Source organism: Leptodactylus fuscus, chromosome 6 (genome assembly GCF_031893055.1).
Source record: "Leptodactylus fuscus isolate aLepFus1 chromosome 6, aLepFus1.hap2, whole genome shotgun sequence".
Classification (NCBI taxonomy): Eukaryota; Metazoa; Chordata; class Amphibia; order Anura; family Leptodactylidae; genus Leptodactylus; species Leptodactylus fuscus.
In genome coordinates this window covers 93,726,389-94,009,977 of record NC_134270.1, presented here as the reverse complement: position 1 = coordinate 94,009,977, position 283,589 = coordinate 93,726,389, and the positions used below count along the sequence as shown (strand labels likewise).

The window sequence follows — 283,589 nt, the reverse complement described above, 5'->3', positions numbered from 1 at the left end:
CCACCACACACAGGAAAGGCTGAGCGTATGCTGGAAACTTTTGATTTGTGACATATTTGGATGGACCGAATAATAATGTAAATACATACCTTTCATAGGCCACTGAGCCATTCATATGCCTGGAATTTTTGACTCCTCAGGTGTCACTTACATAACCAGGTGTCTCTGGAAGAGCAGGCATAGCAAAACAGGAATGACCAGTTGGGATATACAGTACAAGAACATTGTGTGTGCTGTACTTAGCACATACACATTCTGTACCTACTACTTATATGCGACTGATGCCTGGGCAGTGCCCTGTGAGAGGAGTATATAACCTCAGGTGGAGGAATTAAAGGGTCCTTACATCCTAAGGGCCTGTTCACACGGAGTAAACGCGCGTGTATTTTGGCAAAATACATGTGTAAAAAATACATGTATGAAAATAAAACTCCCATTGACTTCAATGACATTTTACACGTGTATTTTGATGTGAATTTTGACGTGCTCTTTTTACACGTGTAAAAAAATGTCATTGAAGTCAATGGGAGTCTGATTTTTACACGTGTATTTTGCCAAAATACATCTGCATTTATCGCCGTGCGATATTTCAGACGGACCAGCTAGTGTCCGTTGCTAAAATCTTGTTACCTCTGTTTTTTTTCTGCCCCTTGGCCCACGATGTCACGGTATCCACAGCAAGATCATGCAAGATGCTTCTTCTTTCAGCATCCAACCTCTGCTTCCCACATAATACAATTCATAATCAGGAAGGGATCTGCCACTGATTTTGGGGAAGAAACTGTTTTCTTGGGAACCAAGTCTAAGATCCAACCAAAAACAGTAAACTTGTTGTAAAAGCTGGCATAGGTTTCAATCCTGGCACATGGGAATTTCTACAGTGTGCCTGAATTATTAAGAGCTCTGAACCTCTTAATAATTCTGGAGCATCCCACATCAGTGCACTACGGGATTAATACACAAAGCACCAGTCTTCAAATTTATAAAAAAAATCACACATTGATAAATTTGATACATATTTACACCAATTTCTACACCATCACCTTTCTGGAGTCAGAGTACAAAACGTTTTGGTCCATTTTAAAAAAAATACACATTTAATTATTGTGATCTAAAGACCACTAGACAGCCAAACGGCACCCACACTCTCACTCATATTTCAAAAGTGGAATGACTGACATAAAAACGCAAAAGGTCTCAAAATTTGTCTTTGCAAATAAACTCAAAACGTTGCAAAACTCCATCTTTTTTCTCCAGAACTCTGAAGTTCAGGGTTTTATAAATTTCCCCCAATGTTTTTTTTTTTTCTGTGCTAACACTTATGCATAATATTCTGGAAAATCTGATAATCCAACTCTATTCTGATTCAGCAGCAGTAAATACATAAAAATACTGTCCTTCCTGCTTTCTCCTGGATTCTCCAGTATTTCTGATGCAGTTATGAAGACCAGAGCCAGAAGCACAAAATGTAGTGTAAATGAGTATTTCCAGAACTTTCATTACTATTTCCACTTCCGGCAGTCTGACCTGAATGTTCAGAAATGCTTCTAAATTAAGTAACAAGACAAACACTAAATCCAAATAGAGACCAGCAGCACAATTGTCTTTTGTCTTTACTACCTATTGTAAGACCATCACACTGATTATAGATTCAGCCCATCAAAGCCTTTCCCTACTGTGACTACACATCCAAAACCCTCAAACCCTCTATTTATCCCAATTAAACCAAACATTCAGGAACAATGCGGGAACAGGCCCTCACTGATTGGATTGGGTGAGGAAGGGTCCCTGGCACTGTGTGCATTGTATAGAGATACGGCCACATCACATAGACATTGTAAATCCTTTGTATAATTGTACTGGTCAATATTGTACTTAGGTTGGTGTCATTCTAGGAAATTACTAATGTTGACCATCCAACCTCACAATCTCAATCCGGAATTATGAGATTCATCTCTAACAGTGAATGCTGAATTTGGGAGAAAAAAAAGACTACTAAGACATAGCTAGTAGCTACGAATGAATTCATAGGAGGTAGATTTATTGCAGAAATGACTGTGACTCTTCCATTCTTATGAATGGGGTTTGCATAAATCTATCTGCTCTCGCTCGCTTCTCGCCTCTCTTCTCCATTCTTAGCTTTAGAATCTTATATCGGGCGACAGACCCCTCCCCCTCCCCCCTCGTGCTCTTTCGCTATTGTATGATGTCCTCCTTTCGGATGTCGCTGCGGAATTCCCTCCTTATGTTGCTGCCTGGAATGCCGATCTTCCTGTGGGTCTGTCATCTGCGGATTGGGACCGGTCCTTCCTGCTTTCCCACAAGATAGCCCTCCCGTGTAGTGCTCAGGAGAGAAATTATAAGATTTTGTCCCGGTGGTACAGGTGTCCAGTGCTTCTTCATAGGATTTTTCCTGCTGTTTCAGACTTATGTTGGCGCTGTGGCTCCGCTAGGGGCACTATGCCGCACATTTGGTGGGATTGTGACGTTCTGTGCCCCTTCTGGGACGCGGTGTTTTCTTTGTATTCCAGGGTCAGTGGGCGCTCGGTGGCTGTTTCTCCCCAGCTGGCACTTCTGTCGGTCATCCCTGGCAGGCTGTCGGAGATTAAGAAGGACCTCCTGGGGCACTTTCTTATGGCCGCTAGGGCTGTTATTCCAAGACATTGGCGCAGCCCCACCCCTCCCTCCCTACTTGAGTTCCTCCAGGAGTTCCTTCTTATCCAGCGGATGGAGACCTTGGTGGCGGAGGACTCTCCCGCTTATTCCAAGTTTGAACTTCGATGGCGTCCATGGGTCCTGTTCCAGGAATCGTCTGCCTTCTCTACTGCCTTTGCATGAGTATAACATGGCCGTCTGTTTTCTTCTCCTTTTTCCTTCTTGCTTCTTTCGTCTTGCTTGTGGTTTCTTTGTTTTTGTTTTGTGTTTGTTTGTCTGTTTCTTGTCTACTCCTTATTCCCTTTTTTTTTCTTTTTGTTGGGCTGTATTTGGTTTGTGCGGAGGGGGGTCTTTTTGGCCTCCCAGCCCGCTGTTTTCTATAGTGCTTCATTGTTGCTCGACTTATTTCTTTTTGCTCGTTTTGTATTTTATTGAAAAATCTTTAATAATACCCGTTTAAGCATAAATCTATCTGCTTGCTGCCAAAACAACCCCATTCGTATACAGTGCCTTGCGAAAGTATTTGGCCCCCTTGAACTTTTCAACTTTTTGCCACATTTCAGGCTTCAAATATAAAGATCTAAAATTTAAATTTTGGGGGGAAGAATCAACAACAGGTAGGACACAATTGTGAAGTGGAACGAAATTTATTGGATATTTTAAACTTTTTTAAAAAAATAAAACAACAACACTGGTGCGTGCAATATTATTCAGCCCCTTTACTTTCAGTGCAGCAAACTCACTGCATTCAGTTCAGTGAGGATCTCTGAATGATCCAATGTAGTCCTAAATGACTGATGATGAGAAATAGAATCCACCTGTGTGTACTCAAGAGGTGATGTGATTTATATGTATAAATAATAATAATAATAACAATACATTTTATTTATATTGGGCCTACTCATTCCACAGCACTTTACAAATGGTAAGGTTCAAGTATACCGTGTTTCTCCAAAAATAAGCCATAGCTAGATTTTCCCAATTTTTGGAGTAGGCTTAAAATATGTTCTATTCCAAAAATAAGCTGTTTAACCCCTTCCCGACATCTGCCGTGCAATTACAGCAGGTCCTTAAAGATGGCAACCACTCTGATACAGAGCAGCTACCTTAGCTACTGTATCAGGTCTCCACTGTAATGTACAGCGGAGACCTGGAGTGAGTACACTCTGATTGCGGACATTGCTGAGTCTGACCACCTTCCCCAAAGTGTTCCCACTGTCCCCTTACTGTCTTCTGTACCTTGTACCCTTTTTCATTGCAGGTCGGCTCCCAGGCAGTGAGATCACAGAACCTGTTCCTTTGACAGCTGGGAGCCTTATGAAGGTTCCCAGGTCTGTTTTTGGAATAGTACTATTGAGAATAGTAATGTAGTAAATCTTCCATAGACTGCAATAGAGTGAATGCCATAGTGGAGGAAAAAAAAATCAAATGTGTCAAACTGCTGTTTTTTTGCTGTGATGTTTCTGTAAAAATTGGAATAAAAAGTGATCAAATATGTGATTGTTGTTTATGGGAAAAATTAAGATCTACCCCGAAAATAAGCCCTAGCCTTTTTTTCGGAGAAAAAAAAATAATATAAGACCCTGTCCTATTTTCAGAGAAACCTGGTAGACATTGTAATTGTGGCCGCTTACGCGAGCACGCTCCTGTAGTTCAACGGAGTACAGATCGTACTGCGCATGCTTGCGTAAGTGGCCACAAAACCATGGCCCCCGGCATGTGCATTCGGCTCTGCCTGCAGCCCGATGACAGAGCCGACTGCACAGGCGTACAAGTGTAACCCCAGTGGCGGAAGAAGATGCATGAAGAGGACGTTCCAGAAGAAGATGGAGGCGGCGCTGGAAAGTTCTCTCGCAGCATTGGGGGACGCCCCCAGTGCTGTTTGAGCGCTGAGGCTCGCCCCCAGTGCTGCAAGAGAACTCATTTGCATACCGACGAAAAACGGAATTTTAACCGAACGACAGGGTGAAGAAGACATCTAAAGGTAGGAGAAGCATAGCCTTTCTTAAGGCTATTCCGACGTATCAACAAGAAAAAAAAAAGTTTTTAATGGTAGAATCCCTTTAATAGTACCACCATGGGGAAATTCAGTGTGTTATAGCAGCATAGATAATAATATACAGGTACAAAAGCTCCAAGGTAGAGGCATTGCAGAGACAGTAGGTGCAGATCAAAATGTGCGCAGGGCCCTCAGTCCCAAGAGCTTACAAGGTTGAGGGAGTGACACAGGAGGCAGCAGGGGCAAGATAGAAGTTAGCATTTCTTCTACATTAGTCCAGCCGTTTTTGTGATAAAGGTTATTTTCATTACACCAGTGGCGCCTTAACAGCAGAGGCAGCTGCCACAGGGCCCGGGACATTAGTCGTCACCAGCTAGTCAGTGTAGTCAGTTTATGGTTTATTCTGTACAAGAAACGTACAAAGGGCAATGGGGCATTCTTTACAGATGGAGAAAGGCAGTTTAAATATAGTTCATATAAGAAATGATTATTTACAGTTAAAGTGAGTTTGTCACCAGGGTAAAACATATTAAATCAACAACACGCTCATCAGAATGTAACACCTTTTTCTCCATGAAAATTCATGTCTCCATTGGCGAGATATTATTTTTTGTCACAGTATGTAAATCAGTAGTTTGGGGCATTGTTGCTCCAGATAAGTTCCACACTGCTCTGAAACACCCTCCTTCCGTTTTCTTTTATTTGAATGATAGGGCCAAAGAGCTATGCTGAAATCTGACCATTAGATATATGGAGATGGTCGATCCAAGGGTTTATTCTGATTGCCATATTTGTATTCAAGATGGAATTTTCTCCTAATATGGGGTAATTGACATCTGCCTCAGGCTTTTTGCCTTACTCTAAATGAATGCTGTGGGATTATAGATTGGATTTGAAGGACATGTGTCTTTTAACCTGTGTAGCAGCACAATAGTCAGTGCAGCTATGGAGGCTGAGTATCAGGATCAGTGTATAATTAAAGGGATCCTATCATTCAGATAGCATTTTTTGTGCCTAACACGTTGGAATAGCCTTAAGAAAGGCTATTCGTCTCCTACCTTTAAATGTCTTCTCCGCGCCGCCGTTCCATAGAAATACCGGTTTTCGCAGGTATGTACATGCGTTGTCTCGCAGCACTAAGGGTGGGCCCCAGCACTCAAACAGCACTGGGGGCGTCCCCAATGCTGCGAGAGAACTCTCCAGCGCCGCCTCCATCTTCTTCTGGAACGTCCTCTTCACACATCTTTTTCCGGTGCAGGCGGTGAAACTTGTATGCCTCGGGCAGAGCTGACTGCGCATGCCCACAGGCCACAAGAAAATGGCCGCTTACTTACTGTGTAAACAGCCATTTTTCTTGTGGCCGTAGGCATGTGCAGTAGGCTCTGCCCGGGGCCTACAAGTTTCACTGCCTCTGCCAGAAGAAGAGACAGGAAGACGACGTTCCTGAAGAAGATGGAGTTGGCGCTGGAGAGTTCTCTGGCAGTGTTGCGAGAGAACTCATTTGCATACCGGCGAAAACCGTATTTATATGGAACGGCGGCACGAAGAAGACATGTAAAGGTAGGAGACGAATAACCTTTCTTAAGGCTATTCCGACATGTTAGGCACGAAAAAATGCCATCTGAATGATAGGATCCCTTAAATGTAATATCTTTATAATGTAGAAGTATTTTATATGTAAATGAAAAATAGTGTTTAGTGGTAGAAAGGGCAGCTGATGACTATACACTGTACTATGGAACTGCCACTTAACCAATACCCTGAAGTGTTCCAAAAAGAGACTACAAACCCAATAATTCAATGTGGACAGATGACAGAAATAGATCTAATAGAAACTCTTGGAGGCTTGGGTCACAAAGGTGTTCACGTATTTGGATCTCTGTAGTGCTGGCACCTCTATTTGTCTTGAGCAGTTTCAGAAATGCCCCAATTTCACTTACAAAGCAGTGGAGTGAACTGTAAGGCTATAGTATGTAGCACCCGGCTGCCAGAAGCCTGATAGATATACCAGCTGCAGAGAGTCAACCTTTGCCCCCTCATTCTGTGGAAACTCAGCTGAGTCAGGAATTCACCTTCCCGGTGTATAGGAGGAGAGCTATGCTGAAATGTAGAAGATCCTGTTTTTCTGCATTGAAATGGCCATTCAAAATGTAAATGTAATGCAATATACATGTATGCGTCCAAGCCTTAGAGAGCATAGTGTCCTGCACCAAGGTCATGTCATCTGTTAGCACATTCTCATTGGCTACAAATATGGCTGTACTCCAGCACAAAAAATGGAAGTTGTGTATCACACATGTGCTGTTTACTGTAAATGGTGTAAGTGTTGGCTTGTAGAGACTCCATATTCACTAATGCTATTGCGCAATTTATGTTTCTACTAATTACAGCTAGAACATTTTACCTGTGATCTTGATAACTGGTCAGTCATGTGTTAATGCATGCTTACTGGCATAGAAAGTATAGCTCCAGGTTCTAGGAATATTATTATGTCTTTAGACCACCTCCAATCAAACAGCTTTTTGAGGATTAGCTTGTCACCTATGAGCAGATCCTGTTGTTTGTGACTTAAGACAAAAGCTTAGCAGACAAACATGCTTCTGAAATAAGTCATTTCAAAGTCACTCTTGGGCTTCATGCACACGAAAACGTGTGTTTTTGAAAAAACGTGAGCGTTTTCCCTATGGATTTAAAGGGGTTGTCCTATCTCAAGGATCCTATCTATACTGCTAGTTTATGTGGATTTAAGAATTTTCCTAAATACATCGCTTAAGCAAAACTGCTTTGTTTGGCTGCTGAGATTCTTCACTTCGATGTTTACACTATGTTTCCATAACCACTGACCTGGGGATGGTCTAATCTCTCCACCCAGGACAAGTGACGTAGCTCACTGCTCTCAGGAAGGGAGGGGGAGCTGTGTGCTTGGTGCTTGTATTTCTGAGCTGTTTACCTCCTGTTCTTCCAGTTATCAGTCGGCTAATTGAATTTTGCTGATAAGGGCTGAGACAGGGAGCCCATTAAACACAGAGCTAAAAGTGAGTATATTGCAAAGTGACTCGTGGTCCTGTAGCATGTAAGTTTGGGATTCTCATCAACTAACAAATCCAGCACTGCTACATCAGCTTCATATTGTGCATCTTCCACGGATACTGTGCTAATTTATTTACATCCATCCCTCATTACTGACTGCAAACATGTACTGCTATGAAGAGAGATAGCAGAGCTGGCTTTGTCTGTGAGATAGCAAGTGAAACCCCACCCACCAATTTACCGAGAAAACCAGGAAGTGAACACAACACACAGCCTGCATGGTGGTGAACAAGCGAGTTGGGAATACCCCTTTAATAGGGGAAGGGAAAAAACTGAGAAAAACGCTGCAAAAACTCAATGAAAACACTGTGGAATAAAAACAATGCTTTTTGACTGCATTTTTAATCTGTTTTTTTTTTGGGGGGGGGGGTTTAGCAGTGATTCGCAATGTTGGGCCTTAGCTTTAAAATGCCTCGAAAGCTTACAATAACGTGATATAGAGGCCTCTAGTAAGGGCGGATAAAAAACTTTGTGGCCAGAAGTAGATGAAGCAGTGCAGAGATAATCATGTTTTTTTTATACATGTGTAATCAGCTTAGATATGGATCAGGGGCGAGGTGATTTGGGTGATTTGCTTACAGATAGCTGTGATGCTAACAGAGACTGAAAATGCAATTCACCGCTACAGGGGGAAGATTGGGCTGTGATTCCAGAGGATTCCAAATCCAATCATTTGTCAGTGAATCTGTCAAGTCAGAACTGTCCCCAAGGCACTTACAGGGATTTTTTGGGCCAAATACATCGATGATCTATCCTTAGGATAAATCATCAATATCAGGTAAGACTTGGTCTCACATCCAGTATCCCCAATGGTCGTATGTGCTCAGCAGCTGACACATGGAGAATTAAACTGGAAGTAGATGGCTTTGTTTTCAGTGTAGTAGGAGCAGATCTGCAGTGACACATCTCATTCACTACACAAAGTGATCCTCTACTGATTTGATATGCTGACCTATCCTAAGGATAGGTCATTAATATGCAATCTTTGATAAACAAATAACCCACAATGAAGGAGTTTTTCAAATCTAATGGATCTTTATATGTGTGAATGAATGTACATGATTACAATATTACAGAAAAAGGATAAGTTTATTGAGGAAAACTCTATAATTGAAGGAGGCTGTAGTACCTTGTTCGGCTGCCTCTAACCTGGATACAAGATGAGATTATGTAAAGTATCCTGCAGCACATTTGCCCACAGGTGTTGCAGCTAAGCACTCACTCAGAGGTTGCCAAAGCTGATGCCCCATCTGGTCCCAAAAATGCTTGATTGGTGATAAATCTGGCGACTGGGCAGGCCAGGGAAGTGTTGGAATGTAGTGGATACCTTCCAGGGAAACACTTGTGTGAGTGAGCATTATGCTGCTAAAAAATACCTGCTCTAGTGTCTTTCACATCCCTACTAGATCATAACACCAACAGTTGGGACAGTGTGGCAGGACTCACCATGAGGCCTCCATACTCTGTCAGATCCCAAACAGAATCCAAGTTTCTAGTTCACAGCACCACTGAAAACAAAATTGACCATGTCTGACTATTGATGTCAGGACACGCAGGGCCGCCATCAGGAATTTTGGGGCCCCATACAGCCTAAGTGTCTGGGCAACCCCCCCCCCCCCCCCCGCAATTTTAAAACTACTTTATTTTGCGACATACCAATTATGTTGGCTCTCCACAGCACCTATGGAGAGCCAACACCATCTATAAGAGCCCTCCTAATAAATCCTCAGGGCTTTTTCACATTGCGTTTTTGGCCTCCCTTGCCGGGATACGTTGGTAACCAGTCAGAATCAGCTGTCAACTTATCCCTGCACGAAGGACTGGCCATTAAAAAAAAAAAAGGGGGGGGCCTGCAGTTCTCCGTGCAGGGATAAGTGGGTAGCTGATTGTGACTGGTTACCAACGTATCCCGGCAAGGGAGGCCGAAAACGCAATGTGAACACTCATTTAAAGTGAAAGTCCCACCCCCAAACAGTCTGCTATGCTAGTAGCATAGCAGCCTACATCATTATTAATACAAAGCACACATACCTTTGGAGGTATTGTGTGCTTTGTAGTTCTCCAGCTAAAAACTTATATATTATATATTATTGCCCTAGTTTCCTCTCCGCAGTGCCGCACACCCGATGCCCCAACAATCCCCCTTCCCCCCCGTCCACCTTCTAACATCTTTCCATTGCCCCCTGTACCCATACCTCCCAACTTTTGAAGAACCGAAAGAGGGACAAAATGTGCGGCGCGCTCTGCGTGCCGTGGCAAATTTAGCCCCACCCACTTTTATGTTGACTCCGCCCATTCTCATTCATTTTTCATGTGCCCGCACACAGTATAATCCTCCTACAGTCACCCATAAATTATATGTCCCCCTCTATCTCTCCCCCAGCTTCATATACACCCTTCATCTGCCCCCAGTTTCATGTCCCCCCTCCATCTCTGCCCCCAGTTTCATGTCCCCTCCATTTCTGTCTCCAGATTCATGTCCCCCCATCTCTGCCCCCAGATTCATGTCCCCTCCATCTCTGCCCCAGATTCATGTACCTCCATCTCTGCCCCCAGATTCATGTCCCTCCATCTCTGCCCCCAGATTCATGTCCTCTCCATCTCTGCTCCCAGATTCATGTCCCCCCCATCTCTGCCCCCAGATTCATCTCCCCTCCATCTCTGCCCCCAGATTCATGTCCCCCATCTCTGCCCCCAGATTCATCTCCCCTCCACCTCTGCCCCCAGATTCATGTCCTCTCCATCTCTGCCCCCAGATTCATGTCCCCCCATCTCTGCCCCCAGATTCATGTCCTCTCCATCTCTGCCCCCAGATTCATGTCCCCCCATCTCTGCCCCCAGATTTATCTCCCCTCCATCTCTGCTCCCAGATTCATGTCCCCCATCTCTGCCCCCAGATTCATGTCTCCACATCTCTGCCCCCAGATTCATGTCCCCCATCACTGCCCCCAGTGTCATGCCATCCTCTCCATCTCTGCCCCCAGTGTCATGCTGTCCTCTCCATCTCTGCCCCCAGTGTCATGCCGTCCTCTCCTTCATCTGCCCCCAGTTTCACATTCCACCTCAGTACACATTACACTTACCTTCTTCCACGTTCCCACGCTGCTCTCCGCGCGCCTCTCTCCCTCACTGGCGCACAGTTGTAGACGCGATGTGACGTCATCACATCGCGTCTACACAGCCAGTAGGCGGCGTTCAGCGGCGAAGAAAGGAGCTGACCTGTGTCAGCTCCTCGCTTCAGCCGCGTATGTGTTCAACTCGGATCTGCGTCCTCTGGACGCAGATCTGAGTTGAAATCGGACATACCCTATAATGACTGCTGCGGGCGCCAGGGGTCGGCACACGGTGGCGGTCCAAAACCGGGCCCCCCCATTTTTCAATTTGGCCGGGCCCCTGACGCCAGTAGCAGTAATACTGGCCTATCGGTGGCCCTGAGGACACGTAATGGGCACTATGACAAAAATTTCTTCTCCAGGAAACTGTAGTTGCTGCTCATGCTTTTTAGTGCATCAAACAATCCTCTCCAGTGGTGGTCTGTTTGGGCTGTCAAGAGCCTGTTTGCCATATGTATCTGTCCTCACGTATTCACTGCTCCAACATCTCCTAACAGGCTACACACGGGGTAATTCAGGGTAATGACTATCCTGCTTCTGTCTGTCCGATGTGCCCCCTTTGAAAGTATTTTGACTGAACAAAATGTGTTTGAGTAGAGGCATGTCTAGCAGATAATGATTTCTCAGCAAAGGTGAACTACCTAATACTAACCTCTGAGAGTATTAAAAGGGTATTCCCATAACTCTTCTTCTGCAGCCTGCAGGGCTCTGTGCTCTCTTCACTTCCTGGATTTCTCGGCACATTGGTGGGCGGGGTTTCACTTGCTCTGCTATCTGCTATGTTTGCAGTCAGTAATGAGGGATTGGTTGTAAATGCATTACCACAGTATAAAGCTGATATGGAAACTGATGTAGCAGAGCTGGATTTGAGTCAGCTTGCATTACATACAGAGGTAAAGGACTCCTTGTCTCAGCGCTTATCAGCCAAATTCAATTAAACCGGCTGATAAGTGGAAAAGCTGAAGATAGACAGCACAGTAATCCCGGAGCTCTCACCTCCCCCCTCCCCTATCTGAGGAGCTCCATTGCTTGTCAGCAAACCCCCCCCCCCTTCCTCCCCTGAGAGCAGGCAGCTACATAACTTGGGAAATGAGCAGATAAGCCCAGTGGCCATAGAAACGCAGTGTCAACAATGAAGTGAATAAATTAAGATAGCGGCCAAACAAAGCAGTTTTGATAAAGCAATGTATTTAGGGAAAGTCTTAAATCCACATAAACTAGCAGTATTGATAGGATGCTTTTTATGTGACAACCCCTTTAAGTGAGGGAAGCAATTTATCACCCTCTTGTAGCAAGACACAGTGTTTAATCATACCACACCTGTAATCAAGTCTCCATCCTGCTGCTACCCCCAGTTATAAAATATATGATATGTATCACGCCCACAAATACTGGGCCTTTTGTTCATTGGTGAGGCCTGTGTGCCTTGTGCCTTTTGCCACTCATGGTATGGTATGTAGTAAATAACTGAACATTACTTTTTCTGTGTTTGCTCTACTATTTCTGGAGGTTGATCTCCTTATTTGCAGTGCTGTTTACGGAATGAGATCAGTGAGGGCAGGTTCACACCTGCGCCCAGTCTATGCTTTGCAGGTTTCCGTCTTCTGCCCAAGAAACTGGACATGAGACGGAAACCGTCTGTTAATTTTTCAAACCCATTAATTTGAATGGGTTTGCAAAGTGTCCACCCATGAGCGCCCATGAGCGTCTTCTGGTCTCCGTGGCGAAACCATTTTTTTTCTAATCGGACACAAAGTCAGACATACAGGACTTTGTGTCCGGTTATAAAAAAAATGGTTTCACCGCGGAGACCAGAAGACGCTCACGGGCACTCACGGGTGGACACTGACTGCCAGGTTTCTGTCTCCTGTCCAATTTTTCAAGCAGAAGACGGAAACCCACAAAGCAGAGACCGGGCACAGATGTGAACCCGCCCTAAGGAGTAAGGTTACATGTTCATGACTGTATGTGTGCACGTGCCCAGCCTGTGGTAATATTGTATCATCCCAGAGCAATGCTGCTATATGTTCTGTGTTTGTTATATGTACCCCGGGGTTGTCTTGTGTGTCTTGTCTGTGTATGTGTCTATGGTGAAGCAATACTACCTCATGACCAATCACAGGCCACAGGACGGGGTTTAAGGAAAGGGTTTATATTCTCTAGCAGCTGTAGGAAAGTTAGTTCAGCCCATTCTCACCTATTTTTCTTTGTGCACCCACACAGTATAATGCTCCTACAGTCACCCTAACATTATTTTCCCCCACATTATAATGTTCCCCTCCAATTGCCCCACAATATGAAGTCGCTCTCCTCATGCCCCAATTTAAATTGGGGTCAACTAGAAGGGGACATTAAACTGGGAGCAACTAGAGGCAGACACGTCCTCCTCCAGCTACCCCCATGGTTTACTATTGTCCTCCAGTTGCCCCCAGTTTAATGTCACACTCGATCTGCCCCCCAGTTTAATGTCCCCGTCATCACATTGTGCCTACAACTCCCAAAGCTAGAGTACACAGGGCATAGTAGTGAGGCAGGGGCTTTCCTTTGCTCATTCATCACTATATTCAACTCATCTGCGAACTCTCCGGATGCAGATGATTTAAATCCGGGACATACCTCTTGCTGACCAGGACCGCGGGACATAACCCGGAATCCGCGACTCTCCCGCAGAATCTGGGATGGTTGAGAAGTATGCCTAAACTGTACCATTTGAGAGAAACCTGTGTGTTACTACCCCATTATTGTGGCTGTACGCAATGGCTTAAATACCGGGGTAGCAGCGGTAGCGGCTGCCACAGGGCCTGGGACGTTAATGCTTTTTTTGCATTGCACCTTGGGATATTGTACTATGTGGATGGGCTGCTATGGGACATTATACTGTCTGCAAGCCACTTTAGGATATTATAGTGTGTGTAAATGGGGTGTTATACTGTGTAGGAAAAGGAAGCATTATGCTGTGTGTGTGTGTGTGTGGGGGGGCAAGTCAAAAGTTTGCTGGGGGGCCCAGTCTTTGCTAGTTACGCCACTGGCTATAGGGTTTCATAATGACAGCTTAGAACATACATCCATAGAAGAAATACATTTACTGTCAATTAGACCCGCACTTGTTGACATTTTTTTCTGAGTCACTGTGATCAGAGTAAATTCCTTTCCTAACAAAGGTGACATTCTCTGAACTTGTCCTACCAGATTCCACTGTGTTGTAAGGTGGGAATGTTCTTGAACGCTTCTCTTGTAGAGTCTATGATGCCACCTAATGGCTAAAGACTTCACTGCAGCTACAGTGTTTACAGACTTTTTTTTTTATCTGGAAAGCAGTACTCCTTTCATCAATACTAATACACATAGAATTTACAAGGAGCACAAAATACATGGCAGTAAAACATTAGGTCTTATCCACATTTTTCATGAACGCCATACATATCCAGTCATTTCATTGCGTTTATTCAGATGTCTGCAAAAGTAGTAACATACCTCCCAACTTTCAAAGAACAGAAAGAGGGACAGAATGTGAGGTGTCAAATTTAGCCCCACCCACTTCTACTATGACTCCGCCCATCCCCATCCATTTCTCTTCTGCCTCCACACAGTATAATGCCCTTACAATCACCCCCACATTATAATATCATCCTTCTGGTGCTTCCACAGTTTACTATTCCCTTCCATCTGAACCAGTTTAATGTACCTCCTTCATCTTCCCTCAGTTTTATGTCCCTCTTCATCTGACCTTCCAGTTTAAAGTCCCCCTCATCTAACCCTCAGATTAATGTCCCCCTCATCTGAACCCCCAGTTTAATGCCCCCTCATCTGAACCCCCAGTTTAATGCCCCCCTTATCTGGTCCCACAGTCTAATATGCCATTCATCTGAACCCCCAGTTTAATGTCCCCCACATCTGACCCACCAGTTTAATGTCCTCTTCATGTGGCCCCACAGTTTACTGCCCCCCTCATCTGGTCCTACAGTTTAAGGTCTTCCTGCTGGTAAAAAAAAAAAAAGACACATAAAAAATACTGATACTCACCTCTCCTCACTCCCTCTGCTGCTCTGTCTGAGTTCTCTTCTCCCAGAATCTTCAGGGAGCTGCAAGCGCGTTATGAGTGACGTCATCTCATCGCACCCACAGTCAGGGGTCGGAGCACGCAAGGTGCAGATTCGCAAGGTAGGGGCTGTCAGCGGATGGCTCCTGCTTCACAGCTGTATTCAACTCATCTTTGTTCAGAGAGAATTTGAATGCAGGACATACCTCCTGCCGACCAGGACAGCGGGACAGGACCTGGAATCCGTGACTGTCTCACTGAATCCGGGATGGTTGAGAGGGTATGGTGGTAGTCTGTATTTTTTTTTTTTTTACTGATGTTGACACATCACAGATGCTTCATAGAAATGAAAGTCAGAGACATACAGAAAATAAAATAAAACAAGCAACAAAAAAAAAACTATTGATCTTCTTTTCAGAGATGTGAGAAGTGGATCAACCACAGACAGCACACCACCCACAAATAAACGTTATTGGGTGCTGTACAGGAATAATGCTTAGAGGTTTAGTGCAAATAATAACATCAGTTCTGTCCTTTTGCTGTGCATTTTAGATCAGGAAGGGTTAACAAAATCGCAGCCTCAGTTTGCCAGACAAGTTCTAACTTGCGATCTGAACATGTTCACCCAGTGGCCCAAATCAGCTTTGTCAGAGTTTTACATGGGCTAAGCTATTGCCCTACATGCAGAACTTTCCTCTGTTTTAAAAATAGACAAACAAGTTTATATTAAATGACATGCTTTGTATACATTGCAGTGAATGGTAACTTGCAGTAATGCTAATGTACTGGGCTTCATCTGCATCCGTCATTCTATTATTTTTTCAATCTGCTGTTCTGCTCCTATAATGGATCAGAACAATTGACAAAATAATGCTGGTGTGAACCTAGCCTCAGGAGCATAGTTATAATAGGTGCAGCGGCAGCAGTCGCTACTGAGCTCTGGATCCATCTGGCACATAAAATATACCACTATTCTAAATAACACAAGGTAGGTACATTACAGATATTGCACTGGGACCCAGGAGCTTCATAAATGCATGCTGGTACGTCATTTACATACACTCTTGTGTGCTTACAGAATACCTAATATACTACACCCTCATCAGGCCCAGACTGGCCCACAGGTCAATCCCTTGGTAGGCTCCAGTTCACCCTAGCATGATACAGATCACTCAATGGTCCAGATTTTCTATGCCCTGTATGCAGGGGCGCAACTACTGGGGTAGCAGCAGTAGAAGCTTCCATAGGGCCTGGGACATTAGGGGCCCCGGGACAGCCACTACCGTTGCGTTTTTTTTTTGTTTTTTTTTTAATAGGCCATTACCGGCTGGAGTAACTCTGACAGGGGCCAGGATCGGTAAGTGACACCACGGGCCCCACAAGGACTATTATACTCGGGGGGGCTTTTCGGACCATCACATGACTGGGACCGGCCTCCATAAGCGTCGCGATCCAGGACCCCCGGTCACATGACGTCCCGGACGTCATTGAAGATGGTATACAGCGGCGGAGAGTGCAGCGGAGCCAGGGATAGGTAAGTAACAGTGTTTTTTTATGTTTTTATCCCCCCTGGGTCTCCGATTATTATACTCTGGGGTCTGAAAAGACCCCAGAGTATAATAATTGTTCATGGGTGGTCTACAGTGGGGCATAATAGAGGCCACTAATGGTCATAATACTGCGTGCAGGAGTCACTATGGGGCATAATACTGTGTACAGGGGCCACAATACTGTGTGCAGGGAGGAGCCATATCATGGCAGCACCCATAGCTGTGTATACAGCATTCATTGAGCGCTATGTACACAGCAATCGGGAAGGCAGGGATGGTAATAAACCTTCCGTGCGTTCTCTATGTTCTCTGAGTTCCATTTGTATTTATAGCCGGCTCCCCATTTTAGCATCTGCACGATTTGGTGCAGCTGCTGAAAACTGCATAGACGTACCAGTACATTCTTGCAGAACAAGGAAGCCACTATCTGGATGTATATAGTCTATGGGTGATGTTTTGCAATTTTGTTGCCCTTTTCAACTAAATATGCCAAATAATACAAAATTAATTTACAAACTGACCCAAAAAATTAAAGAGGACCTTTCACCGATTTGCGCACAGGCAGTTCTATATACTGCTGGAAAGCCGACAGTGCGCTGAATTCAGCGCACTGTCGGTTTTCCCGATCTGTGCCCCGGGTAAATAGCTATCGGTGCTGGCACCGTAGCTCTTTACAGTCAGAAGGGCGTTTCTGACAGTCAGTCAGGGACGCCCTTCTTCACAGCAGTGCGTATCGCGCTGTGCTGTGTGAGCGGGGAGGAACGCCTCCTCCCCTCCTGATAATACTCGTCTATGAATGAGCACTGTGAGCAGAGAGAGGGGGCGTTCCTCCCCACTCACACTGTACAGCGCAATAGGCTCTGCTGTGAAGAAGGGCGTCCCTGACTGACTGTCAGAAACGCCCTTCTGACTGTAAGGAGCTACGGTACCAGCACAGATAGCTCTTTACCCGGGGCACAGATCGGGAAAGCCGACAGTGCGCTGAATTCAGTGCACTGTCGGTTTTCCAGCAGTATATAGAACTGCCTGTGCCCAAATCGGTGAAAGGTCCTCTTTAGTTGGTGTTAAAACCAAATTCTCTGCCACGTATTTTTATGTATAGTTAACATTCAGAGTCTTAATAGAGTGGCACTGTAATGACACAGGAGCTGTGCCTGTTGGATTACTTCCAGCACTCGGGCTGAAAGATACTCTGACTCCGGTCAACTAACCCCCTGGATGCTGTGATCAATAGCGCTCAAGGCATTAAAAAAAAAAACAACTATGATATACAGTAATTGTTTGTTATTTCACATGGACCCCCCAAAAAAAAACATAAATGAAAGCTAAGTAGAACATAACATGTACCCCAAAACGGTACAACTCTTCAGGCAAAGAATAGCTATGTCAACCAAAAAATTTAAAAAATTATGAATTTTGGAAGACAAGGAGGGAAAATATGAAAAAAGTCATTGAGCATTAACGGACAAACTACTATGCATCATTAAAGGGTTAAAGAATGCTCAGCGGCTACAGGTACATTCACACGGAGGAAAATGGTGAGGAATTTGGTGTGGAATTTCAGCGCTGAAAAAAAGCCTTCCATTGACTTCAATGGGTTCCTTTTCCTCCGGACTAGGGCCATTCATTGGGCCTAATCCGGAGCAGAGTGCGCGGCTGGATGCCGGTGCAGTGCACCAGCTTTCAGTCAGTTTTTGGATCAGAACCTGAGGCGGCCTCCCACACTCCAAAGACATACCGATACTGAAATCACCAGCAGGAATCGCTGCAGACAGTATGTTTCACCTCACCAAAAATTTTACTAAAAAGTGATTAAAATGTCAGACAAGCCCATAACCAATATAAACTACATCTTGCGCTGCCAAGGCCTTAGGCCGTGGCCCCACTTTGCAAAAATGCTGTGGCAAAATTTGCAGCGTTTTACAGTACATGCAAATTGGATGCGATTCTGGCTAATCCCATCCACACATTGCAAAAAAATATAGACTTTCGGCGATTTCAAAAACCATTGCATTTGTTTGTAAATTGCAGCATGTCAATTATACCTACAGAAATGTCAGTGGTTTCCATATAGATAAAATGCAAGTAGAAAGTCCGCAGAGGAAGGGAGTAAAAAACAAAATGCAATAACGAAAAATGTCTGTTGCAGAAAAGGGTCAAGCGTTATATAAAGCCAGATTGCTTATCTCTTATTCTGTTAATGGCCACACGATTTTGCAGGTCTACTAACAAAACGGTAAGCCAGTAACAAGTAATGACTAGTAAATGATTCACAATATTTACTAGAAAACGCTTTGCCGCACACAGATGCACAGCTGTGCCGCCATATGTAACTATTCCCTGCCATAAGCCTGTACTGCCTGTTTCTGAGAAGCAATAGCCTCCTCAGATAACAGTCTATGGGTGGGGAAGTGACAAGCACCTGAGTTCCATAAAAAGAACATTTTTTTCATTGTTCATCTAACAATTGCTTCCCTGTGCCTTCCAGTTATATGGGGTCGGTGCTTGTTGCTGGATGGATGGCCTGTAAGGTCAATATTTTAGGAGAAAGTTCCTGGGAAAGATCTCTATATGTAGTAGTTGCCTCTTGTGCCCAGTCATGACAGATTTCCCTGAGGTAACACAGCTCTGGAATTTCCTGCTCATCTCAGAAAAACATAGCAACCTAGTGAGTGTGTGAACAGGCTGTAGACTGTCCTGTCAGCCGGTGTCCTTCCCACGTGATCTCTAAAGAAACACAATGAACCTGACACAGCTTGGACAGATGTCTTCTCCTAATCACATGGACCAAAACATTCACTGTTCTTTCCTCAGTGATAAGCATTGGCCTTCATGTCCAGGGCACAATGTACACATTATATATGGAAACATGGATAACCGGATGACTAAGTGTTACATGAACTAAAAATAATCACTCATGTTATGTAACCTGAGTGTTTTAATTTCTAGTATATCTAGTTTATCATGTGAGAGAGAGTCAGACTAAAGCTTAGACCACACATTGCAGAAACCTTGTGTTTTTTGTTGCAGATTTTGCTGCAGTTTTTTTATGAAAAGCCAGGAGTGGATTGAAAAGGTAAAAAAAAGTCTAAGTTCTGCCATTATTTTTACCATTCCATTTGAAGCCACTCTTGGCTTTCCCTTAAAAAAGGCAGCAAAATCTAAACTAAAAACACAGGTTTTTCACAACCTTTTGGCCTCAGCCTAGCAGACTCTATCAACTACTGGACTCCTAAGAAAATGCAGGAAGTATTGCATCTTCCATTAGAATAGAAAGCCCAAAACAGCAATTTTGTAACACCCGTCACACGGTTGTTTTTAGGACACATTGGAGGTTATTTATCGTCTGCCCCATTTTTTAGCCATACTTTTCGCATGTGCACCTTTTTTTAAGACTAATTTCACTGTGGTGTTTATTGATGATGTCGGTGCACCCCATTGTTATATGTTGTGCACGTTAGTTAGTTTGGATGCGCCTTTTTTGGCCATGTGCACTTTGCCTCTTTTTGATTTTGCCCCTTTCTTTATTAGGCTACTTGTGCCTTTTTTGCCATAAATTGTGCTTTTCTGAAGTTTTTTTTCTGCGCTATGCTCCTTTTATTAAGCCTTTGCACCTTTTTTTTACGCTGTTTATACTGCTCTCACCACTTTTGCTTTTTTGCAAGAAAGGGGTGTATGGCCTAAATGGAGATTCTGTTTACCCTGTGTTTATGACCTGAACTTTTTTTTTTTTTTTTAAAAAAGGCACAAAATAGGCACCAATGCACTCCTGTCTATGGGCAGCATAAATGAGCCCCTCAGGTTAGAATGCATTACATTAGGCGAGAGCAGCATAACAGCGTGAAAAAGACACAAAGGCTTAATTAATGAAGTGTAGTGCTGAAAAAGACTTCAAAAAAGTGCAATTTACGCCAAAAAAGGTGCAAGTAGCTTAATAAATGTGCCCCATTAATTTTAATGGAGGGGAAGTAATCAAGAATGGCTGCTGGGATATATAAATCCTCAAGAGGGCAGGACACATTAAAGGGGTTGTCCCACGTCGCATACTCGCTAGTCTTCACTGCAGTAAATTCTTCTGTCTTCCGGCTTTGTTGTGTCATTGGTGGGCGGGGTTACATATGCAAAGCCAGCGGCGAGAAGTCGTCGCTTCTATGCCGCTGGCCCTGCATGTGCGCTGCCGATGCACTAGGTATCGGACGTACAGCCTTCACAATGTAATACAGACCCGGCATCCGCTGTAATAGAGAGGCGGATGCCGGGGAGTGTAGACGCCGACACAGGTGAAGCCAGCAGCGGCAGGACCGATGCTGCTATTCCGCTCCTCCCCTCCGGAATAGCAGCATCGCTCCTGCCGCTGCTGGCTTCACCTGTGCCGGCGTCTACACCCCCCGGCATCCGCCTCTCTATTACAGCGGATGCTGGGTCTGTATTGGTGGCCCCTTCCCTCCCCCCAAAGTGTAAACTATCCCCCCATCCAGGCTCGCTCACGTGCACTTAGCCCCTCCTCCCTCAGAGCAGCAGATACATCACTTGACTTATGACCAGATAAGTCAAGGGATGTGTAAAAAAAAAATAAAAAATGAATAAAGTAAGATAGTGGACAAACAAAGCAGTTTTGCTGAAGCAATGTATTTAGGAAAAGTCTTACATTCACATTAACAAGCAGTATAGATAGGATCCTTGTGATGGGACAACCCCTTTAAAACAATGGCTCAGACTAGGCATTGGGAACTTATGGTACATTTGTAGAGATGATATATTAGGCTAGGCTTACACTTGAACCAGGGTCTCTGTCGTTTGAGTCCGCTGAGGGACCACCACCACTAAAACAGCGGTCACGAGCAGACCCCATAAATAGAGATGAGTGAACACTGTTCGGAACAGCCGTTCCGAACAGCACGCTCACATAGAAATGAATGGAAGCAGCCGGCACGCGGGGGGTTAAGCGACCAGCCGCCGGCAAAGTCTGCGTGCCAGGTGCTTCCATTCATTTCTATGGGAGCGTGCTGTTCGGATCGGCTGATCCGAACAGTGTTCGCTCATCTCTACCCATAAACTATAATGTAGGACTTTTTTCTCTGCCTGTTCTCAGCAGAATCTGCAGTGGAGTCTCCTTTGATGTAGATGTGAACCTAGCCTTACATTATGCCCTGGGTAGATTTGAAACAAAAATATCCAGAAGTGGGTGTGTCTGAGTTTGCACTAAGGCAAGCCCAACATTATGTAGGTCATGTCAGGAGAATACTAGAAGATGAACCTATAGCACATGATCTTGAGAAATGCTTTTGGGGTTGATGGAAATCAACTTTCTCGATTAGTACTATGTACTAGTCTAGTAGTGAGGAAGATTTTCTAATAGTCCATGGTAAGACAGTTAGTTTGTTAAACATAACTATGTATGTAGCAATGCAGTTCAAACTGCTACATAGAGGTTATTTCTCGCTCAAGATTCTGACATAGAAGAGGATGATGATCAGTCGTAGATATAGCACATTGTTTGCGGAAATGTGGAATAATAAGATGATTTTGAAGTAAAAGACCACATCCAAAGAGAACTTAAAGGGAGTCTAGCAGCAAAGTATATATATATATATATATATATATATATATATATATATATATATATAGTATATACTTCTGGATACAGTGCTTCATCATCAGATATGCACAGTACAGGTAGTGAGCGGAGCTGAGCAACAGTTGGCAGCAGCAGATAGTGAAGAACATGAATGAAACACCCCAAAAGCCCTCATATACTTATTTGCATAGGTATAAAGTGACGATTTTTAAAAGAATAGTGGTCCTGAATAAGAGGAAACATCATTGTAAATCAATGATGGTTTACAATGTACTCCAAGGTACTGTCATTAATTGATATCTCAGTTTTATGCTAACAGACTCCCTCTAAGATACAGTTTTGTTTAACACCAGAATATGCTTGAGGCTAAGTTTGCATCTGTGCTGGAGTCTCCTCAGAAACCGACAGAAATTGATGGACAGAAAAGTTCTGCACAGAGGACTTTTTTCGCCCCCGTTTTAGTATTATATCGGTGGACACCCAGTGGACCCTATTATAGACCTAAACAACAGAGAATTGGGTGAAGATATAAATGCATCCCAAGTGGCGTAACTAGGAATGGCTGGTCCCCAAGGACAACATTTCACATGGGGCTCCCCCTGACCCTGACCGAATGCATATGAACAAACCGCATTCCTGCACACACTATTATGCCCCATAGTTGCCCCTATACACACTATTATGCGCCATAGTGGCCCCTGCACACAGTATCATGCCCCACAGTGACCCCTGAACACAATATTATGCCCCTTAGTGGCCCCTCTGCACAGTATTATGCCCCATAGTGGCCCCTATACACACTATTATGTGCCATAGTGGTCTCTGCACACAGTATTATGCTCCATAGTGACCCCTGAACACAATATTATGCCCCTTAGTGGCCCCTGTGCACAGTATTATGCCCCATAGTGGCCCCTATGCACACTATTATGTTCCATAGTGGCCCATACAAACAGTATTATGCTCCATAGTGGCCCCTGCGCACAGTATTATGCTCCATAGTGGCCCCTGCGCACAGTATTATGCACCATTTTGGACCACCCATGAACAATTATTATACTCTGGGGTCTTTTCAGACCCCAGATGATAATGATCGGAGACTCTCCTGAGCTCTGGCACACTTCCCGCAGATCTCTTCAATGTTGGACCAGATGTCCCCTGACCCAGGCGTCGCAAAGCATAATGATGCTGGGCTGGCCATCATTTTTGTGTTTTTTCGTGTTTTTTTTATGTTCCCTCACCTCCCCTGGCCCTCCAATCATTATACTTGGGGGTTTGAAAAGATACATGGATTTCCTCCACGGTACTATGCATTTCTCTGTTTTTAGGAAAGATAAATGAGATATTTAATGTGGATAGGCTACATGCAACTTGAATAAGGAGTTGCAAACTAAACAATTCTTTTCGATCTGGGAGATAAGGCTGGCATGACATGGGGTAGGATTAGGTGAAGGAAGGGTTAACTAAGAGAAGAGTTGGGGAGGGTGGAGACAGAGGTGATAAGTGAGGTGCAGGAGAGAGTCTGAGGTCAGTCTTGGGACAGTTGCAGTGTGAAGTGGAGCACCTAGCAGAGCAGCAGCAGCAGAACTTACCATGGCTGATTTGGTTGTTCTGATGTACCAGGTGCAGTCAGCGGCGGTTGTGCATAGAAGCCATGTATTGGTGGATGGGCTCCTTGCTCCTGTTCGTGAGCCCCTAGACCAGGGTCCTTTGTCCCTGGCTTCTTTCCCGTGCACTTGGCGGGGTAAACCACCGGAACGTTTTTCCCCATCCTGGTGGCTGAGAGCTGTTTCATGTGGCATTCCTGTTGGCATTTTTTGTGCCCTTTTGAGTTGGAGAATTGGTCGGTGGGCTGCAGTGGTCAGCTGTTGATTTGTTTGATGATAGAATGGAGTGTTAGGTGTGGCATTCCAAGATGGATCAGTTGGGTTGTGGGCGGTTGATTGTGCTGCATGCGGTGGCCGGCAGTTCGTGTTGCACGTTGGCCGAGGTCTTGTTGTTTTTGTGGGTCTGGGGGTCCTCTCCTGGCCCCTTTTTGTGTCATGAAAGGAGAAGGTCTCTTGTTACCAGTTCAGAGCTGTTTTCAAGAAGGCCTTGGTGGCAGTGGAGGAGGATCCTAGGAACTATTGGGGCAGCTACGGTGTCCTCTCATTGAGTCCTTGGGGATGATGTGGTGCGGAAGACTGGCAGGTGGGAATCTGATCACTTCCGTCTGATCACACCCTGATCTGTTGCCTTAATGTTTGTGCCCAGACTGGGGTGGTTGCTGTCCTGGGCTGGGGAGGGGGGGAAGTGAGTGTTCATGGTGGGTGGATAATCCTCTGCTTGTTCCTTGTTCCACAGATCCCTGCTTAATTTGGATTTTCGGGCATTCCTATGTTTTCTGGGGTGTCCTTCGGGCTAATTTTCGGCTGGACAGGTGACAGCTGGGACTGAGACAGGGTTGATCATTGCCCGCATATTCTTGTGCTGCACGTTGGGAGTAATTATTTGGGGATGAGCTCTTCACGGGAACTTATTAGGGACATTAAGTTTGATGTTTTGTGCTTATTGTCTGAGTTTCCAGGATTGGTGGTTGTGTGGTCCGACATAGGGGCGTAACTGGTGTGGTGTAACGCACAGTCGGTGGCGAGGTTGAACAAGATGCGGATTAAGGTGAACAAGGCTGTGGCATGGTTTGTAGTGCGTAATGGGGGTGTGGTGGTCTGGCATTGCGACCTGGAGGTGCTGTCCTTGGAGCATATGTGGCGGGATGGGGTTCACTTGAACGCGATTGGGACTGACATCTGGATGTTGGGTCTTCGTGATGGGGTTGAGCGTGCTCTGTGTCTGTGGCAAGTCTGTGGCCCAGGGGTTAGTGGGGGGGGGGGAGAGGCTTTGTTGTATTTGTAGGACTTCTTCCGTGGTATGGGGATCCAGGTGGTGAATTTCTAGGCCTGGGAAGTACCTTAGTTGGGCTAGGGTCTCTTTCTGGTACAAACCTGGGTTCAATTTGATTGGAGGAAGGTCTACCTGAGGTGGGGTCTTGTGCCTGGGTAGGTTGGTGGCCGGTGCCTCACACCCACATGCACTTTAAAATGGTTGTTGTTTTTTACATTGTTGTTAACAGTAATTTATGTATTATTAGACCGCCCGTTTTATGGCGGTGTTTGATATGTTATTTATGTAAATTATTTTGTGTGTTTAATTAAAAGGCCTGAACAGGCCAGTTTCAAATCCAGAAGTGGTTATGGTCTCTCTTGCAAGGGAAATGTAAGTGGGTAGAAGAAGAGACAGAAAAGGGTAACTGACATTGGAGTGGACTATATTCCTCCTCCCTGGGTCATAGACCTACACAACACCTTAAACTCCATCATGCGGTAACATATTTCGATTTTTGTTTTTGACTCCTCACCTTCCATTGCTTTTTCATTTTTCTATTCACAGAGCCTTATGAGGGCTTAAAGTGGTTTTCCCAACTCGCCGGCTCAGCAACTTACTTGCAGGCTTTATGCTCTGTTCACTTCCTGGTTTTCTCTACAAATTGGTGGGCGGGGTTTCACTTGCTTTCTCACAAGCAAATCCAGATTTGCTAGGTCTCTTCATAGCAGTACATGTTTGCAGTCAGTAATGAGTGATGGCTGTAAATAAATTAGCACAGTATCACTGGAAGATGCACAATATGAACTGATCTGGAGCAGAGCTGGATTTGATAGGTGATGAGAATCCCAAACTTACATGCTACAGGAACAAGAGTCAGCTTGCAATAAATTCAGTTTTAGCTCTGTGTTTACATACAGAGGTAACAAACTCCTTATACAAACTAACTGACAATAAATAGGGTATTTGTACCTAATAATATATAGTGAACAAAACTAAAGTGAGGTGCAATAAAATATGACTTTTATTAAATATTATTAAAAGCTACTCGAAAAACTCTTGGATACCCAAGTAATATGATAGGGTAAAGGATAACAAACGTGATTGTCAAGACAACCAGTATCGTGTGGTGCAGCCAGTATTGTGTGATAACTAGGTGCTAGAGAATATACAGTATATCCCCAATCCCCCAGGCTAGGAGACTAATATAACTGCAGTCCTAGTATTGGGTAACCCCTAAGGAGGGATATAGGCGATTCCTAGAAGCACCGTCTCAACACACAATCCAATAATAGGGCAAACATCCACACACTAGCTGGGATCAGTAAAGGTCCGATCGGGACCCTAACTGACCACTAACTTGAGGGCCCACATTACTCCCCCAGCACTAAGTCTAGCAATCACATACATAAAATCAGTCACATTGGTGACTCAGTCGTACACATAGAAAGTCCCAGTTGTAAGTCTGACGCATTTCTACTGGTTAATATTGCTAGCTCATCAGAGACTGAGAGGACCTAAAGAACGGGAGCGGTAATGGTCCGACTCCAACATAGATAAAGCAATGATGCGATACGAGTGCCGGCTGGCTATGATATGAAGCCGCATCGGCAACACAGGTGGCCCGAATAGACAAAACCGCCAAAGCTCCTCCCCCAGTTATGCGTCACTCGCCGGGCATCCAATCATGGACCACCCAATCACATGACGCAACTCCGCCCAAGTGGGCGTAACTAACGAACGTCAATAGAAACGCTGACAGCGTCCCTAACGGCCCCTGGTTACTAGTCGTGGTACGTATTCAAAATCAAGTGTATTAGAGAAGAAAGTGCAAATGGACAAACAAGACATTGCTGGGAGCCAGGTAAGCACATCTCTCTCTACAGGTTTCCTTGTCCTCGCACTTCCAAAACAGAAGAAGATTGTAACACTTCGGATTCCAATCATATGCAAAGATGTTATGTGCGGCACAAAATTACTGCACCACACTAACAGTGATCCTATGTAGAGATGAGCGAACACTAAAATGTTCGAGGTTCGAAATTCGATTCGAACAGCCGCTCACTGTTCGAGTGTTCGAACGGGTTTCGAACCCCATTATAGTCTATGGGGAACATATACTCGTTAAGTGGGAAACCCAAATCCGTGTCTGGAGGGTCACCAAGTCCACTATGACACCCCAGGAAATGATACCAACACCCTGGAATGACACTGGGACAGCAGGGGAAGCATGTCTGGGGGCATAAAAGTCACTTTATTTCATGGAAATCCCTGTCAGCTTGCGATTTTCGCAAGCTAACTTTTCCCCATAGAAATGCATTGGCCAGCGCTGATTGGCCAGAGTAAGGAATTCGACCAATCAGCGCTGGCTCTGCTGGAGGAGGCGGAGTCTAAGATCACTCCACACCAGTCTCCATTCAGGTCCGACCTTAGACTCCGCCTCCTCCGGCAGAGCCAGCGCTGATTGGCCGAAGGCTGGCCAATGCATTCCTATGCGAATGCAGAGACTTAGCAGTGCTGAGCCAGTTCTGCTCAACTACACATCTGATGCACACTCGGCTCTACTACATCTGATGCACACTCGGCTCTGCTACATCTGATGTAGCATCTGATGTAGCATCTGATGTAGCATCTGATGTAGCATCTGCATTCGCATAGGAATGCATTGGCCAGCCTTCGGCCAATCAGCGCTGGCTCTGCCGGAGGAGGCGGAGTCTAAGGTCGGACCTGAATGGAGACTGGTGTGGAGCGATCTTAGACTCCGCCTCCTCCAGCAGAGCCAGCGCTGATTGGTCGAGTTCCGTACTCTGGCCAATCAGCGCTGTCCAATGCATTCCTATTGGAAAAAGTTTATGTCACAAAAATCACAATTACACACCCGATAGAGCCCCAAAAAGTTATTTTTAATAACATTCCTACCTAAATAAAGGTTATCCCTAGCTATCCCTGCCTGTACAGCTATCCCTGTCTCTTAGTCACAAAGTTCACATTCTCATATGACCCGGATTTGAAATCCACTATTCGTCTAAAATGGAGGTCACCTGATTTCGGCAGCCAATGACTTTTTCCGATTTTTTTCGATGCCTCCGGTGTCGTAGTTCCTGTCCCACCTCCCCTGCGCTGTTATTGGTGCAAAAAAAGCGCCAGGGAAGGTGGGAGGGGAATCAAATTTTTTTGGAGTTTGCCACGTGATGTTCGATTCGAATCGAACACATCAAACAGCCTGATATCCGATCGAACATGTGTTCGATAGAACACTGTTCGCTCATCTCTAATCCTATGTGTTTGGAGATGTTTGCATGTTTGTGAGTTTGGATGTTTGTTCCTCAATCACGCTAAAACGCCTGGACGGATTTGCGTGCAATTTTCCACAAACGTTTTCCCTTAGGATTGAGTCATAGGCTACTTTTGGTGCCACTAAACAACATGGCTTCCTAGCAGGAGACTCACAAACGCAGGACTCCTAGCCCCAGCTATAGACTCTCACACACTGCCTGGCATTTCCTGTCTCAAGCTGCCTGCACACTCCTTACTGTCACCTCAGGAGTAGCCCTCACTCTACTCACTCACATTTACATATAGCTTTCCACTATATAACAGATCACATTGTCTGTATTACTACATACACAATATAACAGATCACATTGTCTGTATTACTACATATACACAATATAACACATCACATTGTCTGTATTACTACATGCACAATATAACAGATCACATTGTCTGTATTAATACATACCCAATATAACATCACATTGTCTGTATTACTACATACACAATATAACACATCACATTGTCTGTATTACTACATACACAATATAACAGATCACATTGTCTGTATTACTACATACACAATATAACAGATCACATTGTCTGTATTACTACATACACAATATAACAGATCACATTGTCTGTATTACTACATACACAATCTAACAGATCACATTGTCTGTATTACTACATACACAATGGGTAAAAAATATGCAAATCTATTCTCCTGGATGAAATTAGGAGAACAGAGTGGGTGGTGTACAGAGTGCACTCTGTTCTCCTAATTCCATCCAGGAGAATAGATTTGCATATTTTTTACCCATAATCCCTAGCGGAGCAGGAATGACTTGTAAGTCTCCGTACTGCCTATGTAGGCACACGCTCTCCCTAATGTGGACGAGTGTCCCCATACCCTACATACACAATATAACACATCACATTTGCTATCCCACCAAACTTTTTAAAGCACTTTTACAGTTTCACACATCTGTGTCCGCCCAATTCTCAAATCACCACAGACGAAGTCGCGGATAAAAGCTAGTAGTCTATAAACGACGTGATGACAGGGAAAATCACCATGACAATAATGTAGTAGATATGAATACATAACCCAGAGAATAAGAAACATATATTGGAATCATCATAACATACATGGGGGATTCACAAAAATGGGGCAAATGACAAAAATTCATTTAACCCCTTAGGTTTGTCAAAAAGGGCCAGTTTGTGACTAGTACCATCACTGGAAGACAGTTTAGGATCCATCAATTTATCAACTGCAAGACAATAGGGATTTTCTATGTCATCACCTGCTCCTGCGGGGTCCAATATATAGGGAAGACCATTCGTGAATTCCGCAGGAGGGTGAGGGAACACATGAACAACATAGCAAGGCGAGAACAAACATCAGTGTCACGTCATGTGTGGGAACATCATGGAGGGGATGCTGCTCAACTCCAATTCCAGGGTATCGAAATTGTGACCAAACCTGTGAGGGGGGGCGATTATAATGGCACGGTTCTTCAGCGGGAGTCCAGATGGACTTTCCTAATGGACACATTGCAACCTAAGGGGTTAACCCCTTAATGCTCTGGTCAATAATAGTACGCCCTCGCAAGTAGTACGTTCGCGCTCAACTCAGTACTATTACTGACCTGTAATGGCGTGGGAACAGAAGCTACACAGCCGAGAGCCAGGCCCCGCTGAATTGCCAGTCGGAGCTCCACTCCGATCGGCGGTATTAACTCTTTCGATGCCGTGGACACATGTCTGCGACATCGAGAGAGTTGCAATACGTCTGGATCCCCCCTGGGCACCCCCCGCGGCGAGATTGTGGGTGCCCTGATGAATTTTATATAGCCCGTCTGGTTAGTGACCCCGGTCTGCTAGGACCCCGCTTACCTGCTTGATCCTGCCGAGCTTCCAGAAGTGTGTCTGCGTCTGCATAGACACACTTCCTGTATAGTCTGCAATACACGTGTATAGCAGGCTATAGTACTGGACCAGCAATCAGAGTATTGCTGGTCCAAGTATACTTATAAAACAAATAAAAAGTGTAAAAAAAATTAATAGAGTGTGTGAAATAAATGAATGAATAAAGCCCCCAAATTCCTTTTTCCTATATCAAATGAGTTAAATAAAACTATTGTGGTATCCCAAGGGATTCAGGTGTTATAGTAGGACCTAATGGGGGTAGTAGTCCCTCTGATAGCTGAGCTTTTGTAATGGTCACAGTAGCTGTAGTGGTGGTCCTGACTGTGGGGCACCTCTCATAGGACACACAGCAAGTCAATTTTCAAAAGAAGGATAGTAAAAGACACAGTCCTTTGTTAACCAAAAGTTTCTTTACTGAGGACTCTGATAAAGTGCAGCAATACCTCCCAGTGATACAGTCTCATGTACAATACAGCGGGTGCATGTGAGGAGGACTACCATATAGTGCCGCCATACCTCCCAGTGATACAGTCTCATGTACAATACAGCGGGTGCATGTGATACAGGATTCCCTTGTAAGCTGACAGGTAATGGCTTATGCTGACACAATTTTCCTTAGATTTGGTAGTTTAGAGTATTGAGAAGACACAGTCCAGATTATAGCTACAGAAGAGGGATCTTCACCGGTTGGCTCCCGGTGGGTGACTAATTTGGGGTATATGTAGTTACTCACGGTTACTGGGCCACGGTGTCCGATAGCCGGACGCAGACCTAATACACATGGCCTGGAAACCACGGAGCACTGGACTTGACCACAGGCCTACTTTAGGTCCAGGAATGCAGAAGGGCTCCTTTATAGCTGCTCCTTTCTGTCAGGTTCTCTCCTTCTTGGAGGCAATAGAAGTATGCTTGTTATCCCCTCTGTATAGACTGGTGAATGGTCCTAGGAGACTCTGTATCTTACATGGCCTGTGAGATTCACCATGTAGCTTCTAGGGTTTGGCAGGAGTAATCTGAAAATCGTGCCTGGAGTTGGAGTAGCAGCAGGTGCTGTTACCTCACACACTACACTCTCCACAACATGGCTGCTCTGGTTTCCTTTCCCCTGCTAAGATGAAGGAGGAGCTAAAGTCTCCATCCACAGCTTGCTAGAAACTTCTCTGAAGCTTGTGCTGTGTATGGAGTGATTGGGTTCCTATATCACATGCACCTACATAGAGTGAAACATAGGTGGCAGCAGAGTAGTACATGGCAATAAACACAATGTATCCACACAGGAAATACAGATTATATAATAGATAGTGATACTCAGTATTGGTACATTGTGAAAAGCATTACATTACATAGCATACAACTATTATAATGGCAAGAAGAAGTGTACTGGGACACTACACTATGCATATTTGGTATCGCTGCGTGCGTAACAACCTGTACCATAAAACAAAATGAACAAAATGAGTGGAGCGTAGACAGAATACGCGGAGCGTAAACTCCGTGTGAAGGGGCCCTAAGGATGCAGCAGCCGTCCAAAATCGGTGAAAGAACTTACCTGTCTTCTCCAAGCCGAATAAAATAAAATACCACTAGCCGTCATACATGGACTTGTGGAAAACATGCCCCTCCCTCTCGTGGAGGCTCTAACTACTATTGAATATTAATAAATCTTGTTTTTCTATTCTACCACAGGTGTCCGCATACTTATTGGTAGACAGTGTATAGTGTGTTGTTTTTTGTTTTTTTGCAGGGCCAAGTGTACTTTTTAGTAATACCGTTTTGGAGAATGTCTATTGGTTTGATCACTTTTTATTAAATTTTTTTATCATAGGCGAAACAGTGAAAAAATGTCGATTCAGCACTTTTTTTTTTTTTTACTACAGCGTTCACCATACGGGAAAAATAAAAAATATAAAAATATAAGTTTGTAGACCAGGCATTTTCCGACATAGGGATATCTAATGTGTGTGCCTTTCATGGTGTTTTTTTTTTTTATTTAACCTTTATATGTTTTCTAGGGAAAGGGGGGAATTAGAATTTTTAGTTCTTTTTGTTTATTTATTTTTTCATATTGCATTTATTAGACCCGCTAGGGGCCTTGAACCCTAGGAGGTCTAATCATTAATGCATTGCAAGATATCTGCATTTGTATGAGAGACTTCATAAAGCAGCCTGTTATACAAAATAATGTCAGATAAGCCTGGTAGCCTTCAATAGGCTCCTGGCTGTCATGGCAAAAAATCTCTGTGTCAATGATCATTGCAAAAGTGGTGCCTCAGTCAGTGAGGTGCCAGGGGCCTTAATGCCTACTGTGAGCACTTATCGTGGGCATTAGCGTTGGTGGCTATGACAACCGGTCAGCTCCTAAGCGGCAGCCATATTTAGATACCTTGACAAACGCTGTACTAAATTTTTTAAACCTGAGCTTCTAGCACACTCCACTGTACGGTACTTTGGCCTCATTTCTATTTATACACATTCTAAAATGATGGTGCTCTGCGTAATGTCTCTTATAACAGACTGAAGCTAGTTTGATATTGAGACTCCCTTTAAACAGTTTTGCCTATGAACAAAGGTCTGGATTTCTTCTTGAAGTGGTGTTCTTTTTACCAATGTCTCATTATTGGGACAGCGCTCTCCCATGAGTTATTGGCAACATATGAAACAACTCTGCATGTGGAGACAGAGTACATCTGACATGGGTCTGGGATCTGAAGCTCTGATGACTTTCTCATAGACGGGAGAAGGTCAGTGTCAATTGATCTGAGCATTGAGAAAACCCCACATGGAGTGTGTGTTAAAATGACCTCTCAGTATGAGCCTCTATTCACATTTCTCAGAATGAATATTATGTTAAGAAGTAACCGCAGCTTGGAGGGAATACAGGAATGATGGCAGATGAAAAATACCATGTCATATCAACTCGCTTCAGCTCCCACAAATGAAGAAAAGTTCAAATTTACATGCACACCCAGATGAACATGAGAACCTGCTTGGGCTCCAGATTCCACAAATGTGGTCACTGTGTGTATTCTCTTTCACTTTTCACTTGTAAACTCAGCAGTTTGATCGCAAAACTTTGGACACCTTAAGTTACTAGAAAATAGATGTCCTCTAGTAACCAGTGTTGGCGTGTAAGACGCTGATCTGTCACTTAGCTACCCAAAGTCTCCCACTTGCAGTCATTTTTGATAATTTAATCAAATATTGTATGTAAGTCAGACAGCCAATATTGTGCATGTCTGTATCATATGTGAATCCCAGTACTACTTATACAAAGTAACTAGCAGGCTCAACATAAGCTGTCGAAGTGCTGTCCTATTCTACCAATTAGAGACTGTTCAACGGATGTCCTGCTAATCCCCAATGGAAAATGCACCCACATTCACCAAACATAAGTGTGCTGCCCACCAAATATGACATGTCCTTCACTTTCAAACATCACCCTGATACCTTCCCTAAATGGCAGCCTTGCGGGTTATTTACTGCAATGACTGAATGACCTGATGAAGCTGCTCACCATCCCCATTGAGTATTTGAGGTAAATTTGCTCATTTATGCCAATTGGAAGTGTCCAGGGGAACTACCATCACGCACATTGCAAGCCCCATTAACCTCTAAGTTAAAGCCTTAAAATTTTAGTATCAGAATTTTAACTTTTTAGGGGATAATTTAGTTCTGAAGTGATTTTGAGGAGCCCTTATAAAACAATATCCTGATAAATGACCCTATTTTAGAAACTATACCATTCAAGTTATGAATTTATAAACAATGGATGTTAATTTCATTTTTGGAGATTTTATAATTTAATTAACCACTTCAGTACCGGGCCAATTTGTGGTCCAGGACCAGACACATTTTAGGTTTATTTTGTATGTGCGGTTTTGAGGCCTGTAAAATTTTTCTCGTATGTCTCAGTCAACTAATTTTTGCGTCTTTTTTCGGGGACACATAGGGCTTTCTTTTTATGTTGTTTTAATTTTCAAATGTGTTTTAATTTTTTTTTTATATCCAGGAAAATATAAACAAAATAGGAGGGAAATTGTGTCTGGTTTTCAATTTATTATTATTTTTTTTATTTAATAACACAAAGTGTCACTGAAAAACTTTATAAAATAGTTTTTCCTCTCTGTTACGGTAATTTTTATTTTGTATGGTGTTGTCGGGGGTGGGGCTATAACCTTTAATAACGGCGTTTTATTAGCGTATTATTTATTTATTTTTTATTTTATTTACATTTTTTTTAAAAACTTTTTTATTATATATATATATATTTTTTTCTTCCAGATTGTGTCCCCATAATGTGATAAGAGACCTTTGGTGACATCTGATCACTTTTTTTTTTTTTTTTTTTGTACTGGAGGCTGATTTCTCCTATAACTGGAGCTGTTACATTTAGCCTCAGTTGCAGGAGGAATCCAGCTTCCTGCACACTGTATACACAGTATGCAGAGCTGATCTGAGTCCTGTAGGACCCAGCAGCTCTTGCAAGACTCTGCTCCCAGCGGATCACGTGTCCACCGCGTCAGAGGGCAGCTGAATTATGGCAGCGTCCATAGCTGTGTATACAGCGCTCATTGAGCACTGTATACACAGCGATCGAGAAGGCAGGGGAGGCAATAAATCTTCCCTGTCTTCTCTCTGGGAGCTCCGGCTCCCAGCTTCAGTAGCTGCACGATCTCCGTGCAGCTGCTGTGTTCTGAATGGACGTACTGGTACGTCCTGTCAGAACAAGGCAACCACTTCCCGGACGTATATAGTCTATGGGCGGTCCGGAAGTGGTTAAAAAAAAATTCTGTAAGACAACAAGAGTTAACAACAAAACATACCTTATCATATATTACTTTGATTGTGGAGTTTGTAGAAACATACTACATGTGGTCCTAGTGTGCCACATGACTCAAACAGTTCTCAAAAATTGTGGATTGGGCCTTGATTTTATTAGAATGTTTTTCAGATACTATATCATGTTTGCAGAGCAATTGGGGTGCCATACCCCTCAAAAGACCCAAATTTGAAACTACATCCTCAATTCATCTAGGGGTGTTGTGACTCCACAGGTCAAAGATCACAAGATAAAGAGTGCTCTTTGGCTGTTGAAGGGCATCTTTTGCTGGATTAGTTTTCAAGCACCATTTGACATCTGGAGATCCTCTAAAATACCAGTAGAATTGAAACTATTATACTATTATTAAAGGGGCTCTATCAGCAAAATTTTGCTGTATGAGCCCCACATATGTGTGAATAGCCTTTAAAAAGGCTATTCAGGCACCACTAATCTTATTTTAAATCTTGTTTTAATCTGGTTTTAAAACACCGCTAATCTAATTTAAAACCCCGTTCCCATTTTAAAATAAAACTATAAAAACATATATGTAAATCATACCTTTGCATGCACAGGGGGCAGTCGTGCACGGTCCGACGTCATCTTCGGACCCACCTTCCTCTTCTTTCTTCTTCCAGCGACGTCTTCCTGTCCTGGCTCTTCTCCGCCTTCATCTTCTGTTCTTCCAGCAGGTTGCATTCAGATCCCGTGCGTGTGCAGTAGCGCTCCCTGCAGAGCGCTACTGCGCATGCGCCGGCACCATTTTTGTTGTAGTTCTAAGTATTCCTTAGAACTGCGCGAGCATGCACAGTACGCTCGTGATCCTCTTCACTCCGGAAGAACAGAAGATGAAGGCGGAGAGGAGCCAGGACAGGAGGATGTCGCTGGAAGAAGAAAGAAGAGGAAGGCGGGACCAAAGATGACATCGGATCGTGCACGACCGCCCCCTGTGCATGCAAAGGTATGATTTACTTATATGTTTTTATAGTTTTATTTTAAAATGGGAACGGGGTTTTAAATTAGATTAGCGGTGCCTGAATAGCCTTTTTAAAGGCTACTCACGCATATGTGGGGCTCATACAGCAAAATTTTGCTGATAGAGTCCCTTTAATTTATTTTGCTTACTTATATAGCGCCATCATATTCTGCAGTGCTTTACAGACATTATCAGTCACTGTCCCATATAGGGCTCACAATCTGCATTCCGTAGCAGTATGTCTTTGGAGTGTGGGAGGAAAACGGAGTACCTGGAGGAAATCCATGCAAACACGGGGAGAACATACAAACTCCTTGCAGATGTTGTGCTTTGCAAAATTCGAAATAACCTCTAATTTTGCAAAATACACATCTCAAAGAATTCATCTAGGGTTGCTGTGACCATTTTGAAACCACAGATGTTTCATAGAAGGTAGAAAATTGGAAATTAGAAAAAAACCCACACCCAATTTGTTTGACAGTGTCTCCTGTGGACGACAGTACCCCATATGTGGTTATAAACTGTTGTATGTACACATGGAAGGCTGAAAAGGGGGTGCTATTTGGCTTTTGGAGGGCACATATTGCTGGAATAGCATTTAAGTAATATACTTACAGAGCTCCTAAATTATCACTACAATGAAACCCAAACAACCCCATGAAATGTATAGTGGATGGTGCAAAGTGAATAAAACAATTTCTTAACGGAAACACGATTTCCATAGCCAATATACTCTGCCTGGCTTGTTCCACTGTCAAAATTTAACTCTTTAATTAGTATGTTGTGTTTATGTCACCCTAATGTTTTTTGCCTGTAAATGTGACAGGGCAGCAAATGGTACGAAGGGAACATTGCAAATTTTTGACGTATGTAATATCAGTGCCCAGTACTTTGTATCTAGCTTCAGCTATGAGACACACAAACTATGCATAAACCAACTGTCCTGAGCACAGCTATGCCTTATATGTGGATGTAGGCTTCTATTTGGGTGCACAGCAGGGTGAAGAAGGAAAGAATATTATTTGGTATTTGGAACATAGATTTTGCAGAATTGTTTTTTGGACACCATTTCATATTTACAGAGTCCCTGATGCCCCAATATTGTGGAAACCTGAGAAAAAAGTGACCCCATTTTGGAAACTACACTCCTTAAGTTTTGTTTGCGGATTTTAGCCCATTTTTTTTTCCTGTTGGGTTTTAGTTATAACTAGTGTTTTTTTGTATTCCCTTTGCAGGTTTTGAATCCTACTTTTGCAACACATCGTGCATCTTTTTTTGGGCCTTCTCTTTTTGTGAAGAATCCAACAAAGTTTGGGTGCATTCACTGGGGAAATATTGCCCAGATACTATACAGGGTTAAGTAGCGCTGTGATCGCTACCACATGCACGATTATTATTTTTATTTTGCTTACTGTTAGGAACCTAATACAATATATAACAGGCAGTTAGTCCCGGGCAACCAGACTCCCCTGCACACCGAGGCAAAACAGCACTGAGCGTCCAGCGCCCTCCTAACCGTAATCAGGCTCCAGAGGTCTTCACCATAGCTCCTAATGGTGAAGATGGACTGGTAAATTCTGGGACCCAGAAACACAGCCACCCAGAGAGCGTCACATGTACAGCGCACCCCAAGTTACACTGGAACTAGAAAACCCGAAAACCATTCACCTAGGTGGGTGAAGAAACAGATAAAGCTAGTCAGCAAAGTTGAGTGCAGTAATGGGAGTTCGCCAGGAGATGGCGGAAGCACCAAAGTTTAGTTGTACATGCTGGGTCGGTATTCAGGAGGTCACGTGGTTTACAAGGATTAAAAAAGACATAGTTGAACAATCCGGGTCGCACTGGACGTCACATGGTATCAAAGAGTGCAGCAGAAGGGTAATCAGACAAGCTGGGTCTTACACTGGACGTCACGAAGTACAGAGTTGCAGGTCAAGGAGAGGTGGTCTTTAGACAAGCCGGGTCTTACACTGGACGTCACGAAGTACAGAGTTGCAGGTCAAGGAGAGGTGGTCTGGAAGGCAAGCAGGGGCATACACGGAAGGCCAATAACAGGAACACAGTAGGAGGCAGGAAATACAGGACAGGAGCGCAGGGTGAGCTGATCACAGATGAACTGAATAACCAGTGGTGATCCGGAGCCAGAATAAGGCCTAAATAGCCTCTGGCTCACCGCCGACCCCCTGACCCCAGAAGCCCTGGTTCTGGTCCCAGGAGGAGACCGGCAACCCCTGCAGACTATTGCAGAGGTTCTGGTCCTCCTCCTAAAGGGATGTGGCAATGACCATTTAAGTTAATCTGAGTTGAATCACCATTTATTCATTGAAAAACAAACAATTTGGAATGTTTTGGGTTGAATTTGGTTTGTGGCGAAGTGGTTCACTCATGTCTACATACCCCTTTCATCTCTGGGCCATACAGTCTGCGACTGCGATTATTGCGCCTCTGCTTATTTATATCTATTGTTTTTAATAATCTGGCACATAAAAAAGCCTTATTATGCTGGATTAAAAGTTTTTTTAATAGCAAAGAATTGTAATTACCAGTGTGAACAGTCTGTTAGTAGCCCTCGAAACAGAGTTTAGCTATGTCTCCACTCTGTAGTCTGCAAAGTTAATATGAAATCTGTACTGGCAATACAGTTCAATCCATCTGACACATACAGCAATAATACCTTAGTCCCAATAGATAGATTAACAGGTGAATGTCTGATATCTGGTACTGGACTTCATCAGTGAAGAAACAGCTGGCTTAGTGTAAAGCAACAAAGCTCAGGAGTCTAAAAAGGTCATAGGTACCTGAAATTACAATAATATGCTACCTTGGCATAGTAATGCTGTATTAAAGTGTCAAATGATTACTATTTTAGGCAATTAGATAATTCTTCCAAGCCTCCATTCATTAAATATTTGTAAACATGTTGTGGCCAGCAGAGGGTGCCAGCCTCCAATCTGGCAGGAGGAAATTTCTCATATTCAAAGTGAATAAAGTTGCAGGGAGACATGTATCACAAGGGGAGTATCTAATTTCTAATGTTAGCTTTGCTGAAGTCTGTGTTGTCATAATTTGTGCCTTGATTATGAAAAGTTGCATGATATCGTAGCCATTTTTAGTTGTGTTAAATTGTGCCTTACTTTACGATGAGCCTTGCACCACTTCATAAAATAGGCACGTCTTCCTAGTGGAGCAATGGATATTAAGACTGATATTGAAAATGCTTGATAAATCTGCTCCACTGTGTAAATACATGAAGTCTCTTATTCTCCCCTGATCCTAAGTTACATCTTGTCTTACACTCCAGAGTTGCACTTACCATTCTACTAGAAGAGTCACTGCATACATACATTATCTATCATGTATTGATTCTGAGTTACAACCTCACTATTATAAACCTTATATTATATTCTAGAGCTGTACTCACTATTCTGCTGCTAGAGTCATTGGGACAGAATTATTAAAATGGCCTAAAAGCAAGACTGTTTTAGTTATCCATCGCAACCAATTACAATGCAGCTTTCATATTTCAGGAACAGAATGCAAAATGAAAGCTGTGCTATGATTGGTTGCTATGGGCAACTAAACCGTTTTGTTTGTAAACTGTTTGGTAAATCTACCCCATTGTGTACATTACATTAGTTGTCCTGCACTGCTCCTAAGTTACATCCAAAGCTGCACTCACTGTTCTGTTGTATAAGTCACTGGAGTCTTTGATCTCGTAATAATTCAGACCCACCTTGGGAGTTTCCATATGCTAGAACTGATTGTTCCTGACTAGTGTAAATTTCTGGTATATGATGATCTGTGGCATCTCTGCAAACTGTCTTAGAAGATGGCAACCAAGACAAATAAACAAGCTAGGAGGTAACTTAAGGAGGGTGTTTAGCTAGGAGGTGACAATGGTATACCCTCTATGTAGACTATCTGGCTGCTGTGTTGCCTATGCTTCATGTAAGGCCTGACACTGAACATCTTCTTTTGTTATCTGAAAGAATGAAATGGTTTTCCAACAGATGGGGGAGCTCTTTTTTTTGTTTTTTTACAGCTCCTCTTGACTTCTATAGCAACTGTATAAATTACTGTACTGAGCTCCCCCTAGAGGTGACTGCAGGCAGGCAGAGATTTTTCAGTAAAGAATTTAAGCTAGTGTACATGGACACTAACCATCACTAAAAGACAACAGATAAAATCCCACTGAAATTGATAGGATCTTTGAGAGATTTATGACAGTTCTGATAGTGTCCACTGTTATAATCTTGTAACAGACACTAGCAGCAGATACTACTGACCGTAGTGTGAATGCCCGCTAACTAAACTTGGACAATTTTTTTGGCAGTATTTGAATCATTAATAAAGTTTGCAGTATAATTTATTAACCCCCTTCCTGTGAAATCCTGCATTTCTTATTCTTCTCCTTGTTTCACTTTTGGGAGCTGTATGCTGCCTATGCAGAACCAGTTCGTGTGTGTAATGAAGAGAAAATGAGGGTAGGCACAAGTCACTTCAAACAGTTATATCTCAGGCATTAGAACACTTAGAACACTTAAAGCCATCGGAAAAGACATATTTCCAATGGCTTTAGCAGCTGAGGAGCCGCACTACGTTTTGCAGCAGGGTAGATCCTAGTGGGCTGAAGGACCTGTGATGATGTCATGACCATTTGATCGGACTCTGTGGGCGGAGCTATTCAGTACAGTGCCGAGTTACACAGGAAGAGGAAGCTGCAGTGAATGGAGACTGGAAGGTAAGATGGAGAGAAGAGTCTGCATGTGTAAGCTGGCTGTGTGTGAGCATGATGGTGGGGTTCAGGCTGTGTGGGAGCATGATAGAGGGGTTCAGGCTGTGTGTGAGCATGATAGAGGGGTTCAGGCTGTGTGTGAGCATGATAGAGGGGTTCAGGCTGTGTGTGAGCATGATAGAGGGGTTCAGGCTGTGTGTGAGCATGATGGTGGGGTTCAGGCTGTGGCTGTGTGGGAGCATGATAGTGGGGTTCAGACTGTGTGGGAGCAAGAGGGTGGGGGGTTTCAGGCTGTGTGTGAGCATGATAGAGGGGTTCAGGCTGTGTGTGAGCATGATAGGGGGGTTCAGTGTAGCAGGATATAATATGATGGACCAGGCTGCAGGACGTGTGTGTGAGTGGTGGTAGATGTTTAGGAGTAGCAGGCATCATCAATGGCAGCGCAGTAAATGAAAGCTGATGATAAAGGGAGACAGTAACACCATCTGGAGGCATCAGCTGGTGTTGTTTGAAAATCGTCATGGGTCCATTCTTAATTTATTTTGCTAAAAGTAATTTTATCCATGCTACCTGTGGACAGTTTCGTCCTTTTAGGTGTTACAACGCTACAAACAGAAATAAACACCCTCTCGTCCATTACATTTTAAGGGCTAGTTCACACGTAGGCAAAGGGGCGGATTTTGACAGCGGATTTCGCTTCAAAATCCGCCCCTTTACAATGGTGGTCTATGCAGACCACCGGGCTTTTTTTTTCCGCTAGCGGAGAAAAGAAAGGACATGCCCTTTCTTCATGCCCCCCTGGCAGCTCCCTCCTATGTTGGCTCATTCATTTGAGCCGACAGTGGAGGGGAAAGCCGCGACCGCGATGGTCGCGGCAGGCGGGTTTTGACAAGAGAGAGTTGCGGCTCACCGCGTCTCTCTCGGTGTCAAAACCCGCGCGGGCAGTTCACGTGTGAACTGACCCAAAGGCTGCTTTCACACGGAGTAACATGGGTTCAGTGTTACGCGTGCTACCCATTGAACTCAATGGGAGGTTTTTTTGCCTATTGCTTTCAATGTGATACTCGCTTACCCATTGAAGTCAATGGGATTCTGTTTTACTGTGCTCAGTCTGACATGTGTTTACGTGTCAGAATGAGCGGAGCGTTAACTCCGTGTGAAAGCAGCCTAAGCCAGGGCAAGCTAAAACTCCGATGGCATACTGGGCCAGCTCCTTTCACTGCTTTAACCTATTGACCTAGGATTCCATGGAGTCAGAGTTATCTGCTAGACTTTAGGTGACTCTAAGTACATTTGTACCTGCTGGTGGGTTCTGGTTGGCGCTGAAAAATTTCTGGTTTATTATCTTGCAGACTTTAACGGACCTGGCTGCTGCTGCTTTTACTGCCAGTGCCCCAAGTGTCCTCCTGACACTTGCGGCACTGGCAGAGGAAGTGGAGCAAAGGACTAGGAGCAGGAAGAAGCCACCTGAGTACAAGTTCAAGTGGCAGTTTCTGTGGTCTCTCTAAATACTGTGACAAGCTGGGTATACAGCCTATCAATGGCGTAACTAGAAATGGCGGGGCCCCATGGCGAACTTTTGACATGGGCCCCCCCCCCCAACCGACACCGAAGACCTCGACCGACCCCCTCCTCCGCACTCTATTATGTCCCTTAGTAAGCCTAGAACACAGTATTATGTCCATTAGTGGCCCCTGCACACAGTATTATGTCCATTAGTGGCCCCTGCACGCAGTATTATACCCCATAGTAGCCCCTGCATACAGTATTATGTCCCTTAGTGGCCCTGCACTCAGTATTATGTCCCACTGTGGACAGCCATAAACAATTATTATATTCTGGGGTCTTTTCAGACCCATTAGTGGCCCCTGCACACAGTATTATGTCCATTAGTGGCCCCTGCACACAGTATTATGTCCCCATAGTGGCCCCTGCACACAGTATTATGTCCATTAGTGGCCCCTGCACACAGTATTATGTCCATTAGTGGCCCCTGCACACAGTATTATGTCCATTAGTGGCCCCTGCACACAGTATTATGTCCATTAGTGGCCCCTGCACACAGTATTATGTCCCCATAGTGGCCCCTGCACACAGTATTATGTCCATTAGTGGCCCCTGCACACAGTATTATGTCCATTAGTGGCCCCTGCACACAGTATTATACCCTATAGTGGCCCCTGCACACAGTATTATACCCCATAGTGGCCCCTGCACACAGTATTATGTCCCCATAGTGGCCCCTGCACACAGTATTATGTCCATTAGTGGCCCCTGCACACAGTATTATGTCCCTTAGTGGCCCCTGCACGCAGTATTATACCCCATAGTGACCCCTGCACACAGTATTAAGTCCCCATAGTGGCCCCTGCACACAATATTATGTCCCCATAGTGGCCCCTGCACACAGTATAATGTCCCCATAGTGGCCCCTGCACACAGTATTATGTCCATTAGTGGCCCCTGCACACAGTATTATGTCCATTAGTGGCCCCTGCACACAGTATTATGTCCGATAGTGGCCCCTGCACACAGTATTATGTCCATTAGTGGCCCCTGCACACAGTATTATGTCCATTAGTGGCCCCTGCACACAGTATTATGTCCCTTAGTGGCCCTGCACTCAGTATTATGTCCCACTGTGGACAGCCATAAACAATTATTATATTATGGGGTCTTTTCAGACCCATTAGTGGCCCCTGCACACAGTATTATGTCCATTAGTGGCCCCTGCACGCAGTATTATACCCCATAGTAGCCCCTGCATACAGTATTATGTCCCTTAGTGGCCCTGCACTCAGTATTATGTCCCACTGTGGACAGCCATAAACAATTATTATATTCTGGGGTCTTTTCAGACCCATTAGTGGCCCCTGCACAAAGTATTATGTCCATTAGTGGCCCCTGCACACAGTATTATGTCCCCATAGTGGCCCCTGCACACAGTATTATGTCCATTAGTGGCCCCTGCACACAGTATTATGTCCATTATTGGCCCCTGCACACAGTATTATGTCCATTAGTGGCCCCTGCACACAGTATTATGTCCATTAGTGGCCCCTGCACATAGTATTATGTCCATTAGTGGCCCCTGCACACAGTATTATGTCCCCATAGTGGCCCCTGCACACAGTATTATGTCCATTAGTGGCCCCTGCACACAGTATTATGTCCATTAGTGGCCCCTGATCACAGTATTATACCCTATAGTGGTCCCTGCACACAGTATTATACCCCATAGTGGCCCCTGCACACAGTATTATGTCCCCATAGTGGCCCCTGCACACAGTATTATGTCCATTAGTGGCCCCTGCACACAGTATTATGTCCCTTAGTGGCCCCTGCATGCAGTATTATACCCCATAGTGACCCCTGCACACAGTATTAAGTCCCCAATAGTGGCCCCTGCACACAATATTATGTCCCCATAGTGGCCCCTGCACACAGTATAATGTCCCCATAGTGGCCCCTGCACACAGTATTATGTCCATTAGTGGCCCCTGCACACAGTATTATGTCCATTAGTGGCCCCTGCACACAGTATTATGTCCCATAGTGGCCCCTGCACACAGTATTATGTCCATTAGTGGCCCCTGCACACGGTATTATGTCCATTAGTGGCCCCTGCACACAGTGTTATCCCCAATAGTGTCCCCTGCACACAGTATTATCCCCCATAGTGACCCCTGCACACAGTATTATCCCCCATAGTGGCCCCTGCACACACACAGTATTATCCCCGGGAGAATAAAAACATTAAAAAAAAAAACAGTTGCTTACCTGTCCCCCGGCTCCTATGCTGTCCCTGTGTCAGGTCCTCTGCTGCCTCTATGGTAGTTACGCCCCTGCAGCCTATCCTGATGATATTCAAATTTTTCTTCCCTTTGGGAAGCAGGGAAAAATCCACCCATTTTGTTGTTATAGTTAGGGTCTAAGAAAACTGCCATCCAGTACTCATCTCTCTCTGCTTGATGATAATAATAAGCTTGCCAGTATGTAAGCAGCGGAGCATAAAGCCTGCCATTCCTGACAGTGTATGACCAGAACCAGGGGCCTTCAATGGTTGGTGTTCTTGGCCAGTATGATCACTGTCATTATCATCATCTTGAAAAAGATAAGGGTCAGCCCTCTTGGCTGTGCCTGTGACATATCAAGGGCCCCCTTTGCATCCAAGAGAGAGTCTTCCTACTCTTCTAGACTAGGAACCCCAGGTCCGCTACCATAATGAACCTAACCTGGATCCTCATTTTCTCACATCAGCACAGGGTCTTTTTCCATCCCTTGTTGCATGAGTGTAAAGACTTCCTATAAGATATACAATAGAGATATCAAATGATACTGTAGTTGTCCCTACTTTCAAATTTGGTGGCTTCTTCAAAAGGCTTGAGAAGTTGGCACACTTTTGTCATGAGCCTTCAATGACACAGCACAGCACAGTATGTCTAAGTAACACGTTGTCCTTGTGGTCTTCTACATGCAATAATCGTTCACTGCCTTTTGCTGCTCACATAGACACTCCAGCATGTTTAAGGGAGAGTTCCACTGAGTTGGAATATCACACATAAGGTTGTGCATAGGTAGATCTTTTTTTTTTTTTTTTTTTTTTGCTGCAAATGGAGCAGGGTCTTTTTTACAATCTAAGAACAGCTGAAATGTGCAGAGATTTTTCTGGCCATGCAGAGCACATCTTTTAAGCCACTATACAGGTTATTAAAGCATCAAACCACCAGGTTAAGGACATGCGCCACACAGGGACAATGTGTTATTTGTCCTAATTGCAGCTCAGCAACAATATTGGTGCCATTGTCACTGGCAATGCTGCCCATTTGGAGTAGGTGAGGAACCATCCAGCGGGATACTTGCTGCAGGATGCAACACTGCATCTCATCTACTGTGTGGATTTTCTGGTCCAGGTACACTAATTGCAAAACTACATGGTAGCGATTTACTTTACACCCATGAAATGAGAGTGAGGAAGGAGGAAGAGGAGTCGAAGCAACGGCTTGCACTGGTGAGGACGGTGGCTAGAAATGGTCCAGAAAGTAGAATCAAGAGGGGCCCTGCATGGTGTTGGAACTGGCCCTGCACAATCAATGTGGAACTAGTACATGTCCTTGCAGCGTTTCTGGTTTGTGGCTCCTACCACTCAAAACTGTGACCCAGTTAAGTTGCACAATTGCCAGATGACTGGGTGTGTATTGTTTCCTGGCCACACATTCCCTTATGGATAACTGATGTTGGCGTGGAAGAAGATGAAACAGTTGGTGATGATAATGACAACCATGTGCTAGGTGTACATATGGCCTGCCTACAAGGAAGATCATGGAGAGGTACAGTCCTATGAAAAAGTTTGGGCACCCCTATTAATCTTAATCATTTTTAGTTCTAAATATTTTGGTGTTTGCAACAGCCATTTCAGTTTGATATATCTAATAACTGATGGACACAGTAATATTTCAGGATTGAAATGAGGTTTATTGTACTAACAGAAAATGCGCAATATGCATTAAACCAAAATTTGACCGGTGCAAAAGTATGGGCACCTCAACAGAAAAGTGACATTAATATTTAGTAGATCCTCCTTTTGCAAAGATAACAGCCTCTAGTCGCTTCCTGTAGCTTTTAATCAGTTCCTGGATCCTGGATAAAGGTATTTTGGACAAACAATTCAAGTTCAGTTAAGTTAGATGGTCGCCGAGCATGGACAGCCCGCTTCAAATCATCCCACAGATGTTCAATGATATTCAGGTCTGGGGACTGGGATGGCCATTCCAGAACATTGTAATTGTTCCTCTGCATGAATGCCTGAGGATTTGGAGCCGTGTTTTGGATCATTGTCTTGCTGAAATATCCATCCCCGGCGTAACTTCAACTTCGTCACTGATTCTTGAACATTATTCTCAAGAATCTGCTGATACTGAGTGGAATCCATGCGACTCTCAACTTTAACAAGATTCCCGATGCCGGCATTGGCCACACAGCCCCAAAGCATGATGGAACCTCCACCAAATTTTACAGTGGGTAGCAAGTGTTTTTCTTGGAATGCTGTTTCTTTTTGGACGCCATGCATAACGCCTTTTTTTTATAACCAAACAACTCAATTTTTGTTTCCAAAATGAAGCTGCCTTGTCCAAATGTGCTTTTTCATACCTCAGGCAACTCTATTTGTGGCGTACGTGCAGAAACGGCTTCTTTCTCATCACTCTCCCATACAGCTTCTATTTGTGCAAAGTGCGCTGTATAGTTGACCGATGCACAGTGACACCATCTGCAGCAAGATGATGCTGCAGCTCTTTGGAGGTGGTCTGTGGATTGTCCTTGACTGTTCTCACCATTCTTCTTCTCTGCCTTTCTGATATTTTTCTTGGCCTGCCACTTCTGGGCTTAACAAGAACTGTCCCTGTGGTCTTCCATTTCCTTACTATGTTCCTCACAGTGGAAACTGACAGGTTAAATCTCTGAGACAACTTTTTGTATCCTTCCCCTGAACAACTATGTTGAACAATCTTTGTTTTCAGATCATTTGAGAGTTGTTTTGAGTAGCCCATGATGCCACTCTTCAGAGGAGATTCAAATAGGAGATCAACTTGCAATTGGCCACCTTAAATACCTTTTCTTATGATTGGATACATCTGGCTATGAAGTTCAAAGCTCACTGAGGTTACAAAACCAATTTTGTGCTTCAGTAAGTCAGTAAAAAGTAGTTAGGGGAATTCAAATCAATAAAATGATAAGGGTGCGCATACTTTTGCACCGGTCAAATTTTGGTTTAATGCATATTGCACATTTTCTGTTAGTACAATAAACCTCATTTCAATCCTGAAATATTACTGTGTCCATCAGTTATTAGATATATCAAACTGAAATGGCTGTTGCAAACACCAAAATATTTAGAACAAAAAATGATTAAGATTAATAGGGGTGCCCAAACTTTTTCATAGGCTTTCTTACTTCCCCTACCACTGACAAGTTTATTTTTCCAAATAAGAGAGTGATTCCTTTTCATGTGGGTATAGAGATCTGTCATTCATACATTTGTTCCTGCATAGCTGCAGTTACGTTTCTGCTTACAGATCTTGTACATTGCCATTTGGCAATGCACAAAAAATTCTCACATTGGAGATGACTGCTTGTAGTTGCTACCAGTAGCACCATCATCAGCAGAAACATGTCTGCCACTACCACCACCAGTGCCAGCACCCCCACGTTGTGGGGTTTTTGGATGTTGGGCCTGTGGTGATGTCCCATTTTTTTTTTTTTAACCCCTTCCCGACATCTGCCATAATAGTACGGCGCTGCCGGGAAGGACTTCCTGCGAACCGCTGTAGTACTACGGCGGCTGCATGGTGCATGTTCTGTGTGCGCACCATGCCCTGCGGGTGTCATCCGTAACATACGGCTGACACTGCCCTGTAATACCCGTGGTCGGAACCAGGTCTGATCGCGGGTGTTAACCCCTGAGATGCCGGCGGTCAAACATGACCGCTGGCATCTCAGGGGTTTCAGTAAGTTTGCGCGGAGATCAAAATGCAGGGGGTTGCCGGTGTTGGTAATGGGCAGCCCGGGGTCTGATCAGTGACCCCAGGTCTGCCTTGCACATACCTGGTTGATCCTGCCAAAATGGAAGCTGTCAGCCCTGTGCGTCTGTATTGCAGCGTGCATCTAGTTAAGCAGTGATCAGCAGATCACTGCTTCAATCCCCCATGGGGACAGAAAAAAAAAAGTTATAAAAAAGTAAAAATAAAGTTTAAATAAGTTTAAAATAAATAAAGCCCCCAAAATCCCATTTTCCTATATAAAATGTTTTATTATGTAAAATAAAGAAAAATAGAAAAAAAATTACATATTTGGTATCACCGCGTCCGTAATAACCTGAAAAATAAAATTAAAACATTATTTAACCTGAACAGTGAACGGCATAAGAAAAAACATAGAAAACCGCACAAAATAATGATTATTCACCACCTTTGCCTTACAAAATGTTCAATAAAAAGTAATCAAGTGTTCAGATGAAAACGCTGCATGGGAAAAAAAATAAATGCTAAAAAGCAATGCCAGAATTGATGTTTCTTTTACATCCCACCCAGAAAGAGTTAATAAAATGTAGTCAATAAGTTACAGGCACCCCAAAATGGTGACATTGAAAAGTACATCTAATACCGCAAACACGAAGCCCTCATATGGCCACATTGCCAGAAAATAAAAATAAAAATCTAGCTTGTACAATGTGAAGACAAAACCCCCCCAAAAGTCACCAAATCATTAGGACATCAGTGGCTGCGACTAGAAGGAAATGTATAAGCTGTGCGAGCGTTTTCAGGGGACACCCCATATTTAGAGCTTATGAGAGATAATACACCAGCACTGATCCCCCAGAATGCTCCTCTTCCCCATCTGTGTCATAGGAGCTAGTGGGAAAATAGAATGGGATTTGGTGTACCCAATTTACTCCGCACAGCTTACATATTCACTTCGGGGTTACTAATGCTCACTACATCACTTGATAAATCCTTTGAAGGGTGCGGTTTTCAAAATGGGGTCACTTTTTAGAGATTTCCACTGTTTTGACACCTCAAGGGCTTTGAAAATGCGACATGGTTCCTGAAACCGATCACAGTCAGATCTGCCCTCTAAAAGCTCCTTGGCGCGCCTTCCCTTCTGCGTCTCGCTCTGCGTCCATACATTAGTTTACACCCACAAGTGGGGTACTATGGTAGTCGGGAGAACTTGCATAACAAATTGTGAGATGCGTTTTCTCCTTTAACCCCTTGTGAATGTGCAAATTCTAGGGCTAATATTATTAAAAGAAAATCAAATGTAAATTTCATGTAAATTTTGTCTTAATTCCTGTTAAGCACTTATAGGGTTGAAATACTTTGATATATGTTGTTTTGGCTTATTTAAGGGGTGCAGTTTTGAAAATGGGGTGATTTATGGGGGGGTTTAATACAAGGGTCTTTCAAAACCCCTTCATAACTGGATTAGTCCCTTTTATAATGGGTTTTGGAAATTTCTTGAAAATTTTGAATATTGTTGTTTCACTTGTAAACCTTATAATGTCCGTAAAAAATAAAAGGGTGACTAAAGTTTGATGCCGACATAAAGCAGAGATCTGGGACATGAGATTTATGATATAATTTTGGCGGTCTGACTATCTGTATGTAATGCATATCATTTCAAACTTTATAAAATGCATATTTTTCAAAATTTCCATCAAATTTCCTATTTTTTCATGATTAAACACAAAACATATCAACCAAAATTTACCACTAACATGAAGTACAATGTGTTACGAGAAAACAATCTCAAAATCACTTTAGTAAGTTAAAGCATTTCAAAGTTATTGCCACATAAAGTGACACATGTCAGTTTTGAAAAATCGAGCTTGGTCAGGAAGTCAAAAAGTGCCATTGGCGGGAAGGTGGTAAACATATTAATTTTGAAATAGGGATCCATGTTGATCCATTCTTTTTATTTGTATACTGAACTTTCTGATTTATAGTATTTTACGGTAAAATTGTTTTGTTCCTTCGGATGGTGTTTAGTTGATGCAATTTTACTTGCGCTATCAATCCACTGTGCTTAATAGCACTGTAAGGCATGATAAAAATGTTATGGAATTATAGGTGGTATAATAATAAATAATACCACTATGTTTAGACTATGGAATATTTTTCAAATATATATATATATAGAGATGAGTTAGATAATGGATAATATGTAGTTTAATTGATTGTATGTAAAAACAGAGGTGTGTGAATGCGCACTATAACTACATATGTAATCAGTAGCTGAATCTAAGGGAGCCTGTGCTCCTTGGTATCATAAAAAGCTTATATTGGTGTGCACATGCAATCACGAATATTGGTCAGAAGTTTGAAAAATCCAGCATCCACGTAGATAAAAAATACTTCTTTATTACATCACATTAAAAAACATGTTTCGCCAGGCCAGAGGTGCTCCCTACCCCAAACGCTAGAAAAAAATGACGTCGGCACGAATATTGGTCTGCTGTTTCCAATTGAGAGTTGAGTTCCTTGGTAATGACATTATGCTTGCCTGCACATGTGCAATATGGATTTAGGCATGCCTAAGGGCCAGTTCACACATGCTGATGTGTTGCGTCTGGAAGGAGTCCGCATGAGGACTCTCCCGGACGGAATACAAGCGCAACTGCAGGCGCTTTGCAGTTCAAGCGCACGGGCCCCATAGACTATAATGGGGTCCGTGGGATTGCCGCGCAATGCCCTCACAAATGATTCGTGCGGGCCCATGCCCTTGAACTGCACAGCGCTTGCAGTTGCGCTTGTGTTCCGTCCGTAGGGGTCCTCATGCAGACCCTTACGGACGGAACACATCATGTGTGAACCGGGCGTAAGATGGAACCATTACATCTATACATGGGATGTTTTTATACTGATCACTATGGCTGTAAAAAGTAATTAACATGTTTGAGTATTGATTATATTTGCATATTCATGAATGTTTTATATGTCAACACATTGGTTGATGATTATAAACTTCATAATGATTGGGTACCTTGAATTTAAAGTAAGCAGTAAGATGAATGTGAACACTTGATGAAGACCCCTGTGAGGGTCAATACGAAATTTCCATCTTTTATACAGAACGCTAGCAGAATTCACTATTTTTGTCTTCTTTTGAGAGCGTGATTTGGAGACAGCACATCGCTGTGCATTCTGGAGTTGGATATTCACTACAATACTAGTAAAAGTGGTGTAATGATCACGGTCGCACCTCTGCTGTCAAGTGTTGTTACCATATCACAGACATGTCTGAGTCTGTATTTTCTGGTCTAATGTCCTAATAGCCATTTTCTCATTGCGCGGCCATTTTTGTTCATCCACCAGGCAGATACAAGCCCAGGATGACAAACGGGACCGAATCCACCCAGGCCTGGATAAAAACATACTGACTCTCCTGGTCCCTACAAATGAGAACCGGCTCCCACCTGAGTCTTCAATGTACCAGTACAGACACCCCCCTAGCGAAGGAGGTGTGTGTGGAATGGACCACCCACTGCATCCACGGCTTCTGAAGCCATCTTAAGTAGAGATGAGCGAGTACTGTTCGGATCAGCCGATCCGAATAGCACGCTCCATAGAAATGAATGGATGCACCTGGTACTTCCGCTTTGACGGCGGCCGGCCGCTTAACCCCCCGCGTGCTGGCTACGTCCATTCATTTCTATGCAAGCGTGCTGTTCGGATTCGCTGATCCGAACAGTACTCGCTCATCTCTAATCTTAAGCTGTCCAGGACCAGGTGCGTTTCCTGGAGACAAATCAAATGCGGATTAGCCTTTCTAATGTGGGAGAACACCAGAGACCTTTTCCGAGGACTGCCCAGACCCCATACATTCCAAGATAGTACCTGAAAAGTTGCCATCAGAAGTTACAATTAAATGCAACCCCAGGGCCATCCGGAATGAGGTGGCATGCCAGAGAACCTGAATAAAGACGAGCAGCAAGTGACAGTAAAACAAACATAGTAAATGTGGAGAAACATAGGAGGCATAACTCAACATCATTAAGGGGTGTGATATACAGTATTACCATAAAAACCACAAGGAATATGTAATTACCGTGGCTACAAATAGCAGAGGGAAGATGTGCACCACAAATAGTTGGTAATAGGGCACTATCTTAAGTTATCGGCAGTCAGTAAAACAGTAAACTTATCGATGCCACAGCCAGTGTCCAAGTAACAAGAGGGAGGGCACTGGGGTCCCAAAAGTAAAGACCCCTTGCCCAGCCATCAACAGGCACAATATAAGCATGCATCAGAATTATTAGTAACCTGAAATTGAGACAGCAACAGTTATCGTCTTGAAGAGTGGGGTAACGAAGACAGCCAGTCCTCAAGGTCTTTTTGGGGATGTGAAAAACAGAGATCTATCCTCATGAATGACCCAAAGCCTTGCGGGGTAAGCCATAGAATACTGTATGGTCCATTCTCGGGCCATACAGCCTCCTTTTGACCGCTACAAAGGTTGCTCTGGTCTTCTGAAGAGCTGCATAGAAATCCGGAATGAGGGCCACCGGAGCACCATTATATTTGATTTCACCCGCTTGGCGTGCTGCCCTCATGGCAACATCATGATCTATACTATTAATCAATCTGGCTAACGTGGGGCGAGGAGGAGCGTCTGGAGGGGGCGGCTTGGCTGGAACCTTAAGGGCTCGTTCAAGCACAAAAATAGGTGGAAAGTGGGCCTCCTGCAGGGTGTCCTTTAACCATTTTCCCCTGAATGTGTGAGGATCAGCACCCTCAGACTTCTCTGGAAGACCCAGAATGAGAAGGTTATTACGCCTCGGTCTATTTTCCAAGTCATCAGTGCGTTGGGTCCAAAGGTTGTCAGCTCTCTCTACCTCCTGGATCTTTCAGCCATTTACTGTATTCCAGGCATGCTGTTAAGTTTGCTTGGGGCTGGTGCACATCAAATGCAGTAAAGGAGGGTAAGCAGGCCATGGCTGGTGCTAGTATTGCAGTCTTGTATATGGAAAATGTTTGTTTTTGTACCATGTTAGCCAGTGGTTATGAAATATAAAAAATAAAAACCTTGCAAGTCTTCAGTAGGTGATACCTTTTTTAATGGCTAACTCATAATGATGACAGAATATGACGTTTCGAAGCTCCCTCTGAGCTCCTTCTTCAGATATATCATCTTCAGATATATCTGAAGAAGGAGCTCAGAGGAACCTTCGAAACGTCATATTCTGTCATCATTATGAGTTAGCCATTAAAAAAGGTATCACCTACTGAAGACTTGCAAGTTTTTTGTTTTTTATATTGCAGTCTTGTACACATTTTTCTGTAGCTGTGAAATACCTTTAGTTGATGATTCTTAATCCTCATCGCCAGTTGTAGTGTTGTAGTGAGAATGCAGATCACCTGGAATAAGTCCACTATGCGATAATTACTTTTATGGATCAGAACTCTATTCCATGCTTCCTCCATAACTCTCTGTCTAGCATCTTTTCCTACTAGCTCAGCTCCTCCTCCATTACAACCTCACTGTTGCTAGTCAGACAAAGCAAGATGAGTGAGCAGAACATACATAATAAACTTATAATAGCATCACAGTGATACAGAATTGGCTTTAAAAAAAAAAATGTGCCAAAATTAAAATTTAGTTGTTTTTTTTTTTAATACCAACACTCTGTTAGAGACACCAACAATGTGCTATAGTGGAATGTGATGGTGGACATGCCTGTCTGTGTGGTAGTAGCTATGGAAACATGATTGCCAGTGTGGCCTGGAATAATATAATAACCTGGGCCGCAGGACATCTCTGCCTGAGTGGTAATAGCTCTGCAACATGTGTGGAAATGCTACAGAGACTAATATGATGGACCAGCCCAAAGGACATGTTTGTCTGACTGGTAGCAGTGGTAGTAGACACTTGGCCACTGTGTCACTATGTGCGGCAATGCAGAAGGGTACCATGGTACCATGCAGAAGGGTATGATGGACCAGGCCGCAGGACATGTCTGTCTGAGTGGTGGTAGCTATGTAGGAGCAGCATCAGTGCAGTGAATGGAAAATGATGATAAAGAGAGATTCTGACACCACAATTCAGAGGCATCAGTCAGAGCTGTGTGATAATCTATGTGGTGGGCATACCTCCCAACCGTCCTGATTTCCGCGGGACAGTCACGATTTGGGTGACATGTCCCGTGGTCCCGGTTGGAGGGAGGTATGTCCCGATTTCAACTCAGATCTGCATCCAGAGGACGCAGATCTGAGTTGAACACACATGCGGCTGAAGCAAGGAGCTGACACAGGTCAGCTCCTCGCTTCCCTGCTGCCCGCCTCTCTCCCTGACACATATGCGGCTGAAGCTGCTCGCGTGCTCGCTTCGCCGCTGCGTCTCTCTCTCGCTGACACATGCGGCTGAAGCAAGGAGCTGACCTGTGACAGCTCCTCGCTTCGCTGCTGCCGCCGGCTCTTGGCTTGTAGACGCGATGTACAAGCCAGGAGCCGGCGGCAGCGGCGAAGCGAGGAGCTGACACAGGTCAGCTCCTCGCTTCAGCCGCATGTGTCAGCGAGAGAGAGACGCAGCGGCGAAGCGAGCACGCGAGCAGCTTCAGCCGCATGTGTCAGGGAGAGAGGCGGGCAGCTGCGAAGCGAGGAGCTGACCTGTGTCAGCTCCTTCCTTCAGCCGCATGTGTCAGTGAGAGAGGCGGGAAGAGAGTGGCGAGGGAGCGGAGGAGAAGGTAAGTTTAATGTGGAGGTGGAACGTGAATCTGGGGGCAGATGAAGGAGAGGACGGCATGACACTGGGGGCAGAGATGGAGAGGACATGAATCTGGGGGCAGAGATGTGGGGACATGAATCTGGGGGCAGAGATGGAGAGGACATGAATCTGAGGGCAGAGATGGGGGACATGAATCTGGGGGCAGAGATGGAGTGGACATGAATCTGGGGGCAGAGATGTGGGACATGAATCTGAGGGCAGAGATGGGGGACATGAATCTGGAGGCAGAGATGGAGAGGACATGAATTTGGGGGCAGAGATGGAGGGACATGAATCTGGGGGCAGAGATGGAGGGACATGAATCTGGGGGCAGAGATGGAGGGACATGAATCTGGGGGCAGAGATGTGGGACATGAATCTGGGGCAGAGATGGAGAGGACATGAATCTGGGGGCAGAGATGGAGAGGACATGAATCTGGGGGCAGAGATGGAGGGACATGAATCTGGGGGCAGAGATGTGGGGACATGAATCTGGGGGCAGAGATGGAGAGGACATGAATCTGAGGGCAGAGATGGGGGACATGAATCTGGGGGCAGAGATGGAGTGGACATGAAACTGGGGGCAGAGATGGGGGACATGAATCTGGGGGCAGAGATGGAGAGGACATGAATCTGAGGGCAGAGATGGGGGACATGAATCTGGGGGCAGAGATGGAGGGACATGAATCTGGGGGCAGAGATGGAGGGACATGAATCTGAGGGCAGAGATGTGGGACATGAATCTGGGGGCAGAGATGTGGGGACATGAATCTGGGGGCAGAGATGGAGAGGACATGAATCTGCGGGCAGAGATGGAGGGACATGAATCTGGGGGCAGAGATGGAAGAGGGACATGAAACTGGGGGCAGATGAAGGGTGTATATGAAACTGGGGGAGAGATAGAGGGGGGACATATAATTTACGGGTGACTGTAGGAGGATTATACTGTGTGCGGGCACATGAAAAATTAACGAGTGGGCGGAGTCAACACAAAAGTGGGCGGGGCTAAATTTGCCGTGGCGCGCTACGCGCGCCGCACATTTTGTCCCTCTTTTGGTTCTTCAAAAGTTGGGAGGTATGGGTGGGAGATATCTGCTGGACTATAGGTGCGCTCTAGGTATGACTGTACTTGCTGGTGCAACTGGAGAGTGACAGTTACCTTTTGTGGCTCAGGTAAGCCCTGCAAGCTGAAAAATCTGTGGTTCATCAACTTCCAGATACTGTAGAAGGTCTGGCTGCAGCAACAAAAATGCATCAAAAACGCAACATGTGGGTATGAATATCATCATCATATCATTTACCGTAATCATTATGGTCAGGCTGTTACAATTGCGGTGATACCATACAGGGTATTTTTATTATCTTAAACACTTTTACTGCATTAAAGTACTTTTTTTTTGTCATTACATTGTTGTCTTTTTTTTTTTTTTTTAACTGTATTTTGTATGTCCCACTAGATGGCATCACAGTGTCACCTTACAATCTTATATACTCATATCATACTATATACTATATCTAAACATTATTATCTATCAGCATAAACTGATAGACATTCTACGAGGATGAGCTTCTGGTCTGGAAGACATTGTGAGGCCCCTGCTGCCAATGACAACCACTATGACCTCACAAAGCACATGACATCATCAGTTCTATATCACAACCTACATGTCCTGAGTCTGACAGATTGTAGAGGTCCAGTCCAGGTAAGTAGCACAGATATTCTCTGCTCGGCTGCTGCTCCATTCATACAGGAGACATTGGCGTTTTTACAGTATGCAGAGGAGGACAATTGGACGTATAATATATGGACATATATGTATATTTAAAGGTTGTAAGTAATTACTTCAATTTACCATATGTGTACAGGGTGTGTATCAGTAAATATCAGGTGTCAGTAAATATCTGAAAATATTCATAGCCAGAGATTGTAAGTAATGTTAGTGATAAATATTTCTATATACGGTATGGATAAGGTTTAGGTATGTATGTATATTAATAGATTGTAGGTCATATCAGTAATGTATATAGAAGTACTTATGTTGTATATATGTATTTTATATGGATATCTCAAATGTGTAAGTAATGTCATTAACCCCTTCCCACCGATGGCATTTTTTGATTTTTGTTTTTGACTCCCCTCCTTCTAAACCCCATAACTTTTTTATTTCTCCGCTCCCAGAGCCATATGAGGTCTTAATATTTGCGGGACAAATTTTTCTTCATGATGCCACCATTAATTATTCTGTATAATGTACTGGGAAGCTGGAAAATTCAGAATGGGGTGGATTTGAAGAAAAAATGCATTTCTGCGATTTTCTTACAGGCTTCGGTTTTACGGCGTTCACTGTGCAGCCAAAATGTCCCCTGTATTCTATGTTGCGGTACGATTCTGGAGATACCAAATTTGTATGGTTTTATTTACATTTTAACCTCTTAAAAAAATCCAAAACTGTGTCGCCATATTCTGAGGGCCATAACTTTTTTATATGTCCGTGTATGGGGATGCATAGGGCGTTTTTTTTTTTGCGGGGCAGGTGTACTTTTTAGTTCTACTATTTTCGTAAAATGCTATTGCTTTGATCACTTTTTATTCAAATTTTTATCAGAATCAAAACAGTGAAAAACAGGCGGTTTGGCACTTTTGACTATTTTTCCCGGTACGGCGTTTACCGTACAGGAAAAATATTTTAATAGTTTTGTAGAGCGGGCAATTTCGGACACAGGTATACCTAATGTGTAAGTGTTTCACAGTATTTAACTACTTTTATATGTGTTCTAGGGAAAGGGGGGGTGATTTGAATTTTTTATACTTTTTACTTTTTTTTTATATTTTTTTTTTTTTTGCATTTATTAGACCACCTAGGGGTCTTGAACCCCAGGGGGTCTGATCAGTAATGTAATGCATTACAAAATACCGGCACTTCTATTTCAGGCTATGTAGCATAGCCTGCCATAGAAGTAATGTAATGACAAGCTGAGGAGCCTTGACAAGGCTCCTAGCTATCATAGTAACGTGACGCTGCCTCGGAGCTTACTCCGGGTGCTGGCGATCACAAAGAAAATGACCGCGCCGCCAGATATGTTAATGCCTCCGATTGGTCCGGGAACCGATCGGAGACATTAGCGCCGGTTGTCTACTGCATGATGCAGTAGACACCTGGCGGCTATGGCGGCCGCTCTGCTCCCGGGCGGTCGCCATGGTTACACACCCGGTATGCGCCGTACTATTACGGCAGATGTCGGGAAAGAGTTAATAAGTAAATCTAAATTCATCATTTATCTATATATGTAGAGATTGTAAGTAGTGGCAGTAAAAGGTTTGTCTGTAATACGTTATATGTAAGGTTTGTTCATATTTATCTATATAAATGTATAATTAGAGATTGTAAGTAACAATTACCTGTATATACAATAGGTGTACAGTGTGTGCTTCTATCTGTATATCCTATCCTATTAATATTATAAAGGTGAAAGTTTGTGAGTTTGGATGTTTGTGGTTTGTGTGTTTGGATGTTGGGATGTTTGTTCCTCAATCACGCAAAACGCACTCCACCGATTTGGCTGAAATTTTCCACAAACATAGTTACTACACTGGAATGCACAATAGGCTACTTTTCGTCACAATAGCGCACATACGTTTTTCCCAGGACCCCCACAAAACCCAAACTCACATCACTGCAATCTCACACACTTTGGACCATAGCAAGGCACAAAATTCATATAACACAACAATAAGTGAAAAAATAAGCAAGAAAAAAGAATTTGATACTCAGCCCAAATGTTGTTGAATCTCGGTTTTCATATGTTGAGTTCCTTTCCACCGATATATCCTCGGTAAGGCTATGCCCGGAAGATTAAGCTCCCTCGACTCGGAGCAGTGTACACAAACTTCAACAGTAAAAGAAATCCAGCAAAAGCCAAGGTGGATGGTTGAATATAGAAAAAATTCCTTCTTTATTATGAATCACATCTTAATAAAACACGCAATCGGTACAAACATTACTAGCAAAATAGCGTCAGACTAAATATAGTCTGACGCTATTTTGCTAGTAATGTTTGTACCGATTGCGTGTTTTATTAAGAAGATGTGATTCATAATAAAGAAGGAATTTTTTCTATATTCAACCATCCACTTTGGCTTTTGCTGGATTTCTTTTACAAAATTCATATTACCCTCTACAGCAGAGGTCAGCAACCCCTGGCACAAGTGCCAAGAGTGGCACTCCTGCCATATTTCACTGGCATGCCAGCAGCACAGGACCTGCAAGAGTTAAATGAAGTCTGAGTGTCCCTTCAGTGCTCTGCTAGAGCTGAGGCATAAGGACACTCCCCTTCTCTCACTGCCCTCCAATGAGAGGGGTGCAGGAAACCCAGGGGGTGAAGCTTAATCGCTCAGGTCTCTGCCTGCTATAGTGATAGCTCCTGCCATCTGCATCCTGTAAAGTTTCCCCGAAGAGGAGAGGAATCTGCTGGCAAAGTGAAAGTAAGAAACACACAGGTCCCTTCCTTTAGTTCCTATTCTCATTAATGTCAGGCATTTGGGGTTATTAGTTTAGTGTTAGTAACTCCATGTGCCTCACATTAATAGGAATAAACCCCATCATGTCCCTCATATTAACCCCTGTGTACCTCATATAAAGGTTACTAATATGTGACACAAATGGAGGTAATAATAAAAGACCTCAATAATGAAGATACTTAATTATTACCTCCACGTCTCTCACATATCAGTAACTCTTACACAGGGGTTAATGTGAGGGACATGATGGGGTTAATTGCTATTAATAAGAGGCACATGGAGTTACTAAACTGTCATGCACAGGGCCAGACTTTTATCTACAATTGGTCCTGTACATTTCAATGGGCCCATACACATAGATCCTGTTTTTGCGGCTGTGTGTCCGGGACAAATTGAGCTGTAAAATATAGAACAGGTCTTATATTTGTCCTATACCTTTCCTACACCTGTCCGTATTTGCAGCCCTGTCAATTTATTTTTACTCTATAGGTCATTGAAAACCATATCCGTGCCATTTGTGTGCAGGATGCCTAAGGCTGAAGCACCATGTTGCGTTAACACAGCGTTTTGGTTTCAAATTTTGCTGCGGTTTTATGAGCCAAAGTCACCGATGTACCGTTTCAACACACCACAAACACGTATCAGTCGAAAATAATGTCACCAATTTGCCTTAGAATTACCCAGCGTCCCTTCACATAAACTAGAACTCAAGATTGGCGTCCCTGTTCTGCTCATGCGTAATCTCGATGCACCCCGATTGTGTAATGGCACGAGACTACGTGTCACACTACTAGGAACAAATATCATTGAAGCCACTATTCTTACAGGAGCAGCTAAAGGTGACAGTGTGTTAATCCCACGCATTCCAATTATACCAAATAATTTCCCATTTCAATTCAAACGACTACAATTTCCCCTTAAGTTGGCTTTTACAATGACCATTAATAAATCCCAAGGACAAACGCTGAAAGTAGCAGGAATACATTTGGCCACAGCAGGCTTCTCACATGGACAACTTTATGTGGCTTGTTCAAGAGTATCCTGTGCCCAAAACGTACATGTACTGGCGGAAAATAACAAATCATACAATGTCGTATATCGAAGTATATTAACTTGAAATGTCCCAAAGACACTATGTACAGTTTATAACAACACCGTATAGCAGCTGAAATACAAATTACATTCAACACAAAAGTCTCATGTGTTCTCAGAATTACAGCAAAAACAAGATACACAGTTACAGTTCATATCCCATACCTTATACACAGTACGAAAACCTTACCCGCGCCTGTATTCACCCACTTCTACAATCACCGCAGACGAAGTCGTGGGTACCAGCTAATATATATATATATATATATATATATATATATATATATATATATATATTAATGATATAGTTATGTCACTAATTAGTGAATAGTGATGTCTTATCCATAGTGATGCTATACACACACTGTACATCCCATCGGCCGCTTAGTGTATCTATGCATACAGTGTTGGCCAGAAGTATTGGCACCCCTGCAATTCTGTCAGATAATACTCATTTTCTTCCAGAAAATGATTGCAAGCACAAACTCTTTGGTATTAATATCTTCATTTATTTTGCTTGCAATGAAAAAACACAAAAGAGAATGAAAAAAAAGTCAAATCATTGCTCATTTCGCACAAAACTCCAAAAATGGTCCGGACAAAAGTATTGGCACCCTCAGCCTAATACTTGGTAGCACAACCTTTAGACAAAATAACTGCGAACGACTTCCGGTAACCATCAATGAGTTTCTTACAATGCTCTGCTGGAATTTTAGACCATTCTTCTTTGGCAAACTGCTCCAGGTCCCTGAGATGTGAAGGGGGCCTTCTCCAAACTGCCATTTTGAGATCTCTCCACAGGTGTTCTATGGGATTCAGGTCTGGACTCATTGCTGGCCACTTTAGAAGTCTCCAGTGCTTTCTCTCAAACCATTTTCTAGTGCTTTTTAAGTGTGTTTTGGGTCATTGTCCTGCTGGAAGACCCATGACCTCTGAGGGAGACCCAGCTTTCTCACACTGGGCCCTACATTATGCTGCAAAATTTGTTGGTAGTCTTCAGACTTCATAATGCCATGCACACGGTCAAGCAGTCCAGTGCCAGAGGCAGCAAAGCAACCCCAAAACATCAGGGAACCTCCTCCATGTTTGACTATAGGGACCGTGTTCTTTTCTTTGAAGGCCTCTTTTTTTTCCTGTAAAATCTATGTTGATGCCTTTTCCCAAAAAGCTCTACTTTTGTCTCATCTGACCTGAGAACATTCTTCCAAAACGTTTTTGGCTTTCTCGGGTAAGTTTTGGCAAACTCCAGCCTGGCTTTTTTATGTCTCTGGGTAAAAAGTGGGGTCTTCCTGGGTATCCTACCATACAGTCCCTTTTCATTCAGATGCCGACGGATAGTACGGGTTGACACTGTTGTACCGTCGGACTGCAGGGCAGCTTGAACTTGTTTGGATGTTAGTCGAGGTTCTTTATCCACCATCCGCACAATCTTGCGTTGAAATCTCTTGTCAATTTTTCTTTTCCGTCCACATCTAGGGAGGTTAGCCATGGGCTTTAAACTTCTTGATGACAGTGCGCATGGTAGACACAGGAACATTCAGGTCTTTGGAGATGGACTTGCAGCCTTGAGATTGCTCATGCTTCCTCACAATTTTGCTTCTCAAGTCATCAGACAGTTCTTTGGTCTTCTTTCTTTTCTCCATGCTCAATATGGTACACACAAGGACACAGGACAGAGGTTGAGTCAACTTTAATCCATTTCAACTGGCTGTAAGGGTGATTTAATTATTGCCACCACCTGTTAGGTGCCTCAGGTAAGTAACAGGTGCTGTTAACTACACAAATTAGAGAAGCATCACATGATTTTTCAAATAGTGCCAATACTTTTGTCCACCCTCTTTTTTATTTTTGGTGTGGAATTATATCCAATTTGACTTTTTGACAATTCTTTTTGTGGTTTTCCATTGAATACAAATTAAATGAAGATAATAATACTAAAGAGTTTGTGCTTGCAATCATTTTCTGGAAGAAAATGAATATTATCTGACAGAATTGCAGGGGTGCAAATACTTTTGGCCAACACTGTATATAAAGACTGAAAGACATGTTAGTAATTAGCACCATTATATACATACATACATAGATACCCAGGCAGATTTTTTTTGGGTTTTTTGGCCTTTTTTCAGAGAATATTAATGATAACACAAAAACTTTTTCTCCACTCATGGTTAGTGGTTGGGTGAAGCCATTTATTGTCAAGCTTCTGTGTTTTTTCTTTTTAAATCATAATGACAACCAAAAACATCAAAATGACCCTGCTCAAAAGTTCACATACCCCAGTTCTTAATACTGTTCGTGTATTGCCCCCTCTAACATCAATGACACTTTGAAGTCTTTTGTGGTAGTTGTGGATTGAGGCTCTTTATTTTCTCAGATGTAAAGCTGCCCATTCTTGTTCCTGTAAATTCCAGGGCTGTCTTGCCTGCCTTCATTATGCTTTGGCTTCTGCTGGAACCTGCTTTTACCTCTGGATTACCTGAGGACCCTGTACGTCTGTTTCTCTGTGCTGACCTGCTCTCCTGAACCTTCCTCCACTGAGGTTAATGTCTGAGTTTTTCTGGGTCCTCCTTACTGGGTGTGCTGCGGATCTGGGCCTCCGATTTTATCAAGTCCAACTCCACCATCAGCAGCTCTGGCATAGAACTCCAGGGTCTGGTTCCGCTTTGGTTAGAATAGCATAGTACACTCAGGACTGTTTTTGCCTTGGTGCCTGGGGATTCTAGTTGCCCAAGATTCACAGTTATTATTGTTGCATCAGGTTCCTAAAACAAAACTTATGGAACAAGGTAATTTGAAGTGATGAGACAAAAATCAAACTTTTTGGCCACAAAAAGTATACACATTGATCCAGGGCTTTTATATTGACTACCAGATTGGAGTCGGGAAGGAATTTTTTTCCCCTGAAATGGGGCAATTGGCATGCGCCTCATGGTTTATTTTGCCTTCCACTGGATCAATACTGTAGGAGATTGTAAGGTTATAGGTTGGACTTGATGGACTGATGTCTTCATCCAACCTCATCTACTATGTAACTATGTACTGTAAAGCATGGAGGCGGATCAATGATGATGTGGGGATGGGTGAGCTTCAAAGGCACAGAAAACTTGGTCAAAGTTGAAGGAAAAATGAATGCAGCATGTTATCAGCAAATACTGGAGGCAAATTTGCATTCATCAGCCAGGAAGATGCGCATGGGACGTACTTGGACCTTCCAACATGACAACAATTCAAAACACAAGGCCAAGTCAACCTTTCAATGGCTACAGCAGAAGAAACTGAAGATTCTGGAGTGGCCATCTCAGTCTTCTGACCTCAATATCATTGAGCCACTCTGGGGAGAAGATCTCAAGCACTCAAGACATGCAAGACAGCCCAGGAATTTACAGGAACAAGTAAATACCATCTGAGAAAATAAAGCGCCTCATCCACAATGACCACAAAAGTCTTCAAGCTGTAATTGATGTTAGAGGGGGCAATACACAGTATTAAGAACTAGTGTATGGGAACTTTTGAACAGGGTGATTTTGATGTTTTTGGTTGTCATTATGATTTAAAAAGAGAAAACACAGAAGTTTGATAATAAATGCTTCACCCAACAACTAACCATGAGTGGAGAAAAAGTTTTGTGTTATCATTCATATTCTCTGAAAAAAAGGCCAAAGGTACAGCCCATCGACCACTTAGTGTTTCGATGGGTCCCTATACTAACACTTTATACAGGACAGGAGATAATCTTATATAGTCACTGTTAAAGTGCAGTCTATAAGTACTTGGGGTCTTGCCTATAGGGGCAGTACAGCATTTATTATAGAGGTAAATTAGGCTTAGTGTAGGGACCCATCTGAGTGAGGTCGCCGTGACGGGGCAGATGGGCTCGCATAATTCATTAAACTGTGCGCTAAGAACCTCACTTTTTTTTTTTAATGTAGATTGTGAACCCCATATAGGGATCACAATGCACATTTTTTTTTTGTCCTATCAGTATGTCTTTGTAGAATGGGAGGAAATCCACGCAAACACAGGGACAACGTACAAACTCCTTACAGATATTGTTCCTGGTGGGATTTGAACCCAGGACTCCAGAGCTGCAAGGTGGCATTGCTAACCACTGAGCCACTATGTTGCCCCTAAGAACCTCACATTTTTAACTGTAGTTAGTGACAGATGAAAGTGAAGACAAATAATTTTATCATTTGAATTGAAAAACAATGTATTAACAAAATAGTTTTTCTTTTCTTTTTTCAGTCTTAACTAGAAATGAGAATTTCAGGTTCATTACATATTTTCCAAAACTTTCAGGTTCTCTAGAAAGTGTTCAGTCTGTACCCATCATTCTGGCAGTCCCATCTTCTGATCCTCTCACAGAGGAACGTGGTTTTAAGGGAATGAATGAGGGCTATGCTTGCTTAGCAGGCAGCCTTAGCTGTTTCTTGGAACTCCTAGACAAGTAAGCAGGCAGCCCAATTACAGTAGCTTGCAGTCCTGACCTCTATGTAGATGTGGATCCCAGAGGAGAGAACCATTTATGGCATATTCTGTATATGTAGCCATAAATACTGATGTATGACTATTTTATCCAGAAAGACTTGCATGGTGCAGCGCAAAGCTCCTTAATACTCAGTATGCTATATGTACTGCACCGACATGGCGTCAAGTCAGGGGCTGAGTTAGCACCATAAGCAGCAGGTCTCCGCTGTGGTCCAAGCTGTCTAACCCCTTTAGATGGAACCATCATGGGCAACTGCAGCATCTAAGAAATTATTAACCATATTGGCTCCCCTATACTGTGATTGGTGGAGCTGATATGCTGCTATGGCATCCCAGGCCTGAGCTAGGCTAGGTTTACACTATGCCTTGCCAAACATGTTCTATCACTCTCTCCCTACACATTGTCCATGTTTTTATTGAAGATGGGATAAAGGACTGTACTTTATGAAAAGTACGCCCTGGTGAGTGCTCCCTCTTTCTTTTTTTTTCCCTACATTTTGTAAATTACTTTACATTCGGGGTTTGAGCGCCACCATATAGGGCTTTAGTTTATGTTTTTTTTAAACTCAACTTATTGAAAAAGTTACAAACACATTAGTACAGTACCAAACAGGCAACAAATAATAGACAGCAGAATGTATATGTATATACGGCAGGAGCATACCTGAAAAGGAAAACAAAAAGAACAAAATAAAATAAAAACAAAGGAAATCTGTCACTTCGCCACCTCCCAATCCAGATTGGGTCAACCAGAGGACTCATTAATCGCCAGCATTTCAGCATAGCCCATTAGCCGGATCACTACAATATCCCATACAAAATCAGAGGTAACACACCCAAATAAGAAAGTGGAACAACATAAAGGGATCCATCTAATTAGGTTAGAGAAAGACATGGACACTTCAGACCATCCCCTAAGCCTCAGGCAAGAAGGATTGTATAGCTGTTTGCAAGGATGGGGTAGTATATTGGGTAGCGAGAGAGTTACACCAAGGCCCCCATACTTTGTGGATTTTTTTTTTTATTCTCATTTCTTTTTTGAATTTTTGAGGGCATCCTCTCCCTTTGTATACAATTTGATTAAAAGGAAGGATGGAGTTAATATGTTTTTTCCACATCGACACTGATGGGGGTCGCGGTGCCATCCAACGTAATGCGATGGTCTTTCTAGCTCCCTTTGTATACAATTTGATTAAAAGGAAGGATGGAGTTAATAAGTTTTTTCCACATCGACACTGATGGGGGTCGCGGTGCCATCCAACGTAATGCGATGGTCTTTCTAGCATATAACAAGGACTCCTGCAAAAAGATTCTGACATGGTGCTGCCAGACATCCTCATCCAGAATGCCAAAAAGTCACACACCTCTGGAGTAAACGGTATCAGCATAGACAAAACTCCCGCCAGGAGGTCCACAACACCCTGCCAGAGATCTCGTATAATAGGACAGACCCATATCATATGCCAGACGTCTGACAACGAACAAGAACACCTGAGGTAACCCGGGTGAGATAATCGTCCCATTTTGAAGAGGTGGGAGGGAGTCAGGTAGCATTGGTGTAAACTTTGTATTCATTTATTGTTGGCTGAGGGAGATATGGGTATATAAGTCACCAATAGAGACTACCCCATAATTGGGCCAGGTGTTGGCTTCTGGCAGAGTGAACAGCTCCATCAGGCCTGGTTTATGCCACAGTGGTGTCTCGGCAGGTATATCAGAGAAGGCTGCAACTTTTTTAGCTTGCTACCAGACCTGTCCCGCCAGGGATTGAATGGCAGCAACCTGCCCTGATACAGGTTGGGATGTTCTAAAATTGACCACATAGTGCGCAGACCCAGGTGGTGAGCCAGCTGAGCCTTAGATCTTGGCAAAGTAGCGGTTAGGAGCCACGGCTGAATATGTCTGAGCTGACCCGCCAGGTAGTAGAGGATAGTTTAAGCTTAGTTTAAGCTGAGTCTAAGAGGCATCGACACTGCGGCATGGCTCAGGGCATAAAGACATTTGGGAAGATTACCATGAACAATGCAAAACGCAGCATGTCAATTATATCTACGGAAACACTGGCGGCTTTCCCTTAGATATAATTGTAACAGAAAGTCTGCAGAGGAAAACTCCATTAACTTTCTGTTCAAAGAGCAGCGATTCTTTTCATCGTCCGCATCAGGACATGTATATTATGTCCCACAGCGGCCCCCTGAAACCTCTATTATGCCCCACAGTTGCCCACTCAACTGTATTATGTTCCATGGCCGCTGTGGGGCATAATAGTGGCTGCAGGGGGGCCGCTGCTACTCTTTTTTTTTAAAGGAACCCCCCCCCCCCGTTTTTATAACATACCAGTAGTACCGATATGTAAATAAGCCTGTCTGTGCACCCTGGGCGTTCCTCCAACCAACATTTCCCTTCCCATACCTTGAAACTGGCCCCTCTTAAGCTTGCGCGCCGAAAATTCCTCCTCCTCTCCCCCTGTAACCGCCTCCAGCGTCTCTCATCTCACTCCTATACATTGAAATCTCGGGCATGCGCAGTAACACTCCCTTCTGAGCGCTACTGCACATGCCCGAGCACCATTTTCTTGTGAATAGACAATGAAAGGATGCAAGAAATGGTGATGAGAGATGCTGGAGGCGGTTACAGGGAGAGCGAAAGAGGAATTTTCGGAGTGCAAGCAAGACGGGGCGGTTTGAAGGTATGATGCAATGGGGTGCGTATAGGTTTCTGTTTGGGGAGTGTCCAAGCAGACTCCCCGAACGGAAACCTGAACGCAGATGTGAACCGGGCCTAAGCATCACATTATAAAATACAATTTTAGTATGTATAATGGTAGACATGTGTAAGCCATGTACCGAGGTGGGCTCCCCAGGATACAGCGAAGTCACGAACAAAGGAAGTGAGTCTAATTCAATTTAACCAAGATAAGACTTTACTTAGTTTAGATAACCTCTTTTGTCCAAAAGAACACTCCCAGGTATTACATTTACACAGCCTAGAGGCTGGGACCCTGGTATTATACAGCACGGTGCCCACTAGTGTGGCCTTCAATATACTCCAAGCTTTTACCTACCTGCAGGCTGCGCCTATGCAGCTGCCTGTTACCTGTTATTACTCTATTACACAGGAACAATTCAGTGTGTGTGACACAGGCACCGGCAGTGTAACACCAGGGTTTACAATCTTATCACAATACTACTAAATTCCCCCCAAACCAAGTACAACTAAGCAAGTATAATGGTTAGTTAGCTTGCAAGCCAAACAGTGTAAAGTTAAACTAAATGTTGCTCCCAGACTTCCTTAAAAGTCCCTCTCTGGGAGATATAACTCTGTAGAAATCCTCTGTGACTTAGTCCTTTTACCAGACAGGTAGATAGTTCACCAGTATTGCAGCCTGGGGTGATGATTATACCTAACTAACTAACTACAGGCTTTTTACTCAGTCCCCAGCACTATGGCGCAAAACTTGCAGTGTGGTGCGTGCACGCTTACTTCTGTTGGGTACTTTTTAGTCTCTGTTAGCATCAGGTTGAAGAGGAGCTCCTCGGACAGCATGCGGTCTCACTGACAGTCTCACTTCTCAGCCAAGTCTCTGACAGTAATCTTCTCCTTAGGATGGTGTCTGGACAGACTCTGAAAGTCTCAAATTCTCAGCTATTCTTGCTGTGGCTTCTCCCTCCAAGGACCCTCTCTGCACAGAGATGTCTCCACAGCTCTCTTTCTCCTCCAGGTTCCAGCACACTCTCTCTCAAAATGGCTCCTAGAATCCTCCTATAACGATCAGGGTCTCCACATCAATCTTCCAGGGGCATACAGCCTTTTTCCTTTTACTTGTTATCTTGAAACAGCGACCTCTTGTGGTCAAACAACAAAATGTCAGGTTATGAAAACAACTCAATTACACATTGCACATTCACTACACAGGGGCTGTTTCACCCTCTTACACATGTATAGAAGCAAATACAGAATAGATAGATAGATAGATAGATAGATAGATAGATAGATAGATAGACAATAGATAAATAGATAGATATATAGACAATAGATAGATAGATAGATAGATAGATAGATAGATAGATAGATAGATAGATAGATAGGAGATGGTTGTATATACTTACACATATACCCATCTACTCACACACATACAGTCATATACAACATACACACACACCTATCTACACACATACAGGACTCACACAGTATATAAGACACATAATGTAAACACATACACATATTTTACCTAAGAATATATACTTACCTTTGGCTGAATTGCTGGGTGCACAGGACATGGAGGAAACTCCTGTGCAGCTCCGCCTGGCAGTGGAGTAAGCTGTGACATCGCAAGAGACTTCTCCCCTCACACTCCGATGCTGAGGGGGAGGGGCGGCACAGCAAGCTGATGTGTGCAGGGAAACTTTTACAAACAGCGATCAGCAGCCCCTTCCCTCCTAACGCAGACCCTGGATAGATGCCGAATTTCAAAAGGACCTTTGATGACATCATCAGTGACATCATCAAAGGTTCTTTAACTTTAATACTGTTTAGGTAAAAAAAAAAAAGTCCCGTGGCTGCCGCCCCCTCCCAAACTGCCGCCCTGAGGCGGCTGCCTCACATCGCCTTATTAGAGGTGCGGCCCTGTACCTAGTCCTTCATTTTGCTGCATGGTGAAATGCCAAGGCATTGATTTGTATGGAATGACAGTGTAGGGGACACCACGCTGAATTAGTGTTGGCTTTATGGAATGGGAATACCCCTTTAACTAATTTAATATGTATAAAAATGTTCTCTATTATTTTCTGCTATTTTGAAGAAATGTCTAAGGCTGAGTTCACACGGGATATTTTGGTCAGGATTTTGAGGCTGTATCCGCCTCAAAATCCTGCCCAAAAAGATGGCTCCCATTGAAATCAATGGGAGCTGGTCAGTTCTTTTTTCCGGGAGCAGTTTGTTCTGGCTCCCGGAAAAAAGAACGGACATGCTCATTCTTCAGGCGGAGTTGTCTCACGAATCCGCCTGAAGACACTCCCTCCTCCCGACCCGGCTCATTCATTTAAGCCTAATCCGGAGCGGAGTGCGTGCCGGTCACAACTACCAGTCACAGCTACCCGTATTTTGGACCAGAATCTGAGGTGGCCTCCTCCTCAGATTCCGGACCAAAAAACCCTGTGTGAACCCAGCCTTACCCGGCCTTAATCTCAATAAACCTATTTGATTTAGATAAGATTGGAAAACCCCTATAAAGGCCAAGGGGAATTCCGTCTGGTTAACCCTATCCTCCACCACTTTATTAGGATGGGCTGCAGCAGGCACCTCATCTACACTTTATTGTGCACAATACATTTAGCAGTGACATGCTTCCTGAACAGCCCATCCTAAGGAGTTGCACTTGCATTATCAATGTGACCCTGGCAATGAAAGGGTTTACCAGTGCAGAAGAATTCCTTTATAAGGATCAGGCTGGAGGGGGGTTTGTGTGTTTTTACTATTTTTCGTCTGAATCGTCTGTTTGTGATTAAGCATTGAGCAAAACCCAAGTAAATAGAGAAAAAAAATAATAATCATCATCCTGTCTGCCGTGTATTCGCCAGCAAACACCATAGGCAAAGGCAAGCCTCATATGGAGTGTGATTAATAGCAGAGGGCTCCTGACAGGGCTACAAGTTCTGCATGTCCTTCCAATTAGCTGCACTTTCCCAGTTGCCTTGCCAGATTTAGGGGGGTAGTGCAGGGGAGGGCTTCACAGAGGGGGTGCCTTCTACTCCCATCTGGAGAAAGAAGCAGTCAGTGTGACAGAGGTACAGAGCGAGCATCCCTCCTCCCTCCTCCTCCTCTAACCTCCCCCCTTACTTTCCCCCTATGCTATGTACATTTCATAGAAATGCTGCCTGCTTTTGACATGTGCTGAGCTGGCTTTCATGATAAGGCTGTTATCTGCGCACTGCATGTATGACAACTCCAAATAAACAGCACTCCACTGGAGACCAATTACAGCCCAAGCTGGACACAATACAGGCTGAGGTGTAGAGAGCGATCGGTAAGTGGCACATATTATCTTTGTTCCACATTGACCAGGGCAGTTATATGGGGTACGAGACCGTGATATTGGGGTACTTGTTTAGTATGATCAGTGAGTAGCATTCGGTGCTCATGACCCAATTAAACACAGATGCACTCACAGTGGTAAAGAGCAGAACTGAAAAACTTAAGAGGTTTTAGCCTTTGGAAAGCCGTCAATGTTCACATCATGGTTTAAGTTTTTTTTATGTCTATGTTTAACAGTTACATTTGATGATAAGGTCTGTTATTTTAAAGGGGTTGTCCAGATTGTCTAAAGTTGATGGGCTAGGCTAGGCTATTGGTATTAGATCTTCTACTAACTGCTAGAAGAAGCTGCAGCGATCATGCAAGTGTTTTGCAACGTTTTTATTGTTTACATTGCATGTTATGCTAGCTCATACTGAACAATGCTGTACTTTTTGTGGTAGCTGTGCCCAACCACCATGGTCCCTTTAAACAACTGATCAGTAGGGATGCTGAGAGTTGGACCCCCGTTGATCTAAGGCCTTATGCACACAACAGAGACGTTTTTGATGAAACTGAGGCTAAAGTCACTCAACTGAGTTTCACCTGGGAAACTCAGTCCGTGTGTTTGCTGGTTTTACACAAGCCTGAATATCATGCCGGGAAAGTTATGTATGCTGCTAGAAGCCCTGCCTCCCAGCAACATTCTGTGCTGTATTGGGTACAGTACGGGGACAGCACACTGTTCAGACCGCTAAAGCCTATAAACACATAGACCGAGTTTCATGGGTGAAATTCGGTCGTGTGACTTTAGGGTAACAGCTTTTAAAAAACGGACATACATTTACATTTTTAATGGCCGTTTTGCATTCGTTCCGTTTTTCAGATTTTGATGGTTGAGTGTCATCCGTTCTGCATCAGGTTTTAACTATCACTGAAAAAATGGATCAATTTCATTAAGAAAGAAAGTTTGCATAGCTCACCCTTGTTTCATTGTTATGATTGAACCACAACTACGATGCTGGTGCTCGGACAACCCCTCATACTACAGGGGACTGAGATCCAAAAAATGTATACATCCAACAATGTGCTCAAGGTCCAAAAATTCTTCTATAAAATGTAACTTTTAATATTAATCCTTAAAGTAACACATAGTGTCAGTGCATAATGAAATCTAAGGCTGATAATCGTGTTGTGCAGTCTGAGTTTGACTGACTAGACTCAAACTGTGCATGGACTCGCTGTAATGAACCAGGCTATACACACTTCAGAACATGTTCTATTCTGGTCAATGGTAGGCTGAGACCCCACACTGCGTAAAAGCAGCTTTTTTTGCTGCAGATTTTGCTGTATTTTTTTGGGTTAAAGCCAAATGTGGCTAAAAAAAGGAATGGGAAATAAGTAAAAAGAACTTATACTTCTAAAGTGCATGGATCTATGGCTGGGTTTACTCTCAAACAGATATTGCCCACTATCAATCAAGGGTCATTCCTGGATAGGACACTGACCCATTCATTTATGTCAGCCCAAGCACATGACCATATACTGCATGTTCCCGTGTTCGGGCCAACAGTCTGGGTTGCAAAATTCAGGACAGATCCTGCTCTGGTCTTGTTTTGAGGCTGCGCTTCTATGGCTCCTATTCATTGAATGAATGGGGCCGCAGAAGTATAGCTGTTGCACAGGCAGCACACGTGTGATATCTGCAGGCCTCCCGTGCAGCGGCCTTGCCATTCAATCACGTCCAGCAACTAGTACATGGTCGTTTGCAATTAGGCTAAATATGTACAGTTTTACCATTAGTTTTCTTATAGGAGGTAGGAAATGTTCTTGGGAACTGAATTGAAATACTGTATGTAAACCTGCAGAAACTGTACATGCTGTCTTTAAAGCTGAAGTCATAATAGAAAACACATAAGGAGGTTTTATACTATTTTTGTCTTTGCTGATGATTTGTATCAAATACCACATCCACACTGTGTCTGAAGATCCTCTCACTTGCGGTTGCCAGATGGGGCTTCAGATGTGGCACTTTATTCTTGTAATATTTTTTTGTGAAGATGGGATCCCATCCACTATGCAGGTACTGTAATATGCAACATTTTTTGCCACAGTGTTTCCACTGTTACTATAATGCTGCGTATTTGCAACGTGAGACCCCAGCCTAGTGTCTGGCATCACTCTCTCATTCCCACAAGGTTACTTACTACTACTCCTCTTGCACATTAGATGACTAATAAACTAATGGAGGGAGACCCTCCAAAGAGTTCTTACAACCTTGATTCTTTCACCTTAGATCCTGTGCCATGTTCCATACAGGGTACAAGTCCACAGTGTAAGTGGGTTTTTCACCACAACTTTTATAACTCAGTTGCACTTGGTGTAAATAGAAATCTGCGCCACTGTCTACGGGTGCAAAGCAAAAACATTTCAGGCCTCCATAGTTGAGCTGTTGGATGCACAGTAGTAAATGTTAAAGCATTAATACTATTTACGGAAGTGGATCTTGGAGTGGTCAAAGCAGAACAATCTCTTTTGTAGTTATATAGTAAAATTGGTAAAATGGTTTGTAAGACGGGTATAAAGGGATGTCATATCTCTAATAGACTGTAATAATTTTTTGAGTAATACAGGTCTGACCTCTGGGGCGCCACCAATCCTAAAAATAAGGGGATCAAGCACTGATTTAACAGTGCACACCCTGAAAGAATTTTCATCTCTGCTGTGGACACTTCCTTTCCTAGAGTAGAGGTCCCAGAGACTAGACCCCCACTGTAATAAAGTGATAATAGAGCTATGTCGCTACTTTCTGAGATGGTAATATTTTTTTAAATCCATCCAATCCAACCTTTTATCCTGCTGTGTTGATCGAGGAGGCAATTGATGGATTACTCTGGAAGAGAGTTCCATTGTAGAGATCTTACTATTGATTTTTCATATATTTATCTCATTCTCTACATCTGACATACATGCATTTTCCCATAAAATGTTCCCACAAAATGACATACACATGTGTCATGATAAGCTAGGAGACACAGAAGCTGTGCCCACTGGATCATCCCAAGAATTCCATGTGGCAGATTGGATGGATCCTGCTGTAGCGGTTGGGATCAGAAATGTTTTTATTGTGCTAACATCGTTAATCAGAAATTGGTTATCACCTTAATTGTAATGAAATGCAGGATAAAGTTAACAAAAGACAGACTCTAGAGCAATGCCCTCCATCTTCTTCTTGCAACTGCCTCTTCTCCGCAATTTCAACCAAAAGCGCCGACTGCACATGTGCGGCAGCCATTTTCCTGTGCCTCTTACGTGATTGTCTGTTAGTGATGCAGCCACTCAATGACTGAGTAGTGATGCTCTGTTGACTGAAACACTCACATGGTGAGTATACAGGGATCGTTATTTTAAGCTCTGAAGGTGTTAAAGAGGACCTTTCATGTCCTCATGCATATGCGGTTTTATATATCGCTAGAAATTCAGCGCACTGTTGCCTTTCCTGTTATGTGCCCAGGAGCTGGAACTACCAGTGCCGTTAATTTCGGCACCGATCTCTCCCCACTATCAGAAGGGCGTTCCTGACAGAGTCTAACTGGACTGTGAGGAACGCCTCCTTCTGACAGTACTTGTTCAAAGACTTGTACTGGGATGTGGGGAAGGCATTCCTCATAGCTCAGCATCATCACTGGGTAACATAGCATTGTACAGAGGAAGGGAGGGGGGCATTCCTCACAGCCCAGTGATGACACTAGACTGTCAAGTTTGCCCTTCTGACAGTGGGGAGATGTCGATGCCAAAATTATCAGTACCGGTATCTCCAGCTCCGGGGCACATAACGGGAAAGCTGACAGTGCGCTGAATTCAGCGCACTGTTGGCTTTCTAGTGCTGTATAAAACAGCATATGATTGGGGACATGAAAGGTCATCTTTAAAAATAGAAGGTGGAAGACCCCTTTAAATACTGTATTTTGCTCTTCTTGCCTCCAAAAAAAATGTAGTAGAATGTGATAAAAATTTTATAGACTGACAAGCAAAAAGGATAACAATGTTTTGAACCTTTTACTTTTAGGCTCCATATCCCCAGCTACCTGCTGGGGATACTCCAGCAGGTAGAGGCCTATTATAAAACAAAAAGAAAGTATGTAACTTACCGACCTCGCCGCTACTCTCGCTGCCACCCCCTCCTCTTCACCCCACAATAAGACGTCTGCATATCAGCACAGGAGGCGTGATGACGCCACCGTCGCTGAAACGCAGATGTATAAACCAGCGCAGGAGAGGGCCACTTGGTTTGTTTTCAGAGTGGCCCTCTCCTGCGCTAGTTTAAAAAAAAAAAAAGTAAAAAAAAAAAATCAAATTGCTGCGGCTGCCGCCCCCTCCGGAGTGCCGCCTGAATGCGACCTCATTAGAGGTGCAGCCCTGCTCAGCATTGAGACTATAATTGATGATGGTCAAGCATCCAATGCCTTTGGCTGTGAAACAACCACTTATAATCAGGTTTTCTCCACAGAACTTGACAGTTTCTTCAATATCTTAATCATTAGTCCAGTTTTCCCTTCCAGACCCATTTGCACCGTTCAGAGCTCAGTCTATTGACTTTTGTATCATCACTCCAAATCATCTGTTTCCAATCTTCTACTGTCCACTTTTCCTACTTTTTTGCAAACTCAAGCCAACGATCGAGGCTTCTGCACTTTCTTTCAGGGCACCATTCCATATTTGTGTAACGCGCATTGCACGGTGCTTGTATGGACGTCTGTGATACAAGCCACCACCACCATGTTTATCACTCCAGAACTTATAGGCCTTTTGATAAGCCGACTTGTTGACTGATATTTTGCTTGGACATTCACCTCTTGGCTATTGAATGGATGGAGTTCATTTAGTATACTTACAACTGTCATGGAACTCACATGATATAGTTTGGCAATTTTCTTGGCTGAGAGACCACTATCGATGATCTGGATGATTCCGTTTCTTTTTGTAATACATAGATACATAAATACATAGTTATTAAAGATTAAATTTTAAATAATCATTAAATAAAATCTATTTTAAATCACTTATATGTTATTGTAGGAGCAGTACATATTATTGTAGGGCAGCTGTGTTTCACTAGTTTTTGTCTACATATGTAGTAAGTGTGTCTCTTTTGTTACTTTGCTTGTCATGGTTAATTTGTGTCATGCATTTTTTAATTTTATTTTTTCATTAAAAGTTATTTTTTTATTAACATGCTTCTATGTTCTGGTTGCTGAATAATGTGTTTGTGGTGTTAACATACTGCACATACCTTATGTCAAATTATAGTTTTATTGCTAAGAAATTCAACTTTTATTCCATATTCAGATGAGCTATTAGGTGTACTCAAGGCAGGTGCACACTTTCTAGAACAGCATTGTCATTTGTGGTCACTGCAAATTACTGTCAATGGGGCATACTGTATCTATCTTACTGTTTTGGAGATGGCACTTGGGGGTAACCACTAATGAAAATAGGTTCTCTAGCTGGTGTGACCCCCCCCCCATGTGTGCTGCACATCTCATTTGCATATGGAATAAAAGGTGAAAGTGCAAGATTGTACTTTGACACAAGAAAGGTGTTTCATAATGTCACTAACTGACCCTACAGCAGCATATAACAGTTTAGAAGTGATATTGGTGGTGGTGGACTCTAAATTGGTAGAACTACATTTGCATCATTGGCCATTTTGATGCAACCCTTTTATGCTTTGGGAAGTACATCTGATTTCTTCATTTGATACTATGTAGCATGAAATGTTGGTACATACAATGAAAATGCTTGAGCAGGGGAAAATGTTAGTAAGTGGGTATTTCAATGGCTTGATGATGATTAATGGACCATACTTAAATTTTGCCACCATTACGAGTAGGGGTACTACATCATCTTATAATTGGGTCCTGATATCTTTAAAGGAAGTCTGTGAGCAGTAAATTTACTCATAGTTTCTACTATTTCCAAATATGCCTCTGTTATTTAGCTTTAGAGCCTCGTTGTCATGTGATGTAGCTGGGCATGTCTTTGTCCTTGCAAGTACACCCGTGAGCCCTGCCCAGCCAATCACAAACAATTCAAGTCTATGTAAGTCTGCTCTGCCTTCTGTACTGCACCTGAGCAATATGGTTTCTTCGTTAGCCAGTTCCTGAGAGGGTTTTGAGTTCCTGATTAAAAATTTGTGTATTAAACTCGGCCTGTTTCCCAACTCTACTACTAATTCTGTTCCTGGCATATCAATCTTCTGTGTGTGACCTTTTGGCTTTCTATGACACTGCATCTTTGCTGCCTACCCTTGACCTTCAGACAGGACTCGACCACTCTTGTTTGTGCTTTGCACCAGTGTCTCTACAGCCTTTCGGTGAGCTGCCACCTACCCTGGAACCCCTCCAAGAGGTAATGACCAGTTAGGTTTCAGTGCACACAGAACTCTATTGGAAGGCTTTTTTTGGAGGCTGATTTTGAGGCGGATTCAGTGCCAAAATCAGCGCCAAAAAAATGTAATAATACATCATGGAGCTACATCATGGAGCTATGTTTCTGCACCGTGTTGTATTATCCATTGGCAATAGATCAAGACAAAAGACTTCCACCACTAACATGATTAGAGAAAATCTTTAATAATTTATACTTGCAAAAAAGTTTAACTTTTAATTGTCTACAAATTTCAATATGGTTATATTCATGGGAAAACTGCACAAAGAGTATCTGCACTGATATTTCTGTGACCAGGGCACATACCAGCAAAGCTGACAGTGCGTTGATGTCAGTTTACCTCTGAGGACATTCCACTTCTATTATACCTATACAGAAAAAAACAGCATTTGACATGCTGCAATTTACAAAAAAAAAAAAAAAAAAGCAAAGTTTTTTTAAATCTCCGCTGAAGATATTTTTCTGCAATGTGTGGAAAGTATTAGCCAGAATTATTATGCAGGCGTTTTTTTGCCACGCCGCTTCCAGCCTAAATAGCCAAATTAGACCTCTGGTGTGTGTGGTGCTACTTTCACTTCATATCTCCAAGCAGAAGATTAGAGTCGCATGTAGGATGAAACAGAGTATAATAACTAGAGAGCTGACCTTTCATAGTGCCACATATTGTTCAATGCATTATTTTGATGTGGTGGATCAAAATGATTGCTATACCCCTTGAAGCCGGAGCCCCACATTGTGAAAACTCAGTGTTTTGGCTGTGGCTTCTGGCTAATCCCATCCACACATTGCAGGAAAACAATCTGCCGCGGAAAAGCTGAGATTTCAAAAATGTGAGTGTTTTTGAAAATCCCAGCATTTCCCCCTACGCCCAACAGCAGCACAACTGGAGTATTCCTGCCCCTATGAGCTGTTAGGATAGGTGGAATTTTTAATTACCTAACAGCTTTGGCCCCTATAAGAGGCCGGAAGACCTGCTCCTCCCTTGTGTTTTTTTCTGTCCTGTGGGACAGGACAGGTGGGCACTCCGTCTTGGCTTCAGCCTGCCAGGATGGCCCACCCTAGGGGAAGCGATACTTGCTAAATCCCCAGTTGTGCTGCTGTTGGGTGTTGCTCTTATAGGGGCCAAAGCTGTTAGGTAATTAAAAATTCCACCTGTCCTAACAGCTCATAGGGGCAGGAATACCCCAGTTGTGCTGCTGTTTGGGCTAAGGGAAACCAGATTATCATTCATGATCTTTCTGTTAATTATAACTATGGAAAGCTGGCATTTTCCATATAGGTATAATAGGGGCAGTAAGTCAGCAAAAGAAAACTCTGCAGTTTTTCTGTGAAAAAAAACAAAATCCCAATGTGTTTTTGACGTGATCTTATCCTCAGCATTATTGTCTGTGGCTTGCTACATAGGGACTTGGCCTGATAAAGTTTTTGCAGGAGTTTCCAAAATTAGGTCACCACTTGGTACTTGCAAAAAAAAAAAAAAAAAAAAAAGAAAAGATTTTGGTTTGTGTTACCAATTGTGGGGTATAGCTTGTCCTTTAAAACCTAGCATCATAGTACCTGAAAATGATTTTGTCCTCTAAGAGCCTAATGGCACTCCTCTCTTTCAGTGCTCATACTTATGTGGGGTATTACGATGTTTGCTTAAGGCCCCACATTGCGGAAAAACAGCTTTTTTTTGGTGCACGTTTTGTTGTGGTTTTTTTGAGCCAAAGCCAGGATTGGATTGAGCAGAAGGTAAAACTATAAGAACTTTCTATATATTTCCCATTCCTTTTATAGCCATTCTTATCTTTGACTCAAGAAACCGCAACAAAATCTGCAACCAAAAAAATTTGTGTTTCTGCAATGTGGGTCTTAGCCTTAAAGGGATTCTACCATTAAACTACTTTTTTTTCTAATTACCACGTCGGAATAGCCTTAAGAAAGGCTATTCGTCTCCTACCTTTAGACGTGGTCTCCGCCGCGCCGTTCCGTAGAAATACCGGTTTTAACCGGTATGCAAATGAGCTCTCCGCAGCAATGAGGGCGGGCCCCAGTGCTGAAACACCGATGAGCGCGTCCCCATTGCTGCCCAGAGCTCTTTCCTGCGCCGTCTCCTTCTTCTGCAGCAACTCCGCCTCTTCTGGCTTCTCTTGCTCTTGTAGTTCTATACAGGAGCATAGAGAGGCCACCCCAAAATGGCCACCGGCTCCTGTATTGAACTGCAAGAGCGGCTACCCAAAAATGGCCGCTGGCCATTTTTGGGTAGGCGCTCTTGCAGTTCAATACAGGAGCCGGCCAGCGGCCATTTTGGGGTAGCCGCTCTTGCAGTTCAACACAGGAGCTGGCCGGCGGCCATTTTGGGGTGGCCTCTCTATGCTCCTGTATAGAACTACAAGAGCAAGAGAAGCCAGAAGAGGCGGAGTTGCTGCAGAAGAAGGAGGCGGCGCAGGAAAGAGCTCTGGGCAGCAATGGGGATGCGCTCATCGGTGTTTCAGCGCTGGGGCCCGCCCTCATTGCTGCGGAGAGCTCATTTGCATACCGTTAACCGGTATTTCTACGGAACGGCGCGGCAGAGTCCACGTCTAAAGGTAGGAGACGAATAGCCTTTCTTAAGGCTATTCCGACGTGTTCATTAGAAAAAAAAGGTAGTTTAATGGTAGAATCCCTTTAATGATAAATTGTGTAACATAATATGGGATTCCTTTACTCGGGTGCTTTTTTCCTTTAAAGGGGCTCTATCACTGGGAAAAGTCATTTTTAACTAATCACATCCTTGCATAGCCTTTAGAAAGTCTATTCCACACCTACCTTTAGTATATAGATTGCCTCAGTGGTGTCTGAATAAGTCCGTTTTTATTCACATGCTAATTAGACTGTTGCACCATACATCGTGCACTCCTCTCCTGTTGTTTCCCATCTGAGGCTGCTTCTGATGACTCAGCTTCCTGTTTGCCTCACTGTTAGGATTAGGTCCTGCAGCTTACTATCATAGCGCACAGCGCCACCTGCGGGTCAGTCTAACCGTCCAGCATTCGCCTTACTGAGCATGCTCAGACCTACTGGAGCTGCTCACAAGCTAAGTGCCATTTCTCCCCTATTGAGCATGAGCGGTGAGGTCATGGCCACCACCCCTATTGGGCGGGGAATTCCCTTTAAATAGTGTGAGCCAACGCCACCTGGGGGCTCAGACTTCCACTAAAAGTTCTTCACAGTCCATGCAGTGAATGACAGTAGTTTTCAGGGATAGGCTCCAGTACTCAGGCAGGTTTCAGATTAGGCCTCTGTGTGGGGTTTCTCTGCTTCTCCTGGGTGCTGTTAGGTAGGACCTGTAAACCCTGAACTGCTAGATCTACACCAGGGCTAGGAGCGGTAGACGCCGTTCCAGCTTGTAGATCTGCAGCAGGTATGGTCTCTGAGATAGCCTATGTGTACTGTCTGACTTCATGTATGGCTCCCAGCTGTGTGCGGGAGAATGGGTGTTTGATAGCTCCAAGCTGTGTGCAAGAGCATGCAAACTCCCCTGGTAACTCCAAGCTGTGTGCAAGAGCATGCAAACTCCCCTGGTAACGCCAAGCTGTGTGCAAGAGCATGCAAACTCCCCTGGTAACTCCAAGCTGTGTGCAAGAGCATGCAAACTCCCCTGGTAACTCCAAGCTGTGTGCAAGAGCATGCAAACTCCCCTGGTAACTCCAAGCTGTGTGCAAGAGCATGTAAACTCCCCTGGTAACTCCAAGCTGTGTGCAAGAGCATGCAAACTCCCCTGGTAACTCCAAGCTGTGTGCAAGAGCATGCAAACTCCCCTGGTAACTCCAAGCTGTGTGCAAGAGCATGTAAACTCCCCTGGTAACTCCAAGCTGTGTGCAAGAGCATGCAAACTCCCCTGGTAACTCCAAGCTGTGTGCAAGAGCATGCAAACTCCCCTGGTAACTCCAAGCTGTGTGCAAGAGCATGCAAACTCCCCTGGTAACTCCAAGCTGTGTGCAGGAGAATGTTCTAAACTTCCGTGGTGGCCCCTAGCTGTCGCAGGGGTAAGTGTGTGTGTTTGCTGGCCTGGGGTGAGTGTTAACCCTTGGCAGCCGTGTGTGTTTCACTTGTACTGGTGCACCTGGCCAGTGAGCTAAACTGGCAGGGTTTTAGTTGCACCTATGTTTACATTGAGTGTCTCACAGTATACACTGTTCACATTAAGTATCACGCTGCAGTGTCTTTGCAGTAGCTCACATTGAATTTCACGCTGCAGTGTCTTTGCAGTAATTCACATTGAATTCAGACATACAGCCGCCCACCATTGGGCCTGTGGACCTCGCTGTAGTGTTCTACAACTAAGAGGTTCTGTTGTTCAAAAAAAAAAAAAAAAATATATATATATATATATTACAGAACCATAACACTCACACACATAGGAGATAATAGGAGAGAGGAGGCTGCTGGGAACTTCCTGAGCTGGCTGGAAGCTCATTAGCATATGAATAAAAACGGAATTATTCAGAAACCACTGCGGCAATCTACATACTAAAGGTAGGTGTGAAGTAGCATTTCTAAAGCCTATGCAAGGATATGTTTAGATAAAAAGACCTTTCCCAGTGATAGAGCCGCTTCAACTCCTTGTGAAAATGAAAAATTTGGGACTGAAACAGTTTTATTTCAAATAATGTAATTTATCTTTTCACATCACAATTTTAGTAAATTCTGTGAATCAGATGTGGAATTATATTGCTCTCTATACCCTCTGATACATTCTGTGAGGAGTGTAGTTTCTAGAATGGGATCATTTAATGGGAGGTTCCACTGTTGAATCTCAAGGGCAAATGCATCATGGCACAATACCAGCAAAATCTCCTCTTCAAAATAACAGTGGAGCTCCGTCCATTCACAAGTAGGATATTTCAGTGCCCAGGATAAATTGCATAACAGATGGGATGGGATTCCTTGTCTCCTTGTGAATGTTTAGATTTTAATGTTATATTAATGTATTATTGAAAAAAAAAATGAAATACTTTTTGTTTAAATTCATGTTAACAAACTTCCCAAATGCTGTTTCATTGTTTTTTTTTTTTAAATGTAGATTGTGAGACCCATATAGGGATCACAATGTACATCCCCCCTCCCCTATCAGTATGTCTTTGTAGAACGGGAGAAAATCCACACAAACACCAGGAGAACATACAAACTCCTTGCAGATGTTGCTCCTGGGGGGATTCGAATCCAGGACTCCAGCGCTGCAAGCCTTCAGTGCTAACCACTGAGCCACCGTGTTGCCACTCCCAAATGCTGTTTTGAATTATTTAGAAATTGGGGTGATTCATGGGGAGTTTCTAATATATATGCCTTTAAAATCCTCCCTAGGACTAAAGTCATCCCTTAAAAAGCATAACTAAACTTAGGGACAACTTTTGATTTTCTGGCAGTATTTGTGTTATAAATAATTTTTTTTAATACACAGTGCTTCATTAACATATTTTGGATCCTTTCTGTGAAATCCTGCATTTTTTCACTTTTTCCTTTGTTTCTGCATTGAGCGTTTTTCTGCCTCTCACTCAATATTACAGTATATGGTGTATGGGGGAAAATTAGGAGTGGACAGTTTTATTTTGGACATTACAAAAGGTACAAACTTTTGGTGTCAGATTAAAAAGGTGATTCTCTTCTTTCATGTGATACTAAATTTGCAGTCTTATCTGTATTATTTCCAGACAAAAATATAATATACCACAAATACTGACAGAAAAGCAAAAGTTATCTGAAAGTTTAGTTATGCTTTTAGGCTGAGGCCCCATTTAGTGAGTCACAGCCAAAAATCAGAAAAGCCTATAACAGAAATACATTGCATTTTTTCCCCACAGCACTTTTCACAGAATGTCCTCAGTTTTCCTCTGCAGACTTTCTGTTCCATTATACCTTCTGTATTTTTCGGACTATAAGACACTTTTTTCCCAAAAAAATTTGGGAGGAAAATGGGGGTTGCATCTTATAGTCCAAATGTTGGGGGGGGGGAAAGAGGAGCGCGGTTGCAACATCAACTCACTACTGCCGCCACCGGCTTCCTGCAACAGAGCTTCCTGTAGTGATGCATCCTGCATAATGCTGTAGGCCCTGGACTTGGAGGAGACGGTGTCCCAGTGGTGCGAACCTATCCTGACATCCGCCATCCTATTATGCCGTTTTGCTGTAGAGCCAAGCCCCTCCCCAAAGGTATTGAAACTGTCTCCGGGCCGGTGGGGTACCTTTATTGTTGCAGACCAGCTCCTGAAATCTCGGCGCATGGGAGCTGTTCCTGTGACAGTCAGGATCCTTATGAAGGCTGGTTCTATTGTATTTTTGTTGTTGTATTTCAGGCTATGGGACTTGCAATCAAATGATTGCAAGTTCAAGCCTCTTAGGGGGGGTTAATAGAATAAAACCCATAAGGTTCTAAATCACCCCCTTTCCCTAGAATACATATAAAGGTAGAAAATTATAGTAACGGTATCTCTGTGTCCGAAAACACACAGTCTACAATCAAAAATATTTTTCCCGTAGGGTGAATGTCGTGGAAAGATCAAAAGTGCCAAAATGCCATCTTTTTCACAGTTTCACCTCTGAATGAATAAAAATTGATCAAAGCAATAGACATTCCCAATATGGTATAACTAAAAAGTACATCTGTCCCTGTAAAAAAAAAAAAAAAAAAGATGCCCTATGCATCACCGTAGAACTGAAGGGCAGTGAGTTTGCACAAGTTGGTTGATGATCGGTGAAAAGCTGCCAACCATGCCAAGCACTAGCCAAAAATCTCTCAAGCATGGCCAACCTGTTTTTAGCATTCTAAAGTTGTGAATGACAACATCTACATTCCTAATTCCTGGCTGTTCATCAGCTCAAATGGCCAAGTTGGCCATTATGACTGACAAAAATGTCATGTATATGGCTGACTTTCCCACTTTCTATGATTGCTTCCCCCAGTAACAGGATTCCTGTGTGTAGTCTTCTCCTTTAATCTGAAAATAAACTGTACAATTCAATGATGCTTAGGCTAAAATTGTCTGTTTTGGGTTAATGAATCTTATTTGATCATAAATAATCCAGGGGACGGACATAACAATCAGCACTGACTACAGGGACTGATATTACTTCTCCTATTACAGTTAATATAGTGCTTGCCAATGAGCTCACAAATGCTGGTATTGGATAAATCTACTCATTTTTGTTTGCAAAAATTTAAGAGCCAGGAAAAGTTTTTGCATATTGGCAGCTATACACCAAGTGTTAGTTATCTCCATCAGCTTTCCGCAATGTGTGCCAGACCTTCTCTAGGATTTCTGTCCTATTCTGAATAGAAGTAATTCATAGGCAAATGGCAGCACTTGCAAATTATACGGGTACAGTATGATGCATTTTCCTGTACACTAACCCTCCAAGTATTGAGCAGTTTTATCCATGTTACCGGTATCCAAGACATGACTGAACACTAGGATAGAGGCTTCCTCCAGAAAAAGTGTTGACAGTACAGAAGACGCTGAGGCCCCATATAGACGCAGCAAAAAAACCCCCAAAACACCAGCATTTCCACAAGCATAATTGACAGTGGCTTTTCCAATGGATTGTTTTCTGCAATGTGTGAATGGGATTTGCCAGAAAACTCTGCATTTTTGCAATGTGGGACTTTAGCTTGAAAGTGTAAAAACTCAGTATTATATGGTTCTTTTTCCAATTATCATGTACTTTTTGCTTTGTGCCCTTGATGCTAAGATAGGAAGGGTTTATGTTCTTTCCAGATTCTCAGTTGTATTAGAAGACTAGGGCCATGAATGTTAGCACTGGGTTGCCCAGGGACGTTCACACTGGACTGAGGCCAAATGTAATGGAAAAGCTGCATCAGCTTCTAATGAAATAGGAATCACTTATTCTTTTTACTTCTGCTAAATTCACTTTGGCTTAAAAACCTCCGCAAAATCTGCAACAAAAAATGCAGCTTTCTGAAAAGAGCACCATGTGACAGCAGCACCTGGAGTTTGAATCTCTTCCTCTTAATCGGGGCCACAAAAAGAACATAAGAGGTAAAATACATTCCCACTCCCCTCCTTATTGTTTTTACTGTTCCTGTTAGGGGGCATACAAGCTAAATGAAGAGCACCTGCCTTGAGTGTTGCAGAAGTTCTGTGCCTCGTTATGCTGTGCCCAATTCCTCTGCTTCGCCTGCACCTCTGGGCAATGCTTAGGCATTGGAAGCTCCCCATTCTTACACGACTTCCCTCTCCCTGGGCTTCCTTTGGTGTGCATCTCACTGTGGAGTGCACGCCTCTTCAGTTCCGGTAGAGGCATTACACACTTCTGGTTTTGAAGGGTGCATTCCACATTGGATGTTTAGATCTTCTAGTATGCATAGGAGGAAGTCTTTTCAAGATGCACTCCACCTATTTTAGAGATTTCTAGATAATGCCTCTACAAAAGAGGAAGGACAATATACTATTTCTCATTTCAATTTACTCAAGAGCTAATTACAGTTGTGGGAAGTACTATGGACATTGAACAGGTTCAGGAGACCTGATCCATCCATCATGAAATGTTTGGTGGCTTAAGGCCCAAAAGAAACATATTTTTTTCCCATTCATTATAAGCTTCAGGGATTGATTCTAGATGAATAGCAGCAGTCTGCTAAGAAAAACTTGTCTCTTCCCCAAAAGTCAAAGAAAATTTTTGTTTTTTCTAATGGAAATCTAAGGGATGGATGGAAGTGCCAAAAATCAACACACCGGTGGAAAATGTGGGCAAAAAAACTACTTTGCCATTTGAGGATTTTTCACAGTTTCACAGATTTCACAGTTAGATATAAAGGCAAATAATCTTATGAAAACCTGGGAGACGGTTCTGTAACAGATGAATATAGGAGCCACATACAGTATGTTGCCAGATCTTTATATCGGTGGCTAAACCAACTAGAGGAACACCTTAAGAGATGATACTCTTATAGTCTCAGTTTCACTTCTTCAAATGGCAACAGATTTTCTAGCAGATGCATCAGCTGAATCAGTTAGAGTGGAATCTAGACTAAGTATCCTTTCAAATACTAAATGGCATCCATTGTGGTTAAATATGGACTGGAGATCCTCTTTCCAAACATATAAGACAAGCTATTCCTTTCCAGGGAGAATATGTTTTTGGTCCAGCTCTTGACATCCTGCTTGAAAAAGCTACAGATAAGAAAAAAAAAACCTTACCTGAGCCTAAAAATCCCCCCCAAAAAAAAAAAAAAAAAATTTCGACCATTATGAAACTTCAAAAATTATTATGGAAAGTTTGGCGGCTGGAGTTATTCCAAATGAGTAAGAGGAAGAAATATCTTCCTCAACCAGAAGAAGCAGGATCAAGAAGAACAATGACACTAGAAGAGTGGGGGGAAGATTGACAAGGTTAACTAGATTTTGGAAATTGGTTACCCTAAATGGAAGATAATAAAATGGAACTTTCATCCCATTCCTCCATGAAAATGATAATAACTCCTCTTCCATCGCCTATTCTACAATTAACTCTAATCGAAGGCATGCAAAAACGAATGGACGTGGAGGTCATCCATCCAGTTCCTTCCATAGAATTGGAGGAAGGACATTATTCTCTACTGTTTGTAAGGTATCATCATTTCAAAATGGATTAAATAAAATGTACAGTGACAAGCCAAAACAATTTGATGGCCACCATCATCTTTCAAGATGCATATTACGATGTGTCTGTGTGACACATAGATTCTCAATAAACAAATGTAAGGAATGGACAGGAAGATATGGCTAACTGAAATAGTAAAACAATCCCTCTCCAGGTGGAAACACAGGAAAAATTTAAATTGGGGAGTTGTTTGGCATCCATTTCTGGTAATACCAATTACTATGGATACCAGTTGGGGAACAGTAAGTCTCTAGAGGCAGCTTCGTCAAACTTGCCTCCAGCTTTCCTCAAACCTTCTGGAACTAAGGGCAGTCCTAGAAGCCCTATGATGCCATGAGTATAGCAGAACCTATAATAATTCATTTGATGCCAAGTATTTTATACCAGGGACCTCTCTCACAAGAATTCCCAGAGGCTTCACTTGTTGGCCTCTGAAAGCTCCTTCCTAAAATCCAAAAGCCTGTCTTTCCTAGTCATAAAGGTCATGCAGATGGTAAGAAAGATGTAATAAGTGCTCTCCGTAATAAGGGATGAAAAATGTTCCTTTCTTGGTGTAAAGATGATTTACCAGGTATTAATCATTCTAATCTACCGTATATACTCGCGTATAAGACGACCCGAATATAAGCCGAGGCCCCTAATTTTACCACAAAAACTGGGAAAACTTATTGACTCGAGTATAAGCTGAGGGAGGGGGAGGGGGGATGCAGCAGCTACTGGAAAATTTAAAAAATTAAAAATGTCGAGTTTTTGGGTGTAGTAGATGCTGGGAAAGGGGAGGGGGTGTTTTGGTTGTCTGTCTGCCCCTTCCCTGAGCTTGAGGACTGTTTTTTTTTTGTTTTTTTTCCCCCCACTTGGAATTCAGCATAGCTGAATATAGGGTATCTGCAGTGCTCCTATTAACCCCTTCCTGACGGAATAGGAGCACTGCAGATCCCCTATATTCAGTAGACCGAGCACTTTCAGACACAGTGATACCTAATGTGTATGTGTTTCACAGTAATTTTCTACTTTTATATGTATTCTAGGCAAAGGAGTGATTTAGAACTTTTATTTTATTTTTATTAAACGCTTCCTTTTTTTCACTATTTTATGGGAAATTCTATACATTACTATTGCGGCTGGTCATAGACCCCCACCCCCCACCCCCCCAAAAAAAATATATATATTTTTTTTGCTTGACTTGAGTATAAGCTGAGGGGGACTTTTTCAGCACAAAAACTGTGCTGAAAAATTTGGCTTATACTCGAGTATATACGGTAGCTATAATTCTACATTTTCTTCAAGCAGGACTTGATAAAGGACTATACAAGCATCTGCCTTAAGCAGTTATTTTGACCAGGACCTAGCTAGCCTCCACTAAAAATGTTTTTTTTTACAGGAGCTCTTAGCTTATTTTCCAAAAAGGTGGGTCTCTCGCCTTTCCTTGTAATATTGATAGGACTTACCATGAGTCCCTTTTGAGCCTTTATCCAAAAGATATATTAAAAATCTTTCCTGGAAGATAGCTTTTTTAGTAGCCAATACTACCACTAGAAGTGTTAGTAAAATTGAGGGTCTTTCCACACGTGAGTTCCTTCTTAGGATTCTGGAAAATAGAATTATTTTTTTTGTCCTTACCCAACCTTTTTTCCTAAAGTTGCATCAGAATTTCACATGATACAAGATAAAATTCTTTAGTCAGCAGCCTTCTCATCACATAGAAGGACTGTTTCATACATATTAGGTGTGAGAATTGTTCTTACCTACCTGTATGCAACCAAAAATTAGGATAAAAATTAAAGTCTCTTCTATGGTGGTCCTAGTAAAGGAAACAAAAATTTCCAAGAAGTTGCTTCCTGGATGAAAAATCTACTTGGGATGCTTATTTGTGTCCAAACATTGTTCCTCCTGAGAGACTAAAAGCACATTCTATTCGGCCATGTCTGTATCCTGGGCGAAAAAAGCTGATCGTACCATAGGTCGGATATGTGAGGTAGCTACTTGGTCTTCAGTCCATACACTACAGATTAGATCTGTCTCAGAATAGGGACCTTTTCTGTTGGTCCCTCAAGCTATTGCCACTGTCTAAATTTTTTTTCACTTGGTATTTGTTTGAGCCACTGACTTGTTTCTCTCTGAAACAAGGAGCGGATGCATGCATTTTTACAGCACTCGGTTTCATTCAAATGAAACCAAGTCCCACCTCATAACCAGAGTATCCCTAGTGGGTATGCTGTGACATAAGGGTGCAGTGAGTGACCCCCACTCTTTTTGGGTGAAAATGGCTGTTAAAACTTAAGAAATATGTAAACATGATTTAAATGATCTTAAAAATTTGGAGTCCATTAAATACACTTTTTTTTTAGCACCACATCTACCATTTGGTCCTCCGGTGAATATCGTGAAACCTCTATAGCAATGTAAAATTACTTGATCACAGTGATCATAACCAACTGTTGCTCTCCTCTGTGATTTTTCATGTCAGATTATGTGATGTGACAATAGAGGTCACTTTAACACATTCAATAATACACAAGTGTAGTGTAGAAGTAGCATGGAAACAATATGCATGAAGTCTCCAAGACATTGCCAATTTTTTTTTTTTTTAATTCTTTCAATTCAGGCAGAATCCCTTTAAGACTACAACTCCAATTATCCCCTTAAGTGATACCAGATCTAAGCTCTAGTCACTTCTGAGCTTTTAGTAAACAGATTTTATGATTCTTTATGTAGCAAGCTGCAAATTATTTACTCAGGAGATGCTTGGTTCTGCAAAATTGTGAAATGTAAACCCACGTTATTTAGATATTTGGAGCCAAGTGCAGTGTGTTTCCTTTACTGTCATGTAATCGCACACTGAGCAGAGACCACTGTATATGTTATTCTGTACACACAAGACAAAACATGGTGCTATAAGGACTGGAGTATATTTGTGGAGCTGCTGTTGTGTACTTTTGCAGATGGGAATCTTGAATATTGTTTTATTCTGTCTTATATTATCCATTGGTTTCTGGCTTGCATTCTTTAGGAGTTGAGTGGTGCTCAGCAAAATTATAAGTCTATCAGAAGAAAAATCAGTAAAAAAAACCCCATTAATATGGTGTTTTAGGTAACAGGATAGGGACAATACCTTTCTTGTGTGAAAGTAGTGTCCAAATGTTAAACTTTTAATGCAGAAGTGAAACTAATAGAAGACCCTTTAGGCTAAGTTCACACTAGTTCATTGTTCTGATCTATCATAGGGTGAGAATAGACTGAAAAGTTGACAAAATCAAGGATACAAACTAAGCACCATTTGCAATTGTCTCTAATGTCATAAACAAGCTTTCTTCCTTCTTGTCTGTTTTTTGTTTCATAGCAGAACTGTGTCTTCTGTTGAAAAAATAAACATGAATAGAAGAAAGCTTCCGTCTTGTTTTTAACACTAGAGTGAATGATGAACGATGCAAGTGGAGAGTGCTCCATCTATATCCTTCATTCTGTCTGCTTTTTAGTCCATTACTTAATTGTATGAGGGATCAGAACAATGGACTAAAAGAAGACAGGGTGAATGAGGCCTCATCTACCTATTGAATACACAGCCATCCCTGTGCTATTGAGGCCAATTACTATGCTATAAATGAAAGAGAGCTGCTGAACTCTGGCGATTTTTAAAGAAACCGGCTACTCAAGATGAGCTATTCCCAAAAACCCTGCTGCCAGATAGCTGCATAGCAACTCCCAATATAATTAAACCAGTATGTAGGGGATGAAGATACAGCGGAAGAATTTATGCTGATTATGACAGGTCCTGAGCACGAAATATGGTCATAGTATAACAATACCAACTGGTCACAAGATGGAAGAACTGGACTTCACCTTTAACAATCCCTTTTCCCAGGTAGTAACAGCGCTTCCAGTACTCCCTAGTTATCCCTAGGACTTGCAGTACAGTGAACTTATGCAAACTATGTTGTTTGTGTCTGTATGCCTTTGTCTATAAAAATACTGAATTGACAATTGAAAAAATGGGTTTGCAAGGACTAAAACTTAACTTTTATTAATAATAAATAAACAATAAATAGTGCACAAAACATTAAAATTGTATGTGTATATGGTGTATTGGGATGACACTAGAGCTCAAACAAAGATTGCCCCACTCTCTGATATATTCAACCCTTTATTGTATTCTTAATACTATCTCCTATATCTTGCGGGATAGCACGAAGGGTTGAGGACGGAGCTCCTTTTCTACTCTTCACAACTATTCATGTCACTAATCCCTACACCTCCACATGTACTAAATGGCCATTCTGTCAATACATGTCAAAATGCCCAATGTTGCCTGATAATAGCAAGTCAGACAGTTCTACATAACACCACGGGTACAACCATATAGGTGCCTTCAACGGGATTTACATGTACTAGTAGAGAGGCTCCCACTAATCCCCAGTGCATTGCCTGCCAGTGCGTACACACCTGGCTAACTATAGTGTTGCAGCTCGTTTCTGCCCGTAATAGTAGATAAATCAGCATATCCAACACTTCAGTCCACGTTATAACATTCCAAACTAAAAGGCTGCACAAATGGATCTCACATTCTTGTTGGTGACCCTGACTCATGTGCCCACAAATATATAGCAACTGATCCGCACACCCGGGCTCTAGTATGTGTGTTATAACGCGCTCTACACACAGACTATAATTATACACTGCCGCTAGGAATACGTGGGACTTCCTTCCAACCTAACTGGTTACATAGCACTCTGATATAAAGGGATGAGGCACCCACTAAAGTAACATCCCCCGTGGTGTAATTCAACTATCATCCTGTTAGCCTTTGCCAACCTGGTGGTCTCATCAGGGGATTGTTCTAAGGCTTAATCCTATTAATATTATAAATGTGAAAGTTTGTGAGTTTGGATGTTTGTGGGTTTGTGTGTTCGGATGTTTGTTAGTCAATCATGCAAAATCCGCTTGACCGATTTGGCTGAAATTTTCCACAAACATAGTTAATACACCCCATTGCGCAATAGGCTACTTTTCGTCACAATAGCGCACATACGTTTTTCCCAGGACCCCCACAAACCCCAAACTCACATCACCATCTCTGCAATCTCACACACTTTGGACCATAGCAAGCCACAAAATTCATATTGCCCTCTCCAGCCTCACCCCTAACCCCACACAATCTCATATACATATACTTTACCACTTTGCCCCTCACTTTACCGATACTCCAGCAGGCTGCCTCTTTAATGCTCCGGAGCAGCCATGTTTGCCAACCCCCACCGCTCTGACAATCCGCGACACCGCCCACCCATGTCAATACCCCTAGGCGGTCTAATAAATGCAAAAGAAAAGTTTAAAAAAAGTAAAAAAAAAATATTAAAAACAAAACAAAAAAAGGATTAAAAATTCAAATCACCCCCCTTTCCCTAGAACACATATAAAAGTAGTTAAAAACTGTGAAACACATACATGTTAGGTATCCCTGTGTCCGAAATCGCCCGCTCTACAAAGCTATACAAATATTTTTCCTGTTCGTTAAACGCCGTAGCGGGAAAAATGGTCACAAGTGCCAAACCGCCGTTTTTTCACTGTTTTGATTCTGATAAAAATTTGAATAAAAAGTGATCAAAGCAATAACATTTCCCGAAAATGGTAGAACTACAAAGTACACCCGACCCCGCAAAAAAAGACGCCATATACATCCCCGTACATGCACATATAAAAAAGTTACGGCTGTCGGAATATGGCGACTTTTCAAAAAAAATTTTTTTTAACAGTTTTGGTTTTGTTTTTAAGGGGTCAAAATGTAACTAAACCCATATAAATTTGGTATCCCCAGAATCATAACGAAACACAGAATACAGGGGACATGTCATTTTGGTTGCACAGTGAACGCCGTAAAACCAAAGCCCGTAAGAAAGTCGCAGAAATGCATTTTTTCTTGAAATCCACCCCATTTTGAATTTTTTCCCTGCTTCCCAGTACATTATATAGAACTAGCTGGTACCCGCGACTTCGTCTGTGGTGATTGTAGCAGTGGGTAAATACAGGCGCGGGTAAGGTTTTCGTACTGTGTATAAGGTATGGGATATGAAATGTAACTTTGTATCTTGTTTTTGCTGTAATTCAGAGAATACGTGAGACTTTTGTGTTGAAGTTACTTTGTATTTGAGCTGCTATATATACGGTGTTGTGAGAAACTTTACATAGTGACTTTGGGACAGAGGTATTTGAAGTTAACCCCTTCCCGTCGAAGGCATTTTTTGATTTTGGTTTTTCATTTTTGACTCCCCTCCCCCCCCTTTTTTATTTCTCCGCTCCCAGAGTCATACGAGGTCTTAATTTTTCTTGGGACAAATTTTTCTTCATGATGCCACCATTAATTATTCTATATAATGTACTGGGAAGCAGGGAAAAAATTCTGAATGGGGTGGATTTGACAAAAAAATGCATTTCTGCGACTTTCTTAGGGGCTTTGGTTTTACGGCGTTCACTGTGCAACCAAAATGACATGTCCCCTGTATTCTGTGTTTCGTTACGATTCCGGGGATACCAAATTTATATGGTTTTATTTACATTTTGACCCCGTAAAAAAAATCCAAAACTGTGTTAAAACATTTTTTTTTGAAAAGTCGTCATATTCCGACAGCCGTAATTTTTTTATACGTCCGTGTACGGGGATGTATAGGGCGTCTTTTTTTGCGGGGCCGGGTGTACTTTTTAGTTCTACCATTTTCGGGAAATGTTATTGCTTTTGATCACTTTTTATTCAAATTTTTATCAGAATCAAAAGAGTGAAAAAACGGCGGTTTGGCACTTTTGACCATTTTTCCCGCTACGGCGTTTACCGAACAGGAAAAATATTTGTATAGCTTTGTAGAGCTGGCGATTTCGGACGCGGGGATACCTAACATGTATGTGTTTCACAGTTTTTAACTACTTTTATATGTGTTCTAGGGAAAGGGGGGTGATTTGAATTTTTAATCCTTTTTATTTGTTTTTATATTTTTTACTTTTTTTTAAACTTTTTTTTTTGCATTTTTTAGACTTCCTAGGGGTATTGACATGGGTGGGCGGTGTCGCGGATTGTCAGAGCGGTGGGGGTCGGCAAACATGGCTGCTCCGGAGCGTTAAAGAGAGCCTCCTGGAGTATCGTTAAGGGGAGGGGGAAAGTGGCAAAGTATATGTATATGAGATTGTGTGGGGTTAGGGGCGAGGCTGTAGAGGGCAATATGAATTTTGTGGCTTGCTATGGTCCAAAGTGTGTGAGATTGCAGAGATGGTGGTGTGAATTTGGGTTTTGTGGGGGTCCTGGCACAAACGTATGTGCGCTGTTGTGACAAAAAGTAGCCTATTGCGCAATCAAGTGTATTAACTATGTTTGTGGAAAATTTCAGCCAAATCGGTCAAGCGGGTTTTGCGTGATTGAGGAACAAACATCCAAACATCCAAACACACAAACCCACAAACATCCAAACTCACAAACTTTCACATTTATAATATTAATAGGATAATTAATGGTGGCATCATGAAGAAAAATTTGTACCGCAAAAATTAAGACCTCATATGGCTCTGGGAGCGGAGAAATAAAAAAGTTATGGGGTTTAGAAGGAGGGGAGTCAAAAACGAAAATCAAAAAATGCCATCGGCGGGAAAGGGTTAACTTCAAATACTTCTGTCCCAAAGTCACTATGTAAAGTTTCTCACAACACAATATATATAGCAGCTCAAATACAAAGTAACTTCAACACAAAAGTCTCACGTATTCTCTGAATTACAGCAAAAACAAGATACAAAGTTACATTTCATATCCCAGACCTTATACACACTACGAAAACCTTACCCACGCCTGTATATACCCACTGCTACAATCACCGCAGACGAATTCGCGGGTACCAGCTAGTTCTAATCTAAATTAGGGATCCCGGGCTGCTACCGTCCAGCAGCGAAGCACCTGCGTCTCCACTTCGGTACTATGGGCGGCCATACCATCGTGCCGAAGTGGAGACACCGCTGCTTCGCTACTGGACGGTAGCAGCCCGGGCTCCCTAATTTAGATTAGAATTAAGCCTGATGTGTTGTTCAGTGTGTTGGTTTATGGCTGTGGCCGAGCTTATTTAAAGGAGGTTATGTTTTTGAGCTAATAATTTGAAGATGGCCTTTGACAATCTCCACCAACTCCAACTCTTTGCATCCACTAATTCTGACACAGTTGTTTTTTTTTTTTTTCTCTAGTTCCCACTGATTTTGAGCAATTGTTGCAGTTATTTCCTCACCCAACATTATCCATAATCAGGATCTCTGCTGTTAGGTGGGTTGCCCTAGACTAGAGGAGACACGCTGGACCCTCCCACCTGACAGTAGAGAGCCTAATTAATATATTGGGTGCTGAAACTGACAGAAATGATTGTTTAGCATAAGTGGGAATCAATAAAGTGGAACCGATTGAAGGATGCAGATTTAGGGTCGCCTGAATGTAATGTATTTACATTTCCCAGTCAGGGCCTCCATTGCAGAGATAACTTTATAAATCCTATTATGCAAAGCAGTAGTTTGGAGCACCAAGGGCGTCTCCCGTGCTCCAGACTGATCCTGTTGCCGTGTTATGATTTGCCACCTTGCCACGGCTATTCAAGAGTAACAGGATGTAGAAGAGATGCTGATGACACTACAGGTCAGAGTGGTAGTACTGTAAATGCGAATTAATGTGTTCATAAAGCATACTTGGTTTCCATTTGGTTGAATGATTTAATACCCAAGGGTTCAGTGCTATATACAAAAAAAAACAAAACAAATAACGGTGAAAGAAAATCAGTTTGTAAATTAAAGGGGAGAATAATCTTATGAATTAGAGTACTTTTGTTTCCATGAAGCTTGAGGAAGCTTAGATGGACTGGGCACACTCAGCGTATTGCTGGCTTCAAAAATGTGCCAAAATTCTCAAGGAATCAACAGTCTTTTGTAATGGTGAACTCCTGGCTCATGCTTAGCCATGCCCTCTGCCAGGATGTCAAGGTGGAAGATGAAATGCCTCATCTTTACCTGGGAAAGATGTGGAATGAGCTTCCCCATCTCCCAGTGGTGGCAGTTCTATGTGTAGATGTACGATTGTAGGGGTCACTTCATCTCTATGTAGCCTAGTGTGACTGATGAGCTGGAAGGGAGTATGGAAGCAGAGTACCCATTCTTATGAGTGTGTGTGTGGTGAGTAAGATGCAAAGATGCCCAGCAGCATTGATATACAGTGAGCAGATTCCTGATGCAATCCATGTGATAAACATGTTTCTTCTGCATTACATTGGGATTCTTTTCTTGAATCCACAAACCAGTGTTGAAGGGGTTGTCCAGGATAAAATGATAATTTAACACTAGTCTAAACACCCTTCCCTGCCTAACTTCTAGCTTACTTTATGAAAAATTTGCCCAGATCGTCAGAGCGGACATGTGACCGACCCAGGCACATTTTTTGATTTTCAGGTGTCGCTCCGTTTCTGGAAACAGAACGCACCAATACTAACCACACTCCCCCACCCCTTCACCCCATCATACTTACCTGACTTCATGTACTGATCTTCTGGGCATGAAACATCACTTCCTTCAAATCAAGAGAACAAGGAACCAGAGGCACAGGAGAAAGTGATCGCCCGGGACAGGAAGACAGGTAAGTGTGATAGGGGGGGGGGGGCTCAGTTAGTTATGAAGGGCTACTAGTGGAATCGATAGCTAGGGAAACAGGAAGGGGGTGTGAGAGAGGGAGGGAAAGGGAGGAAGAGGGGTATCTGAGAGAAGAGCAATGCATCATGGTAGTTGTAGGATAAAAGACTAGAAAGCTGCACCATGTAAACAAATGCAGAAGATGCTAGGAACTCCCAGAGAAACCCAGAAACCACTCAAAACACTGTCAAATGTATTTGGGTGCACTTAATAGCACTAAGAGACCTTTCTTTTTTTTTCTTTTTTTCTTTTTTTTTAAAAGGGGGAGGTTGCCTGGAAAACTCCTTTAAATTAGGTTGCTGAGTACATGGATGATGAGGAAAATGACTTCTGTGGATATTGTATTAACCTGTAATATATTCTCTTGCAAAGACAGCATCTGAATCCCTAGTTACTGCTGTATTACTTGTCTATACTGAGGCTGATAAAAGGCGGTATTCCTTTGTGCCCGCTAGTCTTAGGCATTTCTGTTGGTTAAGCCGATTTTCTCATTGTTTATCATTGTAACTGGAGACTTTTGGTATCTGAGGGTTTGTTTTCTCTAGGGACATATAGCATATTTCTGTGTCAATTACTTGTCTAGATTAATAATGAGATGATAAACTCTGTTTTTAGGAATTTGCAGACATGCTGTTTGTGCATAATAGTGATGTATAAGAATTAATCCTTAAGGCTAAGGCCATATGCAGTGAGTCGCTGGAAAAAAAAGAAAAGATCTCGGCAGAAACGCATCATGTTTTCTTCTGCAGCGTTTTCCACAGAAAGTCCAGAGTTTTTTTCTGCAGAGTTTCTTCCCCTATTATACCCATATGGAGAATGCCAGCATTTCCATAGGTATTATTTGCGAACGTTTTTGAGATTGGAGCATTTTCGCTGCAGATTGTTTTCTGCAATGTGTGGATGGGATTTTCTACAATCCATCCACTTTGCGGGTAATGTAAAATGCTGCGATTTTGCAACATGGGGCCCCTGCCCAAAAGGGGAATTGCTGCAGACAGTGGCATGTGTGTCTTTAACTGTTCCTGTTTGGAACAGATTTGGAACAGATTAAAGCTTTTCACTTATGCCCTTTTTGCCTAAATGTTCTAGGTATCTCTGAAGCAAGATAATTTAATCTGACAATGCAAACCATCTATATGTTTTCCCTATGTTTCTGTTGGTTTTCTTCCACACACAGTAACCTGGCTCCTTGTGAGATTAGCCAATAGAAGATTAGATTGTGAGTTATTGGGAACAGTGATGATAGAAGTAAGGCAACGTTGACAGTGCCTTGCGAAAGTATTGGGCCCCTTGAACTTTTTAACCATTTGCCACATTTCAGGCTTCAAACATAAAGATATAAAATTTTAATTTTGGGGGGAAGAATCAACAACAAGTGGGACACAATAGTGAAGTGGATGAAATTTATTGGATATTTTAAACTTTTTTAACAAATCAAAAACTGAACACTGGTGCGTGCAAAATTATTCGGCCCCTTTACTTTCAGTGCAGCAAACTCACTCTGTTCAGTTCAGTGAGGGTCTCTGAATGATCCAATGTTGTCCTAAATGTCTGATGATGAGAAATAGAATTCACCTGTGTGTAACCAAGTCTCCATATAAATGCACCTGCTCTGTGATAGCCTCAGGGTTCTGTTTAAAGCGCAGAGATCATCATGAAGACCAAGGAACACACCAGACATGTCCGAGATACTGTTGTGGAGAAGTTCAAAGCCAGATTTGGATACAAAAAGATTTCTCAAGCTTTAAACATCCCAAGGAGCTCTGTGCAAGCATTTATATTGAAATGGAAGGAGTATCAGACCACTGCAAATCTACCAAGACCCAGGCGTCTCTCTAAACTTTCATCTCAAACAAGGAGAAGACTGATCAGAGATGCAGCCAAGAGGTCCATGATCACTCTGGATGAACTGCAGAGATCTATAGCTGAGGTGGGAGAGTCTGTCCATAGGACAACAATCAGTCGTACACTGCACAAATCTGGCCTTTATGGAAGAGTGGCAAGAGGAAGCCATTTCTCAAAGATATCCATAAAAAGTCTCGTTTAAAGTTTGCCACAAGCCACCTGGGAGACACACCAAGTATGTGGAAGAAGGTTTTCTGCTCAGATGAAACCAAAATCCAACTTTTTGGCCACAATGCAAAAGTAAATGTTTGGCGTGAAAGCAACACAGCTCATCACCCTGAACACACCATCCCCACTGTCAAACATGGTGTGGTGGCAGCATCATGGTTTGGGCCTGCGTTTCTTTAGCAGGGACAGGGAAGATGGTTCAAATTGATCGGAAGATGGATGGAGCCAAATCCAGGACCATTCTGGAAGAAAACCTGTTGGAGTCTGCAAAAGACCTGAGACTGGAACGGAGACTTATCTTCCAACAAGATAATAATCCAAAACATAAAACAAAATCTACAATGGAATGGTTCACAAATAAACGTATCCAGGTGATAGAATGGCCAAGTCAAAGTCCAAACCTGAATCCAATCGAGAATCTGTGGAAAGAGCTGAAAACTGCTGTTCACAAACGCTCTCCATCCAACCTCACTGAGCTCCAGCTGTTTTGCAAGGAAGAATGGGCAAGAATTTCAGTCTCTCGATGTGCAAAACCGATAGAGACATACCCCAAGCGACTTGCAGCTGTAATCGCAGCAAAAGGTGGCGCTACAAAGTATTAACGCAAGGGGGCTGAATAATTTTGCATGCTCAATTTTTCAGTTTTTTATTTGTTAAAAAACTTTAAAATATCCAATAAATTTTGTTCCACTTTACAATTGTGTCCCACTTGTTGTTTTTCCCCCCCAAATTTTATATCTTTATGTTTGAAGCCTGAAATGTGTCAAAAGGTTGAAAAGTTTAAGGGGGCCGAATACTTTCGCAAGGCATTTGTATATGTTACAAAAATTATGTTGTGAGCAGCTGGGGATTACTGGATACTGAAGTGGTATATTTGTGAGGGGGTGATTTAGATTGTGAGCTTCTGGGGCATGATGGCTATAACTAGAGATTAATCAGCTGTCAGGAAACTCAGTTCAGCTTCTGTACCTTTAGGCCAGGGGTCAGCAACCTTCGGCACTCCAGCTGCTGCGAAACTACAACTCCCAACACTCTTCATTCACTTCTGTGGGATTTTCAAGAACATCAGAACAAGTATGGTGGGAGTTGTAGTTTTACAGGGGAGTGCTGAAGGTTGCCTACCCCTGGCTTAGGCTAAGGCCCCATGTAGCGAGATGCAGCAAAAAAAAATTCACTGAAAGCACCTTGGTTTTCTTCCTGTCATCCTGATCACTTATTTCTTGTTGCATTGCTAGTGCTATTTCTTCTCCTCTTCCTGTTGCTGTTGAGTTTCTTTAGGGCCCAGTCCTAGGCTTCCTCATCTTCTTCTCTGCACAGCCCCTATTGGACAAGCCATCAGAAGACTTCCAGTACCATCTTTATGCTAATGACACCCAATTATATTCCTTATCCTGTAATATCACCCTTGCACTACTACAGAACACCAGTGACTTTTTCTCTGCTGTCTATTTTATATCTTCTCTTTATCTGAAACTGAATTTTTCAAAAACTGAACTGCTTGTTTTATCTCCCTCTACTAACCGACCTAACCCAGATATCTCCATTTCCATTGTTGGTCTTACTATAACTAGAGATGAGCGAACAGTGTTCTATCGAACTCATGTTCGATCGGATATTAGGCTGTTCGGCATGTTCGAATCGAATCGAACACCGCGTGGTAAAGTGCGCCATTACTCGATTCCCCTCCCACCTTCCCTGGCGCCTTTTTTGCTCCAATAACAGCGCAGGGTAGGTGGGACAGGAACTACGACACCGGTGACGTTGAGAAAAGTAGGCAAAACCCATTGGCTGCCGAAAACATGTGACCTCTAATTTAAAAGAACAGCGCCGCCCAGGTTCGCGTCATTCTGAGCTTGCAATTCACCGAGGACGGAGGTTTCCGTCCAGCTAGCTAGGGCTTAGATTCTGGGTAGGCAGGGACAGGCTAGGATAGGAAGGAGAAGACAACCACAACAGCTCTTGTAAGAGCTAAATTCCAGGGAGAAGCTTGTCAGTGTAACGTGGCACTGACGGGCTCAATCGCCGCAACCCAGCTTTCCCAGGATCCTGAATGGAATACACTGTCAGTGTATTCCCGTATACCCGATATATACCCCCGATACCCGTTCCAACGGTGTGCCCCCCCACCTTCACCCCAGAAATACCCTGCAAGTCCCCTAGCAATAGAATTGGGGCTATATACACCCACAATTTTTACTACTGGTATACAGTGCCATTGTCTGGGAATTCAAAGAATATATTGGGGTTATAAATACCCTCATTTCTTGCTACTGCCATATAGTGCCAGTTTCTGACTGGTAATTCAAAGAATATATTGTGGTTACGTGCACCCACAATTTTTACTACTGGTATACAGTGCCATTGTCTGACTGGGAATTCAAAGAATATATTGGGAATACAAATACCCTCATTTCTTGCTACTGCCATATAGTGCCAGTGTCTGACTGGGAATTCAAAGAATATATTGGGGTTACGTGCACCCACAATTTTTACTACTGGTATACAGTGCCATTGTCTGACTGGGAATTCAAAGAATATATTGGGAATACAAATACCCTCATTTCTTGCTACTGCCATATAGTGCCAGTTTCTGACTGGTAATTCAAAGAATATATTGTGGTTACGTGCACCCACAATTTTTACTACTGGTATACAGTGCCATTGTCTGACTGGGAATTCAAAGAATATATTGGGAATACAAATACCCTCATTTCTTGCTACTGCCATATAGTGCCAGTTTCTGACTGGTAATTCAAAGAATATATTGTGGTTACGTGCACCCACAATTTTTACTACTGGTATACAGTGCCATTGTCTGACTGGGAATTCAAAGAATATATTGGGAATACAAATACCCTCATTTCTTGCTACTGCCATATAGTGCCAGTTTCTGACTGGTAATTCAAAGAATATATTGTGGTTACGTGCACCCACAATTTTTACTACTGGTATACAGTGCCATTGTCTGACTGGGAATTCAAAGAATATATTGGGAATACAAATACCCTCATTTCTTGCTACTGCCATATAGTGCCAGTTTCTGACTGGTAATTCAAAGAATATATTGTGGTTACGTGCACCCACAATTTTTACTACTGGTATACAGTGCCATTGTCTGACTGGGAATTCAAAGAATATATTGGGAATACAAATACCCTCATTTCTTGCTACTGCCATATAGTGCCAGTGTCTGACTGGGAATTCAAAGAATATATTGGGGTTACGTGCACCCACAATTTTTACTACTGGTATACAGTGCCATTGTCTGACTGGGAATTCAAAGAATATATTGGGAATACAAATACCCTCATTTCTTGCTACTGCCATATAGTGCCAGTGTCTGACTGGGAATTCAAAGAATATATTGGGGTTACGTGCACCCACAATTTTTACTACTGGTATACAGTGCCATTGTCTGACTGGGAATTCAAAGAATATATTGGGAATACAAATACCCTCATTTCTTGCTACTGCCATATAGTGCCAGTGTCTGAATGGGAATTCAAAGAATATATTGGGGTTACGTGCACCCACAATTTTTACTACTGGTATACAGTGCCATTGTCTGACTGGGAATTCAAAGAATATATTGGGAATACAAATACCCTCATTTCTTGCTACTGCCATATAGTGCCAGTGTCTGACTGGGAATTCAAAGAATATATTGGGGTTACGTGCACCCACAATTTTTACTACTGGTATACAGTGCCATTGTCTGACTGGGAATTCAAAGAATATATTGGGGTTATAAATACCCTCATTTCTTGCTACTGCCATATAGTGCCAGTTTCTGACTGGTAATGCAAAGAATATATTGTGGTTACGTGCACCCACAATTTTTACTACTGGTATACAGTGCCATTGTCTGACTGGGAATTCAAAGAATATATTGGGAATACAAATACCCTCATTTCTTGCTACTGCCATATAGTGCCAGTGTCTGACTGGGAATTCAAAGAATATATTGGGGTTACGTGCACCCACAATTTTTACTACTGGTATACAGTGTCATTGTCTGACTGGGAATTCAAAGAATATATTGGGGTTATAAATACCCTCATTTCTTGCTACTGCCATATAGTGCCAGTTTCTGACTGGTAATTCAAAGAATATATTGTGGTTACGTGCACCCACAATTTTTACTACTGGTATACAGTGCCATTGTCTGACTGGGAATTCAAAGAATATATTGGGAATACAAATACCCTCATTTCTTGCTACTGCCATATAGTGCCAGTTTCTGACTGGTAATTCAAAGAATATATTGTGGTTACGTGCACCCACAATTTTTACTACTGGTATACAGTGCCATTGTCTGACTGGGAATTCAAAGAATATATTGGGAATACAAATACCCTCATTTCTTGCTACTGCCATATAGTGCCAGTTTCTGACTGGTAATTCAAAGAATATATTGGGGTTACGTGCACCCACAATTTTTACTACTGGTATACAGTGCCATTGTCTGACTGGGAATTCAAAGAATATATTGGGAATACAAATACCCTCATTTCTTGCTACTGCCATATAGTGCCAGTGTCTGACTGGGAATTCAAAGAATATATTGGGGTTACGTGCACCCACAATTTTTACTACTGGTATACAGTGCCATTGTCTGACTGGGAATTCAAAGAATATATTGGGGTTATAAATACCCTCATTTCTTGCTACTGCCATATAGTGCCAGTTTCTGACTGGTAATTCAAAGAATATATTGTGGTTACATGCACCCACAATTTTTACTACTGGTATACAGTGCCATTGTCTGACTGGGAATTCAAAGAATATATTGGGAATACAAATACCCTCATTTCTTGCTACTGCCATATAGTGCCAGTTTCTGACTGGTAATTCAAAGAATATATTGGGGTTACGTGCACCCACAATTTTTACTACTGGTATACAGTGCCATTGTCTGACTGGGAATTCAAAGAATATATTGGGAATACAAATACCCTCATTTCTTGCTACTGCCATATAGTGCCAGTGTCTGACTGGGAATTCAAAGAATATATTGGGGTTACGTGCACCCACAATTTTTACTACTGGTATACAGTGCCATTGTCTGACTGGGAATTCAAAGAATATATTGGGGTTATAAATACCCTCATTTCTTGCTACTGCCATATAGTGCCAGTTTCTGACTGGTAATTCAAAGAATATATTGTGGTTACGTGCACCCACAATTTTTACTACTGGTATACAGTGCCATTGTCTGACTGGGAATTCAAAGAATATATTGGGAATACAAATACCCTCATTTCTTGCTACTGCCATATAGTGCCAGTTTCTGACTGGTAATTCAAAGAATATATTGTGGTTACGTGCACCCACAATTTTTACTACTGGTATACAGTGCCATTGTCTGACTGGGAATTCAAAGAATATATTGGGAATACAAATACCCTCATTTCTTGCTACTGCCATATAGTGCCAGTGTCTGACTGGGAATTCAAAGAATATATTGGGGTTACGTGCACCCACAATTTTTACTACTGGTATACAGTGCCATTGTCTGACTGGGAATTCAAAGAATATATTGGGGTTATAAATACCCTCATTTCTTGCTACTGCCATATGGTGCCAGTTTCTGACTGGTAATTCAAAGAATATATTGGGGTTACGTGCACCCACAATTTTTACTACTGGTATACAGTGCCATTGTCTGACTGGGAATTCAAAGAATATATTGGGAATACAAATACCCTCATTTCTTGCTACTGCCATATAGTGCCAGTTTCTGACTGGTAATTCAAAGAATATATTGTTGTTACGTGCACCCACAATTTTTACTACTGGTATACAGTGCCATTGTCTGACTGGGAATTCAAAGAATATATTGGGAATACAAATACCCTCATTTCTTGCTACTGCCATATAGTGCCAGTGTCTGACTGGGAATTCAAAGAATATATTGGGGTTACGTGCACCCACAATTTTTACTACTGGTATACAGTGCCATTGTCTGACTGGGAATTCAAAGAATATATTGGGAATACAAATACCCTCATTTCTTGCTACTGCCATATAGTGCCAGTGTCTGACTGGGAATTCAAAGAATATATTGGGGTTACGTGCACCCACAATTTTTACTACTGGTATACAGTGCCATTGTCTGACTGGGAATTCAAAGAATATATTGGGGTTATAAATACCCTCATTTCTTGCTACTGCCATATGGTGCCAGTTTCTGACTGGTAATTCAAAGAATATATTGGGGTTACGTGCACCCACAATTTTTACTACTGGTATACAGTGCCATTGTCTGACTGGGAATTCAAAGAATATATTGGGAATACAAATACCCTCATTTCTTGCTACTGCCATATAGTGCCAGTTTCTGACTGGTAATTCAAAGAATATATTGTTGTTACGTGCACCCACAATTTTTACTACTGGTATACAGTGCCATTGTCTGACTGGGAATTCAAAGAATATATTGGGAATACAAATACCCTCATTTCTTGCTACTGCCATATAGTGCCAGTGTCTGACTGGGAATTCAAAGAATATATTGGGGTTACGTGCACCCACAATTTTTACTACTGGTATACAGTGCCATTGTCTGACTGGGAATTCAAAGAATATATTGGGAATACAAATACCCTCATTTCTTGCTACTGCCATATAGTGCCAGTTTCTGACTGGTAATTCAAAGAATATATTGGGGTTACGTGCACCCACAATTTTTACTACTGGTATACAGTGCCAATTTCTAACTAGGAATTCAAAATGCGCAAGGCTCCCGGAAAGGGACGTGGACGAGGCCGTGGGCGAGGTCGGGGGAATGGTTCTGGGGAGCAAGGTAGCAGTGAAGCCACAGGGCGTCCCGTGCCTACTCCTGTGGGGCAGCAAGCATTGCGCCACTCCACAGTGCCAGGGTTGCTTGCCACATTAACTAAACTGCAGGGTACAAACCTTAGTAGGCCCGAGAACCAGGAACAGGTCTTGCAATGGCTGTCAGAGAACGCTTACAGCACATTGTCCAGCAGCCAGTCAGACTCTGCCTCCTCTCCTCCTATTACCCAACAGTCTTGTCTTCCTTCCTCCCAAAATTCCGAAGCTTTACAGAACAATAACCCAAACTGTCCCTGCTCCCCAGAGCTGTTCTCCGCTCCTTTCATTGTCCCTCAACCTGCCTCTCCACGTCACGATTCCACGAACCTAACAGAGGAGCATCTGTGTCCAGATGCTCAAACACTAGAGTCTCCTCCATCTCCGTTCGATTTGGTGGTGGATGACCAGCAACCCACCCTCATCGACGATGATGTGACGCAGTTGCCGTCAGGGCATCCAGTTGACCGGCGCATTGTGCGGGAGGAGGAGATGAGACAGGAGTTGGAAGAGGAAGTGGTGGATGATGAGGACACTGACCCGACCTGGACAGGGGGGATGTCAAGCGGGGAAAGTAGTGTGGATGTTGAGGCAGGTGCAGCACCAAAAAGGGTAGCTAGAGGCAGAGGCAGAGGTCAGCAGCTTAGGCGAAGCCAGGCCACACCCGGAATCTCCCAAGATGTTCCAGTTCGTACCCAGCCCCGAAAAACTCCCACCTCGAGGGCACGTTTCTCGAAGGTGTGGAGTTTTTTCAAGGAATGCGCCGAGGACAGATATAGTGTTGTCTGCACAATTTGCCTCTCGAAATTGATTAGGGGCTCTGAGAAGAGCAACCTGTCCACCACTTCAATGCGCCGTCATTTGGAATCCAAGCACTGGAATCAGTGGCAGGCAGCAACGGCAGGACAAAGGCCGCCTGCCGTTCACGCCACTGCCACTGCCTCTGCCACTGCCTCTGCCTCTGCCACTGCCACTGCTGACTGTGCTGGCGATGCACTCCAGAGGACGAGCCAGGACACCACTTCATCTGCCTCCGCCACTTTGTTGACTTCTACCTCATCCTCCCCTGGTCCTGTCTTATCTCCTTCTCCTGCACCATCAAAGGCACCATCAGGCGTTTCTTTACAACAACCCACCATCTCTCAGACATTGGAGCGGCGGCAGAAATACACTGCTAACCACCCACACGCGCAAGCCTTGAACGCCAACATCGCTAAACTGCTGGCCCAGGAGATGTTGGCGTTCCGGCTTGTTGAAACTCCCGCCTTCCTGGACCTGATGGCAACTGCGGCACCTCGCTATGCCGTCCCTAGCCGTCACTACTTCTCCCGGTGTGCCGTCCCCGCCTTGCACCAGCACGTGTCACTCAACATCAGGCAGGCCCTTAGTTCCGCGCTTTGCACAAAGGTCCACTTGACCACCGACGCGTGGACAAGTGCATGCGGACAGGGACGCTACATTTCACTGACGGCACACTGGGTGAATGTAGTTGAGGCTGGGACTGCTTCCCAAACTGGCCCGGTGTACCTCGTCTCCCCGCCTAACATTCCTGGCAGGGACACGAGAAGAACACCCCCCTCCTCCTCCTCCTCTACCGCCTCCTCCTCCGCCACCGCCTCCTCCTCCGCCACCGCCTCCTCCTCCGCTGTTAGATTGACCCCAGCTACGAGTTGGAAACGTTGCAGCACTGGCGTTGGTAGACGTCAGCAGGCTGTGCTGAAGCTGATCAGCTTGGGGGACAGACAGCACACTGCCTCCGAGGTGAGGGATGCCCTCCTCGATGAGACGGCAATATGGTTTGAGCCGCTGCACCTGGGCCCAGGCATGGTCGTTTGTGATAACGGCCGGAACCTGGTAGCAGCTCTGGAGCTTGCCGGACTCCAACATGTTCCATGCCTGGCCCACGTCTTCAACCTAGTGGTGCAACGTTTCCTAAAGAGCTACCCCAATGTTCCAGAGCTACTGGTGAAAGTGCGGCGCATGTGCGCCCACTTTCGCAAGTCGACAGTAGCCGCTGCTAGCTTAAAATCTCTCCAGCAACGCCTGCATGTGCCACAACACCGGCTTTTGTGCGACGTCCCCACACGCTGGAACTCAACGTTTCAGATGTTGAATAGAGTGGTTGAGCAGCAGAGACCTTTGATGGAATACCAGCTACAAAACCCTAGGGTGCCACAAAGTCAGCTGCCTCAGTTTCACATCCATGAGTGGCCATGGATGAGAGACCTTTGTGACATCCTACGGGTGTTTGAGGAGTCCACAAGGAGGGTGAGCTCTGAGGATGCGATGGTGAGCCTTACAATCCCGCTCTTGTGTGTTCTGAGAGAATCCCTGATTGACATCAGGGATAACTCAGATCACACAGAGGAGTTAGGGATAGCATCCGATCCGTCACAGCTGGAGAGTAGGTCCACACATCTGTCCGCTTCACTGCGTTTAATGGAGGAGGAGGAGGAGGAGGAAGAGGAGGAAGAAGAGTTGTCCGATGATGTGATGGTGATACAGGAGGCTTCCGGGCAACTTCGAATCGTCCCATTGTTGCAGCGCGGATGGGTAGACATGGAGGATGAGGAGGAAATGGAGATTGAACTTTCCGGTGGGGCCAGAGGAGTCATGCCAACTAACACTGTGGCAGACATGGCTGAGTTCATGTTGGGGTGCTTTACAACCGACAAGCGTATTGTCAAAATCATGGAGGACAACCAGTACTGGATCTTTGCTATCCTTGACCCCCGGTATAAAAACAACATCTCGTCTTTTATTCCGGTAGAGGGGAGGGCCAATCGCATCAATGCTTGCCACAGGCAATTGGTGCAGAATATGATGGAGATGTTTCCAGCATGTGACGTTGGCGGCAGGGAGGGCAGTTCCTCCAGTAGGCAACCAAGTTCTCACCGGTCCACACAAACGAGGGGCACACTGTCTAAGGTCTGGGACACCTTGATGGCACCCCCTCGCCAAAGTGCCGCCACGGAGGGTCCTAGTGTCACCAGGCGTGAGAAGTATAGGCGCATGTTGCGGGAATACCTTTCCGACCACAGCCCTGTCCTCTCCGACCCCTCTGCGCCCTACACGTATTGGGTGTCGAAGTTGGACCTGTGGCTTGAACTTGCCCTATATGCCTTGGAGGTGCTGTCCTGTCCTGCCGCCAGCGTCCTATCTGAGAGGGTGTTCAGTGCAGCCGGTGGCATCATCACTGACAAGCGCACCCGTCTGTCAGCTGAGAGTGCTGACCGGCTCACTTTGATAAAAATGAACCACCACTGGGTAGAGCCGTCATTTTTGTGCCCACCTGTGTAAAGCACCCCAACATGAAACTCCATGTCTGTACTCAACCTCTCCAATTCCTCCACATCCTCATACTCATCCACCATAAGCGTTGCACAATTCTGCTAATACTAGGCTCCCTCCACCCTGATTTCCCCCAACTCTGCTGGTTAGAGGCTCCCTCCACCCTGATTTCCACCAACTCTGCTGGTTAGAGGCTCCCTCCACCATGAATTTGCCCAAACTGGGCTGTTTAGAGGCTCCCTCCACCATGAATTTGCCCAAACTGGGCTGGTTAGAGGCTCCCTCCACCATGAATTGGTCCAAACTGGGGTTTTTAGAGGCTCCCTCCACCATGAATTGGTCCAAACTTGGCTGTTTAGAGGCTCCCTCCACCATTAATTGGTCCAAACTGGGCTGGTTAGAGGCTCCCTCCACCATGAATTGGTCCAAACTGGGTTTTTTAGAGGCTCCCTCCACCATGAATTGGTCCAAACTGGGGTTTTTAGAGGCTCCCTCCACCATGAATTGGTCCAAACTGGGCTGTTTAGCGGCTCCCTCCACCATTAATTGGTCCAAACTGGGCTGGTTAGAGGCTCCCTCCACCATGAATTTGCCCAAACTGGGCTGTTTAGAGGCTCCCTCCACCATGAATTTGCCCAAACTGGGCTGGTTAGAGGCTCCCTCCACCATGAATTGATCCAAACTGGGGTTTTTAGAGGCTCCCTCCACCATGAATTGGTCCAAACTGGGCTGGTTAGAGGCTCCCTCCACCATGAATTTGCCCAAACTGGGCTGTTTAGAGGCTCCCTCCACCATGAATTTGCCCAAACTGGGCTGGTTAGAGGCTCCCTCCACCATGAATTGGTCCAAACTGGGGTTTTTAGAGGCTCCCTCCACCATGAATTGGTCCAAACTTGGCTGTTTAGAGGCTCCCTCCACCATTAATTGGTCCAAACTGGGTTTTTTAGAGGCTCCCTCCACCATGAATTGGTCCAAACTGGGGTTTTTAGAGGCTCCCTCCACCATGAATTGGTCCAAACTGGGCTGTTTAGCGGCTCCCTCCACCATTAATTGGTCCAAACTGGGCTGGTTAGAGGCTCCCTCCACCATGAATTTGCCCAAACTGGGCTGTTTAGAGGCTCCCTCCACCATGAATTTGCCCAAACTGGGCTGGTTAGAGGCTCCCTCCACCATGAATTGATCCAAACTGGGGTTTTTAGAGGCTCCCTCCACCATGAATTGGTCCAAACTTGGCTGTTTAGAGGCTCCCTCCACCATTAATTGGTCCAAACTGGGCTGGTTAGAGGCTCCCTCCACCATGAATTGGTCCAAACTGGGTTTTTTAGAGGCTCCCTCCACCATGAATTTGCCCAAACTGGGCTGTTTAGAGGCTCCCTCCACCATGAATTGGTCCAAACTGGGCTGGTTAGAGGCTCCCTCCACCATGAATTTCCCAAAACTTGGCTGTTTAGAGGCTCCCTCCACCATTAATTGGTCCAAACTGGGCTGGTTAGAGGCTCCCTCCACCATGAATTTGCCCAAACTGGGCTGTTTAGAGGCTCCCTCCACCATGAATTGGTCCAAACTGGGTTTTTTAGAGGCTCCCTCCACCATGAATTGGTCCAAACTGGGCTGGTTAGAGGCTCCCTCCACCATGAATTGGTCCAAACTGGGCTGGTTAGAGGCTCCCTCCACCATGAATTGGTCCAAACTGGGCTGTTTAGAGGCTCCCTCCACCATGAATTTGCCCAAACTGGGCTGGTTAGAGGCTCCCTCCACCATTAATTGGTCCAAACTGGGCTGGTTAGAGGCTCCCTCCACCATGAATTTGCCCAAACTGGGCTGTTTAGAGGCTCCCTCCACCATGAATTTGCCCAAACTGGGCTGTTTAGAGGCTCCCTCCACCATGAATTTGCCCAAACTGGGCTGGTTAGAGGCTCCCTCCACCATGAATTGGTCCAAACTGGGGTTTTTAGAGGCTCCCTCCACCATGAATTTGCCCAAACTGGGCTGGTTAGAGGCTCCCTCCACCATGAATTGGTCCAAACTGGGTTTTTTAGAGGCTCCCTCCACCATGAATTGGTCCAAACTTGGCTGTTTAGAGGCTCCCTCCACCATTAATTGGTCCAAACTGGGCTGGTTAGAGGCTCCCTCCACCATGAATTGGTCCAAACTGGGTTTTTTAGAGGCTCCCTCCACCATGAATTGGTCCAAACTGGGGTTTTTAGAGGCTCCCTCCACCATGAATTGGTCCAAACTGGGCTGTTTAGCGGCTCCCTCCACCATTAATTGGTCCAAACTGGGCTGGTTAGAGGCTCCCTCCACCATGAATTTGCCCAAACTGGGCTGGTTAGAGGCTCCCTCCACCATGAATTGGTCCAAACTGGGGTTTTTAGAGGCTCCCTCCACCATGAATTTGCCCAAACTGGGCTGGTTAGAGGCTCCCTCCACCATGAATTGGTCCAAACTGGGTTTTTTAGAGGCTCCCTCCACCATGAATTGGTCCAAACTGGGCTGGTTAGAGGCTCCCTCCACCATGAATTGGTCCAAACTGGGCTGGTTAGAGGCTCCCTCCACCATGAATTGGTCCAAACTGGGTTTTTTAGAGGCTCCCTCCACCATGAATTGGTCCAAACTGGGGTTTTTAGAGGCTCCCTCCACCATGAATTGGTCCAAACTGGGCTGTTTAGCGGCTCCCTCCACCATTAATTGGTCCAAACTGGGCTGGTTAGAGGCTCCCTCCACCATGAATGTGCCCAAACTGGGCTGTTTAGAGGCTCCCTCCACCATGAATTTGCCCAAACTGGGCTGGTTAGAGGCTCCCTCCACCATGAATTGGTCCAAACTGGGGTTTTTAGAGGCTCCCTCCACCATGAATTGGTCCAAACTGGGCTGTTTAGAGGCTCCCTCCACCATTAATTGGTCCAAACTGGGCTGGTTAGAGTCTCCCTCCACCATGAATTTGCCCAAACTGGGCTGGTTAGAGGCTCCCTCCACCATGAATTGGTCCAAACTGGGGTTTTTAGAGGCTCCCTCCACCATGAATTGGTCCAAACTTGGCTGTTTAGAGGCTCCCTCCACCATTAATTGGTCCAAACTGGGCTGGTTAGAGGCTCCCTCCACCATGAATTGGTCCAAACTGGGTTTTTTAGAGGCTCCCTCCACCATGAATTTGCCCAAACTGGGCTGTTTAGAGGCTCCCTCCACCATGAATTGGTCCAAACTGGGCTGGTTAGAGGCTCCCTCCACCATGAATTTCCCAAAACTTGGCTGTTTAGAGGCTCCCTCCACCATTAATTGGTCCAAACTGGGCTGGTTAGAGGCTCCCTCCACCATGAATTTGCCCAAACTGGGCTGTTTAGAGGCTCCCTCCACCATGAATTGGTCCAAACTGGGTTTTTTAGAGGCTCCCTCCACCATGAATTGGTCCAAACTGGGCTGTTTAGAGGCTCCCTCCACCATGAATTTGCCCAAACTGGGCTGGTTAGAGGCTCCCTCCACCATGAATTGGTCCAAACTGGGCTGGTTAGAGGCTCCCTCCACCATGAATTTGCCCAAACTGGGCTGTTTAGAGGCTCCCTCCACCATGAATTGGTCCAAACTGGGTTTTTTAGAGGCTCCCTCCACCATGAATTGGTCCAAATTGGGCTGGTTAGAGGCTCCCTCCACCATGAATTGGTCCAAACTGGGCTGGTTAGAGGCTCCCTCCACCATTAATTGGTCCAAACTGGGCTGGTTAGAGGCTCCCTCCACCATGAATTTGCCCAAACTGGGCTGTTTAGAGGCTCCCTCCACCATGAATTTGCCCAAACTGGGCTGGTTAGAGGCTCCCTCCACCATGAATTGGTCCAAACTGGGTTTTTTAGAGGCTCCCTCCACCATGAATTTGCCCAAACTGGGCTGGTTAGAGGCTCCCTCCACCATGAATTGGTCCAAACTGGGTTTTTTAGAGGCTCCCTCCACCATTAATTTGCCCAAACTGGGCTGGTTAGAGGCTCCCTCCACCATGAATTGGTCCAAACTGGGTTTTTTAGAGGCTCCCTCCACCATGAATTTGCCCACACTGGGCTGGTTAGAGGCTCCCTCCACCATGAATTGGTCCAAACTGGGGTTTTTAGAGGCTCCCTCCACCATGAATTTGCCCAAACTGGGGTGTTTAGAGGCTCCCTCCACCATGAATTTGCCCAAACTCTGCTGGTTAGAGGCTCAATCCACCCTGATTTTCAAAACAAATGTTGGTGCCAACCTCAACTTACTACAAGGGCCAAATTCACTGCTGGTGACAAGCTCTCCTCACTGCAAGTGCCAAATACACATGTTTCAAGGTGTTTTCCTACTGTCAGAGAGGTGGTATTGAGTGTGTAAAGTGTGTAGTTGTTAGGCTGTGATGTTGGGGTAATAGAGGGTCTTTGGTGTGTTAGATGCCCCCAGACATGCTTCCCCTGCTGTCCCAGTGTCATTCCAGAGGTGTTGGCATCATTTCCTGGGGTGTCATAGTGGACTTGGTGACCCTCCAGACACGGATTTGGGTTTCCCCCTTAACGAGTATCTGTTCCCCATAGACTATAATGGGGTTCGAAACCCATTCGAACACACGAACATTGAGCGGCTGTTCGAATCGAATTTCGAACCTCGAACATTTTAGTGTTCGCTCATCTCTAACTATAACACTGAAGCAGCATATCCGCTTTATTGCGGTTGTATTTGACTCGAACCTCTCCTTCACCCCACATATTCAAACACTTGCATGCTCATGTCAACTGCACCGATGTGCACTTTGTGCCAGTTGTTGCCTGGATTGCCCATCCACCACACAATACAATAAGAACTTATCACAGTCCCCCTCAAATCCCTCTACAATGCTGCAACTCTCTACATCTCTTCCCTCATCCCTGTCTTCCACCCTAACTCTGCTCTCTGCCAATGACCTTAGGCTTGTATCTTCTATTGTCCGAATATCCCATCTCCAAGACTTTTCTTGAGCTGCACCGCTACTCTGGATTGCCCTATCATAGACAATTAGATTAATACCCAATTACAGCAGCTTTGGACATGCTCTAAAAACACAATTTTCAAGCAGGCTTATTAGGTGACCTGTGCACGTTGTTTTACATTTCCTCATTCTAAGTTAAAATTACTTATGCTAAACTATCCTTTCTACTCTTTTCCACAGAACCGGACACCTATATCCTGAAGTTAGTCACTCCTATTGTTTGATATGTTTGATATTGTTTGACATTGCCACATTGTAATGTCTAATACTATCTGTTCATGTGTCCTCTGATTTGTAAAGTGCTGCGGAATATGTTGGCACCATATAAATGAATTTTTTTTTTATATATATATATATATATATATATATATATATATATATATATTCAACTAATAATAACGATGATAATGATGAGAGAGAGCGAGAGACTCTCTCATGAGAATACCCCACCATCCTGAGGCGCTGTACCACAAAGCAAAGATATATATTATTTATTGCTAGGATTTTTGCTCTTGTAAATCACCCTGTTATTTGATACACAGATTAGATTCCACGATGATACATTGTGAGAAGAACAGAGAATTCCGCTGTACAAGATCCAGATGACTTACTTTCATAGCAAGCTCTAAATCACTGCACATTTTCTCTTCTAATAAACATACAAACACTCCAGGCCATTGTTCAAAATGTAAATCTTTTATTCTTCCTGGTGTTTTTTATTATTATAGCCTGCAATGTATTCACATATGTTTCCACAGTCTTTGGTTTTCAAATTGACTGCATTCATTAGGGGGGAAAAGAGTCTGGTATTTGGTATACAGGTTTATACTGGAAGCAAATAAGATGGGGGGAGAATATTCCCATAAATGTCCTGTTTGGGCAGTGTAGCGTTTGTGCCCTTGTATATGGTGGGAAGGAACCTTTCAAATACAAGAAGTTGATCACTAGGCACCAATGTGTGTCAAATTACAAAATTAAAGTGTAGATTATGTAAGTGCAAGTTCTATGAGTTGGAGCATGATGACTCTAAGCATCTGGAGCATTGCTCATTTATGAAGTGCCTAAGTTGACCAAGGACCTTTCACACAGTCAGTATTTTGCAGCAGAATTTTTAGCCAAATCCAGAGGTGGAACCTACAGAGAAATGTATAATGGAATTTGTATCTCTTCAGTCTTTTGGACTTACTATGGATTTTTGCTTCCAAATACTAATGCACAGTACTAGCCAAGTACTGATCAAGTGTGCAGACTGAGGCTCTTCCTGTGGGGGTGATATTGAAATCAATGGGCGACAAGACACTCGGATGACATTTGTTCAAATCTGTCTCCCCTCGGCCCGTACACTCTCTCACGTGCATGAAGCCTTAGTCTAAAATCTCTTGCAGACAACCATGACTGAGATCAGTGTGCTATCCATGTTTTTCCCCAATAGCACACTGATTCATTTCTATGGGCCTATACACATGACCGTGACTTACACTGTCACGTGTACGGGCTGACAATCCAGGCCGCAAAATATGGAACATGTCCTATTCCTTTCCAATTTTGTGGCCCTAGTTCCGTGGCTCCTATTCATTTAATGAAAGGGGCTGTAGAAGCACAGCTGGTACATGGGTGGCACATGGATAACATGTGGATCCTGGAAGGAGCGTGGTGATGCTGTGGGCCCCGGCACCCGCCCCGGTGTCTGGATGCCCGGTCTGTAAATGTAATGGCGCCGCTCTGCAGAGCGGTCGCCATAGAAACCGGCACCTCCGCTGTATTGCTTACAGCAGAGATGCTGAAGCTTATGCCTGCGATCTCTGATTGTAGGCATAAGCTATGGCATCTCCGCTATAAGCGTTACAGCGGAGGTGCCCTCCGGAGATGTCCTCCCCTCTCCGGCCTGCCCCATACCTTTAAAGTTGCAGGCCGGCTCCTGCGCAGCGAGCTCGCAGGAGCCGACCTGTTCCGACGACAGACGGGAGCCTAATGAAGGCTCCCAGGCCTGTCATCGCTATATTACTATTACGGCTGGTCTATGACCAGCCGTAATAGTAATGTAGAGATTCTCCCATAGACGGCAATACACTTGTATTGCCATCTATGGGACTTGCAATCAAATGACCGGAGGTTCAAGTCCCCCAGGGGAGGGCTAAAAAAAATAGTAAAAAATAAATAAATTAAAACAAAATATATATAATAAAATAAATAAAAGTTCTAAATCCTTTCCCTAGATTACATATAAAGGCGGGTTCACAGCACCTGATTTCCGTTATGCAGGTTTCCGTTTTCTGTCGGCAGAGGACAGAAACCGACATTGTCTGCGTCTGTCGGTGAGTGTCTTCTGCTGCCCATGGCGAAACCGTTATGCATAACGGAGATTGGGCGCTAGTGTGAACCTGCCCTCAAAGTAGAAAATGACTGTGACACACATACACATTAGATATCCCTGTGTCTGAAAGTGCCCGGTCTACTGAATATAGGGTACCTGTAGTGCTTCTATTCCGTCTGGAAGGGGTTAATAGGCGCACTGCAGATACCCTATATACAGCCAGGCTGAATTCCAACTGGGGATAAAAAACCCAGTCCTCAAGCTCAGGGAAGGGGCAGACAGACAACCAAAACACCCCCTCCCCTTCCCCAACATTTACTGCACCCAAGAACTCAGCCATCTTAATTTTTCAAATTTTCCAGTAGCTGCTGCATTTCCCCCTAGGCTTATACTCGAGTCAATAAGTTTTCCCAGTTTTTTGTGGTAAAATTAGGGGGGTCGGCTTATATTCGGGTTGGCTTATACTCGAGTATATACGGTAAGTTATCACCTCTTGACCATTCACATCACCCCAGAACAGAATCTTCTCCTCTTCACCCTAAGATCTTTGGCTTTTTTCAAAGCTTTTGGTCAGTGACCCTAATCCATCTGTACTAACACAGAGAAATAATAAGACTGTGGGAAGCGTTGTACTTGCTGCAGTTGGCTGTCCTCTAGACAAACTCTCCTTACACGGACTCTTTGATACATTGTCTACCGATTCCCCTACGTGTTGTTCCAGTAACAGGATTCGTACTGGTGGTTAAAGCAGCCCGGCCAGAAGCCCTGCAATATGTTTCAGAGCTTACTGTCAGAACAAAGTTGTTTAATCCCCATATTAAGCATCTGTCAACATGAGTGCCACTGTGGTTACTGATACTGTAGGCTGGGAGGATCCCGAACGCTACAAAACCCACACTCTCTTATGACGACTCATAACTCCCAGTGTCCTAACATAGTAAATCCTGACCTGCATCTTTTCTTCTCCTCTTATGTATTTTATTACATACATTTTTTCAATGACATAAATTGTATAGAATATTACTAGCTGTAAATGGAACTTTAACATAACACATATACTGACAAGGTGTCAGTCCAACTTGAATGTATTCCAAAGGGAGGAGAGATAATGAGGGACGACTTTTCATCTATTATTTGGATACAATAATTTTTTGGATAAAATAAAATGCATCAAAATTCAGTAACTCGTTCAGATTGTTGGAGGACGGGAGTAGTATTTGTTGTCGAAGGTGGCCAGTAAACACTCTAACCAACTCCTCTAGTTCACCTCCTGAGCTGGTGCAGTGCTGGGGGTATCTGATGTCAATGGTAATTGTCCTGGGGCACTTCCTGTTGGTGGTAGTATTCAGCCTCACTATCCAGATGACCCTGGACCCTGAGTGGGCCCCAAAGATCCCTATGCCATATAAAATACTAGCAGTTACCCGCGACTTCGTCTGCGGGTTGGCGGTGGCGTTGAACTGCTTATATGTGTTGTCCCCCCATCTGTGTCCCTAGTTTCTTGTCCCCCATCTCTTCCCCTAGTTTCTTGTCCCCCCATCTCTGCCCCTAGTTTCTTGTCCCCCCATCTCTGCCCCAGTTTCTTGTCCCCCCCTTCATCTGCCCCAATTTCTTGTCTCTCCATCTCTGCCCCCAGCTTCATGTCCCCCATCTCTTCCCTCAGTTTCTTGTCGCCCCATCTCTTCCCCCAGTTTCGTGTCCCTCCATCTCTGCCCCCAGCTACATGTCCCCCTCCTCCATCGGCCCCAGTGTAGTAGCACTCACCTTGGCCATGCTCCCTCGCCGCTGCTCTTTATGCTTGCTCAGTGCATATAGTTCTCGGGCTGCTGCCTGTGTGTGGCGTATATGAGGCAGAGCGAGGCCCCGGTGTCAGGTTGCTATGACGCCGGGCCGCGCTCTGCTTCATGTACACCACACACAGGCAGCAGCCCGAGAACTATGTGCACTGAGCGAGCGGAGAGCGGCGGGGGAGCATGGAGGAGGGGGACATGAAGCTGGAGAATGTGGTTGATCCCTGGGGACACCCCCTCCCCACCAGGACACCCCCCTCCCCCCGCTGCACTGACCTGTATGTGGAGTGTCGGGTGCAGCAGCCTCCTCCGTCCGCGATGTGTGCAGGTAGCCTAGTATAGCAGCGGCTCCGGGACGATGTCGGCTGCCGGCATCTTGTTCACTGTGTCCCTGCTCAATTGGCACGCCCACATTCAGCCCCCAACCTATGGTGCCACAGCCCTGGCTCTATAGCCCGCCCACAGCCTGCCATGCACCAATAGGAGGTGCGTGGACAGACCAGCGCTGGCAGAATGCCAGCTTCTACAGCCGAGCCCGGAGGGGTCTTTGGAGGGTCACGGCAGCGATTTGGGGTGAGTGACCCACATTTTAAGTAGCCTACTACCTTTTTCTGGCAAATATGTGTGTGTGTGACATTTCCCCAAAATCCATTCAGCCGTTTGGCTGTGATTGAGGAACAAACATCCAAACATCCAAACTCACAAACTTTCACCTTTATAATATTAATAGGATACCACTATTCTAAATTACATAAGCTAGATAGGGGACCCGCAGTAATTCTTACTAAATCTAGTTTAATGACTTGAAATGTTTTTAAAGTGCATGTATTATGGGTAAAACATATTTCTTAATAGTTTTTTTCGTTGAAAAAAGTTGGCCCATTTGTCTTTTCCGCTTGCATTTATTCCAGTGCATAGGAAGTTACAGAATACCATTAGCCAATATGATCACCAGCTCCTTCTAAAGTTTAACTTTGATATGAACTTGAATAGTTTTAGAAGATCATTTTAGAGAGCAAAGTGAGGGTCTGGAAATAAAGCCTCAGACAGCCAGTCTGACAGATTTGCCAGTGAACGGTATTCCGCAGCTATATATTGGAATGCATTCAAGCTGCCAAAAGGTACAAAATTTGTTAATAGAGACAGGCGAATGTCTGAATATTCGCATTGTTTAGGGTTTGGGTGGTTCGGCATAAGACTAACTTGGGGTTGAACACATTTGTTACGAACCAGAGCTAACCCTTTAAGGATTCAGGGTATTTTGGTTGTTCATGCTCTGCGACTTTTTTCATATTTTCCTTCCCTCTTTTTCAAAATTTTTCTCACATCATCAATGCAATTTTTATTCTTCTACGTTCTGCACAATCCACTACTGGCTTTGGCTCAAAACACTGCAACCAAATCTGCAACAAAACAAGCTGCATTTCCACCTTGTGGGGCCTTAGCCTTAGGGTCCCCCACGGGTCAGAAACCGCCAAGCGGACAAGCCTCAATTTCCAAAACCGGAAGAAAACTCCGCAAACTTTCTGTTTAAAGCGCTGCGAGAAGAACCACGATGCATTCCCACAGCGTTTTTTCCCACAGCACTTTTTTACTATGGGACGTCCCATGCAGCCTTAGCCTTAAAGTGAACCTGGCAGGTGTTTTCTGCTGCCCTTTCTAAGCAGATTTTGAGAAGCTGAGCTTGGTGATATACAGGTTTCTATGATTTGCAGCAGGATTTCTGATCAAAGTTAGGCTGAGTTCACACGTAGTTTTTTGGTCAGGATTTTGAGGTCAAATTGAAATCAATGGGAGCCAGTCAGTTCTTTTTTTTGGGAGCCATTTGTTCAGCCTGAAGACACTCCCTCCTCTTGAATAGGCCCATTTATTAGGCCTATTCCAAAGCGGAGTGCGCAACTGGATGCCGATGCACTGCACCGGAATCAAGTTGCAGCTACCTGTTTTTTGGTCCTGAGGCCGCCTCAGTTTCTGGACCTAAAAACCCTGTGTGAACTCGGCCTTAAAGTGAAAGGTGTGACTTTCTCTCTATACACACTGATACAGGGAAAGCTGTCAATCACTGTATGTGGGCAGGTAAACAGGACTCTGCTGTCTCTCCTAGAAGACTCTCAGATGACACCACCTGATAAAACCATTTTTACTAACCTTTTAGTGATTGACTATCTGCCGATTCTTCACAAATCTGAATATTGATCAATTGGCATAAAGACCTGACTTCCCACCAAGATAAGTCACATTCCGCTTCAATTGCAAGATTCTGTAAGAGCAATCTGGAAAGCAGCTCCAGCTATCAGATCTCTGAAGACCAACCAGAAAGTTTTTGCTCTTTACATTGTAAAGGCATTGTATTCAAATGAGAACAATCTGTCTGGAAGGTATTTTTATACAAACAGTTAAAGAGAAGAAATTTCTTGTGAACATCAAAAAAAAGAATTTTTACCCACAAGGACACAATTTGTGTTTTTTTCCCCAGTGCACAAGCCAAAGTAATTAAAGTACTAACTAACATATCGATGCCAAAACCCCTTCCATCAGCTGCAGTCTCCATTTACTTTCCCCATCACCTTTGTCAGGCGGCCTCTCTGCTTTTTATTGGCAATGAATCAATTAGAGACAAGTAAAGAAAATCCTTTAAAGGTATCTGCACTTCATGTAATGGTTTTGGCAGGAGGCAGGCTCCATACCAGACAGCCATTTGCAGGGTGAGAGAAAGTTTTTTTTTTGGGGGGGATCTACTTTTGCCTTGAAGATGTTTTTTTGATATGTTTTCAAATTGGCAAAGTAGCTACAGACTAAAGCCTCAACAAAGCGGCAGTGAGGCCTGTTCTTTTGAGCCTGCTCCAGAAACGTCCCTTGATTTGTGAAGTCTTGTAACATATAGCGAGATAGAGTTACAAATTGGGGTCGGTTATACACAATGAAATACTTGCTTTAGGAGTGGTGAGTCTTCTCGCTATTTTGATAGAATGCTTTAAAGGATTTGCAAAAATTTGACCAAGTGCAGGAAATTTGATGAAATAAACTATAGTTATATACATTTGTGTTTCTTTGCCTTGTGCTGCCGGCTACAGTTCTCTGGAAACAAATTGTCACTTTGGAGGTTCTGAAGGGAATACCTTGTGTCAAAGAGCAGATGTATTGGCTCCCCAATATGCCATAAAGGTAGCCATTGGTGGTTGTCTAGGTTCCTTCTCATGTAGCTTTCAATACCTTTCAGCATATAGAACCTGTGTCTCTGTAAGTCACAAATATATGTCTGACTTCTTGTGAATATTCCGTGTAATAAATATCAGTACACAGTGGTGGGAATTTCCTAAGACATGGCTTTCATACATTGCCTTTAGTCCACAGTACACTATATTATACTAGTGCCAAATTTATTAAATTATAGTAAACAGTAAATTTGTCTGTAGAGGTAGGTTTTTTTTTCTCCCAATAACTTAGCAGGCTAAAAAAAAGGGGGAGTGGTTAGGGGCAAGACTTTAAGGGGTTTTCCGGGCAAAAAAAATGTTTTTTTTTTTTTTTTTTTTTTTTAAAAGTCAGTCAGTGCTATTAATGAAAAATAAATAGAAGAAATTGCTTGGCACTCACCAACTGTAGCGTAAAAAGTTGAAACTTTATTGAAGAATGTCCATACAAAGTTTAAAAGCGGGAGGAGGCACGCTCAGCAACCGGGCGACAGCTGTTTCGTATACAGAATATACTTTTTCAAGCTTTTTCAACGAGCTTGAAAAAGTATATTCTGTATACGAAACAGCTGTCGCCCGGTTGCTGAGCGTGCCTCCTCCCACTTTTAAACTTTGTATGGACATTCTTCAATAAAGTTTCAACTTTTTACGCTACAGTTGGTGAGTGCCAAGCAATTTCTTCTATTTATTTTTCCGTATGCTACTTTGTTCTGGACTTAGAGCACCACCACATTTAGCGTTTTTTTGTCTCCCGTGCAGATGTATATCTCTGTGTGAGTAGTGCCACCCATGTCTACGTACTCTTTTGGAAAAGTGCTATTAATGGGTTAATAAATGCACCCATATAGGTTTAGCAGTATTTTGTTTTGAGCGGTCTCTGGGAGATCCTGGTATTTTCTGCATTTGTTTACTTGTTTCAGCTTCCTGCTATGTAACTTCTACAGTAGCTTCCTCTCACCTTACTTCCCTCTCCTCTCTCCCTCCCATACACCCCCACCCGGCCTCTCTAGCTATCCCGCCCGCTACTAGCCCTTCCCTACCTACTCATCCCAACCCCTGACCCTATTATATACTTACCTCTCTTCTTTCTAGACTTCCTCCTTCGGGACTGCCCATCCTGCTTATCTGTTTCTTCCGGTGCGCTCTATTGTCCCAGTGCCGCTCTGTGCTCTGCAGCTGATGATCCACCTCTATTGTGCAGCTCTCACACTTGTGCAGTAGAGGTGGATCATCGGCTGCAGAGCACAGAGCAGCACTGGGACTGTAGAGCGTTGGCAGTCAGAAAAGAGGGAGGAGCCGTCTCACAGGAAAAAGCCTAGAAGGAAGATGGGGATGTATGATGGAGTGGATGGGAGGAAGTAGTAGTGATGTTCCAAAAAAGGGAAACGAATCGTCACCAGATAACCAGCAAACCTGCACTGTATAATGCCCCTTAGTGACCCCATACACTATAAGTCCCCCTTGGTGGCCCCCATATATTGTATTTCCTTTTACACAGTGTGATATCCATTAGCAGCCCCCATGCAGTTAAAAGGCCCCTACACACTATAATGTTCCCTAAGAGGCCCCCCACAGTATAATGCCCTTTTAGTGGCCTCACACAACATAATACACTTAGTATCCCCGAAGAGTATAATGCTCCCTTAGTGGCTCCAACACAAATTAATGCTCCATTAGTGACCTCCACATAATGAAATGTAATGATATGCTCCGTTTTTGACCAACACACAATATAATACTCCCTAGCTGTTGCTCCTGTGGGAATTGATCTCTCCCTGCTCCACCATTGTATTCAACTCCATCTGCTATCCAAGGACTATTGGAGCATGCCACAACTTGACTGAAATTCATCATTACCCCACTGGACCCTGCAGATATGTTAAAAATGCTTGCCTTCAATGAGACAAGTAAGGAAAACATATCAGCCAGGCTAGTAGCATACCAGCCAGGTGGCAACACTATATAGAGACCACAGCACTCCTGCACATAGTGCAGAGTAAAATTGCACAAAAGTGTCAAATTTATTGTACAGTTTTTGATTCCAGATTTGTAAATTCTCATCAATGTCTGTAAAGTCTGAGTTTTCTTTGGACCTTATTGTATGCACAGTCATAGGTAAGACAGAACTTTGGCTCACCTTGGGCCTTTCAGTATGCTGTTTGTTCACTTCTAGCCATCTTGGCTCAGGAATTTACTATTAACTTTACAGAGAATTTGACTTGAGGTTATCAAAATGTTCTGTGTTAGTTAAATGTGTTTCCAAAAAGTTAAAACTAACAGATGTCCAGTGTCTTGTAATTCTGTATAGAGGAATAGTGAGCCCCTATAAGTTTTATTCTTATACAAATTAGCTGAAAGGGGTTTTAGGAGTGTTATTCTCCTGCCGCCCAGCTCCTCCCCTCTAGAGCCTATTTCAGCTAACTCTAGGTTTACACCTGCGCCCTGTACGTTCCTCGGGTCCGCTTGTTTTGCCGTCGTGCAGGCAAATGGAAAAGCATTGTCTTAAGTAGTCAACTCCTTTATTCTGCGCTTTCAGTCTATTGTGAGAAAAATGCATTACAAAGTTTTTGTTGCTGTGGAAATTGTTCCAGTTCCAGCAGTGATTGACAGCAGAGGTCACATTAATAACAAATGGGCCACTGGTGCTGGAATGAGGAACATTTAAGTTATGGCTATATGCCAATTTTGGCCCCTGCTCCTACTTCACGACCAAAAATCGCTGTGTCTCCCTTTGATTTTACCATTAAGTTTAGTGATTGGAGTCACATTACAACCCTAGGGGTTGCCAAAAAATTGTTGCAATGTCCACAATGCAACTGACTCCTTTCACATAAGAGAAAGAATCGCAGGTTGACACAGCAATCTTTGATTGTTCAATGGGAGTAGTGATCAAAATCACTGTATAGACCTATGTGATGAAAGATTCCCCATTTGTACATATACTGTATCATTATTGAATTATATTGTTCACTAGCAGGAGAGCCCGACTTCCCATGGGTATATTTCATTTTTTGTTTGTGCAGTGGCCCCAATAAGAATTGTCCAGTTTTGCACTGGTGTATTTTGTAAGTTGTTTGTATGTGTCCATAAGCGTCATGGGAAGAATATGCAAATCTGTTTCCCAAGATGTAAATAGGGAGACTGCCTCTGTTTGCTGCCCTCTAGGGGAATCTCCCTTGAACATCATGCCCGAATTTCCCACAAGCCTTTGCTGCAATGATGCAGGATTTTGACAATTCAGTATCCCAACTGTGGACAGCGCTGTTTTGATCTGATTGGATCTCATCAGCACAGCCTAGGGAGAACTGACTTGGCAGAGGTGAGAGACTTCTAGACCAGGTCATGGGGATAATGTCACTCCTTGAGGAGAGACCACCTTGTCATGTGTGTGAAGTCTTACAAAGCCATTTTTAGTTCCACTGTGGGGGATTATGGGAAGCATATGTAAATCTGTTTCCCAAGATGTAAATAGGGAGACAGTGCCTCTGTTTGCTGCCCTCTAGGGGAAGCTCCCTTGAACATCATTCCCCACTTTCCCTCAAGCCTTTGCTGCAATGATACAGGATTTTGCCAAGTCAGTATCCCAGCTGTTGGGCAGCGCTGTTTAGATCTGATTGGATCTCATAAGCACAGCCTAGGGAGAACTTCCCCTAGATGGCAGTAAACAGGCATGTGGTACAGTGTGCAGACACGCATATCTAATCCTCCAATGTGTGGTCCTGTGTGCAGAGGCGCGCATCTAATCCTCCAGCATGTGGTACTGTGTGAAGATGCGCGTATCTAATCCTCAGACGTATAGAACTCTGTGCAAAGGTGCGTATCTAATCCTCCGGCACGTGGTACTGTGTGCAGACATGCGTATCTAATCCTCCCGCATCTCGTATCATGTGCTGACATACATATCTAATCTTCCAGCGTGTGGTACTTTGTGCAGACACGCATATCTAATCCTCTGGCGTGTGGTACTGTGTGAAGACGCGCATATCTAATCTTCCAACATGTAGAACTGTGTACAGACACGCGTATCTAATCCTCTGACGTGTGGTACTGTGTCCTGAACCATGTATTTAATTCTCTAATGTGTGTATCTCAGTTTGGATATCAGTGTTGGATTGTGTATGTGGAGTGACCGTGTGTATTGCAGTTGGAATATGAGTGAAAGACTTACAGGCTTGTATTGGCTAATGTTTTGGGAATACTGTATCTCCGCAATGGTAAGTCAAAGCAAGTTGAGGCTTCATTTTATACCTTCCCGGACACTTCATGTATCTGTGTGCCAAATTTGGTGAAGATTGGTCCAGTCGTTTGGTTGCACATAAAGAACAGTGAATATATTGTTTATGGATGTGCCATCAGTATATTATATTGGCATGTGTGTATACAATTATTGTCAGTGGGGGGAAGGGGAAGTCAGGAGTGAAACTGTTTCTTCCTGCCATCATAAGACCCGATATACTGCCAAGACGGGTTTGTTGCTTTACAACTCTCTTGGGCAGCCAGGCATAAGGATGGGGGAGTTGTGACTGGACAGCAACCTCAGCCATTTGCTGGGTGTTCATCATTCAAGGTGCGGATGAAACCAATCATTTCTTGGCTTCCCAAAATATGGACAGGGTAAGGAGGTGGGCACCCTGGCAGTAGGGGTGGCTTTTTTTTTTTTTTTTTTTTTTTTTTTTTTTTGGTGCCGCCCCCCTGAGGGGCTTGGCTGCCTTGATGCAGTGCTCCAAGCTGGGAGCAAACTTTTTCTTTCTTTTCTCACTCTTTTCCTCTATATCTTCAAAAATCCTGTAACAAGCAATCTAGCACTATGAATTTAGCAACTATAAATCGAATGGAAGACCCTGTGGAGTATTTTGTTCCTTTTGTTTTCCATTGTAAAGCATGGACTCAAGACCTGGTTCAGCTGGTTTCCACATGTGCCTGTTACCATCCCCCCAGCTAGGACAGCATGGCTCACCATGCGGCATGGAGGAAAACCTACATGGAAGTGTGGACTTCTTCAAGGAGATGATTTTTGGCATCTATTGCTGATGTGTGAAGATGCTACAGCTGACTGGTATTTCTTTCTTTCTATTACTGTGGACACGTGGGACTCTGCTACAGCCTGGGAACCTACCATCACCCACCTACCCCAGGAGTTATGGAAGCTTGGCAAGAGAGCAGCACCATGTATACCTGGATGGCTTCAGACTTCTTTGGGGAAGTAGAACACAGTGGTAAGAAGGAAGGAGGAGGAGGGCTTGTGATGAAGGACATTTGGGGCATTTTCTTTTGTGGTTAAAAGGACAATAGTGCTGATACAAGATACCGAACTATCAGCTGTGAGCAGGAGATCTCACTACCTACCAAAGGAACTGCCACATGTTATCATGATAGCTGCATATGTCCCCCACCTCTGCAAAAAAAATTCTGCTTGTTATATCTACATGCTGTGACCCCCCTCCTCGTGTCCTCCAACCAAGTCGGCTGTAGTATTATTATTATTATTATTATTATTATTAACATCACTCCGCACAGAGAACTAAATGATCCTGCAGTGTGTCTGTTTCTTTCTTTTTTAGTTGCTATGATTCCTAGGATTTCTCTATCTGCCATGAGCTTCTATGTGTTTCTCTCTTGTTATATACTACTGTACCATCTATGAAACTGTATCACTGAAATTTCCCCATTGTGGGACTATTAAAGGAATATCTTATCTTATCTTATCTTATCTTAAGCACAGGAGCTTTACAAAGGATTGGTGAATACCTTGGAAATTAGGCATATCTTGGAAGCATATACATAGCACTTGAGAATTAAATCGTTACATTTAATGGTACTTCGCATGTGATTTATGGACCCATTACCTTTCTAAAGTGTGTTTCCATTTGACTGTTGGAGTGCATTTGTGAGTGGGATTTCCACTGAAACCAAAGTCAGTAATGGTGGTGGCGTATACTTGGGGTGTGTGGATTGAGTTGGGATGTGATTTATACTCTGTTTGTGAGTGCATGATTTAGGCCTGGGCCCCACTGGCCAGAAACGCCATGGTAAAAATCGCAGCGTTTTACAGTACTTGCAAAGTGGATGGGATTCATGTGAATCCCATGCCCACTTTGCGGAAAAAAAAAACACAGCGCGGACACGCTGTGATTTCCAAAACCATTGCTTTTTTGAAAATCGCAGCATGTCAATTATATCTACGGAAACGCCGGTGGCTTTCCTATAGATATAATTGCAACAGAAAGTCTGTGGAGGAAAACTATGCGAACTTTCTGTTGATAGCGCTGCGGGAAGAACCGCAATGCATTCACGCCGCGGTTCTTCCCGCAGTGCTTTAGCGCTGCATTTCCGCCCAGTGGGGCCTTAGCCTTAGTGAGTGGAGTGAATTAACCCCTGACAGCCACACCCACGTTACTTGCTAGGATGGTCCGTATGTGATGTCCTAACCTAAGATTAGTTATATTTAGATGTCAAGTTAGCTAGTTTCATTATGGTATGTATTGTGTTAGGTGCTGAGTTACAGTATGACGCATCTGCATGTGCAGGATTTGTAATAAGCTTCTATATCATATTAATTAAATCAGGATTGTTTTTGTGATTCATCCTTGAGAATCTCTTTATTTTTAATCTATGGGATTTTCCAATGCATTTGTCCTATGCTTGCACAACATCCTAACCCCTCAGCAATTACTGCTTATTCTTAAACTGCTTGTATTTTTTTTAATTTTTTTACTGGTTCCCAAGGAATGCGTAGAGGGAACAATCCATCTGCTTTGGATAAAACATTAATTTGCTGTAAAGCTATGAAATGCCATCACATTGCACTCCAGTGTATCTGTGCAGAGACGAAGAGTCTGCATCTACTCCTGCATAGGCATAGCCCACGGTCAACTCAGTCAAAGCGGCAACTAGCCCACACTTTACAAGTAGCGCATTTCTCACTACGATTATTCAGCTACATCAAGCATAGCAATTGTGTATTGTTATATGAGAAGAAGCACATTATTGGCCAGCATTTCATGGTAGTCTAAAATGTTCTATAAATAAAGCTGTGCCTTCCATTGTAGATTGAATGTCCTCATGGGTAGGAATTTCTCTCTGCCTGTATCGATAGGGCATTATATTAGTTCCTGTTTGTTGTACTTGTTCTTTTGTATTATGTATGTAAACTTTTTCCTATATATAGCCCCATTCTATAGGCTGCAGGCTTTATTCAGATAACTGGTGAAAGCTAGAACCAGAGTTTGTATTACAAAGTGACTTCTATTACTTTATGACTTATATGTTGATATTTAATATGTTTTTGAGACCCCTTTATTATGACATGCCCAAAAGAGACAAGTACACAATGGTTTTAGAGTTGCCTGTGGGCAGTAGATGAAGATTAATATGTGGCTTTGTGTAGATAAGCTGCAGTTTTTTGTAAGTTTTGTCATCTTCCTTGAATATCTAGTTTTGGCCATGCTTCCTGCAGTCAATGTCATGTAACCACTGGAGATATGTGGGATTATAATTAGCTCTTATATTCCTGTGTCATTTCCTATCTGTCACAAAATACATTCTTAGTAAAATGTTGGCAGGCACAATGTTATAAATTTGAGGAGAGATCGAAATTATGTTTTGCATTTTTTTGGCCAAATGTGAGTCTCCACCCTGGCAACCATTGCAAGATCTACAGTATTTGATAAAGATGTGGACATTGCATGTGAAGACATTGTAGATGCGAGTTCATGGGGTTGGTGTTGTGGACATAGGTAGATAGATGTATTTTACAGTACGACTAAAGACTGAGGCCCCACATTTCTGAATTGAAGTTTTTTTGGTTGCAGGTTTTTCTGCAGTTTTTTTTTTAGCCAAAGCCATGACTGGATTGAGCAAAAGGTAGAACTATAAGCATTTCCTATATATTTCACAAACCTTTTGTAGCCATTCTTGGCTTTGGCTCAAAAAGCCTTGCAAGACTTGCAGGATTTTTCACTCTGCCAATTGTAAGCCGATTCTCCCGGATACTCCAATGTAAGTGTGAATCCAGCCTTTACAGTGTGGTTTGAACAGGCTGCTTGCTATCAACAGCTACTATCCGTTTACTTATACCCATATCTCTTGCTCTCACTTTGACATTACTAAGGTTGTGTTTGCATTAAAGATGTGCAAATAACTTCTCCTTGATGGAAAACAAAAGAAAACTTGCTCTTGCACCTCCTATAGCCTCCTAGAGATCTATACTTGCTGGCACTATTCTATTTTCCTTCAAGAGCTTATTTGCATATTCCATTCCGAGATTTCCTAGAAGTGCATGCATGGTCTGTATGATCCTGTATGATCCTACACACTGCAAGGTAGTCTGCAAATGTATTGTCCCTCTAGCGAAACATAGTACCCCTTCTGATTCACATCTATGACCTCACACCTAGGCAAATCCATGCTCTACTTTGCATTGATAGGAGGCAATGTTCCTGAAACATCTGTTGGCCGATATGTCTCTCTTCATTTTAAAAGATATGTTCTGCTTTGGCTTTAATTCACATTAGTGTCTCTAGATTTCTTAGAAAACCAGACAAGCGACCTTCTAAAGGTGTTTCTAGATCAAGTGTTCCTTTTTCCATCAAGAAGAATTTATTTGCATATTCTTATCCCAGAATTCCTAGCAGAGCATGCATGGTCTAATACTCTACACACCGTAAGATGGCATCTCTCTAAGCAGACATAGTACCCCCACTGACCTATTAGAGAGCTGTAAATGGGTTAGGGTCCTAGGAGCCCTCAGTGCATTATACACAACTTTGTAAGGCCGGACCCCCACGTGTCATAAATGCCGCGGTCTGCCCACAGCATTTTACAGTCACAGCAAAGTCAATGGGATTTTAGTAAATCTCATCCCCGCTTTGTGGTAAAAAAAAATGCTGCAGACACGTGGCGGTTTTGGAAATTGCAGCATGTCGGTTATACCTGCGGAAACGCTGGCAGTTTCCCTATAGTTATAAATGAAGCAGAAACCTCTGCGAACTTTCTGTCCAAAGTGCTGCGGGAAGAATCACGATGCGTTACCGTTGTGTTTTTCCCGCAGTGCTTATTTGCTGCATGACGCCACTTGAAGTCTTGGCCTAAAATTGTTTATTCACACATCCAGTTTTGAACAAACTGGCTTGAACCAAATTTAAACTTTTTAAGACCAAACCAACGAACCCTTATGAGGCATTGAAAGGCTCCTCCGTTTATACTTGTATTTAGTAAACCTGTATTTAGTGGAGCAAATTTATAAAACAGTTTAAGGCTAAGGTCCCTTGTGGTGTCCAGCAGCTAAAAATGCGCTTTGGGGAAAAACCACAACGTCAATGCATTTTTCCTCCAGGTTTCCTCTGCAGACTTTCTGCTTCAGTTATACCTACAGGGAAACCGTTGGCGTTTCAGTAGGTATAATTGACAATTTTGGAGATCACAGTGTATTCATTGTGCGTATTTTACAGCAAAGTGGAATGGGATTCACTAGAATAAACTATTGCTTAAGCTATTACATTCTGCTTTTTCTATAAATGGATATTTTGGTGCTTTATATTGTTGTTGTAGCTATTGTGGAAATAAATCAAATCTACCAACATTAAGAGGATATAATGTAATGCTCTGTGGATTAGGCAACCTGTGCTTCTGAGCAATATTTTGTGCAACCACTAAAAACCATTATTGCGCAACCACTAAAAATTTTAAGATTGTGTTTTGTTGTCTGTATTTCATTTATTGTATATTTTTATTTTCTTGGTTAAGGCTGTCTTTACACTATGTTTTTATTTTCATGGTTATATTTAACAAAATATTTGCCAATTGATGCAGGTGGATCAACAGATTATTTTTTGCTGGATCCTACACAATAAGGGCTAGTTCACACGTGGGCAAAGGGGAGGTTTTTGACAGCGGAATTCGCTTCAAAAACCTCTCCTTTAACATGGTGGTCTATGTAGACCACTAGCTTTTTTTTTCCTCCTAGCGTTTTCCGCCTGAAGAAGGGACATGACCTTTCTTCAGGCGGAAAACGCCTGAAGAATTGCATAGAAGTGAATGGGAGGCGAAAACCGCGTGGTAAAAAACCGCGCGGTTTTTTGCACACAAAACCGCGCGGTTTTTTGCAAAAAACCGCGCGGTTTTCGCCTGCAGTTTCTATAGCACATATAGGAAAAAAAAACCCTAGCGAAAACCGCTAGCGAAAACCGCGTCAAAAACCTCGTCAAAAACCGCGTGGAATGCAAAAAACAGCGTCAAAAAAACTCCTCGAGGTTTTTTACCTCGCACAAATAAGCTAGGCGGTTTTCACGTGTGAACTGACCCTAAAAAAACCCCAAATCTATTCCCTTCCTGAAACAAAAAATTGTAATGTTATAGCAGCCTAAGGCCCCTTGCAGATGGCATGGGATCAGTGTGCTATCTGGAGTTTTTGATGATTTTGCTGCACTGTATTTGGGTCAAAGCAAGGGGTGGATTTGGCAAAAGGGAAAAGTATAAGTGGGGGAGTAATAAGTAGAGATGAGCGAGCACTATTCGAAACGGCCGTTTCAAATAGCATGCAGCCATAAGAATGAATGGAAGCGGCCCGCATGCAGACTTTGCCAGCGGCTGACCGCTTAACCCCTTGCATGCCGACTGCGTCCATTCATTCCTATGGGTGCGTGCTATTCGAAACGGGAGTTTCAAATAGTACTCGCTCATCTCTAGTACTAAGGGCATAAGCCTGGGAGGAGGCCAGCATGACACGGGTTTGGAGGAACTGGAAAGGGCTAGGGGTCCAATGGAAGTTGTTTTTGTTAAAGAGTTTGTCCAGGATTAACTAAGAATTAACCCCTAAACTAAACCCCCTCTCCCCGATTAACTTCTAAATTACTGCTATTTAAAAAAAATCTATAATTACCCATATCCCTGGAGTGGTCATGTGACTGTCCCCAGGACACTTTCTGATAATCTGGTCTACCTTCTGTTTCAACACTTCTGAAATGGAACATCACCATTACTCTCCTCCCCCCCTCACATCCCCATCAATACTAACCAAGCCTTTCTGTGTCCAGGAACAGCTCCTCCCCTCTTCTTCTCTGCTAGTAGTGGGTAGAATATCTTAGTTAGGAGATGGGGAGATGGGAGGGGCTAGTAATGGACGGAATCCCTAGGCTAGGGAGACGGGAGAGGGTGGGAGGGGCTAGTAATGGGCGGGATAGCTAGGCTAGTGAGACAGGGAGGGACAGTGTAACTGAATGAGACAGGGGAGTTCTGAGTGAGAGTGAACTAGTGTAAAAGCTACACAGGAAGCTAACTCCAAATAAACAAAGGCAGAGAATTCAGCAGCAACCAGAGACACCCCAAAATCATTCCAAACACTGCTAAATGTATATGGGTGCACTTATTAACTCATTACTAGCACTAACAGACCTTTCTAAAAAAAAAAAAAAAAAAAAAAAAAAGATTTTCTGCCTGGAAAGCTCCAGGTAGCAAGCGAATAAGTGCTGTGGGAAAAACTGCTGCAGAAATGCATCACAGTTTTCCCCACAACATTTTAAACACAAAGTCCAAACTGTTTTCCTCTACGAATTTCCTGCTTCAATTATATCTATATGGAAAACGCCAACGTAGATACAACTGACATGCTGCCATTTACAAAAACGTCACGGTTTTTTGAAATCGCAGCATGTCCACTACATATATATTTTGGGAATATGTGGATGGGATTAGCAAGAATGTAGCGCAGTGGCTCAAAAAAAATGCAGCTAAATCTGCAACAAAAAACTGCATTTCTGCAACATGGGGCCTCAGTCTGTCATTTTTAAGGGGGTAGGTATTATATGGTTTTGTGCCTGTTACTACCATAGTGTTTTCCTGTCCCTACTGAATAGGATTCAAAGAAGTTCTCTCTAGTGATTCTATGGGGGGGTGCAGGGGAAGGGGAGGGGGTCCTGGGTATGGTTGTAGAATCCTGTAGTGAAACCCAAGTATAATTGTTTTTAAATGTGCTGTGCAATTGGATTAGAGACGGCATGGACCACATTTCCTTTTTTTCTCTGGTTCTTTCTCTTTTCCCACTAGTTTTACCTTGAGTATAGCACAGGATGTTACTCCAGATTAGTATATGCAGATAACAGATTACTACATCCATGGCCACGTGAATACAGCGAAATATAGGCAATGATATGCATCTCACATAAAATCCTGCTATAGTGGTACATGGCTCCTTAGACCCATGAACAGCTTGTACTTTCTCTTTTTTATACTTTGAATTTGACCTTTGCTCCTTGTGACCTCTTTTGTAAGCAGTAGTTATAAATCACCTTCATTCAGACATGTCACTGGATATGATAGATTTGTGATTTTTGCCTAGGAACTATGTTTCCATTCTCAAACGAATGGTTACTGAGCCTGATTCAGAAACAGATGATGCTGATATCTTACAAAATGTCACATATTTCTCATTGCTTATTGTGGTTTTCCATCTTTCCTGAGATCGTGATGAGGCACACAGTATTCCCAGGTCACCAGTTTCTTGTGGAATGTTGTTACTTAGCAGCTAAACTATGCAGATGGATTGTGCTGTATGTAGGACCAGCTCATGTGTTACATACCATTACAGGCCTTAGAAATAAATCAGAGAACTGGACAGAATGGCTACACAGCATGTGACCCCTGTTACTCACATACGCCAAAGTGAACAGATGTGTGTTAAAAAAATGTCCTTCGTAATTCTTACCCAAATATAAAATATTGGTTATATCAGGAGGACTTGCAGTTTCTCATAAAAACCTCCAATGTAGATTTTTGCCTAACCATTTATCCACATACATGTGATATATGGGTGACTCTACTGTGCAATAGGTCTGTTCCTACATTTGTAATATTTCATATATTCTTAGGTCTGACCTAGGTGTAGATTGCCTTAAATTAAGGGGCAAATAAACTATAAGAATTCAACTAAAACTAGAGGCCAAGTTGTCTTTAGATCTACGGCTGAAAACCACAGAGAAGAGAAGAGGTGTTCCTGTCACAAATATCATTTCACGTAGTGAACAAAAAATATATAGAATGTATTATGTTCCACCATTAAAGAGGGTGTCCAGTAAGTTCATATTTTCATCATTTAATAGCACTGTCACTGAGTATATAAACATAACAAACAAGTATTCTCCCCTCCCTGTGCTTCAGTTTCTAGAAGCCGCTGCTCCCTTGGTCCATATACAAGTCTCCTGGCTGAAGTCACCGGAGACATCCTGTTTGTGCTAGGGGACCATTGTAGACAAACACAGGCCTCAGGGGTGACCTCTTCACAAACAGCATGTGACTGCTGTGATGTGTCATTTGTAAATAGGTGACCCCCGAGGCTTGTGATTGGTCCCTCACGCAAACAGCACTTAGACATGCATACAAAGTAAAAGAGCTACTGCCCCTAGAAATGGAGGCCTGGGGATAGGTGAGTACTTGTTTCATATGTTTAAGCCCTGAGGGGTTGGCAGCAAGGTTGGTCAGTGGTTAGCAGAGAAAGTCAGCAGTGGAAAACTCTGGGAATTTTTTGTAAAAAAAACAACAAAAAAACACTGAGGAAAAAAAGTGATGTGTTCCGCCGCGGTCTTTTCCACATCGTTTTTTGGCAGCGATTCACTGTGTGGGGCTTTAGCTTCAATATACTGTAAGTCTGGTTGATGTCACTTTGGCTTCTTTCTGTAATTGGGCTGGAATCTTATCTGAAATCTGTTCTTGAATGAAGGTGGAAGTCTTTAAGCCCTCTGCTTGTAAATAACCAATTGAGAAAGGGGTCATAGTGACGCATATGGAATGTGAATTATCACATAACTGATACTAGAAGAAACCAGTGTCTCTTCTATCCTCATACATAAAACTGACATCAAAGAGAGCACAACAGCATACAGAATCCTGAGGAATATTTAGAAGTTAAAGGGGCTCTATCAGCAAAATTATGCTGTATGAGCCCCACATATGCCTGAATAGCCTTTAAAAAGACTATTCAGGCACCGCTAATTTTATTTTAAACCCCCACATTTTAAAATAATATCCTAAAAACGATTATTCAAATTATCCTTACTGTGCACACTGGGCGGTCCTGCACTGTCCGACGTCATCTTGCTGTCACACCTTCCTCTTCTTTCTTCTTCCGCCTTGATCTTCTGTTCTTCCGGTGGGTTGTGTTCAAATCCCACACGCGCGCAGTAGCGCTCCCTCCCCCCTTTTTACCCCTGAGAACTACGCGAGCTCGCGAACTTCTTCATTCTGGAAGAAAAGAAGTTGACTGCGTGGAAGAGCCAGGACAGGAGGGCGTTGCTTGAAGAAGAAAGAGGAAGGTGTAACAGTAAGATGAGGTCGGACATTGCAGGACCGACCAGCGTGCATGGTAAGTATGCAACACTCAGGAGGGCCAGGGCTGGTATCACAGGTAGTATATCAGATGTGGCCGTCTTTTAGGGGTCCCAAATGTGCACAAAATCTCCTTTTTGATGTCCCCGACTACCCACCCCCACGTGGTATCCGACAATGACAACAGACAACCAGGTCTCGGGGGTAGCCGTTGCTCTTTTACTAGCAGGACAAGGTAATACAAATGTACATATGGAGTAATTCTTCACATACAATACAGCGATCTTTGTAGGTAGTGTCCAGTCAAGAAGGTGATGGAGCTTGGAGCAGGAATGCTTTGGATAGTTTAATTGGTAGTTGCTTGGGTAGTTAAACTTGTATATACTTGTAAAGATGGCCTGTATCCAGGGGGTTAGTCCTCAACAAACTGGGTACACGTATGTAGGAGAGGAAATAGAGTTGTCGACCCTCAAATTCTGCCAGACTAGCTATGGGTTTCTTAAATATAGATTTGTCCCAAAGACTTACTTGAATAAGAGAGATACGTGTAGAGGTCCCAGATGTATGGATAAGCAGGTCCGTAAACTTTAGTGATTGTAGACTTGGAAATTCAGAGGAAAATGCTCTCTGAGAAGGATCTTGAGGACAGAGGAAAAGACATCTCTGTTTGAAGTCCCCTGGGACTTGGCTGCCATTTTCAGCTGCTCATGTGTGTTCTTCACACAAAAGACCAAGACAAAGGGTTCCCAACCCCCCTAGAAGGGGCTGTAACTCCTCCTCCAGGCCAGTCAAGGGAGCTTGATAGGTCCTGAAGGTCACCTGATCATACTGGACACTCCTTTACATTGGCAACTCAAATTACAATGGCAAGTACAGGCAGGTGTAGTTCACAAAATATCCACAAGATGGCGCATTAATAGACCTCCCTGTGTGCTGGCTCTGGTGAAGTAGAAAAACTGTTAATATAGAAGGAATGGGGGAGGAACCTCTTTACCTTATATGCAAATGTCCATAACATCTCGGTCTGCAAGGACTATTAAAGGGAATGGGCATGAGCAGTACCGGGACATCACAAGTATCATTTGAATAATCGCTTTTAGGGTATCATTTTAAAACGGGGGGTGGGGGGTGGGGGGTGGGGGAGGTTTAAAATAAGATTAGCGGTGCCTGAATAGCCTTTTTAAAGTCTTTTAAAGCCTTTTTAAAGGCTATTCACGCATATGTGGGGCTCATACAGCATACTTTTGCTGATAGAGGCCCTTTAAAAGAAAAAAAATAGTCTGGTTAAAAAAGTCACATTCAAACTTCCTCTTTCCATCTTCCTAAATGGTAAAGCATTATTGTATCTGGGAAATATATCTTATATTGTATCTTCCCAATCATACTGCGCAATGGCCACAAGAATTTGATTCTATTGACTTGTTGACTTCTAGAGTTGCATAATAAGTTTTAGCAGGATGTGACCAACTACAACTTGAGGACACGTTGGACGACTCGTATCAGTAGTGTCATTGTAAGGCTCCTCAAGCTGCAACATGCTTTTAATAGAACGTAATTTGTTGATCTGGTAACCACTGATAAACTATGTGTGTCTGTTTCATTTATGTTCACATCATCTCTAAGTATTTTCTTGAGTATCTCCATAGCAGAATCTCTTTGTCAGAACTACTGGTGTGCCCCGGTCTTGCCATTGTTTCTCATATTGATACCCAAGACACATTTAGTGAATAATACCAATGAATATCATAGGGAACACACGGTGAAATAGTTACTTTTTCTACAAAAAACAAAAAAACTTTGCAAGTCTTCAGTAGGTGATACCTTTTTTAATGGCTAACTCATAATGATGACAGAATATAAAGTTTCGAAGCTTCCTCTGAGCTTCTTCTTCTTCTTGTTATATCTGAAGAAGAAGCTCAGAGGAAACTTCGAAACGTTATATTCTGTCATTATTATGAGTTAGCCATTAAAAAAGGTATCACCTACTGAAGACTTGCAAAGTTTTTTTGTTTTTTATATTTTTTAACCACTGGCTAACACGGTACCAAAACAAACATTTTCCTTTTACTTTTTCTACGGGATCTATGAGCCTGCTTTCAGCTGTGTCTGCTCCCCCCTAACAGCTTTGTGGAATGAAAGGATGGGAGAAACATTTTAATTCTGTTTTTAACCGGTGCTATATTTAGATCTTTCTTTCATGAGGAACAAAATCGCACGTTACACCCTCATAATGGTATTGCATTTGTGAGCCAGTTCTGGAATGGGCCCAGCCAGTACTGCAGAACGAACGTTGGCCAAGTCATATTGCCATGACTTATCTGACCCGCATAGACAAGGAAGGGTCTGGTTTTAGAGATGAATTACTGGACAGACCCTGGATTGCTGTAAAAGATCGGTTTCGGAACATGTCAGAAGAGAGTTTTCTTCTCACTTTTATGGTCTGATTTGATTGGCCTCTGTGGTATTCTATAATTCACCGCAGACTACATGTATGAGAGATTCATTCACCAGTGTGATAGTCTACAGACCCACTTGATGCCTGGGGTTCATTTACATAATACTTAACTCTCTCCTTTCTGGACAAAGGCTTTCACTATCATCAAGTGTTTTTCCACTGGAAAAGGGTTTGATGGGGAGGGTGGTGTTGAGGAGTGGATATCAGCCTGTAACATTTTCATGTCACTTAAAGGGGAAAAGCTGACTTTTTTTTTCTCCGTAATCTGAAGTGTTTTCTGCCTTGATACATTTTTAGATCCTCTTCCATGAAGATTCCTTTGTTGCCCTGGAGGTTAACGCCTTTTAATAATTTGTCATTATCATAAACTCTTTATATGCCCCAAGAATAAACAAAATTCCGAGTCTGATTCCTTTCGTGCTTTAGCGGAGAAAAACCTTTGGCCCCAGTGCTGAACTTCATAGACAAACAAGGAGAGATAGCAGAGAAGAAGCGTGGGAACCTCAGGAATTCAAGAAACTGTTACTTTTGGAAATTGCTGGAAAGAGCCATAAAGGAAGTTGTTGCTTTATTTCTTTTATCACAACACTACATCTTCTGAAACGCATGTGCATAGAAAGGGGTCCTTGGCTTTCTTCAATGTAAGGCTTTCAAGTTACCATTCATAACCTCTTGTGTAAGAATTGCCATGGCTGATCATTGGTGCAGGTAGAGAATATTCTCTTTTATTTTTATAGCAGTTATTACTTCTTTATGTAATCTAACCATGTATATCCATCTAGACCCCGCTACAGCTATTACAATCAGATCCTGAAAGCTATATAGCTAATAAATGGCTTGTCTAAGGTGAGACCAATAGAAATATTATAACATTTATAGTACTTGGTTTACACTGCCACTCATTTCTCCCATGCGCAAACATTGCTGAGATATTCATCTTTTTCAGCATATGCAAATGAGTAATATGGAGCACTGAGGGTGTCTTCATTCTTCCAAACTGCTATGCACCACATTTCCCACTGCACCCCACCATCCCTCCTTTTTTCTTTGGGTGACAGGGTCATCTAATACTGCAGTAAGAGATAACAGAATTAACCCTTTCCAAACCTGCCTTTACTCTGCCCTCCCAATAGATCCCCTGACCTATGCTACTATATAGCCCAAAGTGGACTGTGTTGTCCATAGGCTTCTATATGTAAATATAATTGTGCAGGCTGTGTACAGCAGTACAAAGGTGTATACCAGCCTTATGAAGGACAAAAGAATACTTTTTGGCTTCTGTCTATGGATTTATTAAAGGGGTTGTCCCATCTCAAGGATCCTATCTATACTGGTAGCTTATGTAAATTGAAGACTTTTCCTAAATATATTGCTTTAGAAATTTTGTTTTGTTTGCCTGCTATGTGAACTTATTCATCTCATTGTTTACACAGCATTATCATAACTTTGGACCTGTAGGACAAGTGATGTCACTCTCTGCACTCAACTGTTATCTACAGCTCTGCCACAGGACAATCAGTTCAGCTAGTTGCAGTTTGCTGATAAAGCAGAACTATTATCTCTCTATGTAAACACACAGATAACACTAGGTCCTTCTCTACCCACATGTGCATGTTATCTGATCTGCATCAGTATTGTGATACTTCATAGTGTGTTGTTCACCAATATGGGGGGGGGGAGAGATATAGGAAGTAAGAATAAGAGACAACAGACAAACTGCTGAAACAGTGAGATGAGAAAACTCCTTTAACCAGTGCACTTGGATCTTTCCTTGTGCATACAGGCACACATGAAAAAAATAACAGTTTGGTATCAGTATCAGTTCTAAATTGATTATAAGTGTCAAAAACAGGGCAATCCAAAGTTGTAAAAATTGTCTCTACCACACAGCCACAGATGCAGCAGTGCATCCTGGTGATAAAAATTAGTTATCCTGTTCATGTATTTATGTTGGGTAATATATATTTTAGGCCATTGCTAAAGATTTTATTTTAATACTTCCCACTGTGACTGTGCAACTAAAGTTCCAGAAGCAAACACTAGCTATAGGCCTCTGACAGGATCCACTTTCACATATCGGTACTGTGACAGCACCATAGTCGCTAATTGTCCTAAATTTGCAATCTGGAATTTTCTAAAACAATCCTGTTATATACTGACATGTCCTGGCATGAAAATGGAAGTGGCTTACTAACACCCTAGCATGGATGGTGTGACTTTCAGCTGTTCTACTGGTTTAGTTGTGATTCCATATACAGGGCTTAATCTTCTGTTTTACTAATGTACATGTTGGTATAAGTGTGAATGTCCTTTGATCCTAATAGAAACAGGAACACAGAAAGGTGTACCCCATTTGGAATCTCTGGATCAGTCTGCAAACTTTAACTAGTATTTGTCCTTAAGGGACACTTACTTTTTGGGTGTATATGCCTCTATTTAGATAAATGTGCATTATGGTCTAAATTGCACTGCATTTATTTTATTGTTGGACAAGCCATCTTTTCAATAAATCTGAAGTCCAAACTAGGAAGTGCACTACCTGTCCAAAGAAACGGGAAGAACAATATAAAAACTGCTATACAAATTATGTGCAGTCAAGATCATTCAAAAGCAATAGCCCTCCATGTTCAAGGTTATAATTATACAGGAGATTTGGTATTTTATTACAGTATTAAACTTATGCCCCGCTACTGGTTTTCCTCCACTATCCAAAAAATGGCAGAAATGAGCTTAGCTCAGATTCCAATTCTTAACCAGAGTCTCCATAATTTGGGAAGCTAGTTATGTTTTATTAATGTCTAATATTACTACCATAAGTGTAGCTAGAGCCATCTAAATTATAGAAGGCCATCTGGAAGGAAATAATTCTCTAGAGATTCTACCATTTTTTTTTTTTGTTGAAATTGGCCATAACCCAAGTGGAAGCCAGGAGCACTCACTTGGCTTCAGCTTGGGGAGACTATGATCCTTGACCCTCTTAGGAACTTTTGGCTAAAAAGGTTGGGGAGGTTTGAGGCCCTTTCTCTTTTAAGATAGGGCTTGTGATGGATCCTTGTGCACTCATCATATGGCACTTTTCATGTTTTGCATAATCTCAGCTTTGAAAAAAAAAAAGTTTCCTTGCTTGCAGAAAGGATTTCTGAAGAAAGGTTTGAAGTCACATAAAAATCCTTGCCCCCCTGAAATAAAAAAAACAATAGAGTACATAGGCAAAGGAAAATGGGGAACTGAAGTTACACTAAAGTAGAAAAAGGGCACCAAAAAGTTCCATCCATCCAATTTCATCATGGAGACTCTATAGACTATTAACACTGAAACATTCAGGTATCAATTTAAAACATAGCCATTTTTATCTACCCATCCATCTGGCTCATCTCAATTATCCAAGATCCATACCTTTCAACAGCCAGATCTTGGAGAAGATTTTAAAAGATAAAGGTGCATCTTAGTGACTTTGTGTATAATTCCAGTGACATGGAATAAGTTCTATTCCTGACCACTACAGAAGCAAATCTGCTCCTTATCTTCTTAAAATAAGTCCCAGAATACCTTGGAGAGGAATACCTTCTACCAAGTATAAGAAGATCTCTAACTTGGTAAGATACTAAAAAAATCTGCTTCCATCTGCTGTAAGATCTGTTTTCATGTACAGATGTAGCAAAGTTTAACTTGAAACATAATGTGTTAACACTATGTGTAGCACAGACTGTTAACTTGTCTCTTTCAATGGGAAAGTCAAGTTAAACACTGCTAAATCTGTATATTGCTGGGCAGAAAACATCCGTTCCCTTTTAGCAAAAAGGAAAAGAAAATTTAGTATTCGATTTTCTGAATTGAAAACAACTAGATTCAGACAGTATTCTCCTCGGAGACCAACAAATGGAGTGATTTTTCACTTCTTTTTCAGGAAAAGCAGCTGTGGCCCCAGAATATTTTGCAGTTATAATGGTGTTTGGAACATAGCATGACACCCCCATAAAGTCAACTTGAGGTTTGCCAACAGGAAAAAAAAAAAAACACGACAGAAAAATGGACTGTTTCTTCACCCTGAACCTAAGAGACAGACTTAAAGGGGCTCTATCATTGGGAAAAGTCATTTTTAACTAAGCACATACCTTTTGTATCTAAATTGCCTCAGTATTCTTTGAATGAGCCCATTTTTATTCATATGCTAATTAGCCTCCAGCGTGCACGCCGGAAGTATCTGTGAGCACCGTCTGCTATTCTCTCCTAAAGGGGTTGTCCAGGCTAAAATTTATTTTTTTTTTTTATTTAAGCCGAGAAGGTGAAAAAAATGTAAAATAAACCCAAAAAAACAACACACCCACCTGTCCGCGGAGTCCTCCCAGCATGTTCCTGCTTGGCTATATTTACATGACCATGAATAATGTCCGCGTGAGGTTTGTTTTTTTAACAGATGGCACAAGACAGCATTAAATTCAATTCAAGTGAATGGAAGCTTTCCACAGAAAGAGCAGGACCATCACAAAAATATACTGCTCGGTGTAGGCCACGAGAAAATGGCCGCTTCCAATACTGTGGAAGCGGCCATTTTTCTTGTGGCCGTGGGCATGCGCCGTCGGCTTGCCCTAGGCCCGAGGCCTAGAAGTAAGAAGACGCCGCTGGAAGAAGATGCGGTGAAGACCTCGTCGCAGAGGAAGATTGAGGCAGCGCTAGAGAGCTCTCTGGCAGCATTGGGGACACCCCCAGTGGTGTTTGAGCACTGGGGCCCGCCCCCAGCGCTGCAAGACAGCTCATTTGCATACCGAGAAAAACCGGGATTGCAGGCGAACGGTGGCGCGGAGAAGAAAAGGAAAGGTAGGAGACAAATAGCCTTTCTTAAGGCTATTCCAACATGTTAAGGAGAAAAAATTGTGTTTAAAAGATAGGATCCTTTAAGTACCAGAGAATAAGATAAATGAATGTTTCCTAGATTTCATGCTTTTTAACAATATAGTTGTATATCCAAGGTCTTTCAGAGACCAGCAGCAATAGCGCAAGCCATGATGACAGAATTGATCCCAATATTAGTACAGATATTGAGAATGACACTGATCTGGTTGTGCTGGATTCCTGTAGTTGTGTGTCATTTCTGCTTTTCCTGTTCTTCATACCCTTTATAATATAAGCATTCAGTAGCCCACGCTGACACTGTTTACATATCAGATTTGGAGCAGTACAAACATTTATATGTTTTCTGACCTATTTACAACTAACTACGTGACTAAATAACTAATGAACTCCCAAAAATTGTTAATGGGTTAGTCACCCTTTCATTTCCGCCTATCCTTGCAGAAAGACTTGGGGATTGTTTCATTATGATAATCTATCTCCTATTGGTTATGTGATGTGTCCTCAGCAGCAAGGCCTCCACTGACCACAAGGAGGGGGTCCATTGTATCACTGTCTAGAAGGTGAATGAAAGCAGCCATTTGCATTGGTTCCTGCTGCCTGAGGCAAAAAATCAAATGGCGACTGATCTTCCCCCAATCGCAGGCTTAATCTTTCAGCTTGTTGTAAAAGATATGCTGGTGCAGTCTGCCATATATTCTACTCACATCTAGAGCCCTAAAGAGGTTGTGCTGGATTTCAAAACATGGCTGATGGGAGCAACATCACATCCACTAGTCACATAGCCATTCTGCAGTCCAAAAAATATTCGTTGCAGGGACATTCTATCTTGAGACAGGCTACTATGGAACATTCTACAGTACTGTGTACAGGGGTCGCTATGGGACATTATACTGTGTGCAGGGGCCACTATAGGACATTATATTGTTTGCAGGGGCCACTATAGGACATTATATTGTTTGCAGGGGCCACTATGGGACATTATACTGTGTGGAGGGGCTGTTGTGACACATCATACTGTGTGGAGGGGCCACTATGGGACATTATACTGCATAGAGGCCACCTTAGGACATTATACTGTATGATGGGGCCAATGTGGGACATTATCTGTGTAAATGGGGTGTTATATAGTGGGGGGGCAAGGAAAGGGGGGCTCAAGTCAAAATTTTGTTATGGGGCCCAGCCCAGTCTTTGCTAATTACGCCCATGTATATATATAAATATGTCTAATCTGTGGGGGGCCCACTCAGTATCTACACTGAGCAGTTCCATTAATACAGATGAAAGCATTCATGGCACTCTTAACAGTATCAGGTCCTCTTCACATAGTGGAATCTGGTGTTGATTATATGGCGGATTTCACCCCCAAATCCGTGGCAGATTCTTTCCTAATTTTGCATTCCATTGAAAACTATTGGAGAAGGACGCTGGGAAAAAAAAAAAAAAAAGCGTCCGGCTTGGCTTGAGACTCCCCACTGGTTAGACCCATTTATTTGAGCATAATCAGCAGTGCAAAGCCACAACGGAATACTGATGTTCCCCATCGGCATTCCACCACCGTGAAAGGAGGGGCAGATATCCGCCTCAAATTCCTCTTTACCTTCCAATGTCTGAACAGGTTCTATCTACTTTTATAGAATGGACCGTATTACAGCCCTCTGAAGTAGCTCTGCCTCAGCAAAAAACACCCACTTTCAGTTGTTTTTTTGCTGTAGTGCTCATGAATTACTCCAAAAGGGGCCACTGAGGCTCTGTCGCTCTGGAATGTAAGTATGAGTAAAACCATAAATTGGACACTCATTCTGCAATGGTTCACTACATTAACAGACACATATTACACATCTGACAATGCAACTGTTTTTTACAGTCAAACATATATGTGCAAACTTTTTGTAGTGCTCCAAGTGAGACATTACATATATATGTACCACTCATGCAGGGGGTGAGAGGTCTGGGGGCTTACGCCTTCTCAGGGGCCCCACTGTCTCAGTGACCCTCTGAGGGATTTATCTGTTCCCCTGTGAGCCAGTCCGATTCTTGGTACAGGTATATACAATTCTGCTAGTAAGTACTGATCCCTGTAAGTACTGATTTATGTTGCATTTTTAAGCAAAGAGGAAAGTTAAGTGGTAATAAGTTTGCAGATAGACACCAATAAGACAAACCTTCCATGGAAAGTGAAAGGTTTTGCCAGGTCTTTTGCAACATCCAAGTCTATGCTTCATCTAAAATGAATGTGGGCTTTATCCAAACTTTATAATAGTGGACAGTTCCAGTTGTCTGCCTAATTGATTCTTTATAACTATATCTAGGGGCTGCCAAAACATGCTAACATGCTAAATTACTAATCCTTGCACAGTACAATTGGGATTATACAGAGTAAACTATTAGTCTGATCAGAATGAATATTCCTTTGTTTATATTGTGCTGATCTCATGGCTCCAACAGCTATACGACATGGAGTCATTATGTTTCATGTGCCCTATTGGAGCACCTGTCAGAGAACTATTTTCCAGTTTATATAGAAAATTAATGAACTTGAACAATAAAGTGCTTCAGGAAACTAGAGTGAATAATTCTTATAAAATAACTCTTCTTTTGCTATTGCCTATAAATACAAAGACTGGAAATTGAAAAATGCAATTTCATCCCTGGTTGTTTTTCTCGTGGTTATAAGGTTTACTTAGCGTAAATGCCACGATTTTGCTGCGGCAGAGTCATTTTACAGTTCCTGCAAAGTGGATGGGTTTCTGACTCATCTCTTCCATACATTGTAAAACAATATCCACAGCTGACAGGCTGCGATTGCTGTATGTCAATTATACCTACTGAAAAGCTGGCGGTGTCCTTATAGATATATTGGAAGCAATAAAGCAAACAAAACAGGAGGACACTCACTGCAGAGCTGGATATCTTTGCTTAAAGTTCAGTCCTTTATTTAGATGCATTAAAAACAACTCCTGGGAGGGAGTTAAAGCAATACAGGCATCGAGGCAACAGCTGTTTTGCGCTACCAATAGGGCTTTCTCAGGCCTAATATGCACCAAAAACACATAAACTTAACAGGATTATATACATAGTGCCTCAGTCAAGCTGTAATCGGCAGCTGGTGTGTAAATTTTCTGATAACCAATCAACAACGAGCATATTACGCCCTTTTTCTGTTGGCTCCTCCCCTAAAACTGGCGGAGTCTCACAGCGGCCCCTCCACACAGTATAATGTCCCATAGTGGCCCCTCCAGACAGTATCACGTCCTATAGCAACCGCCTCACACAGTATAATGTCTCTTCAGACCCCAGAGTCTAATGATCTGAGGCCCAGAGGAGGTGATTAAACATAAACAATATACTCACCTCTCCTGGGCTCTGGCATCTGTCTTCCAGCCTCTTCTGGTCTTAAAGTTGTCACAAATTACGTCAAAGACCACTGACGCCTGTGATTGGGCCTCAGTGGTCACATTGGCGTCATGATTGCGTAATTTTACATGATGACGACAATGTAACTGCTGAAGCCCAATCACAGGCCTCAGCAGTCTCTGATGTCATTTGTGACATCCCTACACCCAGAAGAGGCCTGAATTCCTGCGTCGAAGCCCAGGAGTGGTGAGTAACACTGTTTATTAAGTTTGATCACCTCCCCTGGCTTCAGATCATTACACTCTGCGATCTGAAGAGACTCCAGAGTATAGTAGCATTTTCAGTATGGACCTGTTCAGTATGAACCTTGTACAATGAATCTCTAAGGTGCACCCAACAAATACTCTCAGTGACATCTGGCAGCCTCTGCTTTAGAGGAATAGAATGGCGGCCACTGGGATACACTCTTCAGCAGTAGTTAGGGTAAGGGACCTTGAGCAAAGAAGCTTGCCAGCCCATATTCCAGTCCGCCCATTGGAAATTTTTCCAGTAACATACATTGCCAATTCGCCCCTGCCTACAGCAGATGAGCACTGCAGCTGAAGAGAGGACAGGTAAGTACTAAGCACTATGGAGGCCACTCTTTAGGGATGACTGTGTGAAGGACATTATCCCATATTGGGGACACTGTATGGGGGACAGTATCCTGTATGGGGTTATTGTATGGGGACCACTGTACTCTATGGAGGCCACTACATGTTGCCATTATATTGTATGAGGGCCACTGTATGGGGGCATTACTGTATAGGGGCCTCTGTATAGTGGGACATAATACTTTATGGGGACCACCATATAGGGTTAGTATACTCTATGAGGGCCATTATAAAGGTTTTTTTTTATAAAGTATGGGACCTCTATATGGAGAACGTTATACTGTATCAGGGCCACTATATGGAGGGGACAGTATAGTGTATGTTCCACTTCTAGGTCAACATCAGAATCTGCCCTGATTCTGCCTCCCGTTGTTTCTAATGGTAGGCAGAGTATGAAGTAGAATGCTGAAAAAAATAAGCATCCTGCTCAATCTTTCCGCTGATTCCAGCCTCAGAGTCTGTGTTGCGAGACACCACAATGGTTAGGCTCATTCATCTGGGCTTAATCAACGAGGGAAAGCTACGGCAGAAAGCCAAAGCTCTAATTCAGCTTTCCACTGTGGTGAGGCGGAAGGCTAGAAAATGAAGAGGAATCTGAAGCAGATGTCCTCCTAAAATTCCTCTTAATTTCCATTGTGTGAATCTAACATTTAAGGGGGTTGTCCCATGAAAAGCATCCTATCTATGCTGCTAGTTTATGTGGATTTAAGACTTTTCCTAAATACAGTGCTTTATCAAAACTGCTTTGTTTGGCCGCTATCTTAATTCATTCACTTCATTGTTTACACTCAGTTTCTATGGCCAGGGGGCTTATCTGCTCAGTTCCCAAGTGACATAGCTGCCTGCTCTCAGGGGGGGATGGAGGGGCTGAGTGCTCAGCAGCAGTTCTGAGCTGTGTATGTCTGACAAGTAACGGAGCTCTTCAGATAGGGGAGGGGGGAGGTGAAAGCTCCAGCATTTCTGATTCTGGTCTAATTGAATTTACCTGATAAGGGCTGAGATAAGGAGTCCATTACCTCTGTATGTAATGCAAGCTGACTCAAATCCAGCTCTGCTACATCAGCCTCTACATCAGCTTCAAATTGTGGTAATGCATTTACAACCAATCACTCATAACTGACTGCAAACCTAGCAGATAGCAGGGTCGGACTGGCCTTCCGGGGAACCGGTGAATTCCCCCAGTGGGCCCCGACTGTTAATTCCTCATTTAGCCATGGTAGATGCATTGTTCAGGGGCCCAAATGGGATCCTGAGCAATGCATTTGCCTCAACACACAGGGGCTCCCATTAGCTGATGCAGAAGCTGTACATGGTGCCCTCCTGATATATAGGAAAAGTATATATATATATATCCTATTAATATTATAAATGTGAAAGTTTGTGAGTTTGTGGGTTTGTGTGTTTGGATGTTTGCATGTTCGGATGTTTGTTCCTCAATCACGCAAAAACCGCTCCACCGATTTGGCTGAAATTTTCCACAAACATAGTTAATACACCCGATTAAACAATAGGCTACTTTTTGTCACAATAGCGCACATACGTTTTTCCCAGGACTCTTTGGATGTTCGGATGTTTGGCGGTCAATCACGCAAAAACCGCTCCACCGATTTGGCTGAAATTTTCCACAAACATAGTTATTACACTCGATTAAACAATAGGCTACTTTTCGTCACAATAGCGCACATACGTTTGTGCCGGGACCCCCACAAAACCTAAACTCACACCACCATCTCTGCAATCTCACACACTTTGGACCATAGCAAGCCACAAAATTCATATTGCCCTCTACAGCCTCGCCCCTAACCCCACACAATCACATACATATACTTTACCACTTTGCCCCTCACCTTAACGATTCTCTAGGAGGCGCTCTTTAACGCTCCGGAGCAGCCATGTTTGCCCCCACCACTCTGACAATCCGCGACACCACCCACCCATGTCAATACCCCTAGGCGGTCTAATAAATGCAAAAAAAAAAGTTTAAAAAAAGTAAAAAAAATATAAAAAAAATAAATAAAAAGGATTAAAAATTCAAATCACCCCCCTTTCCCTAGGTTTATTGTACTAACAGAAAATGCGCAATATGCATTAAACCAAAATTTGACCGGTGCAAAAGTATGGGCACCTCAACAGAAAAGTGACATTAATATTTAGTAGATCCTCCTTTTGCAAAGATAACAGCCTCTAGTCGCTTCCTGTAGCTTTTAATCAGTTCCTGGATCCTGGATAAAGGTATTTTGGACAAACAATTCAAGTTCAGTTAAGTTAGATGGTCGCCGAGCATGGACAGCCCGCTTCAAATCATCCCACAGATGTTCAATGATATTCAGGTCTGGGGACTGGGATGGCCATTCCAGAACATTGTCATTGTTCCTCTGCATGAATGCCTGAGTTGATTTGGAGCAGTGTTTTGGATAATTGTCTTGCTGAAATATCCATCCCCGGCGTAACTTCAACTTCGTCACTGATTCTTGAACATTATTCTCAAGAATCAGCTGATACTGAGTGGAATCCATGCGACCCTCAACTTTAACAAGATTCCCGGTGCCGGCATTGGCCACACAGCCCCAAAGCATGATGGAACCTCCACCAAATTTTACAGTGGGTAGCAAGTGTTTTTCTTGGAATGCTGTTTCTTTTTGGACACCATGCATAACGCCTTTTTTTATAACCAAACAACTCAATCTTTGTTTCCAAAATGAAGTTGGCTTGTCCAAATGTGCTTTTGCATACCTCAGGCAACTCTATTTGTGGCGTACGTGCAGAAACGGCTTCTTTCTCATCACTCTCCCATACAGCTTCTCCTTGTGCAAAGTTCGCTGTATTGCTGACTGATGCACAGTGACACCATCTGCAGCAAGATGATGCTGCAGCTCTTTGGAGGTGGTCTGTGGATTGTCCTTGACTCTTCTCACCATTCTTCTTCTCTGCCTTTCTGATATTTTTCTTGGCCTGCCACTTCTGGGCTTAACAAGAACTGTCCCTGTAGTCTTCCATTTCCTTACTATGTTCCTCACAGTGGAAACTGACAGGTTAAATCTCTGAGACAACGTTTTGTATCCTTCCCCTGAACAACTATGTTGAACAATCTTTGTTTTCAGATCATTTGAGAGCGGGCTGTCCATGTTCGGCGACCATCAAACTTAACTGAACTTGAATTGTTTTGTAGAAAGAAATGGTCCAAAATACCTTCATCCAGGATCCAGGAACTGATTAAAAGCTACAGGAAGCGACTAGAGGCTGTTATCTTTGCAAAAGGAGGATGTACTAAATATTAATGTCACTTTTCTGTTGAGGTGCCCATACTTTTGCACCGGTCAAATTTTGGTTTAATGCATATTGCACATTTTCTGTTAGTACAATAAACCTCATTTCAATCCTGAAATATTACTGTGTCCATCAGTTATTAGATATATCAAACTGAAATGGCTGTTGCAAATACCAAAATATTTAGAACTAAAAATGATTAAGATTAATAGGGGTGCCCAAACTTTTTCATAGGACTGTATATATATAGGAGGACACCAGGTAAAGCTTCAGCATTAGCTAATGGCCGCTTGTAATCCTCTCACTTATCTGTTGTAGCGACCGCTCCTTTCTTCTCTGTCCTTGCTGCCTGAACTTCTTCCCTCCCCCCTCCCCCTCATAAACTATTGCCTTATCTCTCACATCGGAGTGTGTGGGGAAGACAGGGACAGTCTGCTCCGATGCTTCACTTCTGACAAAGGTGAGTATATTCTTTTGGTCCGGAAACACCCCTGCCACCAGACCAAGATCCCAGGCTCTGGGCCGCGCCGCCCCACTGGCACAGCACCACAGAAGCAGCAGACACCACGCAGCACCGCACCGTGTGAACAGATCTCAAGAATTCACCTTACCATATTGCCCCAGTCAGAGGACTGAGAGCTAGTAGGTGGGTCCCTTTTTGCAGTCTCCTGCTAATTAAAGACACCTGGGCAAAATGTTTTTGCCTTGGTACCAGCACTCCCCCCATTTTGCCCAGGTGTTTTTAATTAGCAGGAGATTGCAAAAAGGGACCCACCTACTAGCTCTCAGTCCTCTGACTGGGGCAATACGGTAAGGTGAATTCTTGAGATCTGTTCACACGGTGCGGTGCTGCGTGGTGTCTGCTGCTTCTGTGGCTCTGTGCCCGTGGGGCGACCCGGCCCGGCCCAGAGCGTGGGGGCTTGGTCTAGTGGCAGGGGTGTTGGCGGACCACTGGGTCGCTCACCCTGCGGGTGCTGTGTTGCAGTTGTGGTGGTTGCTGTGCAGCACCGCGCCCAGTAGAGTAGGGACCCACTATAAAGAGGTCACTGTGAAGTGGCTAGTGGGCCACTGATCAATATGTATACTAAGAACCTCATGTTCGGTATTGTAAAATTTGCTGAGAAGCGCCTGATCAATGTATAAGGTTGGGATGTGCGGGCCATGTTTTTCTCTTTTTGTACATCTTTGGTACAAGAAGCTGCTCCACAATTTCCCCATTAGTTTTTGCAACCCGATACAAGAGGTCATTATTCATAGCAAAATGTAGGAATTGGTGGTCAGCATCAGGTTCCTGAGGCACATTGTTAACAACTGTCACATTTTCACGAGCATTAGCAAGAGTGGGATCTCTCAACTGGGCAGTACCAAAATTATCCGGTGAGACCTCTAATTCAGGTATATTAGGCTCAGGAGCTGGGGGAGAGGCATCATCCTCCTCTCTAGCTAGGACCTGTAACGGAAAGGTGTCGCCCTCCTCATGCACTTTGGGTGTAGGCGGGGTTTCCACATTTGGCTGTGTGGCTTTACCTTTTCCCCACAAATCCCAGAACAAAGGGAAATCACGTCCCAAAATCACATTATGCATAAGTCTTTTTACAACACCCACTTCATAATAAACAGATCCTACTATAGTCTCTATTGTGACCTTGGACATGGGGTAGTCCTTGACATCCCCATGGATGCAACAAACACTCATACGTTTGTCCGGGATAAAGTCCCCAGCTATCAAGCTGGCATGCACCAGAGTGACCAGGCTACCAGAGTCCAACAACACCTGGACAGAATGGCCATTCACCACAACTTGGCAGACCTGAGGCCCAGTCTCTAGTCCTGGTGCCGCAGCACAGACAGGTCTGGCAAATAATGATTGACGCCTACCAGTGTCACAGTCCATTGACTCAGAGGTGAATAGGCACTGGGCAGCAATATGTCCCCGCTCATGGCATCTTCAACATTGTAGCAGCCCTGGTTTCTCCAGCAGAGAATCCCTTCTTGGGCTGGTGGACTGCCTGGAAAACCCATCACGAGCTCTTTTCCCTCCGCTCTCAAATATTGGTCTTACCAGGAGGTGCCCTCTGCCAGGTGTTCCTGGGGGATGGTCGAGCTGTAGGGTCATCACGGAGTTCCACCTCAGTCACCAGGTATCTTTCCAGAAGGCTGACGAGCTGGTTGACATCTTTGGGGTCTCCATGTCCAACCCAGTGCTGCAACGCAGGAGGAAGAGCTCTGGTGAACCGGTCTAGGACCACCTTCTCCACCATCTTTGCAGGGGTACAGGTGTCTGGTTCCAGCCACTTTTTCACCAGGTGAATCAGGTCATACGTCTGGGACCTGGTAGGCTTGTCCATATAGTAGCTCCAGGTATATATCCGCCGGGTACGGATAGCAGTGGTTACCCCCAGCCGAGCAAGAATTTCTGCCTTTAGTTTGTTATAGTCCTGGACATCTTGCTGGCAGAGGTCATAATAGGCCTTCTGGGGTTCTCCGGTCAAATAGGGTGCAATGACATCTGCCCAGTCAGCAGCTGGCAGTTTCTCCCGTTCAGCTACTCTCTCAAACACAGTTAGGAAGGCCTCCACATCATCTTCTGGGGTCATCTTTTGCAAAGCTCTTTGCACAGCCCGCTTCTCATCTCTGTGCTCCACAGGTCTCTGCAGGCCAGTGACACCAGTCTCTTTAAGGAGCGTAATCTGCTCCAACAGCGAACGGTTGGTCTCCTGTTGCTGCACATTGGACTGCACAAGATGCTTCAGTATCTCCTCCATAGTCTGGGTCTGTATAGCGGCAGCAGCCTTTATCCAGGACATAAAAAAAAAAAATAAAAAAATTTCTCCAGCAAGGAGTGGATGTGTCGTTGCCTCTAGCAACCGCTGTACGCCCGCGTCCTCCACCAATTGTCAGGGTCTGGGGTTGCTAGGTGGGGTGGCATAGACACACAAGTCCAGTTTCTTTAGTCCAAAACAAAGGTAGAGTTTATTTTCACTCAAAAATATAGTGCAGCAACAAAGGAAACAATACAAAATAAATACCTGCCTGGCTAGGCTCTAACTAAACATAGAATAGGTTACCTCACCTAGAATCACAGAAATCCAAAAGCCAGTAGAATCATTCAGGACACAGCTCCAAAAATATGACCTCTCTCTTTGGCTCTCCAGCCAAGCTCTGCCAAGAGTCTGCTGCTGGAGTTGGCTTCTTAAACCTCCTTGACAAGGAGAACTCTCTGCAGCTGAGTCGCTGCCAGAACATCCCCAAAGTGTGGACTGGAGGGGGGTGGAATGACAGGTCCCACTACCAACCTACCTGTCATTCCTAAAAATCCACCCCAATACTGAGCATTTAGCAAAATGCTCAGCAGACGAAAGTTGTCTGCTGAGAACAAACATTCCTTCTGGAGTTTTCTCATCTCATCTACCTTAGTAGACTGGGTGAGATGTACACCCCCTCCATTACCTGACCAGCCTTCGGCTTACACTAACTATTAGTAAATCTGGGCCTATTATATTAATTTTATTTTTCATCAAGTTTAAAGATTAAGCTTAATTTACACAAAACCTTGAAGTCTTGATATAAGATGTGGCCTCTGTTATACTTTATAGACTCTCTGCATCTTCCTGCAAATCTCTGACTTCAGTGTAAATATTTTTTTGTAACTTTAATAAGAAAGCAAACGTATTATATGAGAACATTTTATGCCTTTAGAATTTGGCCCCCAACCATGTTGTCCAGTTTGTATTTTCCTAAACCAGAAACAAATGTTATCTTGGCCATATTGCAACAACCTGTCCGACGAACAGCTCTGTGCCGAGTGCAGCCAAGAGTCGCCCCTCGCTTCACGTCTCCCCTGTTTAATAATGCAGCAGTGTCTATACAGCACTTGGCACTGAGAGTTGTCTCTCTGAATCTTTCATCTCTTGTGGATGTCTTTACAAGCTGTGCACTTGCAGGAGAGTTAAATCCCTGGCAGTCCGACAGCAGCATCAAATCCGGACATAAAACTGTAAAATAATTGTTACTGAAATGGGACAAATGGTTTAATCACTCACGTGCTTTCCTGCGTCCCAGAGAGTCAGATGAACGCCTGCACAAAATGTTTTGTTTTTTTTTTACAAAAAAAGACAAGACATTGATTACAAGGAAATTTTTAGCTTTTTCTCCCATTATTAGCAATTTAGCAAAAAGTACTCCCATTGAATCGTCACCAATGGTGCTTTACCAGACACTTCAAGTTCACAAGAGTGGGGATTTGCTTCCTTACTTCCAATTGACACATCAGGGCAGACATGTACGCTAATCTACAGGGACCTTCATTACTTTTTTTTTCTCTCTCTCTTCATTTCTTTTGATAAAATGGTCAAAGAGGGTTGTCCGGGAAAGTTTTTATTTCAATAATAAAAAATTTCTTATGTCTCTGTTTTTTAAATAAATACTTTATTTGTCTTAGTATTGGCAGTTTAGCATTGACCATGTCCAAGGTGGGCCTTAGAGTTAGATTTAATAAAAAGCCTAGCACTAACTCCCCACCAATTATTACCTCGGTAGTCGGTACCCATGTCAACAGGGTTCCTAGGAATAACCGTATATCATCCAATTATTATTATTTTTTTAAAAATGACGCAGGGTTCCCCTTTCCCAATTTTTCATAACCAGCCAGATAAGGCTTCGTTCACATCTGCGTTGATATTCTGTCCGGGGGAGTCCGCATGAGGACCACCCCAAACGGAATACCGAACGTAACTGCAAGTGGTGTGCCAGTGAAAGAACATGGATCCCCATAGACTATAATCTACTTTCCTGTCCGCATGATTTGTGCGGGCAGTGCGCGGCAAGCACATGGACCCCATTATAGTCTATGGGGTCCATGCAGCGCTGCACCTCCCATGAGGCGACCTGAAGTGACCGCAGGGCCTCGGGAGGGCGGCATTTTTGCTGACCTAAGCCAGTCCAGGACAAGCTGTCCTGGACTGGCTTAGCGTCACCGTGTCTGCAGCCCGACACGGGAAGCGAGCGGTGTATTGGGGCAGCCCTTCTGGACACAGCGCTGCTCCAGCGGCCGCCCCTCACACTCAGGCAGAGAGCAGGTATTCTCCCTGCCTGCGAACGCCGCTCGCTCCGCTCAGCCACGCCCCTTTCAGCTTGACCCTGCCCCCTTCCACTCGACCCCGCCCCTTTCTTGCGACCCCCGTCCCACAGCTCCGCCCCTCCTCCGGGGGGGGGGCGCTTTCTGACGCCGCTTCAGGCGGCAGAAAGCCCAGGTTCACCACTGGGTCCATGTGCTTTTATTGCACACCACTTGAAGTTGCGTTCAGTATTCCATTCAGGAGGGCCCCATGCGGACTTCACGAACGAAATACCGAACGCAGATGTGAACGAAGGGTAATAAAAGAAGCAACAACCTGACGTTATCAGGGTGGATAGCAGCCTGTGGTAGTCCTGATCCCCAGCTGTCTATTTAAATGGATGATATCAGGCTCTTCCCCATATAATTTGAGGGTAATGCATTACACTAACTAACATGTGCACAACATTTAACAAGGAGGTGTGCTTACATCATAAATAAGTACCACAGAAAAACTAGTCTAAAAAAAAGTTCAATTTCCACTGATATTTTCTGCAAATATTTTCTAACATTTTTCTGCAACTAAGTTGTGATCATATCCTTAGGCTAAGGCCCCACAGGCCGTAATCGCAGCGTTAAAGCGCTGCAGAAAGAACCGCGGTGTGAACGCATTGCGGTTATTTCCGCAGCACTTTTAAGAGAAAGTTCAGAGTTTTCCTCTGCGGACTTTCTCCTAACATTATATCGCCGGCGTTTCCATAGATATAATTGACATGCTGCGATTTGCAAAGCCGCAACAGCTGTCCGCACTGCGTTTTTTTTCCGCAAAGTGGGCATGGGATTCGCATGAATCCCATCCCCTTTGCTTGCACTGTAAAACGCTGCAATTTTTCCCGCAGCATCTCCGCTGCGGGCAAATCGCAGCGTTTACGTCCCGTGGGGCCCCAGCCTTAGAGTTGGAGGCTACTTTAATTAAAGAGGTTGTGATGAAATGGGCTACTGCAGTCTGTCAAAATGAACACATCTTGTGCTAAGAACCTCATGTTCATTTTTGAGAAGTTATGCTCACGCAGTACTAGATCACTGTATATTGTTGGATGTGCATTTAATATTCTTTCTTCTTCACTTTTTTAGAGACTTAACAGTGTGTAATATGATTTTGTTTTCTTTTTTTTGCAGTCTTCTGCCAATATGTCAGTAAAATTGAAGTTCAGCTCTCCCAGTGATGGTCTCGCCGGGATCGGTAGGAGTCGATCCTTTGCTGGTTTCAGTACATTACAAGTTCGAAAGACGTCGTAAGTAATGAAATGTGATTACCAGAAGTGGCAGCCTCCCTTTTGTCTTTGTAGACCTAAGGGTCTGGAACACATTAGGACTTGTTTGATGGGTTATGAGACCAGTATACAAGGTATTCCTATAACATGACCTAATTGATGATGTTTCAGCCCCATAAAATCTTCTTTGCAAATTGTTTTGAGTGTTTTCCTGGTTCCAGACCCTTCTCAGTGATATAGAGAGCACCTTTTACAAGGTATTTTAAAACTCCTCTCTGTCCAGGTGTTTGTAGGATGCCTCAGTTCAGTATTATATCAGGCAGTCTGTGGATACAGTGCAGTAGTATCATGTCTACGTTTCTAACAGAAATAATTTCCAGTATCCTCTAATTCAGTGTAAGTGCAATATTTACTGAAGTATGGCAGCAGACTCCATGCAGGAAGCCTGTAAAATCAATACGTCTACCATCTAGCAAACATCTAGGAAATGATGTACGAGAAGGCCCCTGGAAGCTGCAGTATGAAATAATGTAACAGAATCTTCAGACTGGATAACAGATGTCATTGCAGACTTCAGGTGACTGTGTGCGAGATAGAAACCAGACCACTGTCCTCACCAAGTCTGCAAGGCTACTGGGAGAAGGGCTGATGGATTTGTGTACGGAAAATATACATTTTAAACATTTTTCTTCTTTTTGGACCTCACTTTGTTTCACATATTAAAGAGTATTTTCCTACTGAAACTGAAACAATTCTCATCTACTGTCAAGATGCTTTTAGCCTTTTCTTCTCAATGTCAGCTAATATGAAGGAGGGGTGACAACCACTAGGCTCAAAAGATTTGTTACTAAGCTTTTTCATAGTCTTTTGTTTCATACCAATTAGATATGTTATAAAAGTCTGTATGGCTGCAGGAATAGCCACTGATCCCAAGAATGCCTTGCTTTATGTTAAAGACAAGTTTTCTTTTACAAAAGCCATTTATTTTTACACTTCTGGTATTGTCCTTTGTCTTTATTTTTCAGGCAGTCACTTCGGAAAAACTCTGTAAAGTCAAAGATGTCTGTCCGGTCTGAGAAGTTGTACCCATCTCTGAGAAAAGGACCAATCAGGATGGACCCTCATCCTCACCAAGTCAAGAAGATATTCGAAGCTTTAAGGAAAGGACTAAAGTATGTAGGAGATCTCAGAGTGTGTTTTCCAATTAAAGAACCAGGTTATTGTTATCTTTCTGATAGTAAGGGTCATCTAGTAAGCTGCAGCTCTGTCATTTTGTTCACTATCCATGTGGGTCCCTTGTTGAACCATGTGATCTGGAGTCTCTTTTGCCAATGTGTAAACACTCTTTGAGGCAGACCGGAAATCAGTCTGTGAAAATGTTTTATTAGAGTCTCATAGACTTACAGGGAGAAAGAGCATGTAAGAATTAGCAAGTCAGACTGCTGGTCTCTAGAGATGGGCAATTCGCTTCAGATAAACAAAAATGGTTGTATAAAGCCATTAACAAGATATTGCGGTGTAAAGCAATGCGTACCAAAGTGCTAAATTTCGTCTGAGCATTGAGGCATCAATGACACTTGGTCCTGAAAAGGGTAAAGTGTGCAAACACCATTAGCAAAACTTGAGTTTATAAAATATATCTCACTAATTCTGTTATTTGCTTTTTGTAATTTTTTGGCTGTTGCATTTAGGTGTATTGCTCCTGGTTCACATCTGTGTTGGTATTCCGTTTTGGGGAGTCTGCATGGACCCCATAGACTATAATGGAGTCTATGTGCTTGCTGCGCACTGCCTGCACGAATCATGCGGAAAGGAAAGTAGATTGTGAACTACTTTCCTGTCCACATGTTCTGTGTGGAGATCTAGCGGTAAGCACACAGACCCCATTATAGTCTATGGGGATCTGTGTGCTTTTACTGCACAACACTTGCAATTGTGTTTGGTATTTCGGGGGGGGGGGACCCCATGCAGACTCCTCCAGATGGAATACGAACGCAGATGTGAATCAACCCTTACTTTAGTGCATGTTCTTAGTATTGTTGGGTATTAGGTGTAGTCCTCTTACTTCTTTTTCCATATGTTGACCTCTTGGGTCCACTGCCACATAGCAAAAATCTTCAAGGTCACACAGGAAATGATCAGTCCTAATATTTTAGTAGTACCAGGATTTGGAAGCTCTAGATGTTCTTAGAGATTACAATCTGAAAACATGTTCATTAGGTGCAGAATTTTCTTAAAAAGAGCTGTGACCTGTGTTGTGGTTTACATAAAAATAATTGGAATACCCTTGGCTAATTTTGCAGTGAGTACCTTGAAGAACATCACACGCAGCTGGATTTCCTGGCCGGCCAACAGAAAGACATAAAAAGAAACTCCAGACTGGTAAGGGTTCTCAGTTACACATTTAGCTGGAGCGTTGCCTCCAGCCAGAGTCTTTACACGGTTAATACCTGTTATTTTCTACTTGTTCAGGCTCAGATATAATTAACTGGTCATTATATCAATGAAATGTGTTGTTTGCAGTACAATTACACACTAGTTGTTTATGGAGAAACACATTGGGCAGATTTATTAATACTGCCTAAAAGTAAAACATCCACTACACTGAGACGAGACAGTTTTAGGATTTAATCACATCATGTCTGGTTCATGTGAAGTAAATGATGATGAATACAGCTTGGGAGTCGTCCTGCCCACATCTTAGCCTAGCCATGCTCACTTTCGGAAAAGTGACAAGGCCCGTCGATGAAATTTCTCATGCGACTCTTTAAGTGGCAAGTGGTGTTAATTGGTAGCAAAAGAACCATGGCAGAAAGGTATTGTGTTTTTATTTTCCATAATTTATCACAGAAAGTCTACAGAGGAAAACGTTCTGCCCCTATTATACCTATATGGAAAATGCGATGGGCATTTATTTCTGCGATGTGTGGATGGGATTGGCTAGAATGCCATCCACTTTGCAGGAACTGTAAAATGCAGTGTTTCTGCTACAGTCAAAATGCTGTGTTTTCACAACATGATCCTATGGCCTAAAAATGCTAATAAATGTGGTTGACAAGGCAAAAGCTTTATCATAAATCAGGAGCATCTGGTGGCTAGCATCTGAAATAAGCTATGATCTGGTGTAGATTCATTTACACCAGAAAACTTCCCAAAAACACTGTGTACAGCATGCTGATAAAAATGCCACTTTCGATAATTTTTGGAGCCAGTGCCATTTAGTCACCTGAGATTTGCAACTGTTTATCGCCATTTTTCTGGCAAAGAGGCATTTTAAATATGTCCTTTTGTGTTAAAGAAGTAAAATGAAGATACTGATTGACTGTCCTCTGTTTTAGGGCTACGTCTATGATCTGGACAAGGTGAGTCTTTTTATGTCCATTTCACTTCTATTATAATTTATAAAGTGTGGTTATATATATATATATATATATATATATACATACTGTATATATATCTTAGCGGGATGGCTGCCAATGGAATCACCTGGCTATGAGGGTTAGACTACCTTCATTTCTGCGTCGGATGCACACTATCTGATATCACAGAAGAGAAGTCATGCAAGAACCTTGCCTCTCTACTGCTTAAGATGCACTATAGAAAGGTGACCCCCCCCCCAAAAAAAAAAAAAAAAGATACCTAGCTATCTTTGGTTGTGTGATGGGGGCCCCCTTAATTAAAATTGTAGGATATGCATATCAAAATATTCCCATATTTGGCCCCCACCCAGGTCCACAACCACCTTTTTTTTTTAGCCCCTACTCATTATATATGTCCTTTTTTGGCCCTTCCCCATATATGTTCCCATTTTTTGCCGCTCCAAAGTATATAAGACACCCTTTTTTGGGCCCCCACAGTACCTTGCCCCCCATTTTTACTCTCCACTGTATATGACACCCTTTTTTGCCCCCCACAATATATGGCCTCCTTTTTTCTTTCCCACCCACAATATATGACACCCTTTTTTATGGCCGCCCTCAGTATATAACTACTGCCTCCAGGGTGCACTGTATCAAACAATGATGAATATAGCGCCCTGATGTCAATATGGCAGATCAGGAGAGGAGATGCCATCGCCTCAGGTCGCCTCATGGAAGGTGTGGAAGTGGAGACAATACTTATAATGGAATTGTATGGAACAAGGACAGAAGTGGAAGACTGTTTATAGAATGTCATCCAATAATTCTGGAATCTAATAAGTAACACATATTATGCCTGTGAGTCTGCTAAAGCTTGATTGAAGATGTTGTTTTAATGAAAAACTTACACATTCAATAAACAAAACTTTGACTTCTTTTCTTTTTAAGGAAATTCGTTTAATTGAAAGACACATAAGGAAGCTGGAGTTTCACATAAGTAAGGTAAATGGTTTGTTGTGGTGACAGAATTTTATATTGTCTTCAAATTTTTAGGTGACAGTGTACAGCTTTATAGCACTTGATCCGTCATCATCGTTATTTTCACATCTGGGGGACAGATGTCATTGCTGCCGCTCCACACATTCTTTAAATACATGTCCTATGACACTTAGATTCCTTCCACATTTTTATTCCATTATTGCAGCTCTTTAGGTTAACCATTCTTAAGAAACTGTAGGATACAAGCAGGTACCTTGAACCTCAAAACTTTTGGGTGAATTATGTACATACAGTATATGATGCTATTCAAACAGCCATAAACCCTGACACACGAGTGACTCAGAAAAATGGAAGAAGTAACTTATTTCACTGGTAAAGCTGTATGACAACCATAGTTGGCTGTTATTTGTCCCTGAGATTTTCCAGAGTTTCAAATGGCAAATTTACCTACTAATGCATTGTTACATACCCTAGCCCTCTGTTTTTCCCCAGTAGCATCCATTTTTATTTTCACCCAATTTTCTCTAAAATCATTTAATAAAATCATGAATATATTTTTGACAGAAAAGGATAATGTTAGGTGATGAGATAAGAGAACAGACGACCTCTACTATTAGATGCAGTCTTATTTTTGCTCTGTTTTCCCCACTATAAAAATGATTGTGATGATTATAAAATACAGCATGATTTTATCCGTTTGCTGGTCACTTTATCGTATCCTCTTGTAGAGCAGTAGTTCTCACTTCAATGATGAAGCCTGCGGGGATTAGAAAAGGATTCTGAATTACAGTCATTACCAGTTCTCCTACAGGAAGTCCAGCGCTGTGACCTTGATAGAGAACAGCTCTTTTATCATGGTCATTTTTACAATCTTATCTGCTAGTTTTCCTGTCTAGTAAACTATAATTTAGGAAAGCCCTTGACACCCAATTGCCTAAGTGGAAAGTGCAACATTTTTCAGGAAATAGCTTCTTGTACCCTATAATTTGGAGGTCACCAGTAAAAATAATCTTATCTGCTGCCGGATTCCAGAACACCAAATGTGACCATTACAAGTTGCCTCGTCCTGGATGACCTGTCCGAGGATTCTGCGCTGGTCCTTGTGCTCCATCTGATCCTGTTACATAATGTTACATACATTATATATCACCATTATGTATTCCGAATCCTAACAATAAGAACCAGACATTGGAGTCCAGCTTTGTTTACTTGGTACCCGCTCAAATCATAAGTTTCATATTGTGTTTTATTTTTTATTGCTTTCTTCAAGAAGGTTTATTGGCAACAGCAAGGGCATATTAAATTAACAGAATGGGTGTCAGAGTCAGAGAATCTTCTGTATTGCTCAATGATGGTGAAAGCTCTTTCTGGATGACCCCGAGCATGGAATAAAGAATGTAGTGTAATCATTGTAATGAAATCCATTGTTACCTATTGTTGGCTCCATATAAATAAACTGTGTTATTATTTAATAAGGTTATATAGTTTTAAAGAGAAACATCACTTATTAGGGTCTATTCAGACAACTGCGATGCATTTGTGGGACATTCCATTTTCCTTTAACTAGTCTATTAAGGCATCTATATATTTCTTGATAGACCATTAAAATGTCAAAAAAATTTAATTTTAAAGCAGTTGCATGAAGGCCATTAATATTGTTTATGTGAATACAGGCTTAGGCCTTGTGCAAATGTACAATGAAATATAAAGGATAGTAAATGGATGAAACTGTCCATTTCTATTGTCTGTTTACCATCAATATGTCACATATATTCCATCCACTTTCTGGCCATCTGGTTATTTTTACCATCCATGTGTCATTTATTTCTAACTGTCCGTTAAACCAAAAAAAAAAAAAATAAAAAAAAAAAAATGGATGAACTTTATTGGTCTACCCTACAATGTCCGTGAAATGGATACATCAGCTGAAAAAGTGACTAAAAACATTATTTATGGTCTGTTGAAAAATGTGTGAATGTGCCCTTTGACTTCCATTTTTTTAAAAAATGTTTCTTTACATGTCCATCCCATGTCGTGCGCATGAGTCCTTAGGGGTGAACAGGCGATGCAGCAATACTTCCTTCCCGTTTAGTTGCTCTGAATGTCGGCAGCACATCCCTGGTTAGACAGGGGGAGGTGCTGCCGATAATCCTGTATCTTTTATACTACATAAAAGACAACCAAACAAGCAGTTTCTGGTTGATCTGTTGATCACTAGGATAGTTAAGGCAGCTGCCAGGAATGCTTGCTCCCAATAATAGCCTGGACTATTGGACAATATATTATTATTGCACTATTCCATTAAATATTAGTTGGCCAAATACATTAAGTTGATGTTTTCTGACTGTATAATTTTATACAGAGTAGGGTGGTAACGTCCAGAGGTCTCCTGCAGCAGCATTTTTTACCCTATTGTGCAGGACACACATATGTATGTATGGTAGGGGCTTTGAAAGATAACTCTGATGAACAAGTTTGTTTGGCTAGTAGTGATCCCATGTGTAAAATAAGAGCTACAGTTCTGTTCACATTAGCAGTAATAGTCCTGCTATTAAAAAGAACAGTGGAAGTGATTGACCAACATCCTGACTAATATAATAAGTAAATAAACCTAAACTATGACATTTCCATAGATCGAGGAACTATATGAAACTTACTGCATTCAATGGCGTCTACGTGTTGGAACATGCAACATGAAACATGCATTTTCTCTGTCTCCATCAACAAAAGCCTCAAGAGAAAGTCTTCTAGAGCTCAGCAAGAACTTCCAGGAGTGCACTGAGGTAGGACACATCATGTATATGGCATTGGTTTAATGGTGTTACAAGCTGACAGCATATATTCTTCCTGCTGCGGAGACGCTGTTCTTTGTCACTTTTCCACTTTCCATGGCTCTGCCCCATCACATGCAGGCCTTTGTTCCCTGACATCATCTTTAGCAGGCATGTTGCTTCCCTCACAAAATCAGCACACGTGTAGTTATGATCAAAGTCAACTTCAGTGCAATACAAAGCTGTATGTTTGGGGTGCAAGAAGCTTTGGCCTGTAATGTTGACAATGTCCCCACTACTCAATAATATATCTGTTTATAAAGAGGCACTGCTGACATTCTTGAGTCCCTTATGTATCATGTCCTGCCGGGAGTCCAACAAGCATCTGCTTTACATTATGGCAACAGGCTGAAAATGTCCATAAACAGTAAGGACATGCCAGATACACGTGTGCAGGATGAGGGAGGACAGATGTTATTTGTCTCTATATGTAGAGCAAAATCGTGATGGAAGCGAGCCGAGAGACCCCAGGAGCAGGGTTATTAATAGGAATGGCTGCCTGTCCTTTTTCATTTCATATGTGGTGACATCTCTGAATAAACCTTGTGACTTCCCTGCACTAAGCTTAACCTTTGCATCTTTCCCTAAAGGACCAGAACCCATTTAAAGATGGCTGTCTGGTTATGCTGTACTTTTATAAATCTTAATCACTGAACAGTACAATGTTAAGTTTTGCATCGTTCTGTACAATTTCACACAAAAGAGTTCTGTTTGCCATCAGTGAACAGGAATATTTTTGTGTACATGGTTCGAAGGTCTCTCCGCAGCATAAGAAGACACTAGTATTATACATAGCACTTGGTACAACATATTTTACACTGGGGCCCAGGAGCTTCATGTTATGCTTCTATCTGCAACTATGTCAGCTGTACATTGTAAGGCTAAGGTCTCATTTAGCGGGCCACAGCAAAAAAGTGCTGCGGGAAAAAATCACATTAGCAATGCAATGCGTTTTTTTCCACATCACTTTTCACAGAAAGTCCACAGAGGTTTTCTCTGTGGACTTTCTCCCTCCATTATACCTATAGGGAAACCACCAGTGTTTCCATAGGTATAATTGGCATGCTGAGATTTCCAAAACTGCAACAGTTTTAAAAATAACAGCGCGTCCGCTGCACATATTTTTTGCAATGTGTGGATGGAATTCGTTAGTATCCCATCCACTTTGCAGTGACTGTAAAATGCAGCGTTTATGCCACGTGGGCCCAGGCCTGTCACATTTTCATCCTCTTGATGTAACCAAAAATGCTTTTACTTATCAACTGTAAGCTGTAAGTAAGTTTTATGCTGTGTGCACAAGATTTATTATATGTCTTATTACCATTATTATGTGCCTATTTTGAAGGTTTGCCAATTTGCTTTTTAGTCAATGATAGTGGATGTAGTTTATCTGGAGTAACATTTTATTATGTATTTATGATGGGAAGCTTTTTTAAAAAAAGGGGCAACTGTACTCCAGTGCATGGGGAACAAAAAAAAAAAAATATCAGTGAAACCAAGATTTATTATGCATTTATGTCTTTTTAGTAAATGGGGCGCATGGAAATAAACTTTGAAAAAAGGCACTCACAACTAAAAGGAGCAAAAAAAAAAAATGAAAATAACAAATTCTCCCCAAAGTCCATAAGAAAGAAAAGCTTCATTTCTTTTAATGTCTGTATGTGTGAATAATGGTATATAAATGAATATATATTTATATAATACAGTATATGTAAAGAAAAGATGGAGTAATATTACAATTTGGATGTCATAGGCTCCTATGGTTGTGGAGCAGTCTCAGGTCAGGGGTAAACTTTTTGATATTGTATTTGTTGTATCTCACTCTAGGACATGTGTATGATTGAAGGAGCCCTGGAAGTCCATTTGGGAGAATTCCTTCTTAAGATGAAAGGTGAATCCCACTCAGTAGTGTATACACTCAGGTTTACATTTTATAGAAACATAACTGTATTGGATGTGATTGTATTGGCGTTAGTCTTGCACTTGTGCAGTACTATATATATATATATATATATATATATATATATATATATATATATTATACACCACAAGTACCATAGAGAAAATGGTTCTATTATGACATATTCAAATATTTAAGTGATTCTCACTGTATCCTTGTCCCGTCTAGGTCTGGTGGGTTACGCTCGGCTGTGCCCTGGAGACCATTATGAGGTACAGTAAACATTTCAGATACTGCTCTTGTGAGTAAAATAATGCAAATGCATAGTCCATAAAACTGAAAATTATAACCTAAACATGAGCTCACTTCTGGTAGCAGTTTATGATCCATGGTGGTAGATTGAATCAGGGAAGTACATGTAGTGAGAGTAAGGGGACGTTCACATTACCGTTGTTTAATGTCTGTTGCGGTCTTCCATTGTAGAATGACAGCAACGGACATTAAACTCTTGAAGAGAACAGTCACAGACTGTCTACGCCAAAATTTAGCATGAGCTACGCCTTTGTTGCACTTTTTCCGCTGTTACGCTGGGTTTTTGAAGTGCACAAGCATAAGGCACATAAAAAACAATACAAATATAAATTATACACTTCCAGATTACTGGCAAGTGAAATGTAAACAAAGGAGGCATGGTACTACACATGCTAATAATAGCATGTGGGTAGCAATCACATGAAAATTTTGACAGAAAACCGCGGTGTGTCCGTAGCGCGTAGTTTAACACAAAGTGAGGAAGGGATTTGCTAGAAACCTGTCCATTTTGCCGTGACTATAAAATGCCACATTTTTTCCTGCTGCGTTTCCACCATGTGGGACCTCCTGCCGTAGAGGTAAAATTACTGCAGAATATGACAATAAGGTGGTCAAAGAAGTTCTTACAGAAGAAGAGACTTCAATAAGTAACATATTGCCTCTGCCTGAGTGGGTCCAAGTGGAAGCCAAATAAGGAAACATTGGAGCAAATGAAATTCCAGTCACAAAAAAGCCAACCTGGCAAGAGGTTCAAGACCAACCTGCCAACAAAACCTTAGATATATTATTATTGTCTTCTGTCTCTATCTCTCTTCCCTCATAGATTGCAAGCCCTTGTGGGCAGGGCCCTCTATCCCACTGTGCCAGTCGGTCATTGTTAGTATCATATTTGTCTGTATATTTAGTGTACTGAATGTAACCCCCAAATGTAAAGCACCATGGAATTAATGGTGCTATATAAATAAATAATAATAATAATAATAATAATAATTATATCATCAGTGGAAGCTTGACAGATAGCCACAGTAATATTGCCATTTCTGGTACTTCAGTTTATCAGTTTGGGGCAGGTGCCAATAAAGTCTCTGGATGTATGGAGCCAAACTCTGAAATTGAAAAAATGTTGGAAGCTAAGAAAAGGAGGTTGCAGTGAACAGCACAAGTTCTGAAGAACAAAGACTTGTCTTTAGTGTATCAAGACAGCTTTGAGATAGAGAAACTGATGGTGTGCTAACTGGTGCTACTAATGGCGCAAGTGTGTCACATTGGAATAGAGATTATTCTGAAGCTTATGGGCATGTTACTTGTGCAGACATAGTAGTCAGTTTTAATATGGCTTACTGTCTTGTTGAAGAAGTGGCGGTTTCTCATACAAATGATTTTGGTATAATGAAAAACAGAAGTCTGAGCCATCTGATGACAACATGGACAGTGAAGTTGCTGAGAGAGCTTCTTCTGGTGAAAATACACAGTTCGAGAATATTAACAAAGTGGTAAAAGAGCCTTAAGTCTTTGAACAATTGCTTTTTAACCCTTTCAAGCAAAGTATCTCCTAGTGACAAGGTGTAGAATAGGAGCTGTAGTGCATCTATGGTGCAAGAAAGGGACCCACACCAGAAGTATCACATCATCACCCATCTTGGCCAGAAAACTCAAGTAGATAGGACAATAAACGTTCCCCTATCTGTGCCAGACTCTGTCCACACGTGAAGGAACAAATCCAAAATCTTCAACCACATATTTTTTTGTATTCCATGGTTAACCTCATTACATACTGTTTTGGTAGGTGATGATACGCTTGGGTCGCCAGAGGTGGAGGTTAAAAGGCAAGATCGAAACAGATGACAGCCAAATATGGGATGAAGAGGACAGAATATTTATACCAAATCTCTGCGAGAATTTTGAAATTAAGGTACAGGATATTTGGTCATACCCCTTGTTGAACTACCTACTATGCATTCATTTATTTTCCCAATCACCCTTGAATTTATGGACATATGATAGTGCCAGTGGCCCCATGAAAATTCCATAGAGTATTTATTAGCTACATATATATATATATATATATATACAGTATATATATTGTGGACAGGCTCAGTGGCAGCAGCAGTGGACCCAGACAGTCAGAGACAGGCACAAAAAAGTCAGGTACAAACATGTATTACCCTGTACATTTATTTTTCCAAAAATGGCAAGACAAAGTAAAAATTAACAGTCAGATGATGATAACAGAAATCCTGCTCATCTGAGCTACTAACTAAACAAAGAGACCCTAATTATATGTGTGGCTTGCTTCAGCCAAATTTTTATCAACACACAGGATGAAAACAAAGGCAACAAGGGGCCACATGGTGGCTCAGTGGTTAGCACTGCAGTCTTGCAGCGCTGGGTCCTGGTGTTCAAATCCCGCCAAGGGCAAAAAAAACATCTGCAAGGAGTTTGTATGTTCTCCCCTTGTTTGCATGGATTTCCATCCCATATTCCAAAAAAGACATACTGATAGGGAAAAATGTACATTGTGAGCTCTATGTGCGGCTCACAATCTACATTAAAGAAAAAACAAAACAAAGGCAACAGTTCACACTGGTCTCTCACCAGTTATCAGAGTGTTAGGACAGAACCTGGCTCCTCCTCTCTCCCCCAGAAACTGCTCAGGAGTGAGAATTTGCCAACTTTTTATTGGCCTTTAATGAGGCCCGGCTCCCACCTGTGCTTGAAGGCTCCTCTCTATTAGGACAAGAAGAGGTTAACAGAAGAAACCATCTCACAGCTAAAGTCACCTTCTCACAACATATATATGTCATAGGTAGCATAGGTTTAAACATATCAAAAGCCAGTAGGCCACAAGATATACATATAGGTATACACATAAAAAGGCCTAGAGACTACAGTTAGCAAACATACATAAGCAATGGAAGTCCGCAGGCCAACAATTGGTAACAGAAGCCTTAAGGTCACAGGTAGCAGAGGTAGTAACATGAATGGAAGACCTAAGGCTATAGATAATAGAATCCCAAGGGCCAAACACAGAAGATAGAAGGACAAGCGTCCACATAGTAGCAACACGGAGGATGGATGAAACACACAGACAGGATAAAGGTTAAAGGTTAGAAAGACAAATACATCCACAAAATACAGACAGTAGACCGATATGCTTGCATCCCAAGAATAGATCATGAAAGAGATAGGGTCTGAGTAGAGAAGCAGACTTTTATACACACATGCAAACAAGGATTGGCAGAAGGAAGTTTACCTGGTCAGCATTCTAATCCTTAAAGAATGAAGAGGACATCCTCATAAGTAATCAGGAGGTTAGGTCTGCTGGGAAAAATAGTATACCATCATAATGTGCGCACTTTCTAATGGCCAAAAACAGCAAGATTTTGAAGGTAAATCATTGGAATGAACTATCATTGGTCATCACTGGTGGATAGGGCTCCAGCTGCATACAGCAGCTGGAACATGTCTTCAGCCCTGCCCATCTTTTCCGTTTTTATAATTGTTCCAATTAATTGCTGTCAGTTGATGCTAAATTTACTTTCATCATTGCAGTTAATTGTCAGATCTCTTATAATTGTCTTTATATCTGTAGTCTCATTTATACTATAGTCACACAATAGCTGTGGAATAGTTACACTAACAAGTCCCAGATGTCCAGAAACATATGGAGCACTTAAAGAGTATTTATGACATCTGGCTGCCCTCCAAGACACCTCCAGTGTTATAGGTCTGTAGGGTAAAAAGATATGCATACCTTCCATTATATGTATGCATTCAGTGTGTATAGATGGTATAGCATGGCGCACAGTGGCAGGCAAGTCTAACCAGCAGCATATAGAATAAATCTACATATAAAGCATGGACAAATGTGTAACCATCACAGACTTTATTGCAATTCCTGGAATTGATGAGGGACTTTATTTAGATTTTTCTTCATGCGTCAACAAATAAATCAGATTGTTTGAAAATTGTCCTGAAGAAATATCGCCACTATCTCCATCCAAATGACTTGACCATTATAGTCCATACTATGTAAAAAGGAAACCATCAATCAGGCAGCAACTCTACACATGCTAGCTTAAAACTTCAAATCAGATTTCCTGTTTTACAGGTCGTAGAACTGCGGGGCTTGACCACCATCTTGGTTGGGGTTGTGACTTGCGATAGCAGTGACTTTTTTACCACTCGGCCAAGGATCATTATCGTAGACATCACAGAGCTGGGGACTATTAAGTTGCAGCTGGAGGTTACATGGAAGTAAGTAAATTTCATTGTGCATAGCCCTGTATCAGTAGTATACCCATCTGCAAAAATGGCTGTATGTAGTATTATTATTTCCTCAGTCCTGAGAAGAGAATCTCAAGGATGCCTCATAAAAAGCACATACTTATATACAGCAAATAACTGAAGAAGCTGCCATGTAAAATGTGCTGAGATTCTGATGAGATGGAAAATGGATTTTACACTTGGAGTCAGAGCTGGGGTCAATAATAATGAGTTTTCACTACAGTGAAGCAATAGTGAAAAGTATATTTATATAATCTTCTGACTAGAAGAAATCCAGATACAGTAAAAGGATCCTTGCTATGCATCTTTCAATTGGGCTGATTTTTTGCAGAATTTTTTCTGACTGTTCTGTACATGATTTGAGCTTGAAGAAAATCTTGCACGTTAGCCGTAAAGGTTGAAAGCAACAGAACCACGGTGATTTCTGCAGGGGGCCATAGTGGAAACCACCTTATTCATGGCAGTGTTTGTGACTACAACTTTCAGCAAAACATGCTGCTGAACTTCCATGTCAGAAATCCACCTGTCAGGTGAATAAACTTCAGCACTCCAATTGAAATTTAATGGATTTTAATTATCTGTAATAACGTGTTAACAGAGTGAACATTTTCTGCCTGTATTGGCCTTTGTCAGACTCTCCCCCAAGGAGATAGTCCTTGGAGGAGTTCCAAATAGTGTAGACCAGTCATGGGAATGGAAATCTCTCAAGTGTCAGTAGTAAAGGTGCAGTAAGGTGTAGCAGAATCCACCACTAGGTAGAATACTTTAGAAGCCATGGGTGTGTGGCGTAGTAGATAGGGCACAGCTTGTATTAACTGAATCCGCCACTAAATGACATGCTCCTAAGGCGGCTTTCACACGGAGTTTACGCTCCGCTCATTCAGACACGTAAACACTTGTCAAAGTGACTGCTGTAAAACAGAATCCCATAGACTTCAATGTGTGCCGGTTTTACGCACGCTACACATTGAAATCAATGGGAGGCTTTTAAACCCATTTATTTCAATGTGTAGTGCGCGTGAGACCAGCACACATTGAAGTCTATGGGATTCTGTTGTACAGTGGTCACTTTGACTCCGTATGAAAGCACCCTTATGGTGTAGCCGCACACAGAGGAACCCATGACTTCTTCTTAAGTATTCTACCTAGCTGTGGATTCTGCTACACCTTACTGCACCTTTACTACTGCAGCTTGAGGGATTTCCTTTCCATTGCTAGACTACACTATTTGGAACTCATCCAAGGACTATCTCCTTTTACCTAAGACCACATGAGAGTCTGGTGAAGGCCAATAAAGGTTAACAACGTTCACTCCACTGAAGTGAGTGCTGAAGTTTATTCCTCTGATATTTCATGGGGTGGTAGCCTACAAAATCCTATAGTGTGCTCATCTGAGTGCCGCCTACAACTAGTTACTAATTAGAAATCCAGCAAAATGCCTGCCCCTGTGACCCAGACTTATATCCTAGGAGCCTTAAACATAATATTAATCTAGTCAAGGGGTCAGCAACCTTCGGCACTCCAGCTGCTGTGAAACTACAACTCCCAACATGCTCCACTCACTTCCATGGGAGGTCCAAGAACAACAGAACAAGTATGCATGCTGGTAGTTGTAGTTTTACAACAGCTGGAGTGCTGAAGATTGTCCACCCCGGGTCTAGTCATTAATCATTATACAAGCAGAGGATACATTGGAGTAAAACTTGGTTCCTTTGCTTAAATGTACCCTTCTATGACTTCCATAAATAACTTGTATTAAGTGCACTGCCCCCTAACAATAACACTGATTATCTCAACCTCCCACTCAAGCAATTGTTTATCCTCCTGTTGCAAACTTCTGATCACACCAGACTCACACTACTAAATCATATTGGGAAACTGACTTAACTTTGCAGATTTTAGAAAAACTGTGAAAATCAGGCCATATGACAACTTCTAGATGTATAAATCACATAAACGCCTGAAAAATATTCAAAAGGTGGTATCTCTCACCTGCCAAACTCTCGAGATACTTTCTAAACCTACCCTCACTGTGCTGGAGATCATGAGATGACAACATACTCCTGCAAATGTGGTGGAATTGACCTATGGTCCTGGGAATTCCAGTTATCATCTTTCTTCTCTGGATTCGCTATCTATCCAAACTTAGGACTAGCGCTTCTGTCCCTAAGCATCCCCATCTACACATAAACTAATATATTCTAATACAGACAAAAGTAATGAGAATTGTTGGTTCAAGTCATCTTCTGCTATTAAAAAAAAAACAAATTCCTTTTTCAAGTTATATAATTGATATATTTCAGCTTTACCACCAATATCCTCTTATTTGGAAGTGATTTTCTGTTTTCCATCTATTCAAGAAACACCATTTGAAATTTGACTTTGGAATTTAGTGTTTCTGTTACAAGTGTAATATTTAATAGGTTATACCTGCAACATGTACGTTAAAACGTTAAAAAAAATAAATAAATAAAACTAGTCAGATTCCCGTATTGGAAAAGTGGTTAGTGACAACAACCACTGTTGGAGCTATAAAGACTGCCAGTCATCATTCATGGAACCATAACACAGAAGTTTATTCGCTCAACGGTTTTAGCAGGTAGTTTTTGTTGAATTTTTGCATTATAATAACTTATAAAATCCAAACAACAACAACAGACATTATCACTTACATAGCAGCAGGTACTTACTACAACTTAGGCCTCGTTCACATCAGTGTCGGTAATCTGTTTGGGGGAGTCCGCATGGGGAGCCCCCAAAATGAACTACCTAATGCATTTGCAAGCGGTGTGCAGTGAGAGCACACGGATCCCCATAGACTATAATGGGGTCCATGTGCTTGCTGAAAGATCTCCACACGGAACATGCGGACAGGAAAGTACTTCACAATCTACTTTTCTGACCGTATGACTCATGCGGAGATCTCACAGCAAGCACATGGATTCCATTATAGTCTATGGGGATCCGTGTGCTCTCACTGCACACCGCTTGCAAATGCGTTAGGTAGTTCGTTTTGGGGGCTCCCCATGCGGACTCCCCCAAACAGATTACCGACACTGATGTGAACGAGGCCTAAGTTGTAGTAAGTACCTGCCGCTATGAAAGCACACAGACCCCATAGACTATAATGCGGGCAGCACGAGGAGAGCATATGGACCCCATTATAGTCTATGGGGTCCGTGTGCTTTCACTGCACACTGCTTGCAAATGCGTTTGATAGTCCATTCGAGGGGGTCCCCATGCGGACTCCCCGAACGGATTACACTTCCGGAATGCAAGGAGAAGGCTAATTAGCATGTGAATAAAAACGGCTCATTCAAAAACTACTGAGGTGATTTACATACAAAAGGCTATGTAAATATGTACTTAGCTAAAAATGACACTTCACAATGATAGAGCCCCTTTAAACTTTGAGGGCAAATTTAGGGCGAACTTGATGCACTCTTTTTCTTTTGCACTCCGTGCCCTTCCTTCCCTGTCCGCATGTAAAGATGTCCGACTTCTCAAGCGGACAGAAGAATCCTACATGTAGGGTTTTCCTGTCCGCTTGAGAAGTCGGACATCTTCACTTGCGGACAGGGAAGGACAGGCACAAAGTGCAAAAGAACGCACCCGATGCCCATTTAAATGAATGACAGGTGTCACGGACACAGCTAGTGTCTGCTCCTAATGTCCGTGCCAGATTTTGAGCGGACACTAGGAGCGGACACTACCTGTCGAACACCGACAGTAGTGTGAACGCCCCTTTAGTCATAACAGCAGCACAATATGGGGAAGCCTTGTGCTGCTGGTATGACGACAGGGAATGTCCATTATTTCTGTATTTATTGGGCCTTCATGTGCCACTGGTCAATGCTCTGCATAGGGATATTAATTAGTGCTGTCACCCTAAATAATAGTGTGCCATGGCTTCATACTGGTATTACATTATGCCACATTATACCACATTAGGTTTACTGTGTTGCTGCCACCTAATGACCAAAATGACACATTGATCTGCCTACATAAATATATGCTTATTCATTGCTTATAATGATACTTGTCATAAGTCTGTCACATGATCCTACCAGCCAATGGCATCTACTGATGCCTCTGAAGGTTATAGAATCTGCACCCCTTCCTCCTAGGGAGACTGTGTGGTTTCTTCAGTTGGGGCCTGTCCTAAGACAGGACAACATTACCTCATCATCTCTCCCCTCAGGGGTTAAGCCCCTCAGACTTCTACGATTTTACTTGCTACTCAGCACCTCCACTGCATTGTTCCGCTGCCAAGTCTTCTCCAGTAGTCCAAGCTGAGGTGTTTTATAAAGAGGTTGTATCCAAAAGTCAAGCCTTGCCAAATCTGCTAACCACTGATCCTGAGGAGAAAATATTCTAATATACAGCCATGGGTCTGGTGAAGTTCATAGCTGATGAGTTTGTTACTGTGCATTTGCATAAGTAATCTCTTTGTACTGCCAAATGCATATGTGTAAGATGTGCTCTGGTATTTTGCATAGTGGCAGTTGTAGTGTTTACCTCAGGCTATACGTAGTGGTGAAGTATGAAACTTAAAGGGGTTGGCCACTTTCAGACCAATATTGAGAGACAAATGTTATGGTTTGTATAATAAATTGTTATACAATTTTCCCAATATACTTTCTGTATCAATTCCTCACGGTTTTCTAGATCTCTTCTTGCTGTCATTCATTCTGTTACTTCTAGTGGATAAAACTCTGACCATGGTCATGTGATGTTTATTCTCTAGAAGTAACAGAATGAATGACAGAAGGCAGAGATCTAGAAAACTGTGAGGAATTGATACAGAAAGTATATTGGAAAATTGTATATCTTTTTATTGTACACTTGTTTGTCAATATTGGTCTGAAAGTGGCCAATCCCTTTAATCTAACAGAATGTAAGGCAACTACTGCCTGGTAACAAGAAGCATACTCTAAAGTCACACAATTCTGTGCTGCTATGCAGAGGCAATATACAGTATTTAAATTTTTGTTTGTGTACTGGCCCCATAAGAATTGCCCAGTTTTGCACTGGTGTATTTTGTATGTCGTTTGTGTGTGTGTCCATAAGCATTATGCAATCATGTGCATCTCAGTTTGGAAATCAGCTAAAAACCTGCGATCGGTTGTTATGGAAACCTGGAATAAAGCATTGATGTGTGATACTGTGTGCTGAGCCGCGTATCTAATCCTCCTGCGTATGGTACTGTGTGCAGAACCACATATCTAGTCCTCTGGCATGTGGAACTGTGTGCAGAGCTACGTATCTAATTCTCCGGCGTGTGGTAATGTGTGCAGAGCCTCGTATCTAATCCTTCAGCATGTGGTACTGTGTGCTGAGGTGTGCATCTAATTCTCCGGCGTGTGGTATTGTTTGCAGACGTGCGTATCTAATCCTGGATGTGGAACTGTGTGCAGACACACGTATCTAATAATTCGGCATGTGGTACTGTGTGCTGATGCACATACCTAATCCTCCAGCATGTGGTACTGTGTGCAGACGCACGTCTCTAATCCTCCGGCATGTGGTACTGTGCTGACGCATGTATCTGATCCTCCGGAGTGTAGTACTGTGTGCTGACACGCGTATCTAATCCTCCTGCGTATGGTACTGTGTGCAGAACCACATATCTAGTCCTCTGGCATGTGGAACTGTGTGCAGAGCTACGTATCTAATTCTCCGGTGTGTGGTAATGTGCGCAGAGTCTCGTATCTAATCCTTCAGCATGTGGTACTGTGTGCTGAAGTGCATATCTAATCCTTCGGCATGTGGTACTGTATGATGAGGCTTGTATCTAATCCTCCCACATGTGGTACTGTGTGCTGAGAGTGTATCTAATCCATGGGAGTGTGGTATTGTGTACTGAGGCATGTATCTAATCGTCCGGCGTGTGGTACTGTGTGCTGAGCCATGTATTTAATCCTCTGATGCGTGTATCTCAGTTTAGATATTAGTGTTGGATTGTGCATGGGGAGTGACTGTGTATGGCAGTTGGATTATCAGTGAAAGACTTGCAGGTGTGTATTGGCTAATATCGGTCATTGTTTTGGGAATACTGTATCTCTGGAACAGTACGTTTGAGAGAGTTGAGGCCTAAAGAGTCTAAAACCTTCCCAGACTTCTGATGTATCTGTGTGCCAAATTTGGTGAAGATCGGTCCAGTTGTTTGGTTGAACATAAAGAACAGACAGACAAACAGAAACTCATTTTTATGTATATAAGAGACTAGCAGGAGGACGTGGCTTTGCAGGGGTATATTTCATTTCTTGTTTGTTTAGTGGCCCCTTTATAATTGCCCAGTTTTGCACTGGTATATTTTGTATTTCGATTGTGTGTGTGTGTCCATAAGTGTCATGTGGTGCTGTGTATCTCAGTTTGGATATCCGTGAAAAACCTGCGATTGGTTGTTATGGTTACCTGAAGTAAAGCTGTGTGAATGTGACCTTGTGTAACAGTGTCACCCACAATGCCCTGCGACTTTAAAGTTGACATACAGCAGTGACGAAAAATGGCTGGGTTACAATGGAAACCTGGAGTAAAACTCTGGTGTGCGGTACTGTGTGCAGTGCGTATCTAATCCTCTGGCGTGTGGTACTGTGTGCTGACATGCATATCTAATCCTCCAGCGTGTGGTATTGTTTGCAGACGTGCGTATCTAATCCTCCAGCATGTGGAACTGTGTGCAGACACACGTATCTAATAATTCGGCATGTGGTACTGTGTGCTGATGCACATACTTAATCCTCCAGCATGTGGTACTGTGTGCAGATGCACGTCTCTAATCCTCCGGCATGTGGTACTGTGCTGACACATGTATCTGATCCTCCGGAGTGTAGTACTGTGTGCTGACACGCAAATCTTGTCCTCCGGCGTGTAGTACTGTGTGCTGGCACGCATATGTAATCCTTTGATGTGTAGAACTGTGTGTAGACGCATGTATCTAATCCTCCGGCGCGTGGTACTGTGTGCAGAGGCGCGTACCTAACAATCCAGCATGTGGAACTGTGTGCAGACAAGCGTATCTAGTCCTCCAGCGTGTGGAACTGTGTGCTGAGCAACGTATCTAATCCTATGATGCGTGTATCTCACTTTGGATATCAGTGTTGGATTGTGCATGTGAAGTTATTTTGTGTATGGCATTTAAAATATGAGTGAAAGACTTGCAAGTTTGTATTGGCTAATGAGGGTCATTGTTTTGGGAATGCTGTATGTCCGGAACAGTACGCTCGAGGGAGTTGAGGCTTCATCGTAAACCTTCCCGGACACCTGAAGTATCTGTGTGCCAAATTTGGTGAAGATCGGTCCAGTCGTTTGGTCGCGCATAAAGAACAAACAGACAGACAGAAACTCATTTTTATAATATAGAGAGAAAATAATAATACATTTTTTTTACACAGCAGCAGCATATTCCGCAATACTTTACAAATCATAGGGTTCAAATTCAGACAAAATGGGACATTACTATGTAATAAATCAATTCACACAATGTGATTGAGGGCCCTGTTTGCAAGAGTTTACCATCTATGATGTAGATGGGGGTGACACAAGAGGTAGCAGGGGTTTTTGTGATAAAGGTTATTTTAATTACACATATAAATAAAGTTGTATGAGTCATCACCAGTCAGTGTACTTTTATGTGCAGATGGTGGCTGGACATATAAGGTTGCCGTCTGATAAAGCATCATGTCTTGTGGGGTAATTTGGGTGTATGAACAGTGGAGGGTTAGTTTCAGGGGTTCTAACTGCGGAAGGGTTTAGATTAGGAATTATGATAGGCCTGCTTGTGATAGGCCATCTTTAGGATGTGTTTGAAGCAGTAGAGGTTGTGAGTTAGTCTGATTGTTCAGTAGAACATTCAATAAAAGTGGTGCAACCCGGGAGGTTCTGATAATAGAGGATATTAGTCTTAGGTCACTGACTGAATGGAGGGCAAGGGTTGAGTGATAGACATAGATGAAAGAAGAAATGTAGGGAGGTGCAGCATTATGGAGAGCTTTTTGGTTGAAGGTGATAAGTTTATATTGTATTCTATAGACAATCAATGTAGTGACTGACACAGACCAAAGGCATGATAGATGAGCCAGGTTGCCGCATTCAGAATAGATTGTAGAAGGGAAAGTTTACTAAGCGGAAGACCGATTAGTAAGGAGTTACAGAACTCAAGTCGAGAGTGAATCAGGGTGGCAATAAGGATCTTTCAGATAAGATAACCCTTTAATAGTCCCACAGTGGGGAAAATTCAGCATGTTACAGCAGCATAGTAATACAGATACAGGATAATACACAATAATATATTAGCAGCTAAGGAAGAGAAGAAAGAAAGAAGGAAATCTTCAGAATCATTTAGTTTTCTGTGCGGAGTGATCTTCGCTTGGTATCAGACCAAGATTATTAGATTATGTAGCCTGACCGTGGTTGGAAGGAAGGACTTGTGATAGCGCTCCTTCTCACACTTGGGGTGAAGGGGACGGTCACTTATAGTGCTGCCAAGTGCCATCAAGGTCTCATACATGGGGTGGGATTTGTTCTCCCGCATGGAGCTCACCACGGACAGTATCCTTCTGTACTTGGTCCAGGGGACTCCCCAGGATAGAGCTGGCCCTTCTGATCACCCTGTCAAGTGTATTTCTGTCCCTGGTTGATATACTGCTCCCCCCGCAGGCCACACCGAAAAATATGGCTGAAGCAACCACAGAGTTGAAAAAGGCCCTAAGAAGTGGCCCCTGGACATGTTTCCATGTAGGGAAAGGCCAGATTCTGGATATGTTTTTGAGGTGAAGATGACATGAGTATGCGATTGATTGCATATGAAGGGTGAAGGAAAGGTCTGAGTGGAACACAACTCCAAGGCGGCGGGTATTCTGCCTAGGAGTTATAGTAAGAGACTGCAATGGAAATATCAGGGACAGATCTATTAGATGGTGGAAACAGCAGTAGCTCAATATTTGAGAGATTCAGTTTCAGATAAGGCAAAGACATGATATTTGAGACAGCAGAGAGACAGTTAATGGTGTTCTGTATTAGTGCAGGGGTAATGTCACAGGATGAGGTATATAGTTGTGAGGCATCAGCATAAAGATGGTACTGAAAGCTAAATCTGATGATGGTTTGTTCAACAGGGGCTGCGTAGAAGGAGGAGGGGGCCTAGAACTGAGTCCCGAGGAACCCCTACAGCAAGGGGAAGAAGGAAAGAGAGAGCCCACAAATGATATAATTAAAGTCCGGTCTGAGATATAAGAGCAGAACCAAGAGAGCGCAGTGTCCGTGAGGCCAACTGAGCAGAGCGTAGTGAGGAGGAGTTGTTGGTCAACAGCATCAAATGCTACTGAGAGATCCAGAAGCATGAGAAGAGAATAGTCACCATTAGATTTACAGTAGATGTCAGAAGATAATTGGAGACTTATGTAAGGGCCATTTCAGTAAAGTGCAGAGTGCGGAAGCCAAATTGTAAGGAGTCACTGAAAATATAGTTCACTGAATTCATACAACTCAGCAGCAGTAAAAAGACATATGTGCATGCAGGACATGCCTAGAAATAAAGTTCCATGCCTGCAACATGAACTGGTGTTATTGGAAAGTTTTATAATTTTTTTTTTTTTACTGTGCTGATCAATGGGAATATTTGGCCCAAATCTCAGCAGGGGGAACACAGAGAGAAACCTCTAGCAGACCCTTCCTGTGGAGGGACGATAAATTATACATTCTGTACGTTGCATGCTCCTGACATGGAATCCAATGCAAACAGTGTAAGTGGTCCTGCAGCGTCAGGAAACAACATTTGCAGATTCAACACGCTACATGCTGGCTTTAACTCTACCGTGTCATAGACAAATGCTACCTAATTTCAAGTGTCTATAAATAATAATAATTTTATTTATATAGCACCAACACAGCACTTTACACATCAGAGGACACATGAACAGACAATATGAGACATCACAATGTGACAAAGAAGTAAACTTAGTAAACAATAGGAGTGAGAATCCTGCTCGCGTGAGCTTACATTCTGAGGAGATAGGGGGACACAAGAAGTCAGAGGGCTTGTTTGGTCCAATGGTCCAGCCATCTTTTAATAGAAATGGTTATGTAACTGAAGCTGTATGAGCCCGTCACCAGCTGGTATCTGTGAATAAACAGATACTAAGTGCAAGGAGTGCAGTGTAACTTCTAGATGGAGAGGACAGGATCTGAATAGAGAGATGACTGAAAACCCAACTATCATTACAGCATTTAATGTCTGTGTACTGTCCTCTTCTTTGAATTCAGCATCTTTGGTGCTAGATATCTTAAACCATTAGATACCTACATCTACAAACACATGTACTTGCCTGAAGATCCTGGTAAAGTTACCGTGTTTCCCCGAAAATAAGACAGTGTCTTATATTAAATTGTCACTCTAAATATAGGACCTGTCTTATTTTCGGGGGGTGCCTTATTACAACCGACAGTCATGCCGGCACTTCCTTAGTGGAGCGTCAGCATGACTGTCGGTTGTAGGTAGTGTAGTGTAGGGGAGGGGGGAAGTTATCATACTTACCTTTCCCTTCTTCCTAGCAGCGCTGGTGCTGCTGTTCGTCCTGGAAGTGGTGAGCGGGGCTTAGCTAGGCTTCGGGGGCGGGGCTTAGCGAGGCTTTGGGGCGGGGCTTAACGGAGCTTTGCAAGCTCCACTTCACTGACACAGCAGCCGTGCTCTGTGCTCCGTGTGCACAGGAAAGCCGGCTGCTGCCTCTTCTGTATGGCAGCTGCTGTCTCTGCCTCTGGGATGAGCTGTTCTACAACAGCAGAGGCAGCAGCCGGCTTTGCTGTGCACACGGAGCACAGAGCATGGCTGCTGTGTCAGTGAAGTGGAGCTCGCTAAGCCCCGCCCACGAAAGCTCCGCTAAGCCCTGCCCCCGAAACCTCCACTAAGCCCCGCCCCCCGAAACCCCGCACACCACTGCCGGGCATGCCTTTTTTTCGGGGGATGCCTTATAGTAGGCAATTCAACAGAAACCCCCGCATGCCTTACTTTCAGGGGGTGTCATACTTTCGGGGAAACATGATAGTTGGTTAAGGCTATAGCTGGTGTTAGGAGGACTTCACCATGATATTCCTGTTAGGGCTCATTCACCATATGATCATGTGTGTCTGTTTTTAGAACCATGGGTGTATTCACATTTGTATTCTGAAACTCCAGAAACACAGTTACAATACATTATAAGTCAAAATATGTCTTGTCCGTGATCAGTTTCTATATGTAAGTCAGAGAACATTTTTCATGAGGTTCTATACCTTGTTGGAAGAAGTATATCTATAGCATTATCTATAACTTGTACAAACAATTCCACCATTAACAAGTAAGGACCTATAAGTACCTGGGCGTGATCTTCAACAATAAACTAGACTGGGCTGATCACCTGGAGGCGCTGCACAGAAAGGGCCACAGCAGACTCTACCTGCCTGTCCAGGTGACACTTCTTAGGGCCTTCTTCAACTCTGTGGTTGCTTCAGCCATCTTTTTCGGTGTGGCCTGCTGGGGAAGCAGTATATCAACCAGGGACAGAAATAGACTTGACAGGCTGATCAGGAGGGCCAGCTCTATCCTGGGGAGCCCCTTGGACCCAGTACAGGTGGTGGGTGACAGAAGTATACTGTCTGTGGTGACCTCCATGCAGGAGAACAAATCCCACCCCATGTATGGGACCCTGATGGGACTTGGCAGCACTGTAAGTGACTGTCTGCTTCACCCCAAGTGTGAGAGGGAGCGCTTTCGCAGGTCCTTCCTTCCAACCGCGACCAGGCTGTATAATCTACATCAAACCAAGCGAAGATCACTCTGCACAGAGAACTAATGATTATGCCGATAACCATGAGGTCTTCCTCTTTCTCTTCCGTTTTTCCTTATCTGCTATGGATTCCTAGTATATCTTCTCTTCTCAGCATATGCATGCCTACGTCTGTAATATATTACTGTGTATTATCCTGTACCTGTATTACTATGCTGCTGTAACATGCTGAAATTTCCCCAATGTGGGACTATTAAAGGATTATCTTATCTTATCTTAAACTGCTCTGTAGGGGTACAGTTTAAACAAAAAGTGAAATATCAGTGACCAATAATGTAAAACACTATTATAGTTGGCCAACTGTCGGTCAAAAATTTTCAACAACAGACCTCCAACAGCCAATCTATTTATACCAGGCAAAAATTGGCATTTGAGGCATTTTTAGTTGAAATGGTTGAAATTGGCCACATCAGCTGATGGAAAGTGCAATGTATATGGACAGCTTTAGTTTGGGGTTGAACAACAAAATGATCACAGAAAAACAATTCACACTCCTGCTGTGATGAGGACAGTTCTTTTTCATCCTGCAGTGTCCATGTGATGTATTACATTGTTAGATTTATAGCGGGGGCCCCACATTGCAAAAATGCTCCTTTTACATTATCTGCAAAGTGGATGAGATTCTGGCTAATCTCATTCACACATTGCAGAAAAAAATCTGCAGCAGAAAAATTGCGATTTCAAAAACGCTTTCGTTTTTGAAAATCACAGCCTGTCACATAAACACTGGTGTTTTCTGTATAGGTAATGGGGCAGGCTGCGATTTGCTGCGTGGGGCCTTAACCTCAAGGTCCAACCTTCAGCATTTCAATCTGTGGTTTTTATTGACACTTCTTTGGTTGCTTGTGTATTCAGCATGAGCTCCTTTTCATTGACTGTCATTACTACATATAAAACTATTGTGAAACAAATATACATATAAAACTATTGTGCATTATTTTCCTTCTGTTTGCTGTCAGCGAGTGGACATTTGAATCTAGAGATTGGGTCCATTCCTGTTTTGTGGTACGTTATCAGGTAAACCATCAGATCACTAGAGGATTGTTGGAATATATCCAGATCCTGCATTGATGGCATGTGTAGATTAGTGAAAATTTAGGACTCTGCACTAGATGGAGGATAGCACTGACCGTTCTCGTGGATCAGATGTCCTCATCGCCTATTCATGGTAGTTCATTGTAATTCTAACAGGCTCAGAATATTAATACAGTGAGCGATGGCATGGTCTCCTAGACCTTTGATGTGAGATCCCTTTGGAACCTGACATTGCAAGATCCATTTTACTCCCTACTGCTGGAAGATCTTAGCTTATTAGAGGAACTCAACATATTACAGAGGCCAACAATAATAGCAGCGTGACCAGAGAGGTGCTGATACATCCTTCTCCCTGGTATCCAGCAGTGCACAGTGTGAATATGTAATTGTGTAACGTTGCATAACATCAGCTGCAAATAGAACTTTTGCTCATTATGTAATTGATCTTTACTAAGAATAATTAAAGGGTTTTCTGGGACTATGATATTGATTTCAGATTGCAAATAATATAGTATAGTGGCTGTGCTCGGTATTGCTACTCAATCCCATTCATTTGAATAGGGCTGAGCTGCAGAATGGCCATGTGATCAATGGCCATTCTGTGTAATAGTTAAGTGTGACCATTGGTTTAATATCATTCACTATGCCGCAACAGTGGCATCAATATCCATAACTAATATTAATTATTCATTTTCCTATTAACAACTATCTCTATTACCTTCCACCATGTATACTCCATGTAGGAAAATAAAATATTTTTATTATCTAACACTAACACACTAAATGTTAATTACAATTCAGTGCAAAGTAAACATACATTTACAATACAATGTCCAGACCTATGCATACTTGTATGTATAAAGCAGAATACAGTAAATACATACCGTATATACTCGAGTATAAGCCAAATTTTTCAGCACAGTTTTTGTGCTGAAAAAGCTCCCCTCGGCTTATACTCGAGTCAGCAAAAATGTATTTATTTATTTTTTTTGAGGGGAGGGGGGTCTATGACCAGCCGCAATATCAATGTATAGAATCTCCCATAAAATAGCGGGGGGGGGGGGGGGGGGAAGAAGCTTGAAAAAAAATTAAAAATGTAAAGTTCTAAATCACTCCTTTCCCTAGAATACATACAAAAGTAGAAAATTACTGTGGAACTGTGGAACATTAGGTATCCCTGTGTCCTAAAGTTCCCTGTCTACTGAATATAGGGTATCTGCAGTGCTCTTCTTCTGTTGGAAAGGGGTTAATAGGAGCACTGCAGATACCCTATATTCAGCCAGGCTGAATTCCAAGTGGGGGAACAAAGAAACAGTCCTCAAGCTCAGGGAAGGGGCAGACAGACAACCAAAATACCCCCTCCCCTTCCCCTTTCCCAGCACCTACTGCACCCAAAAACTCCGACCATTTTAATTTTTGAAATTTTCCAATAGCTGCTGCATTTTCCCCCCTAGGCTTATACTCGAGTTAATACATTTTCACAGTTTTTTGTTGTAAAATTAAGAGCCTCGGCTTATATTCGGGTCGGCTTATACTCAAGTATATACGGTATTTGTAATACAATGTCAAGAACCCAAAAGCCCATTTATCACAAATGATACATTAAACCCACACACAACAATAGGGATCTTGTATACACACACACACACGCACACAATTCTTAGACCCACCTAATTACTAACTATTACTATACTTAAATGTATTTTCCAGCAAAAAAGAATAATTTTTTTTAAAAAAAAGAATGTAAGTGCTATTACTGGGTTAATAAATGCCACCAAATACCTCTAGCAGTGTTTTGAGTGATTTCTGGGGTTCTCAGTGAGCGCCTTAAATCCTCTGCGTTTGTTTATATCCCTAACTTCCTCTCCTGTGCTTCCTACGACTTCCAGGATGCCTCACTTCTCCCTTTCTCCCACACTCCCCCTCCCTGTTTCCTTTGCTAGCCCGCCCACTACATCCTCAGCATCCATTATTATAATACTAGCTATCCCTAACCACACCTCCCTCTCACACTCATTGTCCCCCTCCTTTTTTCCCTAGCTAGCCGCTTCACGCATGCGTAATAGCTCGCTGAGCGTGCGTCGTTGATAACGCAACCAGAAAGGAGATGGCAGGAAGGAAAGGTAAGTATGCCAGGTCTGGTATAATGAGGGGAGGGGATGGGAAGTGAGGAAATGGGAGGGCAGGGCTGGAGACAAGAGCAGTGTAGTGAGGGGAGGAGATGGGAAGCGAAGAAACAGAAGGGAAGGGCTGGAAACTGCAGAAGAGGGGGTATAGTATGTGATCCCCCATCTCTGGAAGCGATGAGACGGAGAGGCACAGGATACCTTTAAAATCTGCCTGGGGCGGTCACGTGACCTCCCCAGCGATCAGGGTAAATATTCTGCTGTTCACAAACGCTCTCCATCCAACCTCACTGAGCTCCAGATGTTTTGCAAGGAAGAATGGGCAGGAATTTCAGTCTCTCGATGTGCAAAACTGATAGAGACATACGCCAAGCGACTTGCAGCTGTAATCGCAGCAAAAGGTGGCGCTACACGCACGGGGGCAGAATAACTTTGCACGCTCAATTTTTCAATTTTTTCTTTGTTAAAAAAGTTTAAATTATCAAATAAATTTCGTTCCACTTCACAATTGTGTCTCACTTGTTGTTGATTCTTCCCCCAAAAATTAAAATTTTATACCTTTATGTTTGAAGCCTGAAATGTGGCAAATGGTTGAAAAGTTCAAGGGGGCCGAATACTTTCGCAAGGCACTGTATATTTAGATTATACTTACAGATCCCTAATATGTCCAGCAGGACACTTAATTTTTTCAAATGGAGGGAACATTTTAATTTTTGTCTCAGGCAGTAGATAAGCTAGAATCGGCCCTGCTTTAAGCATTTCTGTTTTTATGAAAAGCCCAAAACATTTGTGGTTTAAAATTAGGCTAAACAGTCTTAGATATGCCAAATGAATGATTCAGCATTACACACTTTGATAAACCTAGCACAGTTTAAGGCCGGTTGCAGACGACAGTGCAAGGGCTGTGCTCCTTTCATTAAATAAACAGGAGCCACGGAAGCAAGGGCTGCAAAATAGGACAGGAATAGGACCTGTTTTATATTTTGCAGCCTGGACTGTCAGCCCGCACACGGGACCGTGAAATTCATGGTCATGTGCACGGGCCCATAGAAAAGAATGGGTCAGTGTGTTATCCATGATATACACGCATAGCACACTGACCACGGCCATGGTCGTCTGCAAGGGGCCTAGGACTAAATTTTTACTTTCTGTTAAACAGCATTAGTAAATCAACCACAATGTCTTTCTTCTTTTCCCTTTCAGCCCCTTTGATAACAGCAAGATCCTATCTACACCTGGAATGACCAGCAAATTTTCATCAAGTGTCCGGAAAATGTCCTTATATCATTGGACACCCCCCAACACTCCAAGCTTCCGGGACAAGTTTTACATTGTAAGTATTAATAGCATCACCATTTAACTTCATAGTCTTAGGTAGATAAAGCTTGAGGCCAGGGCCATACATAGCTTAAATGCCTCAATTTGGCCACGTTTTACAGTACCCACAAAGTGGATGGGATTCTGGCTAAGTTCATCGACACACTGCACAAAAGAAATGTACAGCGAACATGCTGAAATTTCAGAACTCATCACGTTTTTGTAGCATGTTAATAAAGTGAGAGGTGTAAGAAGCTTGTTGATGGTGATTGATTTCAGTTATTTTTCTCCAAGGGGTGGGTAACCAAATATTTAGTTGACTGTGCCATTAATTTTGTCTGGCCCATTTTTGGAGTTGTGTGAAATTCTATCATTTTTGGATATTTTCTTTTCTCTATTTTTGTGTCGAAATGAAAAAAACATGCCTATAACAAAACATGTGTAATTGCAATAATTTTCTGGGAGAAATACTTCATTTTCTGTAAAAATCTCAGAACTGCCAACACGTATGGCCATGACTGTAGATGTAATTGTGCTGTTCTCTTCAGGGTGATTGTATATACTGAAGTAATTACAGTCACAGTCAGCAAATAGAGATCTTATCTTCTTAAAAGTGAGGAATCTATTTGAAGTTTATGAAGTAAATTTCACAGTGTTTTTAGCATAATTTGTACCTTTTTTAACTTTCCAAGTATTTACCAGATTTACCTTGTGTTTGCACCAAAAAACAAGGCTGATACAAAACACTAAGGCTGGGTTCACACTACAGCCGCTGTCTGTCCCAGGGTTTCCATCCTAAACCCCGGGGAAACTGGACAGGGTATGGCGTCCTGGCAGTCAGCTTTAAAACCCATTCATTTGAATGGGTTTTTGAAGTTGACCGCCGGTGTCCGTATGCAGTCTCTCCTCCTGAAAACCTTTTTTTTTTTTTTTTTTTTTTGCAGGGACACAAAGTCGTACACACATTTTTTGTAAGATCTTTACTTGCTGACTGTGACTGTAATAATTTCAGTATATACAGTCACCGTTAAGGCACCAGCACAATTACATCTACAGTCATGGTCATAAGTAGAGATGAGCGAACACTAAAATGTTCGAGGTTCGAAATTCGATTCGAACAGCCGCTCACTGTTCGAGTGTTCGAATGGGTTTCGAACCCCATTATAGTCTATGGGGAACATAAACTCGTTAAGGGGGAAACCCAAATTCGTGTCTGGAGGGTCACCAAGTCCACTATGACACCCCAGGAAATGATACCAACACCCTGGAATGACACTGGGACAGCAGGGGAAGCATGTCTGGGGGCATAAAAGTCACTTTATTTCATGGAAATCCCTGTCAGTTTGCGATTTTCGCAAGCTAACTTTTCCCCATAGAAATGCATTGGCCAGTGCTGATTGGCCAGAGTACGGAACTCGACCAATCAGCGCTGGCTCTGCTGGAGGAGGCGGAGTCTAAGATAGCTCCACACCAGTCTCCATTCAGGTCCGACCTTAGACTCCGCCTCCTCCGGCAGAGCCAGCGCTGATTGGCCGAAGGCTGGCCAATGCATTCCTATGCGAATGCAGACTTAGCAGTGCTGAGTCAGTTTTGCTCAACTACACATCTGATGCACACTCGGCACTGCTACATCAGATGTAGCAATCTGATGTAGCAGAGCCGAGGGTGCACTAGAACCCCTGTGCAAACTCAGTTCACGCTAATAGAATGCATTGGCCAGCGCTGATTGGCCAATGCATTCTATTAGCCCGATGAAGTAGAGCTGAATGTGTGTGCTAAGCACACACATTCAGCACTGCTTCATCAAGCCAATACAATGCATTAGCCAGTGCTGATTGGCCAGAGTACGGAATTCGGCCAATCAGCGCTGGCCAATGCATTCTATTAGCCCGATGAAGTAGAGCTGAATGTGTGTGCTAAGCACACACATTCAGCACTGCTTCATCAAGCCAATACAATGCATTAGCCAGTGCTGATTGGCCAGAGTACGGAATTCGGCCAATCAGCGCTGGCTCTGCTGGAGGAGGCGGAGTCTAAGATCGCTCCACACCAGTCTCCATTCAGGTCCGACCTTAGACTCCGCCTCCTCCGGCAGAGCCAGCGCTGATTGGCCGAAGGCTGGCCAATGCATTCCTATGCGAATGCAGACTTAGCAGTGCTGAGTCAGTTTTGCTCAACTACACATCTGATGCACACTCGGCACTGCTACATCAGATGTAGCAATCTGATGTAGCAGAGCCGAGGGTGCACTAGAACCCCTGTGCAAACTCAGTTCACGCTAATAGAATGCATTGGCCAGCGCTGATTGGCCAATGCATTCTATTAGCCCGATGAAGTAGAGCTGAATGTGTGTGCTAAGCACACACATTCAGCACTGCTTCATCAAGCCAATACAATGCATTAGCCAGTGCTGATTGGCCAGAGTACGGAACTCGACCAATCAGCGCTGGCTCTGCTGGAGGAGGCGGAGTCTAAGATAGCTCCACACCAGTCTCCATTCAGGTCCGACCTTAGACTCCGCCTCCTCCGGCAGAGCCAGCGCTGATTGGCCGAAGGCTGGCCAATGCATTCCTATGCGAATGCAGACTTAGCAGTGCTGAGTCAGTTTTGCTCAACTACACATCTGATGCACACTCGGCACTGCTACATCAGATGTAGCAATCTGATGTAGCAGAGCCGAGGGTGCACTAGAACCCCTGTGCAAACTCAGTTCACGCTAATAGAATGCATTGGCCAGCGCTGATTGGCCAATGCATTCTATTAGCCCGATGAAGTAGAGCTGAATGTGTGTGCTAAGCACACACATTCAGCACTGCTTCATCAAGCCAATACAATGCATTAGCCAGTGCTGATTGGCCAGAGTACGGAATTCGGCCAATCAGCGCTGGCCAATGCATTCTATTAGCCCGATGAAGTAGAGCTGAATGTGTGTGCTAAGCACACACATTCAGCACTGCTTCATCAAGCCAATACAATGCATTAGCCAGTGCTGATTGGCCAGAGTACGGAATTCGGCCAATCAGCGCTGGCCAATGCATTCTATTAGCCCGATGAAGTAGAGCTGAATGTGTGTGCTAAGCACACACATTCAGCACTGCTTCATCAAGCCAATACAATGCATTAGCCAGTGCTGATTGGCCAGAGTACGGAATTCGGCCAATCAGCGCTGGCTCTGCCGGAGGAGGCGGAGTCTAAGGTCGGACCTGAATGGAGACTGGTGTGGAGCGATCTTAGACTCCGCCTCCTCCAGCAGAGCCAGCGCTGATTGGTCGAGTTCCGTACTCTGGCCAATCAGCGCTGGCCAATGCATTCTATTAGCCCGATGAAGTAGAGCTGAATGTGTGTGCTTAGCACACACATTCAGCTCTACTTCATCAGGCTAATAGAATACATTGGCCAATCAGCGCTGGCCAATGCATTCTATTAGCTTGATGAAGCAGAGTGTGCACAAGGGTTCAAGCGCACCCTCGGCTCTGATGTAGCAGAGCTGAGGGTGCACAAGGGTTCAAGTGCACCCTCGGCTCTCCTACATCAGAGCCGAGGGTGCGCTTGAACCCTTGTGCAGCCTCGGCTCTGCTACATCAGAGCCGAGGGTGCGCTTGAACCCTTGTGCACACTCTGCTTCATCAAGCTAATAGAATGCATTGGCCAGCACTGATTGGCCAGAGTACGGAATTCGGCCAATCAGCGCTGGCCAATGCATCCCTATGGGAAAAAGTTTATCTCACAAAAATCACAATTACACACCCGATAGAGCCCCAAAAAGTTATTTTTAATAACATTCCCCCCTAAATAAAGGTTATCCCTAGCTATCCCTGCCTGTACAGCTATCCCTGTCTCATAGTCACAAAGTTCACATTCTCATATGACCCGGATTTGAAATCCACTATTCGTCTAAAATGGAGGTCACCTGATTTCGGCAGCCAATGACTTTTTCCAATTTTTTTCAATGCCCCCAGTGTCGTAGTTCCTGTCCCACCTCCCCTGCGCTGTTATTGGTGCAAAAAAGGCGCCAGGGAAGGTGGGAGGGGAATCGAATTTTGGCGCACTTTACCACGTGGTGTTCGATTCGATTCGAACATGGCGAACACCCTGATATCCGATCGAACATGTGTTCGATAGAACACTGTTCGCTCATCTCTAGTCATAAGTGTTGGCACTCCTGAAATTTTTACAGAAAATGAAGTAGTGTGAACCCAGCCTTAATTACTGTTTGCCAAAGAAGGCATTGCTTAAATGGGATCAATTGTTTTTGTGAAAACCATATTCCATTCAGCAGCTTAAGAAATACAACCAAAGTCTGTCCTGGAGCTGAACAATTTGTATTGCAGACCAAGTAAGGGTTATTATGAGCATATCCAACATGACACTTGGTAAACAATGACTACAGTAAAGTTTGTACAACTCAATCCTTTTTATTATTTAATGAAAAGTTATGCTTTTTATGTTTTTTTTTTTTATTATTTATTTATTTATTTCACAGCAAAATGATCTAGATAGTACATATCCATCTCTGGAGAAAGACATCCAGACCCCGTACATTCTGAGCTACCTGGCCAATAGTGGATTTGTTGGGCACCGCCAAAGTCTAGGACATAGTATGGAAGTGAACAGCATAGAGAGTCTAAGGCATTTGGAGGAGACTGGAGATGAAGTTGAACCCAGTCCACCATCCTCTTGTGGGGAGACTCTGCCATACTCTTCACAAGAACTTACCAGAGATGAACTGCCCTCAAGTCATGAAACCCTGGATATCCTCAGAGAGACACCTAACCGCAACAGCACCCATAACACCATGATGAAACCTACAAGGCTGGAATTTGACAAAAACACCAGCACAGACCTCACAGAAAAGAGGAAGACCCCCATCTCAGTTCTCCTGGAAAACTCTTCTGGCAAAGATGACGCTGTGGTTGACTGTGGCAGTGATGGCGAGAAACAATCCCTACTGCAGCAGCTGGATGATGTTCTAGACCTGCTGAGGTCAGAGGATACCACGAGATGGAAAATGACAGAGATGGAGCAGTCTGTGCTAAATTTCAGAGAGAGAGTACTGGTACGTAGTAGGAATATGGAGTCTGATAAAGATTCTATTGAATAATGATGGTTGGTGATGTTATCTGAATTATTGGAGGGGAGGGGGGAGTATTTTTCATTTAATTTTAGGATGTTTATAAGCGATATCCTTTATAGTGACATCACCTAGTAAAGCCTAGTTACCATGCTACTCTGGGGATTGTGCAGATCTACAGATCTAATAGCCGTGCACTAAATCTTTGCATGATCACATTTCTTCAGTAACTGTTGACACTAAAACAACAAAGGACCGAACTGCTTACATTACAGTGAATTCCATCCTGAATCATGCATGTGCTTGTGTGTGCATGTGTTCAATTAAGAGCAAATGAAAATCCCTGTTCTAATTAACCCTATTTCTGCCATCAGATTCAGGAAATTGGATTATTAAACTAAATATGTATAATATGCATAATAGTGTAATAATGGATGGAAGTGTGGACCATTATCAAATATCATTCTTGTTCTGCAGAAGTCTGCTGATTCCAGGATAGAACTTCCCTCCATGGACAGTCTGATGGTGGAGACAGCACTGGAAAGTTTTGACTTTTTGAATGCAGATTTCAGCACAGATGACTTGTCTCTGTTTGGCAGCATCCGCACACACAGCAAGAGGTAAAATACACATTGTCTCCAAATATTCCCAGTATTTCCTGTATGATGTGCTCGGAACAAGTCTGTGCACAAATATGGATGTAAACCAGGGGGTCTGCAACCTCCCCAGCTATTAAGAAACAATAACTTCCAGTTTGCCATGACATTCCCAGTAATGCAGCTTGCTCAGTGTAGCCAACAGCTGGAGATCTGCAGATTGAAGAACACCAATATAAACCTTCCATTGATATTGCACTGATAAAGTCATATTAAGAAACCAAATAAACCTTAGCTACATCTGCATAGCTGTTTAACAGTACTATTAAAATTACTTGCAAACAATCATTACATTTGTCTTCAGATATAAATGTAGAACATTTTTATGTTTTAGTAATGGAACAGTCACTCCGTCCGTCACACAGACATTCAGCTGCCCTAGTGAATTGGAGCAGTATGGACTTAGTACCGGGCATGAAGATCTGGACACTCTTCTATCTGTCCATTTGGATATCTGTAAAGCACTACTAAAGGTGAGGTATCTCTGGCCTTTACACTCAAGAGAAAATCAGGGAAGATCTTGGTGTATTAAAAAGTAATGTAATTTTAAATTCTTATATTCAACTATTTATTTACCAAAAAAAACAACTTGAAACAATATTCTTTGAGTAAGCCACAGACTATATTCCAGTAATAGACACGTTTTGCTTAGCCCAAACGTAGGGATAAGCGGCTGCCATTTTTTTGCCATTTATCTTCAGGGCATACAAATGATCAGGTGCATGGGAATGACATGTGCGGAGGATCTTATCAAAACCAGGCCATGAGTTTCCTAAAACTCAGGATGTAGTAATCGAATTGGGAATTTGTATTACAGAAACTGACATCATCAAACACTGCCCGGATTATACAGCATCATCTCCTAGAGGAATTGTCCTGGCAGAGGGAGGTTCTAGAGGATCTGTCCATCATATATATCCAGAAAACACAAGAGAAGGTTTCTATTGACGACAGTACGTATCCTGATTTTATGGGTTTCCATTGGTTTTATACTGAAACTGGCAGAGAGAAAAGTCCTCTGTGCAGGACTTTTCTCTCCGATGATTTTAGACGGAATCTGTGGTGGTGTCTCCCATGGAGACTCCAATGCAGATGTGAACCAAGCCTTAGTGTAATTTCTTTTCTCTGTATTTATTTAAAGTTTTCCCAAAGACCAAAAAGATCCGTCATTTCCTCAAGCTCTGGGAGAACTGCATCAAGCCTGAGTGCCCTTGGTTCTGTCCCTCTCAAGTTTTTCACAATCAGCTCAAAAAAATGTTTGTGCTGAAGATTAAAGCCAAATACCCAGGCCAGCTAGAAGCAGGTGAGTTGTCTCCATGGCTGTACCATAAAATTAGTCATCCATTGATGTCTGCAGCACAGGACATTCTGTCGGAATAGTCACATTGCCATACTGGCTCTATCAGTCAGTCAACCCCTGATTCAACCAGGAGGCTAAAAATGTATTCTTATGTCCAGAGTAAATAGAAAAATCCTTACAGGTTGTAAAGGAGGTTTAATTTTTATAAAGTAAGTCTGACTGGGATAGTAATGAGGTTTGCAGACATAACAGGAGCTACATGTGATTGGGAGACCACAAGGGGAAATTACATGTCCTGCAGCCTCCGCCATGCATAAGGGATCACATTACACCCTGTGTATGTACCTGTCTCCTTCTATTCCTCTAACACAGGATATCTGGTGAAATAAGTTGTGGCTGCCCCCGCTTTCAGCGACCTTCACAGGAAGTGTGGGTTGTGCACTTGTCAGGACACCAAGAGGAGTCTGCAGGACACATTAAGGATCTTCCTCATAGTCAGTGGGTTACTTGGTGCCTCCCCCAATCCGTGCAAAACCCATTAACATCATATAAGCCATAGAGGATGTTATTTCAAGGTATAAATAAAATCTGTCCTGGAAATCAGGTTTTCCACTCTGAGATCAAATCAATCATAGAGAACACTTGTAGGAGAGGGGCTGTACAGACCTGTACTATGACTTCAGCACTAGTGGGTCAAAGAATAAAATGGGCTAATAAACCAAATAACAAAAAATAGGTCATGTGATAATAAACAATATAATATAATCATGACTACAAAGAAATTATAAATGTAAAACAATTTAATTTTATTAACATAAATACGAGAAAACATACATAAATAAATGATGAGGGATTTACAAAGAATACACCGTGACAATGGCAAGGTAAGGTACTGCAATGCCACTAACATACAAGAAGAAAAAAGTGAAATGCTGTCAATACTCAAAGCATCAATATCAAGAGAGAGGAGATAACCCCCAGCTACACAAATAGTACCTCTCATAAGTAATACAGAGTGCCCATTCACATGGAGAAAAATGGTGCTGAATTTCTGCGCTAAAAAAAGGCCTCCCATTGACTTCAATGGGTTCCTTTTTCGGCTAGCAGAACTGAAAGTCAATGGTGAGGAATTTGGTGTGCAATTTCAGCGCTGAATAAAAAAGCTTCCACATTGACTTCAATGGGTTCCTTTTTCGGCTAGCAGAACTGAAAGTCAATGGTGAGGAATTTGGTGTGCAATTTCAGCGCTGAATAAAAAAGCCTCCGCATTGACTTCAATGGGTTCCTTTTTCTGCTAGCAGAGGGCCAGTTCACACGGGGCTAGGGACCGCGTCTTTTGGACCTGATTTTGATGCGGGAAGCTGCGTCAGAATAGGAACAAAATGTGCTGCCACTACTGTCGTGGCTTCCGACAGTGGCGGCTTCCCGCTTCGAAGTAGGCCCAAATGAATGGGCCTAGTCTGGAGGGTGCTGCCGCGGAATCCGCCTGAAGAAAAGGCAGCTCGCTTCTTTTTTCCATGAGTGGGAACAAACCACTTATGGAAACAAGGACGCTATCGGTGTACATAGACCTCTATTGTGAGGGAGCGAATTTTGAGGTGGATTCGGCGTCAAAATCCGCCCCCTCTTGCCCTGTGTGAACAAGTCCTAAGGCTTCCTCAAGGGGGCGTGTGGTATGATCACATCAGGTTTAAAGAGGACTTTTCATCAGATCGGGCACATGCAGTTTTATATACTGCTGGAAAGCTGACAGTGCCCAGTGTAAAGCGCTATCGGTCCCGGGACCGTAGCACTTTAGTGTCAGAAGGACGTTTCTGACAGTTAGCCAGGGACGTCCTTCTGCCCAGCAGCACCTATCGTGCTGTGCTGTGGAGTGTATCCCGGCAAGGGAGGCCAAAAACGCAATGTGAATAAGCCCTGAGGATTTATTAAGAGGGCTCTTATAAATGGTGTTGGCTCGCTATAGGCGCTTTCACACGTAGCAGATTTTACCTGCAAATAGAATCTGATTAAGCCTTGTAATGCTGCTAAAGAAAGACACTTAGGCTGTATGGGGCCCCAAAATTCCTGATGGCGGCCCTGACTACGTGTATGACTATGTAACAGCTTGTAATCAGTACAATGCAACACGTTATATAAAGCATGGAATGTCACTTTGCTCTGGCTAAAAGCTTGAAAATATGATAAAGATAACCCACTGAGTTATGGTAACTTCTTATATGCTGATTTGTATTTTGTAAAACCTACAAGTTGCCCTGTTACACTTAATTTTGTAACCAATGTTTTCTTTTTTCACTTTTCTTACTAATGTACTGTCCTTATACTTGAAAAATGCAATAAAATTAATTAAAACAGAAATCCACATTTAATTTGTGCAGGTTTATACATGGCATAAAATTCTGTGAATATGAATCCACCCTAAGCACTAATACAGACAGATCCTGTCCTAACTATTGGTCTATTGGCCTGAATTTGCAGCATAATATTGATCTATGGTATTGTAAATTACATTACAGTTTTGATTATTAGACCAGGATGGCTTTTGCATCTGTGATATGGACCGGGTAATATAGGCACATTATTACATCTGAATTAGTTCTAATAGTTAAATGAGTTGACATTAGTTGGCAGCAGTCTTTACTGTACAGTCTTCATGTAAAGCAAGAAGATTTTTTTTTTTCATCCTGATCATTTTTTATGCGTTATTTTTCTTTTGAGCTGATGATCTTTTTATATTATTATTTATTATTTTTTATTATTATTATTTTCATTAACACAGTGTTTAACAGAGCATTGGAGCAGATCTTTGGGTTTGGTGGAGTAATGGCATCAGATCAGATCCCACAATCCATAATCTCAATCTTCCTGTTCTATGGGTATCTGCGGAGATACCATGTGATCGACCTGGAAAAGCACTTTGCAGCACTTACCAAAGAAGGTGAGTTGTATGAAGGGAATAACAGAAAGGGAAGGTATACTACACTACAGTTCACAGTAATAAATTATATTCACTCTCATTGCAGTCACTCTCATTGGAGACCTACAGCGCCCCGGGCGTCTGAAGAAGATCAAAAAGCTGAAGGCAAAACAGATCTCACGGCTCCAACCACTTCCAGAATTCCTGAAGATCGTAGCCACATTCCAAATAGATGAGAACATGAAGCTGTGCAAAGCAGCAGTGAGCTTCTTCAGGAGAGCATCAGCAAATAAGCAATTCAAGCAGAAAGTAAGTAACAGTCATCATAGTGACAATAGACAGAGTAGAACATTGACAACACTCTGGAAGTTCAGTGAGCACTATGTGCTGTGTGTACACAGGAGGAGGTGAGAGCAGGAAGGCTGATGAGTCAGCAGCAGCCTTCCCTGCTCTCACCTCCTCCTGTGATGAGTCAGCAGCAGCCTTCCCTGCTCTCACCTCCTCCTGTGATGAGTCAGCAGCAGCCTTCCCTGCTCTCACCTCCTCCTGTGATGAGTAAAGCAGCAGCCTTCCCTGCTCTCACCTCCTCCAGTGTACACACAGCACTCGGTGAACTTCCAAGTTCTTGCTGGCTATTTAGCATATCAATAAAAGCGGGCTAATACAAAAAATGGCTGAGAGGATTAACAGATTAAAGGTATGTCTGGAGTTGCCTTTCTAAAGGCTATGCAAATATATGCTTAGTTAAAAATGAGTTTTCCCAATGATAGAATCACTTTAAGTGGTGGGGTCTCAGCAAATGGACAACCCTCACACTGCATCTCTGGTCTATAATCGCTATGGAGAAAAAATAATTTTTTTACATTATAGGCTTTAAAGGAAACAGCTGTTTCTGAGGATGGTGACAAAGTTAGGAATTCTTACTGTGTTTGGGTACTTGGTCTAAAAGGTTTGCACCTAATAGAAGTAAATCTAGCGGACTTCCCGAACGGAATACCGAACGCAGATGTGAACCAGACCTTAGTATAGAGGTTCACCAAGCAACCTTATTGCATGAGATAAGCCTCACAGGTTTCATGCTCCACTCACAGGGGTCCTACTTCTCTAGCTACATGCTAAGGTTAGTAATACTAGCTTTCAGGGAAAGCCTGAGCTCCAGCTCTGGACTGACAGGTGGCTGCAACAGTCACAAACAGAAGCGGGCAGCTGGAATGGGGCATTAAACTGAGGGCAGTTGGAGGGGGACATTCAACTGTGGGGGCTGTTTCAGAGGAACATTATAGGAATGGATGGGAATAGGAGGAGTCAAAGTGAAAGTGAGTGGTGCTAAATTCGCCTCATTTTCTGTCCTGTAAGAGGGATAGAAGTAGGAATAGTTTGGAAAAATTGGAAGCTCACTCTGTCCGCTGCACAACTAATGTGTGCAAACAGGTTCTACCGCATTTCCAGAAAAGATGATTCAGAGCTCCAGTCAGAGGCAACCAGTGACAGCAGCGCTCAGAATCACACTCTATTTCCTGCTCCTGCCTGACAAGGCCCTTTTGACAGTACAGAGTCTATATAGTATATCAAACACCAAAATTTAACAGCAATGATTGCTCAGGAATGGGTCAGGGGATACACATTAGGGAGAGTGTGTGCCTACATAGGCGTACGGAGACTTACAAGTCATTCCTGCTCCGTTAGGGAATCTGGGTAAAAAATATGCAAATCTATCCTCCAGGATAGATTTGCATATTTTTTGCTCAGGAATGGTGAGGAAAATTTCGAACTGTCCCAGGATCAGTGGAGCAGAAGTTATTATTAATTGATGTAAAGAGTTGGACTTGTTGGAGGTGGTGAAAGGTCCTCTCTAAACAGTACATGAATCACACTCATGTCATATCAGGAGTGAAGACCTAGACACAGTCTCCTACCAAGAGCCATACATGTGGTAGGTGGCGGCTTCCACCAACTGACAGTCACCTTGTACATGCATTACATTATATATCTTGAGTTATAACATGTATTATACACCAGATTCTGTAAATGAGGATGTAAGATGAATATACGCTATAAAACTCACCTTTATTTTACTATACTGTAGCTGTATTGGAGTTGGGGCCTAGAACATCTTCAGCCTCTCTTCTATTTTGTTGTGTGCCAAGATTTTAGAATGTGTACCCCTATCTATGAACAAAAGTTAAAAGTTCAAAACATTTTTTTACCCTTTTACTTTTCAGTGTAATTCTGCCAGAAGTAACTGGCCTTGGTGTTCTCCAAGAGCAAACAAATAGCTGATCATCATATAGGACAGGGGTAGGGAACCTTTGGCTCTCCAGCTGCTGTGAAACTACAACTTCCAGCATGCTCCATTCACTTCCATGGGAGTTCCCAGAACAGCAGAGCCAGTATGCATGCTGGGAGTTGTAGTTTTGCAACAGCTGGAGAGCCGTACGTTCCCTACCCCTGATATAGGAGATCCAGGAACACTGAACTGCAAATATAGGGCAGATACACGCAGGTATCCACTCCATTCTAGTATTTATTATGCAGGCATGACAGGAAAGGAGCAATCTATGAGCACAGTCAGGAAATCTGCTTGCTGTCTGTAAATAATATCCCATCTGTAATCATATAAGCAACCCGTATAAGATTCAAGTACATAAAAAACCTTTCTTATATTGTAAGATGAGAGATTTGTAGAATCTTCAGTCCTTTGCCCCTCATTCTTCCACTCACTTTGATCTGTCTTGTATCTATGGAGTTGAATCTAGCCTAGCAACAGGGAGTGAACAATAATTTAGTTAGAAGGGAGAAATTTTTCAGGCAAAAAGCAGTAAATTTTTTTAAAAAATGCGTTATATTATGGCCCAGAATCCCATGCTCTGTTAAATGAGACAATGTTGTCTGAAAAGTTAGTGATCATATAAAATGTTCTCCTGTTCCTCATCTTCAATCTGACTGTTGTTTACATAAGATTCTGTCTCCATATCCAGCCTCACACATAGAACTCTATGGAGCAGAGAGGAGTGGAGGAGAGGGCTGCTGTCCCCTAGTTAATTGATGTACTGCCTCATTCTGTACACTGGCAGCCTGATATCTACAAGCATAGCTTTGTTAAAAGAGCACAAAGTAGCAAAACATTGTAGTAGCAATTATTTGAGTGTCTTTACTAGCAGCCTTCTCCTTCCTCTCTTCATAGGCTAAAATGTAGAAAGAAACTACATTAAAAGTGACATATTTCTTCAATAAATATATTCTAAACTTTAGTATATTCACCTGTACTATTTCTCTCCACAGGCAGTGCTTTATTACACTGAGCTCCTCTCTGATAAAGATGTACAAATACAGAGATCAGCATGCCTGGCCCTAAAACATTTGAAAGTAAGTGCACCTCTCCTAGGAACATGTCAAGTTCATAGCGGCTTCTCGGCTCATCTTTTACATCTAAATTTCTGTTTGGAAATTACTTAACTTAATAATATTATAAAATGTTCAGCAAATGTATATGTAATAGGTATTGTGCACAGGCGGCTACTACGGTATGTTGCTTCTTGGGATGGGGTGTTTTGATCCCCTCCCTTTCTACATTGTGAATTTTTCCTTTTGTTCAGGGCCTCCTTTATGCCCATTTGCAATTTACTGTCCTTTTAGCATCACAGGACACAAAACAGTGACAAAAGGGTGACAATGAACTCTTTACCCATTTGCAATTTATTGCCCTCTTTAGACCACTAGTGTCCCCATTCAACCTAAATCCCACAGTCTGTGGCTGACCTGCTGGACTTTTTACTGATTTGCACAACAGGATGAGGGCAGGGGTATAGCTAAAGGCTTATGGGCTGTGGTTTGAAAGTTACAACTTCTCTTACAACCAAAGATCTCTGTGTTGCCCTGTGATACCTTCACTAATGTTCATGAATGGAATCACATTGTGATCTAGGGGGATGTTGCAACTGCAACTTGCAGTTACAAAAAAAGCGATACTCAATTGTTTTTGCATTAGAAGATACAGTACCATGAGGTTTGTAGTGTAAGTCCACTTACTTACCTTACTGAAGGACAGGAATCATGGCCAAAGTTACCGTATAACCTTAGCCTAACTTTCAGCTGCATTGCTGATAATACTCGTCTATGGACGAGCACTGTGAGAAGAGGGAGGGGGCGTTCCTCCCCGCTCACACAGCACAGCGCGATAGGCGCTGCTGGGCAGAAGGGCGTCCCTGGCTAACTGTCAGAAACGCCCTTCTGACTGTAAAGCGCTACGGTACCGGGACCGATAGCTCTTTACCCAGGGCACAGATTGGGAAAGCCGACAGTGTGCTGAATTCAGCGCACTGTCGGCTTTCCAGCAGTATATAGAACTGCCTGTGCCCAATCTGATGAAAGGTCCTCTTTAAGTAATTAACAATGGTAGGATTGTGTGTGTATATGAAGATGTAAATGACTGACGTGTTTTCCTACTAACAGGGCACAGCTAGCATTGACCAGATAGCAGGACTGTGCCAGTCAGAAGTAGAGGACATGAGGATCACTGCCAGAGAGACCATCTTGTCATTTGGTGAGTAGATCATTGGAGCAGAGGAGAAAAGGATTGTTCATGTTTGATCCGAACCTAGTTCCAGTTCTGGTTATACACTACAAAGATTATGAATAAAGCATACAGCATTGGTAACCAAATTCTGCCCTCAAGATTTAGTATATGTTATATAGATCTTTTTAGGGTATTTCTGCTCATTGTTAAGGGTTCTGAGGATTATTCTGTTCTGCTCTAAACCAGCAGGGGTTAAAAATTTGCTTTTGAGAATGTGCAGTCTGTTCAGTAAAATGATGACCCTATATTATGGATGGCAAACATCCATAATATACAATTAAGTATTGAAGGGATCTAGTGCTTAGCGGTACATTTTATCGCCACCAGTTATGGGATCATTTTCACACTTTATTTGGGGGCATGTTTAGTAACCAAGTTGAATCTACTGTAAATGGTGATATTTTACTTTAGGTCAGAAAGGACGACACACATTTGGAAAGACTGATAAGATCTGCCGGGAACTACAGGAAACGCTGACACTGGATGGAGAGATTGAGATTACAGTGTTCTGAGGAGTGAAATGAGACCGCTGCTGATCAGACACCGCTCTGTACTCCAAGGCATCGAGGATTATACCAGAGAGTATATGGTTCAAGAACATTCCGTCTCCACATTCACTATTCAGGACCAGAAGTTCATGTGACCAAAACATAATATATCTTTGCGCAGTGTCCAGCAGACGATCTACAGAGGCGCCTGAACCTTGCTGTGACCCATTGTAATGACTTATGACGCAGCCTTGATGATATGAATCCTGTATATAATAAGGGGGGCTGGCTGTATAGCACTGATGTGGGACAAAAAAAGTTCATACAATGTACATAAATATGTATATTAAATTTCAATGCAGTTTGTGTATTGTATATTTAACTCAATTCATAAATATAAAATAAAATTGGTTTTGTTGGAAATGAGTCTCTGAGCTCAGCATCACAAACATAGTGAAAGAAAACCGTAAATTATACAGTCACATGACACAGAGAATGATGAGTTAAGGTGTATAGAGTTTTACCACAAGATGGCAGTACAGGAACAAGCTCAATAACTAGTTATAGTTGTAACAGTTTGTGGAGGTTTCTTGAGCTACCATTCAACAAAAAGACATTTAACCAGCGGTGTTATGCTGAAACTAAACCAGATACCACATATAACCATTAGGAATCGCGATACACTAGGAGGGAAATACAATTCTATCATCTAGTTTTTCTAGAAGCCAGATCAAAAGCAAGACCTAGATCTATTTTATCTACATCAACCTACATAACAGACTTCGTATACGACACAAACGTATAACGCCAACGTGGTTTATTCACCAAAAGTAGAGCTAAATAAAGTAACATTTCAGTCAAAGATTAGACCTTCATCAAACTCTACAAAAACTATACAATAACACCTCCATGAGTGAAATACATATAATATACAGTCATGGCCAAAAGTTTTGAGAATGACACAAATCTTATATTTTCACATGATCTGCTGCCCTCTGGTTTATGTGTGTTTGTCAGATGTTTTTATCACATACAGAAATATAATTGCAATCATATTATGAGTAACAAAAGCTTATATTGACAGAATGAGTTAATGCAGCAAGTCAATATTTGCAGTGTTGACCCTTCTTCTTCAGGACCTCTGCAATTCTCCCTGGCATGCTCTCAATCAACTTCTGGACCAAATCCTGACTGATAGCAGTCCATTCTTGCACAATCAATGCTTGCATTTTGTCAGAATTTGTAGGTTTTTGTTTGTCCACCCGTCTCTTGATGATTGACCACAAGTTCTCAATGGGATTAAGATCTGGGGAGTTTCCAGGCAATGGACCCAAAATCTCTATGTTTTGTTCCCTGAGCCATTTAGTTATCACCTTTGCTTTATGGCAAGGTGCTCCATCATGTTGGAAAAGGCATTGTTGATCGCCAAACTGCTCTTGGACGGTTGGGAGAAGTTGATCTTGGAGGACATTCTGGTACCATTCTTTATTCATGGCTGTGTTTTTAGGCAAGACTGTGAGAGAGCTGATTCCCTTGGCTGAGAAGCAACCCCACACATGAATGGTTTCAGGATGCATTACAGTTGGCATGAGACAAGACTGGTGGTAGCGCTCACCTCGTCTTCTCTGAATAAGCTGTTTTCCAGATGTCCCAAAAAATCAAAAGGGATTCATCAGAGAAAATGACTTTACCCCAGTCCTTAGCAATCCACTTCCTGTTCCTTTTGCAGAATATCAGTCTGTCCCTGATGTTTTTTCTGGAGAGAAGTGGCTTCTTTGCTGCCCTCCTTGAGACCAGGCCTTGCTCCAAGAGTCTCTGCCTCACAGTGCGTGCAGATGCACTCACACCTGCCTGCTGCCATTCCTGAGCAAGCTCTGCTCTGCTGGTAGCACGATCCCGCAGCTGAAACACTTTTAAGAGACGGTCCTGGCGCTTGCTGGTCTTTCTTGGGCTCCCTGGAGCCTTTTTGCCAACAATGGAACCTCTCTCCCTGAAGTTCTTGATGATGCGATAGATTGTTGATTGAGGTGCAATCTTTCTAGCTGTGATACTCTTCCCTGTTAGGCCATTTTTGTGCAGTGCAATGATGACAGCACGTGTTTCTTTAAAGATAACCATGGTTAAAAGAAGAGAAACAATGATGCCAAGCACCAGCCTCCTTTTAAAGTGTCCAGTGGTGTCATTCTTACTTAATCATGACAGATTGATCTCCAGCCCTGTCCTCATCAACACCCACACCTGTGTTAATGGAGCAATCACTGAAACGATGTTAGCTGGTCCTTTTAAGGCAGGGCTGCAATGATGTTGAAATGTGTTTTGGGGGATAAAGTTCATTTTCTAGGCAAATATTGACTTTGCAAGTAATTGCTGTTAAGCTGATCACTCTTTATAACATTCTGGAGTATTTGGAAATTGCCATTAGAACAACTGAAGCAGTAGACTTTGTAAAAATTAATATTTGTATCATTCTCAAAACTTTTGGCCATGACAGTATACAATAAAGACAATCAGATATACAGGAATATTAAAGTGGCATAACAGGTACATATAGAGTATATGTAGGCCAGGTTCCATCTTCTCAAACCAGTTACCGTATTTTTCGGACTATAAGACGCACTTTTTTTTTTTTCCCCCCAGTCTGAATGTGGCGCCTGGCACCCACCGTAATAGAGAGGCGGATGTCGGCAAGGGATAGACGCCGGGGCCTGAGACATCGCTGCACTCCTCTGCCCTGCATGAAGCCAGCAGCGGGAGGAGCTATTCTGCTTCTCCGTCCCCCCGCCGCTGGCTTCATGCAGGGCAGAGGAGCGCAGCGATGTCTCAGGCCCCGGCACCTGTGCCGGCGTCTATCCCTCGCCCGGCATCCGCCTCTCTAGTACAGCGGATGCCGGGTCAGTATCGGTGGCCCCTTCTCCCCCGGGGCCGGTCCCCACCGGCCCCGTACCTGTAAATAAATAAAAGTTCTAAATCACCTCCTGTCCCTAGAATATATATATAAAAGTAGAAAATCATATATCATAAACCACCGGGTTTTTTTTCAATACAAGGTGATCTAAGCAATAGATATTCCTCAAAATGATATAACTAAAAAGTACTTCTGGCCCCGCAAAAAAACCCACTCTATGCATCCCTGTACAGCTGCAGGGTCACCTGTCAATGTGGCCTTGCAGCTGTGGCAAAACTACAACTCCCATATATTAAATATTTTACCATTTTTTGCTTCCAAATTTTTTTTCCCTATTTTCCTCCTCTAAAACCTAGGTGCGTCTTATAGTCCGAAAAATACGGTAAGTCTCACATTTCATAACTGGATTAATTCCAGGTACCTGTAATGGATCTATGAATGGAAATCTAAAAAAAAATCCTAAACTCACTTCAGCAGCACATATAGATGGTAAATATTCTTGCCGTTATAAATCTACTAGCATTTCCCGTGACTTCCCGCGATTTTGCTCAATCCAGTCCTGGCTTTTCTTTCTCTATTAGGCTCTTTTCGTCTTGCACCTCCTTCTCATTTTAGTGTTGATAGAGCATGACAGAATGTCATAGAATTGTTAGATTTCAGCTGTACATAGAAGCCTATGGAAAGGGGAAAGAGGAGGAAGAGAAGTGAAGAGACAGATGCAAAGACACACTGAAAACAGATACATAGGCCGTTTGTCTTCTCTATACTTCTCAATGTGTCCTATAGGTTTCTGTGCATGAATAATGGAGCAGATCTCCCAATTCTTTCAATGTATTGTCTAAGGCTAGGGTCCCATGTTGTGGAAATGCTTTTTTGTTGCAGATTTAGTTGGCACTTTTTGAGCCAATGCCAGGAGTGGATTGAGAAGAGAGTAGAAGTATAAGAGCTTCCTATATATTTCTCATCTCTACTGCAGCCATTAAGTAAAATGGCAAGTGAGCCTGCGCAGTGGCGATCCGGAGGGAAGCGCTACTACACAGGTGCGAGATTTGAAGACCTAAAGCTGGAAGAAGACCAATAGGAAGCTGGCAGAAGAGACGGGACCAGAGGGCGTCGCTCCAAGAAGACAGACTAGGCAAGCGTGCCTGAAGATGACACGGCATCGTGCAATACCACCCCCGGTGCACGTTCTGTTTGAGGTGAGCCTACCCTCAGGGCCGGCGTTGCGGGGGGTAAGGTAAACTGGGCAATCGCCCAGGGCTCCCACAGTTTAAGGGGCCCCCAGACTTCAGCACCATTAGCTATAAATCAGAACCTGGGGACGCAAGCTCTTGTGGTGGCCCATTGGGCTACCGGGTGCTGACATTCTCTCTCCCCTTTATCACTTACCAAGTATCCACGCAGGCTGACCGCTCCTTCCCGGAGTCTTGCACCACAGGGGCCGATCAATTATATTAGGCTGATTCAACACAGCAGCCAAAACAAACAAAAAAAACAAAAAAAAAAACTTACTCATTAGTCCCCAATGCTCTGGTGTCCTCCCAGTATGGTCCGGTCTGCTGCTCGGTTGTCTTTTTGCAGTGCAAATCCTCGCTGGCTGTGACATCCTGGATCCCTTCCACTGAAGCTGCTGATTGGCCTCAGAGGTCACGTGACCACTGAGGACAACCAGCACACTTAGGAAGGGACGTGGGGACGTCCGTGCCCTTGACTAAAACCGCTGATTGGGGGAACTGGACCACGCTGGGAAGCACTAGCAAGTTAGTATGTTGTTTTTTTGTTTGTTTTTTTCAACTCCACCGGCCTAATTAAAATATAAATCTTTAGCCTGGACTACCCAGACTTATAGGGTGAACGGTGGTCCAGAAGCAGTTAAAGAGAATATAAATAACCACTTTACGAGTTTAATTCGAATACAGCCATGCCCATATACAAATATATGTTAGACAAACCTACTAAATGATCCTAAATACCGGCCTCCCCAGATACATAACATAATAAAGGAAACTACCAATGCCAACAATACTAGGGCAAAATATGCAATAAAAATTACAAATAAGAAGCAACTACAATTCGATCATTTAAACCAAGAGACATTATCATCATCAAATTGGTGATCAACTTACATTCAGTACTGGCCAATCGCTGTAGATATCACCACATTCTTGAGCCCAAATAGCTCTGGACTATACTCATGATCTTCAACAATCTCCATTGTCCTGAGAGTTTCCCAGAAAAATGTTGTGCAACCGGTTCCAACTAGTTGATTTTGTCAATATCACAACTGGTGATTTCCGTTGTCTTCTTTAAATTATTATTAAGTTCCAAGATTGTAACTAGAGATGAGCGAATACCGTTCGATCGAGTAGGTATTTGATTGAATATTAGGGTAATCAACATATTCGATTCCGATCGAATACCATGTGGTAAACGCAGTAAAAATTTGTATCCCCTCCCACCTTCCCTGGCACTTTTTTTGCATCAATAACTGTGCAGGGGAGGTGGGACAGGAAAGGGGAAAATGTGGAAAAAATGGGGAGAAAATTGGAAAAAGTCATTGGCTGGTTAAATCAGGTGACCTCGGATTTATAAGAATAGTGGCAGCCATATTCGTGTCAGATGCGGTTTGGAGTTAGATAGGGAGAGATGTGCTGAGGGTGAGAAATAGATTGTAGCTTCTGCTAGGCAGGAAAACATCTTAATCAAGAGCTCTTTTCAGAGCTACTCTGCAGGAACAGTGTATATACACTGAACCTGCCAAAGATGTGTCAGGGTAGCATAAAGGGACGGGGACGTGGAAATCCAGCTGGGGATCCAGGCCGCAGTAGCTCGACTGCGGATCCAATTAGCTACTGGAAAGGGGCAGCCAGCAATGCCACAACGTCAAGCAGGGTGCAAGGTACCCCGCTGACGAGGCCCGAGCACCAGGAACCTGTGTTAAAGTGGATAGTAGATATTGTGGGCTCACAACCAGCATGTCCCATCAACAGTAATGACGAGACACAGTTCCATGTGTTCGTGCCAGCTCACAAGTTCCTTGTCCTCCTCCTCCAACACCACCAAAAAAAATTAATATTATTAAAAAAATAATTTAAAAACCCCCATTAATGTTTTAGGGCTCACCCCAAGGGCATGAAAAATAATTTTTTAGGGCTCACCCAAAGGGTCAAAAACAATACTGGTGCAAGGCTCAACTCACCCCAAGGGCCAAAAACACTGCTGGTACAAGGCCCAACACACCCCAAGGGCAAAAAACACTACTGGTGCAAGGCTCTACTCACCCCAAGGGCCAAAAACACTGCTGGTACAAGGCTCAACTCACCCCAAGGGCCAAAAACACTGCTGGTTCAAGGCTCTACTCATCCCAAGGGCCAAAAACACTGCTGGTGCAAGGCTCTACTCACCGCAAGGGCCAAAAAATAAAACACTGCTGGTGCAAGGCTCTACTCACACCAAGGGTCAAAAAAATAAAACACTGCTGGTGCAAGGCTCAACTCACACCAAGGGCCAAAAAGTAAAACACTGCTGGTGCAAGGCTCAACTCACACCAAGGGCCAAAAAATAAAACACTGCTGGTGCAAGGCTCAACTCACACCAAGGGCCAAAAAATAAAACACTGCTGGTGCAAGGCTCTACTCACCCCAAGGACCAAAATATAAAACACTAGGCTCAACTCACCCAAAGGGCCAAAAACACTGCTGGCACAAGGCTCAACTCACCCCAAGGGCCAAAAAATAAAACACTACTGGCGCAAGGCTCAACTCACCCAAAGGGCCAAAAACACTGCTGGTTGAAGGCTCAAGTCACCCCAAGGGCCAAAAAAATGTAGAGTCTGATATTAAAGGACTATTACCGGTAGTAGTGGTTTCAGCCAATTCTCCCCCTTTGCGGTCCTCTAAATAAAAGTTACCCCCAGGACTTGATGCCAAAATGTTATCAATTTCCCAATCCAAATCAAGGTGAATGTCTGGGTCCTCAGTCCAAGCCACTGCATCAATCTAACACAATGAAAGTGATGGTTCTGGAACCATCGTTTTAGGGGCTAAGAGTTTTAAAGGGTCTAACACTCTGCTGGTGCAAGGCTCAACTCACTTAAAGGGCAAAAAACTCTGCAGGTAAAAGGCTCAAGTCACCTCAAGGGCCTCAATCTCTGCTGGTAGCTCAGCTTAAGGGACCTCTAACTCAGTTTGGAAGGGCTCACGTTAAGGACCAGAAAAGTGAATTTTGGAAGGTCTTACCACATCACACTCACATACACAATGACAGTTAAGGGTAGGGGCTGTTGGATTTCCCATTGCCTAATCCATCTGTGGTTGTCATGGACAACGTGATTTAAAGGGGTGCATGCTAAAGTTTCTTTAGCTTAAAATTTGTGTTTCTGTCCATATTAATGTGGAGGAAAGAAGGTTTCTAAGTATTTTTTCAACTTTCATAGAAGTTCTATTGAGTTTGGAAAGTGTCTAGTTGATGGGCAGTCATAGTGGGGTAATACTGGGACTTGGGCTTGTTAGATGCCTCCAGGCATGCTTCCCCTGTTGTCCCAGTTGCATTCCAGATTGTTGACATAATTTCCTGGGGTGTCATTGTGGACTTGGTGACTCTCCTTTAGTCGAATAGTGGTTTCCCCTGAAACGAGCATTTTTTCCCCATAGACTATAATGGGATTTAATATTCGGTCGAATAGTCGAATATTGAGGGGCTACTCGAAACGAATATCTAATATTTCACTACTCGCTCATCTCTAGTTGTAACCCATAATTTGTGGGATACGAGCCCAATGTAAATATAAGGGCATGTTGCATAATAAATTACTGTCAATGTTCGGCAGTCAATATGGACATCGTGTGAACCCAGCCTCTAACTGTGGCCGGCTTCAGAGCTTTCACAAGGCTCCTGTCTGCTATGACAAGGGGTGGGGGCATTCAGTTGTTGGAGGACAACTCTCTACTGTTTTAAGTTGTGTAGATGGCTGTATAGGACAGACCCCATGAATAAAAACAATATTACGCTGGGTTCACACCAGCGTTTGACAGTTCGTTCTCAGGTTTCAGTCTTCTGCATGCAGAAGACGGAAACCTGTCATGCCGAGTCCCGCCATGAGCGCTGGTGAGCGTTTTATGCTCTCCGCGGCGAAACCGTTTTTTTTTTTTAAACCAGACACAGAGTACTGCATGTCCGACTCTGTGTCCGGTTTAAAAAAAACGGTTTCGCCGCAGACAGCATAAAACGCTCAGGGGCGCTCACGGCCTGACACTTTTCAAACCCATTCAAATGAATGGGATTGAAACATGCCGGCAGGTTTCCGTCTCCTGCCCAGTTTTGTGCAGGAAACGGAAATCTGCAGCGCAGACTCCCGGGCGCAGATGTGAACGAGCCCTTAGCCATGCTTTAAAATATGTGTTTTGATGGTTTGGGTTGCAAGGAGTTTGTATGTTATCCCATGTTTGCATGGGTTCCCTCCCATACTCCAAAAACATAGGGAATTTAGATTGTGAGCCCTACTTGGGACAATATTCTCTCTTTAAAGAGCTGTGTAGTAGGCAGGGGCAGATCCAGGGCCGGGCGAGCTGGGCCCCGCGGCGCGGCTGGGACCTAACAAAATGGTCCCGGTCGGCATGTCCCGATTCCAACTGAGCTCAGCGTTAAAGCAGGAGCTGACAGCTCCTGCTTTAAACGCCTATGTATTCGGCTCATCGGCGGTAGGACGCCGATGAGCTGACAACATAGGCGTTTAAAGCAAGAGCTGTCACAGCTCAGCTCCTGCTTTAATGCTGAGCTCCTGCATTTGTAGCCGCGATGTGATGACGTCATCACATCGCGGCTACAATATGTATATGAGGGAGAGAGCTGCGGGGGAACGAGGAATAGTGTGTGTGTGTGTGTGTGTGTGTGTGTGAACAGCATGACACTGGGGCAGATGGAGGGGGAGAACGGCATGGCACTGGGGCAAATGAAGGGGGGGGAGAACAGCATGACACTGGGGCAGATGGAGGGGGAGAACGGCATGGCACTGGGACAGATAGAGGGGGAGAGAATAGCATGACACTGGGGCAGATGAAGAGGGGGAGAACAGCATGACTGGGGCAAATGAAGGGGGAGAGAACGGCATGACACAGGCAGATGGAGGGGGGAGAACGGCATGACACTGGGGCAGATGAAGAGGGGGAGAACAGCATGACACTGGGGCAGATGGAGGGGGAGAACGGCATGGCACTGGGACAGATGGAGGGGGAGAGAACAGCATGACACTGGGGCAGATGAACGGGGGAGAACGGCATGACACTGGGGCAAATGAAGGGGGGAGAACGGCATGACATTGGGGCAGATGAAGGGGGGAGAACGGCATGACACTGGGGCAGATGAAGGGGGGAGAACGGCATGACACTGGGGCAGAGACGGGGGGAAATGAAACTGTGGGCAGATAAAGGGGGAGAATGGCATGAAACTGGGGACAGAGATAGAGGGGGGGACATGAAACTAGGGGTAGATGAAGGGTGTATATGAAAATGGGGGGGGGAGATATAATTTGCGGGTGACTGTAGGAGGATTATACTGTGTAGAATCACATGAAAATTGAATGAGAATGGGTGGAGTCAACATAAAAGTGGGCGGGCCTAGTTTGCTGCGGCGCGCTGCACATTTTGTTCCCTCTTTCTAGTCTTCAACAGTAGGGAAGTACAGGTTAGAAGTGCAAGACCCCCAGTAAGTAGGGCCCCGCCAAAGTCAATTGCCCAGGGCCCCGCAAACCCTGGATCCGCCACTGGTAGTAGGTCCTCTGAAATTGGAAGAAGAGGATCTTCCAGTCTTAGCTTGTTGACAAACACTAACCAGTTTCTATCTGGACAGAATGAAGAACAGAAGAGGACTTGTGTCAGCTTGACTACAAGTCATTGCCTGTATACACTCAGTAGGACTGACATAGCACTCATAAGGCTGGGTCTACTGCTGGTTTTATTTATGTATAGGTTTTTTATATAGCACCAACTTATTCCACAGCGCTTTACAGACATTGGGGTATATTTATCAACAGAAGTCTGTCACTTTTCTGTCTACATTTACACCAAAATTAATGGTTGACAGCATTTATGGCATATTTATTAACCATATGTACTGGAAAGAGAAAGAAAAATACGACTGGCTTGACACTTTGGGAAAAAAAAAAAAAAAAGAAGTGCACCAGAATGGATGCGGTTTTAAAATGTCAATGTTTTATAAGATATCTATCTATGTGATATGCGCGTATCACATTGAAAGCAATAGGGAACAAAGCTTCCCATTGATTTCAAAGGGTAGCGCTCGTATGCCGGCACCCATTCAAGACAATGGGAGCTGATTTTTACGCGCTCATTCTGAACGACTTTTACGTATACTCCGTGTGAAGGCTCCCTTACTGTATTGAACTATTCATTGAAAGTATTTTGCAGTGCAATTTTTCTTCTTGTTGATAGTTGGTGGATGCATTACTTCTTCAAGGGTAGCTGAGTTTTTACGAAAAGTTGAAATATCTTAGTAGGAAGTCTGTTTTCTGGCATAGTGTCCCATCAGTTTTTTCTGCTGCTAATAGCCCTATTACGGCTTTAGCACATTTTACATTTCTCTTTCAAGCTGGGAATATGTACAGAAAGGAGAAGTCACTCCTTTACATGCAATTCTATCAAGAGTAAATGTAAAATAGTAAGACAAATAGCTGGGAAAAGCAAAAATTACCATAATTTGGAAGATCCATAGTCTCCTGACTGAAAATACAGGGAATGATGCAGATGAACAGATCCCTTGCACAGAAAAATCTATGAGCTCCACAAGGAAAGTTTCTTGCTGTCTGTGAATAACATCCCATAAGTAATAACACAGTACATAGCAGATAAGCTAGAAGGGAGAAACCTGGTAGCAGGAACTTTAGAGCTTTGTTTTGTTGCAGATTTTGATGCGGTTTTCTGAGGGGAAATCCAAGAATGGCCTCAGAAGGATTATACTTCTACCCTCTGCTCAATCCACTCCTGGCTATGGCTCAAAAAAAAAAAAAAAAAAAAAAAAAAAAAAAGCTGCGTTTCCACAAAATTTGCTCGGTTTTCCTCTGCGGACTTTCTCATTCTATTATACCTGTACGGAAAAGGTTTTTCTGTAGATATAATTGACATGCTACAATTTCCAAAACACTGTTTGTTTTTAAAAAACCACAGCATTTCCACTGTGGATATTTTTCTGAAATGTGTGGATGGGATTAGCCAGAATCCCATCCACCTTTGCAGGGACTGTAAAACGCTTTACACTATGTGGCATATTATAGTCCACGCAAAGTAGACAAGCGAATCTCATTCACATTGCGGAAAAATATGCACAGCAGATGCACTGCGATTTCCAAAACCATTACGGTTTTGGAAATCACAGCATGTCATTTATACCTATGGAAACGCTGGCGGTATATTGAAAGCAGAAAGTCCGCAGAGGTTTCACAGAGACCTTCTTTGGTAAAAATGATAATTATTCTTACCGAGAGCTGTCGATCCAAGTCCTTTGAGACACAATTGCTGATAGGGTTCTGCTGTCTGGCAGCCCTATTAAATAGTGGTTATTACAGTATGTACCCAGCAAACAGACTGTAAGACAAGACACTATGTGCAGCAGAAAAGCAGAGACACCAGACCAGTCCCCAGCTCCTGCACGGCTTTGCTTTTTCTAAAAAAAAAATAAATCTTTTCCTGGACCCATCACCTAGATCATCAGCAAACTAACACTGCAACAGATCACCACAAACTACACAGTGAAAACAGATGGAAGGGGGATATAACTTTATTGAATCAGCACATAAATCCATAACACATTCATGTGTCACTATTGCGTCAGGTTTAAAACAGTATTGTAAAGTTCACATATATTGACCTGAATACCCAACTTCTCCCCTTCCAAATGGTGTTGGTTACACAACCCAACACATTGTACTGTGTATAAATGTAAAAGGCAAGAGGAAAAAGAAAGCTTATACAAATGAATCTGACACAACAGCCACAGAGCAGACCGACACAGACCTTCCAATACTACTGTGGTGGTAAGTGAAGCCCTGTGCACCATCTCAGCCCCAGTAAAGTGGTTTATTACTCCCCAAGCACCAAGATCTAAAATCTAAAGATAGTTATAACCCAAACGTTGACTCTGCTGGCAGTAAGACATTTTTTATTGGCAGCTGATGAAACGTATGGGGGTAAAGGAATGGACTAGCACTCCAATTCTGAGGCACCGTACGGTTGAAATGCTGGTGGATCTATCGTGTTGCAAGAGGAAAGAATGTATCAGTCAGTACTATGGGAGAGTGTGACCAGTGCAAGTCCAATGTGTAACACAAAACTGAAAAAAAAACCACATATGTTTTATTTCTGGCCTACCCTGAGCAAAAACAAAAAGAAAGCTACTGCAAAACATGGAAATCACAATGAAGCTTCTGTAACAGATACATTGAAGATAAGTGTCAGGCACAGCCCACAACAATTCAACCAAAAAATAAAAAAGAACAAAAAAACAGCTTCACCTCTCACCAACAGTCAAACTCATAATATTAATACAAATTATGCCCCAAAGAGAAAAACAATACATTCTTCTGATGTGTTTATTTTACTTTCCCCAGATTGCGGGAGGGGGCAGCTTCTAGGGGCATCCAATAAAAAGGGAACCATCTTGTTACGAGACACACGCACACACACACATATATATATATATATATATATATATATATATATATATATATATATATATATATATATATATATATAACAAAAACAAAACAAAAACAAAAAACAAGCATTATACAAATTGCTTGCGATTCTTGTAAAATGGAGCAGAAGGGAATAAAACGCGTTGACTCTCGCGTCCTCTTAAAAACAGACTAGTTTTTAAAAAAACAAAACAAAAAACCTAGCCAAAAAGAAACAACAATGTGTTGTCATGACAATTTTATTCCAAAAAGAAAAAAAAATATATAATATATATATTTATATAGAGAGATATATTTGGCATGATCTGTGTTTACTCCTGAATTGATGTAAAAATGCCCTGAGATGTGAAGAATCTCTCCATGGGGCGTCAGGACTTGGAGACACCGTTAGTGCATTACAACTACAGCTGTAAAAGCTTCACTCAGCTCCTCCTCCTCATTTGGTTCCAAATATGTCTCACTTGCGCCTGGGTGATGAAGTCAGATGCATCCTGGGCACAGTGTTCGTTAATGGTACCACACCCTGTAACAGAGCATCGCTCCAACGGTCAGCACTGTGAATACGCACACATTTAGCGCCCATGACTTCCATTCCTGACTGTCGTTTCTGTCATCTGCACTGTCCGGTTTGGTCACTTCTTCAGGGTTGAATGAGGAAGAGATCTGGTCGTTCAGGTTTCTCTTCCTCAGCTCAGTGTCATGACGAAGACTGCAAGAAAGACAGAAAGATAGATAAAATAAATTGATTTATAAGGGATCGTCAGCGGAAGAAGCATTGAAAGGGATTTCCAAAATATATATTGTTTAGGTTGTTGAAGAAAAAAAGAAAAAAACAAACAAAAAACCCCCCAAAGAAACAGTTTATACTCACCTGCCCCTGGTGTGGTCTGGAAAGGAATATGGGTCATCACAGCCGGTGAGGACTTCCAGCAAAAGACGACAGCAGTGCAGCAGGACCGGACTGCAATGGAAGGCACCAGAGAATCCGGGGACAGGAGAATATGTTTTTGTTTTGGACATCATGTCACTTTTGCAGAGTTCCTGAAATGCCAGTAAAGTGGAATTCCGACATGTGACTCCATTTTGAAAACTACACCCTTCATGGAATTTATCTTGGGGTACAGTGAGCATTTTTACCGCCCATTTTATTCTCCAGAAATGAATGCACCATCAGCTGAACAGAGCAAAAATGACAATTTTTCCAGGAACATGTCATTTCATTGCACAATATGTTGTGCCCAGCTTGCGTCAGAGACAAACGCTCCAAAGCCTTTTGTACCAGGGATAACCCACTTATGGGTCTCTGCTGTCACAATTGGGAACTGAAATGGTGTATCTCTGGAAAAATTGCGATTTTCACTGTGCATTTATTTCTTAAAATAATGCAATACTCAAGGGTTAAACATGCTCACTATGCCCCTTCATACATTCCTTGAGGGGTGTAGTTTACAAAATGAGGTTATGTTTTGAGGTTTCCATTGTTCTGGTACTTTAGGGGCTCTAAAATTGAGACATGGCACCTAAAAACTATTCCAGCAAAGTCTGCCCTCTAAAAGCCAAATAGCGCTCTTTCCACTCCAAGCTCTGCCATGTACCCATACAGCAGTTTATGATCACACATGGGGCATTGCTGTGTTTAGAAGAAATTGTATAAAAAACTGTGGGGTGCTTTTTCTCCTTTAACCTTTTGTGAAAATTATAAATTTGGGTCTAATACAATTTATTGGAAAAAGAGTACCGTATTTTTCAGACTGTAAGACGTGCCTAGGTTTTACAGGAGGAAATAGGGAAAAAATGTTGAAGCAAAAAATAGTAAAAATATTTCGTATACGGAAGTTGAAATTTTGCTACATCTGCAAGGCCACATTGACAGGTGATCTTGTAGCTGTACAGGGATGCATAAGGAATCTTTTATTGCAGGGTCAGGTGTAAATTTTAGTTATACCATTTTGGGGAATGTTTATTGCCTAGATCGCTTTTTATTCAAATCAGAGGCAAATCAGTGAAAAAAAAAAAAACGGCAGTTCAAAATTTTTGATTTTCTTTCCTGCTACGACGTTGACACTACAGGAAAAATATTTCCCAAGTTTGTAGAGCGGGCACTTTCAGACACAGAAATACCTAATGTGTATGTGTTTCACAGTAATTTTACACTCTATTCTAGAGAAAAGGAGTGATATAGAACTTAGATTTTTTTTTAACCATTTTATTAGTCCCCTAGGGAACCTGCAGTCATTTGTGTATTGCAGTCTATAGGAGATTCTGTACATTACTATTGCGGCCGGTCATAGATCAGCCATAATAGTAATATTACTATGACAGTCCTGGGAGCCTTCATTAGGCTCCAGGCTGTCAAAGGAACAGGTCGGCTCCTACGGTCTCACCGTGCAGGAGCCGGCCTGCAACTTTAGAGGTATGGGGCCAGTGGGGACCAGCCCCAGGGGAAATTTTTACACTTGGGGGGGGATGGGAGCTTGTGTAAGTAGTAACGTCCGCGATCAGATTGGACACTGATTGTGATTATGGCGACAGCTTTTAAGCAGAGCCACCATCATTTTTACAGACCCAGCATCTGCTGTAATAGTGCGACGGATACCGGAATGGGTTCGCTGGGACCTCCTGTCCTTGCAGCCTAGGGCCCACACAGTCTCTCTCCTGCCGCTGCAGGAAGCCAACAGTGGAAGGAGTGAAACGATGCTGCAATCGTGCATCTACGCGCCCCCATCCCCCCCTCAAAATTCTGGCTATAAGATGCACCCCTATTTTCCTCCCAAATTTGGGGTAAAAAAAAAAGAAAAAAAAAAAAAAGTGTTTCTTATAGTCCAGAAAATACAGTAATTTTTAATTTTCACATCCCGTTGGTAGTAAAATTGGTGAAACAGCTGTGGGTTGCAAATGTTGACTATACCCCTCAATAAATTCCTTTCACGTTCTGTGTCCCGGGGAAGAGCTATCAGTGCCAGTACCATAGCTCTTCACTGTCAGAAGGGTGTTTCCCAAAGTCAGTCAGGAATGCCCTTCCTCACAGCAGCATCTATAGCGCTGTACTGTGAGAGTGGTGATGAATGCCCCCTTTCCCTCCTGATAGTACTTGTCCATAGACTAGTACTGGGGGGGTGTTCCTCACCGCTCAGCGTCATCACTGGGCGGTAAGCAACACCCCCTCTCACAGTACAGCGCTACAGATGTTGCTGTGAGGAAGGGCGTCTCTGACTGACTGTCAGAAACCTCATAATCCTTATACCCCTTTTTTTCCACATTTCACCTCAGAGCTTCTGCAATTCCCACCAGTGCAGTGTAAATCACCAAATTTGCATTAAAAACTCATGGTACTATTTCACTTTTAGGCCAGGGCCCATGTGGCACAAACGCTGCAATTTACCCCCGGCGGAAACGTCATGGGAAAAAAAAATATAAAAATCACAGCGTTTTACAGTCAGAGCAAAGTGGATAGGGTTCTATTGATTCCCATGCCCACTTTGTGGTATAAATTGTGCTGCAAACACGCATGGTTTTGAAAACGCCGGTGGTTTCCCATAGGTAGAATTGAAACCTCTGCAAACTTTCTGTCTAACGTACTGCGGGAAGAACGAGGGTTTTCCCACAGCGCTGCGGGACACAAGTGGGGACTTAGCCTTAAACCTTGTTATGTTCCCAAGCAGGCAGTTTTCATCCACATATGGGATATTTCTTTACTCAGGAGAAATTGCATAACACATTATGGGGTGTATTTTCTCCTCCTGCTTCTTGTAAAAATGCATGACTAAAGCAAAATTTTATTGCAATAAATCTAAGTTAAATATCTACAAAAATAAATAAAAAAAAAAAAATATCTAAAACACTTTTCAAAATGCTCACTATCACTATAGCCCTTGATAAATTCTTTGAGGGGTTTAGATGACATTTCAGGGTTTTACATTACACTATTATTTTAGGAGCACTCTAAACAAGATATGGCACCTGAGCAATATTCTGCCTCCAAAAGCCAAACACTCTTTCCCTTCCAAGCCCCACCATTTGTCCACACAGCAGCTTATAACCACAAACTTCTGTATTCAGGAGAGATCGCATAACAGCTTGTGGGGTACATTTTCTCCTTTAAAAAAAAAGTGCTTAAAGCAACATTTTAAAAAAAATGTTAATATATTTTATGAAGGACAAGTGAGATCAAAATGCTCCATGATAAAATTTTGGAAACTGCATCCCTCAAGAAATTTGTCATTTAATGGGGCTTTACACTGTTTTAACATTTCAGGGGTTCAGCAAATGTATCATCACTAGAGATGAGCGAGTAGTATTCGATCGAATACCTCGCTGGCATAGGAATGCGTGTAATTGGCCAACACCAAGGGGTTAAACGCTTCGAATATTCCCTCCAAAAGTCCAGTCGCACACCTCTTGTTATGGTCTGGGGATCCCTGACCACGGACTGGCCCCGGACTGATAACTTCTCAGTACGGTACAGGAAAAACATATATAAAAACAAATAAGTATGAGCAGTTTGGACTTCTAGTGTGGATACTCCTACACCCCGCCTCGCACAACTAGAAGTAGCCGTGGGCCCGACTAACTTGCCTGAAGGGGCACGAGCACAGCCGGAGAAGTAGCTAAACTGCAAAGGGAAATAGAGCCCCTGTCTAGCTTCACGTTTACGAAGGAGAGGCAGATACAGAACAAGCCCCCCACGGATGTCCAGACGCGGACTAACGGTGAACATGAGTAACGCAAAGCATAGGGAGAAAATAAACGTGAAACACAGAATAACTGAACTAAGCAAGGGATAGGAAAAAACAGAACTGAGTATCACACACTATAAAAACCCCTACCAAAAACATTCCAAACCTCCAAACAGAAAAAATACCTAGGGCTCGCTGCGCCCGGAACACTATGTCTGGATAGGAGCTCAATACTTAGCTAAACAGTCTTGTGTGAACAGGAGCAAGAAACTGGATGGGCCGGGATGCAGATGTAAACAGCTTCAGACACAGACCATACTAGAGCACAGGTACAGACGTTTAAGACCGGCATCAGAGAGCAAGTGCAACAGCCTTATATAGTAAGAGAAGGCCTCGCCCATGGCCTGTCAAGTATTCAGCACTGCAGAGACCTTAACCCGTTCAGAGGCCAAGACACACCAGGCACTGATCCACCAGGCAACTCACCACGTGATCCACGCCCGAGTGCCAGAGCAGAAACAGCATGTCTGGTGTGAATATTCCCCTGCCGTGCATCAGGTGATTCATGCGCTGAATGCCGTCTGGACACTCTGCGCCTGAACCGAACAGGCCGAGACTGCTGAGACCGGGTTATAACACCTCTCACGTGCTCAAACAGCAGTCACTTGGGATTTCTGTTTGGACACCTTGCAAAAATAGAAATTTTATGGCTAAAGGAATGTATTATTAAAATAATAATAATAATAATAATAATAATAATAATAATTTCTAAATCTCACCAGGTTTAACTCCTGTGAAAGATTTAGACATTTAACAAACTTCCTAATGTCTGAATTGGTGTGAGGGATGAAGTTTAGAAAATGGAGAGATATGTGGGGGTTTCTCCCTCTCTTTTTTTTTTTTCAAAAGTTTGGAAAATTGCTGTTAAACTTATAAGTCTCTAACAACCTAAAAAAAATGAATCCTAAAAATTTTTTGCAAAAGATCTCAACCAAAGTTAGTTTAATACTACAGCTATTTTCATATCTGCATTGGAGGCTCCATAGGAAATCAGCAGAAGAAAAAGTTTTGCGAATACTTTTTTTTTTTTGCCTGCCACTTTCAGTTTAAAAATCACCAAAAGAATAGACCGCTAAAATAGCGGTTACATATGGAGTCGACTGATCACACTGGCTGTAAAGGGGTCTGTTGGGTAATACATAACCGCTATTTTAGTGGTCAGTCTGTTCGTTGTTCTGGTCCTCAGACATACCAGAACAATGGACAGCTGATGCTAGAAAACTGTCTCAAAATCATATAGGTACGATAAAGCTTTCCAAAGTTATTACAGAAAAGTGGCACGTCAGATTTGAAAAATGGGCTGTCTGCCCCCCCCCCCATCTGATATTGTGCTGGATAAATAGCATGATAATTTAATATTTTAGCAGAGCGAGTCTCTTTGAAAGTGTGAGTGGCAGGGTAGGCATTTATAACATACTATTAATACACATTTACAGTCGCCTTACACTATTAATGAAATTGGATATTTGTTCCTTAGTTATTATGTATTTAGTTTTACACTTAATTTGGATATTCTTTATTTACTGCACTAGCACTTTATTGTAAAAATTTTAAAGTTTTTTTTTTTTTTTTTAATATGAACGTTGATATCACTAAACTTTTGGCCCATGGTTTAGTATGTATGGTATTTATAAAATATATATCATCATTAGCTCTAGTGTATGCATCTTAATATTTACCATCTTTTCAATTTATGGGAATAACATTTTATATGATTTTTTTTACGGATTTAACTAACGAATATAAAATTATATTTTGACCTAATTGTACATGTTTTTTCTTTTTGGATGTATGATCAAATGGTCTGGAATTCTACACACATTGTGCTGTTTATATTAATATTTAAAAAAACAAACAAAAATGTAAGACCTATCACTTCTAATATATCGGTTTTAGCAAATAATTGTATTCCCCAAGAAAAATTATATGTAGCCCTGTATTGGTCTCCATGGGGTCCCCCCAAACGGAAACCTAATCCGCTTCTCCCCACATTTTTAAAGCAGAATGGGCAATGGAATCCATCAGCGGAGACCGGGCACAGGTGTGAACCTTGCCTTAAAGTGGCAGGCCATTGCTATTGGGTCAGATAGGATCAGAGAAGTCTAATGGCTTACATGCCACAGTCTATTGTGATGTCTGCTGTACCTGAATGGTTGGGTCAGGGCAGGCTTAAATCTTGCAGTACTGAATGCGACAGTCAAATTGAGTGAAAGGTTGACACTGTAGGGAATTTAATTAACACATCTATGACAGTTTTCTGCAGTAGAGGTCTGACAATATGGCACATCTTTGGCCCAAGGCCCTTTCTAGAGCCAAGATGCTCCCCATTCCCTGTTTATGAATGTGGGTGGAGGAGGATGGGAAAGCACTCACTTGACAAATTTATTACAATTCACGCCAGTTTTCTGATGTGAATTATACAGGAAATGTATGCCAATCCCTAACTGACATAGATTTCCATTTGGGCACACTGGAATGTGCCTGTTGTATTAAGAGGCTGGAGCTTCTTGATAATTCAGGTACACTTTGTGGCAGTTGGGAAAAATACTAAGACTGGTGTACAAAATAAATCTGTTCTAATATTTCCTACCTTTCTACAGGTGGCTTAGCGGTCAAGTGGGCGTTGCCATCAGGAATGTTCTCCTCCACTACGCTGACCGCTCGTCTTATAACCTCTTCTACCACCTGCTGAGAGAAGAACTCTGGCTGATCATGCATCCGTCCATTTAGGGTCTCAGAGGTGCGTTTTGGTGGTCTGGGTGGAGGAGGGGTGTGCTCTGGAGGAGGGTCCATGTCTTCATTAGACAATTCTTTCCATTGTTCCTGAAACAGAAATAGAAGAGATCAACAATTAAAATATGTGCTGCTTCCAGGACTTTTCTCTCTTCATGTTTCATGTGGAAACCAAGAGGAAACCATACAGACCCCATTACAGTCTATTGGATCCTCGTGTTTTCCCAGGTAACCACTTTTCTATGCGTATAGTTTTCTTTTCGGGGGTCCCCAAGCAGACTCCCCGAATGCAGGTGTGACCTGATACAAAATCAGCCACTGTGAACTGATACTTTTGTTTTAACTGACCTCTATAATAAAGCATACATACACAGAGTAATAAAATGATGTGACTTTCTACACCAGAAAACTGTCATAGTGACCAGAATGTATTTCTCCTAATGTGTACATACATTACTTATCTTTCATGGATCCTTATTGATTATAAATGGGGACAGTCTGGTTTCTGTTATTTGAACAAAGAATACCAGAAAGCAGAATATTTTTACAGCAATTGACAGAACGCGCAATGGAGGCCTCTGTGATGGACCAGCTGTCATTGCACAGGTAACTGCTCATTTATTAGATTACTTGTGACCTCTGACCTGCACCGATGAGTCCCCCATGATGAACTTGGCCCCCTCAATCACTGCCAGGTAGGAGAATCGCAGCTGATCAGCTGTCTGGATAAGTCCCATTCTGTACTTTCTCATCTCTAGTAAGACTTGCTTAATGTCCACCGAAGATGGATCTTTCCTCCTGTCCATCTGTACAAAAAAAATGAAAAGTCACATCTTGCGGTCAGAAGAATAAATAAGCACCTTGCCACAAATTACATGTTGGACCTCATAGCAAATTAACAGTCACCAAATGATACATTGAGGCAGATTTACTAATAATGTCTCAGTTAGTGTAAGCTACTGTAGACTAAATAGTTTTAAAGGGGTTGTCCCATCACAAGGATCAATATAGGGGCCACACGGTGGCTCAGTGGTTAGCACTGCAGCCTTGCAACGCTGGAGTCCTGGTGTTCAAATCCCGCCAAGGGCAAAAAAAAAAACCAAACAAAAAAAAACAAAACAAAAAAACCCCACATCTGCAAGGAGTTTGTATGTTCTCCCCGTGTTTGCGTGGATTTCCTCCCATACTCCAAAAAACATACTGATAGGGAAAAATGTACATTGTGAGCCCTATGTGGGGCTCAGAATCTACATAAAAAAAAAAGAAAAAAAGAAAAAGAAAAAAAGACAATATACTGAAAATTTCATGTAAAAACACAGATAGTCATATCACACAAAATTCTTCCTAAATAACATTTCCCATATGACTACTTTATATTGGCATTGTTTCTTCAATGTCCTTTTACTTTTCTAGGATGTTAGAAGGCTTATAACTTTAATAGCAAACTGTAAGATTTAAAGAAAATTCAAGATTTTGTTTTCTAGGGACCTATTTAGTTGTGAAGTGACTTTGAGGGGTCTATATAATAGGTAGTCTTCAAACTATTCAAAATTGTATATAGGAACTTTATTAACCCTTTAGGTGTTCCACAGGAATTAATGCAATATGGAGGTGAAATTTCCAAATGTCACTTTTTTATGCACATTTTCCATTTCAAACCACATTTTTCTGTAACAAAGAAGGGTTTAACTGCAAAACATACCATAATATTTATTTCTCTGATTCTGCAGTTTGTAGAAATATCCCATATGTGGCCCTTCTGTGCAACGTGACTCAATACGTGTCCTCAGAAATCAAAGAGCACCTTTAGGGATTTCGGGCAGCAATTTCATTAGGATGGTTTTTAGACACCATGTTGCATTTACAGAGCCCTAGAAGTACCGTAACAGTGGGAAACCCCCACAAGTGACCCCATTTTGGAAGCTGCACCCCTCAGAGAATTTATCAGGGAGTGTAGTGAGTATTAGTATCCCAGACGTGAATGCACAGCAGATGGTGAAGAGCAGGCATGTCAAACTCAGGGTACCCCGAGGGCCACATGAGTAACAAGAGGTTGTTGCGAGGGCCGCACACAGCAGCTAATGTCACACGTATTTTAACAGCAGTCATGAAAACAAGATATGAAGTAGTAATATGTAACAGCAACTAATATATTTAAAGAGGACCTTTCACCACTTTTGGGCACATGCAGTGTTATATACTGCTGGAAAGCTGACAGTGCGCTGAATTCAGCGCACTGTCGACTTTCCCGATCTGTGCCCGCTGTAAAGAGCTTACGGTGCCGGTACCGTAGTGCTCTATGGTCAGAAGGGCGTTTCTGACCATTAGCCAGACACGTCCTTCTGCCTCGCGGCGCCTATCGCGCTGTGCTGTGGAGCGGGGAGGAACGCCCCCTCCCTCTCCTGATAATGCTCGTCTATGGACGAGCTGTGTGAGCAGAGGGAGGGGGCATTCCTCCCCACTCCACAGCACAGCGCGATAGGCGCCGCGAGGCAGAAGGACGTCCCTGGCTAATGGTCAGAAACGCCCTTCTGACCATAGAGCACGCCCCCTCCATCTCTGCCCCCGGATTCATGGCCCCCCTCCATCTCTGCCCCAGATTCATGTCCCCTATCTCTGCCCCCAGATTCATGTCCCCCCTCCATCTCTGCCCCCAGATTCATGTCCCCCCTCCATCTCTGCCCTCAGATTCATATCCTCTCCATCTCTGCCCCCAGATTCATGTCCTCTCCATCTCTGCCCCCAGTGTCATGCCGCCCCCTCCTTCATCTGCCCTCAGTTTCACGTTCCACCTCTATGCATACACAAATTATAATTACCTCCGACGACGACTCAGAGTCCTCGCTCCCCCGCCGCACTCTCTCTCCGGAGGGGGTCGTTCACACGTGAACTGCCCGCGTGGGTTTTGACACCGAGAGACGCGGTCAAAACCCGCCTGCCGCGACCATCGCGGTCGCGGCTTTCCCCTCCGCTGTCGGCTCAAATGAATGAGCCGACATAGGAGGGTGCTGCCGGGGGCGGAAGCCGCGTGGCTTCCGCCTGAAGATTTAGACGCGATGTGACGTCATCACGTCTACACAGCAGCGTGTAGCAGCGAGAGTATTGCACCTCTGCGGCCCGCACAAGTCTCAAACTTTGTCTCTTAGAGACAAAGTTTGAGACTTTTGTGCGGGCCGCAGATATGCCTGTAAAGGGCCGCATGCGGCCCGCATGTTTGACATGCCTGTGAAGAGGGAATATGTAAGCTGTGCGGAGTACATTGGGAACACCAAATTCCCTACTATGTCCCAGTAGCTCCTATGATTGTGGAGGGGGGGGGGGGGGGTGTCACTTTGAGGGACTCTTCTATTGTATTTTCTCTTATAAGCTGCAAAACTGGTCTGTACCCCTAATATACACTTGTACCGCTTATATATACCCCTCCTGACGCATTTGGAATTTTTTTTTTTTTTTTTTGTCTTCACATTAGTCAAGCTATATATATTTTTTTTTATTTTTGTGTTGATGTGGCCATATGAGTGCTTGTATTTTTCCGGGATATGATGCATTTTGTAATGACACCATTTTTGGGTGCCTATAACTTATTGACTATTTTTTATTAACTCTTTTTTGGTGGATAAAAAAAATAAATAAAAAATCAATTCTGGCATTGCATTTTACTTTTTAAATATTTTTCCGCACGGTGTACAGCATAAGTATCATGTGACGCATAGATTCACTTCCTGCAGCATGGCAGGATCACCTAGGTACGATGGGGTCCTAGCAGCCCGGGGTCACTAGCCAGATCCCGGGCTGCGTAAAATGCATCAGGGCACCCCCCGATCTCGCCGCTGGGGGTGCCCAGGGGGTCCACACACATCACAACTCTTTCGATGTCACGGACATGTGTCTGCGACATTAAAAGGGTTAATACCGCTGATAGGAGTGGAGCTTAATTTAGCGGGGCAGGTCGTCCTGGCTCTTGGCTGTGTAACGCAGCCGAGTGCCGGGAGTAATGGAGCGGGCACAGCTTCTGTGCCCACGTCATTACAGGTCAGTAATAGTACTGAGCTGAGCGCTAACGTGCTACTTGCAGCGATGTACTATTACTGAGCTGAGTGTTAGGGGGTTAAAGCTTGACAGTCATTTCTTGACCTGGAATTCCTGACTATATTATTGTATTACTTAGTATTGCTGGTGAGGGGCACTTAAAGGGATTCTATAAGAGTTTTTAAATAAACTCACGATGGAATAGCCTTTGGAAAGGCCATTGTAGCCCTACCTTTGCTGTTCTTCTGCTTGCAGCCATTTTTTTGAATTTTATAGTTTTTAGCTATAATGCTAATGAAGCTCACAGAGCACAGGGCACAGCAGCGTCATACCCTCCCTGGCCTTCATTTCGCCTCCTAGACTTTCCTGCATGATCCCTTTTATGTAGATCAGTTAACGTTAGCCTTCTCTTCTCTGCATCATAACTCTCTTCAGCGAGTCCTAACTTTGGGAAAGGACTGAGCGCATACACATGATTTCAATCTCACTGAAGAGAGTCGCTACTGCTGATGAAGCAAGAAAAGGCTGACGTCAACTGACCTATATAGAAGGGGGTGCGCAGGAAAGGTCAAGGAGGCAGAATGAAGGCCAGGGAGGGTATGACGCTCCTGAGCACAGGGTGAACTCCCCCTGTGCTCCGTGAGCCTCATTGGCATAATAGCTAAAAACTATATCATTCAAAAATGGCTTCAAGCCGAAGAATAGCAAGGGTAGGGCTAAAGGCTATTCCAACGTCAGTTTATTTAAAAATGCATATTTTGAATGATGGAATCCCTTTAAAACATCTCTTACTCACCTTTCCCAACACCAGAAGCTCCGCTCATCTGCATATACAGGTCCTCAGGCTGACGTCTCCAGACAACATTATCCCATTTGTGGACCGCTATAGACCTCTTCACAAACAACATGTGACTGCCATGACATACTTTTTGTGAAAAGGTGGCCACAGCAGCCTTAGACTAAAGCCTTTGGAAGAAATAGCTGCAGGACCTATATATAAAAGAACGGATCTGCTGGAGTTAGAAACCTACGGACAGATAAGTAATGGTTTGCTATGTTTGAGGGACTCTCAAAAGCTGTATTAAATATTAAAATGAGTTGGAACACCTCTTTACTATTCAAATTATGCTATTCCGGCACATTTTAATCTAAAATATCAAAAAACTGCCCCATGTCTATTGTATTGATCATATTTTGAGGTTATAATTATTATTTATTGTTGGGATCCTATCACCTTTACCTGAATGTACACTTCGGCTTAACAAAGCCCTAGAAAACAAATGGTTCAGTTTAATTACTGATCTGAGACCCCTCTGAGCATGTTATTTACTTGTACACGGACTTCCCATTACATCTAATATATTTCATGTGCTACAACTACATATTACTCACCAGCAGTAAGCAGGTGTCTGCCAGACAAAAGGTGCCCGAACGTCCAATGCCAGCACTGCAGTGCACTACAATAGGCCCATGCTCAGGGTTCAGAGATCCTGACTCTCGCACCTTAAACAAAAAGTTGAGGAATGATGCTGGAGACTCTGGGACTCCGAAATCTGGCCATGTGGTGTAATGAAAATGTAGGATCTCCCGGTTTTCCTGTGTCTGCAAAACAAATGTACAGTGGGTGAGATAAAGTGAAGAGCCCAGGGAACAGGCATGTAATTTAGTGCGGGTACAAGTAAGCATTCAGTCAAGTCCGTGAAAGGCCGAGAACCATGGACACAAAAGGACAACAATTAAAACTTACACAAATACAAACAACCAACCGTAAAGAATTCTTTAGATGTGTGGATAATTGATACAATTGTGCAATGAGAGAGGTGTGAATGCTGAACAAACACTACTTGTCAACCTAGTGAGGATACCTACTATACTCTGGTCCATTTGCAGGGGACGCCCTGTTTACATGTAATTCATGATCGTGATTTCTAATAGAACATTAAGATGTGATCACACAGAAGTGAAGTCATACAGTGTTTCTCCGAAAATAAGACAGGGTCTTATATTATTTTTTGTTCCAAAAGAAGAAGATAATAAATTGTATTTGTATAGTGTCCACATATTCCGCAGCACTGTACCATTTGTAGGGTTCAAGTACAGACAAAAAGATACATTACAGAGAAATAGTCACTTCACACAACGGGACTGAGGGCCCTGCTCACAGGAGCTTACAATCTATGAGGTAGAGGAGGTGACAAGAGGTAGTAGGGGCGGCATCGGAAGTAGCATTGCTTATACAGTGGTCAGACTATTTTGTAATAGAGGTTACTGTCATTACACAAGGGCTTATTTTCAGGGAATGTCTTATTTTTTTCCCATGAACAACAAGGCACTCACTAGACCCCCTTAGATCCAAAACAATTTAGAGTTGTGCTAATGGTAGATGAGCTCTCACACTCCTTTGTCGGGCCCCTTGTCATTTCAGAATCGTTCCACTGCAGTCAAATGTAGCAGTTGGCGCCCTCTGGTGACCAGAGGCAGCCACAATGTAGTCATGTCAGCGCGACTACCCGATCTGTGTATGAGAAACCAGCACTAACTGTACCTAGGGCTTATTTTCGGAGTAGGGCTTATATTTCAAGCATACTCCAAAACTCCTGAAAAATCATGCTAGGGCTTATTTTCGGAGAAACAAGGTAACTGTTTCTTGTACATTCGTCAGATGGTTTTATGCTAACTGACTGCTATTGTGCAATTATACGATTTTTAAAATAATTATATTTAAAAGGGCTTTTTGCCACCTTCACCAACTCCAGTTCTTTGCATCTTTCCATTCTGGAGCAGTTGAAATATTTTTTTCTCTACCTCCCCTCACCATTCTTGAGCAATCTATGCAGTTACTTAGGCTCTCTGTTGTCAAGTGGTTGGTTCTGTGCTGTAGCAGACAGACAGGGACCACACACACATGACTGTTCAGAGCATTAGTGTGATGAAATTAAGATCTCATGCACACGACCGTGTGCACAGTCCGTGTTCTGCCAAGTTTTTCATGACTAGCATACTGAACCATTCATTTCTATGGCTCCCTACACATGACCATTTATTTTCATGTAGGAAGGAGGAGGCAAGGATCCGCGCTCAAATGGTCATGTAGAAGTAATGGAAACCAATCGGCAGATGAAGGTCAATATTTATTGATGTCAGGTACAGATACGGCACAACGCGTTTCGGGTAAATAAAAACCCTTTTTCAAGTGCGTAAAATACTAAAGAAGCAAGTCGGACGGGATGCGTCACGGATCCTTGCCTCCTCCTTCCTACATTCACTTTCCCGGTCCTCCGGTGTTTAGTCTTGGTACCGCTGCCACTCTCACCAGAAGTGATTTTGCTTTTATGGAAATTTAGGGTGTTGTGATCCCATCACAACCCCACCAGGTGAGAGGCCCATTGGTCATTCTCTATTTATGTCTACTCATTATTTGTAATACTACTACACTTAGTGCGCTCGGTGTCTCTCTCTTTTTTTTTTTTTTTTTTTTCTTTTGCATTTATTTTCATGGTCCAGTGTATGGGTCCGGGCAAAACTCAGGACAGGTCCAGTTCCTGCCCGTTTTGTGAACCTTGCTTACTTGTACCAATGTATAGGGCCATGGAGGCACGAGCAGCACACGTATACCATCATGTGCACTGATGGTGCAGCGACATGCACATGGCCGTATGAATATAGTCTAACAGAAATTATTGCTCAGGATTTGTGGGGGCTAGAGAAAATGCTCCAGAATCAGTGGGTATTGCTGGAGGTGGTGAAAGGTCCTCTTTAAACCTTCGATCTATACATTTGTGAAGAGCAGGGGAATGGATGTTCTGATAAGCATTGCCTCAATGCTTACACTAAGATTCTCCAGCTGCAGCACTCGGATTGTGTAATAAGATTTGATGTCTTCAGAAACTAGGGTTAATTTCAAGTTTGAGTCTTCAAATAACATCGGGCTGTCCTCCTTCTTCGGCCAGTACTGTGCACACTTTATCTACAGGGTAAGTAAAAGAAAAAGAAATTACCGTAGATACTGGCAGTAAAGCTGTGCTCACTTGGCTTCCTCTACAGGCAGAACACTACAGCTCTTAAATATACAGCAGCTTTTCACTGAAAAATGGAATACCATGGTGCAAGTAGCAGTGATAACCATAGTTAACAACTGTCATTCCCAAGGAAGTGGGTACTTCAGGTATCCCTAGCAGGGTAGTTCTGAGTTACAAGCCTTGGATGTGGTGTACTGGTGGCTATACTCATTAGAGATTCCTGCATTCAGTCCCCACACAAAAAAACGGCACAAAGTCTAGGAAAACACATGTCAAGTGGCAGGAGTGACAAGTGATACTCACTGATCCCTTCTCAATGACTCTGTTCAGCATTACAACCCCAGTGCTCTTCTGTTCCCAGACCATCTCCCAGAAATGTCCACAGGTGTTGGGTAGTGGTCCCTGTTCAGTGACAAGACAGTATTAATATTTTGTATGGAGAGAAGGAAAGAGGAGAATCCAGTAGTGAAGCAGAATAAGAACCAGTGACATTTATTGGGAAGTGAAAGGGGAGGGGGGGGGGGGCAGAGGACATGCAGAACCTAAAGAAACTCTAGAAGCAATAGATAATGACAACTAAGTTGTATGGATATCACATGCAGCATCCACAGCACAGACTTGCTTTCACACTAGTGGACAGGCACACTCTACTGAGATGACTGGTTATTTTTCAACTTTTACCACTGATTTGTGACTTCACAATCATACACAGCAAGAACATAAAAGAACTGGGAAAAGATGCAGGAAAATCACTCACCTGAGTCAATATGTAGCTCCTCTGAGCCTCCTCCATCTTGATTAGACTGGCATTGACATAGTCATTGTCTTCACGGTGCAACTTTATCCGGCTGTGGTCAACTTTAAGAAAATATAAAGAAGAGTCAAAAGATTCTTCCAAATCTCATCAAAGACGACCTGCTGAAGGAGTGAAGTCTCCAACCATAAAATAGTGGCCAAAAATATAAGGGACCAGGAGAAATTTATCTAACTCTGCTTAGATAGATATTGAAGGATAAGACATTTTGGATATCTGAATGTCAAATTGTGGCAACTGAAAGTTTAGATAAATGATGCAAAGCCAGACATCTTGGATATATATAGATGGTTAGATAGGTTAAAAAAAAAAAAAAAGAAAAAAAAAAGCCTCTCAGAAAACTTAAATGCATGTTGCTGAATTAGATACATAGTAAATACATTCAACAAAGACTCACATGGTTAGTTACAAGCTCTTTTATCTATGATGTATGTTGTGACCCGACTTGTTTCCTACAGATTAAGACCTCATGCACACTACCAAGTGTGCACTCAAGGGTCAACCAATACACTGGAATGTAGCCCGGGCCACACATGCCCTGCACTCGCCCAGCACATCCTGTTGTTCTAAGACAACTTAGTATCTAATTTAGAAAAAAATATATACATATTGCAAAAAAATATATTTGGAGGCAGGGACAGACTTTTTGAACTTATCATATGGTTAAATATGGGCTCCATAGATGTATCTATACTTCTTTCTGTGTGACCAAGCTTAGATAGTTTCTTCATATAAAACATCTAAGTATCTATTAGAACTTTTATAGGAGCGCAACAACAAGAAGAGATGTATCTTTAAAATGATGGACAGCAAAGGAGCCCCTCCCAAAAACTCTACAATGGGGTGTGTTGGGCTTCTGTACCAGTGTCCATCATTTTGGTGGATGGAAAACATTCTAAATGCTGGACTGAAGTTCCTGCAATTTTTTTTATGGATTTTGCGATATATGCACCCATCACAGCAATGAGTAGCAGATCTGAATCTAGCCTTAGCTACAACACTTGTTAAATATTTCCCTACTTCCCCCATTTTGAGACCCTGTCTATATACAATCCACTAACTAAAAAAAAACAACTTAGTATCCGTATTCTGCCACGTGACTTGTAAATGTACTCTTTATTAGTATTCAGTAACATGCAAGTTTTCTAAGATTACATACAGTTTTATAAATGTATCTAATGGGCATTTCGGTTACAGACATCTCTCATCTTTCTACTGTATGAACTTTACCAGGACAAGTTTTTAGTCTTAATCTTTATTTATCAACGCTGCAAATAACTGAAGCCAGGAAATCTGCAGAATGTGGTTTACAACATTTCCACAGAAATCTCCACTGGTAAAATGTCATCACATCCCTTGTATGACTGAAGCAATATCCTACCATAAGCTGAGAAAAGTTGCTGTAGGGGAAGGGGGGGGGGGGGGGGCAGGATTTTCTTGGTGTCCCTGCATCTTTTAGAAACATGGAGATTTATTGCTGATAAATGTAAAGATATGTTTAACAGAATGGAAAATGTAGGCCAAGCTTACAGACTAAACAGAAAAATATTGGATAAAGCTGACATGGTGTTAAAAGAGTACAACCCCTTCTGATTCCAGGTCTTAGAGGAAAAATTCCAACTGCTCTGGAATCAGCGGATCCATGCACACGAAGGGTCCAAGCACACAAGTGCCCTTAAATGTCACTCCAAGTGCCATCTGACTCCATTTCATGATAAACTTGGCACCCAACATGGATGCATACTGTGTCATGTGAATGGACCCTAACATATGCTGCTCCACTGAATTTAGTGCAGTTAGAAATTTCTCTGTGGCTCTCATCATTCCTGAGTAGTCAGTGCAGTTAGTTTTGATGCTTGCTAAGCTACTTAAGCTTACTCTGGATGGAGTCAGGCAGGTGCTGGCAAGAGGACATGACTCAAAATTCCAATGGACAGTGTCCAAGTTCAGAATCACATCCCCTTGCCTGCTCCTGACTGACACAACCCACTTAACAGAGGGCCTAAATAGTCTAAACATCGAGCACCAAAATTAACAACACTCAGAAATGATGGGAGCTACAGAATAAAAAAAATCCAACTGTGGTGGAATCAGTGATCAGAGCCTAATAATACAAAGAGCTTGGATTTTATTTAAGGCACCAGTGCCAGGCAGCTTTTGCTACGCTGGGTTGTGGAGTCAGTAGGCCATATCATTCACTCAGACTCCTATTTTTCCACAACCCAACTCAAACTCCTGCTCCGACTTCTTCATAAATGGCTGAAATCCAAAGTCAATCAGAAGCCGTAAAAGAGAAACAAAAACATCAAATTCATTAAAAAGCCAGTGAATGAATTACTATGAGAGTAAACCTGTAGCAAACTATACATGTAATTATACAATATCAATAACTGTATAACCCAATGAAAAATATTTAATCACTTTATTTTGACGTTGGACAACACCCACAATTGGTCTCGACACTGACTCCATACCTCTGTCTCTCTAAGGCAACCAAGATCATAAGGTAAACAAAAAAGGAGAAATATGCACATTTCACAAACTTAGTCTTGACACTCAACACAATATTTCAGGTTTGGTTTGTACAGTATTGGTTACCAGTGCACAAAACAGACAAAGGGTTCAAATGCAAGTAACCACAGTAAATCATGGAATGGGTGGACTACAATACTCAGCATCACAAAAAACTGGTTTTATTTTTTTGCTTAAAAACACCCAAACAAATGTGTTTTGGTTAAAATGTGACCTATTAACTATGTAAAATATAGAAAAGCTCAATACAGAGTCTTTTCCATAATCTATGCATGACTACCCAAGACATTAGAGGTTTTAGGCTTGGTTCACACTAGTGATGGGCTCTCAATCGTTTGGGTCCACCAAGGAAGCCAAACAAAGGAGAGCCTGTGCACTAAAACAGCAGTTACTTGTGGACACCATAAACTATAATGCGGTCGGCCGAGTGTCCATGCAGGACTTTCTTTCTACTGATTTTTGTTGGAATCTGCAGTGGAGACTCCATTTGAGCCTAACCTTAGTTACTATATTTCTGGAGATAGGTCGTTGATCTGGATATATATTCTGATTATCATATTTGGAGAGGGAAATACATTTTTAGTCAAAGATTTTTGCCGTGCTCTGGATCAATACAGGAAACTCTCAGCTGTGAGAAACAGATCTTCAAGATGGGCTTTCATTTGCTGGATGTAAACAATGAAGATTTTCATTCACTGGCAACAATAAGAAAACTACACAATGATTAGGAAAGAAAATGTTTCACTCATGGTGGAAAGCCGCAGAGCTTTTTGTTGAAGGCAGCGAATACATTCACTTTAAACAAATTTGGAAACTATCCCTAGTGTGAGAAACGACCTCTTCTTTGAAGTTACTTATCTGTACATCTTGGGATGAGGAGATGATGACACATGACATCTGCCTGACTTATGTGGTTAATTTGGGCTCTAATAACCATGGGGGGTCTGCAAACATCTTATATATACATGTGATTTTCACTGATATTTGGCCCAGCCCTCTGTGATCATAGTCTATAACCATATGCCATTTATATTATAAGGGTTATTCCGATCTTACCCCTGACAAACTAACTGATTTGGTTGAGAATTACAAAAATAGCCAAAAGTGGCTGTTCTGTGCTGTTTTTGTAACTCCAAAGAGATAAATAAATGGAAGTTATGAAAACTGTGTAGCACAGTGAACCAGGATGTTCTGTAACTTCTCCTTTAACACTACTGGAGCTACAGAAAGCACGTACAACAACTACATTTGGCTGTTTTCACAACTCCCAACCTGGTAGACTGGAGAATGAACCCAGAATACCCCTTTAAAGGGGCTCTATCACTGGGAAAAGTCATTTTTATCTAAATACATGCTTGCATAGGCTTTAGAAAGGCTATTCCACACTTACCTTTAGTATGTAGATTGCTTCAGTGGTGTCTGAATAAGTCCGTTTTTATTCATATGCTAATGAGCCTCCAGTCAGTACAGGAAGTTCCCAGCAGCCTCCTCTCTCCCATTATCTTCTATGTGTGTGAGGCAAACAGGAAGCGAGTCATCAGCAGTAGCAGCCTCCCATAGAAAACAGCAGAGAGAGGTGTGCACAATCTATCGTGCACTAGTCTAATTAGCATATGAATATAAACGGACTTATTCAGAAACCACTGAGGCAATCTACATACAAAAGGTAGGTGTGAAATAGACTTTCTAAAGGCTATGCAAAGGTGTGATTAGTTAAAAATCACTTTTCCTAGTGATAGAGCCCCTTTAAATGCTCCCACATTGGAAGAAGACATACAATATATGCAGTGGTCAGTGGAAAACATACACGGGCTGACGTCTCTGTAGCGGTTCCGGGTCTTGTTCTCAGGCAGTCGTGCCACTTTACAAGGAAAATCGCTGGCTTCATGTCTGATTTCCTGCAAGAAAAAAAATGAAGTGAAGCAGTGAAGATCCCAGCAGTATATAATATACCCAACAACATTTGTCTCCAACTTGTAGCTCTCCAGCTATTGGTAGACCACAACTCCAAGCTTGGCATGACAGCCAAAGGATGTCAAAGTATGATATGAGGTTTAGTTAGGAAAGCCACACAGTCATACTCTTAGTCACAGACTAATGTAAATAGCACTAACACATACTATTAAAAGGGTATTCCGATCTAGGCCAAACTTCACAAAGATGAAAATACATGGCTGTTCCATTCTCTTTCTGTATCACTTGTAGATGTAAACAAGAGTTGCAGAAACGGCATAGCAAAGTTAACTATACTATTGCCATAACTTAAATAGTGCTATCCTGGTTAGATTTCCAAAAATAGTACTAGCATAAAAAGTGCAGCCATGTTCAGCCATTTCTGTATCAGGGATTATGACTGATCGCAAGAAGACATGCTACCTCTCCATCTACTTCAATGAAACTGTATCAGACAACCAAGCACTGTATTTCAGCTGTCTCTGGCGGTCACGCTGAAATGAAATGAGTGGTGGGACACATTTTCGACCAGCTGCTCAATTCAAATTGAGGGGCAAAACACCACAGTTGTCATAAGCAGTGGGCATCCCAGTTTATGCAAGATAAAAATGTAGCCTATAAATTGCAATTTAATTATTATTCACAGGTGACTTTTCGGAGGCAGAAACCTGGTCAAACAGTTGCCAGCTACTATGCGGTGTTTCTCTCTGCAGTTATTTCAAAGCATCTTATAGGGAGCAACAAGGGAACACTCCAACCCTGAGGCATAATGAAGAGTATCTTGTAGTAACCATGGTCAAGAAACATCCTTATGAATGGATATTTGGTGTTTGTAGTGACATACTAATAAAGGGCAACAACTGGATTTTTCTAATTACCGTAAAATCCCTCTCTCATTGTATTCATTGGGGGACACAATACTACGAGTATAGGCCTGGCCACTAGGAGGCTGACACTAGCAAATAAGCCCAATTGGGTTACACCCTCTCCACAGCCAGGAAGTGAATCAATTTTATACCAACAGTAAGGGGGCGTTCACACTACCGTCTGTGTCCGACAGGTAGTGTCTGCTCCTAGTGTCCGTTCAAAATCTGGCACAGACATTAGGAGCGGACACTAGCTGTGTTTGTGACACCTGTCATTTACTTAAATGGCAATCGGGTGCGTTCTTTTGCACTCCGTGCCCTTCCTTCACTGTCCGCTTGTAAAGATGTCCGACTTTTCAAGCGGACAGAAAAACCCGACATGTAGGGTTTTCCTTACAACACCAGAAGGGCTGTGGACGTGATCGATGTGGCCAACCGTTCTACCACTCCTTCACTCTTCCTAATTGTTGATGTTGAGAGGGCCTTTGACCGCTTGGACTGGTCTTTTATGAAGGCCACCTTGGAGTGCTTTGGCTTTTCTGGGGCCTTCCTTACAGCGGTCTCAGCTCTATTTTCCTCCCCCTCGGCGGTAATTAAACGTCCTCATTAGAGATGAGCGAACACTGTTCGGATCAGCTGATCCGAACAGCACGCTCCCATAGAAATGAATGGAAGCACCTGTGACGCTGACTTTGCCGGCGGCCGGCCGGCGTCACAGGTGCTTCCATTCATTTCTATGGGAGCATGCTGTTTGGATCGGCTGATCTGAACAGTGTTCGCTCATCTCTATTCCTCATGCTTCCTCCCTTCCATTTGCCATTCGTAATGGCCCTCGCCAGGGTTGCCAACTCTCTCCTCCATCATCTTCACTCTGTGTATTGAACCTCATGCTGCCGAAATTAGGTTCAATCCTGATATTACAGGGGTCCGGGTGTGTGACCGCGACTTTAAAGTCTGCCTGTTCACGGATAACGTCTTGCTGTCTCTTACTAACCCCCATACTAGTGTCTCCCAGTTCTCTTTTCGACTTTGCGTGAGTATGGTTTTCTGTCAGGTTATGAGATCAACTCCTCGAAGACCAAGGCCCTCCCCTTGAACATTCCTGAAGCTGCCCTTCATCTCGTGTCAAAACTACAATTTCCAGTGGCGTCACCGCTCACTTCAGTACTTAGGTATTCAACTCTCTTCTTCTCACTCCACTTTGTATTCTGCTAACTTTCCTCGCCTTATGAATGAGCTACCTTCACTTTTGGATAAGTGGAGTCCCCTTCACATCTCCCTTATTGGACGTATTACAGCTGTCAAAATGAGACTCCTCCCTAAACTTCTATACTTCATTGAGACCTTTCCTGTCCCTCGCTCTGCCCTACGGTCCCTTCAGAAGGCCATTTTTCAGTTTATATGGAATAGGAAGCACCATTGTATCCCCCCAGTTCTGTTATGCTTGCAGTTGACAAGCATACAAACTGAAAGGGTGCTAGTCACAGACTACCAGGAGGCCACAATTAAGGGAATCATTCAACAATAACACAGCAGGATGTTGGGGAACTCCAATGGTCCAATCCTGGGACTAAAACGAAGATGAAAGGCATAAGCTCTCAAATAGGAATTGAGGACGGCTGAGGCCCTGGATGACTGCCTCCAGCAAGGTATGTGAGAAGAGGACAGCTGGATAGAACCAGACAGGAGCATAACTGAATCGTGGTCATGTAAAAAGTTCATTAGATCCATCACTCCAAGGGGGAATTCCGGGATGATTCGAGAGGTCCAAACGACTCAAGGGAAACCACATAAGAAGATGATGACTAAACAAGACCGGTCATTTCAGATGAATATGAAATAGACTGTCCAGACCACCTAAACGTTGCACAAGGACGTCATGAGTAGGTGAGGGAGCAAGCTGCAGGGATGGGAACCCCAGCAATATTTGAACTAGCAACCTCTGGTTCACTAGACCAGTGGTCTAACCCCTGAGCTATGGTCAGGCAGTAGTAGTTAATTAAGGTCTGCATAGAGAAAAACCTGCGACCAGGCAATGGTAATCTACACTGGGTAACAGACAGCCAGGAGGTGTCAGTAACAGGCGGCCTAATGACTATACACAACTACTGAGCAAATCAGCAATTTGAATAATTATTCATATGCAATAAGAGTCTATATTTTCAAAGAGACGGAATTGGTCCATGTGCTGTCCCTGTACAGTTCACTGTACATATACTGTCCTATGAATAAGGGTTATACATTGAAGTTAGGAAATGTGTATAGGCATTAAGCTTAACGTGTATTAGGGTTCAAAAGTACGTACATATTTATTTATTTTGTATGTTAGATGCACAGTGTTAAACAAGAGACTAAAGTGATGTATGATTTCAGATACCAGTGAAGTTACCAAATTTTAAACACACTACACATTTTACAGACTATTTGTTACAGGCAAAGTATGAAATCCAGGGAATTATTGCCCACTGTTATCAATCATTTCAGACTGGGGAGGTAAATGCATTTTCATACATACAGTTGAAACAGTTTTTAAATAAAATACAAAACAAAAAAACACACTGTAGTGTTGCTGTATTTTTGCCTGTAAAAACAAAAAAACAAAACAAAAACACACATCAAAAACCAGGCAAAAAACGCAGGTGGTGTTCTTTTGAAATAAAACGTTAAATGAGCCCAAGCACACCATCTGAAAGTACACTTACTGTAGTGTTTCTCATTGGGACAAGTAACAGTAGAAAACCTTGTCCCCATTATGACTAATTTAGTATTTTGCAATGTTACAGATTGTCCAGCACCAAAAATCTCCAGAGACATTGCATCAATGTATGCCTACTCTTAGTATGATGCCGCATGATATGCTCTGGACTGGAAGTGTTACCATCTCTTTAAAGAATGAAACTAAAACGAAGCAGAAACATCTTAAAAATGGAAGTTGGTTTCTCTTTAAGACTTTTGAGCAGAGAAGTTACTGGAACTTGCTGTAAAACCACAATAAGTTGACTTCTCAGTAGAACATAAAGATGATCACACTCTATTCCTGGAAAGTAGATTGGTCAATAAGATTATCAACTATTAGAAGCGGTCTCATGACAGCACCCAGACTGTGCATCAGATAGAGAGGCAGGATTCTCAGCGCAAGACTCAAAACACAGTAACCATTAATAAACAGGCCAGAAGACATGTAAAGAAATGCAAGTGTGATGGCCATATAAAATGCACCATGAACCAACACTATCTATAGGAAATGCTGATTATTTTCTGTTATGTACAGTTTAAAGAACATAAGATGCAAATATCCAGAGACATGTCCCATTTTGATAGTTTAACATCTAAGACTTTGCCGAATGAAATCTGTGGAATCCGAGAAAAAACAGATGAAAAACGGACAAAACTCAGACATCAAAAACAGACACACAAATACAACACAGGATCATGACTTTTTTAAAAAAAAAATTTTGGTTTGTTTTTTATTCTTAAGTCATAATAGTAATGAGGGCTTGTTTTTTGTGGCATCATGGCAATAACTTGACTGACGCCATCTTCTGTCAGGTTTGTTTACTTATGTAATGAATACTCTACTTTATCTTCCAGTGCAAAAGTACGCAAATGTGAAGGAAGATAGCGGCGGCAATGTTCGTGTCAATGGGAACAGACACAGACTTTTATGCAACATATAATAACCTATGACAGAAGACAGCAACGGACATTAACACGCAGCAATTTCTCTCCATGTTTCGTGTGGACACCATACACACCCCATCATCATCTATGGTTGTCTGCGGGTTTCCTTAGGTAACCACTTTTTTAATGCGTATAGATTTCTGTTTGGGAAGTTCGCTTGGGATACCCAAACGCAGATATGAACCAGGCTAAGACAGAAAACAGAGTGGGGTTGTAATAGCTGCAGCATGTCAATGAAAGGGACGAAAACAGCAACAAAATCGGTGACAAATCCAAGGTAAAATCCACACCATATACTTTGTGTGCACATGTAGTAGACATAGCGTCTGGCAACTCTGATTGATTTGAGATCAAGGTGTTTTTCTTAAGTTGCTGGCTTTAAAGGATATTGTACAGATACATTGTCAGCAAGCAAAATTTTTAAAATTATTAAAACATACAAGTACTCGCAAATCTTTACTGAATAATGGGCTGGCCATGTAAAAGGATTTCCTCCTTTTACATGTACATGACAGAATCCAACATACAACACTAGGGCATTGATAGTCTTTTATTAAATCCAGAAAGAACCGAATTACTTGTAGTCAGAGGACTGAGGCTTGGAAGATGGAAGCGCAAGGAAACAACGCTGTACAGGAGATATTTCTCTCATATCTTACAGGATAAATAGAAAGATGGCAGATCTATGGTAAAGGCCAGCAGAAGTGGATATCCTGCACTGCATTCTTTATAGATCTTCAGAATTGCGGTAAGACCCTTCTGATTTTTCAAGAGTGTGTGGAGGTGAATCCTAGGTGGGTCTGGGATAAAATTGCTGCCTCGTAGTGTTTGGGAAGTATATTCGTTTTTAGAGTATCTGTAGCATTTTATTTGTGTTTATTAAAAGTTATAGAGTTTACAATTCACTTTACTTGATTGTCTCTAGGAAAACCACTACGGTTGCCATTGCAGCTCCCAAAAAGTAAGGCACTCAGTTTTCCAAAAATCCTGAATGTGACAGTGATAGAGCAACAATTAATGTATAACAAAATAATATTAACTCAGTTACAGTAATATCAATTACAATTTCAGAATCTGAGTAATACTGGTATCTAATACCCCTTTGTCCTGCCTTGTGGATGTAATAGCGTCTCCTCCAGCTCTGTACTGAACTTGGATGATACGCCTGGTGCATTCCACACAAGTAGAGGAGATCAGCAGGAATGATGCACAGGCTGAGACTTGCTTCATTATCACAGGAGGAGATCTTGGACCTCCTCCAGTGTTTGTCTTGGAGAAAAGTTTCCTGCTCTGTGTACTGCTCATTTGTACAAACACTTACACAAGACTGTGTCCAAAGACAGCATATACCATGCAACGCTGGCAACAGGTGAACCTCTTGCCTCCCTGAGCCCCTAGAAGTATACCAGGAGAACCATTAACTTGGCATCCATGTAACATCTGCAGACCTGTAGCAGATCCAGCTAAACTTTATGAAATCTGCTGTCTGTGGTGCCCATACACCTAACCAAATTAGCTTATCTTAGCAGCAGACATCTGTCAATGAACTGCAGATCAATATCTTATGTACGTGACCAGCTGAAGACAGTGCAGGCCATTTTATATTGCATTGTCCTGGAATCCCATGTAGTTGGGAAGAAACTGTTTTAACGTCTGGCTCCTTAACAGTGACATGTGGGCAGCCAGAGGCACTGAACAGAAGACCTGGATATGGAAGGTCATCAATATATCCCGAGGAAATGGGTGGAGGTGAATGGTACCAAAGAGGAAGGGAGGAGCGTCTAGGAAACCAAGAAGTTTGAAGAAGTTGTCTGATTCATAAGGAAATAAAGTGATAAATATATCTGTATGTGAGGAGTTAAGTCAGGACAAAAAGAAGCCATCACCATCACCCTATGCATACACTGTCTACCAATAAGTATTTGGACACCCATGCAAATGAAGATATCTGCATTGTCACGCCTTCCACCATTGGCATTAGTCACATGCAAGATGCCATGAAGTGCAGAGTTGTCCAGTTTTGAGAAAGGTGTAGTTGTCGGGTACCACAGAAATGGTCGATCCTTAAGGGATATAGCAAGTGAACTGAATAACCCCAAATCAACAGTGGCCTATGTGATTACGAAGTGGAAGGTAGACGGTGATTGTTGGAATGTGCTCCAAGTCAGCAGACCCCAACCCCCCCCCCGAAACTGGGAAACCGAGACCGATGGGTGATGTCCAGAGAAATTTGGAAGAAACGCACCAAACCGATGGCTCACATACACCAGGAGCATCAACAGGCATCTGGGAGTATTGTGTCAATCAATACCATCCGTAAGGAAGCTCATCTGCTGGGTTCTATGAACATGAATAAATGTTGTTTTTCTATTTTACCACAGGTGCCCAAATACTTATTGGTAGACAGTGTATTGCAGTCAACCAATAAAGCTGCATGCATCCAGATCAGGTTTTAGACCAGCTCAATATTGCATATAATATTTCTCAGAGAACAAACCTGGTACATAGACTGTATGACCTCAATGCCCACACTCTGCGACAGTGTCCTAACCTGCTGTGTTAGGAATTTATCTCTTCCAGGAAACCTGTCATTGCACTAGTGATCCCTTGCGTCTAAAAGCTCACCAATAGATCCCATTACACATTGTGACATGCCAGCCTTCACAGAAGCTGCCTATGACACATAAGTGGATGAGTAGGCAACAGTTATTCAGTAACAGTTAATCTCCTGAGTCCTTGAGACAACCAACATTTACAGAGATCCTCGAAGCCACCGCTTTAACCTTCACTGGTTCAGAGAAATCAATGATCTTTCCCAGAATTTATGGATTTTACTACAGCAAGAAAATCAGCAGCAATTATAGCAGAACCCGGCAAGCGGAATCCTGGACCAAATGCTTTCTTAGAAAAAATATTCAGCTGAGATCCAGCCTAAAATTATGCGGAGTCCCTTGTATTAAAGCCACAGCTCATATCAAACGTAAACAAATGCGTTGTGGGAACGGCATGACCTCGCTGCAGGATTTAAAGGGTCCTAACCTCAAAGTGAAACATTATAAAGCAGAGCTGAAGGTTCTCAGCGGTGGCGATTTCTGATATCAAGTGATGACCATGAAAGGAGGAAACCTTATACACTGTCTCACTCGTCCAACTGAAGTACAGTCAACATGGCCTGTCATTCCCTTTGATTTCTATGGGACTGAAGGAGATAGAGTACATCGCTTAGTTAACTTCCCAAAAACTTTGGAGCAGCAGCATGTATGTGACAATTATTTTACACCATGTTCACATGTGCGTCTTTATCTGGTCAGAGGACAGACAAAGACTTAGAGCTTGCAGCAATTTTATTCTGACATTTTATGATGGATATGCACTAGGTGTTAAATGGGGACACAGCAACTCTGTTCCCATTCTCATTAGGGACACAAGCAGTGTGACCCCCTGTGATTGGACAACACAGTTATTCTGGGACTAAGGCCACACACTTCATAAAGTAGTTGGCTGAACAGCTCATTTGTCCCAACAGTTCTCTTCCGACCCCTCCTCCCAAAAACACACATACCTGCATGGAGTATAGAGCTATGTTCTGAATGGAGTGAGGGTGTAAGTCACTTCTGTAGGCATCCTATCTTCCTTGAGAAATAAATATTAGTGGTTGTTAAAGGGTCTATTGAAAAGGAGCTAATCCTAAGAAGGTCCAACAGCCGGCCCACTGACTATTTGGCAGATATCTGCAACAATGTATGGAGTGAGAAGTGCCCATACCACACCATTCCACCTCATCTCTAATATGGGGACTATCGTATTCTGCCATCAGCCATTTTAGGCTGGGGAAAAGTGTTTTTCAGTCGTATGAAAACACAACTACTGCTGATATATGTTTCACATCTCCAGCACTGGGAACCTGCAGAGACATAATTTCAGAGATAGCCACACATACAGGTTGACTGTAGGCCAAACAAACTGATTTCAGTAAAAAATGGTGGACACACAGCAGACCTCATTATAGTCTATGGCAGGAGTGGGCAAGTAATTTTCCCATGGGGCCACATAAGAAATTGAAACTATGCTAGAGGGCCGCACCATGGCAAATTTAGCTCCACCCGCTTCTACGCTGACTCTGCCCATTCCCAATCATCTTTCCATGTGCCTCTGCAAAGTATAATCCTCCTACAGTCACCCGTACATTATATGCCCCCACATTATAATGTTCCCTTCCAACTGCCCCACAGTATTAAGTCCCTCTCCTGGTGCCCCAGTTTAAACTGGGGGAAACTAGAGGGGACATGAAACTGGAGCAGCTGGAGGGGGGGACATTAAACAGTGGGGGTAGTTGGAGGGGGGCAATAAATTGACAGCTGGAGCGGGACATGAAACTGGGGGCAACTATGCTGCCCTGCTACCTTTTGTCACCCACTATCCTATTAATATTATAAATGTGAAATGTTTGTGAGTTTGTGGGTTTGTGACTTTGGATGTTCGGATGTTTGGCGGTCAATCACGCAAAACCCGCTCCACCGATTTGGCTGAAATTTTCCACAAACATAGTTACTACACTGGATTGCGCAATAGGCTACTTTTCGTCACAATAGCGCACATACGTTTTTCCCAGGACCCCCACAAAACCCAAACTCACATCATTATCTCTGCAATCTCACACACTTTGGACCATAGCAAGCCACAAAATTCATATTACCCTCTACAGCAGAGGTCAGCAACCCCTGGCACACGTGCCAAGAGTGGCACTCCTGCCATATTTCACTGGCACACCAGCAGCACAGGACCTGCAACAGTTAAATGAAGTCTGAGTGTCCCTTCAGTGCTCTGCTAGAGCTGAGGCATAAGGACACTCCCCTTCTCTCACTGCCCTCCAATGAGAGGGGTGCAGGAAACCCAGGGGGTGGAGCTTAATCACTCAAGTCTCTGCCTGCCTGCTATAGTGATAGCTCCTCCCATCTGCACCCTGCAAACGTTCCCTGAGGAGGAGAGGAAGCTGCTAGCAAACAAAGTAAGAAACACAGCGCTAACTTCCTTTAGTTCCTATTCTCATTAATGTCAGGCATTTGGGGTTATTAGTTTAGTGTTAGTAACTCCATGTGCCTCACATTAATAGGAATAAACCCCATCATGTCCCTCATATTAACCCCTGTGTGCCTCACATTAATAGGAATAAACCCCATCATGTCCCTCATATTAACCCCTGTGTGCCCCATATAAAGGTTACTAATATGTGAGACATATGGAGGTTCTAATAAAAGACCTCAGTAATGAAGATACTTAATTATTATCTCCACGTCTCTCACATATCAGTAACTAGAGATGAGCGAGTACTGTTCGGATCAGCCAATCTGAACAGCACGCGCCATAGAAATGAATGGATGCACCTGGTACTTCCGCTTGGACGTAGCCGGCGCGCTTAACCCCCCGCGTGCCGGCTACGTCCATTCATTTCTATGCGAGCGTGCTGTTCGGATCGGCTGATCCGAACAGTACTTGCTCATCTCTATCAGTAACTCTTACACAGGGGTTAATGGGAAGGACATTATGGGGTTAATTGCTATTAATAAGAGGCACATGGAGTTACTAAACTGTCATGCACAGGGCCAGACTTTATGTGGCTTGCTCAAGAGTATCCTGTGCCCAAAACTTACATGTACTGGCGGAAAATAACAAATCATACAACGTCGTATATCGAAGTATATTCACTTGAAATACCTCTGTCCCAAAGACACTATGTACAGTTTATAACAACACCGTATAGCAGCTGAAATACAAATTACATTCAACACAAAAGTCTCATGTGTTCTCAGAATTACAGCAAAAACAAGATACAAAGTTACATTTCATATCCCATCCCTTATACACAGTACGAAAACCTTACCCGCGCCTGTATTTACCCACTTCTACAATCACCGCAGACGAAGTCGAGGGTACCAGCTAGTGCCTCATAAATTGTAAGCTCTTGTGAGCAGGGCGCTCACTCCCATTGTGTGGATTTATTACTCTGTAATGTCGGTACTTTAACCTTACAATTTGTAAAGTGCTGCAGAATATGCTGGAGCTATAAAAACAACAAGCAACATCACTGAACTGCAAGTATAGAGCAGATACAGCCCTATGATTAAGATTAATAGGGGTGCCCAAACTTTATCATTTTTAGTTCTAAATATTTTGGTGTTTGCAACAGCCATTTCAGTTTGATATATCTAATAACTGATGGACAGTAATATTTCAGGATTGAAATGAGGTTTATTGTACTAACAGAAAATGCGCAATATGCATTAAACCAAAATTTGACCGATGCAAAAATATGGGCACCTCAACAGAAAAGTGACATTAATATTTAGTACATCCTCCTTTTGCAAAGATAACAGCCTCTAGTCGCTTCCTGTAGCTTTTAATCAGTTCCTGGATCCTGGATGAAGGTATTTTGGACCATTTCTTTCTACAAAACAATTCAAGTTCAGTTAAGTTTGATGGTCGCCGAACATGGACAGCCCGCTCTCAAATGATCTGAAAACAAAGATTGTTCAACATAGTTGTTCAGGGGAAGGATACAAAACATTGTCTCAGAGATTTAACCTGTCAGTTTCCACTGTGAGGAACATAGTAAGGAAATGGAAGACCACAGGGACAGTTCTTGTTAAGCCCAGAAGTGGCAGGCCAAGAAAAATATCAGAAAGGCAGAGAAGAAGAATGGTGAGAACAGTCAAGGACAATCCACAGACCACCTCCAAAGATCTGCAGCATCATCTTGCTGCAGATGGTGTCACTGTGCATCAGTCAACTATACAGCGCACTTTGCACAAGGAGAAGCTGTATGGGAGAGTGATGAGAAAGAAGCCGTTTCTGCACGTACGCCACAAATAGAGTTGCCTGAGGTATGAAAAAGCACATTTGGACAAGGCAGCTTCATTTTGGAAACAAAAATTGAGTTGTTTGGTTATAAAAAAAAGGCGTTATGCATGGCGTCCAAAAAGAAACAGCATTCCAAGAAAAACACATGCTACCCACTGTAAAATTTGGTGGAGGTTCCATCATGCTTTGGGGCTGTGTGGCCAATGCCGGCATCGGGAATCTTGTTAAAGTTGAGAGTCGCATGGATTCCACTCAGTATCAGCAGATTCTTGAGAATAATGTTCAAGAATCAGTGACGAAGTTGAAGTTACGCCGGGGATGGATATTTCAGCAAGACAATGATCCAAAACACCGCTCCAAATCCTCAGGCATTCATGCAGAGGAACAATTACAATGTTCTGGAATGGCCATCCCAGTCCCCAGACCTGAATATCATTGAACATCTGTGGGATGATTTGAAGCGGGCTGTCCATGCTCGGCGACCATCAAACTTAACTGAACTTGAATTGTTTGTCCAAAATACCTTTATCCAGGATCCAGGAACTGATTAAAAGCTACAGGAAGCGACTAGAGGCTGTTATCTTTGCAAAAGGAGGATCTACTAAATATTAATGTCACTTTTCTGTTGAGGTGCCCATACTTTTGCACCGGTCAAATTTTGGTTTAATGCATATTGCACATTTTCTGTTAGTACAATAAACCTCATTTCAATCCTGAAATATTACTGTGTCCATCAGTTATTAGATATATCAAACTGAAATGGCTGCTGCAAATTCCAAAATATTTAGAACTAAAAATGATTAAGATTAATAGGGGTGCCCAAACTTTTTCATAGGACTGTATATGCAGGTACTATATTTTAGCATCTACCCTGTAGGCATGACACAGGAAATGAGCAATATATGACAGCAGTCAGAAAAGCTGCTTACAGGTCTATGAATAATATCCCATCTGTAACCCCACAAGAAGCCAAAAGTAGGTAGAAGTACATGGAAGATTTTTCTTACATTGCAACCTGTGAGATCCTGCAGAATGTTCAGTTTCAGCAGTTTGCAGATGTGCTGTAAGGAGTCTGTGATAAGAATCATCCCTTCCCATTTGCATGCACGGTATGAAGACAGAACTCCTTCCCACTTACGCTAGGTTCATACCCGTGTTTGCGTTTCTATTTGTGGGGTCCACTCGAGGAAACGGAAACCTAATCTGCTTAAAGAAAAAATAAGTAAATTATAGCCTATGGGGTTCGCCTGGTTTCTGCCCAAAAAATATGTAAAAAATGCATTTTTAGAGCAGAATGGGGAACAAAATCCCCGAGCGGACATCAGGCACATGTGTGAACCTAGACTTCCTCTGATCCGTCTTGCATCTATAGAGACAAAGCTAGCCTAGCCACAGAGAGCGAACTGTAAATTAGCTAGAAGGGAGACACCTAGAGGCAGGAACTTTAGAGAGGTTTTTTTTTTTTTTTTTTTTTTTTTGGGGGGGGGGGTGTTAGACAAAGGGAGCAACATTTTTTTGAATTACATTTTGGTTCAGAATCAAACGCTCTACTTTCACTGTCTTTTGTTATGCGTTATTAGTTGAAGATACTGTAGTTACATCTGTATTGTGAAGTAAGCCACTTATCAGGTTTATTGCTCCTTTAGGCTAGGTCCTCATGTTGCGAAAACCGCTACGTATTACATTACCTGCAAAATGGATGGGATGATGGCTTTATCTCAGCTGCTCTAGATTAACCATTTACTATACAGAAAGCCTGTCTCTTTCTTTTGAAGGAGGAGCAGAAATAATCAGTTGTCACTCACAACACTGCTGGTCATTTCTAGATCATACAGGATTTTATTATTTTATAATCAGAATTAGGAATGCTATATGACAAGGCTGTCGGGCAGTGATTTCTCCAGAATTATGACCCGTATCCTCTACATGTTCATTTTATAATTAAATATTCTGCACCTCACTGGCACAGTCTACAACATTTGCTGTGTGCCCATCCCTAACCAGCAGCAATACAATACAATAACAGCAATATTATATATATATATATATATATATATATATATATATATATATATATATATATATCTCCGTATTTTTCGGACTATAAGACGCACTTTTTTCCCCCCAAATTTCGGAGGAAAATGAGGGTGCGTCTTATAGTCTGAATGTGGCATGGCCGCGCTACTGTCACCGCTGGTTTTCTTCAGCGGCAGTATCGCGGCAATCTGCAGGCCCCGGCAGCTAAGACAGTCCCCGGCATCTGCTGTAATAGACCGGCGGATGCCGGGGAGTGTCTTAGCTGCCAGGGCCTGCAGATTGCCGCGATACTGCCACCGCTGGTTTTCTTCAGCGGCAGGAGCGTGACAATACTGCAGGCCCCGGCAGCTAAGACACTCCCCGGCATCCGCCGGTCTATTACAGCAGATGCCGGGGACTGTCTTAGCTGCCGGGGCCTGCAGATTGCCGCGATACTGCCGCTGAAGAAAACCAGCGGTGACAGTAGCGCGGCCATGCTGCAAATCCGCTCCTCCTCTGCAGGTCCTGGCAGTCAGTTAGCCCCGGGGCCGGTCCCCAGCGGCCCCATACCTTTAGTGATGCAGGCCGGCTCCTGCACGGCGAGGCCGCAGGAGCCGACCTGTTCCGATGACAGCTGGGAGCCTAATGAAGGCTCCGAGGCTTGTCATAGATATATATTACTATCGCGGCTGGTCTATGACCCTCCGCGATAGTAATGTATAGAATCTCCCATAGACGGCAATACACTTGTATTGCCGTCTATGGGACTTGCAATCAAATGATTGCAGGTTCAAGCCCCCTAGGCGGGGGATATTAAAATAGTAAAAAAAAAAAAAAAACACTTAAAAAAAATATAATAAATAAAATAAATAAAAGTTCACCTCCTTTCCCTAGAATACATATAAAAGTATAACATTACTGTGAAACATACACATTAGGTATCCCTGTGTCTGAAAATGCCCGGTCTACTAATATTTTTATGTACAGTGAACGTCAAAATCAAAAGTGCTAAACCGCCGGGTTTTTCTCTCTGTTTTGCCTCTGAATTAAATAAAAGGTGATCTAAGCAATAAACATTTCCCAAAATGGTATATCTAAAAAGTACACCTGGCCCCACAAAAAAAACGCCCTATACATCCCCGTACTGCTGCAGGGTCACCTGTCAATGTGGCCTTGCAGCTGTTCCAAAACTACAACTCCCATATATTAAATATTTTACCATTTTTTGCCTGAAATTTTTTTTTCCCTATTTTTCTCCTCTAAAACCTGGGTGCGTCTTATAGTCCAGTGCGTCTTATAGTCCGATATATATATATATATATATATATATATATATATATATATATATATATATATATCTTCCCAGTGCAGGTAATGCTTGGAGGAGGGCCATATACAGGGCCTAGAAGGAGAATTAAATAGGATTCAATAGGGACAGTTGTGGGACAGCTCTTATTAGGGCTAGTGTCTTGTTTTGGGGTCTAGTGTAATTACACGGCTGATATACCTCTCATACCCCCCACAGCAGCTCCAATTTTAAATAGATGACTCCACCTCTGTATCCGGATTAACAACCCTTATGGTAAGATTGTTATGTTTAGGGGTTTTTTTGAGACGGTGTTTTAACTATTACAATAAATGTTAAGGTTTAATAATTATAGGGATCCCTGCTAATAGTTTTGTAACTAAACTTTAAGAACATCTATCCTCTGCTTTTCATTTTCTCATTGTAAACGGAACAAAGTCTATGTGGAACGAAGAGAAAATTAGGGTGTATCTCACGTACTATAAAATGTAGAAATTCATCTCATTCATATGACACAACGGATGCTGTTTTATCGGTATGATTTCCAGAGATATCACTAGTTGAAAACAGTCGGCATTGGGATATTCACAGGCAGTTGCAACTATACATATCCCAGTCCAGACTGTTTCCCACATTTTAAAATGGGTGAGACATAGTCCCCTGAAGTCCTTTGGGTGGATGTCCCCCATCCTCATTTTCTCTTCACTTCACACACTGGTAAATATCAAATTTGCCCCTTGGCAACAAACGGCCCATAATTTTCCATTCATGAATCAAAATTATATTAAAGACTTAATGAGCTGGATAAAATTATCAGCCTGTGCCATCAATTTATGTCTATTATAATAAACACGTTCTCATAAAGATACATAGCCGATGAAGTGAATCAGTGGCTAACCTGTCTTCTGATATTATATTCCATATAACGTTAATTTTTCTGATTGAAAGACTTTTTTCCCAAAAATTTTTGGAGGAAAATGGGGGGTGGGGGGTGTCCAAATGTAACGGGTTTTGGTGCATCAATAGTGGAATGGGGACAGTGACCCTGCATCAGCATGATATCGATCAGCAATAGAGAAAAGGGCCACAAATGGACCCGCTGGGAGATCTAAGTCTCAGGAATTGCGCTTCCACCACAGTAAAGATCAAATCGGCTTTATTTGGTAAAACACAAACACTACGCGTTTCGGGCTTAGCACAGCCCTTTATCAAGTGTGATAAGCCCAAAGGTAATACCGCTGATGTACAGATGGTGCGGAGCTTCACCAAGCAACAGGCCTCCTCCTACAGGTCGTGTAAATGGTAAAACCTTTATACAGTGGATTGCTCACAAACATGGACCTCATATAGGCCTGGTAAATACCTAACTAATGCCTACTCTTTAACCTATGAATCACAGATTCTTTGATCGGTAGTTAATCACTATTTGACACAAAAAACACTTAACGTTTCACCAACTAGCAGGAGAATGATCAAGCCTCCGCACCGAGTGAAAAACCTGTCTTTGCCATCCCAATTGTAAGAGACAAATGTACACGTGCAAGACAAGCTAGATACAAAGTGGAACTTAGCCATTTATTCAGTCCACAGAAATTGATGAGTGCGCACGTGTCATTTGTTATTTATCTTTATGTCGCCCACCATTCATCAGGATCAAACCTATAGACATCTATACACAAAGGGGCACACTTATTATGCTACTTGTGTCTTTTTGGGGCATAAATTGTGCCTTTTTACGGCCTATTTCTGCCTTGCTATTTAAATATGAAGCATTTGCACCTTTTTTTCCCCTTCAGATATTAAGCTGCCATTGCCACTTTTTTAGCAAAAAAAATGGGCAAAGTACACCTAGTTTAAGGTGCATATAAATTAATACGCGCACAACAATTTAACAAAGTGGTGCGCCTACATAACAATCAGATTGTCTAAAAAAAATATATATATATATATATATATATATATATATATATATATATATATATATATATATTTTCATCTAATTTGCATGGGAAAATAAACCCAAACAAATCATTTATTTATTATGCTTATTGGAATAGCGCCATCATATTCTGCACTTTACAGACAATCACTGTCCCATATACGGCTCACAATTTACTTTCCCTACCAATATGTCTTTGAAATCGGTAAAAAAATAAATAAATATAAATATGCGCTTTGAAATCTCCCTTCTGTGCACTACTGCACATGCTCGAGCGCCATTTTCTTGTGGACAATGGAAGAAAGCGCACAAGAAAATGGCGCTCGGGCATGTGCAGTAGTGCTCAGAACGGTGCGTTACTGCGCATGCCCGAGATTTCAAAGTGTAGGATCGAGACTACAGAGAATGGAGGCAGTCACACCTACGGAGGAGGAGGGCATCACAGGAGCACAAGCAAAGGAGGGGGTGTTACAAAGGTATGACGCAGGTGGGTGCACGATGGCTTAGGGAACGCCCAAGGTGCACGAAGAGGTTCATTTGCATATCGGTTTTCAAAATCTAGTAGCAGCACCTGAACAGCCTTTTTAAAGGCTATTCAGGCATATCCCTATCTAAAATCCCAATTTCCCAATGATAGAGCCCCTTTACAGTTACAGGCCTGATAGTGTGTTTGCGGTTTAATCTGCTGTCTCTTTAAGGAGACAAATGACTCTGTGTGGTCTGCTACCAGTTCTGTGCAGTGAAAGTACCCAGCAGCTTCCTTCCAGGCTCTGATTGGTGACCTCTGTACCAGCAAAAGTCAAAGACTTCTCCGAAGCGCTGCAGAACATCCTCTCCCACACACACAGCAGATGTACTTCTTCCCTTAATTTCCGGATCTGGCCGCTTCACACGGTCAAACTCAAAATGGGTTTAGCAGAAATTTAGATGTATTCAAGTCAAATATTAACCCAAGTGAATACAAAGGAGAAGAACAAGTCCCTGCCACAGAAAGGGGGGTATTGTGATGGTGGAAAACACATAGGTTTTCTGTACTTGCTGACAATGGACACCAAGGTTGAAACAAGTGTGTTCCTCTACAACACACAGACTCACCCTTTCTCCCAATTTTATGTCTAATCTAACTCTGCCCCTCTGCAGTCTGTGCTACAAAAATTTGTCTCTAAAAGGCAAATTCACTACAAGGAAATGCAACATGGCAGCTAGCACTGCACACTCCTCTTCCCAGGGGTTTTCTTGCAGCTCCTTACCTACAACCTTCTGGTAAGTTTTTTTTTCTCTCCAAGATGGCGCCGCATTGAGTGGCTGCCTCGATACAGAGCTCCAAGCTGAGCGCAACCTTTATCTTTCCTTTTCACTCTTTTTGTCTGTATCTTCAAGAATCCTCTAACCAAGCAAACTAGGACTATGAATTAGCAACTATAAATCGAATGGAAGACCCTGTGGAGTATTTTTTTTCCTTTTGTTTCTATTGTTAAGCATGGACAAGACTCAAGACCTGATTCAGCTGGAGTTTCTTGTGTGCACATGTGCCTGTTACCATCCCCCCACGAGCTAAGGACAGCATGTTTCACCATACGGCAGAGAAATCTGGAGGAGAAACCTACATGGAAGTGTGGACTTCTTCTTTCAAGGAGATGATTTTTGGCTTCTATTGCTGATGTGTGAAGATGCCTACAGCTGACTGGTATTTCTTTCTATTACTGTGGACACGTGGGACTCTGTTGCAGCCTGGGAACCTACCATCACCCACCTACCCATGAGTTTATGGAAGCATGGCAAGAGCAGCACCATGTATACCTGGATGGCTTCAGACTTCTTTGGGCAGTAGAACACCGTGGTAAGAAGAGAGGAGGAGGGCTTGTGATTAAGGACATTTGGGGCATTTTTTGTGGTTAATGGACAATAGTGCTGATGCAAGATACCGAACTATCAGCTGTGAGTAGGAGATCTCACTACCTACCAAAGGAACTACCACATGTTATCATGATAGCTGCATATGTCCCCCACCTCTGCAAAAAAAACTTTCTGCCTGTTATATCTACATACTGTGACCCCCCTCCTCGTGTCCTCCAACCACAGTCAGCTGTGTTATTAACATCACTCCACACAGAGAACTAAATGATCCTGCAGTGTGTCTGTGTTTCTTTCTTTTTAAGTTGCTATGATTCCTAGTATTTCTCTATCTGCCATGAGCTTGTATGTGTTTTCTCTCTTGTTATATACTATTGTACCATCCATGAAACTGTATCACTGAAATTTCCCCATTGTGGGACTATTAAAGGATTATCTTATCTTAAGCGATGGGGAAAATTGTTTACAATATTACTGACTGCTTCCAACAACCACCACTGGTTCAACTTACTTAAGAAGTTGTGGTATACTGTAGGTATACATGTTAATAGAATCAACTGATTTGAAACCATGTAACCACTAATCTACACACTGTTTATATGAATCTCTCTGTACTGCCCAGGTTTCCATAAATCAGAAAACTCAGGTTGAAGAAAGGTTAAGGTAGGATACACACTACTGTTGGTGTCTGCTCAGAAGGTGTCAGTTATAAAAAAACAAACAAAAAAAAACAAAACAAGAAAACAAAAACGAAGACCTATCATAACAGACGCAAAGTCAGCGTCACAGGTGCTTCCATTCATTTCTATGGGTGCGTGCTGTTCGGATCGGCTGATCCGAACAGTGTTCGCTCATCTCTAATTGCTATCAGTTTACTGTCTGTTATATATCCATTGCCCATAGACCTCAATGTAAAGAAAAAAAAATAAAAAATTACGGACACTTGCTGTCCATTTTTTCAAATAGACAGACAAGTCCTGCATGTAGGATTTTTGCGTCCGCTTGAAAAAAACAGACATAGTTGTAAACAGACACTAAAGGACACAGATTAAATCACATTGAAATGAATGGAAATTGCAAACGGACCAGCTAGTGTCCGTTGCTAAAATCTTGTGGGGACAATATCCACGGACACCAACGATAGTGTTTGCGTAAAATGCAGAACAGTGTTTCTGGTGTCATACAAAATACAAGAGTCATCTACTGTATACACCAAGATTTTTTTTCTGTTTCATTTCCAAAAGATATCAAAATAAAAGCAGTTGGAATAGAAATATTTATATGCAGGTGTAGCTTCTCCCAATCTCAGCTGTGTTTTTAACTGGTACCTATAGAAATGATATACTGTATATAAACAAGCAACGTTGGGGTCATATGAAATAAGTACTCTTCTGCAATTTATAATGGCAGAGATAACTGTCCAAAGTAACTACATTCAGTATCCCTGCTTTACGAGAACCCATACACACCCGTACTCCAGTGAGAGAAAAAAAAAAGTGGACAAAAGTGGATTTTAGAACAGGAATTTCCGAAAAGAACTAAAATCAGTTAAAGTATATGACAGCAGCTGGTTAAGGAGTTCATATAACCGCTAGTGGGGCCTCTACATTTTGTCAATATAACAAATTGCTACTTTGGGAGTACTAGGTTGGAACTTTTTTCTTTAGGGGTACTTTGTATTGGGCATGTCCATGTCTGTATAAATAAGTGCTTTTCAATCTTTTCAAGCAAAGCAGCACTCTGAAGAGAGACAGCTCTGGTAATTGGGGGGGGGGGGGGGGGGGGAGGCCCATGGGTCTGGACTTGCTGCGTGTGAGGAGCTTTGCTGTACGAGCAAGTCCGGACACAGGCTCCTTGAAATACACAATGAATCAGAGGATGAAAGATTTTTTAGGAGCGTCTACACACAATATAACTTTTTGCAGAGAGTCAAACACTGACACAGGACAGAGAAGATTCTGGCATATAGGACAGGGAAAATACTGGGCATGCTGGGATGCCAGTTAGGTGTTGCAGAGGATTTTGCGATAAAAGTCTTACAACTGCACAAAAAGGATTCTGGCATTGGGTGTCAAATATGTTACATATGGCACAAAGTCAGAGGCGATACAGAATGTACTAACTTAGAAAACCATCAAGGAAAAAGCAGGGCCACAAAATACAGCCATTTTCATCTCAGTCATCATACAATATCCAAATCCATCCAATGTGATATAACAAAGACACCCCATTCCCCCCACTTCTATCATGGACAGCAGGAGAGAGGACATGAGGGTAAAGAACAGGCAGTGAGGCCTCTGCACCCTAATGACCCCAGAGCGGCGACTGATGACATCATCACATCCGTACCCCCTGAGATCCCAGGCTGAATGATATACCAGCACAGTGGGATCATAATAAAAGCAGAGTACACACAGCTCCGCACAAAAATGATCCCTTCAAAAGAAGCCAAACCCAATAAATGAGACAGCTGCATTTACCTTCAAATGCTTACTAGGCCCCAAACGCAAGATGATGCAGAACAGCAGGGCAAGCCCTTACACACAGATTACAGTGGGTGTATGCTTCTCTGCGGCTGAGTGACAGCTACTGCTCTCTGGAAACTTCAGTGCTGCAGAACTAGATTCCATTCATCTATATGTGATCTTCTGTTCAACTCTCTGCGCTGTATATTGCTGGTAGTCTAGGTATATAGACTCCACTGCCACGTTTCAGCATTCCATGCATATGAATGGGGTTTTCTTTGTTCAAGAGATGGAATTTTTTTATCTTTACACGGAAACAAGAATACAAGAATAAGTACAATACTGCTTATTTGTACAGATTTTTAATGGAATAGCAGGCAGATAAACTCAAGGGTCATAATCCTTCTGTACATCTATGGCAGTTCTGCTGATCTCTGGTGACAAACCTGCCAGATTTACAATATGGTAACATAATAACATACGCTGCTTATCAATGTATAAGAAAACTACAACCTTTAACAAAGAGAAGGAGAAATTTACTAAACTTAAGAGGCTAATTAGATTAATTTTCACTAAAAGCTGGTGTACAAGTCCTGAACCATATTTAGGAGTTATTCACATGACCATGATCCATCCATGAAGACTGGGAATAGAACTCATTGTAATACAGCGCATTATGACGCAGCGAGCTCAAGACCAACCAAAGCACTGTAGATAGGCCAACAGTGAGAAAAATAAATCTGTTTGGACCCAGGTAACCCCCTTTAAAAGGATTCTACCACTAAACCAACATTTTCTCTAATTATCACGTCGGAATAGCCTTAAGAAAGGCTATTCGTCTCTTACCTTTAGACGTGGTCTCCGCGGTGCCGTTCCTTAGAAATACCGGTTTTAACTGGTATGGAAATGAGTTCTCCGCAGCAATGAGGGCGGGTCCCAGCGCTCAAACGGCAACCCCACTGCTGCCCGAGAGCCTGTTCCAGCGATGCCTCCATCTTCAGATGCAACCCTGCCTCTTCTGTCTTCCGTCTCGACGCCTGCGCAGTACACTTCTGTATTGAACTACAAGAGCAAGAGAGGCCTCCCAAAAATGACTGCCTGCCCACCCTCATTGCTGTGGAGAACTCATTTGAATACCGGTTAAAACTGGTATTTCTAAGGAACGGCACCACGGAGACCACGTCTAAAGGTAAGAGACGAATAGCCTTTCTTAAGGCTATCTCAACGTGGCAATTAGAAATAAATGTTGGTTTAGTGGTAGAATCCCTTTAAACTTTTCAAGATCTCTGCTTACTGCCTGTGAATGATACATGCTATTGTTGCATTTATCTCACAGACTTGTCTAGACTGTATACAACTTTAGCAAACTCTCAGATATGAGGATAGATTACATAGATAGATAGATAGATAGATAGATAGATAGATAGATAGATGAAAAATGGAGCCACATGGATAATAGACAAATATTCTAGAGGGGCAGAACCATATCCATCACCTATTCTGAACTGGGATGGCCCCTATGGTATGTGTGTATACAGGGGCCTGCAAAAGTATTCATACCCATTTTGTCACTTTACAACCAAACTTAAAGAGGACCTTTCATCAGATTGGGCACAGGCAGTTCTATATACTGCTGGAAAGCTGACAGTGCACTCAGTGCATTCAGTGCACTGTCGGCTTTCCCCATCTGTGCCCGTGTAAAGCGCTATCGGTCCCGGTAAAGTAGGGCTTTACAGTCAGAAGGGCGTTTCTGACACTTAGCCAGGGACGCCCTTCTGCCCAGCAGCGCCTATCGTGCTGTACTGTGTGAGCAGGGAGGAACGCCCCCAGTCTTAGAGCACAGCGCGATAGGCGCTGCTGGGCAGAAGGGCGTCCCTGGCTAAGTGTCAGAAACGCCCTTCTGACTGTAAAGCCCTACTTTACCGGGACCGATAGCGCTTTACACCGGGCACAGATCGGGAAAGCCGACAGTGCGCTGAATTCAGCGCACTGTCAGCTTTCCAGCAGTATATAAAACTGCATGTGTCTGATCTGATGAAAGGTCCTCTTTAAATGTATCTTACTGAGATTTTAAGTCATAGCCCAGCACAAAGTAGCAGATAATTGTGAAGTGGAAGGAAAAGGATACATGGTTTTCAACATTTTACTCAAATAAAAATCTGAAAAGTGTGATGAGGATTCTGATCCTGAGGTCCCTCTGATACAAATCCCCCTGTACCCCACAAGTGCACTGCCCTCAACCCCTTTACTGGTATCTCAGATCTCTGCTATGAACTCTTTCCATGCTCCATCATAGTGGTCGACTTTCCTCTCTCAGTTGCCTACAAAGCGATTTCAGATCTCTCATATGTGAAGTAACCGAGACCTGCCAGGCAGAGATATCTGAAGTACGCAAAGATCTACATTCCATAGCTGCCAGAGTTGAAGCTTTGGAGGATGATCATGATCGCATAAGAGCTTATGTAATGCGCCTCCATGATACTACTGGCGCTTATGCAATGCCATTTAGGAGCCTTTAGAAAGGCTATTGGAAAATATGCTTATTTCAAACTGCATTTCTGCAATGACAGGATCCCTTGAACTAGTAATATCTCAGTTTCTGCTAGTACTTCAGGTGGTGTAAAAGAATTTGAAGTGACTTTACAGCCTGTAGGATCTCGGATGCCGGGAGACGGGGTGCTCTGGCCTAGACGTGACTGCGCACGAGCTACTGTGTCATAACTGTCCTGTCAGAGCACATATAGAGTCAGCTCATGTGCAATGATTTCCTAGATGCTGAGTCAGCATTCTCTACACAGCTTGCGGGAGATCACTATTCTTATCAGCAAGTCTTACCAGTAAGTTTCATTTGGGTGATCCCTGTTTAGTGTATATGTGGGTGTATTTCTAGATTTAAATGTATTCATATACCATTTACAGGGCACTAGCCATATATTTTTCAATCAACCAAGTCCATTATATTTCTTCGAGATTTTTCGCCATAGGATTTTTATTCATTATAGATTTATCCATTTAATGGTCCAATATAAATTATTTTTTAATTACTATGGTACATGGTGGATTTTTACTAATTTGTTTATATAAAATATTGAAATTTCTTTCATAGTATTGTTTATTTACTATATTTATAAGTTGTATACGACTTTCACACCAGCATCTGGTCTCCGTTCTGAGGTTTCCTGTCCTGTTTCCTGGAAACCTGTCATGCTGAGTCCGGCCGTGAGCGCCAGTGAGCGTTTTATGCTCTCCGCGGCGAAAACGGTTTCTTTAAACCGGACACAGAGTCCTGCATGTCCGACTCTCTGTCCAGTTAAAAAAAAAAAAAAAACACACCTGTTCCGCTGCGGAAAGAATAAAACGCTCACGGTCGGACACTTTTCAAACCCATTCAAATGAATGGGTTTGAAAGATGCCGGCAGGTTTCCGTCTCCTGCCCGCTTTCGTGCAGGAAACGGAAACCTGCAGAACGGAGTCCCGGGCACAGATGTGAACGAGCCCTGAGTTTGTAAGTTTATATCCATATGTGGTTTTGTATTTTATACTCAGCATTTTTGCTTGGTCTACACTAGATCTGCAGGATGAAGGGGGCGGTGTGCCTTTGAAATGTGTTGTCATATGTCAGTACAAAGGTGGATTTCCATACTACCGTATACCAGTAGCGTTGTCTAAGCAATTGACTTACCCATACTTTAATTGTACCATTTCTTATTGATTTCTTGTGTCTGTGAACATGACGGACATATTTCACCTGAACATTTCAAGTACTAGTTGGGAGAAATTTCAATGAAAGACATGTCTATTAAATTAATGTCACAGAGAAGATAAAAGCAAAAGAACAGAACAAGAATGGACTCAATGAGCTAAGTTATCAGTGATACAAACGTCCGGCCCTGAACCAACCAGTTGTATAGACCAGCTTCTGTCCCTATAGGCTATACAGGGCCAGAAGCAGAAAGATCCATTCTCTGTATAGCAGCCAGACACCACCACTACAGCTCATATCCCAGTAGGGGGCACCAGGAGCAGCTTTGTACAGCTGACCGATGTGATATCCTGCATCTCTTTATTCTTTCCCTTGCTTCTGTATTGAGAGCTGCTCCCCTCTCTCTCACTTGTGCCTTGACCTGTCCACTGTGCCATTTCATACAGGAATTTATCAAATGGTATAGTTAGCATTTTGACCCCAACAGCGCTTCCCAAAGATTAATGTGAAAAGAGAAAACTGAAATTTTCATATGCCATTTCTGTACCCAATATCTTGTGCTCAGCTTGTGTCAGCAGAGATGCACTCCAAAAACCGTTAAGAGGGTTATCCAGAGTACAACAGCTTTTAGAGCGTTCATTTTTGACGCAACATATTGGGCCCTGAAATGACGCTGTGCATTCATTGTGGAAAATAAATCAATGCAACAATTGGGGAATAAAAATGGTCACTACACTCCTGGATATATTCCTTGAGGTGTGCAATTTCCAAAAAAGCAGTCACAAGGATTGCACTTTACTGGCATTTGCAGTGTTTTGCAAAAGTGGCATGGCATATAAACACCAAAGTCTAAATCTGTGCTCCAAAAATCAAATAGCGTTCCTTTCCCTCTGCCTCCAGCAGTTTATACCCATATACAGTATGACATGAAGTGATACAACAGTGTCATATGTAGGCATAACCTGCTGTTTAGGCAGACTGCAGGACGCAGAAGGGAAGAAGTACTGTTTGCCTTATAGAGCACAGGTTTAGTTGTATTGTATTGTATTTGGACACCATGTCACGTTTGAAGAACCCCTACCAGTCAAGTGAAAACAGCATCCTTAAAGAACTTGTCAAGGGGTAAAGTGAGCATTATTTTTCAAAATCTGAATACAAAGTGAATGGCAAAAAGTAAATATGCAAGCTGCGCAGATTACATATGGTACACATGGGGGGGATTGAAAAAGACGTAAAATTTATTCTGGCATGGCTCTTTAACATTAACTTTTTTGCCCTTCACCATACAGCAAAGTAACATGTTACCTTTATTGTACGGGTCATTATTATTACTACAATACCTAATTTTGCGCAATAAAAATCAATTTTGAAAAAAAAATGTTTTTGTATCCCCTTCTTCTGAGAGGTGCAACATTTTTATTGTTTTCTCTGTTGACAGAGCTGAGTGAGGGTTTATTGTTTGCAGGACCAGTTGTGCTTTGTATTTTAAATATTGAACAGGAAAAAGATGTAGACCTGGCATCCGTAAGCAAAGTGTCAGGCTCAGGGTAGGGGCCTAGCAAACCAGCTGCAGCTCTTACCCAGGCACCAACCTACAATGTATGTGGACATGTAGCATAAATGAATAAGAAAAAAACTGGGAGAATTCGGGAGCGCTGCTGTTGGTAAATCAATTGATGAATCAATAACTAACACAAAAGTAGTTTATTGTTTCCAATGGACATAAAATAAGGCAATGAGTTTCAACAAAACAAAGGGACTCAAAGTGTAGAAAAGAGAGAAACGATTTCTCTCTTTTCTACCCTTTAAGCCTCTTTGTTGTCTTTCAATCATATCCCACCCAACATAGTGGCTCCCTCTAGTTGTTACTTAGTCACCTACTTTTTCTCCACATATCATTTTACTTGCAGGTCGGGTCCCCGTTTTGCTGAACCTGCGTCTGCCTCTTCACTCTGCCTCTTCCTTACCTCCCGTGCTCGTGAGCTTAACGCACGCGCCCCCTCCCTTTCCGTGACATCAGCACCTCCTCTTCTTATGTAGCATACATACGTGTACATACCTTTTTATCCATTTCTATTTTTATATATATTCTTGTTTGCATATTTAGGACCTTACCTGAGAACTTTTGAGATAAGATTTTATTTCTTTGCTATGGCTTTTAGCCTTCTAAATGTATATTTTTGGTATTATGTTTTTATGTATTATATGTAGCGGCATGATGAAGAAGCTGGTCCTGCGTGGAGACGTGTTGCCTTATTTTTATGTCCATTGGAACCAATAAACTACCTTTGCGTTTACGTTATTGATTCATTTATTGAATTACCAATAGCAGCGCTCTCTCAGCTTTTTCTTTATTTTCATTTATTCTACATTTTGTAACTCAATATAGCAAAAAAAAAAAAAAAACTTGATGGGGTTGTCCTATCTCAAGGATCCTATCTATACTGGTAGCTTATGTAAATTGAAGACTCTTCCTAAATATACTGCTTTAGAAATGCTGCTTTGTTCTCCTGCTATGTGAACTTATTCCTTCCTTTGCTTACACAGCGTTGCCATAACCATTGACCTATAGACAAGTGCCTTCACTTACTCAATGCTCCTGGCGGCACGACAATCGGTCAGCTAATTGCAGGTTGCTGATAAAACCTGGTCTGTTATCTCTCTATGTAAACATACAGATAACACTGAGCCCATTCTGTACAAGCAGCTGCATATTATCTGACCTGCATTAGCGTTCTGTGTCCCGTTCAGCAGGAAGGGGGGGGGGGGGGGCGTGGGGAGAAATACAGGAAGTGAGAAGAGACTACCGGCAAAGCTGCTGAAATACTGAGATGGGAAAATACCTTTAATATTTTTTTTTTTGTTTGTTTTAAGACATTCACACAGTGGGTTAACTAATGTTTTAGTTTTATTGTACAGTTTTTAAGGACATGCCGATAACAAATGTGCACTGTTCTATACAATTTCATTATTTACTTTTTTATATATTGTATGAATATGGAAAAAAGGCCTTTTTGTGGCAGGTTATTTTTACATTTACTTTTTCCCAATAGGGGACAAGACTCAGGAAGGACCACAATACACACACAATATATATATATATATATATATATATATATATATATATATATATATATATATATATATATATATATATATAGGCAGGGAAATTAACGTGATACAGAGCTGAGGATCGACTAGGTAAATGAACCCTGAGATATTTCAAGGAGGAAACCGGCTAGTGGAATGGGAAGGACGGAGTGAGAGAATCCGCCATACAGGATGATAGTCAATAAGGGCTTCAGTGTCCAATCATGGACACTGCTGCCAGGTCCCTGCTGTATAAGGCCGGGTTCACACGGAGTTACGTGCCGCGAGATTTGGCACGTAGACGCCGCGTGACCCTTTGCGTGCCGTACACGCTCCCATTCATTTCAATGGGAGCGGGGAGCGTATGCGCCGCGCTAGTTTGCGGCCGTGCATTTATTCACGGCCGCAAACTAGCGCGGCGCATACGCTCCCCGCTCCCATTGAAATGAATGGGAGCGTGTACGGCACGCAAAGGGTCACGCGGCGTCTACGTGCCAAATCTCGCGGCACGTAACTCCGTGTGAACCCGGCCTAAAACAGCAAAGCTGGCTGTGGAGCTCTGGTGCAAAATGCCATGCAAAGGTTTAAAGCCTCTTAGTGAGATTATATATATATATATATATATATATATATATATATATATATATATATATATATATATATAGCTGTTTTATACAGCAGGGACCTGGCAGCAGTGTCCATGATTGGAGACAGCTCCAATCATGGACAATTAACCTATAAAATTACATGGTCAAAAGTAACCATGGTATCTGTGAAGTAACATTCACTTTCAGCCTCTTGTTTGGTTATGGAACAGCTCCCCACTGCTATATCGTTGGAGCTGTTCCATTGCTATGGCAATGAGGAGCCTTCTGGTGCCTCCCAGACCCACCAATGCTATATGACTTCTCAGACATGCCTGTGGCAGGGCTGAAGAGTAACGTAAGGATTTTACCATAGAATGCAAAACTGTAGTACTGCACTTAAGTGCTAGCTTAAGTCCCCTATGGGGGCTAAAACCCCCCCCAAAAAACGTATATACTCAAGTATAAGCAGAGTTTTTCAGCACAGTTTTTGTGCTGAAAAAGCCCCCCCCTCGGCTTATACTCGAGTCAAGCGGTCTGTGACCAGCCGCAATAGTAATATATAGAAAGTGGCTACCTATGCAGATGACTTGTTCTTTGTGACTTACCCTGTGGTTTCTCTCCCCAACCTGATCTGAATTAAACATCTAACCCACCCTGTCAAACTATAAAATTAATAGAGATGAGCGAACAGTGTTCTATCGAACTCATGTTCGATCGGATATTAGGCTGTTCGGCATATTCGAATCGAACACCGCGTGGTAAAGTGCGCCATTACTCGATTCCCCTCCCACCTTCCCTGGCGCCTTTTTTGCTCCAATAACAGCGCAGGGTAGGTGGGACAGGAACTACGACACCGGTGACGTTGAAAAAAGTAGGCAAAACCCATTGGCTGCCAAAAACATGTGACCTCTAATTTAAAAGAACAGCGACGCCCAGCTTCGCGTCATTCTGAGCTTGCAATTCACCGGGGACGGAGGTTTCCGTCCAGTTAGCTAGGGGTTAGATTCTGGGTAGGCAGGGACAGGCTAGGATAGGAAGGAGAAGACAACCAACAGCTCTTGTAAGAGCTAAATTCCAGGGAGAAGCTTGTCAGTGTAACGTGGCACTGACGGGCTCAATCGCCGCAACCCAGCTTTCCCAGGATCCTGAATGGAATACACTGTCAGTGTATTCCCGTATACCCGATATATACCCCCGATACCCGTTCCAACGGTGTGCCCCCCCCCCCCCACCTTCACCCCAGAAATACCCTGCAAGTCCCCTAGCAATAGAATTGGGGCTATATACACCCACTATTTTTGCTACTGCCATATAGTGCCATTGTCTGACTGGGAATTCAAAGAATATATTGGGGTTACAAATACCCTCATTTCTTGCTACTGCCATATAGTGCCAGTTTCTGACTGGTAATTCAAAGAATATATTGGGGTTATAAATACCCTCATTTCTTGCTACTGGTATATAGTGCCATTGTCTGACTGGGAATTCAAAGAATATATTGGGGTTATAAATACCCTCATTTCTTGCTACTGCCATATAGTGCCAGTTTCTGACTGGTAATTCAAAGAATATATTGGGGTTACGTGCACCCACAATTTTTGCTACTGGTATATAGTGCCATTGTCTGACTGGGAATTCAAAGAATATATTGGGGTTACGTGCACCCACAATTTTTGCTACTGGTATATAGTGCCAATTTCTAACTGGGAATTCAAAATGTGCAAGGCTCCCGGAAAGAGACGTGGACGAGGCCGTGGGCGAGGTCGGGGGAATGGTTCTGGGGAGCAAGGTAGCAGTGAAGCCACAGGGCGTCCCGTGCCTACTCCTGTGGGGCAGCAAGCATTGCGCCACTCCACAGTGCCAGGGTTGCTTGCCACATTAACTAAACTGCAGGGTACAAACCTTAGTAGGCCCGAGAACCAGGAACAGGTCTTGCAATGGCTGTCAGAGAACGCTTACAGCACATTGTCCAGCAGCCAGTCAGACTCTGCCTCCTCTCCTCCTATTACCCAACAGTCTTGTCCTCCTTCCTCCCAAAATTCCCAAGCTTCACAGAACAATAACCCCAACTGTCCCTGCTCCCCAGAGCTGTTCTCCGCTCCTTTCATTGTCCCTCAACCTGCCTCTCCACGTCACGATTCCACGAACCTAACAGAGAAGCATCTGTGTCCAGATGCTCAAACACTAGAGTCTCCTCCATCTCCGTTCGATTTGGTGGTGGATGACCAGCAACCCACCCTCATCGACGATGATGTGACGCAGTTGCCGTCAGGGCATCGAGTTGACCGGCGCATTGTGCGGGAGGAGGAGATGAGACAGGAGTTGGAAGAGGAAGTGGTGGATGATGAGGACACTGACCCGACCTGGACAGGGGGGATGTCAAGCGGGGAAAGTAGTGTGGATGTTGAGGCAGGTGCAGCACCAAAAAGGGTAGCTAGAGGCAGAGGTCAGCAGCTTAGGCGAAGCCAGGCCACACCCGGAATCTCCCAAGATGTTCCAGTTCGTACCCAGCCCCGCAAAACTCCCACCTCGAGGGCACGTTTCTCGAAGGTGTGGAGATTTTTCAAGGAATGCGCCGAGGACAGATATAGTGTTGTCTGCACAATTTGCCTCTCGAAATTGATTAGGGGCTCTGAGAAGAGCAACCTGTCCACCACTTCAATGCGCCGTCATTTGGAATCCAAGCACTGGAATCAGTGGCAGGCAGCAACGGCAGGACAAAGGCCGCCTGCCGTTCACGCCACTGCCACTGCCTCTGCCACTGCCGACTGTGCTGGCGATGAACACCAAAGGACGAGCCAGGACACCACTTCATCTGCCTCCGCCACTTTGTTGACTTCTTCCTCATCCTCCCCTGTTCCTGTCTTATCTCCTTCTCCTGCACCATCAAAGGCACCATCAGGCGCTTCTTTACAACAACCCACCATCTCTCAGACATTGGAGCGGCGGCAGAAATACACTGCTAACCACCCACACGCGCAAGCCTTGAACGCCAACATCGCTAAACTGCTGGCCCAGGAGATGTTGGCGTTCCGGCTTGTTGAAACTCCCGCCTTCCTGGACCTGATGGCAACTGCGGCACCTCGCTATGCCGTCCCTAGCCGTCACTACTTCTCCCGGTGTGCCGTCCCCGCCTTGCACCAGCACGTGTCACTCAACATCAGGCGGGCCCTTAGTTCCGCGCTTTGCACAAAGGTCCACTTGACCACCGACGCGTGGACAAGTGCATGCGGACAGGGACGCTACATTTCACTGACGGCACACTGGGTGAATGTAGTTGAGGCTGGGACTGCTTCCCAAACTGGCCCGGTGTACCTCATCTCCCCGCCTAACATTCCTGGCAGGGACACGAGAAGAACACCCCCCTCCTCCTCCTCCTCTACCGCCTCCTCCTCCGCTGTTAGATTGACCCCAGCTACGAGTTGGAAACGTTGCAGCACTGGCGTTGGTAGACGTCAGCAGGCTGTGCTGAAGCTGATCAGCTTGGGGGACAGACAGCACACTGCCTCCGAGGTGAGGGATTCCCTCCTCGATGAGACGGCAATATGGTTTGAGCCGCTGCACCTGGGCCCAGGCATGGTCGTTTGTGATAACGGCCGGAACCTGGTAGCAGCTCTGGAGCTTGCCGGACTCCAACATGTTCCATGCCTGGCCCACGTCTTCAACCTAGTGGTGCAACGTTTCCTAAAGAGCTACCCCAATGTTCCAGAGCTACTGGTGAAAGTGCGGCGCATGTGCGCCCACTTTCGCAAGTCGACAGTAGCCGCTGCTAGCTTAAAATCTCTCCAGCAACGCCTGCATGTGCCACAACACCGGCTTTTGTGCGACGTCCCCACACGCTGGAACTCAACGTTTCAGATGTTGAATAGAGTGGTTGAGCAGCAGAGACCTTTGATGGAATACCAGCTACAAAACCCTAGGGTGCCACAAAGTCAGCTGCCTCAGTTTCACATCCATGAGTGGCCATGGATGAGAGACCTTTGTGACATCCTACGGGTCTTTGAGGAGTCCACAAGGAGGGTGAGCTCTGAGGATGCGATGGTGAGCCTTACAATCCCGCTCTTGTGTGTTCTGAGAGAATCCCTGATTGACATCAGGGATAACTCAGATCACACAGAGGAGTTAGGGATAGCATCCGATCCGTCACAGCTGGAGAGTAGGTCCACACATCTGTCCGCTTCACTGCGTTTAATGGAGGAGGAGGAGGAGGAGGAGGAGGAGGAGGAAGAAGAGTTGTCCGATGATGTGATGGTGATACAGGAGGCTTCCGGGCAACTTCGAATCGTCCCATTGTTGCAGCGCGGATGGGTAGACATGGAGGATGAGGAGGAAATGGAGATTGAACTTTCCGGTGGGGCCAGAGGAGTCATGCCAACTAACACTGTGGCAGACATGGCTGAGTTCATGTTGGGGTGCTTTACAACCGACAAGCGTATTGTCAAAATCATGGAGGACAACCAGTACTGGATCTTTGCTATCCTTGACCCCCGGTATAAAAACAACATCTCGTCTTTTATTCCGGTAGAGGGGAGGGCCAATCGCATCAATGCTTGCCACAGGCAATTGGTGCAGGATATGATGGAGATGTTTCCAGCATGTGACGTTGGCGGCAGGGAGGGCAGTTCCTCCAGTAGGCAACCAAGTTCTCACCGGTCCACACAAACGAGGGGCACACTGTCTAAGGTCTGGGACACCTTGATGGCACCCCCTCGCCAAAGTGCCGCCACGGAGGGTCCTAGTGTCACCAGGCGTGAGAAGTATAGGCGCATGTTGCGGGAATACCTTTCCGACCACAGCCCTGTCCTCTCCGACCCCTCTGCGCCCTACACGTATTGGGTGTCGAAGTTGGACCTGTGGCTTGAACTTGCCCTATATGCCTTGGAGGTGCTGTCCTGTCCTGCCGCCAGCGTCCTATCTGAGAGGGTGTTCAGTGCAGCCGGTGGCATCATCACTGACAAGCGCACCCGTCTGTCAGCTGAGAGTGCCGACCGGCTCACTTTGATAAAAATGAACCACTACTGGATAGAGCCTTCATTTTTGTGCCCACCTGTGTAAAGCACCCCAACATGAAACTCCATGTCTGTACTCAACCTCTCCAATTCCTCCGCATCCTCATACTCATCCACCATAAGCGTTGCACAATTCTGCTAATACTAGGCTCCCTCCACCCTGATTTCCCCCAACTCTGCTGGTTAGAGGCTCCCTCCACCCTGATTTCCACCAACTCTGCTGGTTAGAGGCTCCCTCCACCCTGCTTTCCCACAACTCTGCTGGTTAGAGGCTCCCTCCACCCTGCTTTCCCACAACTCTGCTGGTTAGAGGCTCCCTCCACCCTGATTTCCACCAACTCTGCTGGTTAGAGGCTCCCTCCACCCTGCTTTCCCACAACTCTGCTGGTTAGAGGCTCCCTCCACCCTAATTTCCACCAACTCTGCTGGTTAGAGGCTCCCTCCACCATGAATTGGTCCAAACTGGGCTGTTTAGAGGCTCCCTCCACCATGAATTGGTCCAAACTGGGGTTTTTAGAGGCTCCCTCCACCATGAATTGGTCCAAACTGGGGTTTTTAGAGGCTCCCTCCACCATGAATTGGTCCAAACTGGGGTTTTTAGAGGCTCCCTCCACCATGAATTGGTCCAAACTGGGGTTTTTAGAGGCTCCCTCCACCATGAATTGGTCCAAACTGGGGTTTTTAGAGGCTCCCTCCACCATGAATTGGTCCAAACTGGGGTTTTTAGAGGCTCCCTCCACCATGAATTGGTCCATACTGGGGTTTTTAGAGGCTCCCTCCACCATGAATTGGTCCAAACTGGGGTTTTTAGAGGCTCCCTCCACCATGAATTTGCCCAAACTGGGCTGTTTAGAGGCTCCCTCCACCATGAATTTGCCCAAACTGGGCTGTTTAGAGGCTCCCTCCACCATGAATTGGTCCAAACTGGGGTTTTTAGAGGCTCCCTCCACCATGAATTGGTCCAAACTGGGGTTTTTAGAGGCTCCCTCCACCATGAATTGGTCCAAACTGGGGGTTTTTAGAGGCTCCCTCCACCATGAATTTGCCCAAACTGGGCTGTTTAGAGGCTCCCTCCATCATGAATTGGTCCAAACTGGGGTTTTTAGAGGCTCCCTCCACCATGAATTGGTCCAAACTGGGGTTTTTAGAGGCTCCCTCCACCATGAATTTGCCCAAACTCTGCTGGTTAGAGGCTCAATCCACCCTGATTTTCAAAACAAATGTTGGTGCCAACCTCAACTTACTACAAGGGCCAAATTCACTGCTGGTGACAAGCTCTCCTCACTGCAAGTGCCAAATACACATGTTTCAAGGTGTTTTCCTACTGTCAGAGAGGTGGTATTGAGTGTGTAAAGTGTGTAGTTGTTAGGCTGTGATGTTGGGGTAATAGAGGGTCTTTGGTGTGTTAGATGCCCCCAGACATGCTTCCCCTGCTGTCCCAGTGTCATTCCAGAGGTGTTGGCATCATTTCCTGGGGTGTCATAGTGGACTTGGTGACCCTCCAGACACGGATTTGGGTTTCCCCCTTAACGAGTATCTGTTCCCCATAGACTATAATGGGGTTCGAAACCCGTTCGAACACACGAACATTGAGCGGCTGTTCGAATCGAAATATCTCAAGGTTCATTTACCTAGTCGATCCTCAGCTCTGTATCACGTTAATTTCCCTGCCCTCTTCCAATCCATTAATTCTGATCTTGAAAGATGGTCCCATGGAACATTCACTTGGTTCAGTAGATGCTTCATCTTTAAAAGAGAGGCCTCAGGTACTCTACTTCCTCCAGAACCTCCCGATCTCCATTCCTTGCAATTTTTTTTTGCCAAGTTTTCTTAACTCCTAGCCAAATTCGACTAGGCTAAAGAATTTGTGCAGACAGCGAGATCGGACAAATTTTGCCTGAAATCTGCAGGCAGAGTGGGGCCTTACTAACATCAACGCCTACCATGTGTCTGCCCACCTCTCCTGGATGGCATCATCATGCTGTCATTAAATTATGGGTGGGTTTGCAATCCACTATTTCCTTGATTCCCCTTACCTCAGCCCCTGGCTATTGACTATTCCATGTGAATAGTCAGTAGGTCGCTGTCTCCCCCCTCCATTTTATGGATAGTGGTATGTACCTTTTCTGCCACTCATTTATACCACCCAACACTTCCAGATGTATTAGATGCTTCATAATCTGGATTTCGCCACTGGGACTGAGCGGATCTACACAAGGCTCATTACTTCCTCTGTAATGGTACACGGTTGTCTGCTCAGGATCTACTGTGATAACTTATTACAGAGGCCCACCACATTGGTTTTTGGAGGGGAAAAAAAATAAAAAATAAAAATCAGCTTTTCCACTTACTAACCATCCTAAGCCACCCCTCCTCAGATGCCTGTTCTAAAACTAACTTTGAATCTGTGTGTATGGGCTTCGGCCCGGTCCTCCATGTCCTATCTCTATCCATTGTATATACCATGCAGCAGCCTCTAAAAACAGCAAAAACAATTATATGGCCACAACTCAATGAACCAATGCAGAAGTTATATTTTTATCAATGTACAAATCAACAGGCAGATGCAGCAGGGGCGGAGCTTGATTTATTAGACACAGACAGAAGCCTAAAAAAGTCAATCCTAGCTAAAGAGAAGACATTAGGCACCAATTCAAGAGGAAAGATGGAGCATTTGCAAGTGTCTGTAAGTGCCTCTAATAAATCAGGCTCTGTCAATCAAGGTCAGTTGCAGCCAACACAGAGCTCAACCAGCACTCAAGAGAGAACACCCAATGGCAGCTAGGAGCGCAGGATACAGTATACACCAATGCATGACACTGCTCACAACCAATAACACATAAAATGCAAGGCGGAAATTACAATATAAATTTCCCAATATAGCAATATGAGCTGCAGCAGATGATGATAATAATCAGAACATACTATGATACAGAAGTTGCTATAATACCTTCACAGGCGCCAGACACCTGTAAAAAGCAACTTTATGCCTTCAAAATTGTCTCATGTGCATCAGTACAGGTCAGACTTTAACTATGATTTGAAGTCCCTGGTTTAACCGAACAGCGCCACTGCAAGGAACTACAAGTAAGCACCGCCTCCTGACACTTACAATCATGCTGCATGGTGTCCTGCTGCCTCTATGTCATGGAGACCATCCTAGCTGTCAGGTCGTCTTTCAGACAAATCTTCTATCTGGCAGACTGCCGGGTGTGGAGCCAGAGGTACACTGCTACAGGTCTAGATGCCGGGCCTGATGCAAGGAGAGCAGGCCTTGGGATGCCATTGCAGCCACATGCCACTGTTCTCAGTGACTGAGTCACTCACCAAAGGCAGAGAACAGGTTAACAGCTATAAAAGTCATTTACCAACTAGTAGCAGCTCTGTCCCCAATGCGGATCATGAGTGCCTGAGCAGGGGGCACTATGGCTGGGACCGCAATTTCGCGCATGCGCAGTATGTTCGGCAATCTTCGCCGAACAGAGCGTACTGCGCAGGCGTCTGACAGTACGCTGAAGAAGCAAGGGGAGGACACCGAAGACCAGAGAGGCGGCGCTGCGGTCGGTTTTCGAGCTGCAATGGGGACGCCCCCATCGCTGCGAGAGAACTAATTAGCATACCGGTACAAACCGGTATTTTGAACGAACGGCGCGGCGGAGAGCACTTCCACAGGTAAGAGACGAATAGCCTTTTTAAAGGCTATTCTGACGTGGTAACTAGAAAAAAAAAGTGTTTTAGTGGTAGAATCCCTTTAACCACTGCCCCCTACGTCCTAATACATTACAACAGAGGCAGCAGGAATCAGTAATCATCCCTGCAGCCTGCACAATAATTCCTGAGTCTAGCTATATTCATAGGACCATGAATAGTGGCTGTGTGACGTCCATTTTTTTTTTTTTTTTTTAATGAATGTTATATGGAAGCATTAATTCAATTCAAGTGAATGGGGGCTATTCACATTACTGTTATTTTGAAAGTTGTAGGTCATGTCTTTTTTTTAATCCATTTTCATGGACCCCTTTATACACTCAAATGTGAAAAATAAGTGTTTTGCACCTCGGTCATGTGAGTGCACCCTTGCTGCAGCTCAGCTGTAGTAACATAGTACATCCAATAAAACAAGTCTAGAACTGGGAGATTATGACCCAAATCAAGACCACGATTAATTTAGCATTTTACCCAGACTACGATTAATGAACGATTTTAGGATACTCTCCTTTTCACATGCCACACCACTTATTTATAGGCCTTTTTCATACCAGTGAATTTTTATTTCAGTCATTCACTTATCAGCAACCCAGAGAAGATAGTGTAGAGTGACATATCCTTTAGCCAAAGGCAGGAGTGAGACAGGATGGCATGGATGCAAAATACTCAAAATAATTTATGTGCAACTTCACAACGATTCAAGGGGATGTCCAGGCTAAAATTTTATTTTTTTTAATTAGGTTGGGTTATATATTAAAAAAAAAATACTCACCTGTTTCCACCCAGTTCTCCAGTGTCCTCCCAGCACGGTCCTTCTGCTCGGCTGTCTTTTGCAGAAGTCCTTGGCCAGCTGAGATGTCCTTTACTTAGGCTGTTGATTGGCTTCAGTGGTCATGTGTGGTGGGGACCATTGACAACGGAGCTGCAGGATCAGACCGGACCGTGCTGGGAGGCACAGGAGCACCAAGGACAGGAGAGTTTTTTGTTTTTTTCCCCCCTTTCTTTAAATCTCCCGGCCTAGTTTTAATTTTTTTTATCCCAGACAACCCCTTTAACTGAGCTTTATGCAAGTCTATGAAAGATGTACATACGTTACAAAAAATAAAATAAAAGTGTATATATATAGATATATGTATCTCTATCTCTCTCTTCAACGCCAGGGCCCCATGTTGCGAAACTGCAGTGTTTTGGCCGCAGCACTCACATCGCCACAAAAAATGTTGCGTTTTACAGTGCCTGCAAAGTGGATGGGATTCTGGCTAATAACATCCATACATTGGAGAAAAATATCTGCAGCAGAAATGCTGCGATTCAAAAAACGCTCACATTTTTGTAAATCGCAGGACATCCATTATATAGGAAAAGCGCTGATGGTTTCCTTATAGGTATAATAGAGGCAGAAAGTCCACAGAGGAAAACTCTGCAGATTTTCTGTTAAAAATGCTGCAGAAAGAACTGTGATGCGTGTCCGCCACGGTCCTTTCCCCGGCATTTTTTTTTTCAGCGATTCGATCTGATAACGTGATAACCATGAGCACCTGACAATCTGCTTTTGCCAAACAGAACGTTACTAACAGGGCATACATTAATAGCAATATCAACTATAATATCCATGTGTCCTAAACAAAACAAAAAAAATTGTATAAAAAAATATATAAAAAAGTTGGTCAGTAAAAGGTAGGACATCAATACACTGTCAGTGAGTGATGGGTTTTTACAGTGTAATTTTAGTGTTTGTTATAGGAACAGTTACAGTATAAGAATAAAATACTTTTCCGCTACCAGATTGTGATAAGAGTGTTATGAGCAAATCCACTCCACATATAACATACACCATCTGTGCATTATTCACACTGTGCTTTATACCCCACAAGAGTGCATGAAATAACGCATACGTGTTTCTAAGAACACATAAATTGCATAAATGTATGTGCAGAATAGCAGTGTGTGAGAAAGCTATAACCGCACACGGTTAGTATTATAAAAGTCTGCTCGGTGTATGATACAATAGCGTATATAAAATACAACAGGAAAGTGGAACAGCTGCTGTTAAAGTGTTATGAGCACAGTGTGTTATCATATAGCATTATTACTAATACCTCATGTGGTGTAATCCCATTATTACAGTATACTCTTTGTTACTGCAGTGTCATATACAACCATTCAGGTCACCAGCATGTAATCCCATTATTGTAGTACATTACCAGTGCATCATGTAACCTTACCGCTGTACATTAGTAATATGTAGCACGGTATAGTAACATTAATGAAGTACATAAGGAGTGATCAATATGTCAGTATGATGAGTCCAATGTATAACATAATATTCTAATACATTATCAGTATATAGAACACTATCACACTGCCACATTATATAATACACTGCGCTGTCAGTGTTTGGGATTATTACAGTATTACAGGGCTTTACATGATATACAGTAAGAGATGATTTTCATTGTTATCTGTAACATTATCACACTACAGGGTATACATTATTATCTATAGGTAACATGGACGGCAGCATAACAATAGAGTACGTAAAGAGGAAAGCCAAACCCCACTGGGAACCCCGGAATATGACGTGGAGATCACTTAGCGGCGGAGTGATTGACAGCTGTCAGTCATTAACCCCTTCCCATCAGTGGCGGAATGGGTGCCATAGCGGGTGCAGCCCCGGGCCTCCTCACCTGGTAGATAGAGTTCCAGCTGTTATTCCTGTCTGCCTCCCGGAACTCTAGCTCTATATCCATGTCTGCCCGCTGTGTGTCCGCTCCGGCCGCCGCCTGACACCACTGCACGCAGCCGGAAGCGCGCACTCCCACCTCCCCGGGCACCCCAACGTCATTTCCGCCCTTGGCACAACCAATGAAAACACAGCTTGGGGGGTACTTACGTACCAGGATATAACGGCGGAGGCCTGTGGAGAACGGTGGTGGTTGCTCAGTATCTCCTCAGACACACTTAGCTTTAGCGGATATTACATGCATATATTCTATGTATACGTCGTAATACATTAAACCATTGATAGGTGAAGTGAGTATCAATGGTTGTCTTATTACAGCTACTGTTGTGAAGGGGCGGCCGTGTATTAGGCAGCAAATGAAGACTGACTTCTTGAAGTTCATGTGCTGGAAGAAGGAACAATGAGAAAGCATAACAATCTAAATGGTTTCCTACGAAAGCAAGTTATCCCCTCTCCATATGCGGATTAAAGGGAAACCCGACTGTTCAGAGAGAATAGAGGGCCTTTGTCCCCGTATGTAAATGGAGTGGTGGTCGGCAGTGCATGCATACTCCATTCATTTCATTGGTGTTAGCCAAGCGCCCTGCTTGATTTTTGTAGGAAAGCCCATTTAAAGGGATTGTTCGGGATAACTTGAAATCTGTACATGAGTCTAAACACCCTCCCCCTCCTACTTTCTAAATAACTTTACTAATCAAAAATGTGCAGTTACTCATTATCTGCTCATGATCCCATTTCCGGAAAAGGGTTGTCACTACTACAACTAAGTCTTCCTTATCCACCTCATACCTCCCAACTTTTGAAGAACCGAAAGAGGGACAATATGTGCGGCAAATTTAGCCCCGCCCACTTTTGTGTTGACTCCGCACACTCATTAATTTTCCATGTGCCCGCACACAGTATAATCCTCCTACAGTCACCTGTAAATTATATGTCCCCCCTCTATCTCTCTCCCAGTTTCATATACATCCTTCATCTGCCCCCATTTTCATGTCCCCCCTCCATCTCTGCCCCCAGATTCATGTCCCCCATCTCTGCCCTCAGTTTCCTGTCCCCCCATCTCTGCCTCCAGTTTCTTGTCCCCCCATCTCTGCCTCCAGTTTCTTGTCCCCCCATCTCTGCCCCCAGATTCATGTCCCCTCCATCTCTGCCCCCAGTTTCATGTCCCTCCATCTCTGCCCCCAGATTCATGTCCCCCCATCTTCACCCCCAGATTCATGTCCCCTCCATCTCTGCCCCCAGATTCATGTCCCCTCCATCTCTGCCCCCAGATTCATGTCCCCACATCTCTGCCCCCAGATTCATGTCCCCACATCTCTGCCCTCAGATTCATGTCCCCTCCATCTCTGCCCCCAGATTCATGTCCCCTCCATCTCTGCCCTCAGATTCATGTTCCCTCCATCTCTGCCCCCAGATTCATGTTCCACCTCTGCCCCAGATTTATGTCCCCTCCATCTCTGCCCCCAGATTCATGTCCCCCCCATCTCTTCCCCCAGATTCATGTCCTCTCCATCTCTGCCCCAGATTCATGTCCCCTCCATCTCTGCCCCCAGATTCATGTCCTCTCCATCTCTGCCCCCAGATTCATGTCCCCTCCATCTCTGCCCCCAGATTCATGTCCCCTCCATCTCTGCCCCCAGATTCATGCCCCCCCAGATTCATGTACCCCATCTCTGCCCCCAGATTCATGTCCCCCATCTCTGCCCCCATATTCATGTTCTCACATCTCTGCCCCCAGTGTCATGCCGTCCTCTCCATCTCTGCCCCCAGTGTCATGCCGTCCTCTCCATCTCTGCCCCCAGTGTCATGCCGTCCTCTCCACATCTCTCCCCCAGTGTCATGCCGTCTTCTCCACATCTCTCCCCCAGTGTCATGCCGTCCTCTCCATCTCTGCCCCCAGTGTCATGCCGTCCTCTCCTTCATCTGCCCCCAGTTTCACGTTCCACCTCCACATTAAACTTACCTTTTCCTTGTTCCCCCGCTGCTCTCTGTGCGCCTCTCTCTCTCACTGGCGCACAGTTGTAGACGCGATGTGATGTCATCACATCGCGTCTACAAGCCAGTAAGCCGGCGGCAGCGGCGAAACAAGGAGCTGACCTGTGTCAGCTCCTTGCTTCAGCCGCGTATGTGTTCAACTCAGATCTGTGTCCTCTGGACGCAGATCTGAGTTGAAATCGGGACATACCTCCCTCTAAGCGAGACCGTGGGACATGTCACCGGAATCATGAATGTCCCGCGGAAATCGAGACAGTTGGGAGGTATGCCACCTCATTATACTTACCAGCCAGGCTTCTTCCGGCGAGACGGCCCCTCCCTCTTTAACGATTCTGTCTGTGCGCACTCTTCTCCACTTCTCTCACAGTAATTCATCTCTTCTGCGCATCCACGCATGCGCAGGAGAGATGGATCATTGCTCTAGGAGAAGACTGAATCAGTATAGGAAGAGAGGCCGTATCACAGAAAGAAGCGTGGAGGGTAAGTATATATCATGGGTCGGGGTTTAGCTAAGTAGGGGGAAGAAGGGGGTGGGGGAGTGAGGAAGGTACATAGCAGGAAGCTGAAGTATGTAAACAAAAGCAAGAGAAACCATGAGCTCCCAGAAATCGCTCAAAACATGCAGTCTTGCAGCGCTGGAGTCCTGGGTTTGAATCCTGCCAAGAACAAAACATCTGCAAGTAGTTTGTATGTTCTCCCCATATTTGCGGGGGCTCACAATCTACATTTAAAAACAAATGTATACCATGCTTACATTGCTAAATACAATGTATACCCTACAGGGCATGGAAGTATCAAAATCATAATCCCAACCAACTGATTTGGAATACTGGAGATGGAAAAAGATAATACAGGGGCATGTATGAACCCTGATGTCTATTTCACCTAACCCGGAAACATAAGTTCCTTGCCATTTCTATCAATAGTCAACCTGATTATCTACCACCGACATAAGAATATACCACTGACTGGCTGCAAAAGTGGTGTATCATACCTAAGTATCATCTGCTCCAGCTGGATCCTATCTTCAGAATAACAGTACACAGAAATAAATATAGAAGTCCACCATATACTCACATCGACAAGAATAAGGGCACGATCTCCGTTATCCAGTTTTCCGTTTTCTGCCGGCAGAAGATGGAAACCTGGCAGACAGTGTTCGGCCGTGAGCTCCCATGTGCGTTTTGTGCTCTCCGCGGCAAAACTGTTTTTTTTTTTTAACCGGACACAAAGTCCTGCATGTCTGACTTTGTGTCTGGTTAAAAAAAAACAGTTTCGCCACGGAAAGCACAAAATGCTCACAGACGGACCAGGGCCAGACACTTTTCAAACCCATTCAAATGAAGGGTTAATAATTATGGACTTGTCAGCTTCCAGGCTCAATAAGGCCTTCTTCTGGGAGAAAGTCAGGTTACTCCTGTCTCTCTGTTGTATCCCACTGTAATAGATGATAAATTATCCACAACCATTTCATTTTCTCAAATATATCAATATATTTGGTTTCACAAGGAAGGGTGGGGGGCTGATTGGTGCAGTTCCTAAACTACAAATCAGTAAATGGACCAGGATGTCAGATTTTGTCCCTCAGTCCACAAGTCTTCAAATAGCTGTAATCCTTCCAGGTCATCTCCATACCTAGGTCTTTACATCTTCTTAAAGTGTTAAACAGTTTGCGTAAACTTTGACCATCTCAACTTTCTTGTGAATAAGGGCAAATCCTTGGTTCAGTTGAACAAGTTGAACCTGGTGGTAGATACGAAGGAAACCTGGTGGTAGGTACTTGGGCTCTCATTATAACACCAGTATAGACATTTTTCTGAATCCCTGCAGGTCCCACAGAAGTTGCTAATCTTTAGAGATGAGCGAATATCATTCGATCGAGTATTACGGTATTCGACATATTCGATCGAATACCACGCGGAAAACGCAGTAAAAGTTCATATCCCCTCCCACCTTCCCTGGCACTTTTTTTGCACCAATAAATCTGCAGGGAAGGTGGGACAGGAAGCAGGAAAATGTAGGCATCGAAAAAAAATAGGAAAAAGTCATTGACTGGCTAAATCAGGTGACCTCCGATTTATAAGAATAGTGGCAGCCATATTCGTGTCAGATGTGGTTTGGTGAGATAGGATAGGAGAGACATTGTGCTGAGGGTCAGAGAGAATTTAGCTTCTGCTAGGCAGGAAAACTGAAAACAAACAACTTTTCAGAGCTACACTGCAGGAAGAGTGTATGTACTCAACCGTATATACACTCAACCTGCCAAAATTTCACAAAAGCCCTTTTTAGGGCTCAAATTCATTACAAGTGGTATACACTATATACCGTATTTTTCAGACTATAAGACGCACTTTTTTCCCCCCAAATTTGGGGGGAAAAGAAGGGTGCGTCTTATAGTCCGAATGTGGCGCCTGGCACCCGCCGTAATAGAGAGGCGGATGCCGGCAAGGGATAGATGCCGGGGCCTGAGACATCGCTGCGCTCCTCTGCCCTGCATGAAGCCAGCAGCGGCGATGCTATTCCGCTCCTCCGTCCCCCCGCCGCTGGCTTCATGCAGGGCAGAGGAGCGCAGCAATGTCTCAGGCCCCGGCACCTGTGATGGCGTCTATCCCTCGCCGGCATCCGCCTCTCTAGTACAGCGGATGCCGGGTCTGTAGTCTGTATCGGTGGCCCCTTCTTCCCCGGGGCCGGTCCCCACCGGCCCCATACCTGTGAAGTTGCAGGCCAGCTCCTGCGCGGCGATATCGCAAGAGCCGACCTGTTCTGGTGAGAGCCGGGAGCCTAATGAGGCTCCCAGGCCTGTCACGGCTATATATTAGTATTGCGGCTGGGTCTATGACCAGCCGTAATACTAATAGACAGAATGTCCCATAGACGGCAATACAGTTGTATTGCCGTCTATGGGACTTGCAATCAAGTGACCGCAGGTTCAAGCCCCCGGGGGGGAATAAAATAGTAAAAAAAAAAAAAAAAAAAGCTTTAAAAATATATAATAAAAATATGAAATAAATAAAAGTTCTAAATCACCTCCTGTCCCTAGAATATATATATAAAAGTAGAAAATCATATATCATAAACCACCGGGTTTTTTTTCAATACAAGGTGATCTAAGCAATAGATAGTCCCCAAAATGGTATAACTAAAAAGTACTTCTGGCCCCGCAAAAAAAAAAACACTCTATGCGTCCCCGTACAGCTGTAGGGTCACCTGTCAATGTGGCCTTGCAGCTGTTGCAAAACTACAACTCCCATATATTAAATATTTTACCATTTTTTGCTTCCAAATTTTTTTTCCTTATTTTCCTCCTCTAAAACCTAGGTGCGTCTTATAGTCCGAAAAATACGGTAAGTCTCACATTTCATAACTGGATTAATTCCAGGTACCTGTAATGGATCTATGAATGGAAATCTAAAAAAAAATCCTAAACTCACTTCAGCAGCACATATAGATGGTAAATATTCTTGCCGTTATAAATCTACTAGCATTTCCCGTGACTTCCCGCGATTTTGCTCAATCCAGTCCTGGCTTTTCTTTCTCTATTAGGCTCTTTTCGTCTTGCACCTCCTTCTCAATTTAGTGTTGATAGAGCATGACAGAATGTCATAGAATTGTTAGATTTCAGCTGTACATAGAAGCCTATGGAAAGGGGAAAGAGGAGGAATAGTCCGTCTTATAGTCCGAAAAATACGGTAACTGGTCCATAGGGGTGAGAAGAAAGCTTCATACTGTCATCACCTGTACACATCTGAAAATGCGTCAGGGTATCACAAAGGGACGGGGACGTGGAAATCCAGCTGGGGATCCTGGATACTGGAGAGGGACAGCCAATAGTGCCCTCAACCACAACGTCAAGCAGGGTGCAGGGTACCCCGCTGACGAGGCCCGAGCACCAGGAACCGATGTTACAGTGGATAGAGGATATTGCTTCCAGCGGCATTTGCACCAGCCAGTCAGCCACTACCTCCAGGTATGTAGTAACACAACAGTCTGCCTCTCCTGGCGATGCAGTAGCTGTAGACCCGTAACTAGCATGTCCCGTCCTCAGTGCTAATGACGAGACACAGTTCAATGTTTCTGTGCCAGCTCACAAGTTCCTCGTCCTGCTTTTCGTCGTCCTCCTCCTCCAACACCACCACCATCACCATTAAAAAATAATTAAAATAACCCCATTAAAGGGCATTAAAATTTTGCTGTATGAGCTGCACATATGCGTAAATAGTCTTTAAAAAGGCCATTCAGGCACCGCTAATCTTATTTTAAACCCCCGTTCCGTTTTAAAATAAAACTATAAAAACATATATGTAAATCATACCTGAACGTGCACGACTGCCCACCATGCACGATCTGACGTCATCTTCTGGCATGCCTACCTCTTCTTTCTTCTTGCAGCGACACCCTCTAGCCTGGTTCTTCCATACCTTCAGCGTCTTCTTCTTTCGGCTTGATGGCTTCAAATCCCGCGCTGGCTTCGGCGCCATTTTGGGCCTGTTCACATGGGGACATGGATGCTGATTTTGACAGCTGATTTCGCGGCCAAATCAGCCTCCATAAAATGTAGCCCTATGTGAATTGCTAGCTTTTTTTTTCCTGCTAGCTTGCTAGCAGAAAAAGAAGCGACATGACCTTTCTTCAGGCGCTTAGTTTTGCAGCTGTTTTGGCAAAAACAGCGACTGAAACCGCTAGCGTTTTTTTATCATGTACTTTTTTATAGTGCAAAAAAAAAGCTTCAAAAAAACAGAGACCGAAAAAGCGTCAAAAACAGTGTCAAAAACAGCGTCCAATGCAAAAAACAGTGTCCAAAAAAAGTGACGCTGAAAAATCAGTGACAAAATCAGCTAGGCTTTTTTCACGTGTGAACTAAGCCAATGGGAGTTCAGGAGCGTACTGCACATGCACAGTACGCTCATGAAGTTGTAAGGGGAACTGAGCATCCTGAGCGCTGAAGCCTGCGCAGTAGCACTCCGAAGGGAAGCACTACTACGAAGGCGCGGGTTTTGAAGCCATCACGCCGGAAGAAGGCTCAACTCACCCCAAGGGCCAAAAACTAAAACACTGCTGGTTCAAGGCTCAACTCACCCAAAGGGCCAAAAACACTTCTGGTACAAGGCTCAATTCACCCAAAGGGCCAATAACAAAAACTCTGCTGCTACAAGGCTCAATTCACTCCGAAAACTAAAAACCTGCTAGTGCAAGGCTCAAGTCACCTCAAGGGCCAAAAACACTGCTGGTTAAAGGCTCAACTCACTCAAAGGATGCCTTTCTTGAAGAGAAAAATATAACAGGTTATGGACTCTAGATTTTAACCCCTTCCCGACATGCACCGTAATAGTACGGCGCATGTCGGGTCTGTAACTATGGCGACCGTTTGGGAGCCGGGTGGCCGCCATAGCCGCCGGGTGTCTACTGCTTTAAGCTGACAGCTTGCAGGAGAGCTGACAGCTTGCAGTTACGAGCGAGCTTACTTTTTCTCATAGGAATGAATAGACCAGTGTTGATTGGCCAGTGTACAGCATTCAGCCAATCAACGCTGGTGCTGCCGGAGGCTCGTCTGTGAGGAGGCGGAGTCTAAAATCGGACCACAATGGAGACTGCTGTGGTCCGATCTCAGACTCCGCCTCCTCACAGATGAGCCTCACAGAACCAGCGTTGATTGGCCGAATGCTGTACACTGGCCAATCAATGCTGGTCTATTCATTCCTATGAGAAAAAGTAAGCTCGCTCGTAACAGCAAGCTGCCAGCTCTCCTGACTAGCAAGGACGATCCTGCTGCAGAACCAGCGTTGATTTGCCGAATGCTATACACTGTATAGCATTCAGCCAATCAATGCTGGCTCTGAATCGAATATTTACTGCGAATAGCTAGTAGTATTCGATCGAGTACGAATATTTTGAATACTGTAGTATTTGATCGACTACCTACTCAATCAAATACTACTCGCTCATCTCTACTGGCTACCTTCATAGCTCTCATTGTTTTCAAATTTAGCGACAAATTAGATTTTCTTTTTCCTGACATTTTTGAAAGTAGCAAACTGCCAGTTTGGATTAAAGGTGTTTTCCCATCCAGTATGACAGCATGTTGCCTGGAGCAGATTAGATAATATGCAAATGCATCTACAGAATGGACTGAGGGTCAGCTGAGTGTTTACCTAAGAGATAATAGACCTGGCTTTATCAGAACCTGAGATAAGCTGCTGCAAGAGCAGTTTAATATAGTATATGAACATAAATTCATACCAGTCGTGAAGCCATGTCATTTACTGGGATAAAAAGTAGCCTATGTGTTCATCGAAGTTACAAACTATCTATGTACCAAATTAAATTCAATTTCGTTCAGCCGTTTTTGCGTGATTAAGAAACAAACATCCAAACACACAAACTTTCAAATGTAGAATATTAGTAGGATAAGGCTACAATTGTAATCCAAAATACATCTTACTAATATTCACGGGCACAGCACAAGGAATGTGTTCAGCGGCAGGCCAGCTTGACAGCTTCCAAAACGCCGGAGCAGCCGGATCATCAACGCCAACAAAATGCCCATTATATGGCGTCCCCGCAAGCTGCTGAGATGCCAAAACAATCACAGGCTTGGCATGAGGAACAAGTTCAACAGCAGGGCAGCTTAAGAGCCGCCAAAACGCCGGAGCAGGCAAACCATCAACGACAGCAATTTGCTGAATATAGGCGGATCATCGACACCAACAACACACAGATGAAGAGATGAAGTTGCGGGTAGAGGCTAGTATATATAAACTGTTTGAGCTGAGATTACACACCACAGCATTTTTTTTTGTTTAAGTTGAAACCAGCTAAGTGCTGGTGCTACAAACCACAGCAATTATACACACACATGGAATCCCAGCAGCAGAGAGAGCCATATACCTGTGTACTGTCTGC

General features: G+C 43.1%; 2 protein-coding genes across 3 annotated transcripts; one reads left to right on the top strand and one right to left on the bottom strand.

The window, feature by feature from the left end:
- The first annotated feature begins 70,836 nt into the window (after positions 1-70,836).
- RIPOR3 (RIPOR family member 3) lies at positions 70,837-201,792 on the top strand. Its single transcript, XM_075276822.1, has 22 exons — positions 70,837-71,004; positions 156,349-156,464; positions 157,469-157,615; positions 158,747-158,825; positions 159,782-159,805; positions 160,751-160,804; positions 163,435-163,584; positions 165,460-165,523; positions 165,761-165,804; positions 167,631-167,756; positions 169,956-170,101; positions 186,321-186,450; positions 190,918-191,490; positions 191,983-192,125; positions 192,496-192,634; positions 192,979-193,114; positions 193,303-193,464; positions 196,241-196,399; positions 196,485-196,687; positions 199,661-199,744; positions 200,831-200,921; positions 201,366-201,792. The coding sequence occupies exons 2-22, from the start codon at positions 156,361-156,363 to the stop codon at positions 201,464-201,466; spliced, it is 2,859 nt and encodes a 952-aa protein (XP_075132923.1). The 5' UTR covers positions 70,837-71,004; positions 156,349-156,360; the 3' UTR covers positions 201,467-201,792.
- Positions 201,793-214,162: 12,370 nt separating this feature from the next.
- PTPN1 (protein tyrosine phosphatase non-receptor type 1) lies at positions 214,163-274,773 on the bottom strand. 2 transcript variants are annotated; one of them, XM_075276823.1, is made up of 9 exons: positions 274,639-274,773; positions 234,724-234,814; positions 230,328-230,428; positions 229,874-229,972; positions 229,381-229,518; positions 226,944-227,153; positions 222,167-222,328; positions 221,380-221,612; positions 214,163-214,762 (listed from the first exon to the last, which is right to left on the bottom strand). In XM_075276823.1, the coding sequence occupies exons 1-9, from the start codon at positions 274,699-274,701 to the stop codon at positions 214,561-214,563; spliced, it is 1,299 nt and encodes a 432-aa protein (XP_075132924.1). In that variant the 5' UTR covers positions 274,702-274,773; the 3' UTR covers positions 214,163-214,560. The 2 variants fall into 2 exon arrangements, with proteins under 2 accessions (XP_075132924.1, XP_075132925.1); XM_075276824.1 differs by lacking the exon at positions 274,639-274,773 and adding an exon at positions 255,870-256,097.
- Positions 274,774-283,589: the final 8,816 nt, after the last annotated feature.

What these genes read in the sequence shown, in the direction of transcription:
- RIPOR3 (XM_075276822.1), top strand. Translation starts at nt 156,361, where the DNA reads ATGTCAGTAAAATTGAAGTTCAGCTCTCCCAGTGATGGTCTCGCCGGG. An exon ending in ACTTCCAGGAGTGCACTGAG is followed by an intron (nt 163,585 to 165,459) that starts GTAGGACACATC and finishes ATCTCACTCTAG; the next exon opens with GACATGTGTATGATTGAAGG. An exon ending in ATCCGCACACACAGCAAGAG is followed by an intron (nt 192,126 to 192,495) that starts GTAAAATACACA and finishes TTTATGTTTTAG; the next exon opens with TAATGGAACAGTCACTCCGT.
- PTPN1 (XM_075276823.1), bottom strand. Translation starts at nt 274,701, where the DNA reads ATGGATATAGAGCTAGAGTTCCGGGAGGCAGACAGGAATAACAGCTGG. An exon ending in GGAGCTACATATTGACTCAG is followed by an intron (nt 229,973 to 230,327) that starts GTGAGTGATTTT and finishes GTCACTGAACAG; the next exon opens with GGACCACTACCCAACACCTG. An exon ending in TGGGGGACTCATCGGTGCAG is followed by an intron (nt 221,613 to 222,166) that starts GTCAGAGGTCAC and finishes TTTCTGTTTCAG; the next exon opens with GAACAATGGAAAGAATTGTC.